At 44.1% G+C, this 273994-nt stretch overlaps 1 protein-coding gene and 1 long non-coding RNA gene across 3 annotated transcripts; one reads left to right on the top strand and one right to left on the bottom strand.

Moving 5' to 3' along the window:
• The first annotated feature begins 37196 nt into the window (after positions 1-37196).
• Positions 37197-266133, top strand: KIF5A (kinesin family member 5A). Of its 2 annotated transcripts, none has more exons than XM_033938995.1 (29): positions 37197-37325; positions 85895-85982; positions 90332-90405; positions 91980-92084; positions 132940-132988; positions 139316-139371; positions 141836-141923; positions 157476-157600; positions 167050-167154; positions 172017-172165; positions 172767-172915; positions 179840-180015; positions 182227-182295; positions 184771-184977; positions 187395-187541; positions 203668-203856; positions 206969-207086; positions 208514-208578; positions 209013-209122; positions 209762-209863; positions 212772-212832; positions 214281-214352; positions 227705-227809; positions 233617-233833; positions 234326-234479; positions 243523-243605; positions 250515-250542; positions 254001-254120; positions 263910-266133. In XM_033938995.1, the coding sequence occupies exons 1-28, from the start codon at positions 37197-37199 to the stop codon at positions 254077-254079; spliced, it is 3099 nt and encodes a 1032-aa protein (XP_033794886.1). In that variant the 3' UTR covers positions 254080-254120; positions 263910-266133. The 2 variants fall into 2 exon arrangements, with proteins under 2 accessions (XP_033794886.1, XP_033794887.1); XM_033938996.1 differs by lacking the exon at positions 263910-266133 and adding an exon at positions 262477-262725.
• Positions 247348-254216, bottom strand: LOC117357838. The gene is made up of 4 exons (XR_004538870.1): positions 254012-254216; positions 250982-251104; positions 250454-250508; positions 247348-249417 (listed from the first exon to the last, which is right to left on the bottom strand). It is a non-coding gene; the product is annotated as an uncharacterized LOC117357838 (long non-coding RNA).
• Positions 266134-273994: the final 7861 nt, after the last annotated feature.

Raw genomic sequence — 273994 nt, 5'->3', positions numbered from 1 at the left:
GGAACCTCCCCCCCCCCCCAGTCGAGAAGGAAGGCATCGGCCTCGAGACGGTCCCAGGAGTACATCCGAGAACAATAGAGGGGCAGTTTGCGAGTCTCCGGGGAGGCAAACAGATCCACCTGAGGAGTTCCCCAGCGGTCGAAGACCTCGCGCAGAACCCGGGAGTTCAGCGACCACTCGTGCGGCTGGAGAAGACGACTGAGTTTGTCTGCCAGACAGTTTCTCTCTCCCTGAATGTAAACCGCACGTAGGAAGATGTTCTGGGAGACCGCCCATTCCCAAAGGCGCAGGGCTTCCCGGCACAGGGACCAAGAGCCCGTTCCCCCCTGCTTGTTCACATAATACATCGCCACCTGGTTGTCCATCCGCACGAGGACAACTTGATCGTGTAGCAAGTGGCAGAACGCTCGATCCGCCAGAAAAATGGCACGAAGCTCCAACACATTGATGTGACAAAGACGGTCCTCTGCCGACCATAGACCCTGAGTCCACAGACCGTCGAGATGAGCCCCCCACGCGTACTCCGAGGAGTCCGTGGTCAGGACCTTGCGATGCGGAGGAACGAGAAAGAGCAAACCCCCGGAAAGATTGGAAGAGTTGGTCCACCAACGGAGCGAGCGTCTCAAAGAAGGAGTCACCGTTATCGGACAAGAGACTGGGTCGCGATCCTGACGCCACTGCGAGGCCAAGGTCCACTGAGGAAGCCTCAGATGCAAGCAGGCGAACGGAGTAATGTGGACCGTCGATGCCATGTGGCCCAGAAGAATCATCATGCGCTGAGCCGATACTATGGGCATTAGCGAAACCTGGCGACTCAATCGAAGCAGGGCCTCCAACCGAGGGGGGGGGAGGAACGAACGGAGGCGAACCGTGTCCAGCACGGCTCCGATAAACTGAAGGGATTGAGTCGGGCACAATTGAGACTTGGGAAAGTTCACTTTGAACCCCAGACGTTGAAGGAAGATGATAGTCTGTTGGGTCGCTGAGATAACCCCCTCCCTGGTCGATGCCTTGATCAGCCAATCGTCCAGGTAGGGAAAGACCTGCAGCCCCCGAGATCTCAGGGCTGCAGCGACTACCACCATACACTTCGTGAAGACTCGAGGGGACGAAGCCAGTCTGAAGGGGAGGACCCGATATTGAAGGTGCAACTCCCCCACCTGAAACCGTAGGAACTTGCGGAAGGCGGGATGCACCGGAACATGAGTATATACTTCCTTCAAGTCCAGGGAGCACATCCAGTCCCCTTCCTCCAAAAGAGGGTATAAAACCGGAAGCGACAACATACGGAACTTCTCCCGGACCAGGAACTTGTTGAGCTTCCGGAGGTCCAAAATGGGGCGTAAGTCCCCGGTCTTCTTTGGGACCAAAAACTAACGGGAGTAAAACCCCCGCCCCTGCTGTTCGGGGGGGTACCCGCTCCACCGCCCGAAGGCTCAACAAGGCCCTGGCTTCCGCGAGGAGTAGAGGAAGCTGGGCTCGATTGCACGGAGTAGCCCCCGGCGGATGTTCCGGTGGCGTGGCTAAGAAATTTAGCGAGTAGCCCTCGGAGATGATCCGAAGCACCCAAGCATCTGAGGTGATCCCGGTCCAGGCCGCATGAAAGGCCCGCAGCCGACCCCCGATGGGAAGGGGGTCCGGCGAGAGTGCGGAGGGGGCCCGCCCCCATCCGCACATCACGTCAAAAAGACGGCGCCGGCTTGGACGCCCCCTGCGCCTGAGGTTTTGGTTGGCCCGCTCTACCCTGTTGCGGGGGGTGCCGGGGCGGAGGCCTCGAGAATGCCGGCGTGGACTTTTGCGGGTATCGCCGCGGGGGAGGTCTGAATGGCTTCTGCGGCGGGGCCAGAGGTTTAGGACGGACCAAGGAGGCGATGGAGCGCTCATGTTCCGATAGTCGTTTGGTCGCCGTCTCCAGGGACTCGTCGAATAATTCCGATCCAACACACGGTAGATTGGCCAGACGCTCCTGCAAGTTCAGGTCCATATCAACCGTACGGAGCCATGCCAGCCGGCGCATCGCCACAGCAAAGGCGGAGACCCTCGAGGCCAGTTCAAATGCGTCGTAAACTGCGTGAAACAAGTACAGACGCAATTGGGACAAGGTGGCCATGAAAGAAGCAAAACCCTCCTTATGGGAATCTGGCATGACCCCATAATAGCGGGGTAAGTCTTTCACCATGTGTCGAAGATAGGAGGAAAATGTAAAGGCATAATTGAGGACTCTAGTAGCCATCAATGAATTGGAATAGAGGCGGCGACCAAACTTGTCCAGGGTCCGCCCTTCCCGTCCAGGAGGGACGGCCGCCGAGACCTTTGAGGGCTGTGATTTCTTCAGCGCCGACTCGACGAGCAGCAACTGGTGAGACAGTTGTGCTTTCTCAAAGCCCTTACATGGGATGGTCCGGTACTTGGACTCCATCTTAGACGGCACTGCTGTGACTGTAAGAGGGGAGTCCAAATTTCTCAGGAAGGTCTGGTGTAGGACCTTATTGAGAGGCAGACGAGGAGTTTCTCTCGGGGGAGAGAGCAAGTCCTGCTCCTCCAAAAACTCCTTCGTATACTGAGAACCTGCGAGTAAGTCCAGGTCCAAAGTCCGTCCCATATCCTGCACGAATTTTGAAAAGGAAGAGGGCTTGGAAGGTTGAGAAGGAGTTCGTGAAACCCGTGCCGCCAAGAAAGAGGGGGAGGCCTCGCGGGAATAACCCGATTTTCACTAAAAAAAAAAAAGGATGTGTGGCCCCACCCTGTCCCACCCCCACCCCCACCCCCACCCCAAACTGAGCCCCACACAAACCCAGAGCTCAATAGTTTTCAAAACCCAGATAAACTGCCGGGTTTTGAAAACCTGTACCGACGCCTGGATAGTCCTTTAAAAAGAGGACATGTCTGGGTAATCCCCCTCCCCAAGCTTACATTTATTTTCAGCTTTGTTCTCCCTTTCACAGACCATATCTTTTCCTTCATCATTTTTTTCTCTCATAACCTATCAGTGCCTATGCTTACTCTTTCCTTTCCCTGCTTTTCTATCATTTTTTAATTTCTTTCCCAGTGGCTCACTCAGCATTTCTCCCTCTCTCTATGATAGACCAAAGGCAGGAAGCCTGTCTGACCTACACTACAGTTCTCCAATGCTCCCTGCTATTAGCTTATTGCTTAAACATTCCTTAGCCAGTCAATAGGCTGCAGGCGAGGTAGGATCATAGCTTAGAAGACATCAACCTTATGTCCTGCTATTGATCCCGCCTCCCCCTGCAGCCCATTGGCTGGCTAAGGACTATCTGACCAATGATATCTCCTAAGTTAGTGATCCTGCCTCCTTTGCAGCTTATTGGCTAGCTCAGGAATGTGTGACCAATATACTCTAGGGGGAGGTGGAAGCAATAGCTTCAGAGATATAGCCTTACTTCCTTGCATTTTATAATTTAGTTCTGATTCTGATGTCTGAAAAATTGGGGGAGCTCTAGCACCCACAGAACTGGCGCCCATGCAGTGGAGGCTTCTCTTTTTTTTTCCTCTGGGCCTTTTTGACTGATCTATGCTGAGAGAGTTTTTATCCTGCCTTTGAACACACCCTCCCTTCTCTTTTCCTGCTGAGTGATCTGTGGCCCACTTATTAAGGTGGCTCTGTGAAAGTGAGGGAATACTGTACTATTAAGGGGAATGTTAATTTCCTATAGACTCTCTCATACGGCTGTTTGATTGATTTTGCAATTAATTTATGGTAAAGATTGGTATAATCATCAAGCCTATCTCCATAACTGGCTGCCAATGGGATGCTTTGTTTGATTTTATTATGTATAACCTTACATTCTGAATATTTTATGATTACTGGCTATTTAAATCTTCCCACTGATAATTTGGCATGTATTCAGGCCTAGAACTTTGTCTCCACGTTAAAAGATATTGATAAACCTGTTTCAATTAGTGGTTGGCCCAAACCATTTTGCAGGCTATATGTTGGACCTAATTTTTGGCTCGGGCTATGCTGCAGGACTGTGCATTAACACTGTGATCTGTTAAATGCCCTCTGGTCAGATCATTCTTGTGTTAATGTTTTTTTGAAGTGGGGGGGGAAATGGAATTAATGATTAAAAGAGAGGGAGATCCTGAATGTTAGATTAGGAATTAAAGAATCAGCCAAGGGCAATGGAGCATCTTTTTGGTTGGAGGGACTAAACATCTATCTGTGCCGCCATGTTCTTTTGTTGTTGATGCTGTGCTAGACAAAAATTGGCAGGGCTTGTGGCCCTCACCCCATTCTACTGTCTATACCAGGGGTGCCCAATAGGTTGATCGCCAAGGCAAAGTGAGTCGATTGCGGAGCCCATCCCGGGCTACGTGATAGACTCACTTTGTCTAGGCGATCTACCGGGCCGATCAGCCTTCCTCTCCCTGAAGTCAATTCTGCCATTGAAGAGGAAGTTCTGGCCAGCCAATCACTGCCTGGCTGGGCCGGAACTTCCTCTCCAACGGCAGAATTGACGTCGGGGAGAGGAATGCTGGTCAGCCTGACGCAGGGAAGCAGGGAGAGCTTGGGGCGGTGGCAGCGGCTTTGGGGCCTGTTATTGGATTGCGGCGGCTTAGGGTCCTGTTCCCCGATGGCAGTGGCAGTGGCTTGGGGAAGGGCAGGGAGAAAGAAAGAGGGCGGGCAGGGAGACAGAAGGAAAGAAGAGAAACAGAAATAAAGAAAGGGGGCATGAAGAGAGAAAAAAAGAAAGGGAGGCAGGGAGAGAGGAAGAAAAAGTTGGGGGAGTGAATGAGGTCTGGAGGAGAGGAAGCATACAGGCTGAAAGAAGGGAAGAAAGATTGGATGCACAGTCAGAAGAAGAAAGTGCAACCAGAGACTCATGAAATCACCAGACTACAAAGGTAGGAAAAATGATTTTATTTTAAGTTTAGTGATCAAAATGTGTCTGAATTTATATCTGCTGTCTAGCAGTTTTTAGCGCAGGGAGCCTATGAGCATTCAGTGCAGCTCCCTGTACTAAAAACTGCTATCGTGGTTTAGTAAAAAGGGAGGGGGGGTATTTGTCTATTTTTGTATGGTTGTTACTGAGGTGACAGTGCATAGAGTCATCTGCTTTGACCTCTTTGAAAAACATAGTAACATAGTAGATGACGGCAGATAAAGACCCGAATGGTCCATCCAGTCTGCCCAACCTGATTCAATTTAAATTTTTTTTTTTTTTTTCTTCTTAGCTATTTCTGGGCGAGAATCCAAAGCTTTACCCGGTACTGTGCTTGGGTTCCAACTGCCGAAATCTCTGTTAAGACTTACTCCAGCCCATCTACACCCTCCCAGCCATTGAAGCCCTCCCCTGCCCATCCTCCTCCAAACGGCCATACACAGACGCAGACCGTACAAGTCTGCCCAGTAACTGGCCTAGTTCAATCTTTAATATTATTTTCTGATTCTAAATCTTCTGTGTTCATCCCACGCTTCTTTGAACTCAGTCACAGTTTTACTCTCCACCACCTCTCTCGGGAGCGCATTCCAGGCATCCACCACCCTCTCCGTAAAGTAGAATTTCCTAACATTGCCCCTGAATCTACCACCCCTCAACCTCAAATTATGTCCTCTGGTTTTACCATTTTCCTTTCTCTGGAAAAGATTTAGTTCTACATTAATACCCTTTAAGTATTTGAACGTCTGAATCATATCTCCCCTGTCTCTCCTTTCCTCTAGGGTATACATATTCAGGGCTTCCAGTCTCTCCTCATACGTCTTCTGGCGCAAGCCTCCTATCATTTTCGTCGCCCTCCTCTGGACCGCCTCAAGTCTTCTTACGTCTTTCGCCAGATACGGTCTCCAAAACTGAACACAATACTCCAAGTGGGGCCTCACCAATGACCTGTACAGGGGCATCAACACCTTCTTCCTTCTACTGACTATGCCTCTCTTTATACAGCCCAGAATCCTTCTGGCAGCTGTATAAATCCCGGAATAGGAATGATAATTAACATTTTCTATGCGTTGGTTGTTGGTAGATCATTTTGACTTGGTCATTTTAAAAGTAGCTCGCAAGCCCAAAAAGTGTGGGCACCCCTGGTCTATACTGTCAGCTGATGTTGAGGATGGAAATCTCCTTCTCGATAGGCTTGTAGATTTGTGGTATTAAAGGGTTCACAACAGTGTTGATATAATTGTCACCTTAAACAATATTAAGTTTGATCTACATATACTCTGTCCTGGTTAACAATTGAAGAGAAAAGTTAGAGGGCTCAGGTTAACTATCTGAGTCGGAAAAGAAACTAAGGAGCTCTATAATACTATTATTACACTGAGACAGTGAAGGCTATAAGCAATTTTTATTTAATCAATTATTGCCATGCTAATATTTATTTTATTTATTTAAAATTATTTATAACCCGCCTATCCACAAATCTAAGCAGGGAACATTAATCACATACAAAATCACACTAAAAAATACAAATAAATGCAAAACAGCAGAAAAAAAAAACAGCATATAAAAAACTGCTCTAGCTCAAACTGTCACATGACTCACACCAAAAAAGTGCTCAAAGAACACCCCCCCCTTTTATTAAACCGCGCTAGTGGTTTTTAGTGCCGGGAGCCACGTTGAATGCTGCGTGCTTCTCCTGACATTCATAGGAACTCTGAGCGTTGGGAGCAGCGCGCAGCATTTAGCATGGCTCCGCATGCTAAAAACAGCGTGGTTTAGTGAAAGGGGGGGAACGGACGACAGTTTTCACTCCCTTTCTAAACTGCCAGAGCATGTTCTGTAAATAGGTAAAACAAGTGGCTTTACAAAAATTTGCCAAATAACAATAAGTGGAGCAGGTACATAGGGCTCCTTTTACAAAGGTGCGCTAGGGCCTTAACGCGCGCAATAGTGCACGTTAAATTCCCGAGCGCGCTAGCCACTACCACCTCCATTTTAGGAGGTGGTAGATTTTCGGCTACAGCATGCGGTAATTTTGTGTGTGCGCTAAAAACCCTAGCGCACCTTCGTAAAAGGAGCCCATAGTCTTTCCCCAAAAATCTCAAAAATTCTTTTCTTCAAACAATTTTTAAATAATTGCAAAACTGTCAAATGCGCGCCGACTGTCAAATATCTCAACAATCCTAGGACCTGTCAAACAGTGCAACAGTGGTTACATATGTGAACCAACAGGGGCAGAACCAGAAGCCCACAAATGGCCAAGAAAATGAACAGTTCATACAGTAGGCAGAATATTTACAGGCTCTTTCCACAATTGCATAGTAGGAGTAGAAAATGTCCAGACAAATTTTCAGTCAACAATCTTTGGATCTGAGTAAATGGGACTTAGCAAGCTCAGCATTTACTCTGTTAGTAGAAAGATAGGGCAAACCACTGAGGGATCTCATGATGGCTAGAAAAAATATATAGACAGTTTCTTCAGCAGCAGAAAATAAAATCACTTTACAAGTTTAGACATACTAATACAATTATGGCCCTCTCACAGTCCCTTTTATGTATTCCATCCATAGGTACTCATGGGTCAGAGTCTGCAGAGAATGGCCAGATTTTGAAGCCTGTGGAACCAGTAGCACTGGATTGACCTAGATGTCATTGGTATGCAGACCTCATGAGGGGCAAAGCTGGTAACCTCTTTCTCCCCCATATTAAGGGTCAGTGGAAGCAGAAGACGGTGGCTCTCAGAGATCCTGCTTAGATTTTCTGTATGGCCTGACTTTTGAGAGGGTTAATTTGAATGAAAAATTTACTCTAAGATAATAAATACTCTGCTACCAGCTAGAAAAAGATCTACATATTTGGCTCACACGAGAATGTGGAGGATAGAGAGCTGCACAGGAACAGGGATGATGGGAATCCCGCAGGACCCGTGGGTTCCCCCTTCAGGTCACAGGGATTCCATGGGGATGCCCCTTCTGGTCGTGGGGATCCCGTAGGGACGCCCCTCAAGGTCTCGAGGATCCTGCGGGGTTGGGAGGCAGCTTGAGCCGAATGGCTCGTCTTTTTTTCCTGCCCTCCTGCAACGTTCCCAGCTTGCCACATGTAGCTGACCCGGAAGTTTTCCCCCCGACTTCAGAGTTGACGTCGGAGGCAAGGCTTCACGTCAGCTACATGGAACATGCAGGGCCCGCTGCCTTGCGAAGATGTGCAGCACGAGAGGTAGTCTTGCAGGAGGTGGGCAGAAAAGGCAGGGCCCGCTGTCCTGTGAAGTAGTGCAGCACGAGAGGTACTGTCTTGCGGGAGGGGGACAGAAAAGGAGGGAGGGATTGTTTGTGGAGCTGTAATACATTATGCCATGAGCCTAGTTTGTGTGGTTATAAATGTGTAGCATTTTAGTTGGGTTTGTTCTTTTTTTATTATTATTAAGTTTCATTTTCACCAAGATTCTTGTCTTGAGTTACTACTATGTGGGAATGAGGCACTGGGTTCTGATAATTAATTTCAGCTGTCTCTTCCTGAGCTATCAGCGAACTAGTTTATCCTTTGGACTATTAGGTGTTCTGTAATAACCAACCTCTTTAATTAAGACTACCAACTCTTATTTATTTTTTTCTTATTTTAAAGTTTCCAGCTACCCACTAAAATGTTTTATCTAGAACTATATTAGGTATTAATGAAACTGAGCAGGTACGGATCAAATAGTAGACTCTGTTAAGACAAAATAATGAGGATAAGGATATGAGGGTTTATTTTATAGTACTGTATATCAGAGTTTGCATCTTTGAAGGGAGATATACACACGTTTACTTTTGGAAACTGTCTAACCCAATATATTCTGAGGGTGTCTCAGGGTGCCTATTGAATTAGAGCAGCTTGTTAATGTGCAAGATATATATATATATTTTGTTGTTGTTGTTACATTTAAATAGTTCAGCTTGGGAGGGGGGTAGAAAAGGAAGGTGTGAGTGAGCGGGCACGCACGTGTTGTAATTAGGAGGAAGTGAGTTGGGACATGGGAAGGGCCCAAACTCAGGACATTTAAATTGAATCAGGTTGGGCAGACTGGAGGACCATTCGGGTCTTTATCTGCCATCATCTACTATGTTACTAGGTTACACAGGAGTGGAGGGAGTGCGTTTTTGCTTTTTGGACACAGAAGACAAACTTGGGAGAGAGGATGGAGGAAGGAAGGGAAAAAGATGCTGAGGTGGAGAGGGAATAGAAAGGGAGAATTGGGCGTGAGTGAGAGGAAGAGATGGTATACAAGGGGAAAGGAAGAAAGAGGAGAGTTTTGGTCATAGGGAGGGAGTGAGGTACAGATGAAAGGGAAGAAAAAGATGAGAGGGAGAAATGTGGTGGTGGTGAGGGAACAGTGGGACAGATTGAAAGGGATGCAAGAGGGAGGAATGCTGGACATAGTGGTGAAAGAAATGGAGGGAAAGATTTGGCATGGTGTTGGAGAGGGGTGATAGGATAAATGTTCGGCATGGGGCTGGTGGGCAGGGGCGAAAGATGAGAAAGGGATAAATGCTGGACCATGATAGGAGGAACCAATGGACAGCAACAGAAGAATTTGCAGGAGACGGGAATGCAGAAAAAAGAAACTGGGACCAACTTGATGGAAAAATAAATCTCCAGACAACAAAGGTAAAAAACGGAATTTATTGACTAAAATATGTTAGCTTTGGGAAATGTATATAGCAGATGTCTTTGTATTGTGTTCAAAAGAAAAGAAAATGCATTTCTGGTTTTATTTCTACAGTGTTGAAGTACTTGCTGACCCTTGCTGTAGCTGGTAGAGATCCCTAAGCACCGCCAGCAGAGGACCTCCTGTAGAGATGGCCAGAACTCCCCTCCACCAAGCACAGCAGTCGCTGGCAACATCCATGAGCCACTGAGGTGCCAGCATCTGTGACTCAGGGATGTTACTGCTCCCTGCCAAGCTTGGCAAAAGGGACCCCTGGCCAACTGCAGAGGAAGTCCTCAGCTGACAGCTTGGCGGTCCTCATCAGCTGAGTATTTATGTTTTCATTAGAGGCTCTGGCAGAAACCAGTTTACAAAGTATGTATTCTTTCCAATTAATATTTCCAAATTAATAAAGTGTCTTTGCTTATTTGTAAATGGGTCTCTACCTGAGCCTTTAATTCAGTAGAATAATTAAATGAAATAACTACTTCTGAAGTTTATAGGGACGGGTGGGGACGGATTTGATTCCAGCGGGGATGGGCGGGAACAGGTTTGACTCTACCGGGGATGGGCGGGGACGGGTTTGATTTCTGTCCCCGCGCAACTCTCTAGTGGAGGATCTTTGGTGTCTCGTGGACCAAAAGAATGATTTTTCCCATCAAAGTGTCATTGCCATTATACTTGACTTTTTTTTAGGTGGCCTGTGCAAAAGGGTGAGATAAATGGAAAAAAATCCACTCACCCACAGGCTGTTCAGGGCTCCTGACTGCATGGAGCTGGTCCAAGGGAAGAACCAAAAGCACTCGTAACCCAGAAGTGATCCGGTGCAGCCGGTCAGGGAGTGGAGTGAGAGGTGGCAGCGATGCAGCAGTGAAAGATGCATTGGGGAGGAGATGTCTACTATGAGCATTGCAAGTGCTGCTTAGATATAAATCAGTATGGTTTAGGAGAGGGCATGGGGTGGAAACCTTACTATTGTCAACTTTTGATGTGCTCTGGAGAGGCATGGATAGGGGTAAAACTTTTTGTGTGGTCTTTGTAGACATTTCTTCAGCATTCGATAGAGTGGGTCCATTGATCCTACTGAGCAAATTGTAGAGGAGTGGTGTTGGAGGTATGGTCTTGAAATGGTTTATATCACTATTAACAGAGCGTAGGTTTGTGGTGAAAAAATGGTGAGAGTATGTCTCAAAAGAGCTTTGATGGAGAATTCAGTAGTTAGAACCTAAGTGCAGTACCGGGCAGAGCTTTGGGTTCTGGCCCAGAAATAGCAAAGAAGGAAAATTTCAATTAAATCAGTAATTTAAAGAGAGAGTAAGGTTGGGCAGATTAGATGGGCCATTTGGGTCTTTATCTGCCATCATCTACTATGTTATTAAACAATAATCTTTTGGCGACTGTCAGATGAATCTGGGTTGGAAATATCGACTGCTTTGATTAAATTCCTCTCTGAAAGAAGGGATGGTCCCTTTGACATGGAAGAAATCCAAGTTTTATTTAGAATTTGATTAATCATACTTCAAAGCGATATACATTATTAAAAAACCTTACAACTTTCAGGGGGAACAAACATGCAAACAATACTCAACGGATATGGCATACACTACAAAAGGGGAATCAGTAATTATGCCTATTCTGAAAGGAAAAGATAAAGATCCACAATTGTTAGTCAATTACAGACAGATTGCTAATCAACCTTGATTAGCTAAACTTGTTGATAAAATTCCAGACATAGCAGTGTCTTTTGATTTAGTTCAAAATAAGAGATTCTTTTTATGTTGTGAGAAAGTTGGGTTGGGTACTGTGGTATTGACAGTATCATTATTTTTGGAGTCAAGTTGTAAATAATGGAAGATACTATAGTGCCTCAGCCCTCTTTTCCCTTTTGTTTGTATATTCTTAAAACCCGGGGGGTGGTGGGGGGTGGATTTATCTGGCAACTAGTGTGGAATGGTACATCTAAGTCAATGATGTACAGTTCACTGTCCCTACAAAGAATTCAGATGGTATTTTTAACAGTCAGATATTCTCTCTCTTCATCTGCTGATAGGTGACCAAGAACACACCGTCTGAACAGTTCTTGAAGAACTCAAGAAAAACAAATTAAGAGGTAATGCAAAATGTTTACATTCTATACTTTGTCAAAACAAAATATAACTGTTCATTTCAAAATAAACATCTTAGAGTTATGAAATTACTTGTAATGAATATTTATTTGTATTATATAACTGTATATTTACTTTCTTCCTTCAATAAAAATGATATGCTCAAAATAAACATCAATTTTAATTCCTTTACAGAATAGTTACAACTTAGAAATAAGGTATTCCAAAATTTTTGTGCAGAATTTCCTCAGACTTCTTTACTCCCATGCTTCATCTTCCTACTGTCCCCCTTCCCCACAATTCACATCTCACAGAATCTCTGTGCCTCCATCCCAGACTCAAATTCTCCCACTCATTCTCCGCTTCTAAGCTCAGCTCATAACTCCCCCAGCTCTCTTCGCCAGGCTCAATTTTCCCCACCATCTTGCTTCCTCTTAGCTCTCTCTTTCCCCCTGGCTCAACATCTCAGCTGTCTTCCCACTCCCCACACTTTCCAAGACTTATTGCCACACTCTCTCCCTGCTCCAGGCTTAGCCCTCACTGCTTCCTTGTCCATCCAAGCCTTTGTATGTCAATAACATCACTTTTGTAGTTGGTGCAAGGGGTTGGGAGTGGGACCTCCTCCTCTTTCCATATTGTCACCTGTTTCTATTTCTGGTTCATGTCCTGGTTCCTGCACAAAAATCGGGGGGGGGGGGGGAATTAAATATTGCATCTCTTATCCTGTCTCTTTTTCCTCTCTTCTATTTTTTTGCTTTCCCTGGCTATCTCTTTCTTACCTCCTCTGTTTGTGTTCATCCATCTGTCTTGTCAGCTTTTCTTGCTACTGGATCAATAGCTGTTTCCAGTGCAGGTTACCAAGCTCCACTTCCAGTAAGATTAAGACACTTCTCCAATAGGGGCCCCCCTCTCCATCTGATAGTACCACTCTCAGCTGACCTCTGCTGCTGCTCAACTCAAATCAAGAGAACCATCAGAGCTGAACAACCACAGTGGCAACAAAATTATTTGGGAAAAGGAAGATGCCTTATTGAAGAAAGGGGGAATTTTTAGATTTTAAAGGATACTGCTACTCAAGAGATGTGACTGACTTTTATAGAAGTCTGTATAAGATGTCTGTGAGAATGTGTGGTGCAATGGTTAGAACTACAGCCTCAGCACCCTGAGGTTGTGGGTTCAAATCCTTCACTGCTCCTCTCCACATTGCCCCAGGTACACTAGATAGAGTTTGAGCCTGCCGAGACAGATAGGGAAATATGACAAAGTACCTGAATGTAAAACCACTTAGGGTATAAGTGGTAAATAAATAAAATGAATATCTGACACTGTTATAATTAAGAAAGATCTTCTGCAACTCTTGTAGAAACCTGAAAGAAATTTGGCAGTTTATATTTTATGTAAAAGAACAAGTGGACCAAGCAGTGGAGGATTCCATGACTCTAATGGCATAGCCAGAACTGACTTCCGTGGGGGCAATGACATATTAAAGGGGGGGTGAACCACCCTAGGCACCATCTCGGTGGGGGCGCCGGCCCCTCTCCACCCCCCTATGCCACACTGGCACCCTTCCTTCCCCGTTCCCCATACCTCTTTAAAATCTTCACCTGTGCGAGCAACTACTCTAGCCTGTTGCTCGTGCAGGCCTGGCTCCCTTTGAAATCACTTCTGGGTCATGGGAGCAGGAAGTGACATCAGAGGGAAAGCCAGCACAAGCAGGAGGCAGAGAAGCTGCTCGTGCTGGAGAAAATTTAGAGGTATGGGGATGGGAAGGAATAGTGCGAGTGTGGTGTGGGGGCACAGAAGGAGCAGGGGCAGAGGAGGGCACAGGGGGTTTGGTGCTGAAGGAGTGGGGGGGGCAGAGAGGAGAGAGTGGAGGGTGCTACCGCCCCAGATGCCTCTCACCTTCGCTATGCCACTGCATGGGGGAAAACAGTTGATGGGCATTAGGCATTTTTCCAACCTCCCCTCCCCCAGGATCTTACTTCTCCATAGACAAGGAGGACGAGTCAGTCATACATTGGTGACATGAACCGATGAGCCCCTGTGATCATATTTGCTCTTCTAGAGCTCAGAATAAGGCTTTGGAAAATCCTTCTGAGCATTTGTGAGTCGCCTTATATAGGCCTGTGCTGGCCCTCTCTCCGTTCAGTTTAAACCAACTGCCCTGCCTAACGGTTGGATACCTGCTCTAAAAAAAAAAAAGAAATATGCCTGATCAAGAAAAAGCAGAGCCTGCAAAGGCAAACCTCAAGAGGACAGTGAAATCACGACTCAAGAAATGCTTGAGATGCAACAAAAAATATGCCAGAAACACTCATGAAGCCTGCGTCCAGTGCCTTGGTGAAGCCTACCTCATGGCCGTCTGCTCTCAGTGTCTACAAAAGTCCCTGAAGAAACACAAGAAGCTGCATGCCCTAAAGAACTCCCTCACCAAGCAGTCCAATACGCAAAAGGAACCACAGAAGACCTTCATCCAATGGTGGGGCTCCCAAACCTGGAGCCCCCTTGTGACACTAGTCCCTATGCAGTTGGAGACCCCCCTCTTGACAAGCCCAGACAGACCTGGCTCACCTGGTCCTCCTAGGCCAAGATCCGACGCTGACTAAGTCTATCTTGCGGCTCCCCAGCTCCAAAAGCACCCCTCCAAGTACTGGGCAGCAACTCCAATACAGCATGGTACCATCCTGCAAACAGAGAAACTACAGCCGCTGGGCTCCAATCAGCTGCTTGCTCTATTGAAATCACCACTTCCGGCCTGGCCCCCTTAAAAGACCAGCACCCAGAAAACCTACTGCTGCAAGATTCAGAGGAAATTAACACAGGTAGCACTAATGGCTCTGCCTCCTTAAAGGGTCATCACCCCAAAAATAAAACCCTGCACAAAAAAGACCACCACAAACACGGGACACCCTTCAAAAGGGTGGAAAGGCAAAAGCACTACCGATCACACTCCTGCTCCCCACAGAGGCACAAGAAAAGAAGATTGTTTTACCATCAACTTCCACAGAAATGTGCAAGAAAGTTGAGGATTTAATTTTGTCAGACAGACGAATTAAGGTTTCTCGAATAGCTGAAGAAATGGGCATCTCGGCAGGTACAATTTGTTGGGGCTTTTTTTTTGGGGGGGTGTTTAATTCTTTATTGATTTTCAAACTACAAATGCGCCATAAATAAATCACATATATATACATTGTATAATAAGCGCAGCAATCTTACAAATATTACTGTAACAATTTGGAAAATAATTCATGAAAAGTTGAGCATGTCCAAGGTTAGTGCAAGATGGGGTCCAAGGAATGCTGATGCTATATCAGAAGGCCATGAGGGTCCAGCACTGTCAGGAGAACTTGGAGATGCTCTGTGAAGACCAAGTGAATTTTTTTCATCATTTGGTGACTGGAGATTAGACTTGGGTCTATCACAGAGATCCTGAGTCCAAAATGGAGTCAATGCAGTGGCAACATAAGTCATCTCCCACCCCAAAAAAGTTCAAGACAGAAAAATCAGCAGGCAAAGTCATGGCAACTGTCGTCTGGGATGATGGATTTTTGCTTCATGCTACACAAGACAACCATAACTGGGAAGAGTTATGCTAACACATTGACTGCTTTGCAGGAGTCAATCAAAGAGAAAAGACAAGGAAAACTCACAGTAGGTGTGCTGCTTCTTCACGACAATGCACATGTCACTACAATCACAGGCTGCCATCTTAGAATGTGGGTTTCAGCAGCTGAACCATCCACCCTATAGTCCTGACCTGGCTCCCACGGATTATTTCCTGTTCTGAGTTTTGAAGAAATCTCTCTGTGGACAACGGTTTTCAACTGATGAAGATGTTTTGGAAGCTGTGACATCCTGGTTTGAAGGTCAAACAAAATAATTCTTTTCAAAGGGGTTAAAGTCATTGCAGGAAAAGGATGAAGTATATGGAGCTAATTTTTTTTAACTCTTTTCTTTCCTTTTGATGTAGGTTAATTATTGAATGCCCCATTCTATATATCTAAATATATATTCTGCAGATGGCTCGCGGCCATGGGAAATTTTTTATATATATATATATATATATATATATATATACACACACACACATACACAGTAAAACCTTGGATTGTAAGTAACTTGGTTTGCAAGTGTTTTGCAAGACAAGCAAAACATTTTATTAAATTTTAACTTGATATACAAGCAATGTCTTGCAATACAAGTACATATAGTATACACATATCACAACTGAGCCGATGGTTCTTCTCTCTCTGCCGCTGCAAGAGTGTAGTGACTGTTCTAAATGAGCCAAGTCTTGCAATACGAGTACATACAGTATTTTGTATTAAAGTTTTTGGGTTGTGAAACGAATCATCTGAGTTTCCATTATTTCCTATGGGGAAATTTGCTTTGATATACGAGTACTTTGGATTACAAGTATGCTTCTGGAACGAATTATGCTCGTAACCAAGGTGATGACTAATTATGCCAATAACTCTATTGTAACACTGCTACAAAAGCCCCTGTAACTCTGTATAGAGCCCATGTATTGTAACACCTCACAGAAACTCTTTGTAACTGTATTGTAACACCTCTACAGAAGAACATGTATTTGTTTACAGAAGCTCATGCAAACTGCTCTGAATTGACTCCCCAGTCATTAGTAGCAGTATAGAAGCTCACAATAAACTATATATATATATATATAATAATTCACTTGTCTAGAATGACACACCTACTGCACTTTATATATTGCTTATAGATATAAAATTTCCAGTGCAATAGGTGTGTCATTCTAGACAAGTGAGTTATCTTCCCATGGCCACGAACCATCTGCTGAAGGAATCCACTCCGGATTTTTTCTGTGCCCGTCCTACTTCACTATGCGCTGTACTGCCACCTGCAGTTTTCCCTTTCTGCACATGAGCTGGAGGGAGTGCGGACATTGCCAGATTTTTGAAGGGTGTTCTCCATGTTAGACTACTGCTTAAACCACCGTTTCCTTCATGGGACCTCATCATGGTTCTTAAAGACCTCGCTGAAGCTCAATTCGTGCCTTTGGAAGTTGCGTCCCTAGTGGACGTAATGCATAAGGTGATCTTCCTTGTCACAGTGACATTAGCACAGCATGTTTCAGAGCTCCAGGCATTCTCTTATCGGGAGCCTTTTCTCAGAATTTCAGAGACTGGAATTTCCTTATGCACTGTTCCTTCTTTTTTTGCGAAAGGTGGTTTTGGTGTTTCATTTTAATCAGGAGGTCCGTTTGCCTGTCTTTCAGCCTACAGGTTCTAGGAAGCAGGACCACATTTTGATAAAGTTGGATGTGAGAAGAGTGCTTCTTCGCTATCTTAAGGTCATTAATGAGTATAGGCTTGCTGACCATCTGTTTGTTCTGACTCATTCGAGTAAGCATTGCGCTCCTGTTTCCAAGGCCACAATCTCCAGATGGATCCATAAGGACATTTCTTGAGGCTATACTGTCTGTGGAAAACAGTCTCCTGTTTCTGTTAAGGTGCATTCAACCAGAAGTGTAGTTTCGTTGTGGGTCAAGGCTCGAGCAGTCTCTCCAGAGGAGATTTGCAGAACAGCGACTTGGCCCATGCTACACACTTTTGCAAAGTTTTACAGGGTGGACATTGCAGCATGAGAGCACTCTCCTGCCCTAGATTCCTGGGACTGCTTTTGTATGTTCCGCTTGTCTAGAATGACACACATATTGCACTGGAAAAAGATTTGTCCGTACCTTGATAATATTTTTTCCAGGAGATAGGTGTCTCATTCTAGACTCCCACCCTGTCCTTCCTGCACCTGCCTACTGTCTCATTCTGTTAATGCTTCTCCAAGTTGGTCTTGGATGCCAGTTGGCCTTTTGGACCTTGAGGAATACTGTATAATAGGTTGAGCGCTTCCAGGGGTACTACCTAAGCTCCTTTGATGCTTCTGTTAGCTTTTGCCAGTTGATTACCTGTGTTTTATGTTAAAGCAGAACAGTTCTATTGTTAGGGAGTGTCCCATCTGTATCCTTACTTCACATACTTTGTTTGAGCTCTAGCATGCTTGGGTACTAACTGCAGGTGGCAGTAGAGTTCACAGTGAAGTAGGAGGGACACCGAAACAATCTGGAGTGGATTCCTTCTGCAAATGGCTCATGGCCATGGGGAGATAACCCGCTTGTCTAGAATGACACACCTATCTACTGGGAAAAATATTTTCAAGGTAAGAGATTGAGTTGATGAATTACAGATCTGATAAGAAATCAGTTTTGTGCTATACCGATAAGGTCTTCCAGCATCATCCCCATGGTTGTTTTCAATGTGTTCAGCAATATGATGGCAGGTCGCCCTCTTCACCCGGTTCCTTCAATCTTCCCAAACATGATGTCCTTCTCCAATGACCTTTCTCTTCTGATGATGTGTCCAAATTAAGACAGTCATGACTTCATCATTTGGGTTTCGAGTGACATAGCCAGTTTGATCTCTTCCAGAATCAGTTTGTTAGTTCTTCTGGTGAGCATGGTGCTGCTTCATTCAGGGACTCTCTCAGCAGACATGTTGTATATTCAACAGAAAGCTAAACCTTAGCACACCAATGTGCATGCAGGCATTCCTTATAATTTTCTGAAATATGCTTTATTGAATAAATATAGTAGATATACTCCCAGTTGGAAGATATTTGAATATTTCAGCTGGAGGTGAAGATTTGAGGAGCAGAAGCTTTGTGACAGAGGCAAGAAATAAATAGTAAAGTACGTATTCCAAGTTCCAGAGATGAAATGCTGAATTGTTCATGTGTGTGGACAAATGGCCCCAGCTTGAATACTGGATGCTGAGCCAGTGTCCTCTGTGAGAGTAGCTCCTCAGCTCTTTCTTGTGCCTCACCTCCATATAGTGCCGGGCTCTGTAGCCAAAGCGAAGCATCTTTCTTAGTATGCATACCTGGAGCGTGAGTCGAGAGTAGTGCATCCGTATGCATCCAAGCATGTGGAGCACTGTGGTGGCTGGTTGCCTCCATGGTACATAGTACCATGGGTTTACTTCTTGCAGGCACTGATGAAGATGAACGTGCATCCTTCAAATCCAAGGATTCTTCTTATTTGGGCTGCGCCTGTGTGCTGGTAGGTGCTAAAGCCATCAGTTGCACAGGACAGGAAAGAAAAGGCAATCATAATAATAATAATAATAATTTATTTCTTATATACCGCTATACCGTGAAGTTCGAAGCGGTTTACAATAAAGATACATTTGACAGTACATGGGATAGAAACGGTTTACAATAAAGATACGTTTAGTCAGTACATGGGATGCAAGTTGTTTACATTAAAGATTCATTTTGTCAGTACATGGGATACAAGTGGGTTACAATACAAGTGGTTTACTATCAAGGTGCATTTTGTCAGTGTTAGGGATACAGGTGGGTTACAATAAAGATACATTTAGTCAGTACATGGGTTACAATAAAGATACGTTTTGTCAGTACATGGGTTACAATAAAGATACGTTTTGTCAGTACATGGGGTGCAGGTGGGTGCATGTCAAAAGATCCTCTTTTTTAAACAGGTCTTAAGGGTTCCTGCGTCCAAGTTTTCCCAGGGCACAAGGGAAAATTTGGGCGCAGGAATCCTACATCTCTTTCCTGTTAGAACTGCTGCTAATATTAGTTTTAAAATGCTGCAAGATAGAACGAAAACCCCAGTATTTACCTTGTAAGAAATAGGCAAGGTAGATTCCATCATTAGCTAAGCAGGGGGAGGGGGAATTCATCAATGTGTTTCAAGTTCCTAATCAGGGAAGCCTGTGTCTATGAGTTCCCCAGCAACCTGAGAGAGAGAGAGGGTGTGGCTAGAGAGCACACTTTTAAAAGCAGTAATCCAGCGCTGTATGCGTATGCCCCCAGTCTTCCCCACCACTTGAGCGTCCATCCCCCCCAACTTTCCGCCGCTTGACCATCCCCTGTGTACCTCTTGAAATATTTGCCGGTTCGAGCAGCATCTTCCACTTGCTGCTCACGCTGGGGAATGTTTAAGGAGGTACCTGGGGGGGGGGGGGCAGAAAGGAGAGGCACCAGTGCTGGCGCTCCCTGGGAAGACAGCCACTACTACATCGACGCTGGATTTTACCAGCAAGATTTGAGAATCCGACCCTCAGAGTTGTCCAGAGGGGTGCACAGAGGGCATTGGTGGGTTCATCCCCACTACTGGCAGCTTGGCAGAGGTGCTACAGTGTGTGTGTATGTGAGTATATATAAATTGATGTATACATATGTTTATAACATTTTTTTCTTTACATTTACAAGATTCTTTATATCACGTTTCTGTGATAATAGCTTTGTCCCCGGACCCATTTTAAATAATATCTCCTCCAATTGCAGTAATTTGTTTTTGAGGGGGAATGGTGGTGGTTAAGAGCGGGTTTGCTTCAGGAGGCAGATGGAGAAGAGGAGCTTTAATAAGAATGGATCCTTTTTAATATTTTATTTTTATCAGATTCATAACAGAAAGTACATAACCTGCTTCTCTCCTTGCTGTACAAGTGTAAGAGCTGCTTGCAGTAATCTGACACAAGTTGAGCTTAGGTGGAAGCAAGAAGATAAGGGAAGGAACACTGGCATTCATCTGGCCTTGTCCTGAATGCATTCAATATGTCTCCTTTCCATTATCAAGCTGCGCAAGTAGCAGGAAGCCAGTCAGAGGCATACAGAAGAGTAGCTGTGCTGGTTTTTACTGTGTTTCATGCCCTGCTCTGTTTGGTCTAAACTGCTCTCTGTCTGTAGATGCCAGGATAGCTACCTTGCATGCTCTTATCACTGAGGAAGCTCCAAAAATGTGCCCTATATCGTCATTAAAAAAAAAAAATCTCAGTAGTGCCCCTCCTGCTTCCATTCCAGCAAAGATTGTGCCTGCAATTAGGTACAGAAGAGAGAAGCAGGAAGAGGATACATATTACTGTAGTGCATTTGGAAAACAACAATTTAATTTCCAGTGCAATAAGGATGATATGTGAACCATAGAGTTGTCCATCTGTGCTTGCAAGCATACTGCAGAAGATGTCAATCACTTCCATCTGCAGGCAAGCATGAAGGTGTCATTCTGATCTGCTCCATTTATTTCTTTATTATTTGGGGGGGGGGGCAGGTTCAGTTTGTTCACAGTTTTACGCAGCTCACCGGATGCTTTGCCTGCTTAGAGAGCAGCAGATTTTAGTCTGCATCTGGCAGATATATCCTCTGGGGTAGGGCTACCACACATCCGGATTTCCCTAGACATGTCTTCTTTTTGAGGATATATCTGGGGATCTAGATGGCTTTTCAAAAACCAGCACTGTACTTGGACGATTGGCTCTTCAGAGCACCATTCCGAGTAGAAGGAGAAAAGACAGCAGCAGCAACTGTGGAGTCATTGCAGAGCCTGGGATGTACTGTAAACTTTTGAAAAAGCCACCTGGTTCCAATACAGTCCCTGGAATATCTGAGGGTCTCATTCAACACAGCAGAAGCTTCATGGTTAGATTACAGACCTGTTATCCAAGCCAGAGCCTACTGCATGGCATTATCTTTAAGTCCTTGGGTCAATGGTGGCCATGATAGATGTGGTGTCCTAGGTAAAGGCGCACATGCGCTCCCTCCAAGACACTTTGTTGTCTCACTGGTCACCTCAGAGAGACTCCCTGCAAATTCTGTGGATGGAGCATGACTTGGTGCTCCATCCACAGTCTCTAGCAAAAGGGATCCCACTCTAGATCGATTCATGGGTCATCCTAATGATGGATGCTAGCTTGTTCAGCTGGGGACTTATTGCAATGGTCACCCAGTTCAAGGCCAATAGACTCCATCACAGCGGGAATGGTCTATCAACAGGCTGGAACTACGAGAAACTTGTCTGGCACTGCACCGACTGCAGTCTTTGCTGGAGGCAAAGCAGTCAGGGTCTTCTCTAACATTGCCACTGCAGTAGCCTATGTCAACAGGTAGGGAGGCTTCAGAAGTGTTCCACTCCAGCAGGAGGTGAGAGCATTGTTTTGTTGGGCAAAAACACATCTGCAGGCATTCTCTGTGACACATGTGGCCGGAGTGGACAATGTTCAAATGGATTATCTCAGTAGACACACATTATACCCAGGAAATTGGTCATTATCCCTGACATCATTCCAGTCTATCGTGAGAAGATGGGGGTTGTCCCATATTCAACATCATGGTGATAGCAAAGATCAAAAAGATAAATCAGTTCTTCAGCTGAAGATATGAACCCAGAAGTGCAGGGCTAGATTCCCTAGTTCAACCATGGCCAGAGACTAGACTACTGTACGTGTTTTCCCTCTGGCCCATGATAGGCTGTGTGATCTGTCAAATGGCACATCACAGTTTGGTCCAGGCGTCCATGGTACGCAGATCTTGTATGACTACAAAAAGAGCAAACTGCATATATGTACTCCCCAACACTTGGGTATCTCAGTACTGAAGTATCTGCTGTACATGAATAATAACGCAAGCAATTTTGCATGCTGCACCATTTTGTCTGGTAACATTGAGGGCTAAGCCACAGCTTAGTGCTACCAGGTTAAACTTAAAAGGGCTGGATATTAGTGCCTTCCAAATAACATGGATCCACCTCCTCCTAAGCCTTTCACACTCCCATCGGCCCAGTGGCTCCTGCTCCCATGCCTGTGCCAAGGGCAGTGCAAGTGCTGCAGCCACACAATGCACAAGAGAGGTAGGGTATCAAAATTGTTCCTCATCCATTGTTTTTGTTGAGGTGCAGTGGGTGGCAGTGCCAGAGGCATGTTGCAGAGGGCATGATTCCAGCTCAGAACACTGTTGCCTGCTGCTGCTGGCACTGGGTTTAACATGGTGCCAGAAACTCCTAGTAGTAGTCTTAAGGTGCTACTGTTGTGGTTCAAGATGCCATATAAGATTACCACATTATTCAATCTACATAATAATGAGGTGTCTTGCATGCTTTGCAGTTCATTCCAAGGTATCCCACAGTAATTTAGCATGTGTTATGGTAATATAACATGTTACTGCCATTTAACGTATGTTAGGAGGCAAATAATGTGTGTAATAACTATACTCCTAAATTTCCTAATGCATGTATGTAATTTCCTAATGTATGTATGAGAAAATTAATCTTAAATGTGTTTCATTGACTGGAACTTTTTCTCAGTTCTGATGTGAAACTAATTTCCTCATGATATTACATTTAAAGGGGATTACTAGCTAATTCACTTCTTTTTCCCCTGGCCACCACAAGCTCTCAGACCGAGTTAATTTGCTTACAGTTCCTTGAAAATCTCATTTTAAATATTACTTATAAAAATTCAAGTTCAAAGGGGTCATCAAAGCATAGAATTTTTATCACACACACACTGAATATTGAAATTATATTCCACACTCCCAACTGGCTGTAATTATCAACTCTGCCCTGAGAATTAATATTATTCTCCTAATAATACTTTGTGAAGAAAATTAGCTCTCCAACTGTGCTCAGGAACTTCCAGTTTATACCATTATTTTTTCACACACATTCCTACTGTATATGCTTACTACATTCACAACATAGCAGGTAATAACTATTCATATACAGTATATATATTTTAAATTAAATTTTATGAAGCCCCAGTCTGACAGTTTCTTTGTAACTTGTCAACAAATACGACATGACTTGAGTAGGGCACAGCAGGCTTCCCATTAGTATACTCGTACCTCCAGCTATAAAGGTTTTTATTTCTTTTCTTGCTCTGCTCTGTGCTTTCCCAGCCTTTTATAGCTTCCCCCCTTCTCCCGAATCAGTTTTCAAACTCCTTGTTAAGGCTCACTAATGTTTTTTTTTCCATTCCATTCCGACACTGAGAATTAACAAAAATCAAAAGTCTCCTTCAGTACTTTGTTCAAACCCCAAAACTTAAACCATCCATTGAAAAACCCAGAACATTCAATCCTTGCCTCTGCTCTCTTCAGACACGATCCTCAACAATTTTCTTTTCCCTCTGCATCATATACTCATAGCATGAGCTATTCCTGCACCTGTCACTGGCGCAATTCCGTTTGAGCTCCTCCCCTATCCTCCCATAGCTTTTTTTTGAAAATTGCAAACATGACATACCCATGGAGCATTTTTTTTTTTGCCTCCGCTTGATTTAACCTCCTGCACCTCAAACTTCCAAACTTCAGATTTGTTTCCTGAAGTACTGTTACCTTCCTCAGCAGCCCCACAGCCTCTGCTGCTGCTGGGTGATTTGACTCTCTCTCCTCTGTGCATGCATATGCACTCACACATATGTGATTTCTTCTTGGTTAGAGGCCTGACTGATATCAGCCCACCAGGGCTTGTGCCAGACATGAGGAAGACCCGAAAGCTTGCTTGCAGGTTGTCATTTCAACTTAAGGCAGGTTTGGGGCAATTGCCCTGTTTGCCCACCTCTAACACTGGCCTTACAGCCCACTCTTGGCTTGACCCAGACCAGCCCCTTAACTACTCCCCCAAATGCCACACTACTCTCCACAGCCTCTACCAGCACCACTCCAGCCTCTGTCTTAGGGCCAGCAGCAATATGCAAAACCACAGCAGATGCCTCTTCCAGCTTCCCTCATAGCTTCTGGACCAGCCCCAGGAGCCAGGCCAGCCACCTAGCACCACTGCCCACCTGTTTGCTGGGGAAAAAAAAGAAAAACCTTTAAAATGTTTCTAATCACATTCAGCTCTAATTTCAGCTGGAAATTTGTTCCATAACTGAAAATGCAATAGACTAACCTCCTGTTTTACTAAGGTGCGCTATGCGTTTTAGCGCATGCCAAATATACTTGCGTGCTAACGTGTCCATAGACTAACATGCACGCATTAGCATTTAGCGCATGGTTAGCGTGCACTAAAACACTTAGCACACCTTTGTAAAAGGAGCCCTTAGTTCTTGCTAATCTTGCAACTGGTGTATCAAGAAACATAAAATATGAAGATGCACACACTCTATTACACGGTTAAGAATCGTAGAGCAATGTTCAAACATCGGAAACCAAAACGACCGTACTGCAACTTTATTTTTATTTTTCAGTTGCAGTACGGTCATTTTGGTATCCGATGTTTGAACATTGCTCTACGATTCTTGATCATGTTTAGAGAGTGTGTGCATCTTCATATTTTATGTTTCTTGATACATCAGTTGAAGATCCTTAGGATTCCTGAGGTAGACCGGTTGGGCCGAAACATGTACATGTCGAGTCATTGAGTCACTGGATGTATTTATGAGACCTTGGATGAATAAAGGCATTTGAATTATCTGATGAGTTGAAGGACACTTTTTTGGTACGTACCATTCTGATTGGGACAATTCCACTGTTTCTGTGCATTTGAGTCTGTGGTTTTGTTTCCCCTGTTTCATTTAGAACTAAATAAAAAACATTGCAGTAGTCCAAAGTGATCAATACTAAAGGTTACTATTGTGTTACTATGTACTAACATACTTTAATGCATGTGTTGTTTTTTTTTGTTCAAATATTTTTTATTATGAAAAACAGTAAAGCAAACAAATACAAATTGCAGAGGCTTTTGTTACTAAAACAGAACTACAATCAACCCCCCCCCACTATCCCTTCCCACCCCAGGAGTCCAGTACCACAACAAAAATTGAGAGCAAGAGTCAAACTTAGAGGTTCAATAATCTGCTGCGGGCATGCGGAGTAAGATCCTGCCAGAAACATTCCCAGGTCTGACTGAATCTACGACCAAGTCCACGATCCAAGTCTCCCACCAGTCTTCGTTCCAATGTAGCATGGATTATCATCAGGGATCGCCGCTGTGCATAAGATGGGGGATCGCGGGACAGCCAGTTAGTAAGCATTGCTTTTTTCCCCATCAAAAGCGCTCTGGTTACGAAAGCCGACATGCCCTTAGGTTTGGGCATGGCTATAATGTAGAATCCGAATAGTGCTCTTGGTTGCGGAAGCCATCGCCTTCCCCATAGCATCGTAATGTAATGTCCCAAATATCTCCAAAACTGTAGAATTTTAGGGCAAGTCCAGAGCATATGGCCTAAAGAAGCGTGAGCCTGATCACATTTCGGGCAGGAATGAGATGCAGTAATCCCCATCCGAGCTGCTCGTTCCGGCAGGATGTAGAGTCGCAAGACTATCTTCAATTGCATTTCCCAATGAGTAATGTTAGGAGAGACCTTCTGAATATGTTTCAAAACCCGCTGCAACTGCTGGGCTGTTAAAGTGCATTGCAAGTCCTCTGCCCATGCTGTCGCTAAGATGGCCAAATTAGTGCCCGATTGACAGTCCTGGACTCCCACAATGTGAAAACAAAGAGGAACCTTCTGTTGTGCAGAAAGACTGAAAAGTTCCGAGAGGGCCTCCCGGATATCTTCGGTAAGGTGTTCCCCAGGTAGAGACTGAGCGTAATGTCGGGTCTGATAATAAGCAAAAAAGTCAGTTGGCTGTAAATCAAATGTCTGACGTAATTCCGCAAAGGTGGCTATTCTCCCCTCCTCCAGAAACAGGTGGAAAAGATATTGTAATCCCAGCGTACTCCACCTCTGGAAGGATGTATTTTGCAGTCCAGGCTGAAAAGCTCCATTGCCCTGGATGGGTAAATATAAGGAAACCCCAGAAGACAACTTTGCAGTTTTACATACCCACTTCCAGGTTCGCTGAGCCGGCGCAAATATCGGGTAGGGAGACACCAAAGGACGTATCTGTGGGTCCGCCACATGCAAGAAATAGCTTACATGGTATGGAGCCAACAAAGATAATTCCAAGGAAGTAGCAGTGAAATCAGATGTCCCCCTAAACCAATCATTAATATGTCTCATCTGGCATGCCATCGCGTACCAACAGACATTTAATAAATCATAACCCCCCCGATCCCTAGGTAAGCACATCCTAAGAAATTGCATACGGGGTCGTTTACTACCCCAAATGAAACATTGTAAACCTTTAGTTAAACGTGCATTATGAGTATAGGAGAGGAGTATTGGTAACACCTGAAAGCGATATAACCATTTGGGAAAGAGTACCATATTAAAAAGGGCTACCCGCCCCGCTACTGAAAGTGGGAAAGAGGACCAGTTTTGTAGATTTTGTAAGGTGTCTTGCATCAGTGAAGTAATATTACTGTCGTAAATAGTCTTGAGGTCTCTGGGAATCCAAATTCCCAAATATCGAATCGATGTCGCCCATGTAAAAGGAAACTCTCCCACCCATGTCTGCTGTAGAGCCGCCGGACTAGCTAGAGCTATAGATTTCTGATAATTCAAAGTAAAGCCCGAGTAGAATCTAAATTCCCGTAGCGCCTGCAGAAGATGAGCAATAGAATGAGTGGGGTTGGTCAGTGTAAATAATAAATCGTCTGCAAAAGCTAACACTTTGATTTCTGGGAATGGGTATCAGATGCCTGCCCAATGCCTAGGTAACGCTCATTGCACTTTGCGCCACACGAATGTCTAAAGCACACCTAAAACTAGATGCAGTTTACAGAATCGGGGCCAGAGTGGCAGTGGTATATTCAAGCTAATGGAAGATAAAATATGTTTACTATGGATGTAGGTTACATGTGTAGGGTACACATGTAACCTACACGTGTACATATTCTCCCACAACATCTGCTTTTTTACTTTTGTCACAGATGTCTTTCTAACATTTTCCCTCTTATCCTGATTCCAGGTTGACTATGCTCATCTCTCCAAAGTGGCTAATGACTCCCGTTGTGTTTCCCAGAGGCCAGAACAGGTCTGTTAAAACTAGGTTCAGCACACCAGCTTGCACCTGGGCAAAGAGTTATTGTTAGCAGATCAAATACCCAATCAGAAAGATGTATTGCAACCTTTGCTTACTCTAGATATCCTTCACTTGACTGCAAATTGTGCTTACTATCTGCACTGTTATACAGAACAGTATATTGGTGAGTTTTAGGCACTCTTTTCACAGGTGCGCTAATTGGATGCATGCGCTAACTGCTAAGGTGTCCATAGGATAACATGCATGCCTTGATATGTAAGTGCTAATATGGCGCCTATCTGTTACTGAGTGCATGTTATCCTATGGATGCCTTATCTGTTAGTACGTGCATGTTATCCTATGGATGCCTTAGCAGTTAGCGCGTGCATTCACTTAGCGTGCCTGTGTAAAAGAGGGGACAGTTTTGTGCTCATATTCCACACTAACAATTTTCCTCTTCCTCCTGTAGGCTGGCACTTGATTTAGACCTAGGAGTGGCTTACTCTTCATACTTGTGTATCTGTGATCCATCTCATCGAACTACAGTTGCATTGTGTTACACTTGCATGCTGTTTTCCTAGACTGTGCAAGGATTCGTGATTTGAGTGTCTAGTACGTTACATGACATTCTACAGTAAAAATCTTAAAACCATTTTTGACCTTGTGCTTATTTACAAAAGGCAGGCCAGGGCCCATTCAGATACAATAGTGCGATAACCCTAACCCTGTGTGATATGGGGACAACAGAAGTGGGGTGGTGTAACATGGTTGCTGTGCTATGCTGTGCTATGTAGCACACAGGTTAAACTTCCACCTTTCTATACTGATGTTCCTAGTTCAACTCCCAGTCAGTGTATCTCAATAAAACTAAAATATTTTAAATATCCTTTTAAAGATGGCATAGTATATTCATTTTTTTATTTTTATTATGTTAAAGCTTACAATATTGAAATAGTGAAGAAAAGGAATATAGGGCTCCGATATGGCGCAGCAATAATGCCTATGCTGCATCCATAACGATGCCTACACGGAAGAGTATAATAAAAGCTGAACTGGTATTATTTTATAGTTCATTCTGTAGCACAGCAGTTAGAATAATGGTTACCGTGTAATGCTGGTGTACTTCAGCTCACACAATACTCCTTTTAATAAATATTACAAGCTACAGACCAATCCAATCTAATTTTCATCTCAAATAGCACAATATTAGCAATATTAGAAACAATACATTACAAAAGTTGAGTTTGCAATTGATATAAACAGCAGTATTTGACTCCATGTCACATTTATTCAATCATACTTAAGATTCACACTGATGTTCCTAGTTCAACTTCCAGTCAGTACCTCTCACTGAAAGAAAAATATTATAAATATCCTTTTGAAGATGGCATACTGTGGTACTTTTTTTGTTTTTATTATGTTAAAACTTACAATCGTGAAATAATGAAGAAAAAATCAGAGAAAAACACATTTTTACATATAACTAAATACATTGCAAGGACGTCTATCCAGCACCTAGAACAGAAAAAATTATTATTGGGGATGCCCATAGGACACCCATATGGCGCCTAAATATAAAAGATGCCTAAAGCATGCCTAAAGATAGGTGCACTTTGCAGAATCAGGGCCTTTGGGTCCTACAGCTCCGGAACAACAAGAACCATTGGAGTGATCGATCATTTATTCCATTAGTTGAGAGTTGCAATAGTACAGTCTTTTCAAGGATCTTGGAGATGAAGGGATGATTGGAGACCGGTCTGTAGTTGCTGGGTTCATTTGGATCCAGTGTTGTTGGTTTATTTTTTTTTTAGATCAGTCTGATTGCCGATTTCCAGCTTTGTGGTACCATTCTGTATTCCAGGGAGTAATTCATAAGTACTGTAGTAGGATTGATTTGAGGAAGGCGTCTTTTGTGGCCATCAGGAGGTTTGGCAATCACAGGTTCAGGATTGATCCAGAGGATTGTAGGGCAGTTATCGTATTTGCTAGGTCTTTATGAGATGCCGGTACAAGGTAATTGAGGGTTTCGGTTCCAGGTTCGCTCATAGAGGGGGGGGGGGTAGTCTGGATGTTTGCTGGGGTATGAGGTGTTGAATCCAGTTTCAAGCTTATACAATCGGTTTTTTTTTGTTTTGTTTTTTCTTGGAAATACAGTAGATGAAGAGGGTTTCACTATCCAGGTTGGTTTGTAAGGTTGTTTTTTTTAAAAATTTTTTGTGAGGCAGTGAACAAGTTTTTTGTTAGTGTGAAGAGGTTCTGTTTTGAGTTTTCTGCAGGAGATTAGGGTTTTTTTTGCATCATGGATTGATAGTTTATACTCCTGTAGTAGTTTTTTCCAGTGGGTTTTGCCCTTTTTATCTTTAGAAGTGCACCAATTTCTTTTGGGTTTTCTTAGTTCTCTTTTCTTTTTCCTGAGGTTGTCTGTAAACCAGGGGGAGAAATTGCGAGTGTTAGGTTTTATGTTTTTGGTTTCTTCTAGGCCTTCATACAGGGTCTTAATTTGCATGTGCCAGTTTGATGGGTGTCAGTTCAGTCTCTGTTGTTTCAGCTATTTTAGAGATGCTGGATAATAGCTGATCCTCATGGGTTGGAGGTTGAGAGGTTAGAAGTGGACTTGAACCTGGCAGAGAGTGCCTGGGTTCTACTTGCTTCCAGGAGAGATTCCACTAAGAGATCCTTTAGTTTCAAGTGGAGAAGGATTGCCTCCTGTACTATACAAAAACTGCTCGAGTACCTTCTGTACTTATCTGAGTCTGGTCTCAAATCCAACTCTGTAAGATCTATAACTACCGTCCTATTTCCAATATTCCATTTTTATCTAAACTTACAGAAAAAATTGTCTTTAACTCTCTGATTTCATTGAACAAACAAATGTCCTCCATCCTAATCAGACGGGTTTCCGTAAAAACCATTCCACAGAATTATCCTTGATAGGGTTTACCACAAATATCATGTATCAATTAGATCATCATAAATCAGTTTTACTTATTTCATTGGATTTATCATCAGCCTTCAATACTATAGATCATCAATTGTTGATCCACAGGCTTTGTGACATAGATCTCTGATCAAGTGTTAGACTGGTTTAAATCGTATTTTAAAGATCGCTCTTCGAAAGTCCAGTTTAATGGCACTACCTCTGACACTTTCTCTAACAACTATGGGATCCCACAAGGTTCCATTCTTTTCCCAATGTTGTTTAATATCTTCCTCGCTCCATTTATTACATTAGGGCAATCTATTGGGTTCTCTATCTTCGCTTACGCGGATGATATTCAACTTACCCACCCTGTTGATCTGGACAACCCTGCAGATATTTCATTTATAAACTTGAAACTGGAACAAATCAGCCATTGGTTAAGCACAAATATGTTAGCCCTCATCAGCAAAACCAAAGTAATGATTTTCCAGTCAAGGACAGCCTTACCCTTCCCTGTCCCATAACAATAAAATCAGTTTCAATTCAGATAATCACCTCTATTAAACTTCTCGGTGTTACTTTTGACGGAAAACTCTTGTTCCATGAACAAATAAGTTCAGTAGTTAAGAAATATTTCTACCGTCTTCGAATGATTAGATCTCTTGCCACCTTATTAGATCAACCTTCATTAAATATTCTTATTCATTTGCTCGTTATTTCATATTAAGATTACAGTAATGCATTATACAAAGGAATCACTAAAAAATAAATAAAACGTCTTCAAATTATTCAAAATACTACCATTAAAATTATTTCAAAAGCACGAAAATACGATCATGTCACACCTCTTTTGATCAATGCTCACTGGCTGCCTATAGATCATCGAATTTCCTATAAAATAATGTTACTGACATACAACGCCATCACTTCCGGCCAACCTGATTTTATTAACAGGCTACTTATCCCCCATACTCCCCATCATACTTTACATTCATCTAATCAAAACTTGCTATCCATTCCTTCTCTAAGATACATTAATACTATGCGTACTAGCATTTTTTCTGTTATGGCCCCTACTATATGGAATTCAGCACCAAATTATATAAGAGAAATTACATCCCTTGATAAATTTAAAAGTAACTTGAAGGCTTTTCTTTTTAAAGATGCTTTTGGTAGTATAATAGTCCTTCTAAGGACGGTCATGGAAACCTGTTCCATGCCATTTTTTAATCATTTTAGCCTATTTTACAAAATACTAGACTATATTTTATTGTTCCCCTTCCTTTTGTTCTGGTCCTTTACCCCCGCTTTCTCTTTTTACAAATTGTATTTCCGCCTTTTCCATCCTGTATCGGTAAGTTAATGTTTGTCAGTGCGTTTGATTGTTTGTAGCATTATTTGTAATTTGTTTTTAACATACGCTCTATTTATATTTTGTTCTTATATTATGTAGAACCGCTTTGAATTTTGATAAAGCGGTATATCAAATTTTTAAATAAACCTGAAACCTTAATGCTATTGTAGCTTCATGAGAGGCTTGTTACTTATGAAATCTCCATCAAGCCTCCTACAGTGTCATGGGATAATGTTGTCCTTACTCAGCTTCTGAACCTTCCATTTGAGCCAATTGATTCCTGTCTTCTGAAGTATCTGATCTGGAAGCACCTATTTTTGGTAATGGCCACTTCAGTCAGTGAACACACAAATTCAATTTCTTCATAAGATAGTACTAGCGTTCCATCTTAGCAAGTCAATTGTTGTACTAACATTATTCCTAAAGCTCCATGCCCATCATGGTGAAAGCATGCTGTACACTATGGACTACTAGAGAACCTTGGCCTTCTTTCTGGAGATGAGTAAAGCCCTTAGAAATTCCACCTCATGTTTTGTTTCTTTCAGCCTCAATTCTCTCAAATTGTTTAGCAGACTGTATCTCCTTCATTTATTCCCAGGCTGGGCTGATTCTAGAGGGTCATGTAATAGCTCACAATATCAGAGCCATGGCTACATCAGTTGTCCACTTGAGGTCAGGCTCCACAGAGAAGATTTGGGCTCCACGTCCCTGATGCAACAGCCAGTTTGGTGAGACAGTTCTTCAGAAATTATTTGGGGTCTAGAATCCAACTCCTCTCCAGGCCCATATATTTCTGTTCTAGGCTGTCCCAAAAAATTGGTTTTTCTTCTCTTTACAAATATTACTTTACTGTTTGGGGCCTGCCTGTTGCAGACATAGTCTCTTTTCTCTATTTTTGTTTTGAACAGCCTGGTAGCTAGGAAATTCCATCAGTGAGAATATCATTATCCTTCTTTCCTTAGAGAAAGCAAAATTTCCTGTAGCAGGTGTTCTGTGAGGACGCAGGATGAATACTATCAGTTATTAGATCTGCACAATGATGGTGGGAGAGAAGATGTATGCATGTGCCGATGGCCGCTTCCAAAATCTTCTAGAAATAGAATGCTGAGAAGTGTCTCTATGCTGGGGTTCCATAAGTGATGTTACCTATTAGTGAGAATGTTCACCCTGCTATCCTGCTAATAGTGAGTAATTTTGCTATCCCAACTACATACAAGGACAGTGCAAGAGTTTTAGGAGCCTTAGGTGATGATGAAATGTAGATTCAAAATAGGAGGAAGTAACATCAACAACTTCTGATATGTTAATGACACCACTTAAAGCAGAAAGTGAGGAAGTCTTATCCTTCAAAAAAAAAAAAAGAAAGTGAAAAAAATGGGATTGTGACTAAATCTAAAGACAACAAAAGTTATGACAACAGGTACAATCCCAGTTTCAGAGCTGATAACAAAGACAAAAGTTGTGGATAGTTTCCACCTTGTGGGATCAATTATCAATGAGAAAAGCCCTAACTATAAATACAAAATGCTGGGTTCTGAGATAGGAGTCACCACCCAAAAAAAGGATGTAGCAATTGTGGACAATACATTGAAAATTTCAATCAAGTGTGCTGTAGCTGTTAAGAAATAGAAGTAGATGTTAAGAGATTATTTAAATAAGGGATAACAAACCTAGTTGAGAATATCATTGTGCTTCTAATATCCTCTTTTCCTATATGTTCATGGGGCAACACATCTTGAGAACTATATCCATTTCTGATTGCCTCAATTGAAATGTTATCTAGTACAACTAAAAACAAATTTAGAGAAGGGTAAAAAAAATGATTAAAGGGATGGAATACCTCTTTTAGGATGAAAGACTAAACAGGTTAAGGCTCTTCAGCTTAGAAGACAGATGGTGAGATGGGATATGATAGAAGTTTAGAAAATCATGATTGGGCAGAACAGTTAAATAGGGGACAGTTGTTTAACTTTTAAATCAACATTAAACTCAGAATACATTCCAAAGAACTAAACATAGAAACATAGAAATAGACGGCAGATAAGGGCCATGGCCCATCCAGTCTGCCCACCCTAATGACCCTTCCCTATCTTTGCCTTGTGAATAGATCCCATGTGTCGATCCCATTTGGCCTTAAAATCAGGCACGCTGCTGGCCTCAATCACCTCCAGTGGAAGACTATTCCAGCGATCAACCACCCTTTCAGTGAAAAAGAATTTCCTAGTGTCACCTCGTAGTTTCCCGCCCCTGATTTTCCACGGATGCCCTCTTGTTGCCGCGGGTCACTTGAAAAAGAAGATATCCTCCTCCGCCTCGATGCGGCCCGTGAGATACTTGAACGTCTCGATCATGTCCCCTCTCTCTCTGCGCTCCTCGAGCGAGTATAGCTGTAATTTGTCTAACCGTTCTTCGTACGGGAGATCCTTGTGTCCCGAGACCATCCGGGTGGCCATTCTCTGAACCGACTCCAGTCTCAGCACATCTTTGCGATAATGCGGCCTCCAGAATTGCACACAGTATTCCAGGTGGGGCCTCATCATGGATCTATACAATGGCATAATGACTTCCGGCTTATGGCTGACGAAACCCCTGCGTATGCAACCTATGATCTGTCTTGCCTTGGATGAAGCCTGCCCCACCTGACTGGCAGCCTTCATGTCCTCACTGACGATCACCCCCAAGTCTTGTTCTGCTACCGTTCTAGTTAGGATCTCACCATTAAGGGTATAAGTCTTGCATGGATTTTGGCTGCCTAGGTGCATAACTTTGCATTTTTTGGCACCTAGGCAGCCAAAATCCATCTCACCCTTAATGGTGAGATCCTAACTAGAACGGTAGCAGAACGAGACTTGGGGGTGATGATTGTAATGTAGTGTTCTTCAGTTCAAGGCCCAGGGGGCCAATGGTGCCCCCTGGAAACCTCTGGGTGGCCCCCATCATCATTCTGGTTTTTCCTCTACACTCTGTCTCTCTACCCAACCTTGGGACAGAAAGGGGGAAGTGCTTGGGGAAAAGACCTGCATGTATTTTCTTGAAGGACAATGGAGTTTTTCAATGGACAAAGAAGAATGCATTTGGAAATTCCAAGCTCCTTCAGAACACCTCCAATTAAAAGTTTTGAAGGCAGACTGGTGGAATGGATGTAATTGATACACCAGTTAAAACAAAAGAGGCTATGGAAAGAGATGTTCTTGATGTTGGTTTATTTATTCAAAGTAGGTTGCATCCAAAAGTCAGTAAATAACAATCCACATACGACTGAAAGAAGAGGACCCAACACGATCTGTGTTTTGGCGAACACACCTTCCTCAGGGGTCCTACAATCATGAATTTGTATGAGTATGTATAATTGTTAATGGAATTGTATATAAAAGAATTAGAGTAAGTGAGATGCATGAGTGTAAATAAAACCCATGCTGACCATACATCCAGTAGATTTTCAGTTTTAATTAAACTTATTTCTATAAGGAACATTAGGGTTATTATTATAGTTGTTGCTATTATTATTATTATTTTAATATTTTTATGATCAGTACATTTTATCTGTCTTTTAAGGTTTTATGTCAATTATTATATCCACATTTGTCTTTTGGAATCAAACCACGATTTAGGTATGTATGGGATGTTTTTGTTTCTCGCTTGACTAGTCAACGCCGTTCACGGAAATAGCTCTAGTACCATTTATCCCATTAATGGTGAATTATCTGTTATCCCACTTAGGGTCATTCACCTTTTACCCCACTTTAGGGCTACTATTTTTTTTTATCAGGTCACCTACTGACACTTCTTAAAAATTAACAATCATGATACCTCACTTTAATTGTTGGCAACTCTCAAGTCACCATTTTCTTCACTTCATTTGCACCAATATAGTTTGCTTTATTCACATCACCCAACTCGCTTTATTTATACTCACGTATCTCACTCTAGCAGGGGTGTCCAACCTTTTGGCTTCCCTGGGCCACATTGGCTGAAAAAAAAATTTCTGGGGCTGCACAACTGCAGCAAGACAGAGGAGGGAGCCAGCAATACGATAAACACCCAGGGCCAGCAGAGGAAAACACCCAGGGCCGCAGGTTGGACACCCCTGCATCTAGCCCTTTTATATACAATTCTGTGTACAATTATACATACTCATACAAATTCATAATTGTAGGACCTCTGAGGAAGGCGTGTTCGTTGAAACACGGACCATGTTGGGTCCTCTTCTTTCAAGTCATATGTGGATTGTTAAATTTACTGACTTTTTGGATGCAATCTACTTTGAATAAATAAATCAACATCTCTTTCCACAGCCTCTTTTGTTTTGGTTTTTGGACTTTACTTCTGGAAATATTGGGTCTTCTTTTGTTATTGACATACCAGTCAGCAGTACCATGGCCCGGCATGGGAAGATATTTGCTGGCTCTCTTTTTAGGCTGTTTGGATCCAAAGCAGCAGCCTTAACTTACAAATTAGTGGAGACCACTGAACTAATGAATAGCAGAGTGAAAATAAATCATTTTTTCCCCACACAATGCATTATTAAGTTGTAGAATCTATTGCCAGGTAATGCAATGGAGGCCCCCTACAAGCAAGATTCAAAAGGGGTTTAGAGAAGTTCCTGCAGGGAAAGTCCATAAAATTAGCTAGGTAGATTTGGGAAAGCCATTGTGCATCTCTGGAAATGAACTATGAGAAACTGATCTATCTTAAGAGATCTGCTAAGTATTTATGACTATAGTCCAGTTACACTACAGCAGGGGTAGGGAACTCCGGTCCTCGAGAGCTGTATTCCAGTTGGTTTTTCAAGATTTCCCCAATGAATATGCATGAGATCTATTTACATGCACTACTTTCAATGCATACTCATTGGAGAAATCCTGAAAACCCGACTGGAATAGGGCTCTCGAGGATCAGAGTTTCCTACCTCTGCACTACAGGATCCTGGACTCCATGGAATGTTCTGACAAAGCAGTTAGAGGAAGAAGAAGGATGTAAGATTCCAGTCATTAATCTCTTCAAGTTGGACAGAAACCTGAAATTGGTAAAATGTACTTACTGTAATAATACATACTTGTCCTCTATTCCACCTTAAGAACCTGACCTGGCGCCACCTTAAACGCGGAACTGAGCTAGAGACTCTGCCGCTCCCCCTACCGCTTGAGCCATAGCAAAAGGCTGCATCAGAGTAGAGAGCTCGTTAGTGCCACCGCATAGGAAGGGCTGAAATGTGATGGCGTTGCATTTGTAGCATTTTATCCTCGAAAACTACAATCTGCCAGTGAAGAAACTGAAGACCGGCGTGCTTTTGCAAAGAACGGCTCTCTCTCTCTCTCTCTCCAAGGCTTCCCATCGCTTTCCTTTGCGCGCAGGAAGAAGCAGCGAGAGGTTAGGCACGCCCAAGGTGCATCTGCAAAGTGGCTGGTTTCTCTATGTGGCATCCTATGTACTGAGCAACATCTCTCGCTAGCTTCTTCGCCTCCCTCCCGCAGTCCGGATCCCACGTCCTAGCCCGCAGTCGTTCTGCTTTGCCGCATCCCCCGTGTTTGCTGCGCGCCTCAGGATGGCCGAGCCCGCCAACGAATGCAGCATCAAGGTGCTCTGCAGGTTTCGCCCTTTAAACCAGTCGGAAATCCTCCGAGGGGACAAATTTATTCCCATTTTCCAAGGAGACGATTCGGTCGTCGTCGGGGTAAGTGACGGGGATTTATTCTAGCATCCGCGTAGACGGGCTTCGGGAACGGGTAGATTTTCTGCTTAGCCTCTCGGTTTCTTCAAAATACCCGATAAGTCTATATGTCTGCTTGAAAACATAATAATAATAATGGTAGTCTTCGATCGCTCTGTAATTTTAGGGCTGCTGCTGCGGGGCCATTTTTTTCTACTTTAGTTGCAGCAGATCATAGACAAAAATGAATGTGAAAAGCAAATCCCTGACTGTCCAGCGTCAGACGCCACCCTCTGATTGTCCTCCCATATCCCCTCCGGCTAAGGTGATTTGGGTGTGGCAAGCAGGGCTGTGACTGTGTTTCAGAAAAATATATACAGTACCTGCCATTTATTGTAAAGCAGAAATAGAAATCATAGTTGTGTCGTCTGCATTTATTTCTTTTTCGTCAAAAGTTATATTTGGAAGAACTCTGTTGTTTCAGTGCTCTGGAGACATCCTCCCTCTCTCTTGCTGAGGAGTGATTTGTTTTTGGTACCAATGTGGAATCCTTTCTTACCTTTAAAAGAGTGAAAGTTGAATAATAGGAATTTTCAGCAATATTAAACCATATTTCTCTTGACTGAGCCTGCTGGGTGACATTATGTCACCTTAATAAAGGTGAAGTGTGTAAGGGCCTTTATTCAGGAGAAAATCCTTCCCCCACAGTTAGATACTTAAGTGCAAAAAGTCCCTTTTTAAAAAAAATATAAGGGCCTAAAGATCAACCTTTCACATTTCTCTTAAATTCTGTCGAAACCATTTCGTGCCTCAGGCTATATTTAATAGCATTTTAACTGTACAATATAACCAAAATAAAAATCTGCAACATTTTACATATTTAATCATGGAGATATATAAAAGTATAATAGAAATTATAAATATGGAAGGGGGTGGCGGTCGGGAGAATCAGATGTCCGGTAATAAGTCCGATGATGTCACACCTTCCAGAGCAGAGCCTCATCTCTTTCTTAGATAAGGGGTGATTCATCTTTCATTTCATGTGAATTTTTGGCTGTCCAGAAACAAGTACATGGATTTCTTTATCTGCATAATTTTTTCCCCATCGACAGTGATCAGTTTCAGTGAGTTGTCCCAGAGCTATAGGTTCTGTACATATTATTTAGCAAACTGCTGGCAATCTTTTGTCATTTATGTTTTTTCGGTTGATTCGACAGAATCTATTTTCTGTGTGTGAGGGGTTGGGGGAGTGTTGTCCATATTGTTATTATATTTCCTTGTGAATTAATTTTTATTTTGTATAGCTTCCAGTATTTGTTTCTGCTTTTTACCCATATCCTCCCACAAAAGCTGACAAGCTGAAGGGCAGCTGCTTCCATTGCTGTTCTTAAAACTACCACTAGATGGCATCATAAGAGGAGTACAGTACTTGGTCCCACCCTCCCAATAGGTGGGAACTGTACCTTAGCTGCATTTGTCCCCTAAAGAGAAATTGTGAATGAAACTATGTCTCCATCTTGCCAGCAGTGAACTATAACATACGTTCGTTCGCTACTTAAATAAGCAAGTAGGAGCCACACCAGTGTAAGAAAAGTCTGCATAAAACTGACCATCTATTCCAGAATTTCCAATTAATTTTCATAAGGCTCTGGAGTCCTCTCCTTGTGGAATATATGTTAGAGTGATACATCATTTTCCCAGGGGTGTGATACAGTAATAGGTTTACAGTTTAAGGTTGCACTTTATTCTGGGCATGTAATCTCCAAGCTGGAAACTAAATATGTTCTATAACTTCCACCTATATAGTGCTATAAATCTTGATTTAAACCCAACAGTGAGTGCACTAGAATTCAGGAGCAGTGAAATTTTTTTTTTTTAAAGAATGACTCCACTGGTTAGACATGTCTGTGCTGGGCAAAGTGGTTGAAGCTGTTCTAATAAATAAAGGAGTCCCATTATTACGGCGCGCTAACCGATTTAGCGTGCGCTAAATCGGCGCACCTTAATAAAAGAACCCTAAAATTACAGGCCATATAGATAGACACAGTGTGGGGTGGGGTGGTTAAATAGGGAACAGATAGGGTTACCATATGGCTTCAGATAAAAGAAGACAGATTGAGAGATCCAGGTTTTATTTCCATTTAAAGCAACAGAAGTAAGGAGGATGGATAGAGACATCTGGGTTTACTTCCATTGATGGAAGTTAAACCTCAGATGTCTCAATCAGTCCTCCTTTTTCTGGAACCATATGGTAACCCTAGGAACAGGTGATTAATCTTATAACACAAAAACTAGAGGGCACTCCAAGAAATTAGTGACCAGCAAATTGAAAACAAATTATAGAATGTTTTTCATGCAGAACATAGTTAAGCTGGGGGATGTGATCAAACTGACCAACATAGTGGGAATCAGGATAAGCTCCTGGAAAAAAAAAGTCCATGTTTGGTCTACTTGGAAGAGCAATAGTTCATTGCTGGAAATTAGTCTTCCTTTTGTGATTACTAGTGCTGCCCGATTCAGGAAAACAAATTTCGATTCGATTTGATTTTCCTGCCCAATTGGGTGGTCTTTTTTTTTTTTTTTTTTTTCAAACATCCTGGTGGTTTATTTTATAGCCTCTTCACTCCTTTGCCTTCTCCAAACCACACTGGCGCTGTGGTGTAAATAAAATAAAGAAGCAAAAAGGACTTTTCCTCTCTCTGTTAAATCTTAGCTCACGTTTGCGGTCTAACACCAGTTCTGGCAGGATACACATTTCAAATCTGACATATTGTAATCACAAAACAGAAAATATAATTAGTTTTTCTATCTTTTGTTGTCTGGTCATTATTCAAATCTTGTTGGTCCCAGGCTCTGGTTGTCTTCTGATAACTTGCTTGCCAGGGTCTCCTTTCTCTGTTCTAACCATCCATCTGCCATCTCTGTCCTCCCCTTCTGTTTCCCTTCCCTCCCCCGGAGGTCTGGCATCTTTCTTTTTTTTCGTCTTCATCCACAGATCTATCTTTTCTTAAGTACCCTTTCATCCAGGATCTCTCTCGCCTTCCCCACCACCCCAGGGTCTACCATCTCTCCCTTTCTTTTCCCAACTACCCTCCTATCCAGTATCTCTATCCCCCCTCCACACCATCCCTTGTGTCCAACTTCTCTCCCTTTCTGTTCCTTCCCTCCCTAAATCCTATTGTCCATCATCTCTCTTCCTTTCCTCTATTTTCAGACCCATTATTTCTTCCCCCCCAAAGTCCGGCATATGCACGTCTCTTTGAACCCCCTTCCCTCCTTCCCTTCATGTAATTCTACACCAAGGCTCCCCTTCCCTGGTCTGTCCCCCCCCTTGAAGGCCTGCACCTCCCCCTGAAGACTTGTCCCCCCCCTTGAAGGCCTACATCCCCCATGAAGACCTGCCTGCCTGCCTGCCTGTCCCCCCTTTGAAGGCCTGCATCCCCCCTGAAGGCCTGCCTGCCTACCTGTCCCCCCTGAAGGCCTGTCCCCCCCTGAAGGCCTACCTGCCTGTCCCCTTTGAAGGCCTACATCTCCACCAAAGCCTGTACCATCCTCCCTTGGAAAGCCGCAGCCCCCCCTTTCCCCCCTGGAAGGCCTGCGTTTTCCCCATGGCCTCCATGAATAAATTTTCCTAATTTCAGCAGCCTGCAATAAGATCGCTGGCGCTAGCGATCTTTGCAAGCTGCTGTACGGCTTCGGAGCTCTTTTCTCTCTGCCGTGGTCCCGCCCCTTCTCTGACATCAAGTATCAGAGCATTTAGCGCCCCGGTAGAAATCTCTACTGCGGCTTAGCAAAAGAGGGCCAAGAGTGGATGTTATGAAAACCTGACTAAGTTGGTATGTCCTGAGGACTCATTTGAGAACCACAGCTCTAGACTAAGGCTGTTATTTCTTCTAACAGTCACTCTCGCATCCCAATGGACCAGCATGATCTGAATTATGAAGCTAATGTGACCCTCTGTTGAATTTTGTGCACACTTCTGAAGAGATGCAGGAAACTGTGTCAGCATGGTGACTATTGCTTCTGGTAACCGATAGTTCAGGGGTTTTCAAACCATCCTAGTCTAGACACACCAAGTCAATCTGGTTTTCAAAGATATCCATAATGAATGCAAAAGACAAATTGGCATGTATTGCCTCCATTGTATGCAAAACTATCTCATGCATATTCATTATGGGTATCCTGAGAACCTGACAAGCTGGGTGTGTCCTGAGGACAGGGCTGAAAACCCCTGCTGTAGTTACTTTAGAAGGCAAGAATTAATTTAATATTTACTAATGCGATCTTGTCTGCACTGATTTGAAAACCTTATTGCAGATTTTAGGTACAATCAATTGTGAACATGCATGAGTACTACAGTTATTTTATATTTATATCCAGTAACATTTACAGATGGTTCAAGGTCAGGGATCGGCAATGCCAGTCCTCGGGAACCCTAAACAGGTCAGGTGTTCAGAATATCCACAATGAATATCCATGAGATAGATCTGCAAGCACTGGCTCCTTGGTATTACATTCAGGTACCCAAGCATTTTTCCCTGTCTGTCCTGGTGGGCTCACAATCTATCAATGTACCTGGGGCAATGGGGGGATTGACTTGCCCAGTGTCACAAGGAGCAGCGTGGGTTTGAACCCACAATCTCACAGTGCTGAGGCTGTAGTTTTAACCACTGTGCCACTCTAGAAATCAAAATATAGTAGAAATGAGCCAAGTACAGGACAATGAAGCCATTGTGACATCACTGATGAGGTTGGCTCTTATTGGTGGAATGAGGCATTATGACATCACAATACCAGCTATGGTTATCAGAGGCTGAAATGTTTCACACTATTTATTTGTTCAGTTTTCTATACTGTTCTCCCAGGGGAGCTCAGAATGGTTTACATGAATGTATTCAGGTACTCAAGCATTTTCCGTCTGACTTGGTGGGCTCACAATCTATCTAATGCACTTGGAGCAATGGGGGGGATTAAGTGACTTGCCCAGGGTCACAGGGAGCAGCATGGGTTTGAACATACAACCTCAGGGTGCTGAGACTGTAGCTTTAACCACTGTGCCACACTCTCTTCTATTTGTGTACAGTGCATCTTTGTTTAGGTGCCATAAATTTCCTAGGGTTAAACACATAAAAAAAACAAGCCATCGGGATGTCTGGGGGCCAGCAGTTTTAGTAGACTGGCCAAAGAGACATCCTAGAGGAACAGTGAGACAGTCTAGGGGACACTGTAGTATGTTTCACATAAAGGTCCCAGGTACAACTCTCACCATTACCCCCTTATATTGTATGGTGAGCTCTCCAGGAACAGAAAAAAGCAACAACTGTACAGTATCTCACTGTGTACTACCGTATTTTGGCGGATATAACGCGCACCATTGTAAAACGCGCACAGGGGTATAGCGCGCAGAAATCACGATGATATGTACAAAAACTTTTCTATACCGCGCTCAGGCATATAACGCGCATGCTGCCCGACTCTCCTTTCGCCCGCCCTGACTTTCCGTGCGCTGTCCCGACTCTCCGTTCACCCCCCCTGACTTCCGTGCACTGTCCTCCCTTGAAGTCCTGTCCCCCCTTGAAGGTCTGTCCCCATCCTGAAAGCCTGATGCCCCCCCGACGTCCGATACATCCCCCCCCCCCCGGCAGGACCACTCGCACCCTCACCCCGAAGGACCGCCGACTCCCCAACAATATCGGGCCAGGAGGGAGCCCAAACCCTCCTGGCCACGGCGACCCCCTAACCCCACCCCGCACTACATTACGGGCAGGAGGGATCCCAGGCCCTCCTGCCCTCGACGCAAACCCCCTCCCCCCAACGACCGCCCCCCCCCAAGAACCTCCGCCCGTCCCCCAGCCGACCCGCGACCCCCCTGGCCGACCCCCACGACACCCCCACCCGCCTTCCCCGTACCTTTGTGTAGTTGGGCCAGAAGGGAGCCCAAACCCTCCTGGCCACGGCGACCCCCTAACCCCACCCCGCACTACATTACGGGCAGGAGGGATCCCAGGCCCTCCTGCCCTCGACGCAAACCCCCCCCCCCCCCAGCCGCCCCGCGACCCCCCTGGCCGACCCCCACGCCCCCCCCACCCCCCTTCCCCGTACCTTTGGAAGTTGGCCGGACAGACGGGAGCCAAACCCGCCTGTCTGGCAGGCAGCCAACGAAGGAATGAGGCCGGATTGGCCCATCCGTCCTAAAGCTCCGCCTACTGGTGGGGCCTAAGGCGCGTGGGCCAATCAGAATAGGCCCTGGAGCCTTAGGTCCCACCTGGGGGCGCGGCCTGAGACACATGGTCGGGTTTGGCCCATGTGCCTCAGGCCGCGCCCCCAGGTGGGACCTAAGGCTCCAGGGCCTATTCTGATTGGCCCACGCGCCTTAGGCCCCACCAGTAGGCGGAGCTTTAGGACGGATGGGCCAATTCGGCCTCATTCCTTCGTTGGCTGCCTGCCGGACAGGCGGGTTTGGCTCCCGTCTGTCCGGCCAACTTCCAAAGGTACGGGGAAGGGGGGTGGGGGGGTCGTGGGGGTCGGCCAGGGGGGTCGCGGGTCGGCTGGGGGGGAGGGGGGTTTGCGTCGAGGGCAGGGGGGCCTGGGATCCCTCCTGCCCGTAATGTAGTGCGGGGTGGGGTTAGGGGGTCGCCGTGGCCAGGAGGGTTTGGGCTCCCTTCTGGCCCAACTACACAAAGGTACGAGGAAGGCGGGTGGGGGTGTCGTGGGGGTCGGCCAGGGGGGTCGCGGGTCGGCTGGGGGACGGGCGGAGGTTCTTGGGGGGGGGGGGCGGTCGTTGGGGGGAGGGGGTTTGCGTCGAGGGCAGGAGGGCCAGGGATCCCTCCTGCCCGTAATGTAGTGCGGGGTGGGGTTAGGGGGTCGCCGTGGCCAGGAGGGTTTGGGCTCCCTCCTGGCCCGATATTGTTGGGGAGTCGGCGGTCCTTCGGGGTGAGGGTGCGAGTGGTCCTGCCGGGGGGGGGATGTATCGGACGTCGGGGAGTCGGCTGGGCAAGAGGGCTTGGGCTCCCTCTTGCTCCGATCGTGGATGCGGGTGCGGGTGGGAGCGCGTGCGAGCGGTCGTTCGGGGTGGGGGTGCGAGCGGTTCTGCTGGGGGGGTGAATCGGGCGTCGGGCGGGGTGGGAACTATGTTTAAAAACTTTTGTATACCGCGCTCAGGCATATAACGCGCGAGGGGTATGCGCGGTACGTAAAATCACGTATAACGCGCGCGTTATATCCGCGAAAATACGGTACTATAACAGCCCTCAAGCTTACATTTGTCATCTATATGTAGGTGCAGCAGGTATTTAGTGGTTTTTGGCACACTCACACTTTCCACCACAGTTAGAGTGATATGGGTCTGGGTCCCCTTCTCTACAATCCACTGCAGTGACCATTAGCCTTACTTCTGGGACCATAGGAGTCAACTTTTCAAAATGACCAAGTCCATATAAAAGAAATTAAAGAGTAGTGGGTCGCGAACACAACTGGTCAGGCTGTCCTTAAATGAAGAGCACAGCAGGAGGTGCCACACAGGGAGGACTTTTGAAAAGAAATGCTAGCATAGCACTGCAAGGCCCACCAGTCCCTCTCCCTCCTCAACCCCCAACTCATTGCCACAGTTTGCCATCTTACTCCCAGCCCATCTACACCACACTTATACTATGTCTTCAATCCACCCTGGTCCATATATAACCCATATTCCCCCCCCCTCCCAGTCAGTCCTCAATATTCCCTCTTCCCTACCTAACCTGGGTTCATAGTCAGATACGCGCAAGACATAAGCGCGCGGACAAATGGGAGCAGACAAGTGAGCGCAAGATAAGTGAGCGCAAGATAACAGCGCCAAGACATAAGTGCGTGGACAAATGGTAGCAGACAAATGAGCATGAAGACAAGTGAGCCAAGACATCTGAGGAAAAGTTTAGTTTTCAGTAATAATGGCAGCGGGAACACAATGGCGGCGTGTATACGACCCACGCGTTTTGTCCCATTACGACTGGTTCATAGTTTGACCCACGCACTTTTGTCCCGTCACCAGACAATAGCGTGCAGGATGTTGATTTGTCCTTCCGCTCAATTATCATTGTGCGCAATTGTCGTTGGGCTCAATTGTCTTCACGCATTTGTCCGCGTGAGTTTGTCTTACGCGCATTTGACTTGCCACCCCTAACCTGTGCACACCACATACTTTCTTTTCTCTCAGACCATACCCTCTCAGTCTTTCCCCGCCTTAATGGTGTCTTCCTCTTCTCATCTTCTTATTCTGTTTTTCTCTCTCACTTCTTTCTCCCGATGCATTTTGACTTTTGTTTGGGGGGTAGAATGCTTAGTGCCCCCCCATACCTACTGTACTCCCCCCCCCCATTCTAACTTCTCTGCTCTCTACTTCCTCCTGATCTGACTTACTTTGCTCTCTACTTAGGATTTCCAGATTTTGCGTCCAAAAATCTCGGATGCATGGCCATGCCCCATTTTCCCCAGCCCCACCCTGTTCCGCCTCTAACTTGCCGCATTCCGCCACCAACCCCGCCCCCAGCAAGCCTCTTCTTTTAATCCATGACCTCTGGGCCACGTCCGAGGGCCTCCGAGCATGAGCAGATGCGTGTGACGTCATCTGCACATGCTCAGAGGCCCTCCAGATGTGACCCCTCACTGCTCCTTGTGACCCTGGGCAAGTCACTTAATCCTCCATAGCCCCAGGTACGTTAGATAGATTGTGAGCCCACCGGGACAGAGAGGGAAAATGCTTGAGTACCTGATTGTAAAAACCGCTTAGATAACCTTGATAGGCGGTATATAAAATCCTAATAAACTTGAAACTTGACTGGAGCTTTCCAAAACCTGGACAAACTGCTGGGTTTTTGTAAGTTTATCCGGGCGCCCAGACAGTCCTCTAAAAAGAGGACATGTCCGGGTTTTCCCAGACATCTGGTAACCCTACCTCTACTATTAGCTTCCCCCATTAGGTTCCTTCTCACTTTACCTTCATCAGTAGCCCTCCCTTGCAGGCTAGGTTCACCCATCCCTCATACCTCCTAAGCAGGTTTATCACACAGTTCACATATTTTATCCCCACCCTTCCAGGCAACATATCTCTGACCCCAGTAGACTCTACTTCTTCCCAGCCCTCTTCATCTCACAGACTGCCATCCCTTAAACTAATCTGGCAATATTAATCTCACTTCTCAACAACACTTTACCACAAATGTAACCCATTTTGCTGTAAGCCGCAATGATTCCCTGTTGAAAATTGTGGGGTATAAGAAGTTGTATTGTATATATTCCTACTCCCCCTTCCCAAAGCCTAAGATACCATTCAAATCTGGAACTCATAGAGTTAAATACAACAGCAGGTCCACATCCAGAAAGGGCCTATGAGCTGCTCCACCACCTGCCTGTACAAACTTTGGATTCTCAGCATTCTGTTGCTCCACAGCCCTCAGGGCCACATTTGCCCTTAGCCTGAAAATCCCAAAGCTCATTTGCTGAGCAGGAAAGCAGTGAATTTAAAGGCATATGTTCATATCAATCCACTGTGTGCCAGCCCACCTCCTAAGGCTCTAGCGGTCACAGATTAAGTGGTTGGCTTGGGGAGCTGAGTCAGCACTGCATTTTTGCCTTCTACAAAAATGGAAATTGGAATCTTATTTGATGATAACAGCTTTGGCACAATGCCCCTTCCTTTATTAGTGGTGACGCCAGTGCAACATCCCTCTTACTCTCTCCTTTTACTCCCTCTCTTTAATTCTCTGCCCAGCACCATTATCCCCCCACATCCCTCTTTCCCTGGGCCCATATGATGTGGAAGGCCTCACTCGCGGTGACCTGCACAACCACACAGGCCACATACCTCAAAAGCTAGCCTGTAGCAGAGATGCGCCGGGATTGAGAATGGATAGCCAGGGCTTAGTGGCTGAGCCAAAATTAAAACCAAACCAAGAACCCCTTACCCCCTTCCATACTCCACCCATCTCTCCTGTAACCTCTTGCTGTTGCTGCCATGCTATTTCTTTGGAACAGTGCAGCATAATGAGCCCACTTAGTCCACTACTGCCTCCCTTAAGATGTGACAAGATAATGACTGTTTTATTTTTGTGATAAAAAGGGGGATGGTATTGCTCTCTATTTCCCTTTTAATTTGAGACTCAGTTTGAGGTCTCTGCATTTCAGAGCTGCCAAAGAGAAGTAATTTTAAAGATAGTTCTTCAGACTGTGGCATCAAACACTGGCACAATCCTCTGCTGCTCCCCCATGTCTTTCCAGTAAAATAACATATTAATTCGGGTGACTACAGGGCTGGAGGAGAAGGGCAAAATATGGCTATTGCCTAGGGTTACCAGATGTCCAGGTACATGGATGGATTTCCATAACATGGCAGTTTGGGTTTTGGAAGGACCAGAGCTTGGGGCTGTGCCTGGAGGGACTTCTAGCATGCACCGATGTGATGATGGCATCATTGCCTTGCATCTGCACATGCTTGGAGGCATTCCAGACGTGGCCCCAAACTCGGAGAAGAAGAGATGAGGTTTGTGTGGGGGCAGGGCTGGGCTGGAATGGGGTGGGGCCATGTGTCCTCTTTTTTTTTTTTTTAATGAAGAAATCTGATAACCCTACTATTGCCTATCCTTTATCCAGCCCAGCTGGCACAGAAATCATTACTAAACTTAAACAATGTTCCAACCTTTGTATTTGTGGTTTAAATTCAGTCCTCTTTCTCTGCTTGATCTCAGTTTTCTCTCTGTCCTCAAGTTCCTTCGTGTAAGGATTCTCTTCCAATCTTCTTTCTATATCTTCATTTCTCTTTCCTCCATGTAGATTTGTCTCTCCATGGTTTCTCTCATCTCACTTTCTTCTAGCCTTACTCCCTCCTCCACTTCTCACTCTTTTTTTCACATTCATATCTTTCCAGCATGACACCACCTTCCCTCAGCTGCTCTTTTCCCAGTGTCACACAACTACTCTCCATTTCTTTCGGCTTCTCCTCTGTCTGCACTTTGCCTCTCTCCCATATGATGTCTCCTGCTAGCAGCCTTCCCCCACAGAGCCCATTCTCTCTGACAGGAGAAAAACTCCAGTTCTGTACTATAGATTTATCTGAGGCAGGAAGCAGGTGCACTGAAAACTGACATGGCGGGCCATACAAACTCATATATCCTTTAACAGAAAGAAGATATTTAGGCAAGAACCTAACTTTCCATTCTGTAACAAGGACATGGGAGTCTGTACTCTAAGTGAAGTACCAAACCAGTGGCAGATGCCTAGGGTGGGACAGATGAGCATGTCCACAAAACCATGGACCTAAAATCAGCGTCCTCCTGAGCCACTACGTCCACTCTGTAGAATCTTGTAAAGATATGGAGAGTAGACCAGGTAGCTGCTCTACAGATCTCTTTGGGCGGCACTGTCCTGGTCTCTGCCCAAGAAACTGCCACACATCTAGTTGAAAGAGCTTTGAGAGAAATAGGTGGCTGTTTGCCACAGGCAGTGTATGTCAACAAAATTGCCATACAAATATATCTAGAAATAAATAAACACACTATCAAAAAACACTATAAATAGAGTTCATGAAAAACCTTACAGCAACTTTATCATATTTTCATCTATAGAAGAGTTGTGCTCAGAGGAAAAAGGGGACCAAAGTCCCCAAGAAACCTCACCACCCAATCATTGTACAACTTCCTCTTTACAAAATTGAACGTTTGTGCAAAGCATCTGAAGAGGGCACTATACTCCACTGGTGAAGGAGGAGGAGCTGAAAGATGTGATTACTGTACATATACTCGAATAAAAACCCATTCGAATATAAACCAAGGTAACATTTTTGTCCCCCCCCCCCCTTTTAGGGGAAAAATGGTAACTCGAATTTAACCCGAGGGTTTATATTACCACCCACCCTCCCTCCCTTCCGGTAGTCTTACCCCTCTGCCGCCGCTGCAAGCCACCCCTCAAACTGGCAGATTTGTACTACCGCAGTCGGCAGATGTCCACATTCCCCGCATGCATCCCAACCCCTACTAGCATGTCAGTCCCTCCCTCCCTTCCAGGTGAGAATAGCACCTGTGCCTGCACCCCCGCCCGCACCCCTAATGGAACATCAGCTAGTACTCCTTCCCTCCCTCCCAAGCGAGAATAACCCCCCCACACACACACACACTGGGTGCCATATATCTTTAATTTATATATATATTTTATTTTCAGCTGATTTGTTCAAATTGGAAAGTTTGGCAGATGGAGAATGTAGAATTTGGATTAGAAGCCTTTTTCCAATTACTTAAAATCATTTGAATGGTAAGGGCAAATAGAATATCATATAGAGCAGTGGTCTCAAACTTGTGGCCCGGGGGCCACATGCGACCCGCCAGATACTATTTTGAGGCCCTCGGTATGTTTATCATAATCACAAAAGTAAAATAAAACCGTTTCTTGATTATATAAGAACATAAGAAATGCCTCTACTGGGTCAGACCTGAGGTCCATCGTGCCCAGCAGTCCGCTCACGCGGTGGCCCAACAGGTCCAGGACCTGTGCAGTAATCCTCTATCTATACCCCTCTATTCCCTTTTCCAGCAGAAAGTTGTCCAATTCCCTCTTGAACCCCAGTACCGTACTCTGCCCTATCACGCCCTCTGGAAGCGCATTTCAGGTGTCCACCACACGCTGGGTAAAGAAGAACTTCCTAGCATTCGTTCTGAATCTGTCCCCTTTCAACTTTTCTGAATGCCCTCTTGTTCTTTTATTTTTTGAAAGTGTGAAGAATCTGTCCCTCTCTACTCTCTCTATGCCCTTCATGATCTTGTAAGTCTCTATCATATCCCCTCTAAGTCTTCTCTTCTCCAGGGAAAAAAGTCCCAGTTTTTCCAATCTCTCAGCATATGAAAGGTTTTCCATCCCTTTTATCAGACGTGTCGCTCTCCTCTGAACCCTCTCGAGTATCGCCATATCCTTCTTAAGGTACGGCGACCAATATTGGACGCAGTACTCCAGATGCGGACGCACCATCGCTCGATACAATGGCAAGATAACTTCTTTCGTTCTGGTTGTAATACCCTTTTTGATGATGCCTAGCATTCTATTTGCCTTCTTAGCAGCCGCTGCGCACTGTGCTGACGGCTTCATTGTCAAGTCCACCATCACCCCCAGGTCCCTTTCTTGGGTACTCTCATTTAAAAACATCCCTCCCATCGTATAGTTGTACCTCGGGTTTCTGTTTCCCACATGTAATACTTTACATTTCTCAACATTGAACTTCATCTGCCATCTTGTTGCCCATTCCCCTAGTTTGTTCAAGTCCCTTTGCAGTTTTTCACAGTCTTCTTTAGTCCGAGCTCTACTAAATAGTTTAGTGTCATCTGCAAATTTTATTATCTCACACTTCGTCCCTGTTTCCAGATCATTTATGAATACATTAAATAGCAGCGGCCCTAGTACTGAGCCCTGCGGGACCCCACTCGTGACCTTCCTCCAGTCCGAGTAGTGGCCCTTCACTCCCACCCTCTGTCTCCTACCCGCCAACCAGCTTCTGATCCATCTATGTACATCTCCTTCCACCCCATGGTTCTTCAGTTTCCGGAGTAGGCGTTCATGGGGCACCTTGTCAAAGGCTTTTTGGAAATCAAGATATATGATGTCTATGGGGTCTCCATTGTCCATCCGTTTGTTAATTCCTTCGAAGAAGTGCAATAAGTTAGTTAGGCAAGATCTTCCCTTGCAGAAACCGTGTTGGCTGGTTATCAGAAGTTCGTTTCTTTCAAAATGTTCATCAATTTTTTCTTTTATCAGTGTTTCTGCCATTTTCCCCGGTACCGAGGTCAGACTCACCGGTCTGTAATTTCCTGGGTCACCTTTTGATCCCTTTTTAAAGATGGGCGTAACATTGGCTATCTTCCAGTCCTCCGGGATCACGCCTGTTTTCAGGGATAGATTGCAAATTTGCTGCAGTAGTTCCGCTATCTCCTCCTTTAATTCCTTCAGAACCCTTGGATGTCTCTTTAGCTATAAATTACAATATTATTATTGAGACTTAGGGCTCCTTTTACGAAGGCACGTTAGGGCCTTAACGCACAGAATAGCTAAAATGCCGCACACGCTAGCCGCTACCACCTCCTCTTGAGCAGGCGGTAGTTTTTCAGCTAGCGTGCACTATAGCGTGTGCATTAAAAAACACTAGCGCACCTTCGTAAAAGGAGCCCTTAGCTAAAAGGAAAGGTTTATATACTATAAAGAGTTTTTACCTCATGCAAAATTGTCATTTCTGTAATAAGACATTAACTATTTTTTCTGGGGCCCTCCAAATACCTACAAATCCAAAATATGGCCCCGCATAAGGTTTGAGTTTGAGACCACTGATATAGAGGGATCCTTTTACAAGGCCACGGTAGTGATTCTCTCCCCTGGCAAATGCACCAAAGCTCATTCAATTCCTATGGGCTTCAGTGCATTTGCTGCTGGAGAATTGCTACCACAGCTTTGTAAAAGGGGCTCAGAATTTGGTATATGAGAGATAATTCTAAATTCGAGACAAAAAAATTCTTAATGTTAAAAATATATTAGCGGCAGTAGGTATAACTGTAACATTAAGAAATTTTTTTGTGTCAGATGGATATAGCAGAGGAGGAGCAGGAGAAGGAAAATTGACAAATGAAACCTGGAAGAGAACAAAGAGAAGACCAGAATGCATTAACTGGAGTCTGGGACTGATACAACTGGGGAAAAATAAATGACTAGAAAACAAAAAAGAGTTATATTTTTTAAATATAGATAAAAGTAGTGTGATAGCTCTATTAGTCCACTTTAGATGTTAGTAAATTTAAATAAAACAACAAGAACAAGAAAAGCAGAAAATAAACTGACAGTTCTTGATTGTTTTCTGCAATGGCCCCTGATATCTAGTGGCCCCATCCCAGCCCCTGAAACTGAAAAAAAACATTCCTAGTAATTTAGTGACTTCCCCTTTCTCTGACTTCAAAAAAATTTCCAGGTATTTACTACACCTTCCCTTCCTCTCTCCTCCAACCCAGCCCCTTGCGGGCTTAAAATAATCCCATATCAGTTGGTGGTGGATGGCTTAGATACTAGGAATTTTTTTTTTTGTTACGAGGGGGGGGGTGTTGCTAGACTCCAGGGATTGGGGTTCATTTCAGGGAGGGAAGGAGGCTGATGCAAATGCTGGTGGCTTATGTGTGTGTGGTTTTTTTAAAAAAGTCCCCCTCTTTCTGTTGGTGCAATGTTTAGTGCAGGGGTAGGGAACTCCGATCCTCGAGAGCTGTATTCCAGTCGAGTTTTCAGGATTTCCCCAATGAATATGCATTGAAAGCAGTGCATGCAAATAGATCTCATGCATATTCATTGGGGAAATCCTGAAAACCCGACTGGAATACGGCTCTCGAGGATCGGAGTTCCCTACCCCTGCACTAGACATTGCACCAACAGAAAGAGGGGGACTTTAAAAAAAACAAAAACGCCCACACATAAGCCACCAGCATTTGCATCAGCCTCCTTCCCTCCCTGAAATGAACCCCAATCCCTGGAGTCTAGCAACACCCCCCTCCCCTTCGTAACAACAACAAAAAAAAATCCCTAGTATCTAAGCCATCCACCACCAACTGATATGGGATTATTTTAAGCCCGCAAGGGCAAGCTTCTGTTCACACAGTGACAGGAAGGGTGATATTTTGCATTGAGTTGTGGATTACTGCTACAATTTAAATCCAAAACTTACAGAAAAAATAGTAAAGCTTTGACCTGTTTTCTAAAAGAAAGATGAGAGACAATTTGTCAAACACCTAGTGGTAAACTAAAGAAAAGGGCTAACAACTGAAAATGTCCTTGAATGTGGCTCAGTCAAATGAGCAAACTTTAATGATGGGATCGGCAGTCATAGTTTACTAAATATCAAAGCGGGTAAGAAGGGGTATATTGAGCACGTACATTTCTTAAATAATCAGATATGATTTCCCTCAAAGTTCTGCAGATAAGGTTCACTATTCTGAATTTACCCTCCCCCACCCCCACCCCCCTTTTACAAAAGCACGGAAGAGGTTATTAGCGCTGGCTGGCGCACTGAATGCTCTGTGTTGCTCCAACGGTCATAGAGTTCCCATGAGCGTCGGAACAGCGCAGAGCATTCAGCGCACTGGCTGGCGCTAAAAACCTCTTCTGTGCTTGTGTAAAAGGGAGTGTGGGGTTAATTTGCCACTCAATCAATAGCTAGTATGAGCTAAGCAAAACTGGCTACATGTCATCTTGGAGGACATGATTGGCACAGATATATAGAAACATGATGACAAATAAAGGCCAAATTGCCCATCTAGTCTGCCAATCCGCAGTAACCATTATCTCTTTCTCTCTCTGAGAGATCCCACGTTCCTATCCCAGACCCTCTTGAATTCAGACACAGTCTCTGTTTCCACCACCTCTTCCGGGAGACTGTTCCACGCATCTACCACCCTTTCTGTAAAAAAGTATTTCCTCAGATTACTTGGAGCCTGTCACCTCTTAACTTCATCCTATGCCTCTTAACTTCATCCTATCCTTAACTCCGATCCTCGAGAGCTGTATTCCAGTCGAGTTTTCAGGATTTCTCCAGTCGAGTTTTCAGGATTTCCCCAATGAATATGCATTGAAAGCAGTGCATGCAAATAGATCTCATGCATATTCATTGGGGAAATCCTGAAAACCCGACTGGAATACGGCTCTCGAGGATCGGAGTTCCCTACCCCTGCACTAGACATTGCACCAACAGAAAGAGGGGGACTTAAAAAAAAAAACAACACACACACATAAGCCACCAGCATTTGCATCAGCCTCCTTCCCTCCCTGAAATGAACCCCAATCCCTGGAGTCTAGCAACCCCCCCCCCTTCGTAACAACAAAAAAAAATCCCTAGTATCTAAGCCATCACCAACTGATATGGGATTATTTTAAGCCCGCAAGGGCAAGCTTCTGTTCACACAGTGACAGGAAGGGTGATATTTTGCATTGAGTTGTGGATTACTGCTACAATTTAAATCCAAAACTTATAGAAAAAATAGTAAAGCTCATTGCAGAGTTTCATTTCAAATGAAAGAGACTTGACTCATGTGCATTTACATTATGTAGGTATTTAAATGTCTCTATCATATCTCCCCTCTCCAGTCTTTCCTCCAAAGTATACAGATTGAGATCTTTAAGTCTGTCCCCATGACTTTTCTTTTAATGGCAGTCACATTTTATTTATTTATTTATTTGATTTTTTTAGCCCGTCCTCCCAAAAGAGCCCAGAATGGGTTACAATGAATATATTGGTGCATTAAAATTATAAGTAAGATAGGTACTTAGAAATTCCCTTACTGTCCCGAAGGCTCACAATCTAACTAAAGTACCAGGAAAAATGACAATTAGAAGAGTAATAAAGAAAGAAAATAGAGATAGAGGAGAAAAATAAGAAAATAAACTTACTAATAAGATTACAATAATCTAAAGGAATTTGAAAGGTTAAAAAGAGGGGAGATAAGAATAGATGCAGAGGGAGAACCGTTGAAGCAATAGAATTCTGGGGAAATTTAAATGAAATTTGAATGATAAAATAGAACAAAATAAGTGGTAAAACAATAAGTGAGATTAAAAAATATATCATAAACTAAAAAGAAGTGAAAATAAAATCAAAACAGTCAAAACTGAAGTCCAGCTTGAACGGGCCCCCGAGCCAACCGTTGGTCCGATGGCCAGACTGCAGCCCTCCTCTGTCGGCTCCTGAAATTTTTTACCACCACAAATATACAGTATAATCTTAAACCTCTTTTCCAAAACACCCACCCACACCAAGTACCTTCTCGCCATAAGTAATCCAGAAACTTTTTCCCCTCCATAACATTCAGCTATTTATTCTTTCCCATCCCAGTGTCATTTCATCTTCAACCTTCCTTCCTATGTTTCACTCCCGCTTTGGTCTCACTCTCTCCTCCTTCTTCTTTTGCCTCCTTTCGGTGTCATCATTTTACTTGCCTTCTCTTCATTTGCATTTTCGGTCCATTGCCGTGGTACTTTTGGCATTTTTGCATATTTTTATTATTATTTATATTTCTCATTTTTTATCACACAGTATTTTCGATGCCCTCACGCGTTATTATTTTTTGTGGTAGAATTAGAACGGTATGTTCCAATTTAATATGCCTCCACCGGCCTTTCCTATCGGCACTAGCACCATTCAGCAACATACCCTTGTTCCATACTTTCATTCCCCCACTAGCATGTCTTCTCTATGCAAGTATTGCCTGCTTTCTCATTTTCTTGTATGTGAACACACTTACTGATCACACTTCTTTATGAGTGCTACATATACACAGTCCCTCTCCAGATTTTACTTTTTGGCATTTTAATGCCTCACATGAGCACTATGTCATCATTTCACATACTTAGTCGGCTTATATGTTTACATATTCTCACAGGACCTCAGAAGGTTATCTAATACCAAAACAAGGACTGTGTTGGATCCATACCATAGATTTGATACTGTGTACTATTTGGATGTTTTCAAGTATATGCATTGCTTTTACCTGTGAAGACTCTTTTTCAATAAACTGCTTATCAAGATCATCGTTTCCACGGTGTTGGGGTTTTTTTTTTTTGGGTTGTCCCTTTTCTCCTGTGGAACTATTTGGTGAATTTTTCCTGTTTCCCATCCCAACTCCTATGACCTCTAAACTTTCTTCCCATTACAAACACAGAAGAGGAGTGAAGGAGTAGCCTAATGGTTAGTACAGGCAGTCCCCGGGTTTTTTAAACCATTCTTAAGTTGAATTTGTATATAGCTTGGATCCTGTACAGCAGTGTTCTTCAACCTTTTTACACCTATGGACCAGCGGAAATAAAATAATTATTTCGTGGACCGGCAAACTACTAAGACTGAAATTTTTTTTAAAAAAACATCGCCGCCCCATCCTCGCGAGCTCAGTCCCACAAACCATCTGATCCCATCCACATAAGCCTCAAATAGTTATAATTTTATATTGAACATATTTTATTAAAGTATAAAAAGAAACAATATTCTATACAATTGTCATTTTATAAATACAAATAATACAGGGCAAAGATCAACAAAACCCCTGTCTCCCCTCCCCTTCACATATATCCCCTCTACTATCAAGAAAACTGAATAAGCCAAATTATTACAGAATGCTACACAAATATCAAGTAACAGAATACCACAGTCACACATGACAGGAATGGTGTTAGGGGAGTGGAACTAGGGCAACTGCCCCCTGGTCAGAGAGAGCCTTAAGCCAGCTGGAAGCTAAAGAAGCACTGCCTGGGTTTTGCACTCCCCAATTATGTCTAGCAAGATACATATTTCAAATCTGATATATTTGAATCACAAGATAGAAATAAAATTATTTTTTTTTTACCTTTTGTCGTCTCTGGTTTCTGCTTTCATTGCCTTTTCACTCTCTTCCAGCCAGTGTCTGCCCTAAGAACATAAGAATTGCCACTGCTGGGTCAGACCAGAGGTCCATCATGACCAGCAGTCCGCTCACGCGGCAGCCCTCTGGTCTAAGACCAGCACCCTAACGGAGACTAGCCCTATCAGCGCACGCTCTTGTTCAGCAGGAACTTGTCTAACTTTGTCTTGAATCCTTGGAGGGTGTTTTCCCCTATAACAGCCTCTGGAAGAGCGTTCCAGCTTTCTACCACAGAACTTCCTTACGTTTGTACAAAATCTATCCCCTTTCAACTTTAGAGAGTGCCCTCTCGTTCTCCCTGCCTTGCAGAGGGTGAACAACCTGTCCTTAGCTACTAAGTCTATTCCCTTCAGTACCTTGAATGTTTCTATCATGTCCCCTCTCAATCTCCTCTGCTCAAGGGAGAAGAGGCCCAGTTTCTCTAATCTTTCGCTGTACGGCAACTCCTCCAGCCCCTTAACCATTTTAGTCGCTCTTCTCTGGACCCTTTCAAGTAATACCGTGTCCTTCTTCATGTACGGTGACCAGTGCTGGACGCAGTACTCCAGGTGAGGGCGTACCATGGCCCGGTACAGCAGCATGATAACCTTCTCTGTCTCTTCAGTCAAGCATCTGCCCCTCCCATTCACTGTCTGTCTTTCCCTGCCATCTCTCCTCCTGCCCCCCCCCAATTTGGTCTGGCATCCATCATCTTCCTTCTGTTCCCCTCATGGTCTGGCATCTCTATCCTTCCCTCCCCCCTGTGGTTTTTAGCATATCTCTCTTCTCATTTCCTCCACTCAGATCTGATATCATTCTCTGCTCTCTCTTCTCTTTTCTTCTCTGGTCTTCCTTCTCTATTTTCTGCCTCCATCTAAATTAAATTCTTTCTTACTATTTAGTCCCGTTTCCCTCTTTTCACTGTGTCTACGCACAGCTTGTCACCCCTTTCCCTCACCCTCCATTATCTTACTATTTTCTTCCCCCTTTATTTATCTCCTCCTTCCATCCAGTATGTGTTCTTTCCCCACTTCCATTCAGCATCTGCTCTCCCCTCTCAACTGACATCCATCTGCCTTCTGCTCTCTCTCCCTTCTTCTCACTTCCATCATCTGTCCCCTTCTCTCTCTCTCATCTCCTCCATTCCATCATCTGCCCCTTCTCTCTCTCTCTCTCTCCCCCCCAACTTCCATCATCTGCCCCCTTCCCCTCACCTTTGTGGGTCACTTTCTTTCCCCTGAGGGTGGCTCATGTCAGAGGGGAAGCTTTGGCCGAGCAGAACCGCTTGCAAGGAACAGTGGAACTTACTTGATTGATGTCGATGCTGGGGCCCGTTGCCGTTTGAAGGAAAAAAAAAAAAGGTGGAAAAAAGGGACCTGCAAAGGCGAGAGGAAGGGAAACCTCCAGGACAGCTGCTCTTTGCCCTCCTTCAGCGGCCCAAGAGTCCAGACCAACAGCGGCAGCTCTGTGTACTTCTAACTTCGGCACAGAGCTGCCCCTAATCAATAGTTTAGCGCGGTTTCATGAGGCAGCCTCGGGGCCTTTGATAGCCGGCCCGCTTCGATGATGCGATGTGGGCCGGCCTAGCAAAGGCCCCGAGGCTGCCTTATGAAACCGCGCTAAACTATTGATTAGGGGCAGCTCTGTGCTGAAGTTAAAAGTATACAGAGCTGCCGCTGCTGGTCTGGAGGTGCAGAGACAAGGCAGGAGGCAAATGCGGTGGAAGGCAGGAGTCCCGGCACAGTGACTGCAACAGGAAGTTGCAAGTCAGCTGACGCCGGCCTTTCGTTGCGGCGGGGACCGAATCCTTCGCGGACCGGCAAGATTTTGTTTGCGGACCGGCACCGGTCCGCGGACCGGCGGTTGAAGAGCTGTGCTGTACAGTACACAGACTATAAAAGCATTAAAGAAACAGTCCTCAAAATAAAGTACTGTAGCTTAAATACTTTCGCTCTTCATCTGTCCTGCTGTTCCCTCTCCACGCGACTGACCCAAAAATCTTCCTTCACATCAGAGGAAAGGCTTCGGGGTCAATTGCATGCCATGTGCAGGAACCAGCGGCCGCAGCTTTGCGAAGTGCGACTGGGAGGAGAGAGACAGCCAGAGGAGGTAAACACCTACAAGAGGCATGAATTTGGGACACTGAATGGAGGGAAAGACGAGGCGGGGTACATTGGGACACCAAAGGGAGGAGGAGGGGCATGTTTTGACAGGAAGGAAGGAAGAAGGGGTGCATTGGCTCAGAAAGGGAGAGGTAGGATCCCGGTTCATAAATACGAACTTGACGTAAGTTGGGCGTTCTTAAATCGAGGACTGCCTGTATAGTGGGCTGAGAACGAGAGCTGGGCTTCATTCCCAAGTGACTTCTTTTGATCCTGAGCAAGTCAATTAACTCTCTATCGCCTCAGGTACAAAACTTAAATTGTGAGCTTACTAGGGACAGTAAAAGTGCCCAGATATAATATATGTAAATTGCTTTGGCTGTACCACAGAAAAGCAGTATATCAAATCCATGTCCATTTACTTTTAACATAAAACCCATAAATCCAAATGCTCCTCAATACAAGCATACAAACCTTGAAACCTCGTCTCACCCTGAAGGAGATCATTTTAGAAGCATCTACTTATGGAAATAGCATTTACTTGGTTAGATTGGCTTCACATGTGAATAGTCATTTCAGAAAGACACTATTTAAAGGACAAGGATTTGAAGGGGGCATATTGGTTTGAACAGGTCAGATTGGACTACAGTACACATATCTTCTAAATACGATTTCCCTTTCAGCTTTTGCATTTGCTCCAAAGCAAGTGTACCTGTTATAAAAGTGTTCATTTCATCTTAACATGAGGACTCAAAGGGGTTAATTCCCCGTGCATTCATTTCAGTTTTAAAGTGTAAAATAAACCCTATTCTGCTTTCCCAATTAATTTGATGTCATTTATAACTGTTATTTTTTAGCCCCTATGCAAAATGAGGCTTGTAATCTGTAGTTTTGTTGGTGGGTCATTTTCTAATAATAAACAGTATGATCTCTCCCCATGATTGTGCTTTTTATGCTCTTTTGAAGTGTATAAGAAATATTCAAAGCCCACTGTTGTGGTAAGCCCATTGATACCCATTACAGTCAGGTTGCTCTAACTCAGTTGTCAATTAATCTCTCTATACATCATTCTGTCATTGGCTCCATTTACAAAGTGCTTTAGCTGTAGAGTTTTTCCTTTAGGCTCCAGAAAATCAATTCTGTATCTTTCCTTGAGAAATCTGAAATAGTACAGGCTTTTATATTACCTATGCAGTGAAAGACTACAGTGGTCATAAGGTAGGAGAGGAAGAAAAGAATGAGGTCGGACTTACTGTGGTTGTTGGCCTGAATAAATTGGTAAAAAGCTATGCATCAGGGTAGGGCAGGCTTGTTGGAGAATAAACTTCAAAGACAAAGAAGAATGAGTGAGATCCACCTGGGATTGGAAGAGAGGGAGAGAAGGGGGGGGGATCAGGCTTGCTGAAGGAGACAAGGAGTCTGTTGTGCACTTTCAGGGTAGAGGGTGACAGAAGTCTTCATGGATGTGACAGTCCTGGACAGCAAAGTAATTAGGTGATGGTAAGGGAGCTATAAGGATTGGATTGGACCAGACAGGTATCTAAGAACCATTCTATGGAAGATTTGCAAGACTAGTGGGGTAATTTTTATATTGAATCCTAAATGATAAGGGGAGCAAATATGAGTGAGGAGTCAGACATCAGGATTTGGGACATCCTAACTTGAAAACTATCAGCAGAAAAGGACCATTTGGTCCATTAGATCTGCTCAGTTGCCACTTGCCTACTGTGCTACTACAGACCCTATTTGATCTCTAGTCTTCTCCTTCCCTTGAACCCTCCAGAGTTAGTTCATAGAAAGCTGGAACAATCAAGGGGCAGGGGCACAGAGGCATTGATGGGCATTTCAGCCAGTAATATGGGGGGCATCTTTTGCTTGGCTTGAGGAAGTATTGTATACCATTTGAACAGGGTCAGCCCAAGAGTATCTGATCTGGGCTTTTCCCATGTGCTCTTCCTATCCCTGGAGTAGCTCAAGGCAGTCTGCTGCCTGAGGCAAGGTATGAAATAGTGCTGCTCCCCACAAGGCACCTAAAAGGGAGAGCCCTCTTAGAGCTCTGATTAGGCAGTTCTGAAGGAAAGAGGCTTCTCTTATTCAGAAAGTGGTCACCCCTAGAAAAATGAATGAAGCTTAAATTACCAAGCTAGATAATTAAGAAATAAAAACTTTGGCAAATTCTAGTAGTGGAATTATGCAGCCTAGAATTCAATGTAAAAATAGCAACCCCTAACTGGTCTTTGGATTGTCACCTTCCATCACTTCACCACCACCAGGCACTTCTGGTCTTATTCTTTTTCTTCCACCAGGTTCTTCTACATTCTTCAATACCCTATGTTTTTCAACACATGACCAGGCTCCTCCAAATGCTTCCCTGGTCTCTCTGGCTGCCAAAGATTGTCCAAGCCTCAGCTGGTCCTTCTTGTCACTACCATTTGTCCTTGGATATTCTGGTAACTGGTCCCTCTGGTTACCACTGGTCACTTATTCTGGTTGCCAATCTCCTGGGTCCCCACCAGTCTCTCTGGTTGCTGGCCTCTCTTGTCCCACAGCCAGTCACTCTGATTCCTTTGCTGGTCACCACTGGTTTACCCATCAGCCCCTGTTATCAAGCTTGAAAACTTTCCAGTCACTCTAAGCTCTACCAGGCAGACCAGTCAAGGTTAAGATTATCAAGAGTTAAGCTTTCACCAGCATTCTTCCCCCTTAAGAATCATCTGAGCTCCAGAAGGAACTCTTGCTTTTGCCAGCTCTTTGTTCTGGAACTCTTATTTTCAGCTGTCTTCCACTCAGGGTGAGTAGAGAGCTCCCAGCTGTCTTTGTAGCATTTAGATGCAAATGAGCTCCTTTTTCTAATGCTGAGACTTTCCTTTGCTGGCCAGTGATGGGATATACACCCCATCACAATAACCATTTATTTTACATCTACAAAAGTCCCCTTGCATAACAATGGATGCAGAACAGAACTTGAACATTTCTACATTGACTATTTTGATGATCCTTGAATTAACCCTCTGCCAGCTCTCCTCTGCAGTTCTAAGAATCGGGTTTCCTGTAGTGCTCCCAAGTCCAATCCAAAGCCCTAAAGTGAGCTGCTCTGAGTTTTCTGACTATTATATTCTCCAAAGTAAAACTACTGTTCCAACAAACAAAAATTAATAGTCACAGGCTTGTTTAGTCCACGAGGCTGCTAAGCTGAAGTCTCTCATCCAACAATTCCACTAGCCCAGCCTCCACTCTTGCCGGTGTTGGCAGCGACATTTCACAGTTCTAGGTTTGTACTGTAGCCACCCATCAGACTACTGTCACCACCACCTTGTGTGGTCTGTTTCAAAGATAACATTCCATGTCCACCCCCTTCCTCATGGCTGGGAACTCCCTCTTCTGTATAGTTCATGGCTTCCAGTTCATTTGGGGGCTCCCCACCCTGTCCCTGCAGTTCCTCCTTCCAAAGCTCCTCCATGTCTTATGGAAGCTGCTCTGGAAATGGCCCCTCCCTCCAGTTCCCCAAGGAGGCATATCACACTGATTCCTTAGCCAGGGAAGCAGGTAGAGCAGCTCTTGAATTAAGGAGAGGAGGTCTGATTCCTTCCCTTGGAGTCCTGCCCCACTGATCTGCCTCATCGCACTATACAGAAAGAGTAAAGAGGACGTAAAGTGGAAGTAAAATCCAGCTGTCTTAATCTATCCTTTTTTTGGACGTATATGGTAAACCTACCCTTGCAGTATTTATCTGCTATCATTATCTAAGGCTTTAAACATCAACTCCAACACTTTTAATTTTATAGGCCAGCTCACATGGGGTAGAGCATGAGCATGTATTTCACAGTTAAATTGAATAACCATGTGGTCGTTCCAGTTCCTAGATTATTCCTGAGTCTATCCCATTTCATCTTCATCCTGTACTCCTTCGTTTGAACCTCCTTTCAGTTGAAAGACTTGTCTTGTGTGCATTTTTATGCCCCAGATGAAAGGCCTTACATCAGTATATCGCAAACTGTGTGCCGCAGCAAGATTCTGGGCGTGCCATGAGAGATAGGCATCTACCACTGCCGGTGCCTCTCCTCTCTGCCCCCCTGCAAACCGGAATTTTAGGGTTAGCAGATGAAGGGATTTCCAAAACCTGGCAGATTGTCTGTTTTTTGGAAGACCCCCCAATTTCAGGGCCGCATCTGGAGAGCCTCTGAGCATGCGCGGATGCCGACATGATGACGTCTCGTACCTGTGTGTGATGTCATCGGTTGACGTCTGCACATGATCAGAGGCCCTCTAGATGTGGCCCTGCGTTTAGTGTGCTGCACCTGAAAAAAATTTGCGAGACACTGCCTTATATTAAGAACAGATTAAAAGATAGAAAATAGAGAATAGGGATAGATGGTCAGTATTCTGAATGGAGAAGGGAAGATAGGTTCTCGAAGAGTCTGTGCTGGAACTGCTGCTTTTTAACATATTTATAAATGATCTAGAGCAGGGGTGCCCAATAGGTCGATCGCGATCGACCGGTAGCTCGCCAAGGCAAAGTGAGTCGATCATCCAGGACTCCCTTTGCCTTGGCGATCTATCAGGCTGATCAATCTTCTTCTCCCCGACGTCAATTCTGCCGTCGGAGAGGAAGTTCGGGCCAACCAATCGCTGCCTGGCTGGGCGGAACTTCCTCTCCGACGGCAGAATTGACGTTGGGGAGAGGAAGATTGATCGGCCCGAAGCAGAGAGAGCATGGGGCGGTGTCGGCGTCTGCTTTGGGGCCTGTTATCCATTGGTGGCATTTGGGTCCTGTTCCCCGATGGCAGTGGCAGTGGCTTGGGGAAGGGAAGGGCAGGGAGAAAGAAAGAAAGGGGCGCAGGCAGGGAGACAGAAGGAAAGAAGAGAAACAGGAAAAAAAGAAAGGGGGCATGAAGAGAGAAAGAAAGAAAGGTCAGGGAGAGAGGAATTAAAAGTTGGGGGAGGGAATGAGGTGTGGAGGAGAGGAAGCATACATGCTGAAAGAAAGATTGGATGCACAGTCAGAAGAAGAAAGTGCAACCAGAGACTCATGAAATCACCAGACAAGGTAGGAAAAATGATTTTATTTTAAATTTAGTGGTCAAAATGTGTCTGTATTTATATCTGCTGTCTATATTTTACAATATGGTCCCCTTTTACTAAACCGCAATAGTGGTTTTTAGTGCAGGGAGCCTATGAGCGTCGAGAGCAGCGCTGGGCATTCAGCGCAGATTCCTGCGCTAAATAAAATGCTATTGTGGTTTAGTAAAAAGGGAGGGGGTGGGTATTTGTCTATTTTTTGTATGGTTGTTACTGAGGTGACAGTGCATAGAGTCATCTGCTTTGACCTCTTTGAAAAAACCCCCAGAATAGGAATGATAATTAACAATTCTATGCGTACAGTGTGCGTTGTGTTTTTTAAAAATTTTATTGTTGGTAGATCATTTTGACTTGGTCATTTTAAAAGTAGCTCGCGAGTCAAAAAAGTGTGGGCACCCCTGATCTAGAGGTAATTAAATTTGCTGATAATAGAAAGTTGTTAAATCACAAGAGGATTGTGTGAAAAATTTCAAGAGGACTTGCAAGACTGGGCATCGAAATGGCAGATAATGTTTAATGTGAGCAATTGCAAAGTGATACATGTGGGAAAGAGGAAAGGAACCCAAATTATAGCTACATGATGCATGGGTCCACATTAGGAGTCACTGACCAGGAAAAGGATTTAGGTATCATCGTTGATGATACGTTGAAACCCTCTGCTAGGTGTGCAGCAGTAGCTAAGAAAGCAAATACAATGTTAGGAATTATCAGAAAAGGAATGGTAAACAAAAATGAGAATGTTATGTCTTTGGGTGCCCCTACGAAACCGGAAGTTACATCGGAAGGAAGGACTCAGCCGAAGGAAGGCCCTGGTGCAGACCTGCAACGTTATTTCTTCAGTCGTTGAAGCTTCTAAGGCACTGGTAGGCCCAGAGCAGGAGGGGTAGTGGGGAGTGAGACCCTTAGAGGGGTTGACCCATGGCAATCTCATACTTAATTGCTGGAGAAAGACCTTTTACTGCTCCGTGAAAAGACATGCTCCCAAACCCATGGCAAACGGGCTGAATTTTTCCCTGTTCGTGTGGTTCTGCCGCAATTTATTGCGGTTTACTGCGGGAACAGGTATCTATGTTATTCTCTACTGCATGAGACACTAACACAGTACACAAATGACACAGCTTGCTATCAATTTCGCAAGCTCATCACTCATACTGCCGGAGAGCATTAAGGTACTCACTTGCGACCCAGTGTTCTTGGGCCACATTTTAAAAGGGCCAGACCTTACAAAAAATGTTATCCTTCTTTCCCCCAAAGCACCCTTCAAATACAACCCACTCCTAAAGGACCACCCATGACAAACTCCTCCTCCCCCTACTGCCCCTACTGGCATTGGGTTCAAAATAGCTCTGGTGACCCCTAGCAGTATACCCTTATGTACCAGACTGACCCTTAGTTGTAGTACTACAAGACTATTGCTAGGGGTTGCTGGTACCATTTTGAATCCAGTGGCTGTGACTGAGAATAGCTCCTGTCCCAAATCCCCTATACCCCAGGGATTGGAATAGGAAGGCCTAGGGGAGGGAGACTATAGGAGAATATGTGCTCCTTAAGGGAGGGAATAAGGGGTACTGTTCTAGGAGGTTGTGATAGGAGCATTTTCAGGAGTGAAGTTGTCTTTGGGTGCATGGTTTTTGAAGGGAAAGGGGAAAGATTCTTTTAGTGCTCAGCCCCTTTAAGATGTGGACGGGAGCATTGAGCTGTGGATTAGCAGATAAGGGATTAGTGACCTGGATTGGCCACCATGAGGACGGGCTACTGAGTTAGATAGACCATTGGTCTGCCCCAGTAAGGCTATTCTTATGTTCTTAAAAATGCATCTAGATAAGGTAAAAAATGCCAGCTTTGAGCCAAAGTTATTTTTACAAGAAAAACCCACCTTGCAGTGTTCACTACAAACTGCATTATTCAATTTACATAATAATGAAGTGTTTTGTATTTCATTATTATGTATTCTGTAGTTACTAAAGTAGTGTAATACAGTAATATAAAATATTATTGTCATTTAACATGTATTATGGGGCAAATGTGTTTTATTGCTATATTGCACCTTAATACCATATATACTTGAATATAACTCAATCCGAGTATAAGATGAGTTACCTTGTTTCCCCCCAAAAAGGAGGAAAAAAGATTGACTCAAATACAAGACGTGTGTGTGTGTTAATATTCATATGCCCTGCCAGGCTCTGTGTCCTGCTGCCCCACTTCCTCCCCTGCCAGGCTCTGAACTCAGTCCCCTCCCTCCCTGCCCTGCTAAGCTCTCCATGTTTCCCCCTTCCTGCCAGGTTCTGCACCCAGCCCCTCTCCCTCCCTACCAGACTCTGCACCCAGCCCCCTCCCTCTCTTATGAAGTCCTGCAGGCCTCCACTGGGCCTGCTATATGACCTGGTGGGCTGGAACAGGAGGGATCCCTCCTGTCTCGTCCGACTGTCAATTTTTTTTACCTCCCTCCCTCCTTTTGAATCTCTGGTGGTCCAATGGTGTACCAGGCAGGAGCGAGCTTAACGTGCTGAGCCCTTTCCTGAATGGCTGCCTTGAGTTCTCATGGCCCAGCTGTGTACTGGGCGTGAGCGAGCTATCCTCGCTCCTGCCAGTCGCTGCGCTGCTTGCTGAATGGCAGCTGCAAGTTCTCACAAGTTCTGCGAGGATAACTTGCTCATGCTCAATACACCACTGGGTCGTGAGAACTTGAGGCGGCCATTCAGCGAGGGGCTCAGTGTAGGGCAGGAGTACAGAAAGCTTGCTCCTGCCCGGTACACCACTGGACTACCAGGGATTCAAAAAGGTAGACGGGGGAGGCGGAAAGAAGGTAAAAAAAAATGACAGAATCGGACAGGAGACGGGAGGGATCCCTCTTGTCTTGGCCCACCCCACCAGGCCATACAACAGGCCTAGCGGAGGCCTGCAACAAGTCCAGGAGGGGGGGCAGGAGGGCGATGATCCAAATATAAGCCGAGATACCAACTTTTGGGCTGGTTTTTTTGGCCTAAAAATCTTGGTTTATATTTGAGTATGTATGGTAATTACCCTTTAAATCTATCTGCCTGATAGTCAGCCTACAGTGGTAAGCAACATCACAGCTATGGGCTGAAGTTGGTGGACCTCAGATATGTGGCTCCTGGCAATGAATAGCTGGGTATAAATGGTCACTCGGAAGTTAACTAGGCACTAGCTGATATTCAGACCAATGCATGGTTAACTTTATCATATAGAATAAGTGTAAAAAATTACGTTTCCGCTATAATAATACCCTTAGCGCGCATGCGCACTTCAAACTCCGTGGGTCCGTGTCTCTGTGGTGCCTTGCCCGAGCATGCACAGTGCCTGCCCCAGCTGATTTCCTGCTCTGATCTCCGATGCTGGCCTCAGCTGATTTCCTGCCCTGATCTCCAGGGGTGGCTCAGCCCTGATTACATCGGAAAATTCAGTGGCAGGTAACTTAAGTGCCGGAAGGCAGGGAGGGCTCTCTGCCTCAGGCTGGGGAATGATCAGGAGGGAGAGGAGAATCGGAGCAGGAGGCAGCCCCTGGACATGGACATGGACATGGACTGGACATGGAAGATTCAGCGCGGCCACGATGAAATGTCCCTCACCCCCGGACCAGCTGCGACAGCAACCGTGGTTTCATCAAGCAGCCGCGGGGGTATTTGCTAGGCTGGCCCACTTCGCTGGCGAGCAAGCCTAGCAAAAGCCCTGAGGCTGCCCTGCCTAGCGGATGCTGAACAGGAAGAGCAGGGAAGGGAGAAGGGGTACTACATGGCCGTGCTCTTCAATCTCTCACTAAGCACGGGGAAAGTTCCATTAGACTGGAAAACAGCCAACGTCGTTCCTCTGCATAAAAAGAGTTGCAAGGCTGAGGCTGCGAACTATAGACCGGTGAGTCTCACTTCAATAGTGTGTAAATTCATGGAAACACTAATTAAGCATAAATTAGATATGAACTTGAATGAGGGGAATCTCCGGGACCCCAGTCAACATGGATTCACCGAGGGTAGGTCCTGTCAGTCCAATCTTATCAGCTTCTTTGACTGGGTAACAAGAAGGCTGGACTCGGGAGAGTCCTTAGACGTCGTATACCTTGACTTCAGCAAAGCTTTTGACAGCGTCCCACACCGCAGACTGCTGAACAAGATGGAATCGATGGGGTTAGGTGTAACACTAACTGCATGGGTTAAAGATTGGCTAAGTGGCAGACTTCAGAGGGTGATGGTTAACGGTACCCTCTCTAAAATGTCGGAAGTGACCAGCGGAGTGCCACAGGGCTCAGTCCTGGGTCCACTTCTCTTCAACATATTCATTAGGGATTTGACTCAAGGGCTTCAAGGTAAGGTAACCTTATTCGCTGATGACGCCAAACTATGCAATATCGTAAATGGCTACAATCTACAGGATACTATGGAACAGGACCTCCGTACTTTAGAAAGTTGGTCCTCTATCTGGCAACTGGGCTTCAATGCCAAGAAATGTAAGGTCATGCATCTCGGAAATGGAAATCCATGCGGAAATTACACCTTGAATGGAAAAACTTTGACCAAGACTATGGCAGAACAAGACTTGGGAGTATTCATCAGTGCAGACATGAAGACTGCCAATCAAGTGGAGAAGGCTTCATCTTAGGCACGGCAGATGATGGGTTGTATCAAGAGAAGTTTTGTCAACAGGAAGCCTGAGGTCATGATGCCATTGTACAGAGCCATGGTGAGACCTCATCTAGAATACTGTGTGCAATTCTGGAGGCCACATTACCGTAAAGATGTGCTCAGAATTAAGTCGGTTCAGCGAATGGCCACCAGGATGGTCTCGGGGCTAAAAGGTCTCTCGTACGAAGAAAGACTGAACAAATTGCAGCTCTATACTCTCGAGGAGCGTATGGAGAGGGGAGACATGATTGAGACATTTAAGTACATCACGGGACGGGTCAAGGTGGAAGATGATATCTTTCTTCTCAAAGGACCCTCGAACACAAGAGGACATCCGCTCAAACTCAGGGGAGGGAAGTTTCGTGGAGACATCAGGAAGTACTTCTTCACGGAACGAGTGATAGAGCATTGGAACAAGCTTCCAGTACAGGTGATCGAGGCCCGCAGTATCCCAGACTTCAAGAATAAATGGGATACCTATGTAGGATCACTGCGAGGGTCATACCAATGAATAGGGTCGCTAGGATATTGACTTAATAGAGCAGGTCAGTAGAGTTAAGGGGGCCAGTAGAATTATAAGGGTGGGTCAATGGTGTGGGCAGACTTGATGGGCTGTAGCCCTTATCTGCCGTCATCTTTCTATGTTTCTATGTTTCTACTTAATAGGGGGAGGTAAAAGTAAGGGAGAAAGGCTACTGCTGGACAGGGGGAGCAGGGAATGGGTGTTGCTGGACGGGGGGAGGTAAAAGGAATGGAGAAGGGCTACTGCTGGACAAGTGGAGCAGGGAAGGGGTGCTACTGGATAAGGGGGAGGTATAATGAAGGGAGAAGGGCTACTGCTGGACAGGGAGAGCAGGGAAGGGGTGCTGCTAGACAGGTGGGAGAGACAGAAAGAAAGAAAGAAAGACATACAGACAGGGGGCCAGGGAGAGAGACAGAAATAAAGACAGACAAAAAAAAGAAAGGTGGCAGGGAGAGAGAAAGAAAGACAGACATACAGAAAGAAAAAAAGAGAAAGAAAGAAATGCCTAAGTCTATACATCTATTCTAGCACCCGTTAATTTAATGGGTTAAAAAACTAGTATATATATTGTTGAAGTTGTTCAGGTCTCACTGCCAAAATTTAAATCTGTAACTAATGAACTCTCCCTCCCCAATTCAAACTTGTGACCAACAAACATTCCCACCAAAATTCAAATTCATGACTTTCCTGCCTCAAACCCTAACCAATCAGTCTAGAGCAGGGATCTCAAAGTCTCTCCTTGAAGGCCGCAATCCAGTCGGGTTTTCAGGATTTCCCCAATGAATATGCATTGAAAGCAGTGCATGCACATAGATCTCATGCATATTCATTGGGGAAAACCTGACTGGATTGCAGCCCTCAAGGAGGGACTTTGAGACCCCTGGTCTAGAGGACCCATTATATATAAAGCCTGCAGACCTCACAGCATACCCTGAAGAAAACCACAGCACAATGGCTGAAACATTGGTTCTACCTACTCCTAGATGTGTTGAGTTTGGACCTATCCTGGGTCCAAAATTTGTTCCAGGGTTGAGGGGGGCTAGGTTGCAGGAAACACGACATGCTGTGTCAGGATGCCCAGATGGAGGGCAAGTAGGCTGGGAAAACGACCTGCCTGTAGCCTGCATGTCAGATATCTCTTCATCTGCGAATTTCTGAGCATGTGTGGCAGTGTCTGGAGCTCCAACTAGGCCACAATTGAAGCCAGGGCTTTGATTTTTGGCTTGCCCAGCTGAGTTCTATAGCAAATCTTGAGCTGCTGTGATGGGCTTCTCTGGACCCAATCTGAGGAACTCCAGAATGGCCTTTGGGGAATCAGATAAGGGGTTCTGTGACCTCAAATTTTTATTATTTTATTTGTAAATGGCCATTTTTGGGTCACATAGTATGGGAGTTGGGGATTACATTTAAAATTTTAATTTAGGTCTTCAGTTGGAGGTGGTCTAAGGGTTCTCCTGAGGTGGGCTGGGTGATAAAAAAATGTTATAAATGGCTTAATATGCGGGCTGGTTACAAGCACAGACAGCAATAGTTTAAGCTTCCCTCACACACATTCGCAAACGCATTTGCAGATACAGTACAGACAGCAAGCAGCAGCATAAGCTTTTCTGTATTTTAATGCCAGTATGCTAGAAATTGCTCAGGAGGAGATCACTTGTAATTTGTGAAGGGATCTCTGCTCAGACTGTATTGGTAGTATTAGTGATATGCATAGGGAAGTGGATGGAACTCAGAATGCACTGAATATTTTTCTGAAGGCAATATTTGGGCTGCTGCTCTCTATGGAGTTATTTCATGTTGTTTCTGCACAATAACCAACATCAGTGTTTGATGCTGGTGGTTTACATTACCTCTCATGCAGAGGACATTTTAAAAACAATACTCCTGAGTCATTCTTGGCTGTTTTCTTCTTTTACCACTGAAAAGCTCTTTAAACTATCCTCAGACATAGGCTTGTAGGAGAGGCCATTTGAAATGGCTCCCAGCCTTCTAGGTCTAATGGCTTTTATGGTACAAGCAGGCTCCTCTCAAAGCCTCCCTTGGGTTGGGGGAGGTGGGAGGGAGGCTGCCGACTTGCTGCTAAAGCTGAGCTATGCTGGGACTACCTACCCCACATGTGTTCATTTAGAGTTTAAGAGGCTCCCAAGGAACACCAGAGCTTGGAGATGAAAGGAAAAACAGAGCTTTCCAGAGTTCCACTCTGGCGAAGCACAGATGCTCTGTGACTTCCATTTTTTTTTAACTTTTCCACAGAGGTTAAAATCTTTTTCTTGCGCACTCGGAAACTACAAAAGGAAATATGATAAAGAATTGAAGGTGTTTTATCACTGTGAGCAGACATTGCTGAGGAGAGAAAACCAAATGAACACAATATACACAGAAAGCTAATTTCATGGAAAATAAATCACACCCCATTAACCTCTGTCTCACCCTCTTTCTCTTGCTGCCTGTCAGCCACTGCTTGTCTTTCTCCAAGTCTCATGCTCTTGAGGGGCTTCAGTTCGTGGAGCCATGGTTACTTCAACCCAGCAAACTCCCTAGGGAGCCATTGCTATGGAGAAGAACCTGGCTGACTCTACACATAATTATAAACCTGAATCGCTTCTCTGGTTCAGGTACTGATGAGTTATGAGCTCCACATTAATGGAGGCAGCATAAGAAGTCAGTGTCAGGAGGCCTTCCAAATGCTGATGCACACAAAACCAGTGCCAGATACTCAAACCCAGAAACAGTCTTCTGTAGACACACCTACACAGTAATTCATAAACTATAATATGTTCAGTTATACACCAAACAGATCATTATGTTCTGAAAGTCTAGCTTTACTGAAGATGAATGTGAACCCAAGGCTTGTTGAGACTGGTAAAATGACTTTCTGCTATGCAGGAGTTAAAATATGGAACTCCCTTTTGGGCCAAATAAGAAAATGGCATGTTTAGGTAACTACTCAAGACGCAACTATTTGTAGATGCCTTTTTCTAGTCAATAATTGCCCTCTCTGGCAAAGCTGATGACTGTTCATGATCTTTTTTAACATGGTTTTCATTTGTAAATATGATTTTTAAGGATTACCGTATTTGTATGTCTATGTTATGATGATTTTGTTTAATATTATGTATGTAATTCTGTAAACCGTTTAGTTTTAAACAGTATAGAAATTTTTAAAATAAATAAATAATTAAAGCACAGGCAGGCATTCAGGAACCCTAGGCATAACTTCAACCTTGTTCTCCTCCACCCCAAGGCATGAATACCCCTATACCAGGGGTAGGCAATTCCAGTCCTCGAGAGCCGGAGCCAGGTCAGGTTTTCAGGATATCCACAATAAATATGCATGAGATAGATTTGCATCTCAAGGAAGCAGTGCATGCAAATTCATCTCCTACATATTCATTGTGGATATCCTGAAAACCTGACCTGGCTCCGGCTCTTAAGGACTGGAATTGCCTACCCCTACCCTATATCACCACTCCCATAATAATCTAGGTAAATGGATTATTTGAAATTGCCTACCCTCCCTACTGGTAAAAGTACCTCCTGGGTTTTTTTTTTTTTTAGTGTACATGGTTGTCAGGACCTGTTGTTTTACTCTGACACCAATTATTGTTTTGGGTTCCCCCAAAAGCTGCTGCCCTAGGCAGCATCTTAGACTTGCATAATGGTCGGGCCATGACAAAGCATGATATGTAGTTTAATTATTTGCCATTTGATATACCACCTTTTACTTTTAAATCAAGAAGCTATATAATGTAAAGGAAAGAAAAGAAGGAGATACCAATAAAAGAAAGAGAAAGAATAAAAGAATGCCATGTGGACTACTGAGCCCGGGTTCACCAATTAACCTGGGAATTTGAAGTGAATAAATGGGTTTTTTAAAACAACTTTAAACTTGAAATAGGAACATTCAGAATGAAGGTCAGCGGGGAGAGATAGCCAGAGGGAGGAAGCAATGAAGAAGACCGCCAAATGATGGGTGTAATAGACTGTGGGGACAGGAAAAAAAAGAGTTGCTCAATGCTGAACTTAGAATGTGAAAGGGCCTTAGATGGCAATGAGTGAGGAAAGGTAAGCTGGCGTACTGGAATTAAGAATCTTGTGAATCAAGTTTTAGGGAGAATCTGAAAGGGGATTGGGAGCCAATGATGATGAGCTAAGAGAGATGTGATGTGGTCAAACTGGGAAGTGCTTGAGAGGAGACAAAGGGCAGTGTGCTGATCGAATTGCAATCTTCTCATGAAAGAAAGAGGTAACCCTGAAAAAACTAGATTACAATAGTCAATTACACGTTACGATAGTCAATTACATATTACATGTTGGTCCTTTTCTGCTGCTACCCCACTAATGGTTGGCATACCCCAGGGTCCTTCCAACACCACCTACAAAATCCTTTCAACAGCTCCATCCAACAACGAATTCCAGTCAACAGCTACCTCCAACAACTCCCAAGACAAGGGAAATCTCTTCTGGCATTCCTTATATCGCATTTTACAACAGCAATGCTTTGCGGCCAACACATTCGATGAACACCAATGATGCGCACGAATAAACCACGCCTATGACTGACGTACAATAGGCGCATGCATACATTGCATCAAGAACTAACAGGAATACTTTGCGCATGCATTTAAATCGCTCTCACAGCAATTGATCGGATGAGATTAGGGCAAGCCTCCACTCAAATAATTTGCATGTCAACTCAGTTGTGTATCAATTGCTCGGCCAAAATCGGCCAACAGTGATCCAGTCGGCATTACTGACTGACTTTAGTGTATCTAGCCCTATATCTATGTTGGCTGTGTCTCATTAATCCATATATGAGATGTAATTTTGTTCTCCACTATTTTCCCCTGCACTGACGTCAAATTCACTGGTCTATAATTTCCTGGATCACCTCTGGAACCCTTTTTAAAAATTGGTGTTAGGTTTGCCACCTTCTAGTTATCTGGTACCATGTTGAATTTTAAAGATAAATTACAAATCACTAACAATAGCTCTGCACGGATGGTATATTTAACTGTTAGTGTAGGAGGAATTTTTCTGTGGCTGTACCTTCTCTTTAGAATGTTCTTTCTGCTGAATTACAGGGTATACCATCAAATTTTGCCTGCATTTCAAAGGAAGGTCAAGATAATTTTGTGTATGAAGGGATATAATAAGTATTATTTTATCACATTTTTAAATGTTGCTAATGGTTTGTATTTTTTTTAAATATAAGGCTTGATATTCAAAGCGGTATAACTGGGCAGAATAGTCTCCTGCCTGATTAAGCCCTGCTGAGCTGGCCATCCAGTGGCACTTAAACAATTATTGCACTGAATATTGTCTGTGACTACCCAGTTAACTCTGAGAATGGAGCCTGGACAATTTTTTTGAAGGCAATATTTGGGCTGCTGCTCTCTATGGAGTTATTTCATGTTGTTTCTGCACAATAAACCAACATCAGAGTTTGATGCTGGTGGTCTACATTACCTCTCATACAGAAAACATTTTAAAAACAATACTCCTGAGTCTTTCTTGGCTGTTTTCTTCTTTTACCACTGAAAAGCTCTTTAAACTATCCTCAGACATAGGCTTGTAGGAGAGGCCATTTGAAATGGCTCCCAGCCTTCTAGGTCTAATGGCTTTTATGGTACAAGCAGGCTCCTCTCAAAGCCTCCCTTGGGTTGGGGGAGGTGCGAGGGAGGCTGCCGACTTGTTGTTAAAGCTGAGCTATGCTGGGACTACCTACCCCACATGTGCTCATTTAGAGGGATTTAACTGATTAGTGGTGATACTCGGTCCTTTAACCAGCTAAGTTACTGTTATAGTTAATTTATTTGATACACTGCCATTTTTAACCAAAAAAAAAAAAAAAAGTCACATCAGTGTAAAAAAAGTCACAAAGCAGTGTACAATAAATGAGAGCAGTGGGCAATATTTAAAATAAAAACATAACAAGGGGAGTGCACACAAACAAATTAACCAAACTAGACACAAGAGGACAAAAAGGGCAGGAAAGGTTTCCAATATCTTAAGGGAAGAACAAGAGGGTAGGATGCAGAAAGAATAGGAAAAAAGAAAAGCGTAAGATGGAGACTATCTGGTCATAAGTAATATGAAAAAGTTACAAGGAAATTAAGTAAGTGGATAAAGTTAGAATAGCAAAAAGGCTGTCCTAACATTATCTGCCAAGCTATCTGGGTACTGCTCTGAATATTGGCTAGTGTCTGGTTAACTTCTAGCTGGCCACACTTACCTTGATACTCAGTGCCAGAGCCTGGACATGGCTAGATATTGAATTCAGCCGACTATTGTGGGCTAAATGTCTATCCCATAGTAGTTTGTTTTTGATGCAGCCTGTCCAGAACAGTCTATAGCAGTGGTTCCCAACCCTATCCTGGAGGACCATCAGGCCAGTCAGGTTTTCACGATAGCCCTAATGAATATGCATAGAGCAGATTTGCATGCCTGGCACCTCCATTATATACAGATCTCTTTCATGCATATTCATTAGGGCTATCCTGAAAACCCGACTGGCTTGATGGTCCTCCAGGACAGGGTTGGGAACCACTGGTCTATAGTATCAGTTTTCACAGAGGAACAGCTGAGGAATTATTAGTTAAAGGTTTGTCACAGACGTAGCCAGAGACTACTGTTATGTGGCTTGTTCATATTTCCCCCTTTTATTTCTTTGTGACACTGTTCTTTTCCCAGCTCTATCATGACACTGTGTGTCCTTGAGTCAAGTCACTAAACCCACAAAGGTGTGTTCATAGGAGGGGCCTTAAACAATCTGGGCCAATCAGAGCCTCAGGCTCCTCCTCGGTGTATCCCAGGATGCACCAGGCAGGGGGAGGCCCAATTTGAAGAGGCGGGCCAGCTGGCGGGAGGGAGTAGGCATCCCTCCGGTCAGCCACCTAAATCAAAGTAAGGAGGAGAGGGTACCAGTCATTGGAAGAAGGGGGGGGGGAGGGATGTTGTGTGGCAGTGGGAGAGAATGGGCATCTCTCCCGTTGCTAGGGGGGGTTGCTTGGCAGCGGAAGAAAGTGGGCATCTTTCCCGCTGCCGGGGTGGGGGGGGGTTGCTTAACTGAGGGAGAGTGTGGACATCTGTCCCACTGCAGGGGGGGGGGCGTGTTGTTTGCAGCGGGAGAGAATGGGCATCTCTCCCATTGCTAGGGGGGTTGCTTGGCAGCGGAAGAAAGTGGGGGGGGGGAGGTTGTTTGACTGTGGGAGAGTGTGAACATCTGTCCCACTGCAGAGGGGGGGAGCTTGTTGTTTGCAGCGGGAGAGAATGGGCATCTGTCCCACTACTGGTGGAAGGTCGCTTTGTGGCAGGAGAGAGTGGGCATCTCTCCTGCTGCTGGGGGGAGGTTGTTGGTTGGCAGCAGGAGAGAGTGGACATCTCTCCCACTGTTGTTGTGTTTCTGTTTTTTTCTTTTTGTGTTTATTCTGCGCATGTGCCCATCACTATCACCAGCGATGGGCACATGCAAATTTAGCGAGTCTTTGCTACTCTCTGCCAACCTCATTTGCATGAACATTTTTGGGAGAATGACTCGCTTTTTTTAAATTGCTACCAGAATGGCTGCGATAGCAGCCCATCATTTTTTAACACATTTTTTTTTGAGAATCTAGACCTCAAACCCCACACTGAGGGGAAAGTTATCAATGTAGGCTACTGTTAAGTTGTGCTGTTTTACTACTAATTCATGAAGTTTTAACACAGGTACCATTTTATGCAATGAGACCTAATTACTTGTCAGTATGCAATAAAAATCAATACTCCACTCGTATGAAACGATCTATATTCTGTCACTCATTCTTATATTCTTCTTAAACCAGTTGATTAATCATGTGTTGAAAATTTTTTAAGCATTTTTTTAAAGCACACTGTTTATGCAGGAAAAGGCCTCAGAGTTAAGGAGTACTACGCTTATAGTCTCATCGACATTCACTGTCAGCGTAGATATAGTCCGAATGTATACTCCATACTACAATCAATGGCCAAAAACCTGCTTAGTGCATTTTTACTATTAGTTTTTAACTTATAACTCTCTAACTATTTTTAACCTATTTTATCTTTTTTTCTTAATTGTAACTTGTGATTAATATATTCAACACTGGAGCTCTGAATACAGACCACTTCACAGTTTGAAAAACTAGCAGAAGTTTACTTATCTTTAGTGTTTGTAGTTTTTCAGTTTTCAATCATAAGATTTCATTTACTGTGCGACACCACAAACTACCTGGAACCAGGACCGGAGCTGTCAAATGCACTAAGCAGGTTTTTGGCCAGTGATTATAGTATGGAGTATACACTCGGACTATATCTACGCTGACAGTGGCCTTTTCCTGCATAAACAGTGTGCTTTAAAAAAAAGCTTAAAAAATATTCAACACATGATAATTAACTGGTTTAAGAAGAATATAAGAATGAGTGACAGAATATAGATCATTTCATACGAGTGAAGTATTGATTTTTATTGTATACTGACTACCAATACCACTGTTATAATTTCCCGAAACCTAATTACTTGTGACAGGGATGAACAGTAAAATAACACATCTTAATGGTAGACAATGTTGATAACTTCCCCTCCTCCCAGCACCCCTGGCTCCTAATCTCTGGCTCTGCTACTACCTCTATTTGACCTTCAATAGCTCATTATCCCCCTCCTTTACAAAGCCGCACTAGGGTTTTTACCACTAGCCACGGTAACAGCTTGGATGCTCATAGGAATTTTATGAGCATCGGAGCTGTTACCGTGGCACCCAGTGCTAAAAACGCTAGTTATGTAAAGGAGGGGGTATATCTTCATATGCTTCAGTTATAATTCTGACCCTGCTTCCGACTCTGAATAACTTTGGGCAAGTTACAGTGGGGGTAGTTGATTTATCAATTGTTTTTCATACATATGTGTCAATATATACAGTACATGTATAAAATGCTCCTTATAAAATTACCCTTGCCTTGTAAAAGTACACTCTACCCCCCCTAATTCTATAAACTTGTGGGCACAGTTTAACTCTTACCCCTAGATTCTAAATGGGGCCCTAAATCGGGGCAACCAAAATTGGTTGCAGATCTGGAATCCACACCCCAAATAATTAGTTATTAGGTTCCAATGATTTAATTATTGGTGTTAACAAATACTTAATTGGCACTAATTATGAACTGGGCGCTGATCTGGCTGCATGCTATTTTGTAACAATGCATGCCTAAATTGGATTGCATGCAGCTCAAAAAGGGGCATGGCAATTGGAGGGGTCTGGGCATGTCAGAGGCATTCACTTAATTCAAATCTATTTTATTAAGCAACAGTAAATACAACAGCAATAACAACCATGGGATGCATTTTCATCAAACATGCAATGTTACAGAATAGCGGGGATCCGTACCCGGCTTGGGCACTAGGATTTGCACTAAGGGATCCTTTTACAAAGCCGTGCTAGGGCCTTAACGTGTGGAATAGCCCATTTGAGCAGGCGGTAGATTTCCGGCTAGTGTGCGCTATAGCACATAGAAACATAGAAGATGACGGCAGAAAAGGGCTACAGCCCATCAAGTCTGCCCACTCTGCTTACCCACCCCCTGTCTATGCCCTAATGACCCAATTTTCTTATCTTGACCCTCGTAGGGATCCCACATGGGTATCCCATTTATTCTTAAAGTCTGGCACGCTGTCTGCCTCGATCACCTGCACTGGAAGCTTGTTCCAATGATCAACCACTCTCTCTGTGAAGAAATACTTTCTGGTGTCGCCATGAAATTTTCCGCCCCTGAGTTTGAGCGGGTGCCCTCTTGAGGCCGAGGGTCCCTTGAGAAAGAAAATATCATCTTCCACTTCGACACTCCCGTGAGGTACTTAAATGTTTCAATCGTGTCTCCCCTCTCCCTAACGTTCCTCGAGAGTGTAGAGCTGCAATTTGTTCAGTCTCTCTTCGTACGAGAGACCCTTGAGCCCCGAGATCATCCTGGTGGCCGTCCACTGAACTGATTCAATTCTGCGCACATCTTTACTGTAATGTGGCCTCCAGAATTGCACACAGTTCTCCAGATGAGGTCTCACCATGGCCCTGTACAACGGCATTATGACTTCAGGCTTTCGGCTGATGAAACTTCTATTGATACAACCCAATATCTGCGCTAATTCAGTGCATGCATTAAAACCGCTAGCGCGGCTTTGTATAAGGAGCCCTAAGTTTCACTGGTGGAAGTCTTCAAGCCCAAAGCTGAGCATGATATTTGGCATTCAATGCTGTTTTATAAAGAGTACATGTTCCGAAGTTCCCTTTAACAGAGTAACGAGTGCTGATTTTTATTCCCCACCACGATATTATAGTGCTGGAATATTTTTTTTGTAAATATTTTTTTAAATATTAAAAAAAATTAAATAATTGCGCAATGTGCTCAGTCCATATGTAAATGATAAGGCCAATAGTTTGGGAACCATCATCGCATCATTTTGTTCCCAGTTTCAGTCAACTCACTATTAACACTAAATTATACCATGGCGAAGTACACTTCTCCCTCCGTATTCGCTGTGATAGGGGATTAACAGAACCGCAAATACAGAAAAACCGTGAATAACATTTTCATATGTTATTCGCTGTTTTCTATTAAAAACCATCGTGAATATGGTGAAACCGTGAATAACATGGTGGGAGACCTGGTCTGTTCCTGAAGGAGAGGCAAACCACGGTGAAGAAAGTGCTGGGAATCGGCGAGTTTCTCTGTAAACACTTGGAATCAGCGATTTATCTATACAAGCTGATGTAATTTGGGGGGAGAAGCCAGCAAGCTAAAAACCGTGAATAATCGAAACCGTGAATGCTGAAACTGCGAATACGGAGGGAGAAGTGTACAAATGAAATATACTAGGTAGTTAAGGCTATATTAGTAGTGTCAATGATGATGAAAAACAGTCACTCATCTGAAGAGTCTTTTGTCCAGGAACCGATACGATGTGCTCTACAAAGTCTGGTTCTAGTCCTGTGATTTCCCAAACTCCAACCATTCACCATGATAAAAGTATTTGAAACAATGTTCAAAAGAATCCTTTGTTTGCTGATCCTTATTGGTACCTTTTGAAGAATTTCTCCCTTAGGGGTCCTTTTACTAAGGCGCACTAGCTGTTTTAGCATACGCTAAACCAGGGGTGTCCAACCTGTGGCCCCATGAAATATTTTGTGTGGCCCCGGTCGAAGGCGATGCTGTGTTTTCCTCTGCTGCCCCCCGGGTGTTTATCGTCTTGCCGGCTCTCTCCTCTGTCTTGCTACAGCGTTTGTGCGGCCTCAGGAACATTTTTTTTTGGCCAATGCAGCCCAGGGAAGCCAAAAGGTTGGACACCCCTGCGCTAAACGCTAACCCATCCATAGAATATAATGAACGTGAACGTGCTAGTGTTTAGCGCACATTAAAATGGCTTTTTAAAAAAAATTCTTTATTAATTTTCAAATAATAACAGTGCAATACAATGAATTTGAACATAAACAAATCAAGAAAAGCACTTTAAACCCACAAATATTTAAAAAATGACAATTTTCTCCCCCCTCCCCTTAATAAAAGTAGAAATACCTAATTATAATGAACAGTAATTCTTTCCCACCCCCCTCTCTCCCCTCCTGGATGTGTAAGGATATCGGACAAAAAGAAAAGACACATAACAACTATTTGGAAGCAATGAATGATGTCAGTGGGCCCCAAACCAAGTTAAATGCATTACTATGTCCCAAAATTTCAGCATTCATTCTTTCAAATTTGTAACTGGAACATAAGTTCTCCTTCCAGAAAGTATAATTAAGTCGATCATAACTCTTCCAATTGCGTGTTATCATCTGGATGGCTATTCCCGTCATAATTAAGAAAAGTACGGCTAGCGTGCCTTAGTTAAAGACCCCTTTAGTGTGTAAGGTTGTGTGCACAAGTTATAAAATAGTCAGTTGTGTGCATAGCTTAATCATTAAATTAAACCAGCTTCTAATTGTCATTAATCAATAATTGGCTATACTTGGAGCTAATTGGCACTAATTAGCAGTTATGTGTTCAATTGGCCTTAGTATTCTATAGATTGAGAATGCACAATCCATAGTGTGCAACGGCAAGTGGGTGTGTACCTGAGAGGGTCATGGGTGGGTCAGGGTTGTGTAGCACTTATGCATGCAGGCTATAGAATACTATCAGTTATACCCAGTACTGACAGCAGTTAGATGCAAGCATTTACATCAGCTATTGCGCAAGTGTGACTGCTCGCTCCTACAGGTAGTTGCATAACCGTGGACTTGCATTAGCATTCTTTAACAGCGATTATGTGCACCGCTGATACAGAATTCACGCTTAGTGCACATCATTCTGGCGCCTAACTTTAGGTGACCTGTAGAGAACTACCCCTTTGCCCCCTAAGCGTATACCTGTCATCTAGGCATTGCTTGAGGGCATAATCTGGGCAGTGCACATCTGTTTTATAAGATGTACATTCGTGCATTAAGTGTGTGCTATTATTTACACCCACTTCAGTCTAGCCACAGTTTCTGTAGGATCCGGGCTAGGATTAAAAAAACCCAAACAAACCCAAAACGCACATAGATGCCTAGGTGACTTTATAAGATAGGCAAGAATAGGTGAATCTTGATTTGTAAACCAGTGGAGCCTGTTATAAAATTACTTCTCATGACCTTTTGCAGATTTGGTATATGAAGAATTACTTAGTCAATGCAGTACCTGCATATCTACACACTGATACACAAATAAAATCAAACCCATAGTTGGTGATTCTCTCTCTCTCTCATTCACACACACACACACACACACACACACACATACATACACACATACATACACACATACACACACACACACACACACACACACATACATACATACACACATACATACATACATACACACATACATACATACACACATACATACATACATACACACACACACACACACATACATACATACACACATACATACACACATACACACACACACACACACACATACATACACACATACATACACACATACACACACACACACACATACACACACACATACACATATACACACACACATACACATATACACACACACATACACACACACATACACACACACATACACATATACACACACACATACACATATACACACACACATACACACACACATACACATATACACACACACATACACACACACATACACACACACACACATACACACACACACATACACACACACACATACACACACACATACATACATATATACACATACATACACACACATACATACATACACACACATACACACACACACACACATATGCTGGAAAATGAACCCATGACATTACTAAAATCAGATCTGTGCTTCTGTAACAGAAGGTGGACTCCAATTTTCTTTCTCCTAATAGCTCTTTCAGGAATAATTGGCCATTTCTGCTGCTGCTATCTACCACCTGCCTGCCTGCCTATCCTTACTCTATGAATGGGAGTCAATTTCAGCTGTTCGGCACATCTTCAGTATGTTTTCTTTCTGTGGGGAGGACAATAGAGGATCTGTTTTTCTCTATTACCATGGCAAGCCCATGGACCCATGGAAACAATAACCCTCGGTGCTAAACATTGTCTCTTAGAAAAGGGAAATCTAGGAAAGATCTAGAAGCCAAGGTGGGGTTGGGGGGGGGGGGAGAGAAGATTGCCAGGAAGCTATTGGCTTTTACCCGAAAGGGAAAAATATCTTAATTCTTTCTCAATATAGATATAGGAACATGGAAAAATTTCAATGTGCACTTAGCTAAAATGGTCCAAGTCATGTAAAATCAGCGCCAGATTGATTTTACTGTGTTTTTCTTTAATTATTGCACATACCACAGTGCTACAAGCATGGTTTCTTCTAATAGATTATTTATGGCCTTCTCCGCTGGCTGCTTAATTGCTATATAAATATAGCTTCATGTAAATACATTGTCTGGGATAGGATGTGACTAAGCACATTATGCAGGAGTGCCAGATACCGAATATACAATCTAGTGAAGACTTTTGGTGCAATAGCTCAGTTGTTTGGGTATCAGTACTGAAATAGCAGGTACATCTGCAGATCAGGATGGAAGTGCATTGGCATCACTTGTGTACGAGTCTCAGTACTGGAATAGCAGGTGTAGGTAGAGAGCAGGTTTAGGATATACTGTAGGTGCATTTAGCAGAGCTGTATGTGCTGGTATCAGTATTGGACTAGCAAAGGCATCTGCAGGGTGAATTTGAGGTTCATGAGAATGGAGTTTAAAATACAGTAGAATCTCAGTTAACCAGTAGTCAGTTAACTGGCACTCTCACCCAACTGGCAAAACAATTGCCAGGGGGAAAAAAAAATCCCCCAAAGTACCAGTGGTCCTTAGCCATGAAACCCCCTTAAGTCCCAAAGCAGTAGAAGCAGCGGCAGTCCTAAGCTGCAAACCTCACCTCCCTCCTGACCTGAAGCACCAGCACCGGCAGCGGTCCAGAGCCACAGATCCCCCCCTCCCTCAAGTCATAGTCACGTAGTAGAAGCGGCAGCAGTCCTGAGCTGTGAACCCCCTCCCACCCTGAAGCACCAGCGCGGCAGAGGTCCTGAGCCACAAACCCCCCTCCCTCCTTCCTTCCCTTATCTGAAGCAGCCAGTCAGCAGGAAGCAGTGTTTAAAACAGGCTGCTCACAGCCATTCCCGACAGGACCTTTCCTGTTTTGAATGCTGCCTTGGGTAAGGGGGTGGGGGAAGTGCATGGCTCAGGACCGCTGCTTGCTTCTGCTGCTTCGGGGCTTGAGAGAGGGAGGGAGGGGAGTTTGCAGCTCAGGAGCACTGCCACACTGGTGCTTCAGGGTGGGAGGAAGGGAATGGAGATCTGGCAGACACTCCTAAAACAATACTGTATTATACAGTAACTCTCAAGCAACCAGAAAAACAGTTATCCAGCATCCACCAAGCCCCCATGGGTGCCAGATAACTGAGATTTTACTGTAGCATCAGAAGATATCTTTGCAAGGGTTAAATCTTAAGAATTTGAGATTGTTCAGAAGTTTGTAGCAGTCCAAAGCTAAACGATTAATGTCAGTATCTTATTTACTAATCTTTTCTCCATGAACACAAAATGAGAGAAACCTCTAGTAAACAGATCCCTTATTCATAAAGAAAACCATGTTCCATTGGTGTAGCCAATGTTTTGGTTAATGGTTCCAAACGCTGATATTTGCCACGTATTTCTAGATCAAGTTAGAGATTAAATCTATGATTCTGTATGCCCTTTCAGCACCTTGGATAGCTCCACAAATCTTTCCAGAGACCATGTTCGTAAGGCCCATTTCAGTACTTGGATAGCTCCACAGATCTTTCCAGAGACATAGGGCTCCTTTTACTAAGGTGCACTATGCTTTTTAGTGCGCGTTATATTTTTGCGTGCGCTAACCACGCACTAAACGCTAACGTGTGCATGTTAGTCTATGGACGCCTTAGTGGTTAGCACACGCTTAGAGCACCTTAGTAAAAGAGGGGGATACTGTAAGACCAGCTATACTGTTCTGAGTCTAAGAAACATAGGACATGATGGCATATGAAGACAATTCTCATACTGTACTGTCTTTATGCTGTATATTTGTTAAGGTATAGCTTCCAAATCTGAACACTATATTATGTCTCACCAATTGCTGGCAAGGAAGCTGGGAGTGTTGTTTCCTCTTCTGGAAGCTGTGCTTCTAAAAAGATATAAAGTAGAGGCAGTATGGGGAAGAGCTACCTCAATAATATAGCCTGATCTATAAACCCTATGAAATAAGACATGGAACTAGATATTGATATTTTAGAGGAAAGAGAGAAATGAATTAATAGAGAAATTCAAGTTCTCTCATACTTTAAACAACACACAGGAAGGGAAGCATTTTTTTTTCAACACAATGCAGTCCTAGAAGAAAGGATCACAATATGAGACTCCAAGGGAGTAAAGAGAAGCATAAGGAAATCTGTTTCTTCATAGATAAGATGATGCAGTCCAAAGAAGAATAATGTGGGTAGGAAAGTCCAGCATGCTAGCTATTGTATTAGTGGGTTGGTTGGTTGGTGTCTGTAACGGGATTTTGTTTACTGGGCATTTAGAATGAGGGTAGGGTTTGAATGTGTTTTATGATGCTTATTATGGCTATACAACTTTTTGAATATACTGTGGTTCACTATTGTGATATATAAAAATTGTTAAATAAACAGCCCTCTGTAGGGGTGGGGCAAACACAGACTTGAAAATCAAGAAATAGGATAAACAGAGAAGCATGTCCTGTAATTTTTTAAACCTATGAAAATGTATTATAATTTAGCACTGTCCATGCTGTCACAGAACAGATAGTGATCCCTATTTCTATCCTAAGAACATAAGAATTGCCATACTGGAACAGAGCAAAGGTCTATCAAGCCCATAACAAGAAGTTTTCCTTCAGAAATTGCCTCTGCTTTTTTGGCTATCCTCTTGCTTTAGATTCTCCTGTTTGTCTAGGAGTGCTGCTGTACTGTAGCTCCTAATGCAGCAAAGCTTTGGAAGATGTTGATCCATGGCTGTGCATGTTCTCAGTTTTCCATTAGGTGGGAAACACTAGAAAAGACTCTGGGGCAGCTGGTTGCCCTTTTCATCTCTGCCTTATGAACCTCAAAATGATTAAAAAAAAAAAAAAGAAAAAGAAAGAAAAGAAAAGTGAACTGGAGTATGAATTGTAAAGGAAAACAACATGGCTTTTTATTTCCAACTGCTACTATATGCTGCTAAGTTAATTTGATTAATGTTTCTGAAGCTCAAAACCTGTTTTCATGTTTCCTTGTCTTCTCCCTCTTGTTATTCTAGGGTAAGCCCTATGCCTTTGACAGGGTCTTCCCCCCCAACACCACCCAGGAGCAAGTGTACCATGCCTGTGCTTTACAGATTGTAAAAGGTATGGGAAAGGAAGGTGTGTAAGTGGGTGTAGGGTGGGGGACAGCTATGGAATGGGGATGAAATAGATGATTGGCAACTACCAAGGCAGTTGTTTTATTCTTGCCCTGCTTTAATCCAGCAGTAACTGACACCTAGTGAACTTCATTACAGGATGTTTCCTTCTACCATTTACCCCTGAAGAACTCATGCACTCTTCCATTTCCAGATCCCTTAACTTCTGCCACTGTCCACTTCTTCACTGCTTGTCCCCAAAGGGCCACTGAGAACTTCTGGCACTCTGCTTATAATGCTTAGAGTTGATACCCAACTCTTTAGCTTGAGTTATTTCCTCTAAGCTTCCTCATTGGCTCAACATTGCATATAAACATCTTTGTGAATATCTCAAATTCCTTAAAAAAAATTTTTTTTTGAATCACAGCACTTATCTTTGTTACTGAGGTTCAACTCATGGCATTTGAGCATATAAATAGCACTATTCTATAACTGCGCACAACTTTTTGGCATGCTCCCAATCTGCCCATACCCCTTTTATGAGTTCCATACTAAGGGATTTAGGTGCCTGGTGGTATAGAGTAGCATCCAGGCAAATGTTTGCATAAAACCAAATTAGTGCCAATTAACTTCAATAATATTTAAGGTCAATTAATTAGTAATTAATGGATGATTAGTCAATTTGTTTGCATTTTGGATGTGCACTGAAAATTTAGCTTGCAAATTTGGGTACCATATATAGAATCTAGCGGTAAATGTCTTGAAGTCCACTACTTATGGATTTTCAGGCATAATGATAGGCTGCAAATACTTTCTACATTTAGTGGTGAAGGTCAGCAATCCATATGTATAGTCAGTGCTTACTATCACATCTATAGCAGCACTGAATATTGAATATATGTATTTACTTAAATACCATGGCCACCATTTAAAAAAATATGTTGACCACTACTAATGAACACTAACCCATAGACTTTATATAGGATCCCAATCAAGTTTCAAGTTTAATAAAATTTTGATTAATCGCTTAATCAAAATAGTGATAAAATTACAAGGTTTTGGGAAACAATACAATGCATAAAAAGAACTAAGTCTTACAGGACTATTGACAAACTTTACAAACCTAAAAACACAAGGAAAGGAAGGGAAAAGAACTACAAATTATTTGAAAGCAAGCAAGATATTTAAGGCAAATACATGAGGAAAGGGAAGTTAAAATGCTTCAATAAGGTTATGCAGTAAAATTAAGATTAGCTAGGAAACTAGCTAACTAATTATCAAAGGCGTCTTTAAAAAGAAAGCTCTTCAATCAGACCATCAGGTAGTTTTGCTAGCTGGATCTGGATTTTCAGGCTAGGGTGATCCAGCCTTAGTTTGTTGTTGTATTTTTTTACTTCCTTGCAATCTTGTTCTGTTAAGGGAACAAGTTCCTGCAAGCAGTGGATCGATCTTTCCTGAAGAAGGACATCAAGCTGTCAACTCTAACATCTGGGTTAGCATGCAATTCCTGATTCAAGTCTGTCTCTTCCAAACATGCTATCATGAAAAATGTTGAGATCCAAGTTTCAACTAGCCTGACCTTCCCAGAAATGCTAGATCCCAACCAGGTTGTCCCTCCCAGACTCCCAGTCAGTGACTTAGGTCCTATTCCAAACAGTCCCTTCCAGAGTTGTTACTCTACAGATACAGTGACCAGGTTACAGTTCACCTGTTCCTGATAACTTGCCCTTTTGTCTCCTATAAACTATTACCCTACAAGCCTCAACGCCTATTTGTACCACATATGTGCTGCCATCCGAACGCAGTAAAAACCAAAAAAGGAAACTGTGGAAGAGATGTTCCTGATGCAGGTGTTTATTCAATACCAACAAGAAGATAAAATATATTCGTCAATCCACATAAAATGTCAATAGTGCAGTTCAATGTAGAAATCCACAAATAATATCAATACAGTTCCATAAAATGATCCACATAAGATGTCAATAAAACGGACCAACACAGTCCTTGCTTTGGCAATGAACGTCTTCCTCAGTAACTCATTTGAGGCTCTGCTATCCATAGCTTGGGCGGTTTCCAATTAGCCAGAATATTTGTAAAGTATGTGGATGCTTTTAATACTGTATATGCACACAATGCTGATTTTCAGAGAGAAAGAACATGGGTGCCTTACCTATAAGAATTAGCACAAAGCACATGCAGTAACAGTCCCTGCATACTTTGCATGTGCTCATTTGTGTGGGCTTGTGGGAAGGGCAAAACAGTGCATGTTTTTGTGACAGTGTCTTGTTTATGCTATTTTTCTTCCCTGACTTTAAATGCCCTGGGCAAGTCCCCCTCCCAGTGAAGTGGGGGGTGATACGGATATTGGAAATCTGCACATACTTTCAGCCAGGCAAAGATGGGCAGTTTCCAGCTAAGCCATTTTACTGGGGTAGACAGCTTTGAAAATTGCTCTCAGCTGGACCCAGGATTACATTTTTCTGCACTGGCTATAAACTGCGCAGGTATTGTTAGGAGGAGTGAAGAGGGCGTAGAAAGCCAGAAGGCAGGAGGTAAGATGGGGAAACATCACAGGACAATTTCCTACCTCATATCAACAAGCCCTCAATATAATTTGCTTGTGTACCTAGCTCCAGTTGAAATGAAATTTCTGCTGATTAGTTAATGATAGTATGGTGGATTAGGACAATTTCTCCAGGGAGGTATTAGTGTATGAGGACAGCAGAGTTTTAATGGACTCAGTTGGTTCTCATTAAGTTCTCACTGCATGGTTTAATGAAAGTGAAGGCTGGGTGCCCTGTCTCATCATCTGGCTGGGATAATTATATCTGACCATTCGAGATAAACTGTGCATATCACTTCCCATGAAGGATACAGCACTTAATATGCCAGCAATAGAAACATAGAAATAGACGGCAGATAAGGGCCACGGCCCATCTAGTCTGCCCACCCCAATGACCCTCCCCTACCTTTCTCTGTGAATAGATCCCATGTATCTATCCCATTTGGCCTTAAAATCAGGCACGCTGCTGGCCTCAATAACCTGAAGTGGAAGATTATTCCAGCGATCAACCACCCTTTCAGTGAAAAAGAATTTCCTGGTGTCCCCGTGCAGTTTCCCGCCCCTGATTTTCCATGGATGCCCCCTTGTTGCTGCGGGACCCTTGAAAAAGAAGATATCTTCTTCCACCTCGATGCGGCCCGTGAGATACTTGAATGTCTCGATCATTGCACCCCTCTCTCTGCATTCCTCAAGTGAGTACAGCTGCAACTTATCCAGCTGCAGCCTCCAGAATTGCACACAGTATTCCAGGTGGGGCCTCACCATGGATCTATACAACGGCATAATGACTTTAGGCTTACGGCTGACGAAACTCCTGCGTATGTAACCTATGATTTGCCTTGCCTTGGATGATCATAGGTTGCATACGCAGGAGTTTTGTCAGCCGTAAGCCTGAAGTCATTATGCCGTTGTATAGATTCATGGTGAGGCCCCACCTGGAATACTGTGTGCAATTCTGGAGGCCGCATTACCGTAAGGATGTGCTGAGATTGGAGTTGGTCCAGAGAATGGCCACCCGGATGGTCTTGGGACTCAAGGATCTCCCGTACGAGGAACGGCTGGATAAGTTGCAGCTGTACTCACTCGAGGAACGCAGAGAGAGGGGTGACATGATCGAGACATTCAAGTATCTCACGGGCCGCATTGAGGTGGAAGAAGATATCTTCTTTTTCAAGGGTCCTGCGGCAACAAGGGGGCATCCGTGGAAAATCAGGGGCAGGAAACTGCACGGGGACACCATAAACACAGATCTGGGAGTAAACTGGATTCTCTGCAGGATTTTATTGGATATACATAAGAATTATCCAAAGATCATACAGCACACTAAGCTCCTGAGGCCTCACAGGTCTCTTGTGCAGATGGCCTCATTCATACAGATTTCTCATAATAACATAGTAAATGACAGCAGATCCTGTGTGGTCTATCCAGTTTGCCCAATAGTCACATTCCCTATCAAGGCAATGTTGAACTAGCAATATTGCTACATTTTACTGCACTTGCTAAGTTTCACTATAAGGTGCCTTCCCCTACCACCGAGATATGCAAGACTTGTACTCTTATGAATTATTTACTGCTGACTCAAATGTTAGAAATGGAAATGAGACCAAGATTTACCAAACAGTTCAATTTGGCCTGAAGACATGATTTACCGTCAACTCTATGTGGCTTTTTTCTATTTATTTTCTTGATACACCGCTTGTTACAAAATATGTAAATAGTGTCCCTGCCACAGATGCAACCAACAAGGGTCAAGTGCACAGATCTCAAGCTCCATTCTTTCCCCTTTCTTGCAGATGTACTGGCAGGATATAACGGGACTATTTTTGCTTATGGGCAGACAGCTTCAGGAAAGACTCATACAATGGAGGTAAGGCTGAGTAGAAGTGATCTGGCAACAGAGACGATGTGCAAGTGAGGTTGGCAGAGTGTGCAAGATCTCAACTAACAAGGTTCTCTACAGCTCCCCTTTGTCTTTCTCATATCTGATGCCCCAGGACTCAGATCAGTGTTGGTTTATAGATTGAAACACCTGACAGACAGCACCAGCTTCTATGAATATCTTACTTTAGAAAGACACACTTGTCCCTGTGTCATCTGAAGGGATTAATGCTACTCTGTTGACTGATATAACTTTCTCATGCACCTATACTTCTCTATAAAATATTCCACCTTTCCATGTGTCAACTGTACAGGTAAATATCACTCTTTGTGGACTGATATACCAGTGCCTGGCCTACATGCAGGGATTCATGTCTTCCTAAAAATGATAAACCTGTTTCTGAGTTACTTGCACATACTGTTTTTCTGTAAACTGGGACATATATTGGAAACTTATGCACCTTTCCTCATGACACCCCCACAGATTAATATCACTCTGTAGACTTATACACCTACGGCCTGGCTGCTCTGAGTAGGCCTGTTCTTACTATCGGAAGCTAAGTAGGGTTGGGCCTGGCTAGTACCTGGATATGTGACCACCTGGGAATATTAGGTGCTGTACGCTGAGGGGCCCTATGTTGGAGCCACACACTGAACAGGAGAAGGCAATGGCAAACCACGCCTGTTCTCTGCGGTGAAACAAGTTTCAAGTTTATTTGGACTTGTTATTCCGCTTTTAAAATGCAAAACAGTTTACAATTATACAGAGAAAAATAAAAAAAAGAGGGAAACAGACTGACATAAACAATACGGACGTAACATGCTACATAAGGGAAAATGGGAAGGATACATTGCATGAAACTAATATAAAGGGGAAGGAAAGAACGGAAGGGCTAGATTCTTCACTGTTTGTGTTGGCATGAGTCAGTGGCATAATCAACTATCCATAGACTTATATACCTGTTCATATGTCACCTCACAGACTAATGTCTCTTTATAAACTGACACATTCGTCCTTGTGTAACCTATGCATATTAATGTGTCCTTATAGACCGATAAACTTGTCTCTGTGTCACTTGCGCAGTTATGTGTCTCTTTATAAAATGATACACCTGTGTCTGTGTCACTGATACATCTGTCCCTGTGCCACCTGAATATATTATATGTAATAAACTGATATACCTGCACAGATTGTCTCTTGAGAATCTGATATATCTGTCTCTCTATCACCTTCACAGATTGTCTTGAATAGCACAGATATGTCACTGTCATATCTTAATCTTTAGTATAAAGACATAATTTCTCGTTTTCATTTTCTCCTTCCCATTAAAATGGTTTTCTACAGTTTTTGATTGTAAACCATTCTGATAGTATTCCAAACAGCAGTATATCAAGCAAAATAAACTAAAACTAAACTAAACCTTATAAACTGATACATCCGTCCCTGTGCCACCTATACATGTTAATGGCTCTTTTTAGACTGATACACCTGTGTCTCCACTACGTTTTGTCCTCTCAAGCCTGATGTCTCTGGATACTGATTTCTCTTTTCTCGTGTTCCAGGGGAAGCTTCATGACCCCCAGCTGATGGGGATCATACCCCGAATTGCTCGAGACATCTTCAATCATATCTATTCCATGGATGAGAATTTGGAGTTCCACATTAAGGTAATCACACCTCAATAATTTCTTTTAATCTCTTGTGCCAGGTCCATTTTTTTCTGTTATACAAACTGGATTAGAACACCAGAATACAATGGTAGTGAATGAAGAGAATGCTGAAAGCCTGGACTGGTGTAGCTTGACAAGCATGACTAGAGTAATCTTTCCCATTAATTAAAGAACTTTTAACCTAATTCTTGCATAGACAAACAAACTAGAGAATGACACGGTGAAAAAATTGGTCCCCGTCACCGCCCCGTCCCCGTCTCACCATCCCCGTCACCGCCCCGTCCCCGTCTCACCAACCCCGTCACCGCCCCGTCCCCGTCTCACCATCCTCTTCACCGCCCCGTCACCGCCACTGCCACCCCATTCACCGCCCCCGTCACCGCCACTGCAATCCCATTCACTTTTCTTTATTTACGTATAAAGGAAACATTCTTTAAAACTTTAAAACTTAGTTAAATATTAGTTAATAACTATACAAAAACAAAACACGCAGAGAAAAAATTAATTAATAAAAATTCTCAAAACTGACACATTTTGATCACTAAATTTAAAATAGTTATTTTTCATACAGTTTTTCAATCACTAATCTTCCACCACCCATGGGGCTAGCAATGCAAAAACAAACACGACATGTACTTTAAATGCTGCCGTGATTAGCATAGTGACCGCGGCTACGGCTGCAAGTCTCCCCTCCCCCCAGCGATCACGGCAGGAGGGCACCCAACCCCTCCTGTAGACCCCCCCAACGGCCCTCCCGACAATCGCAGCAGAAGGGTACCCAACCCCTCCTGCCGGTCCTCCCAATGGCCTCCCCTAAGATCGCCGGCAGGAGGGTACCCAACCCCTCCTGCTGGACCCCCCCCCAACGAACCCTCCCACCCCGGAACCCCCTTAGTCTTACTTTTCAAGTTGGACCGGACAGCTCCTCGCTCGTCTGGCCAGCAGGCCTGCCTCCGTCCAAATGAGGCGGGCCCGCCCCTCCCCTCCCCTCCCCTGCCTCCCAATGGCCTCCCCTAAGATCGCCGGCAGGAGGGTACCCAACCCCTCCTGCTGGACCCCCCCCCAACGAACCCTACCACCCCGGAACCCCTTTAGTCTTACTTTTCAAGTTGGACCGGACAGCTCCTCGCTCGTCTGGCCAGCAGGCCTGCCTCCGTCCAAATGAGGCGGGCCCGCCCCTACCCTGCCCAACCCACAGGATCCTAGGGCCTGATTGGTCTAGGCACCTAAAGCCACTCCCGCTATAGGAGGGGCCTTAGGTGCTTGGGCCAATCAGGCCCTAGGATCCTGTGGGTTAGGCAGGGGAGGGGAGGGGCGGGCCCGCCTCATTTGGACGGAGGCAGGCTTGCTGGCCAGACGAGCGAGGAGCTGTCCGGTCCAACTTGAAAAGTAAGACTAAGGGGGTTCCGGGGTGGGAGGGTTCGTTGGGGGGGGGTCCAGCAGGAGGGGTTGGGTACCCTCCTGCCGGCGATCTTAGGGGAGGCCATTGGGAGGCAGGGGAGGGGAGGGGAGGGGCGGGCCCGCCTCATTTGGACGGAGGCAGGCCTGCTGGCCAGACGAGCGAGGAGCTGTCCGGTCCAACTTGAAAAGTAAGACTAAGGGGGTTCCGGGGTGGGAGGGTTCGTTGGGGGGGGGTCCAGCAGGAGGGGTTGGGTACCCTCCTGCCGGCGATCTTAGGGGAGGCCATTGGGAGGACCGGCAGGAGGGGTTGGGTACCCTTCTGCTGCGATTGGCAGGAAGGGTTGAAATGACAAATGAGGAGCACGGTGAAATAGCGGTTCCTAGAAGGGGGTACATTGGCCCGCGGGGACAAACCTGTTCACCGTTTCCGCGGTCGGTGAATGGCCTTGTCCCCGTCACCGCAGCGACTGCTATTTTTCTTCCCCGTTTTCGGCGGTGACCCGCGGCTTAAATGCGGTGGCCGCGGGTAAACCGTCACCGTGTCATTCTCTAAAACAAACAGTTGATTATAGTCTGAAGGATACATTTCAGAATTCACATCTCATGAATAGAATGGGGCAGGCATATAACCAGACCTCAGATTTGGGGGGGAGCTGGAGCTTAAAGTGATGGGGGGACACAACATTTTGCCCTGCTCCCTTTCACTCTCCTCCCCCCTCCCCCCATGACCCCATGTACCTGAGCTGACATGGATCCTGAAACCCGCCAGCTGAAACCCTCCTCTATCTGAAGCCTGTCTGCTAGCAGTGCTTTTCCTGGACAGCTGACGTGTTGGGAGCTCCCCCTCCATATGCTCGGATGGGTCTGCGCATGCGTCTAGACCAGGGATCTCAAAGTCCCTCCTTGAGGGCCGCAATCCAGTCGGGTTTTCAGGATTTCCCCAATGAATATACATTGAAAGCAGTGCATGCACATAGATCTCATGCATATTCATTGGGGAAACCCTGAAAACCTGACTGGATTGCGGCCCTCAAGGAGGGACTTTGAGACCCCTGGTCTAGACCCATCCGAGCCGTGACTATTTTTTTACTTTTTTAAAAAACTTTTTAGCCCAGTGAGCCTGTGGTTTTAACCCACTTAAACCCGCGGGTTAAAACCATAGGCTCACAGTGCGGGGAAGGGCAGGAGATATTCGGGGCAGCAGGCAGGAGAAAATCGGGGATGAGTAGGGCGGCAATTCAGGACGAGCAGGCAGGAGAATCTGGGCAGAGCAGGGTGGCGATGCGGCGATTTGGGGCAGAGCAGGCAGGAGAGATCCGAGGAAGAGCATCAGGGCGCCAGGCAGGAGAGATTCGGGGCAGCAGGCCCACGGGACTCCCACGGGGACCCCCCTCTAGCCAACGGGACTCCCACGGGGATGGAAGGCTTTGGAAGCAGGGTTCGTCCATATAACATAATGGACACTTCAGCCTTAGTAAAAGAGGGGGTTTATAAGTTAATTACCTGAACAGAAAACAAAAAAAAGGATTCCACCACAGAGATTCCACAAGGAAAACAGCAGCGCAAACACAAAAGAAACTGTGGAATCGATGATCCTGTCAGAAGTAATTGCTGCTTTTTATGGGGACGGGCGGGGATGGAGGTAATTCCTTGCGGGAATGGGTGGGGATGGAGAGGATCCTGGCAGGGATGGGTGGGGACGGAGAGGATCCTGGCGTGGACGGGTGGGGACGGAGAGGATCCTGGGGTGGACGGGTGGGGACGGAGAGGATCCTGGGGTGGACGGGTGGGGACGGAGAGGATCCTGGCGTGGACGGGTGGGGATGGAGAGGATCCTGGTGGGGACAGGTGGGGACGGAGAGGATCCTGGCGGGGATGGGTGGGGATGGAGAGGATCCTGGCGTGGACGGGTGGGGACGGAGAGGATCCTGGTGTGGACGGGTGGGGACGGAGAGGATCCTGGCGTGGACGGGTGGGGACGGAGAGGATCCTGGTGGGGATGGGTGGGGATGGGTGGGATTTCTGTCCCCGTGCAACTCTTTACTTTGGATACCATATATAGAATCTGGGGGTAAATACTTAATGCCCTTTAATAAAAAGGCCCCTTGACTTTTATTCTTGGTGCAGACCTCAGTACCCTTGGTATTGCACCAGTGTGGACAGTTCAATTATTCCTCATGGAATAATTTAATAGTGTTTTTCACACATAATAGGCTCTTATACAGTTGTGTGGCTGAATATGGCTGGGAGGGTGTAGATGGGCTGGAGTAAGTCTTAACAGAGATTTCGGCAGTTGGAACCCAAGCATAGTACCGGGTAAAGCTTTGGATTCTCGCCCAGAAATAGCTAAGAAGAAAAAAAATAAAATAAAATAAAAAAAAATTTAAATTGAATCAGGTTGGGCAGACTGGATGGACCATTCGGGTCTTTATCTGCCGTCATCTACTATGTTACTATGTTACTATGTATGTGTGTAAGGATGTGCACCATCAAATTGGCGTGTACTTGTACTCTTACTTACGCTGCATATAGACATTCACTGGGGGATAATATTAGCAGGGATGGGGCAGAGTTGTGATGTATATGCATATTTTTTAGAATTCGAGATAGGTACAAGCAGAAAGTGCATGCACATATTTATACCTTCTTCAGAACAGGTGTGAGTTTGTGTGAGGGCACTTGTGCACCGCTGGCAGCCAATGTACAAGCCTATTTTATAAAAACACATAGGCACCAATGTTGTGTTTATAAAATAACACATAATAATAATAATATAACAGTTTATATACCGCAGGACTGTGAAGTTCTATGCGGTTTACAATAATTAGAAGATGTTACAGATTGAATGGATTTAACAATGTTCTCCTGGTCAACATTGATTGAAAGATGCTACAAGTTGAGTGGATTTAACAAAGTTAGAAACTAGTGATTAACAACTCTAGGGATCAGTAATTGTGGGATGAGGTAAACAAAATTGGTAGTCAACAGACATAAAACTCCCCTATGCTATGCTATCTGACTTACAGATTGCAGTGCGCTGCACAGGAAAGTTTTATGCCTGTTGACTACCAATTTTGTTTACTCGATCCAGTTTGGTTTTTTTTATATTCTATGTACTACCAGCATTGACCCCTGAGGAAGGAGTGTTTCTCCGAAACACGGACTGTGTTGGGTCCGTTCCACAGGCATATTGGGACCAGTCGTTTTGGATATATTTTTGATGCTGAATATTCACTTTGTTTTTAAATTTTTGTTTTTGTGATTTTAATAAATTCCTGTACCCTGTACATTTTCTTGCAGTATTGCTTTTGTTTGGTATATGAGAGTCCTACATTCAAGATCTTTCTCCTCAAGCCTGGAGTTCAGTTCTTAATAATAATAATAATTTATTTCTTATATACCGTCAAAGCCATGGAAGTTCTAGGCGGTTTACAGTAAGAAGAGCTGGACAATCAACGACATAGTTACAATGTAGAATCAATGAATACAAGTACAAAGAATGCAAATACAATAAGAAAAGCTGGACAATCAGCAACAAGGTTACAATGTAGAAGCAATGAATGTCAGTGTACAGAATAGGAGAGATGATGAACGGAATAGGAGAGGGGTAATGAACGGACAAAATTCTTTGGTAACAAATCGGTTGAACAGTTTCATGTTTACTAATTTTCTTTTTTTAAGTTCAATATTTTTTATTGAGTTTTTTGAAAAAATATAAGAAACAGTTCAAGTACAGGGTATCAAAAAATAAAACAAAACATTTAGTATAACAAATATTCAGTTATATTGTGCAATGTAGAATTGAATCGTTTTAAAAGATCTAAAGTACTAGGACTGTTCATGAAAAGATAATAAAAGAAAAGATAAGAGGAAAGAGAAATTGAAGGAAGAAAGAAAAAGAATAAAATGAGGAAAAAGATGAAGGTAAAGAAAAAGAAGAAGAAGAAGAGAGGAGTGTCTATGAAATAGATTGAACATATGAGTCTAGGAATTTCCAGGGTGATTTACATTGTGTCAAACTTTTGGAAAGTCGAATTATATTTTTCTTTTCATAAGCATATGATTCAAATTTATGATACATGCTCAAAGAATTCCACCAAAAGGTATAGTTTAGTAATGAAGAGGACTTCCAATTTTTCAAGATGTGCATAAGGGCAGTCACAAACATTGCATCAATGAGTTTAGGAGGACAGTTAGACTGTGTAAAACAAGGGTGTTGAGATCGGAGAATTATAATGTCAAAGGAAATTTCTTCTGAACAATTGGTAATAGACTTTATGGTGTCCCAAATGCATGTCCAAAAGGAACGAACTTTAGCACAGTGGAAAAGCATGTGATCAAGAGTCCCAGCTTCTTTCATACAATTCCAACATATAGAGTCTTGTTTTAGGTTAGCTTTCCACATCCGAAAGGGTGTCCATACCGCATTCCACATAATGAAGAACATTGATTGTGAGACTCTGGATGATAAAAGAGGTCGGTTTGTCGATGACCAGAAGAGTTCCCAGTCAACATCAGTAAGTGAGGTTGTCAGCATAGATTCCCAATGTTTCATGGAATGAGAGGAAAATGTGAAAGAGTGATCTCTTAGAATACTATAAAAGAGAGATATCGCTTTACCTTTTGATATAGCCAATGTGGACCAGTGATACAAAGTGTGAATGGATGTCATATAATCAAAGCGTATAGACATAGAAGATAACGTCTTAGTAAGAGAAAGCCATTGTGAGTAAGCAGAAGGAGACAATGAGTAAGTAGAGCAAATTGTGACAAAGGGAACAAACGAAGTGAGAGTGGTTATCTGATGGAGAGACCACAAACCAGCCCGCTGCCACCTTTTCCATGAAAGAGATTTACTATTGATTTGGATTTTGGGGTTATTCCAAATGGACAAGAGTGGACTGTCTTTAATTGAAATCTCTGCGATTACGTCTAGTATATGAAGGGCATGCTGCGTTGCACTCAATAAGGAGTATTTTCTCAAAAGTTTGGGCACTGGCACCGTCAACAAGCATGAAACATGTAATGGTGCACATAAAAACCGTTCCAGGTCAAACCAGGTTGGTGAGTCTTGGGTACTAGGGTTAATAATCCAATAGGCTCCATATTTGGCCAATGATGCGATATAATAAAAATGAAAATCTGGTACATTCAAACCCCCATTAATTTTAGAGGCTTTCAGCTTGTCGAGAGCAATACGAGGTTTTTTGTTATTCCACACAAAGTCAGATATTTTCTTATTTAACCAATGAAAAAATTTCTTCTTGCATAAGGAGGGAAGCATTGAGAGGGTATAGTTTATCTGAGGAGTAAGGGTCATTTTGATAGAAGCTATTCTGCCCCACCATGAAAGGAAGAGTGGAGACCAACGAGACAGGGTGTTAAGAACTAAACTTTTAATTTTAGATATGTTTAGATCTTGAGTTTGAATCGGATCTTTATGTATTAACACTCCCAAGTATTTTACAGCTCCGTGTGACCACGTGAAGGGAAATTGGGCGAGATCTGAGGGGTAAATGAGATCATTAAGAGGGAAAATTTCTGATTTTTCCCAGTTAACTGAGTATCCAGAAAGCTTGGAGTAATGAGAGACAATATTAACGAGTGAGGGAAGGGAAGCAACAGGATCTCTGATAAAGAGAAGGACATCATCAGCGTATGCTGCTAATTTGATATGACAATAAGTGGTTTCAATTCCTGTTATTGTTGGGCATTGTCGGATAGCAGAGAGGAGAGGTTCCAACGCTAAATTAAATAGCAGCGGCGACAGAGGGCAGCCCTGGCGAGTGCCTCTATGTAGGGAGAATTTGTTGGAGAGAGAATTATTAATTAAAATGCGAGCTGTGGGTTGATGATATAAAGTTTTAATCCAATCTGTATAGAATGGGCCAAAGTTGTACCACTTTAAAATTTGGAATAGAAAAGGCCATTCAACTCGGTCAAAGGCCTTTTCGGCATCTATGGCCAAACCGATTACGGGATCTGAGAGTGTTTTAGCATGGGCATTAATATGATGAAAGAGGCGTATATTGTCTCCTATAAACCTTTGTTTAATAAACCCCGTTTGATCTTTGTGAATAAGAGAGGGGATCACTTTGTTGAGTCTCAGTGCAAGAAGTTTTGCCATGATCTTGTAATCTAAATTAAGAAGAGAAATGGGGCGAAAGTTTTTAACCAAGGTAGGGTCTCTGTCAGGTTTGGGAATGACTACTATAGTGGCCTCAGTGAAGTTGAATTGTTTGTCTGGATCAGAGTGGAGGAATTCATAGTAAGAAAGAAGATGAGGAGCCAGAAGATTACGAAACTGCTTAAAAAATTCATTGGTAAACCCGTCAGGACCTGGGGCTTTGCCGGTAGGCATAGCTGATATTGCGGCTTCTATTTCAGATACAGTAATGGGAGAGTCCAGTTTCAATTTCACAGAGTCCGATAAGGTCGGATGAACCAAAGAAGCAAGAAAAGAGTCTATCCCCGATTCTGAAGCAGAAAAATCAGATTTATATAAAGTAGTATAGAAGTTTTCAAACTGAGAGGAGATCAGAGATCGGGTTTTAACCATCTGCCCCAATGGGTTTTGAATGGCTGTGATATGTAGGCGTTTGGATTTAGTTTTAAGATATCTAGCCAAAGGGCGTCCCATAAGGTTGTCTCCCATATAATGTCCAGAGGTTGAGATAAAAATATCCCGTCTAGCAGTACTGGAAACTAAAGTGTTAAATTCGTATTTAAGATTTTGTATACGTTGAAAAATAGATGGATCATGTAAGTGGGCAGACATATGTTGTAGTTCTAACTCTTTGATAGAAGATTCTAAGTCTTTCTCTTTTTTCATGGATTGTTTCTTTTTCCAAGAGGCGAGATTGATAAGTTCACCCCTAAGGGAGACTTTATAAGCCTCCCAGACAATGGATGGGCAAATTTCTGGATCTTTGGAGTTAAGTTCGAAGAATTCAGCAGTGAAAGATTGAATTTTGTCAGCTATTTCTGAGTCTAAGAGTAAAGCATTGTTTAGTCTCCAAGAAGAAGATTCTTTGCGGGGGGCAGAGATAAGTAGGTGTAGGGAGGTGGCCGCATGATCTGTAAGAGAGATTGGGTGAATAACATTGTTTGCCAGGTCCTGAATGAGAGAGGAGGATATAAGAAAGAAGTCTATTCTTGAGTAGGTATTATGAGGTGGTGAGAAGTGAGAGTATTCTCTACCCTTTGGATTAAACAAACGCCATGGATCTACAAGGGAGAAGGCATCTTTAAGGGCATGTAAGGCTGTGAATGACTTGGATTTGGAGGGTTTGCAAGAAGATGATCTATCAATATAAATATCTTGAATTTGATTGAAATCGCCTCCAAGTACTAAAGGGCAAGAACTGTATTCTACTAACGCCATCTGAAGGTCTTGGAAAAATTCTGGGTGGTCTAGGACTGGAGCATAAATGTTAAGGAACACAAAGTTCACTGAGTGCAACGCAGCGTGCACCAAGCACCATCTTCCATCCTTGTCCGTCGTAGAAGAGTGAACTACAGGAGAGAGTTTATCATGGAAAAATATTGAGACTCCATTTTTCTTACGCTGGGTCGCAGGAGAATAAAAGTGAGAGGAGTATCCCTTTAATTGAAATTTTAAGGCAGCAGCGAGAGGCAGGTGAGTCTCTTGTAAAAAAAACCACATCAGGGTGCTTATTAAAAATATAGTTAGCTATCTTTTTCCTCTTAATGGGATGATTTAGTCCATTCACATTAAAAGAAAAAATATGCAAGTCAGCCATAATCTTTTAAATACATTACTATATTGCAGTATATTTTGCACATGTTCAATGTGTGTATATAGCAAAGAGAATGTTTAAGGTAGACACTCCTGTCAGAAAGTAAAAGAAAGAGCATATAGATAGTAGAGAAAAAGTAAAAAATGTCATCACAAAGGATCACATTCTCATACATAGAGTTAAAAATTTTTATGGGTGCTCCTGTGAGCATAAAGATATAACACAAATGGGAAAGCTAGCAAAGAACCCCACACCCATACAATATCAATAACTTGAAAATTGGTGTGCTTATCAATATTTGCGATATAACTGAGAAACAAGTGAGTATGTTTGCAGCAAATCATGTCAGCGCATTTTTAAAGATTCCAGAAATGCAACTAAGTCTTTAGGGTCAGTATATGAAGATGTGCGGTTGTTGTAGGTCACTTTCATCCTTGCTGGGTACATAAGACCATACTTGGCTCCTATATCTTTAAGCTCCTGTCGATGGGAAAGAAATGCTTTTCTCTTCAAGGCCGTGGATTTGGCCAGGTCTGGAACTATAAAGAACTTTCTACCTTGGTGGAGAAGTTGAGGTTTAGATTTTGCAGCTGTAAGGATTTGCAACGTGTGTTGAAATCTGAGCAACTTTGCCACTATGGGTCGAGGAGAGGAAGCATGTGATGAAAGATGAGAAGGTACACGGTGAGCGTGCTCTATTTCCAATGGAGGAGAGAAGACAAGACCGAGAGTTTTAGGCAGAAAATTAGACAAGAAGGAAATCATATCAGAGCCCTCTGTTGATTCAGGTAATCCAATGATTCTCAGGTTGGATCTTCTGCTGCGGTTGGAAAGGTCTTCCATGTCTCGTTGCAGGGTGATAATCAATTTTTCATGTTTATTTACTAGCGTTTGTGTTGATTGCAGATCAGCCGTTTTTTCTTCAAGAGCGTCAAGTCGGTGGCGCGCGTCGACAAACTGAGAGTTTAGTTCTTCAATTTTCCCACGGAGAAGCTTTGTTTCCTCGACTTGCTCTTGCACTATGATCCGAATTGACCTCATTTCTTTTAAGAGCAGGTCGAATGAGGCTTCGTCGATTCCCGTCGCCATTTTCTCTGGTGTGTTTGGATCCGGCTTGGTTCTTCTACCGTTGAGTGGCGCGGTTGATTCGGCTTTCGGCGGTTTCGGTGGTGACATGAGGACAGTAGTTGTTGCGGACTGAAATTAGTTGTGGCAGCGGATTTCGGTGAAAAAGCACTTTTATTTTTTGTTAATTAATTTGGGTGTTGGTGTGAAGGAGCCTTTAAGCCATACGTGCTATCTTAGTAATGTTTTCTCTCATAAAAAAGGGGCCCTTTTTTTTTTTTTTTTTTTTTTTTTTTTTTTCCTTTCGCTGGCGTCCCCCTCTTGTGTGCTTACACTTCGATCTTCCTTCCCCTTCACTGTGCTGGATTTTTTAAGTGGGTCCTGTTTTCAGAGCCCTCGAGAGGGCTGCAAGACAGACTTATGCCGAAGGTGGTTGTTGGGGGCGGGGCAAACCGCCGCCGATTTCGGGCTCCTCCGGTGCAGTGAAGGGGGACGCTTCGATCTTCCTTCCCCTTCACTGTGCTGGATTTTTAAGTGGGTCCTGTTTTCAGAGCCCTCGAGAGGGCTGCAAGGCAGACTTATGCCGAAGGTGGCTGTTGGGGGCGGGGCAAACCGCCGCCGATTTCGGGCTCCTCCGGTGCAGTGAAGGGGGACGCCTCGATCTTCCTTCCCCTTCACTGTGCTGGATTTTTAAAGTGGGTCCTGTTTTCAGAGCCCTCGAGAGGGCTGCAAGGCAGAGCCCAGTTAGCAGGGCAGGCAGAAGCAAGTCGGGAGGCAGGCGAAGAGGAGCTGAGAGAGGAGAAAAGAAGGTAGAAGGAAGGAATCGGAGAAGCAGGGCAGGCGAGAGTGAGGGGCAGAGGCGAGAGCTAGCTCCGCCCACCCCTCTGACGTCAGCCAGGCACCGATCCGAAGCTCCCCCTTAAAAGGGGAGGAGCCAACGGCGCGATAACACCAGAGCCCAGTTAGCAGGGCAGGCAGAAGCAAGTCGGGAGGCAGGCGAAGAGGAGCTGAGAGAGGAGAAAAGAAGGTAGAAGGAAGGAATCGGAGAAGCAGGGCAGGCGAGAGTGAGGGGCAGAGGCGAGAGCTAGCTCCGCCCACCCCTCTGACGTCAGCCAGGCACCGATCCGAAGCTCCCCCTTAAAAGGGGAGGAGCCAACGGCGCGATAACACCAGAGCCCAGTTAGCAGGGCAGGCAGAAGCAAGTCGGGAGGCAGGCGAAGAGGAGCTGAGAGAGGAGAAAAGAAGGTAGAAGGAAGGAATCGGAGAAGCAGGGCAGGCGAGAGTGAGGGGCAGAGGCGAGAGCTAGCTCCGCCCACCCCTCTGACGTCAGCCAGGCACCGATCCGAAGCTCCCCCTTAAAAGGGGAGGAGCCAACGGCGCGATAACACCAGAGCCCAGTTAGCAGGGCAGGCAGAAGCAAGTCGGGAGGCAGGCGAAGAGGAGCTGAGAGAGGAGAAAAGAAGGTAGAAGGAAGGAATCGGAGAAGCAGGGCAGGCGAGAGTGAGGGGCAGAGGCGAGAGCTAGCTCCGCCCACCCCTCTGACGTCAGCCAGGCACCGATCCGAAGCTCCCCCTTAAAAGGGGAGGAGCCAACGGCGCGATAACACCAGAGCCCAGTTAGCAGGGCAGGCAGAAGCAAGTCGGGAGGCAGGCAAAGAGGAGCTGAGAGAGGAGAAAAGAAGGTAGAAGGAAGGAATCGGAGAAGCAGGGCAGGCGAGAGTGAGGGGCAGAGGCGAGAGCTAGCTCCGCCCACCCCTCTGACGTCAGCCAGGCACCGATCCGAAGCTCCCCCTTAAAAGGGGAGGAGCCAACGGCGCCCAGCCGTTCGGCGCGCGGCGAAGGCGAGCGGTAAAGGCGCTCGCCTTAGCGAGAGCGCCTTTGCGAAGGGCCTTGCAAGGGACGAGTATCTACTATCAAGAACACCGAGGAGGACTGAACGGTAAGGAAGCGACAAACACAGAAGGTAAGGAAGAGACAGACGCCAAGGGAATAAACCCACACATACAATCAAGGTGAGGTAGAGCGGAGACAGCACACACAAAAGTGAGAGCAAGGCAAGCAACATAAGGAAGCAGCAGGCAAGGGACACAAGCACACACGAGGGAAGCAAGAAATGGAAGCCCAAGGAAGTCAGAAGGTGAGCTTTCCGGTCTTCTGTATCGGCTGCAATATATATGACTACCTCCCTTCGGGGATCCAGGCATACATTTGCAATCGATGCATGGAGATGGATAGCTTGAAATGTCAGGTAAGACTATTGGAAGGAACAGTGATGGAACTCGAAGACAGAATCCGAGCACAGGAGAAGATTCTAGTGGAGTACAGCCCAAACGACGAGGTCAAGGAACTAGAAATGTTCATAGAGGAAGCTCATCAGCACCATGTAGAGATCCCAGGGCTGGAAAACTGTACTCAGGAAACCCATGTGAGGAGAGAAGACACCCATGCAAACACAGAAGAAACCGAAGACGAGGTAGGAGACAACCGCACACCAGGAGGAATAGTGAGAGCACAGGAAGACATCCCCCCACCCAAAGAACAGGAAACAATTTCAAGAGTATCATTGGAGGAAGAAGACTGGCCCTACTCCAAGGACGTGGACCTACGCCCCCCAAGGAACTCCCGAATAAAGAAGATGGGGATCATCGTAGGCGACTCCATTATACGACATGTGGACAGCCACACCGCAGGAGGAAGAGAGGACAGAGTTGTCACCTGTCTGCCTGGAGCAAGAGTGAAGGATGTGACCAACAGGATCTCCAGGATCATAGATGGCGCAGGGGGAGAGGACACCGCTGTGCTTATCCACGTGGGAACAAATGATGTGCGCGGGCGGAAGTATGACAGGGAAGAGCTGAAGGGCCAGCTCCGCTCACTCGGAAGACAACTGAAGATCAGGGAGGTGAGGGTGGCCTTCTCTGAGATCCTCCCAGTACCAAGAGCAGATGGAAAGAGACAAGGGGAATTGCAAGTAATCAACGCCTGGATGAGACGATGGTGCGAAGAAGAAGGCTTCGACTTCGTGCGCAACTGGACGGCGTTCTGGGGAAAAAGCAAGTACTACAGAAGGGACGGACTACACCTCAACAAGGAAGGAGCAAGAGTTTTGGCAGGCAACATGAAGAAGGCAATCGAGAAGGCTTTAAACTGAAAGATAGGGGAAAGCCGACAGTCGACCACCGGTCGATGGCACGGATAGCGGGATGCCCCGACGAAGAAGCCAAGGACTACTACTCCTACACAAGAGAAGACGACCTCACAGCCAATAAGGGAGAAAAAGCAGGAAGGGACAACTCAGACACAGGAGGGGACGACCACACAGCAAACAAGGGTGATAACACAGGAGCAGTAAAGGATACCGTAATTGAAACTATAGGGACGGCCAAGAGTAGAAGGTCCAAAAAGGTAACACGAAGGGAACTTAGATGTATGTATACGAATGCTAGAAGTCTAGGTAACAAAATGGGGGAACTAGAGACAATAGCAAGACATGACATATTGGATATCATTGGCATAACAGAAACATGGTGGAATGAAGAAAACAAATGGGACACAGTACTACAAGGATACAAACTGTATAGAAGAGATCGAGTAGGGCAGAAAGGTGGAGGTATTGCTCTATATGTTAAGGAGGGAATAGATTCTGTTGAAATGGTTACAACAGAAATGAAAGAGAAGCTTGAGTCACTCTGGATCAAAATTCCTGGTCAATATGGCGCAGATACGAAAATTGGCCTTTACTATCGTCCCCCAGGACAGGCGGAGGAAACTGACTCAGAAATGATGGAGGAAATCAAACAAGAATGCAAGACAGGAAATGTAATTATATTGGGAGACTTCAATTTCCCAGGGATAGACTGGAAACTAGCAACCTCCAACTGCGGCAAGGAGGCCAAGTTCCTGGAGGTGCTAGGGGATTGCTTCCTGGAACAAATGGTAAAAGAGCCGACAAGAGGCAACGCCACCTTGGATTTGGTCCTAAATGGCCTCACGGGACCGATAACAGAAGTGGAAGTCGTGGTTCCACTGGGAACGAGTGATCACAATGTAATCAACTTTAAACTTGACATCGGGGAAAGGGAAACATGCCAAAACCTTAACCACCACCTTAAACTTTAAAAAGGGTAAATACGATCGCATGAGAGCCATGGTAGAAAAACGACTCGAGAAGATGGTGGACAAACTTGAAACGGTAGATCAGGCATGGTCCCTACTGAAAAATACTATCACAGAAGCACAAGATCTCTACATTCCGAGGATTTCCAAAGATCGGAGAACAAAGAGCAAAAGAGAACCGGCATGGCTTACCATACAGGTGAAGGAAGCCATAAAAGAAAAGAAGGACTCTTTCAAAAAATGGAAATGCATAAAGACAACCGAAGCCTGGAACAAACATAAAGATGATCAGAAGAAATGTCACAAGGCGGTGAGGGATGCCAAACAGGAGTATGAGGAAAAAATAGCCCAGGAGGCCAAAAACTTCAAGCCCTTCTTTAGATACGTGAAAGGGAAAAAAACCTGCAAAAGAGGCAGTGGGACCCCTGGACGACCAGGGAAGAAAAGGGTACATCAAGGAAGATAAACAAATCGCAGACAAACTAAATTCCTTCTTTGCGTCCGTCTTTACGAAGGGAGGACACCTCAACAATACCTGAAGCGGAGAAAGTGTTTGCAGGAGAAATAGAAGACAGCCTCACCACAGTTGAAGTGGACTTAGACCAGATATACTATCAGATCGACAAACTTAAAAAGTGACAAATCCCCTGGACCGGATGGAATTCACCCGAGAGTCTTAAAGGAATTGAAGGTTGAAATCGGAGAGTTATTGCAAAAACTTGCAAACCTGACAATCAGAACTGGACAGATACCGGACGACTGGAGGATAGCGAACGTCATGCCAATTTTTAAAAAAGGATCGAGAGGGGAACCGGGCAACTATAGGCCTGTGAGTCTTACGTCTGTCCCCGGCAAGATGGTTGAAGCACTGATCAAGGATAGCATAGTCTGGCACTTGGACGCACACGACTTGATGAAACCCAGTCAACATGGATTCAGGAAAGGGAAATCATGTTTGACGAATTTACTCCAATTTTTTGAGACTGTGAACGAGCAAATTGATAGTGGGAAGCCGGTGGACATAATATACTTGGACTTCCAGAAAGCGTTCGACAAAGTTCCACATGAAAGACTTCTCAGGAAACTACAAAGCCATGGCATAGAGGGGGATATACAAAGGTGGATAGGCAAATGGCTGGAAAACCGAAAGCAGAGAGTGGGCATAAATGGGAAGTTCTCCGACTGGGAGAAAGTGACTAGTGGTGTACCACAGGGCTCGGTACTTGGGCCGATCCTTTTTAATATTTATATCAATGACCTGGAGGAAGGAACAACCAGTGAGATCATCAAGTTTGCAGATGATACAAAACTATGCCGGGCAATCAGATCGCAGGAGGATAGAGAGGAACTCCAGAGCGACTTGTGTCGGTTAGAAACATGGGCGGAGAAATGGCAGATGAAGTTCAATGTGGAGAAATGCAAGGTAATGCATTTAGGCAATAAGAATAAGGAATACGAGTATACAATGTCAGGTGCAACTCTGGGGAAGAGTGAACAAGAAAAGGACCTGGGTGTACTGATAGATAGGACCCTGAAGCCGTCGGCACAATGCGCGGCAGCGGCAAAGAAGGCAAATAGAATGTTGGGCATGATAAAGAAAGGAATCTCGAGTAGATCGGAGAAAGTTATAATGCCGCTTTATAGGGCAATGGTCAGACCACACTTGGAATACTGCGTCCAACATTGGTCTCCCTACCTAAAGAAGGATATAAAACTGCTGGAGAGGGTGCAGAGACGAGCAACAAAACTGGTGAAGGGTATGGAGAAACTGGAATACGAGGATAGACTTATAACACTAGGATTGTTCTCCCTAGAGAAAAGGAGACTGCGTGGGGATATGATCGAGACCTTCAAAATACTGAAAGGAATCGACAAAATAGAGCAGAGAAGATTATTTACATTGTCCAATTTGACACGGACTAGAGGACATGAAATGAAGCTAAGGGGGGACAGGTTCAGGACTAATGTCAGGAAGTTCTGCTTCACTCAGAGAGTGGTTGACGCCTGGAATGCCCTCCCAGAGGAGATTATTGCGGAATCGACCGTCCTAGGCTTCAAGAGCAAACTAGATGCATATCTCCTTAAGAGAGGCATATAAAGATATGATGGACTATAAATTACGCCAGGGTACACCTGGCAGGGCCTCCGCGTGCGCGGATCGCCGGACTTGATGGACCAAAGGTCTGATCCGGAGATGGCAGTTCTTATGTTCTTATGTTCTTATGCCGAAGGTGGCTGTTGAGGGCGGGGCAAACCGCCGCCGATTTCGGGCTCCTCCGGTGCAGTGAAGGGGGACGCCTCGATCTTCCTTCCCCTTCACTGTGCTGGATTTTTAAAGTGGGTCCTGTTTTCAGAGCCCTCGAGAGGGCTGCAAGGCAGACTTATGCCGAAGGTGGCTGTATGTTTACTAATTTTCTAAGACTAAAATAGGATGAGGAGTGGGTGATAATGTTTCCCAGCCAATCGTTCAGTTTGCCTGCCTGGAAAGCTAGAGTTCTGTCCAGGAATCTTTTGTAACAGCAGGCCTTTATTGTTGGGTGAGAAAATATATGGATTCTACTTGTGGGCCCAGGTACAGAGGGGCCAAACCAAAGAGTGATTTGAAGCAGAGAAAAGAAAATTTAAACAAAACTCTTGCTTCAAGGGGCAGCCAATGAAATTTTTGATAATAGGGACTTATGTGTTCCCATTTTTTTAAACCGAAAATCAGGTATACTGCCGAATTTTGAATAATTCGGAGTCTTTGAAGGGTTTTCTTGAAAGTTCCCAAATAGATGATGTTGCAATAGTCCAGCATGCTTAGAATAGAAGATTGCACCAGTAAACGGAATGATGCTGCATCAAAGTATTTTCTGATTGTTCTTAGTTTCTATAATATCGAGAAGCATTTTCTAGTCAATAAATCCGTGTGACTGTCTAAAGTAAGGTATCGGTCGAGAGTCACTCCCAGAATTTTTATGGAATCGACAATAGGGATGTCCTGTCCATTCAAGGAAATTTTTGAATCTTTGATATTATTGTTAGGGCTTGCGAGAAAAAATTTGGTTTTATCTGAGTTGAATTTCAGTTAGAATTCTGTTATCCATAATTCAATTTGTTTTAGGACAAATGCCAGGTGATTCTTTGTCTCTGAAGTTAGGTTTGTGAGGAGAAGAATTACGGTGATGTCATCTGCGTAGATATAGAATTTGACTTTTAAGCTTTGCAATAGATTCCCTAATGGGGCAAGGTAGATGTTAAACTGGGTAGGGGATGGAGGGGAACCCTGCGGAACACCGCAAGTGTTTGTCCATCTGCAGAATTCTTTATTATCACTGTAGACTTGGTAAGATCGTTTGCTCAAGAAACCCTGGAAACCAATTTAACACTTTACCAGAAAGTCCAATTGACTCCACAGTCAATTAGAATGTCGTGATCTACTAAGTCAAAGGCACTGCTTAGATCTAATTGTAGGACTAGTGCACTAGAACCTTGGCTGAATAAATTATGTAGGAGATCTAGTAGTGAGGCTATAACTGTTTCGGTGCTAAAGCCTGAGCGGAAGCCTGACTGATTCTCTTGTAGAATGCTGAAGTTGTCCAAATACATTATGAAGTTCTGGTTGACCTAGGCCTTCTATCAGCTTTATAAATTAGGGGATGCTTGCAATTAGTCTGTAGTTTGATGTCAGCTTGTAGGATTCTTTCAGATTTTTTATGATCGGGGTGATCAGAATCTGACCTAAATCCTCGGGAAATGTACCGGTCAGTAATAGAGAAGAAAGCCAGTTGTATAACTTAGCTTTGAAGGAGACAGGGGCAGCTTTCATAACGTTTAGTGGGCAACTGCCTAGTTTGCAGTAAGAATCGGCGTATTTCGTGTAAAATTTGCAGAATTGACACCCAAGTAGGAATGATGAATTTATTCCAGGACATGTCTACCCTAGGTTCATCTTTGTATTGCGTCACTGGGTAGTTCAGATGATTGGATGAGGAGACTGGCAGTTTGGATCTCAAATTGGTGATTTTGTTGTTAAAGAATTCCGCCAGCGTATCAGCAGATGGGGGGGAGTTTGAGGTAGAATGGGAAACGGCCTGTGTGTCATAGAGATTGCTTACTAGATTGTAAAGGTTTGATGTTTGGTGAACCAATTTTTTGGGCATAAAAGTTAGTGCATTTAATTGTTATAAGGTTTTTGTATTCTTTTAGCTTTAGTCTCCAGTTCGCCCTCCCTTTGATGTTTTCAGCCATTGTCTTTCAAGTTTTCTTAGCTCCCGTTTCAGCGTTCCTAACTCGTTGTCAAACCAGCCTTATAAATTTTTGTTCCTCTTTCTTCTTAATTTGATGGGGCCATTTGTTTAGTATCTGTATATACTCATTTTGTTCCAGGAATCTACAGAAAAGGACTCTAAATTTGAGTTAGAAGTCAAGTCGAAATGTGACCAGAATTCCACTGTGTTCACCAAACCTCTGCTAGCTATCATATCTTTGTTCCTTTTTTGCCTCTTTGGGTTTGAATAGGGAACATCTTGCTTGCCAAATAAGTTGGAAGTTGCATAGTCGGTGATCTGACCATAAAGAATCAGTCCAGGTAGCTTGCATCCAGGAGATCTTGGGGTTGACTAGTTCTTTTGAGGAAAAGGTGACTAGATCTAATTGGTGGCCTTTTTGGTGGGTCTTTTCAGGGGCTGGCACAAAGAAGTCTAGTGAAGAAATAAAGGATAGTAAGTCTTTGGAGTCGCCTTGCTCTGACTGTTCTAGGTGAATATTTAAATCGCCGGTCAGTAGGTTATAGGGGCCTGCTATTGAGTTTGTGAGGAGGAATTCAAAAAGATTGGCTTTAGCTGTGGACCATTTCTTGGGGGTATGTAGAATAGAGTAATTATTAGGCCTTCTTCTAAGTGATCCAACCAAAGTTTACAGGAAAGAATTTCAAGATCTGCTGTGGAATTCGATGCTATGATGGTAGAGTGGAAGGAGTCTCTTAATATGACTGCTAGTCCTCCCCCTCTTCCCCTGTTTCTGGGTAGAGATATAATTTTAAACCCTGGTGGGAGGCACTCGCATATTATGATGTCATTGTCGGAGACCAACCATGTTTTGGTTAACAGGACAAAATCTGGGTTGGTCTCCTCTAGCCAGTCTTTAACCAGTTGTGACTTGTTTCTTATGGAGCAAATATTTAGATAACAGCCAAAGAAGTTTTGATGGTTAGGAGAGTTGGAAGTAACTGAGTAGTTGAGATTTCTCAGTGTCCGCTGTTTTTTTCCATGGGGTCTGCTAGGTTTACGTGAAGGGGTATGACCGAGATCTGAAAAGGACCCCTTTCGGAACAGTCGTATAGGATTCGATTCATTGCTCTGGGGGGTTCCAAGTTGAAAGAGCGAGTCCTTATTAGGATTGGAATGGGAATAGAATATAGTGCGTTGACCCAGCATTTTGAACATGACAAGTAAAGCATAAGGAACAGTATCGGATGATTATTTAAAGACGCCATCATGTGGTGAGCAATTGGTAGCGAATACAATACTAAACCAAGAGGGATAATGTCAGGGGAACAATATCAGATCAGGTAGAATATTGGGAACAATATTGGAAACAATATCAGATCAGGTACAATAGATAGAAACATAGACTATGACGGCAGAAAAGGGCCATAGCCCTTCAAGTCTGCCCATGCTAATGGCCCACCCTCCGAACTTCACCCCGCTAGAGATCCCACATGCATATCCCATTTCTTTTTAAAATCTAGCACGCTGCTGGCCTTAATCACCTGCAGTGGAAGTTCATTCCAATGATCGACCACCCTTTCGGTGAAGAAATACTTCCCGGCGTCGCCATGAAATTGCCCGCCCTTGATTTTCAGCGGATGTCCTCTTGTGGTCGAAGGTCCTTTAAGAAAGAAGATATCGTCTTCCACCTCGATGCGGCCCGTGATGTATTTAAACGTCTCAATCATGTCCCCCCTCTCTCTACGTTCCTCGAGCGAGTATAGTTGCAATTTATTTAGTCTTTCCTCATATGGGAGGTTCTTGAGCCCCGAGACCATCCTGGTGGCCATTCGTTGAACCGACTCAATTCTCCGCACATCTTTTTGATAATGTGGTCTCCAGAATTGAACACAATATTCCAGATGATGTCTCACCATGGATCTGTACAAGGGCTGTACAAGGGATTATGACATCGGGTCTCCGGCTGACGAAACCTCTACGGATGCATCCCACCATTTGTCTAGCCTTGGATGCAGCTTTCTCCACCTGATTGGCAGTTTTCATGTCTTCACTAATGATCACTCCCAAATCACGTTCTGCCTTAGTCCTAACTAAGGTCTCACCATTTAGAGTGTAAGTTCTGCACGGGTTTCTGCTGCCAAGGTGCATGACCTTACATTTTTTAGCATTGAAGCCTAGCTGCCAAGTCAAGGACCAATGTTCCAATAAGAGCAGGTCCTGCTCCATACTGTTGGGCAAAGCGCTGTTACCTACTATGTTGCATAGTTTGGTGTCGTTGGCGAATAATGTTATTTTACCTTGAAGCCCCTGAGTCAGGTATCTTATGTATATGTTGAAAAGGATCGGTCCCAAGACCGAGCCCTGTGGCACTCCACTAGTCACCTCTGATGTATTGGAGGGGGTACTGTTAACCACTACCCTCTGGAGTCTACCGCTTAAACAGTCATTGACCCATGTCGTCAATGTTGCTCCCAATCCCATTGACGTCATCTTGTTCAACAGTCTGCGGTGCGGGACGCTATCAAAAGTCCAAGTATACGACGTCCAGAGACTCCCCCATATCCAGTTTCCTTGTTACCCAGTCAAAGAAGCTGATTAGATTGGATTGGCAGGATTTGTGAATCCATGCTGGTGGGGATCCTGTAGATTCTCCTCGATCAGGATCGTATCTAATTTGTGTTTAATAAGTCTTTCCGTGAGTTTACTCACTATTGAGGTGAGACTCACCAGTCTGTAATTCGCAGCCTCCGTCCTGCAACCCTTTTTGTGCAGTGGAATGACGTTAGCTGTTTTCCAGTCCAAGGGGAATTTTCCGGTACTCAGGGAAAGATTGAAGAGCACGGATAGAGGTTCTGCCAGGACATCACACAACTCCCTAAGAATCCTGGTCCTTGTCCGGTCCCATGGCTTTGTTCACCTTGAGTCTTGATAGTTCGCAGTAGACGCTGCTGAGTGTAAACTTGAAATTTTGAAACGGGTCTTCCGAGGTTTGCCTTGCCTGCAGCTGTGGACCGGTCCCCGGCGCCTTGCAGGTAAAGATTGAGCAGAAGTATTCATTTAGTAGTTTGGCTTTATCAGAATCCGATTCTGTATAATTCCCGTCTGTTTTCCTGAGGCGTACTATCCCATCTGTGTTTCGTTTCCTGTCGCTAATGTATCTGAAGAAGGATTTATCCCCCTTTTTAATGTTTTTTGCTAGATGTTCTTCCGTTTGAATCTTGGCCTCTCTGACTGCCGCTTTGACTGCTTTAGACCTGGTCAGATAGTCTTCTTTTGCCACCCTGTTTTCTGTTTGCTTGTAGGAAATAAAAGCTTTTTTCTTTTCCTTAACAAGATCCAAGATCTCTGCAGTGAACCACTGGGGCTTTTTCTTCCTCTGTCGTTTGCTTACTGTTTTTGTATAGCGGTTTGTTGCCTCATGCAAGGTGCATTTCAGGGTTGACCACATAGCCTCTACATTATCGGTTTCAGCTTGGTTTTGTAGCGCCCGATGGACAAAGTCTCCCATGCGTTTAAAGTCAGTGCCCCGAAAGTCGAGGACCTTTGTTGCTGTGTTTGATCTAGTGAAGCCTTTCTTGATGTTGAACCATACCATGTTGTGGTCGCTGGAGGCTAGCGTATCACCTACCGAAACTTCTGAAACGCTTTCTCCGTTAGTGAGTATCAGGTCCAGTGTCGCCTGATCTCTAGTGGGCTCCAGTACCATTTGTTTGAGTTGCGCTCCCTTTATGGAGGTTAAAAGCCTTCTGCTGCCGCTGGTAGTAGCGGAAAGTGTGTTCCAATCAGCATCGGGCATATTGAAGTCCCCTAGCAGTACCGTGTCCCCTCGTAAAGTGATGTTCTCTATGTCTTTGATTAATTCCATATCCTTGTCTTCCTGTTGTTTTGGTGTATACCACACCAAGATACAGGCATTTTTCGTTTCCTCTGGCCAGGCTTACCCAGAGTGATTCCCCGGTGTACTTGACATCCGTGTTTCTGGTAACTTTGATGTCATCTCTAGTGTATAGTGCTATATCAGTGGTAAGGAACTATGTCAAATAGGACTAGAGAGGCACAGTGTCAGATGATTGGGGATAATTTCAGATGAGGAACAATTCAAGGATTAGAAACAATAAGGAGCAGTGCTTATGAATGGTAGAGAACAGTGATTAAAATGATTATTTAAAGATGTCATCGAGTGATGGTCAGACAGTAGTGGACTAAGAATCAAAGAATCAAAATGGTCCCGGCAGTTCGGGGGGGGAGGGCGGAGCAGGCTCACATGCCTGGCAGGGACCAGAAGGAGGCTCTGAAAATGAGCCAATTCGGTTGAGCGGTTGTAGCCACCAAAGCAAGTGAGGGCAGGTTCCCTCCGAAGATTCAAAATGGTCCCAGCAGTTTGGGGGGGGGGGGGGGAGAGCAGGCTCACATACCGGCAGTGACCAGAAGGAGGCTCTGAAAATGAGCCAATTCGGTTGAGCGGTTGCAGCCGCCAAGCTTCATCTCTAATGTATATAGACTCTTTCTTGTTTACATTATATAATGTATTCATTTGATAACCTTAGGATGTACATTTTTGGGGGGTTAGGATGGGTTTGGGGGAGGGACAGGTTCAAGGGAAGCTGTAGGGGATGGGGGGATTTCCTATTGAATTTGGACTTTTATATGGGATAGGGGATCATAAGAACACAGGTTTCCTATCCTACTGCTTTTGTTTCCTATATAAGGTTCCCTTTTGTTATTGTTTTCTACAGTGTCGTCCTTCGTGTATATTCTGCAATATTTAATAGGAACTGAGTAATCTCATCGGCAGGGATAGGGAGAATAGGGTGGAATGGGATTTTGTTGGAGTTCTTTCTTTGCACAAACTGATTCTAAAGCATGTTGCTGTATATGTATTGATTTTCAATAGAAAGATTTACAGTAAAAAAAAGAATAAAATCCAAATATCAAAGAGCACCTACTACATATATAAAAAATTTGCAATAGATTTCTTTAAATGCACAACATCAACTATCATAATATGAGGGTGGAATGAAAAGTAATGCCTCCACTTCCATAATGCATCAACAGACGTGAATATTGATGTGCTACACGTTTACTTATTCTTTGAAATCTCTTCCTTCAGCTCAGTTGGCAAGAAGTGTCGGTGTGAAGAGGCTGTTTTTCTATTGCTTGTGAAATGGAAGCATGCATTGAGCTTTCATTGGAGTGATTTAAGCAACGTGCCATGATAGAAATTCTAAGTGTTGAAGGAATCCCTTCAATTAAAATTCGCCACTGTATGGTGATGACTGTGTTATGTGAGTACTGCTGGGCCTATAAATGTAAAGGTTGTAGACTAGGAAAGGCTGATTTGAATGATGAAAAGTGAAGTGGATGTTCTGTGACAGCAATGGATGAGTCTCATGGGAAAGGTTGACAAACTCATGAAGGACAATTGGAGAATTTGTTCAAAGAGAAACTGCTGATACACTTGGCCGTTCACAGGAATTTGTGGGTTACATTATTGATAGTCTTGGATAGCGAAAGGTTTGTGCAAGATTGGTTACTTACATGAAAGCTGTGAGACTTAATACCTGTCAACAGTTGCTGTCCTGATACAAGAAAGCGAGGAATTTCTTCACAAGATCATGACAGCCAATGAAACATGGGCTTATCATGAGCCAGAAATAAAGTGCCACCTGCAAAGAAAATATTTTAAAAACACAGCCTTCTGTGGGATTAGTCATGATTACAGTCTTTTGCATTTGGAACATGCATTTCTTTGAACCTGGTATAAAACCATCAACTCAGAGTGTTGTATTGCAGCCCTGAAAACTATGAATAGATTGAAGCATTGAGAAGAATTTACTAGCACAAGAAGGAAATTTTGATGCAGCATGACAACACTAGGCCTCACAAAACTAGGGTTGCCAGATTTCCTCTTAAAGAAAAAAAAAGGACACCTGGCCCTGCCCCCAACTCCACCGTGTTCTTTCCTCAGATCCGCCCTCACATGAACCTCCAGTCTCCTTTCCTAAACTTGAGACCGCGTCTGGAGGGCCTCTGTGCATGTGCGGATGTTGACGTGATGACATCACACACATGTGCTTATGACATCATTATGTTGACATCCACGCATGTGCAGAGGGCCTCCAGATGTGATCCTGACTGAGCTTGGGGACTTCCAAAACCCGGACAAACTGCCGGATTTTGGAAATCCCTCTGGGCACACAAAATGTCCTCTAAAAAGAAGACATGTCTGGGTTTTCCTGGATGTCTAGTAACCCTACACAACGCACAAAACACAACAAAGGCAATTGCGAAGATAGGTCTCACAGTCTTACCTCATCTCCCATACAGCTCAGACTTAGCACCATGTGATTTCTATCTTCTGGGCCATCTATTTGAATCGAATGAAGAGATGGAAAGAACTGATCAACTGATTGCAGAGAGAGGATATGCAGTTATTTCATGATGGCTTTTAAATATTTGTCCATTATTGACAGAAATGTCTAGTAAATGGTGGCAATTATATATTAAAGTAAATACATGTAATAAAAGAGCAAGTTTCAAGCATTATTATCACTTTTTATTCTTTACAATATCTTCATTTAAACAAAAGCTATAGAAGTGGAGGAATTATTTTTCATTTAACCCTTGTAACATAATATATCCATTATTCATATTTGTATTTGTCCATACTTGGAATGCGCTTCCAGAGGGCGTGATAGGACAGAGTACGGTTTTGGGGTTCAAGAGGGATTGGATGAGAGGGATTGGATGAGGATTACTATACAGGTCCTGGACCTGATGGACCGCCGCGTGAGCAGAGGCATTACTTATGTTCTTATATAATAAATATTTTTTTATATCTTTATTAATTTTCCATTCGAAAACAGTGCATTAACTTCAAGACAGCACATATAATATTTTAAAATTTTCATATTGCTAAAAAGTTCTCAGTCCAGCCAAGAAGGGAATGACATGGAGCCATGAAATTTACAAGTTATTCCACATATTCATTCATAAGTTCAACACACTTGGTACATCGTGTCTGAAGTTTCTGTAACCCTTCCAAAAAATACTCTGATGTCTGGTCATTGAAATACTGCTCCACTGCTGCAATCACCTCTGAATCATAGTAACATAGTAGATGACAGCAGATAAAGACCCGAATGGTCCATCTAGTCTGCCCAACCTGATTCAATCTAAAAATTTGTTGGTTTATTTTTCTTCTTCTTCTTCTCCTTAGCTATTTCTGGGCAAGAATCTAAAGCTCTGCCCAGTACTGTTCTAAGGTTCCAACTACTGAGGTCTCTGTTAAAGCTCACTCCAGTCCATCTACACCCTCCCAGCCATTAAAGCTCTCCCCAGCCCATCTCTCCCCAAACGGCCATATACAGACACAGATTGTGAAAGTCTGCCCAGTACTGGCCTTAGTTCTTCAATATTTACTATTATTTTCTGATTCTAGATCCTCTGTGTTGATCCCACATTTTAATTATTATTATTATTTTTTTTTAACTCCGTCACCGTTTTCCTCTCCACCACCTCTCTCGGGAGCGCATTCCAGGCATCCATCACCCTCACCATAAAGAAGAATTTCCTTACATTGTTCTTGAGTCTCCCACCCATCAACCTCAAATTATGTCCTCTGGTTTTTACCATTTTTCCTTTCTCTGGAAAAGATTTTGTTCTACGTTAATACCTTTCAATTGAATGTCTGAATCATATCTCCCCTGTCCCTCCTTTCCTCTAAGGTATACATATTCATACAGTCTCTCCTCATACGTCTTTTATCGCAAACCTCCTATCATATTTGTCACCCTCCTCTGGACCACTTCAAGCCTTTTTGTGTCCTTCGCCAGATATGGTTTCCAATACTGAACACAATACTCCCAAGTGGGGCATCACCAACGACCTATACAGGGGCATCAACACCTTCGTTCTTCTACTGTTTACGCCTCTCTTTATACAGCTCAGCATCCTTCCGGCAGCAGCCACTGCCTTGTCACATTGTTTTTTTGCCTTTAGATCTTCGGATACTATCACCCCAAGGTCCTTCTCCCCATCCGTGCATATCAGCCTCTCCCCTCCCAGCATATATGGCTCCTTGCAATTATTAATCCCCAAATGCATTACTTTACATTCCTTTGCATTGAATTTTAGTTGCCAGATATTAGACCATTCCTCTAACTTTTCTAGATCCTTTATCATGTTTTCAACTCCCTCCTGGGTGTCTACTCTGTTACAAATCTTTGTATCATCTGCAAAAAGGTAAACCTTTCCTTCTTACCCTTCAGCAATGTCACTTATGAACATATTGAACAGGATTGGCCCCAGCACCGAACCCTAGGGACTCCACTACTCACATTTCCTTCCTCCAAGCTACTTCCATTAACCACCACCCTCTGGCGTCTGTCCGTCAACCAGTTTCTAATCCAGTTCTCCACTTTGGGTCCTAACTTCAGCCCTTCAAGTTTGTTCAAGAGCCTCCTATGAGGAACCATATCAAAGGCTTTGCTGAAATCTAAGTAAATTACATCTAGCATATGTCCTTGATCCAGTTCTCCGGTCACCCAATCAAAAAATTCGTGTTTGTTTGACACGATTTACCTTTAGTAAAGCCATGTTGCCTCGGATCCTGTAACCAATTAGATTCTAGGAAGTTCACTATTCTTTCTTTCAGCAACACTTCCATTATTTTTCCAATAACCAAAGTGAGGCTTACCGGCCTGTAGTTTCCCACTTCATCCCTGTGACCACTTTTGTGAATAGGGACCACACCCGCTCTTTTCCAGTCTCCAGAAACCACTCCCGCCTACAGAGATTTGTTGAACAAGATTTAATAGGACCCGCCAGAATCTCTCTGGGCTTCCCCAGTATCCTGGGATGGATCCCATCCGGTCCCATCGCTTTGTCCACCTTCAGTTTTTCAAGTTGTTAATAAACACTTTCCTCCATGAATGGTGCAGAATCTACTCCATTTTCTAGTGTAACTGTGCCAGACAATTTTGGTCCTTCTCCAAGTTTTTCTTCCGTGAACACAGAGCAGAATTATTTGTTTAACACGTTTGCTTTTTCTTCATCACTCTCCACATATCGGTTCTCAGCATCTTTTAGCTTAGCAATTTCATTTTTCATCTTCCTCCTTTCACTGATATGTCTGAAAACATTTTTGTCTTCCTTTTTTACATTTTTAGCCATTTGCTCTTCCGCCTGTGCTTTTGCTAGATGTATCTCTCTTTTGGCTTCTTTCAGTTTCACCCTGTAGTCCTTTCTGTACTCTTCTTCTTGGGTGTTTTTTATTTTTCAGAAACGCCACCTCTTTTGCCTTTATTTTCTCCGCCACTAGTTAGAGATTCCTTTTTCTCTTGTTTTTATTTATATTCTTCACATAAAGTTTCGTAGCCATTTTTATAGCTCCTTTCAGCTTAGACCACTATTTTTCCACTTCTCTTATGTCCTCCCACCCTAACAGTTCATTCTTCAGGTACTCTCCCATTTTATTCAAGTTTTCAAGTTTTATTTCACATTTGATGGATCGCCTATTTCGAAATTCTAGGCGATGTACATAATAATATAATATAGAAACTTTAACCAAATTACAAAATCAATTAAGACTCACATGAAAGATAGGGAAGGAGGGTAAAGTTACAATGTGGGAGAAGAAAAAAACAAAAAACAGGAAAGAACGAAGGTAGGGTAAATTTATGAATAAAAATTTATGCGTAAAAAATTTATGCATTAAAATTGTTTAGGGCGTCCTTTAGTTATATTATAAATCAAAGGCGTCCTTAAATAAATAAGATTTTAAAAGCTTTTTAAATGTTATGATATCACTTTCAATTCTGATGTAATGGGGAAGGGAGTTCCACCATTGTGGCCCTGCGACAGTAAACATTTCAGCTCTTCGTGTTCCGATGACTTTAATGATGGCACAATTAATAAGTTTTGATTAGATGAACGCAGAGATCTTTGAGGTGTGTATGGGATAAGTGATTTTAAGATAAATTGTGGTTCGCTGAATGTGAGGGTCTTAAAAATTAGGAACATCAGCTTGTAGAGGATCCTATGGTTAACTGGTAACAATGCGCGTCAATTAATAATGGGGTGACGTGATCGAATTTTTTTGCATTGTAGGTTAACTTTATGGCTGTGTTCTGAATGATTTGCAGTCTTCTTTTTTCTTTTTTGGCTGATATTTAAAAAAGGGCGTTACAGTAGTCTATTTTAGTTATGATGAATGAATGGATTAAAATCTTTAATGATGAAGGATAGAGAAATTTGGAAATTGATCTTATCTGTCGAAGTTTGTAAAAACAATGTTTAACAATGGAAGAGATATGTTCATGAGTCTGTACGTTTGAAATCTAGGACTTTTAGTATCGTGCGGCCGCCCTCCACTTTAGCCGTTATATCAAACCAAACTGTTTGATGATCACTACTTCCCAGGTGAGCACCCACTTGTACATTAGATATACTCTCTCCATTTGTGAAGACCAGATCCAATATCGCTTTTTCCCTCGTGAGTTCCGTCACCATTTGTCTGAGCAGAGCCTCTTGAAAGGCATCCACAATCTCCCTACTTCTTTCTGATTCCGCAGACGGAACTTTCCAGTCCGCATCCGGCAGGTTGAAATCTCCCAACAGCAACACCTCCTCTTTCTTTCCAAACTTTTGGATATCTACAATCAGATCTTTATCAATTTGCTGCGATTGAGTCGGAGGTCTGCAGACTACACCCACATAGATATAAGTTCCATCTTCTCTTTTCAGAGCGATCCATATTGCTTCTTCCTCTCCCCAGGACCCTTGCATTTCAGTCACTTGGATATCAATCCTTACATAGAGAGCTACTCTTCTGCCTTTTTGACCATCTCTGTCCTTTCTAAAAAGATTATATCCCGGTATGTTTGCTGAACCACGTCTCTGTGATAGCAACAATATCCAGGTTTCCCTCTAACATCAGGGCTTGCAGATCATGAACTTTATTGCTTAGACTACGATCATTTGTGGTCATCTCTTTCCAGCTGTTTCTCAGCAGTGATCTTTTTTGTATAGTTTTTTGTTTTGTTTCACTTCCCGTTGCAATGCTATGAAGTGAGATGCTAATATTGTTTGTGTTGCAATCTTTATTACCATCACATCTTGTCTTTTGCCAGGGATGGTCTGTTTCTGGTAAGGGGATTTAGTGTATGAATATCCTTTTAGTGGTTTTATATTTCTGATATTCAGCTTGTGTGGAATTGTCCAACAATAATTCCACACAAGCTGAATATCAGAAATATAAAACCACTAAAAGGATATTCATACACTAAATCCCCTTACCAGAAACTTCAATTTAGCAGGTATCTAAATTATATGGAGAAAAGACCTCAGTGTTCCAAGAGAAAAACTCAGGGAACTTCTATGGCAATTGCAAAATTGTCATAGGAAACACATCCTTGGTCTAAATTGGGAGTTACAGGTGCACATGCTAGGTGATATTCTAGAAACTTGATGTGTATGTTGCTGCTGTGAGAAACAATTCATCTGATGCTCTAGACTTGGTAGCATTTTTGTCTTGTGCTTTTTCCTTATTTGAGAGAATTGACCACATTCAACTTTATGTGTTTGCATTACTTGCTGATATTGAAAGAACAGCTAATATAATTCAGACTGAATTACCAAAACTAACAACCCCTGAAACATGGCCCTTGTTGGGTGCTTCATTAGTTTGGAAGCCATCCCATTCTTGGAGGCTCATTCTGGGGTTTTTTTCTTGGCTATGCATGCACGATGCACATAGTCACACCAACTTTTAAAAAGGGTTCTAGGGGTGATCTGAGAAATTATAGACTGGTGAGCCTGACTTCAGTGCTTGGAAAAATATTTGAAACCATAATAAAAAAATAAAATTATGAAGCATGTAGACAAACATGGTTTAATAGGCTAAGCCAAGGGAAGTCTCGCCTTACCAATTTTCTGCATTTCTTTGAAGGTGTGAATAAACATGTGGATAATGGTAAGTCAGTTGATGTAGTGTATCTAGATTTTCAAAATGCTTTTGACAAAGTTCCTCTTGAGAAGCTCCTGAGAAAATTAAAGAGTCATGGGATGGGAGGCAGTGTTTTGTTGTGGATTAGGAATTGGCTATTGAACAGAAAACCGAGTAGGGTTAAATGGCCATTTTTCTCAGTGGAGGAGGGTAAATATTGGAGTGCCACAGAGATCTGTACTGGATCCAGTGCTATTTAACATATTTATAAATGATCTGGAAATTGGAACAAGTGAGGTGATTAAATTTGCAGATGACACTAAACTGATCAAAGTTGTTAAAAAGCAGGCAGACCGGTCACGTGATGCCATGAGCGCGTGAGGACATCTCCTCGCTCGCTCCGGGGCTACCCTGCACATTTGGTTGCTAACCAACGCTTTCCCCGCTGATTTTGGGCCCCCGCTAATTTTCGGACCGGATCCAGTGCATGGAAAAATATCTCACGCGATCGAGGGAGCACATGCAGCCGAGATCGGCGCGTAGGGACCGAGAACGAGTCGGGCCTACAGAAAAAAAAATGGCGGCGAGCCCCGCGGCGGCGGTCTCAAATCTTACAGAGACCGCGCTCAGCGACATCAAGGAGGCGCTGGCTCAGGTCCTGGGGCCCAAATTAGAACTCTTGACGGTGCAAATCGCGAACATAGAGACTCTGCTGGCGGCGGCGGCGGCGGCCCGCATGAATGAGCTGGAGCAACGGGTCTTCAATTTGGAAGATACGTCCACGGCCCAGGGGGTAGATCTTGGCGCATTGCAGGCGCAGGTTCGGGCGCAGGCAGAAAAGCTGGATGATTTGGAAAACCGTTCTAGACGCTCGAACCTGCGCTTGCTGGGCATCCCAGAGAAAATTTCTGACCGTTGTCTACTGGAGGTGCTGGAAAAATGGCTGAGAGAGGAGCTCCCGCTTCCTCCTTCCTTGGGGCCTCTTCATATTGAACGGGCACACCGCCTGGGCCCCCGCCCTGGTCTGGAGGCACGTCCACGGGTGGTTATTATGAAGCTGTTAAACTTCAGACACAAAGTGGAACTGTTACAACTTTATCGGGCTAAGAGAGATGCCTTGAAATATGATGGTGCCTTGATTTGAATCAGCCAAGATTTTTCTCTGGCACTGCAGGAACGGAGACGACCCTTTTACCCACTCTGTGCACAATTATCAGAGCTTAAACAGAGATTTCAGTTCAACTACCCGGCTCAACTGCGGATCCTGAGTAATGGAGTCTGGAAGTCCTTTTAGTCTTCTGAAGCGGCAGCTGACTTTATTAAACTACTTGAAAAACCCAAGCCGGGAGAGGGTTGATTGGTCGGACCATGCTGTTTTTGCTAAGCTTGTTTGTGAAACTGGTTTGCTAATGTTTTCTATTTACAGGGGAACACTGTCTTAAAGGCTTGTATGAGCCTTTTCATTTTGCAGGTCGGGGTGGCCCCGAGTGAGGCGTCTTTCGTGACCTGTTTTTCTCCCATACGCTGGGGGCTGTTGGGACTGTTGGGGGAGAGGGGTGTTTCTGGGTGGCGGCAGCGGTACTGACAGGGCACTTTGTGTTCTTCCCTAATTGTTCTTTGAGGTCTATTTTGTTAGGGTTATGTGCTTTGTTTGAATGGAGTGTGTATGTACAGTCTTGGGGTGAGGCTGGGCGCCCTGGGACTCTCTTTATCGGAGGGTTACTTTGCTATGACATGGTAGGTGGGGGGAGGGATGGGTGACCGGAAATTGCGTATACTATCTTGGAATGTTTCGGGAATCACATCTCCTGCTAAACGTACTAAGATCCTATCTCAATTGAAACATCACTCGGCAGATATAGCTTGCTTACAAGAGACTAGGCTTACAGATTTAGAACACCAGAAACTTCGGAGAGGCTGGGTTGGGGATTTATACTATGCATCGGCGCCAGGGAAAAGGACAGGGGTGGCTATATTGCTTAAAAAGGGCTTACCATGCACTGTCCAGGTCCTGAGACGTGATCCCCAGGGTCGATATTTGTTAATACAGGTGATTGGACCGGGTGGGCCCTTTAGGTTGCTGGTGGGATATGGCCCTAATGGGTATCAACATTCTTTTTTTCAAAATTTAGTTAATATTAGTTTACAGACCTCTGGTGGTCCCTTAATATTGGTCGGTGACTTGAATCAAGTATTGGATGCGGGCGTGGACCGCTCTGGGGGCACAGGAACTGTGACGGTGAAACACACGAAGGGAGTGTCCTATCTTTGTCGAGCTTTGGGGTTGGTGGACCCCTGGAGACTGCTTCACCCCACTGAAAGAGACTATACCCACCAGTCTAGAGCACATGGTTCATTTTCCAGAATTGATTACACCTTAATTTCCGAACAATTGTTCGCTCGGGTCTCTGAGGCAACAATTGGTCCTCTTGAGATATCAGATCATCATATGATTTGGTTGGATGTTGCGGTGGGAGGCCCTATAGGTCCTGGGTTGGGATGGAGATTTCCTTCATATTTGTATAACGATTCACACTTTCGGGACTTTTTGTCCGGAAGGTGGGATGAATATTGTTCCTTTAATGCACAACATATCGATCAACCTATACTTTTTTGGGACTCAGCAAAGGCGGTGTTACGTGGGGACGTGATCGCTTATGTGGCCTCTAGGACCCGACGAATTGCACAACGTATAGTACAGCTCGAACGACAGTCGGTGCAATTAAAACGTGAGCTGTTGCATACCCCCTCAGTGGCAAATAAGGAAGCGTATACCACTGCTCTGGCTGAATTAAATTCCCTTATACATAAACGTACGAATAAATTGTTGTTCTTTCGTAAATTTCAATTTTATAAATATGGTAATAAAACCGGGAAGCTGTTAGCGTCGGTAGCTAAAAGCTGGAAGGGATCTAGATATATTTCTATGATAAAAGATAAATTGGGGAAGACGTTGACGTCAGCGGCAGATATTTCGGCTAGCTTTAAAAATTATTTTGAGGCTTTCTACGCCTCCCCAGGACCCTACACAGGACCAGAGGTTTGTGATTATTTGGAGGATGCAGGGTTGCCTAAATTATCAGCGGCACAGATTTCACGATTAGATAGACCTTTACAACTCCAAGAGGTGCTGCAGGCGATCAAGAACCTGAAACCCTGTACGGCCCCTGGGCCGGATGGATACTCCCCGGAGTTTTTTAAGATCTTATATTTATCTATAGGGGGGTCTCTCGTGAATTATTACACAGCGGTCCAAACCCGGGGGGAATTCCTGAGTTACGAGAATGATGCCCTGATTACTTTAATTCCAAAACCGTCCAAGCCGCCCACTGAGATAGAATCGTATCGACCGATCTCGCTATTGAATGTTGACATAAAGATTTTAGCCCGGGTATTGGCGGATAGGCTGGCGCCCTTGTTACCTACTATTATTGTGCCCGAACAGGTAGGCTTTGTTCGCACACGCCAATCCGTAATTAATGTTCGTCGTATGTTACTGGCTTTTTCTAGAGCCCAGCAGGCACGGTCTCCTGGGCTACTGGTTGGGTTGGACGCGGCGAAAGCCTTTGATAAGGTCCATTGGCATTATTTATTTCAGGTCCTGCAACACCTAGGGCTTCCGGATAGTTACCTGGCGCTGATTCGTACATTCTATTCAGGACCTACGGCTTCCATATTGGTTAATGGGGTGCGCTCACCTTCCTTCTTGGTGGGCAAGGGGACCCGACAGGGATGTCCATTGTCACCACTCCTTTTTTTGCTATATTTAGACCCCATGCTACGTACGCTTCAGAGGGATGATGAAATTGTAGGGTTGCCAGAGGGTTCTTCTCAGTTGCGGGTGTTGGCATTTGCGGACGACCTTCTGCTTGTGCTGGGCTCCCCGCAACGTTCTTTGCGGCGAGCATTGGAACTTTTAGATGAATTTCATCTATACTCAGGTCTAGTTCTTAATAAACAGAAGTCTTTGGCACTGCCAACTTCGCCTGAAGTACGTTTAAATTGGCAGGGAGACTTTCCATTGAAATGGGCTTCTTCCCACCTAACATACTTGGGGGTGGTAATACCTCAGGACCTGGACAGGCTTTATGCCATTAATGTTTCGCCCTTACTCCGTCGTACAGCGACTACCCTTTCTAATTGGAGGAAACTTCCCTTATCTCTCTTAGGCCGAATTGCCCTAACCAACATGATGATATTGCCGCAATGGCTATATACATTACAAATGCTGCCTATTATGCTAACCTCAAAACATTTATCGCAGCTTAACTCGCACCTCTCCGCATACTTGTGGCAGGGAAAACGAGCTAGGATAGCGTTGTCTAAGTTGATGTTGCCCAGAAATCAGGGGGGGTTGGGCTTACTGAGTATTTCAAGATTTAACCTTGCATGTCAACTAAGACATATTCATGACTGGTTTTGTAATTCTACATGTTTTTCATTGCCTGAGAATGAATGTTTCACTTTTAGACCCTATCACTTCAGCTATCTTTTACATACTAACCATTTACCTGCTTTGCCATTGCTACACTCCCACCCCTTTTTGCCTGCAATGCGTAAGGCTTGGAAAGGGTTATGTAGGTTGTTGAAAATTTCTCCTAGTATAACACCTTGCCTCCCAATTACTGGTAATGGCGACTTTTTACCGGGCTTGGACTCTGCAGTTTTCCAGCGCTGGACCTCTGTGGGTCTTCACTACATATCTCAGGTGGTCCAGGACACAGGTCTCCCTACCTCCTTTGCCGAACTACAGATGCAGTTTCATCTTTCTCCTATGGACTGGTTTGCCTACCGACAACTTCAACATTATTTGCGGACTTTGACCTGCGAATCTTTGAGAGAGGATGTTCAAAACAGTTTGCAGGAAATTCTTCATCTCACTGCACAGGACCATATACCGTTGAAATTGTATCACAGGCTTTTACAGGAACTTTCTGGAGAACTGGACTTCCCTACACTAGCTCAAAAATGGTCGGTCGATCTTCAGGTACCTATCTCTGATGATATGATCCGTAGAGGCCTTCGCTTGGGGACTGACCCTACACTTTCCTCGGTGGAGAGGGAGCGAAATTACAAGTTCATGTTGCGAGCTTTTTATCCACCCAAGAGAGCTCAGGTAATGGGGATTAGTACGAGACATTGCTGTGGAAAATGTGCACATCCTATGGCATCTTTGGACACATGTTTTGGACTTGCCCTGTGATATCTGCCTTCTGGTTACGGTTGGTGTCTACCGTGGCCTGGCTCTGGGGTTGTTCCTGGAGGATGCATCCCAGTTTTCTTTTTACTCTACAGATTCATTTTCACCCACCTCGACCGGGATGTGCGCTTTTCATTAGGAAAACTGTGCTGATGGGCAGGAAGTGTATTCTTACACAGTGGCTTTCATCTCAACCACCTTCTCTTCAACAATGGAGAGCTTTAATGTTACAACAGATGTTACTGGAACGAAAAGACATTGTGGACATGGCTGCTAAAAAGGGTCGGTTATTCCGACAATGCTGGTATCCTTTTAGTTTGACCTTTACTTCTTCTGTACAACGATACCTCTGGGAGGTATGATTTGCTTATCGATCTTCTGTTGACAATGCTCCCTTTGGGACTGTTTGTTTTCGCTGCTGCCGCCCAGGTGGAGTGGGGAGTGGGGGAGGTGTTTTGGGGGGGTTAGGGCTTTGGAGTTGTATTGTGGCTTACCAAAATGATCTTGAATTCTGTAACTTGTGTGCTTATACTTTGGTTTAATTAAAAAAAAAAAAAAAATTACTTTACAATAAAAAAGCAGGCAGACCTTAGGAAATTGGAAGACTGGGCATCCAAATGATAGATGAAATGTAAATGTGGACAAATAAATGATGCACATTGGAAAGAGTAATCCAAATCATAATTACCAGATGCTAGGGTCCACCTTAGGGGATCAACATCCAAGAAAAAGATTTAGGTGTCATCCTAAACAATACGTTGAAACCTTCAGCCCAGTGTGTGGCAGTGGTCAAAAAAAACAAAGAAGATGCTAGGAATCATTAGAAAAAGATATGGTAAATAAGACTAAGAATATATTATAATGTCTCTATATTGCTCCATGGTGTAACCTCACCTTGAGTTCCAATTCTGGTCGCTGTATTTCAAAAAAGATATAACAGAATTAGAAAAGATTCAAAGAAGAGCGACCAAGGAAGAGATCACGGCTCTTCAGCTTGGAAAAGAGATACCTGAGTGGTATAGAACAAGTACAAGTGGATTGATTTAATAATCCATCAAAAATGACACAGACTAGGGGGCACTCGAAGTTACAGGGAAATACTTTTAAAAACCGATAGGAGGAAATATTTTTTAACTCTGAGAATAATTAAGCTCTGAAATGTATTGCCAGAGGATGTAGTAGTGGTTAATGTAGATGGGCTTAAAAAAAGTTTGGCCAAGTTCCGGGAAGAAAAGACCATAGTCTGCTGTTGAGAGAGACATGGGGGAAGCCAATGCTTGTCCTGGGATTGGTAGCATGGAATGTTTGTACTATTTGGGTTTTTGCCAGGTGACTTAGATTGGTCACTGTGAAAACAGGGTACTGGGCTAGATGGACCTTTGGTCTGACCCAGTATGGCTATTCTTATAACCTTATGTCAGCTATTGACCTGGCATAAGTGGTTGTGCCTAAATTTCAGCATGCCCAATGGAATTACTACTAGTATTCTATAATGGATTAGGCATGCTATTATAGAATTGACACTAAGAGTGCCCATTTGGGGTACCTTAGGTTCCATTGTATAGAATTGCCCCCTTTATATTTTTGGACTTTTAATACTAATACAATTGTACATGATTACTATTAAAATGAAAAACAGAGTAGAATGGTTGAAAATGTTCAAATCACACTGCTTCTTGTGACCTTGGGCATGCCACTTAACCCTTCATTGTGAGCCCTCCAGGGACAAGGAAATACCTAGTTTACTTTGAGGGAGTAGGTGGTAGACAAGGTTTCCTTAAGGATACTTCCTTACTCAGACTGGAACTGAGCCACCTTAAGGCAGGAAGGAAGGGTTAGGACAGCTGTTGTAGTGCTGGGGAGGAGCCAGCTGTTTTGGTACATGTAAGCACCAATGACATAGGAAAATGTGAGAAGGAGGTTCTGGAAGCCAATTTTAGACTGTTAGGTAGAAGGCTGAAATTCAGATCTTCCAGGGTAGCATTTTCAGAAATGCTGCCCTTTATCCCAGGACAAGCAGGCAGCATATTTTCACAGATGGGTGACATCATCCACAGAACCCAGTATGGACAGTGCCAGCTCTGCGCATGTGTCAGCTTCCCCTGTCGGCTCTGTGCATAAGTCAGTCACTTTCTCCAGTGGCTGATCAGATGGCATTTCTGCAAACCTCCACGACCCTCATTTGCATGTGAGGTTTTTAGAGCATTGGTCACCGTTTTGAAATCTGCCAATTTACTGGCACCATAGCAACCCACAGGATTTTAACAATGATTTTAGAACATCTGGCCCAAAGTGTCTTGTTTTACTTTTAACCCTCTGTGTGGCTGTAGTTTTATTAAGGACCCAAGCCTGCTAGTACCTGTCACTTGCACCTGAATGTAACTCATCTGGATCTGCTACTGAAAAAAAGGTGTAAGTATAGAAATATAAAAAACTAGCTGATGCCCCGGCGTTGCACGGATAGCAATAACACTGTAAATGGATTCAAATAAAGATACTTTATAGTGGTGAATGAAATTATTTTTTACAGCTTAATAAAAAGTACAATATTCAAATTATAATGTGAAATATTTGACAAAATGAATACAATACAACTAACGCAAAACGTGATTATAAACAACATTTTTAGTTTCACCTCCTGGAGCAAGAACATATAAATTCTTGGGTGAACCCATCCTTGAGCAAGCAACATAGAGTTGTGGGCCGCGAGACCCCCAGAACATATCACCCCAGGTAGTGAGGGATCTGCATACCAAGTTTCGTTCAAATCGGTCTAGCCGTTTTTGAATTACAGTGAGAATGGCATCTTTTTACATTATTTCCATTGACATGAATGGATGAAATCTGATTTTCTGTTTGTAGCTCCGCCCATGTGTGCAGGTGGGCCGCGAGACCCCCAGAACATATCACCCCAGGTAGTGAGGGATCTGCATACCAAGTTTCGTTCAAATCGGTCAAGCCGTTTTTGAATTACAGTGAGAATGGCATCTTTTTACATTATTTCCATTGACATGAATGGGTGAAATCTGATTTTCTGTTTGTAGCTCCGCCCATGTGTGCAGGTGGGCCGCGAGACCCCCAGAACATATCACCCCAGGTAGTGAGGGATCTGCATACCAAGTTTCGTTCAAATCGGTCAAGCCGTTTTTGAATTACAGTGAGAATGGCAGCTTTTTACATTTTTTCCATTGACATGAATGGGTGAAATCTGATTTTCTGTTTGTAGCTCCGCCCATGTGTGCAGGTGGGCCGCGAGACCCCCAGAACATATCACCCCAGGTAGTGAGGGATCTGCATACCAAGTTTCGTTCAAATTGGTCAAGCCGTTTTTGAATTACTGTGAGAATGGCAGCTTTTTACATTTTTTCCATTGACATGAATGGGTGAAATCTGATTTTCTGTTTGTAGCTCCGCCCACATGTGCAGGTGGGCCACGAGACCCCCAGAACATATCACCCCAGGTAGTGAGGGATCTGCATACCAAGTTTCGTTCAAATCGGTCAAGCCGTTTTTGCGTGATCGCGGCACATACACACACACATACATACCTCCGATTTTATATATATATAGATATACCAATCGGCACTTTTTTAATAAAATGTTTTCTCAAAAAGAGCTCCAGAATGAGAAGGCATAGGATGATGTTAAGAGGTGATAGACTCAGGAATAATCTTACTCTTTCCTCTTGTATTCCTTTCTGTCTTGTTGTTTGAATTTATGTTTTTCGTTCCCTTCCCCATGTTATGTTTTAAATTACATTTTTATTGTAAATCGCTTAGATCAACTTTGTTTTTATTATTAGCAGTATATCAAATAAACTGAAACTTGAAATTGAATAGTCTCTCAGTAGAGGTGATGAAGATAAAGACTGTGTCTGAATTCAAGACAGGCACGTGGGATCTCTTAGGGAGAGGAGGGCAGACTGGATGGGCCATTTGGCACTTATTTGCCATCATGTTGCTATGTTTCTCTGATTAAAACAAGCTATGGAGATAGCATGAGTGAATATATTAGCTTGTCGTCGCTCTGGTTTTTATGATGGTCCTCATAAATTATGTTATTTTGAAAGACCGATGCTGCATCTTTATGAAATAGGTGCCACTGTGAACTTTTGCAGATCTCTTGTTGTTAGGCGCCATCGACTCGTGTTCGAGTCCTAGTGACTTGATGAATTGCAGATCTAAAAAGAAATCAGTTTTGTGCTAGTCTGGAAAGGTCCTCCAGCGTCATCCCCATGGTTGTTTTCAGCGTGTCCAGCCATCTGATTGCAGGTTGCCCGCTTCGATCTTCCCAAACATGATGTCCTTCTCCAGTGATCTCTTCTTCTGATGGTGTGACCAAAATAAGACAGTCATAATGTCATCATTTGGGCTTCGAGTGAAATAGCTGGTTTGATCTCTTGCAGAACTCTTGCAGACCTCTTATTAGGCACTTTTCATAGCAATTTACCTGGATTTCATCAAGAAAACAGGCCTGTTTGATATTTGCTTTCCTCAGAGAAGCAAATTTGGGCACACCTAGGTTGGAGGTATAAATAAATGAGTGTGTGTACTTGGCATTTTCAAAAGTACATATGCTATTTTACTTCCCTTTTGTCACCTGTTTAATAGCACATGCAAAGGACAGGCCCGTGTGTAACGTGCACATTTCCTGTTAGCTAATTTTCAAAGGGAAACAAGCCATGTGATTTCCCTTTGAAAATTAGATACACAGTATGGATGGAAAAAGCACTTTAAACTTATATGAACTACTCAGAATTATGCCTTGTAAACCCCATCATCCATCTTTATTGGTATGAAAAAGAAATAACTAGCTAATAATCAAAGATTTCAAATGAGTAAATTTCCAAAAATTCAAAAAGAGTGTAAAAAAATCCTAACATTCTCCCCCCCCAAAATAAAACTGTAGAGAAATGTTTAGAATAATTAAATTGTGAATATTGAAATTTGTTTTTCAAGCTGTGATAACAGTAGTATTTTGTTAATTTTCTTAATCATTTTCTTTTTCTTGCTATTTCTCATAATTTCTGGATGTTTCAATTTTATTTATTTTTGGGTGAGTTGATAACATGTTGACAATCTTGAAAAACAATAGCTGAATCTCTGAGCCGTAAAGCAGTGATGTTGATTCTGTTTCTACCTCCTTCACATTAGGTTTCTTACTTTGAAATTTACCTGGACAAAATCAGAGATTTGCTGGATGGTAAGTTTGCTGAATTCTATCTATTATTAAAAGAGAGTTTTGCTTTCTCAGAATGAAAAGGTGTCAGAGCTGGCCCAGTACATCAGTGGGAAGTGCAATGTTGCCATCATGCAGAGTGATCTGGATTTGCTTCCCAGGTTGGCTGGGGTTAAAGGTGCTGAAGAAGCAACTTTCAGAGTCCTCCAGGGTAGAATGAGGAAGGAGAATCCTTAGTCATTACTCTTCAGCGACATCTAGAAGGGAAATTATCTATGTGGGCTACTGTTAAGACAGGTTATTTTGCAACAAATTGTGCTATTTTAAACTCCAGGAGCACAACTGCACACTCTGGAAGCAATTGTAGTGTGTGATCCTTTTTGCCATGATGATCAGCTTTTTAAAAAAGGGAGATAATCCAGGCCAGTTGTGACAAAAACTCATGGCTCCAAATTCAAGTTTCAAGTTTATTTAAAATATTTGATTTGATCGCAAAATCCAAATTCAATGTGATTTACACTTATTTATAATATCAGGTTAAAAAAACAAAATCATATATAATATCAGGTTAAAAAAACTTAGTCATAATAATTAAACTAGCCAAACTATTTACCAGACAATACATATGAGAAAGGGAGAAAAAAGGATTAAATATAATTTGTAAACAAATAAAAAGGGTTAGGTAATGAAACAAGAGTTTGGGGGAGGTTCAAGCTGGAAGTTTGAAAGAAATGGAGGAGTCTACCAGACCTCCTCATAAAAAAAAAAAGAAGAATTTTAGTCAGATGAAATGTAGTCCCTCACTGGATGGTAACTTGCAGTCTTGTAGATCTGGAAGCGAACTTCCTGCTGCTAAACGTAGCCATTTTGTGTGAGCACTTGGAATAGCAGCAGGGCACGCAGTCATGTCAGCATGTTCATTGCTTCCTGGCATGGGGGCGGAGCAAACTGACAAAACGGAGCAAATTTGCTCTTGATTCATTATAAAGTTCTTCCTCACAGCCTCCCTGGGTGTAAACATTTTTGCCCAGTTACATACAAAGTTTCACTTTCACAATGATATCAGATAATGACCAAATGACCGTCTGTACTACTATTTATCAGTTCTATAGCATTACTAGATGTATATAGCACTATACACAATCATGTGAGAGACAGTCCAGCCGATATTCAGTACTATTTAACCAAACAGAAAGGGCGCTGACCGCTTAAATAACTGATTAAATGGGAATATTCAACATAAGATAACTGGTTATCTCTACTAAATATTGACAGTCAGCTGCTAAAATTGACTGGCTATATCATGCAATAACTGGTAATCTTCAGCATTGAGCGGCTAAGTTTAGCGGCCAAATCGGGCCTTGTAAAAAGCAGCCCTGTCTTTGGCTGCTATAAACATAACTGGCTCACAATGAATATTGACTTAGGCCCAGATTCACTAAGGGCACGGATCGGATCCATGTCCGGGGGGGCTGATTCATGAATTGCCCTCATGCAAATGAGAGTGATCGAAGTTCATGCCTCCAACCGACTGCCCGGTTCACTCTGTAGCAATCCCGACGCATGCGCAGACTATCTGCAGATGGTCTGCGCATGCTTAAAGAGCAGCAACCTTTTTTTTTTTTTTTAACTTTAGCCCAGCGAGCCCGTGGTTTTAACCCGCTTTAAACCTGCCGGGGCAGAAGCAGGGCAGTGCGGCAGGAGAATCACGGCAGAGAGATGGTGCAGAGAGCAGGAGATTCGGGGCAGGGCGGCAAGAGAATCGCGGCAGAGAGTCGGGGCAGAAGAGAGTAGGGCAGCAAGAGAGCTGGAGAATCGTGGCAGAGAGCAGGAGATGCAGTCGGAAATCACTGAACGACTGGTCCCCAGCAGTCGCTTGTTTGTTGATCAGCCAGCCCAGTCGGTGTTGCAGGGTTTTTTTTGTGAATCGCTGCCTGCCTACATTTGAATGCCATTCCACCTCATTTGAATGCGTGGATTGGAGGATGATCGGGACAGAAGTTAGTGAATCGGGTTGGAGAGAAATCGGGTCGCTAAGTGATCGGAACTTGATCGGTGGGCTTAGTGAATCTAGCCCTTAGCCTGTTAAGTTATCATTGGCCAAAAAAATCCCTGGATATTCAATGTTGGTCACCAGAAACGGCACGGCATTGAATATCTGCAATCAGTGCTGACTGCGGGAATTAGCCAGCTGGCCTGCCTCCCGTAATTTGAGTATCAGTCCCAGTCTCCGCATGACACAGCTTGCAATCTATCCAAGACAGATGAACAGGACTAGTAAGGAATTAGGGAGCACCTTTATTATGGCAATGATCAAAACAAAATTGGAATGAAATAGGATACTAGATGTCTGGATTTCCACGGACATGTCCTCCTTTTGAACCTCCTTGTCCGGGGGTTCGTATGGCTTTTCAAAACCTGGCACTTTGTCTGGGTTTTGAAAAGCTTCCAACAAATCGCTGTCGGGCAGGAGGGCATCCGTTCCTGTGCATACGCGTGACATCCTTGCATTGGGGGCGGGATCGGGGCGTAACGGGGTGGGGATGGGTGGAACTGGCTGGGCCTGGGAGACGGGTCTAGGGGGATCTGGATTTTCCGTTTGGAAAATCTGGTAACCGTATCTACAGGAAATGAGGGTCTTCAGGAGGGGGAAAGCTCTTGATGGGGAGAGATGAAGCTCTTGTGGATGGGAGTCAGGAAAGCTTGGGGGGGGGGCAGTTGGGAAGAGAATTGGCAAGGGGGAAAAAAAGCTGATATTCGGCCCACTACCTGGTTAGCTAACTGGGTAAAGTTAGATCAGCCTTTCTGCTGTCCTAGCTCTACCAGGTAAGCTAACTAGGTAGCAGGCTGAATATCGTCACTTCCCAGTTAACTACTGGCTCTGCTCCCAGCCTGCTTCACCTCAATACTAACTGGATAGAGAGCAATTCTGTAAAGGTTGTGAAAAGTTAGGTGACAAGATGTAGCATACTAAGCACTAAGGCCCATTTTCTATAAACAGCACCTTAACTTAGGCACTGGAAGGCACTCTACCAGTGCCTAAGTTAAGTGATAAACACTGTTTAAAAAATATTTTAAAATAATTTTTACCGGCACCTAAAACACCAGCGCCGGAATCACACCTACATAGGCGCGATTCATGTCAAAGGTAGGTGCTGGAAATGTAGGCCTTGAAAACCGTGGCGTACATTTCCAGCGCCTACCTGTACCAGAGGTGCGATTCTCTAAACGGTGCCGTCCCATGATTGGCACGTGATCAGCGGCCACTTTTAAGGCGGCTGCCGACAATGGTGCCATTTAGAGAATCCTAAGTACAGTGGTTAGAGCTACAGCCTCGGCTCCCTGAGGTTGTGGATTCAAATCCCGCACTGCTCCTTGTGACCCTGGACAAGTCACTTAATCCCCATTGCCCCAGGTACATTAGATAGAGTGTGAGCCCACCGGGACAGTTAGGGAATAATGCTTGAGTACCTGAATAATTTGTAATCCACATAGAATTGTAGGATATGCAGAATATAAGTTGTTAAAAAAATCCGAGCCTAATTCTATAATAGCATCTAGGTGCTCAACATGCGTGCACCTAAATGTGGATGAAGCTTTTTGTACTGGTATGGTGAAACTGAAGACCCGCTTAGAGACTATACAAAGCTGGATGTCTTTGAAAAATCTGGCTCTGAATCTTGCAAAAACAGAATTGATGATAGTGAGTCTGTAACAAGTCCTTTACAGTATGAGTCTGTGTTGTTTCATAGAGTTACACTTCTGGTGAAAGATCATGTCATGAGTCTTGGGATTATCTTAGCCTATGAATTGATGATGCAGGCCCTGGTGAACTGAGTAATTCAAAGCACATTTCTCCAACTGCGTGTTTTGAGTAAAGTAAGACCCATGTTGCTGTGGGAAGATTTTTTTTTCGTGGTTCAGAGTATGATGTTATCCAGATTGGACTACTGTAATGTGGGCCTTTCACAAACACAATGGAAGGCACTGCAGTATGACTGGTGACAAGTTTGGATCGTAGGGGTCACGTGGCTCCTGTGTTGCAGAATCTTCATTGTCTCCCTGATTATTATTGAATTAAAATTTAAACTACTGACTCTTGTGCAGTTTATAGTCTGACTCTAGTGCATATGAGGAAGGTATTGCAGCTTTATTGTTCCCCTAGGGGTTTGACATCAGAAGGACTGTCAGCTTTCAGTGCCACCTTTTGACAAAGGTGCATTACCCGAAAAATAAGGAGGCAGCATTGTTAATGGGTTGCCATGATATTTGAAAGTGCTTGCTGATTTTTCTAAATTTATAAAGCAACTGATGGCACATGTTTGTAGAGGCAGTGTTATGTTTTGGTGATGGACTAGGAACAGGCTATATATGTTGTTATGTTTTATCCTTCTGTTTTTATTATGTATGTGTTTTTATAACCTGCCTAGTTTTGGGCAAGCTAAAAGTATTTTAAATAAGTAAAATGCCACAGAATATCGCTGCTTGGGTCCAGTGAGTGCTACTTATTGCCAACCAGAAAACTAACTTTAAATATTGACCCCTAAATGTCAGATAACATAACATTTCTATACTGCATTACCCTTCAGATCTATGCGATTTAATAAAAAGAAAATACTGCTACAACATAGAATGAAATACTTTTTCAATCTTTCAAAAATTTCCTAAATAATAAGTCTTTAGTTTCTTAAAATTTTGATATGATGTAGATGTAAATAATAATTGATGAAAAACAATATCCCAAGTAGCTTCCTGAATAATTACAGTAGTCAATTATATATTTTGTAGTGGCAACCTTAGGGCGATGGAAAATCAAAAAGGGAAGCTATCCGAGTAGAACATGTATGATGGGAAAAAATAAATTGATCAATACCAGACATTTTGTAACACAGGCAACTGAACTTGAACTGCACTCTAGCTTCCATGGGGATCCAATGCAGCTCCTTGAAATAAGGCGTTATGTGGTTCGAATTGCTGTATTCTGTATTAATCAATGTTTAGTTATACATTTTTACATGGTCATTCAGAGAGAGATGATGGGGGTAATCATGAAGCCTGAAATATTATTATGAATGAATGAGTACAAGGCTTGCCTAGGGCACCTAAATGTCCAGCCTGTTCATTTCTGCATTTATCCACTTAGGCAGAATTAAACTTATAGAAGTAGTTACCCATATGAGCTACCATTAAGATGTGTTGGTTATTAGTAACTAGGGTGGTTATTTTAGAAACATCCACACGTTTAAGTGGTGACCTTTAAACATAAATGCCAATGCAAAACAGGAGTCATTCAGAGTTGTGGAAGCTCACTACACTTCTCCCTCCGAATTCACGGTGATTGAGGATGATCAGACCTGCGAACAGGGAAAAACTGCGAATAACTTTCTCATATGTTATTCATGGTTTTCTGTTAAAAACCATCGAGAATATGATAAAATTGCGAATAATATACGATAAAGTTAAAAAAGCTGGCAGAGGAGGCCAGAAACGTTGACGGTCTGAAGCTGCCAGAGGACGGATTGTGCTTGCAAAATGCCTAGTATTCTAAAAGGTGCCATACTCATGGATGACGTACTGTAATTTTGGGGGGAAGAGCCAGCACGCTAAAAATCGCGAATAATTGAAGTTGCAATTGCTGAAACCACGAATACGGAGGGAGAAGTGTATATCTAAATGGCAAGGGAACGTGGGGAAGGCGGGAAGAGGGAGTGGTGTAGGTGTGATAAAAATACAGATGTTTATTCTTCTTTTTCATCTGTATCTGTATTGAGAAACCTGAATGTTGGGATTTAGACCTGCTTCGAGGCATGACTGAAGTGTCTTCTCTAGGGGCAGTGCTAAATCCCAACGTCACTAGAACCATGAAGGCAGGCCATCCCCTCCCCAATCACAGCCCCACCTTGATGCCAAACTCCCCTCCCTTTTCCATAGGGGTCAAGCTTCTATATATGAGCATAGAAACCTGACTTCTAGCCATAATGTGATATTTTAGACCCCCAGAAGGCACACTCTCACCCCATTACCCATCAGGGACTCCAGAAAGCCAAGAAACTGGGTCAGGGGCTAGGGAGTAGGGGGCCTTAAGCTACAGGAGAAAGTTTTTGGGGGAGGCTGTCAAGTATCGGGCTTGTGCCTACAAGTGGAGGCCTCCCCAGAGGGAGGAGCGGTAGAGATGGTTGAAGGGTTGACTTTGGGTGATGGCTCTTGGGCAATAGCCAGGAGGCAGTTACTGACACTTGTCAGGAGTTGGGTGATGGTGATGGGGGTAGGTTACTGATATTAGGAAGGTATAAGATTTGTAATCAGAATTAATCATTTATATTTTAAGCTTTTTATTTTATTTTTTTACAGTATCCAAGACCAATCTCTCTGTGCATGAGGATAAAAACCGTGTTCCATTTGTGAAGGTAAGGAAGCTCTGTGTATTGTAAGAGTCTGGAGAAACACATCACTAGGGCCATGTCAGCAGGAAAGCACACTACAGTGTGATCTCACCAATTTTGACTCTCATCCCAGCGAAGTAGAAGAGATGTCAAAATCCATACACTTACATCTGGCAGCAGATTATTGTACTTCTACAATATCCTGCATGAAAACATGAACAGGTTTTATTTTATAATACTGCATATTCTCAAATATAAACCTAGATTTTGGGGCCAAAAATTGGGGTCTCGGTTTATATTTGAGTCCTCCCCCTCTCAGACCTCTACCTTTAAGCCCTGCTGATCCAGGGGTGAGCCAGGGCAAGAGTGATCCTCCTATGCTTTTGCCCTGTGCAGTCTCGCTACTCAAAATGGCCGACAAAAGTTTATTTATTTATCAACTGCCTTTTCATGAGGAGATTCAACCAAAGTGGTTTACAATACATTGAATGATAATCAGGTACTCTTAAGTGTTTTCCCTATCAATCCTGGCAGGCTCACAATCTGACTGTGGTACCTGGGGCATTGGAGGGTTGTGTGACTTGCCCAGAGTCACAGGCTGGGATTGAACTCACAACCTCAGGGTGCTGAGACAGTAGCTCTAACCACTAGGCCACCTCTCCACTGAACAGTAACCTCACGAGTCTCCTGTGAGCAGTTTATATTCACGTCAATCTTTTTTCCCCCTTGAGGGGCAAAAGGTTACCTCAGTTTATATTTGGATGGGTTTATATTCAAGTATATACGGTAATAACTACAGGGTAACTTTTAGTTCATCTATAAAATATTATTCTGGCTCTGAAGATTTAGCCAGTTCAGTTGGAAATTTCTGAGTGATGTGGTTGCTACTTGTGTTGGCCAAACTAAGTTTTTTTCCCAAATGGTATCAGCAACTATGGAGCTTGTGGATAGAAGTGGAGACTAGTTTTCTTCCTCCCCATTTCCTCCACTCTAACCAAAGAGGTGTTCCAGTGCGCCTGGTTAAGATCGTTATAGCTGTTGTCATTATCGGCCCAATATTCAAAGCATTTATACTCTTTGCTGGGGATTATATATTGGAGGTAAGGAATTTGAGATATATACTGAGTTTGGTATATATCATGGTGAGAGAGCTAAATTTATGAGCATAACTTGTAAATTCCTAAATTAAGATTAATTTTCAGCTGAAAACTTATACTCCTATGTTTTGCTGAAAATCGGGCTCAAAGTTAGCAAGCATAACCCTTTGAAGTCCAAAGGGTTATGCTAACAGATTTTTTGCCCAACTCATAGTAACATAGTAGATGACGGCAGATAAAGACCCAAATGGTCCATCCAGTCTGCCCAACCTTATTCAATTTTTTTTTTTTTTCTTCTTAGCTATTTCTGGGCAAGAATCCAAAGCTTTACCCGGTACTATGCTTGGGTTCCAACTGCCGAAATCTCTGTTAAGACTTACTCCAGCCCATCTACAACCTCCCAGCCATTGAAGCCCTCCCCTGCCCATCCTCCACCAAACGGCCATACACAGACACAGACCGTGCAAGTCTGCCCAGTAACTGGCCTAGTTCAATATTTAATATTATTTTCTGATTCTAAATCTTCTGTGTTCATCCCACGCTTCTTTGAACTCAGTCAGTTTTACTCTCCACCACCTCTCTCGGGAGCGCATTCCAGGCATCCACCACCCTCTCCGTAAAGTAGAATTTCCTAACATTGCCCCTGAATCTACCACCCCTCAACCTCAAATTATGTCCTCTGGTTTTACCATTTTCCTTTCTCTGGAAAAGATTTTGTTCTACGTTAATACCCTTTAAGTATTTGAACGTCTGAATCATATCTCCCCTGTCTCTCCTTTCCTCTAGGGTATACATATTCAGGGCTTCCAGTCTCTCCTCATACGTCTTCTGGCGCAAGCCTCCTATCATTTTCGTCGCCCTCCTCTGGACCGCCTCAAGTCTTCTTACGTCTTTCGCCAGATACGGTCTCCAAAACTGAACACAATACTCCAAGTGGGGCCTCACCAATGACCTGTACAGGGGCATCAACACCTTCTTCCTTCTACTGACTACGCCTCTCTTTATACAGCCCAGAATCCTTCTGGCAGCAGCCACTGCCTTGTCACACTGTTTTTTCGCCTTTAGATCTTCGGACACTATCACCCCAAGGTCCTTCTCCCCGTCCGTGCATATCAGCTTCTCTCCTCCCAGCATATACGGTTCCTTCCTATTATTAATCCCCTTCAGCAGGCCCCCCTCACAGTTTCGGGCCCTAGGCACGTGCCTACTGGGCCTATTGATTAATCCAGCCCTGGTTATGAACCTTATTTAAGAGCACTGCATATTCTAAATATTGGGCCCTATGATCAGACTATTATGTCTGAAAAGGTGTGGGGGATGGAGGAGATAAATTTAAACAGTACTGCATAGAGCTCTGTTTGATGGGAAAGACTACGTTTGCTCTTTTGCAGGGATGCACCGAGCGCTTTGTCTCCAGCCCAGAGGAGATTCTGGATGTTATTGATGAGGGGAAGTCGAACCGACATGTTGCTGTCACTAGTGAGCATTTGAATAAAAGATTTATTATACATGTTTGCACATCCATGTATATTTGTGGGGCTTCTTTACTAACATTTGGAAATGGTTTCCATAGTAACTTCAAAGCCTGTGCGTAACCTTCATAGTATCTATCTATAGTTACCACAGAGGAAAAAATATTATGGCCCAAATTCTATAAATGGTGCCGCTAGTTAGACACCCTAACAGTGCCATTTTAAATTGGTTTAATTGCCTTTAATTGATGCGATAATTGATTGAGTCATTTAAAAGCAATTAAAATCTCATTAAAAAAAAGGACGGTGCCTCCACAAATGGAACTGGAATTGTGTAGGTGGAGGCATCTACTGTTGCCTAAGGGTAAAATAGGCACTGGAAGTACTCTTAGGCGTCAGTAGGCGCCTCTGCAGTCGTGATTCTTGTCACAGGCTCCAGAAATGTAGGCCTTGAAATGCTTGGCCTACATTTCTGGTACTTATAAATGGCGCCGTTGTGTGATTGACATGCAATCGGTGCTGCTTTTGTGGGCGGCTGCCGATCATGGTGCCAATTATATATGGGCCTATATGATTGCTACGGTTGTCCACGCCTTGTCGCATCTGAGTAAATGGAACAATTTCAGCTATTGTGCTGTGGCTTTCTTCAGAGTATGCTGTGAGATCTGCAATTTGTCTTGATATATAGTGGGGTTTGAGATGGGTGGTTTCCTCAGGAAGGAAGGTGATTTTGGCAGGAAATTGAGGTGGGAAACTCAGAAATTTGAATTTTGGCAGAAAGGTTTATTGGCCACTAAGTTGAATTTTGGTGGGAAAGGTCATTGATAACAAATTTAAATTCTGGTAATTCATTGGGATATTTCAGTGGGACATTGCCAAAATTCAAATTTGTGACCAATGGATTTTCCCACAGAAATCTACTTCCTTCCTAAGGAAACGACCCATCTCAAACCCCAGCCAATCAGATTTGAAACCCTACTATATTTAAAGAAAAACTGCAGACCTCACAGCATACTCTAAAGCAGTATATCTCAAACTTTTTTGAGCCGGGGTACACTAAAGGTAGCGGCCACGGCTTGAGGCATTCTGGGTGACAGGACAAAAGCGCCCAAGACATTTGAGAGCGGACATTTGAGCGCAAGACTTCAGTGCGCTGCTCTAAAAGCTTATTTTAAAGGGCTCCAACGGGTGGTGTGGGGGGAACCCCCCACTTTACTTAATACTGTTCAGAAACCTTAACTTTTTACCTATTTTTTCAGGGAAAAGTTAAGTTTTTTGTATAATGTGGGGGTTACAACCCCGCAAAACCACCCCCAACGGCAGCGCCAACACTATTTAGTAAAGTGTGTGTGGGGGGGTACACACTCCCATCGGAGCCCTTTAAAATAAGCTTTTAGAGTGGCGCGCTGAAGTCTTGCGCTCAATTGTCCGCTCACAAATGTCGGCGCGCATTTGTCTCGCGCACTTCTGACTGTGAACAGTCGTTCTGTGCTAACAGCTACCATGCATTAATTCACTTGGTAACTGTTTTCAGCACCTTGGTGTTTTCAGCACCTTTGCTCTGCATCTCTCACTCATGTTAAGCATAAAAAAGTAGTGTTTTTTCCTTCCTTTCTTTCTTTTTCTGTGTGTTGTTTCACTTTCTCTCTCTTTGCATCTCAAGAGTAAAATTCAAGAAATGTTATTGGGCAATGTGATTTGTACATGTTGCCAGAGTAATACAATAGGGTAATTGGGCGACAGCGGGAGGGAGTGGGCATCTCGCCCACTTAAGGTGGGGGGGTTTAGTAGTGTCGGGGGATTGTGCAACACGGTGGTAGGGAATGAGCATCCCTCTCGCTGGCTGGGGTGTCCGGAGGTTGTGGGAGAGAGTGGGCATCTCTCTTGCCAATCTTTGATTTGTTTTTTTGTTCTTTTTACATGTGCTGGTGTATTCTGTAAATATGCTGTTATCCCAGGACAAGCAGGCAGCATATTCTTGACTGATGGGTGACGGCACCGACGGAGCCCCGGTACGGACAATTTTAGAGTGATTGCACTCTAAGAACTTTAGAAAGTTCTAGCTCGGCCGCACCGCGCACGCGCGAGTGCCTTCCCGCCCGACAGAGGCGCGCGGTCCCTCAGTTTCTTAGTTTCCGCGGAGCTAAGAAGACGCGTTTTCAACGGCTGTTGAAATTTTTTTCTCTTTGCCTTCCCACTCGCGTAAACTCTTGATTATTTAATCTTATTTCTTTTCTTTTTTCTTTTTTGTAAAAAAAAAAAAAAAAAAAATCCTTCATTTTTTCTTTAATTTAATCTTTCCCCGGCGGGGCCTTCTGCCACCATCGAAGCCTCGGCCTTCGATTTGGCTGAAGCCGTTTTTCCTTTCATGCCCCCTCAACCGGGTTTTAAAAAGTGCCAGCGGTGTGCTCGGCCTATATCTCTCACGGACCCACACAACTGGTGTTTACAGTGTTTGGGTCCTGAGCATCAGGCCTCTACTTGCACCCGCTGTGCCACTCTAAAAAAACGGACATTAAAAAATCGCCAGATCCAGCAGCGATTATTGTTCGGTGCCGAGATGTCCGACCCCGTTCCATCGACTCCAGCTTCGGCACCGATTCAGTCGGCACCCTCTTCTTCGACGCCGCGTGATTCCGCACCGGCGTCTCACCAGTCAGGTAAGCCGGCTAAGAAGCCTTCCCCGCTGGAGCGTCCTCCGGTCTCGAGTGCAGTGAGTCCAATCCTGCCGACTGTGAGACGCCAGCGGAAGCGTTCCGCCCCTATAGAGGTGAGTCCCTCGACATCGGGCTCCTCATCTCCGGGGCGTCGAACGGCACCGCAGGTACCGCAGAAGAAAAAGGCGGTACCGGTGCCATCCCTTGATGACCGCATCACGGCCATCCTTCAGGTGCAGCTTAAGGACCAATTAAAACAGCTCCTTCCTGCTATCCTGGCTCCGAACCTTCCGGTGCCGGTCCGCACCGAGCTACCGGTACCGATTATGGAACAGCCTGTGTTACCTGCTTCCACTGTTTCGGTACCGCTTCAACTAACCTCATCGGTATCAATGCCAGTTCTTGCACCGGAGCCGAGAGCTCACCATCAATCGGTGCAGACTTCGGCACCGGTGCGACCGATAACATCTCCTGACTCGATATCGATGAGGTCGGGTAAGTCGTTACACAAAACCCGACACTTACAATCATCGACACCTGAGTCTCGGGACCATACTCCCCATGTCAGGGATCCTGTTCTGTGGGGAGACTCAGAGGAACCCTTTCTTTCTGAAGGCGAATGTTCCTCAGAGGAGGAGGATTCAACTGTCCCTGACCCATCCTCCAAACAAGTCACTTCCTCTTTCTCCTGCTTTTTGAAAGAGATGTGTGACTCCTTATCCATTCCTTTGGAGGCTGAATCCAAAAAGTCCAAAGCTTTTTTGGATGCCCTTGATTTTGACCAGCCTCCAAAGGAATTTTTGAAACTCCCTCTTCATGACATCTTGAGGGAGACTTTCTATAAGAATTTAGAGACTCCTTTAACTGTTCCAGGGGCCCCACGTAAACTGGATTCTCTATATAAGGTAATTCCCATTCCTGGGTTCGACAAACCTCAACTTCCACACGAATCCTTAACTGTCGAATCCACCCTTAAAAAATCTTCAGGAGCCAGTGTATATGCATCGGTACCTCCTGGCAGAGAAGGTAGAGCATGGATAAATTTGGTAAGAGGCTCTACCAAAATGCTATGTTAGCAAATAGAGCTAGCAATTATGCTTTTCATTTTTCTTTTTATTTGAAGCATCTCCTTACCACCATGGCTTCCTTCGAAAAGTACCTTCCTTCACGAAAACATCACTCCTTTCATACCTGCTTGTCGTCTCTTTTTCAATTACGTAAGTTCATGGTTAGATCCATATATGACACCTTTGAACTTACATCCAGAGCGACAGCAATGTCGGTAGCTATGCGTCGCCTGGCCTGGCTTCGGGTATCCGACCTTAATGTTAATCATCAGGATCGGTTAGCCAACGCCCCTTGCCTAGGGGATGAGCTCTTTGGGGAATCCATAGACTCAACCACACAAAAGCTCTCTGCTCATGAGACACGCTGGGATACCTTGCTTAAAAATAAAAAGAAGCCTCCTCCGCCAAAACCATATAGGCAGCAGTCGGCCTATCAACGCCGCTTCACAGCTCGGCCATTACCTACCACTGCTCAGCAACCCAGGCGTCAAAGGCAGCAACAACGTCAGCCTCCCAGACAGCAGCCACAGCAGCAACCTGTGAAACCACCTCCTCAGCAGAAGTCACAGCCCTTTTGACTTCATTCTCCACAGTATAGCCAGTATTCCTATTCCTGCTCTCCTGCCTCAACCTATAGGAGGTCGACTTTCTCTGTTCCTCAGCCGATGGGAAGTTATCACTTCGGACCAATGGGTCCTCAACATCATCCGCCACGGCTACTCTCTCAACTTTCAGACTCTTCCATCCCAAAACCTGCCAAAAGAGTCTGCTTTGAACAGTCCTCAATCTGCCCTCCTCATTCAGGAAGTTCAATCCCTCCTTCTTCTAAACGCTATAGAAGAAGTTCCTCAAGATCAAAAAGGGCAGGGATTCTACTCCCGTTATTTTCTAGTCCCCAAAAAAACAGGAGATCTCAGACCAATTTTGGATCTCCGCGATCTCAACAAACACCTGGTAAAAGAAAAATTCAAGATGCTTTCTTTAGCCATCCTTTATCCTCTTCTCAATCAAAACGACTGGCTATGCTCCCTCGATCTCAAAGAGGCATACACTCACATACCGATCCATGTAACCTCAAGACAGTATCTCCGTTTCATGATCAATCATTGTCATTACCAATACAAGGTGCTGCCCTTCGGCCTTGCCTCCTCTCCAAGGGTCTTCACCAAGTGTCTCATTGTGGTAGCGGCATTTCTACGCTCTCACCACCTCCAGGTCTTCCCTTACCTGGACGACTGGTTAATCAAGGCCACATCCGCTCAAGCAGTTCTACTGGCCACCAACCAAACCATCTTGTTTCTACGAATTCTGGGGTTCGAGATCAATCTACCCAAATCTCATCTCACCCCCACTCAGAGACTTCAATTCATTGGAGCGATCCTGGACACACTCCTCATGAGAGCTTTCCTACCATCCAATCGTCTTCAGACCCTTCAGTCTCTATGTCAGCAGGTGCTTTCGCTGCCTTCCATCTCAGCCAGGCAAATGATGGTACTCCTGGGGCACATGGCATCTACAGTTCATGTCACGCCCCTCGCACGTCTTCACCTGCGCACTCCTCAATGGACCCTTGCTACTCAGTGGTCCCAAGCGACGGATCCTTGTTCACGACACATATCTGTGACATCATCTCTTTGTCAGTCTCTTCAATGGTGGTTGGTATCCTCAAATCTATCCAGAGGTCTTCTATTCCATCAGCCCCCTCATCAACTGGTCATCACCACCGACGCCTCTCTTTATGCATGGGGAGCTCACTTGAACGAGTTCCAGACTCAAGGTCTTTGGACAGCCCAGGAAAAGAAGCATCAAATCAATTTCCTGGAACTCAGAGCGATGTTTTATGCCCTCAAGGCCTTCCAACATCTTCTCTTTCCTCAGGTCCTTCTGTTGTGCACAGACAATCAGGTTGCGATGTACTACATCAACAAACAGGGTGGGACAGGCTCTCGCCTTTTATGCCAAGAAGCCCAAAAGATCTGGAATTGGGCCATAGATCACCATCTCTTCCTGAAAGCTATCTACATTCAGGGAGCACAGAATTCTTTAGCGGACAAACTCAGCAGAATTCTCCAGCCTCACGAGTGGACACTCGATCCTGTAACTCTGCAGTCTATCTTCACTCAATGGGGCACTCCTCAGATAGACCTCTTTGCAGCTCCTCACAATCACACCGTCTGGCAGCGGATGCTTTTCTCCTAGACTGGTCGAATCTGTTCCTGTACGCCTTCCCTCCTCTGCCTCTAATGTTGAGAACCTTATTCAAGCTCAAGAGGGAACGAGCCACAATGATTCTGATTGCTCCGAGGTGGCCCAGGCAACATTGGTTCTCCCTTCTACTTCAACTCAGTTCCAGGGAACCTTTTCTTCTTCCTCTGTTTCCTTCTCTGCTTACGCAACAGCAGGAAACCCTTCTACATCCCAACCTCCAGTCTCTGCACCTGACAGCTTGGTATCTCTTGGGCTGACATCTCATGATACTCTTTTATCTCAGCCTGTTCGTTCCATTCTGAATGCCTCCAGGAAACCAACCACTCTGCAATGTTACCATCAGAAGTGGACGAGATTTTCCTCCTGGTGTCTTCTTCATCATCTTGATCCAACTTCTCTGGCAGTGGAGACTTTGTTGGATTATTTGCTTTCTTTGTCTGACTCTGGCCTTAAGTCCTCTTCCATCAGAGTCCACCTCAGTGCCATTGCAGCTTTTCATGAGCCAGTCCATGGAAAACTTCTCTCAGCTCATCCCCTGGTATCCAGGTTCATGCGAGGGCTTTTCAATGTGAAACCACCTCTTAAAGCCCCTCCTGTTATCTGGGATCTCAATGTGGTTCTTTCCGCCTTAATGAAGCCTCCATTTGAACCTTTGGCTACCTCTCCTTTCAAGTTTCTCACTTGGAAAGTCCTTTTCCTTATTGCTCTTACCTCTGCCAGGAGGGTCAGTGAGCTTCATGCGCTGGTCGCAGATCCACCTTTTACGGTTTTTCACCATGACAAGGTGGTTTTGCGTACACATCCAAAGTTTCTCCCTAAGGTTGTCTCTGAATTCCATCTCAACCAATCCATTGTTCTACCTGTTTTCTTTCCAAACCCTCATTCTCATTCTGGAGAACAAGCTTTACATACTTTGGATTGTAAAAGGGCTCTGGCTTACTATCTAGAGCGTACGAAACCCCACAGATCAGTTCCCCAACTTTTTCTGTCCTTTGATCCAAATAAATTGGGACGTCCCGTTTCTAAACGTACGTTGTCTAATTGGCTGGCAGCGTGCATTTCATTCTGTTATGCTCAGACCGGACTGACACTGGAAGGTTCTGTCACGGCCCATAGAGTCAGAGCAATGGCAGCTTCTGTAGCTTTCCTCCGTTCCACTCCTATTGAGGAAATCTGCAAGGCTGCTACTTGGTCCTCAGTTCACACTTTTACATCTCATTATTGTCTGGATGCTTTCTCCAGACGGGATGGACACTTCGGCCAATCTGTTTTGCAAAATTTGTTTTCCTAATGGCCAACCTTCCCTCCATCCCTCTTTTTGTTAGCTTGGAGGTCACCCATCAGTCAAGAATATGCTGCCTGCTTGTCCTGGGATAAAGCACAGTTACTTACCGTAACAGGTGTTATCCAGGGACAGCAGGCAGATATTCTTGCGTCCCACCCACCTCCCCGGGTTGGCTTCTTAGCTGGCTTATACTAACTGAGGGACCGCGCGCCTCTGTCGGGCGGGAAGGCACTCGCGCGTGCGCGGTGCGGCCGAGCTAGAACTTTCTAAAGTTCTTAGAGTGCAATCACTCTAAAATTGTCCGTACCGGGGCTCCGTCGGTGCCGTCACCCATCAGTCAAGAATATCTGCCTGCTGTCCCTGGATAACACCTGTTACGGTAAGTAACTGTGCTATCGCTACCACCGGCGACTCATCTCAAGTAAATTTAGTGAGCCTACGTGAACATCCACGAACCTCATTTATATGCAGGGTCTTTTGAGAATGACTCACCTTTTGGAAATTGTTACAATAGCAACCTCAGAAGCAGCCTGTCGGATTTTGCCATTAAGGGCTAGATTCACAAAGTAAACCAATTGTGTACCAATTGGTTTGCGACCCCGGCCCGATTTACTTATCTCTCTGCCGACCATCCTCCGATCCGCGCATGCAAATGAGGGCAACAACATGCAAAGTAGGCAGGGATGCGATTCACTAAACAAAACCCTGCAACACCGACTGGGCTGGCCGATCAAAAAAAAGTGACTGCTGAGGACCAGTCGCTGAAGCACTTCCCGGCTGCCTTGCCTTCTGATGCCCTGCTCTCTGCCCTGTCAGCCCCTATCCTGCAGCCTCAAATGTGCCTGCCTGCCCCAAACACGTTGCCTGTCTTCCTGCATCAAACACACTGTCTGCCTGTCCCGAACACGCTGCCTGCCTGCCTCTCTTCCCCGCACTGCAAGCCCGTGGTTTTAACCCGTGGGCTTAAGCGGGTTAAAACCACAGGCTCTAAAAACCATGGGCTCCAATAAAACAAATCGCCTATTTTTTTTATTTTTTTAAATCTATACCGGCCCTGAGGTCCACCACATGCGCTGGGATCGCTATCGCGATCTGGGAAGGCAGATGGGGGCATTCCTCCGATTTCCCCATCTGCATATTGGGGCTTCGTGAATTCATCGGACCTGCCTGGATCGGGCTCGATCATGCAGGTTCGTGAATCTAGCCCTAAGTTTTGAGAATCTTACCCTTAGTTATTTTAGAATTTGCGATCTAGACTATCCAGTTCTGGTGATTTGTAAATTTAGGTTTGTCGCTTTTCTCTTCCAGGTCCACTATGATATGTTTCAGATTCCCTAAATCATCACCATAAAAGAGTATTTCCAGTGTGGGTAGCTCCCCAACATTCTCTTCAGAAAAAACCAAAGCAAAAAATTAATTTATTCCCCTCCCTCCTTTTATCAAGCTGTGCTAGAAGCTTTTGGTGCAGATTCTGTATAGGATATTGGTCTCAGCAGCCACCTAAGAAGCGGCTGAGAATTGCACAATGGTGTCCTATACAGAATCACATCTGCCCTGATAGATAGATGCCTAACCCCGCCTAACCCTCCCCCCCCCATTCTCTAACCGGCGCCCATGTTACAGGCGCCAGTTACAGAATTGCACCTGCCTGATCATGGATCCCTTGCCATCGGCTGATCGCAGTAAGGAAATCCATGATCAAGATCAGCTGAGCCAGCAAGACTCCCTGAAGCTGTGGCTTAGGGGGAGTCCTTCTGGCTCATCTGATTGGAGGAAAAATACCCCTGCTGCAATCAGCTGAGCAGCTGTGGCAGGGGACCCCCTGACATTGGCAGAACGGTTGCCCTACTCCCTCCCTTAACCCCAACACGAAGTCCCCCAGTAGGACGGATGCCCACTCCCTCCTTTTGGAACCCCATCCCATGGAACTTCTGAACTCCCCCTGACACTCTCCCCAAATCTCTAGACCCCCCCATCCCCATGCCCAGTCCATTGCATTCCAGGATGCACTGGGAAGGAGGCCTAAGGCCCTAATTGGCCCAGGTGCCTAAGGCCCCTCCTATGGGAGAGGCCTTAGGCATCCGAGCTGATCAGGGCTTTAGGCCCCTCCCAGGTGCATCCCAGGATGCACCGGAAAGGGGAAGGCCTGCCATTTTAAAGAGGGGGGACCCCAGCCAGAGGGAGTAATCATCTCTTTGGCCGGACTTTCTCCTACAAAGGTATGGGGGTGAATTGGGGTGTTAGAGGGGGCTTAGGGGCATATGGTTGGGGGGGTCGCCAGTTGGGGGGGGTTCAGAAATTCTGGGGGAGGTCTGGCAGGAGGGAGTGGGCATCCCTCCTGCCAATGTCGGGAGGTCCCTTGCTGCAGCCACTCAGCTGATCGTGGCAGGGGTATTTTCCTCCTGATCTGCTGAGCCTGGCAGGTCTTCCCAAAGCTGCAACTTCGGGGAGGCCTGCTGACTCAGCTGATTGGGGATTCCCTTGCTGCTATCAAATTGGCCAGCTTCATCTAGTTTTAGTTTTTGAAATGTAGACTAACATTTTGCTGGCCTATATTTCAGACATCTGTTGCGGCCCTAGGGAGATGGCTAGGGCTGCTTAAACTCGCCCAAGGCCGTTCCATACCCATGCCCAGACTCGGGCGAGCTTAAGTGTCCCTAGGCGTCTCCCTGCACCAGTGACAAATGCCTACAGTGTAGGTAGCCTTCCTTGGGATTTAAAAAAAAAAAATAAACGTTCATCCTGATTGGCTGCCAGTCAGTGGTAGAACTCCTACTGCTGCCTACAATCGGGTTGTCCATTTATATAATCTGCCTCTTAGCGTGGGCCGGCAAGGTAAGTGTTCCGATGCTCATAGGAATTCTATGAGCGTCAGCATTTACCATGTCGGCTTGCACTAAAAACCTCTAGTGCAACTTGATAAAAGGGGCCCTTAGTTTTTCTGATATGGCCTTATTTCTGAGTGCCCCTTTAACCCATTAATCGTCCAACTATCTAGTTCAAATATATAGGAAAATATTTTTAATTTTTGCTGCTCTGGTGAGCTTCTTTACAAATTCTAATTTGGCTTGACGTATTAAAACTATGGGTTTCTTTTACTAAACTGCGGTAAGTGCTTGCGCAGGCTTATCACATGTTAAACAGGCTTACCACGGAATGTGTGCTACCATCCCGTGGTAAATTTGCCTATCTGCACACTAAAATAATTTCTCTTAATTTTCTCTCAGGGGGCATGTGTGGGGGTGGAGGGTAGGCGTGACAATTCTAATCAGCATGTGAGGCATTGCCGCACACTAACTGATTAGTATGACGCTAACATGTGGGCCCTTTCTGCTTATAAAACAGGTGTTGGAAAGGGCTCTCGTGGTAACTTTGATTAATGGCTGTGCACCAATGGTGGGATTAGCAAGTGGCCATTAATTGGGAAAACAGAAATGTCAGGGGATTTTCTAGCCATGGCACAAGAGGCCTTAGCATGTGGGAAAGACACTCATAAGTGACATGCTATGTCTAGCTTGTCTTTCTTTATGTCATATCCCATTTTCTTCATTTGGATCCACTTTCCATTTTTTAAAAGATGTCTTTTTGGTTATATTAGCCTCGTTTACTTCACCATTTAAGGGGGAAATTATGAATATGGGCTACTGTTAAGTTGTGTTTCTCACCTAGATTTGTGGATAGGCGGGTTTTAAATAATTTTAAATAAACAACGGTCTCTGACAAGGTTGACGGTCAGTCTAGAAGAAGTATGCAGGCAGATTGATAGGCTTAAGAGCGACAAATCCCTGGGACTGGATGGCATCCATCCGAGGGTCATTAAGGAATTGAAAGAGACTATAGCTGAACTGCTTCAACTAATAGCCAATCTATCGATCAGATCGGGAAGGATTCCGGAAGACTGGAAGGTGGCAAATGTTACGCCGATCTTCAAAAAAGGTTCGAGGGGGATCTGGGAAACTACAGACCGGTGAGTCTGACTTCAGTACCGGGAAAGATGGTAAAGGCGCTGATAAAGGACCGCATCATTGATCACCTTGACGGCCACAATCTGATTAGGACCAGTCAGCACGGCTTCAGCAAAGGACGATCTTGCTTGATGAACTTGCTGCACTTCTTCGAGGGGGTAAACAGGCAGATAGACAAGGGTGACCTGGTCGACATTGTATATCTGGATTTTCAAAAGGCATTCAACAAGATTCCGCATAAATGACTACTTCAAAAAATTGAGAATCATGGAATAGAGGGTGAATTACTCACGTGGATTAAAAACTAGCTAGCGGATAGGAAACAGAGAGTGGGGGGTAAATGGACAATACTTGGACTGGAAGAACGTCACTAGTAGGGTGCCACAGGGCTCGGTGCTTGGACCCGGGCTCTTCAACATATTCATAAACGATCTGGAAATGGGTACGACAAGTGAGGTGATTAAATTTGCAGACAATACGAAGTTATTCAGAGTAATGAAGACACAGGGGGATTGTGAAGATCTGCAACGTGACATAACCACGCTCAAGAAATGGGCAGCGACATGGCAAATGAGGTTCAATGTGGATAAATGTAAGGTAATGCATGTCGGTATAAAAAATCCCATACACGAATACAAGATGTCCGAGGCGGTACTTGGAGAGACCCCCCAGGAAAGAAACCTGGGTGTACTGGTCGACAAGTCAATGAAGCCTTCTGTGCAATGCGGCGGCGGAAAGGGTGAACAGAATGCTAGGAATGATTAAGAAGGGGATCACGAACAGATCGGAGAAGGTTATCATGCCGCTGTACCGGGCCATGGTACACCCTCACCTGGAATACTGCGTCCAGCACTGCTCGCCGTACATGAAAAAGGACACGGTACTACTCAAAAGAGTCCAGAGAAGAGCGACTAAAATGGTTAAGGGGTTGGAGGAGTTACCGTACAGTGAGAAATTAGGGAAGCTGGGCCTATTCTCACTTGAAAAGAGGAGACTGAGAGGAGACATGATCAAAACATTCAAGATAATGAAGGGAATAGACTTAGTAGCTAAAGACAGGTTGTTTACCCTCTCCAAGGTAGAGAGAACGAGAGGGCACTCTCTGAAGTTAAAAGGGGATAGATTCTGTACAAATGTAAAGAAGTTCTTCTTCATCCAGAGAGTGGTAGAGAACTGGAATGCTCTTCCGGAGTCTGTTATAATGGAAAACACCCTCCAGGGATTCAAAACAAGGTTGGACAAGTTCCTGCTGAACCAGAACGAACGCAGGTAGGGCTGGTCTCGGTTAGGGCACAAGTCTTTGGCCTGGGGGCCGCCGTGTGAGTGGACTGCTGGGCGCGATGGACCACTGGTCTGACCCAGCAGCGGCAATTCTTATGTTCTTATGATCTGAGTAGACATGTCCCCAGGATCAGGATTAGAACAGAATTTGGGCTTGTGTGTAAAATGAACTGGGAAATTTGTGTGTATTCCATAGGGCAGGCATCAGCATGTGTGTGTTTGTACTTCCTGTAGAGTAATTTTTAAAAGATGTGTATGTGCACGTCTTCCCTTTTTTGAACAGGTTTAAGTTATGCACATATTTCCTGCACCTGTTATAAAATTGCCCTCATTATCAATTTTTACAAAATTGTTCTGGAAGGGTAGTGGTGGGGTAATTATGATTGCTGAGTTTAGTTATTAGGACCAGGGTCCTGAAATTTATTTGAAGAGAGGTTATGCAAGGCCAAAGGTGAGGGGTTACCTAATACCCTTGCATTGGCCCTGAGATAGAATATATAGATCAAACTATACACAGATTAGAAATTGGGTCTTTTAATATCCTGTCTTGACTTATTCTGTGCTAAATAGCTACACTATAAGATATTTGCCTGGAAGGATGGGGGTATGCCAGGTAAGAAAATCTTTCTCTTAATCCCCTGTGGTTGTTGCTATTTATGTCCTGGGATTTAATGCAGTTTTGATAAAGCAGGTTTGCTAGAGATGTGCAAAGTATTTTTTTTTTTTTGTAGGTTTATGGTGTTAGTTCACAGAGTGCTTGGTAAAGGAGAGGGCCTGTGTTGCTGTTACTGAGGTGACACTTGAATTAGAATACTGTATTCTTTTTTTTTGTATGGTGAATAGTAAGGGAAAGTGTCCTAGTTGTAGTTACAGACCGCCCAATATTCAATAGTGTTTAACTGGCCAGGAATGGCTCCAGGCAGCTGGCTAAGTGCTATTCCGGTGCAATAGGCGAGACATTCTAGACATATGGGTTATCTCCCAATGGCCGCATGCCATATACAGAATGAATCCACTCTGGAATTTTTCTGTGATTCTCCTCTACTTCACTGGGAGCTCTAGCACCACCTGTAGTTTTTCCCTGGTGCACGCGTGCCTGAAGGAGAGCCGTAGCCGCAGGGAGTTCTACTGTGTGTGTTTCCTCCCTGGCCCATGATAGGTTGGGTCCTTCGATGACTTGTGACTCTTCAGGGAAAGGTCATTCTGGTGGATCCAGATGAGCCTTGCAGACCGTGGTACGCAGATCTGATGTGTCTTCGCATAGGTCGAGGCCTTTGGTTGCGGGCTATTCCAGACCTCCTCTCTCAGGATCCAGTCTGTATGGAGCATCCCGATTGCTTTGCTCTTATGGCATTGCTGTTGAGCGCAAAGTTTTAAAGTGCAAAGAATACTCTGCTGGAGACCTCTCTTCTCTTCTGAAATCTAAGAAGTCGACTTCTGTGTCCGCCTACACTAAGGTGTGGAAGACTCTGCACCATTGGTGCGACCAGAACAGCGTGGAGTCGTATTCTGCTCCTATTTTAGTACTGCTGGCATTTCTCCCAGTGGGCCTTGATAAGTGCCTCATCGTGGCTTCTCTTCGGGTCTAACTCACTGGGCTCTTTTGTTTCAGAGCCTGAGACTGTAGTCCTTCGTTTGTATCTCACCCTGACATGGTCACCCTGACATGGCCAGATTTCTCAAAGGTGCATTTTGCATTGGACAACCAATTAAACCGCTGTTCCCTTCGAGGGACCTTAACTTGTTTTTCTCTGGCCTCCCCAAGGCTCTGTTTGAGCCTATGACAGATGCTTCTCTCTTGGACCTCATGCTGCAGGCAGTTTTTTTCTGGTTGTCCTTACTTCAGCGAGATGTGTCCCAGAACTCTAGGTTTCTGTCTTGTGGAGAGCCTTTCCCACAGATCTTAGAGATAAGGATCTCTCTCTGCACAGTTCCTTCATTCCTGCCGAGTGTGGTGTCAACGTTCCATGTTATTCAGGAAGTGCATTTGCCTGCTTACAGCCTCCTGGTTCTGAGAAACAAGACCGTCTTTTGCAGCAATTGAATGTCCGCAGAGTTCTACGCTATTTAGAGTTCACAAATGAGTTTCTCCTTTCTGACCATCTTTTTCTGCTGACTCATTCTTCTAAGCGGGGCACCCCCTGCTTTCAAGGCCACCTTTAAAGATGGATCTGTCAGGTCATTTCATCAGCCTACATTCTTTATGGTAAACAGACTCCTGTTTCTGTTAAGGTACATTCTACCAGAAGTATGGCCTCTTTGTGGGCCGAGGCTAGGACGATCTCCCATGCGGAGATTTTTAGGGCAGCTACTTAGTCCACTCTGTACACGTTTGCCAAATTTTACAGAGTGGATGTGGTGGCAAGCCAGGGCTCTGCCTTTGGGTCCTCAGTCTTGAGGGCTGATGCAGTCAGCACGCCTTAGATTTTTGGGACCACATTTGTAAATCCTACATGTCTAGATGGCCAACACTCCCTCCATCCCATTATCGTAAGCTGGGGAGTCCCACATGTGAGAATATGCTGCCTGCTTGTCCAGGTGTTATCCAGGGACAGCAGGCAGATATTCTTACAACCCACCCTCTTCTTAGCTTGCTTACGTAACTGAGGAACCGCGAGCCTACATCGGGCGGGAAGGCACTCGCACATATGTGGTACGGGCAGTTGTGAAGTTTCTACAAACTTAAAGTGGTGATGCACTTTTAAAGCTGTCTGTACTGGGGCTCCGTGGATGACATCACACACATGTGATAATATCTGCCTGCTTTCCCTGGATAACAGTAGTAAGTAACTGTATTTTATGAGGGTGGGGTGTGGGGCGGAGTTGGGCAGGGTCTAGGGTGGAGCTTGGGCAGTCTAGGGTGGAGCTTTTGGGCCCCCCAAAACAAAAAAGCATTCTACTGCCTATGCTTTATCTTGTAGCTTTCCTTCAATTTCAGTTTGCTGTTGTTTTAGGCAAAGACCAGAATGCCAAAACCGAACATTAAAATTTTTTTGTTAAGACCATTTCTTTCTTTCTGTGTGTCTCTGTGTTTCCCCCACTCTGTATGGGTGTGACTATCTCTCACTGTCTGTATATCTTTCTGTTCCATGTCAGACATGAATGAACACAGCTCCCGCAGTCACAGCATCTTTCTCATCAATATCAAACAGGAGAACATAGAGACTGAGCAGAAACTGAGTGGAAAGCTCTACCTGGTGGATCTTGCTGGCAGTGAGAAGGTGAAGTGGCTAGATCTTTACCCATCTTTGTATAAAACCCCCTAGTGGTGATGTGATGCAATTATATTACAACTTAATTATTACAATTAAATGTATGAGATGCTATAATCACAGTCAGATGTTTCAATAGTTATCCCCTTCAATTCACACAAATATAGGTTAAACATTTAAATATTTGTATTTATTTGTTGCAACAACCCCCTCTCCCCATAACAATTGATGGTAAAAGGAAACTAAATAAATATATCTTAACAATTGTTGTTATCAGATGTTGTTTAAAAGAGGTAAATTAAATTAAAATATAAATTAATAATAAGGCAAATTTACCATTCATGTGTGATCAAATTTACATTGATTACATTATTAGTGAATATTCATATGTCACTATTAGTGAATATTCATATGTCAAGCTTTTCAACAATACGATCTTTGTTCCAGGATATCCAGAACCATGGGTAAGTATTTGACTAGGGGCAGATTCTCAAAACTAAAATCTGTCTTTAACTTGCTTGCTAAACCAGTTCCAGCCAGTTTAGTGTGCAGGAGAGATGCCTACTCCCTTCCACCACACATAAACCCCCCCCCAACACCCCCTTTGTGTGCCTCTGACGACCCCCTTCCACCTGCCCTCTTCCCTTGCTTATGATGGCTGGCTGGAGGAATGCCTATTCCCTCTGGCCAGTAAGCCTGCCTCTTCATAATAGTAGGCCTTCCCCTCCCTGGTAGGGCCTAAGGCTCTGATTGGCCCAGATGCCTAAGGCCTCTCCCATAGGAGGGGCCTTAAACAACCAATCAGAGCCTTAGGGGAGGGGAAGGCCCACTATTTTGAAGAGGCAGGCCTGCTGTCCGGAGGGAGTAAGCAAGGCAAGGGGGATGGGGCAGGGGGGGAAACGGAGGTATGGGGGGGTGTCGGGGGTGCATTGCTTGTTGGTGGAAGTGTGTTATATCATTGCATCACATCCGTGCATGCTTGGAAGCCCTCCAGATGCAGCCCTGAGCTCAAGGCCTTCCAAAATCTGGACAATTGCTGGGTTTCGAAAATCTGTCCAGGCACCCGGACAGTCCTCTAAAAAGAGGACATGTCCAGGTTTTCCAGGACATCTGGTAACTCTACTCTGAACTTTCTACTGAGTTCTGAGCTCTGGGAGAACAATTCTGTGGAGAGCAGGCTTGTCTATTCATATCCATGCAACTAAAGGGCAATTAGTATATTATGTGTGTAACCAATATGTTAACCGCATAGTTTTATACGGTTTTAAATTTTTAAATAAATAAATAAATTCTGCTCTGGTGCTGTCAGATGACATCATCCATGTGTACCTGATTGTTGACCGAAAACAAATTTTCTGGTACTGCCCTACATTGACACTGATGTTTTCACAGGGCCTGTTCTCAATTCCTTCAGTCTTGTTCATCTCTCTAATTAGACAGCAACAAATAAATCATGCTTGAATTGCATTTTTTACAAAGCACCACACAGCAAAGAAAGTAGCATTCCCATGGTGACGCCAATAAAAGATCAAAGGTTATAACAGTGAGACGTATAGCCCAGAAAGCAGGGGAAAGGATTGCCTACCTCTTTCGGTGCTACAATGAAATCTTTGGGCAGCCGGCAGCTGCAACGAAGTAAACCTACTGTGCTTGGCCTGTCCTGGAAGCCGCCTCTCTGTAGGTCCCGACTATGCGGGATCAGGAAGTCACTTCAGAGAGGCAGCTTCTGGGGCAGGCTGACAGCAGCATGCTTAATTTAATTACAGTGGCTGAGAAGGAGGTAGGAGGGGAGTCAGATCCAATTCTGGGATGTAAGCTGGCCCTGCCACTCTGGGTTGGCTTGTTTGCCAGCTAAACCTAGACCAGGGCTGCCCAAGTCCGGTCCTCAAGATCTACTGGCAGGCCAGGTTTTCTGGATATCCACAATGGATATGCATGAGAGAGATTTGCCTGCATTGCCTTTTTGGTATGCAAATCTCTCTCATGCATGTTCATTGTGGATATCCAGAAAACCTGGCCTGCTAGTAGATCTCGAGGACCGAACTTGGCAGCCCTGCCCTAGACAGACAACCCCATTTACAAAAAAAAGTTTGCATACTCAGGCAGTCATCTAAAATGAGGACATGTCAGGGTTTTCCCGGACTTATGGTAACCCTAGTCTAGAGGCAGAGAGCAGGCTTGTCTGTGCTAATCAGCACAGCCATATTGCCGCATCCTAACTTATTAGTGGTTGGTGGTAATAGCTACACACTACACGCTAATGGCCTCACACTAATGGCAATGTGGCCATTAATATTGAAAATAGAAAATTGGCTGTTTTCTGACCGTGGCAAAAAGTGACCTTAGCGTGCAGGAAAGAGCCACATAAGTGTATGCCAAGGCCACTTTTTGCTGCAGCTTTATAAAAAGGATCCCTTAATGTGCACTAAAATGCCATAGACTGTGTTAAAAATCACATTAAAACGGATGTGTGAAGTTAGCTGAAAATTCCTCTCAAAACTATTTCTATAGTGCTGCTAGACGTATGTAGCGTACATTACAATTTTGGAAATGACAAAAACTAATGTAATTTTTTTTTTTTTTTTTTTGCTTTTAATTTGCATTTAATTTAAGAGAGGTCCACAAGGAGATAAGAAGGATTAAACACAGACTGAAAGGTTCTGATGATTTATATGGATTTAGCTAAAGCCTTTTCAGTGGTAGCTTAAGGCAAGTTACATTAAGGGCATTTCCCTCTCTCCAAAGGGCTTACAGTCTAAGGGGTCCTTTTATAAAACTGTGGTAAGTGCGTGCTTACTGTAGCTTAAAAGGGCTTACCATGAAATGTGCTTAGGTGTCCTGTGGCATGCGTATAAACTGCACACTAAAAAATATTTTTATTGTTTTCATAGAGGTGTGTTTGGGGGGCAGAGAGTGGGTGTTTCTACTCTAATCAGCACATCTACATTACTGTGCATTAACTGATTTAGCACAGGATTAGCTTGAGAGGCCTTGCCAGCTACATAATAGGTGGCAGTAATATTAGTTATATGGCCATTAATTCAAATAAAGGAAAATCAGCCATTTTACCGCTACAGTAAAAATTGCCTTATTATGCAGAAAACAACCATATAAGGGTGCAATAAGGCCATCTTATAGCGCAGCATAGTAAAAGGACCCCTAAGTGTTATATTCAATAGTGTTATTAGTAAATCAGTTGCATGAAACAGAACCTGAAGTAAATTAGCAGTTTTCAAGGAAATTTAACCTTAAGTTTATATCAGGGTGTAAGAACATGAGTAGGGTTGGGCCTGTGTCCACACAGCCACACACAATTACAAGCAGTAGAGGAAGTCCTACACCCTGTGTAAAGGAAGTCTTATATCTTTTTATTCAAAAGCCTGAGATGGGCCTATGGCTGACAGGACTCAAGACATGGACTATGGCTTGTGACTGCCTTGCCCCAAACACAGTCTTGTAACAGCTTTCCTTCAGTCAGGCAACAAGGTCTGGCCCCAGGCAAACCTCAGAACAAGACTCACAGGTATTCAGCAAAAGAAAGGTTGGCTTACCTCAGCCAAGCAGAGTGTCTAGTGCAGGGGTGCCCAAAAGGTTGATTGTGATCGACCAATAGATCGCAAAGGTAATGCAAGTCGATTGCGGAGCCCATCCCAGGCTTTGCGATAGACTCGCATTGCCTTTGGGTTCTGTTCTCCCTGCTTCCCCGATGCCAGGCCAGGCGCGTACAAGCACCGGGCCCACAGCCTTCCCCCCCCCCCCCCCGTCAATTATGACATCAGAGAGGAAGTTCCAGGCTGGCCCGGAACTTCCTTTCTGATGTCAGAATTTACATCGGGGGGGGGGCTGTGGGCCCCATGCTTGTACATGCCTGGCCTGGCATCAGGGAAGCAGGGAGAAATCGGTGGCGGTGGCTTGAGGGGAGGCAGGGAGAGAGAAAGATAGACAGAAAGAAAGGGGGGCTGGGAGAAAGAAAAAGAGGGAGAGGGGAAATTTTGGGTTGGATAGTATTGCCTTATATTGAAGAGTACCAGTATGACTGTTTATGTTTTGGGGTGGGGATTTGGCTATCTTGTGAATTTGCCATTGTGAAAATTCAATAAAACTTGTTAAAATAAAAAGCAAGAAAGGAGAGGGGGCAGGTAGAGAGAAAGAAAGGGGAGGGGGCAGGGAGAGAGGAAGAAAGTTGGACTCATGGAGGGACAGAGAGAGATGTTGGTTGGGGAATGGAATAAGGTCTGGAGGAGAAGAAGCATGCAGGAGGCCAAAAGAAAGAAATATTGGATTTACAGTCAGAAGGAAGTACAACCAGAGACTCATGAAATCACCAGACAACAAAGGTAGGAAAAATGATTTTATTTTAAATTTAGTGATCAAAATGTGTACAAATTTATATCTGCAGTCTATATTTTGCACTATGGCCTCCTTTTACTAAACTGCAATAGTGGTTTTTAGCGTATGGAGCCTATGAGCAACGAGAGCAGCGCAGGGCATTCAGCGCAGCTCCCTACACTAAAAATCGCTATCGTGGTTTAGTAAAAAGGGAGGGGGTATATTTGTCTATTTTTGTATAGTTGTTACTGAGGTGACATTGCATAAAGTAATCTGCTTTGACCTCTTTGAAACCCCCCCCCCCAAATATAAATGATAATTAACATTTTTTCTGTGTACTGTGTGCTTTGTGTTTTTTTAAATTTTATTGTTCGTAGATCATTTTGACTTGGTCATTTTAAAAGTAGCTCGCAAGCCAAGAAAGTGTTGGCACCCCTGGTCTAGTGGTTGTAGTCAAGGCGCATACGGGAATTACCTCTTCCTTCTTCTCCCCTGGGCCTTCTTAACCCAGCACTGGTTCTCCTTCTTCTATTTCCTGGTAGCTGCTTTCCTAGGGTTACCAAAATCTGGATCCATAGCCCCACCCCCCAAGCCTGCCCAGTTCCACCCAAGTCATAACCTGTTCCATCCCAACCTCATCCCTGAATCCCACCATTCTCAACCTGTTCTCATGCTTGGAGCCGCGTTGCATCCACGCATGTGCAGATGCCCTTCCAACGCGGTCCCAAGGTGGAAGCTTTTCAAAACCCGGACAAAGTGCCAGGTTTTTAAAAGCCATCCAGACATGTCCTCTAAAAAGAGGACATGTCTGGGTAAATCCGGATGTTTGATAACCCTATGCTTTCCTAACTCCTCCTTCCTGTGTCACTTCCCCCTAAGGAGAAGCTCTCTGTGTTAAAGTGGCTCTGACATTGGGAGAAAGTATCCAACAGGGAGAGCGGTAGTGTCCTATAGACTCCCTCAATTCAGGGGCATAGCCAGAACTCCATTTTGGGGACAGAGGGGTTTGGGGGAACTCGGGGCACCGTGCATTTCCTCTCAGTTCTTCCCCCATCCTGCAAACACTCCCCGATGATGATTCCACATCATACCTTAGCTGATGTGGATGCCCAGGCTCCACCAACCAAAGTGATTCTGTGCCAGAGCCTCTGCCCTTGATGCCTGAGCAGCGAGGAAGTGAACAGGGTGCTCCAGCCATTGGTGGTGGTATTTGTAAGCACGCTCAGTTCAATATAAACAGAGCATGCACAGAAATGCTGATGCCAGTAGCTGGAGCACCCTGATGATTTTCCGCTGCTCAGGCAGTGCAGGTGGGAGCTTGTGCAGTAAATCTCTTTGGTTGGTGGTGGTAGGACATTCCCTCCAGCCATACTTCTGATGCCACAATTTTGGAGTGGGTTTGAACCCAAAGTAGGGGGCTCCAGGTCCTCTGAGGCCTCCCCCACCCCATATCTATACCCCTGGTTTGTACCTGAGGCAATGAAGGGTAAAGATCACAAGGTATGTCAGTGGGCTCTCAATCCTGGCTTCAGCTCACTGTACTAACCACTTGATTAGCAAGGAGAGCTCCCTGTCTCAGGGACTTTAGTAGAACTGTATGGGAACATGCTGAGAATGCCCTCGACAGTTAGTACACAACCTTTGCACTTAACTACTTGTTAATTTTTGCATTTAACATGCAGTAAGTGCAAAACTTTATTGCATTTTAGTAAACATGCCCCTTAGTTTTCTGCATTTTTATGTGTAAAAATGAAAGAAAATGTATGTTCGTATGTCATAGGCAGTAGAACAAGGTGAGCTATCAGGGCCAGGGCCCTGCCATATTTTCTCCAAGGGTATTATCCCCCCCCCCACCAAAAAAAAATCTGCTTGTCCTAGTCTTTGATTACCATAGTGAACCTCATTGGAAAAACACCTGCAGGATTGGTTGAAATATGGATATTTTGATGATCTACTCCTACATCTCTTTTTAGTAAGTGAAACTGAGGTGATAGACGTCAGGAAGAGCATTCTAACAGTTAAAGCAGGAGAGCCCTGGAACAGGTTACCCCCCGAACCTGGTGAATTTGGTACAATTATGGGTTTATAACAATAAATTAGACACATAGGGTGGGGGACTGACAGAGATCAGGAATCAGAGGATGAACTAAGCTGAGTAAATATAAGAAGTGATGAGTCGGGGCTGCAGCAGCTGGAAAGCCCAAGCTGATACCTGTCCCATCTGGACATATGCTGAGGCAACAGAGCTGCTTCAGGAAATTGGACTTCTGCCAGACTTATTTGATTTTTTTCTTCCCAGTTTATGAATTATTTTAAATTTTATTCCATTGTTTTTACCCCTATTGTTTTTATTTTATTAAATGAATTTCCCTGAATTCTATTATTTAACGGTTCCTCCCTTCTATTCCTTTTTACATATTCCTTTAATTCATTTACATAGATGGTGCTCCTATCTGTAAAGTTAGGAATTTATATGAAATATTCTACATTTTCTCTCTCCACTCCTTCCTGCCTTCCATAGTCTTCCCTACCCTCTTCTAACCCCTTCCTCTGTAATGTCATCTAGACTGAGCAATGGATCCCAACCCTGTCCTGGAGGACCACAAGACCAATCGGGTTTTCAGGATAGCCCTAATGAATATGCATGGAGCAGATTTGCTTGCCTGTCACTTCCATTATATGCAAATCTCTCTCATGCAACCTGACTGGCCTGCTGGTCCTCCAGGACAGGGTTGGGAACCACTGATCTAGAGCTTATATATGTATGTGCGGCACACAAATGGAAGAAATAAAATAAACATAGAAAAATGAAAATAGATAAAGACCATATGGCCGTATCCAGTCTGCCCATCCAAGTCATCTACTAGTCCTTCTCTTCCTTAGAGATCCTATATATTTGTCCCAAGCTTTCTTGAATTCAGTTTTTGTCTCTACCAGTTCCACCAAGAGGCTGTTCCATGAATTTACTACCCTTTCCATGAATAAGTGTTTCCTTAGATTACCCCTAAATGTATCCCCTTTCACCTTCATCCTATGCCCTCTTATTCCAGAGCTTCCTGCGTATTTATTTCATGGAGGTATTTAAATGTCTCTCTCATATATCCCCTGTGCATATTGATCTCTCAGGTTTCCTTCCAGTTCCATCTCTGCGATTCTGGATGAACTCCTGGGGTCCCTTTCAGTCCAATCTGCCTCAGCCTCTGACTCTTTTTTTTTTTTTTATTAATTTTAGTATAATTCACAAGTATAAACTACTTGTTATAGAAATACAGAGTCATATGCCAACAGAATTAACATCATAGAACAATTTAACATTTAAAAGTAAAAATTATTATTGAATTGACTCTTCCTTAGACCTCAATTGAAAAGAGAAAAGAAATAAAAAGATTACAGGGAGTAACATTACAATAAAATACAAAGAAAAGACTTAAGCGTTGCAACTCGGCTTTATTCTTGAGCTACACTCCCACCACTAGATAAACCCTTAAGATCTAAAAAGGATCGTAGATGTTCTGGTATGAAGAACACATATTTTAGTCTCATATACTTAATAACACATTTGCATGGATAGGCTAACAAGAATGTAGCACCTAGCCTCCTTGTTTCTTCTCTCATTCCCAAAAACAATTTTCGCCTTTCCTGAGTTACTCTAGTTACATCATGATATAACCATAAACGCTGACCATAAAAAAGTGTTCCAGACTTTTTAAAGAATAACCTCATCACTGAATTAAGGTCTTGTTCAAAGATAAAGTTAACAATTAGAGTTACTCTTTCTTTAACTTCTATAGACGGTCCCTCTAAAACTGCTGTAAGATTTTGCAAGTCTTTGTCAGAGACCAAATTCTCACCCCTAGGTATTTCATTATTATCAGAATTTCTTTTTGAAACAGGTAAAAAGTATGCTTTATTTATAGGCGGTATCTGGTCTTGCGGAAAATTCAAACACTCTATAAGAAATTTTTAAAAAATCTCAATCAGTGATATTGCTGGTATCCTCGGGTAGTTTAAGACTCTCAGATTCAATCTTCTATTATAATTCTCTATCATTTCTATTTTACGAGCAGCAAAGTTTTGTTCTTTAATTATAGTAGTAATTGAGTTTTTCAAGGAGGCTGACTCAGATTGTATTTTGTCCATGCATTCTTGTTTAACTTTAAGCAAATTATCTGAAAAAGTATCCATTTTCTGAACCAATACCTCCATGTCAGTCTTCTCTACCTTCACATCCACCTTCTTGATAGCCTCCAGGAGTATCTCCAGTGTCACTGCTGGGGTAGTTGCTGATCCTTCCTCTCCTTCAGCGGTCTTTCTGCCCAGCATTCCAGCTGGGACATTAGCTCTTCCCAATGCCTGCTCCGGGGTCTCCTGATCCTCTCCCTCGGGGCCAAGCTCAACACTCTGCGCTCCTGCTGGACACGGTGGCGCAGAGAGAAGCGGCAGTGATGTCTGCAAGTCCAGGGACTTGAGTGCTCCCTCACTCAAGTCCGACGCGGAGCTTAACCGCCGCGGGGACATCCGGGTGTCAGCTGGACTCAGCAGCTGTAAGAAACGCTGGATTGCCTGCTGGGCCGGCGACGATGTGAGCAGCAGTAACTGAGCCGCTCTCACATTCCCCTTCCTCTTAGTATGGGTCATGTGATGTAATAGAAAGAGCCGAGGCCGGCATGAGCAGAAGGTTGGAGTTGCTCATGCTGGCAAAGAACTAGAGAGCTTTCACCTCCAGTTTAACTGCTTCTGTTTGTCGGTTCCCTGACGCAGGTCCGAAACGTGGCACGTCAGAACCAGCTACCTCTTTAAGTTAAGTAAAAGATTTTTTCAATACTTTCCAGTTTCCATCAAAGGCTAGGCATAGCTGTAGTAGCTAGCAAAACAACAGTTAAACTCAAACCTGGAGCAATTCATTTGATTGGGTGGTGAGGCGGAATATTATGCCTTCATGTCTCTGAGCAGAGTTTCATTCGATATATGTATTGACAAGTATAATGTTTAAAATTTCATGATTGTCTTTCATGAAGTGACTTTTTATGAAGTGACTTTTTCATATTCAAGCATTGTTCTTTAGTTACTCAACAGTACTAATCTGATGATTAAGTTCTGTCACCCCTTCAATATTTTTTGCTTTATAGGTCAGCAAGACTGGAGCAGAAGGTGCTGTCTTGGATGAAGCAAAGAATATAAACAAGTCGCTCTCTGCCTTGGGAAATGTTATCTCTGCGCTAGCAGAAGGAACAGTAAGATGGGGGAGAAAGAAGGGGAATCCTGTGGTTACAAATTTTCGCCTGCTTCTCTATGATGCATTCAGAAAAGCTGATGCCGCACCTTCCTAACCGTCAGGGTTCTCTTCACAAATGTTTTCCAATAAATTTCCATTTTTAATTATTATGACCATCATTTGTATAACACCTGCCGATGTACACAGTACTTTACAGACAGCTCCTGTCTCTTGGAGCTTACGGTCCTCGAGAGCCACAGGCAGGTCAGGTTTTAAGGATATCCACAATGAATAGAAACATAGAAGATGACGGCAGATAAGGGCCATAGCCCATCAGGTCTGCCCACTCTACTGACCCACCCCCAAGTCTACTATTCTAGGGATCCCACTCCTGGTGACAGGTTCCCTTGGCTTAACCCTCTAAGGGATCCCACATGGGCATCCCATTTGCTCTTAAATTCTTGCACGCTGTTTGCCTCGATCACCTGCACCAGGAGCTCGTTCCAAGGATCAGCCACTCTCTCGGTGAAGAAATATTTCCTGGTGTCGCCATGAAATTTCCCGCCCCTGAGTTTGAGCGGATGCCCTCTTGTGCCTGTACCTTGGTGTGGTATACAGACCTCCGAGACAATCGGAGGAAAAGGACGCAGAATTAATTGAAGACATTGAGAATATCACCTTACGGGGGGAGGCTGTTCTATTAGGAGACTTCAACATGCCTGATGTAGACTGGAACACACTATCAGCGACAACTTGTGACAGCAGGAGGATATTAATGTCCATGAAGGGAGTACGGCTCAAACAAATGGTACTAGAGCCCACTAGGGCCCAGGGCATCCTGGACCTGGTACTTACCAATGAGGAAAGCGTCTCGGACGTCTCGGTGGGAGAGACGTTAGCCACCAGTGACCATAACATGGTATGGTTTAACCTTAAGAAAGGCTTCCCTAGATCACAAACAAAAACAAGGGTACTCAATTTCAGGGGCACTGACTTCGCACGCATGGGAGATTTCGTCTACCAGACGCTGCAGGTTCAAGAAGTAACTGATAATGTGGAAGCTATGTGGTCAACCTTGAAATCGACCCTTCATGAGGCAACTATCCGCTACATAAAATCGGTAACCAAACAACAAAGAAAAAGGAAGCCCAAATGGTTCACAGATGAGGTATCATACCTCGTCAAGGAGAAGAAAAGAGCATTTCTATCATACAAACGCATGGAGGAAAAAGAAGCAAAAATTGAATACAGGACAAAATCTGCAGCGGTCAAAACAGCAGTCAGGGAGGCCAAACTTCGTATGGAAGAAACTCTAGCGAAGAACATCAAGAAAGGGGACAAATCCTTCTTCAGATACATTAGCGACAGGAAAAAGAACACAAACGGGATAGTACGCCTTAGAACGCCAGACGGGAATTATGTGGAAACTGACTTCGATAAAGCCAAACTACTGAATGATTACTTCTGTTCAGTCTTTACCTGCGAGGCACCAGGGCACGGGCCTCGGCTGGATGCAAAGCAAAGCATGGATGACCCATTTCAGAAGTTTGAGTTCACACCAGCTGATGTTTACAAAGAACTGTCAAGACTCAAAGTGAACAAAGCCATGGGACCGGACAATCTGCACCCAAGAGTGCTCAGAGAGCTATGCGATGTTTAAGCCATGATCTTCAATCTCTCCCTAAGTACGGGAAGAGTCCCCCTGGACTGGAAAACTGCCAATGTTGTTCCTCTGCTCAAAAAGGGTTGCAGAGCGGAGGCTGCGAATTACAGACCAGTAAGTCTCACATCAATAGTGTGTAAACTCATGGAAACTCTACTTAAAGGGAAATTAGACACGGTATTGGATGAGGGGAATCTGAGGGATCCCTGTCAACATGGATTCACTAGGGGCAGGTCATGCCAATCCAACCTTATCAGCTTCTTTGACTGGGTGACAGGAAAGCTAGACTTGGGAGAGTCTCTGGACATAGTGTACTTGGATTTCAGTAAAGCGTTTGACAGTGTCCCACACCGTAGACTATTAAACAAGATGAAATCGATGGGGTTAGGTGAGAAACTAACGGCATGGGTCAATGATTGGCTGAGTGGAAGACTTCAGAGGGTGGTGGTCAATGGCACCCTCTCTAAGACATCGGAGGTGACTAGCGGAGTGCCGCAGGGCTCAGTCCTGGGACCATCCCTTTTTAACATATTCATAAGGGACTTGACCCGAGGGCTTCAGGGAAAAGTAGCGCTGTTTGCCGACGACGCCAAACTGTGTAATATAGTAGGTGAAAGAGATCTCACGGATGGTATGGCGCAGGATCTGATCAAGTTGGAAAACTGGTCCTCAACATGGCAGCTGGGCTTCAACGCAAAGAAGTGTAAGGTGATGCATCTCGGCAGCAGAAATCCATGCAGAACATACACCTTGATTGGAGAAACACTAGCTACGACCTCAGAAGAACGGGACTTGGGAGTAATCATCAGTGCAGATATGAAGGCTGCCAAACAAGTAGAGAAAGCCTCATCCAAGGCAAGGCGGATGATGGGATGTATCAATAGAAGCTTCGTCAGCCGTAAACCTGAAGTCATAATGCCACTGTACAGAACCATGGTGAGACCTCATCTGGAGTACTGTGTGCAGTTCTGGAGGCCACATTACCGTAAAGATATACTTCGAGCTGAGTCAGTCCAGCGAATGGCCACTAGGATGGTCTCCGGACTCAAGAGTCTCTCATACGAGGAAAGACTGGGTAAGTTGCAGCTCTACTCTCTGGAGGAGCGCAGGGAGAGGGGTGACATGATTGAGACATTTAAGTACGTCACAGGTCGTGTCGAGGTGGAAAACAACATATTCTTTCCTAAGGGACCTTCAGTCACAAGAGGGCACCCGCTCAAACTCAGAGGAGGGAGATTTGTGGTGACACCAGGAAGTACTTCTTTACAGAAAGGGTGATGGATCACTGGAACAAACCACCGGTGCAGGTGATCAAGGCCACTAGCGTGCTCGACTTTAAGAATAAATGGGACATCCACGTGGGATCTCTACGTAGGTCGAGTAGCACTCTGACTTAATGGGGTGGGACAGTAGAGTGGGCAGACTTGATGGGCTATAGCCCTTTTCTGCCGTCATCTTTCTATGTTTCTATGAGGGTCCTTTGAGAAAGAGAATCTCTTCTTCCATCTCGATACGGCCGGTAATATACTTAAACGTCTCGATCATGTCTCCTCTCTCCCTACGTTCCTCGAGTGAGTACAGCTGCAAATTTTTCAGCCTTTCCTCGTACGATAGATCCTTGAGCCCCGAGACCATCCTGGTAGCCATCCGTTGCACCAACTCTACTCTCAGCACATCTTTTCAGTAGTGTGGCCTCCAGAATTGCACACAGTATTCCAAATGAGGCCTCACCATGGTTCTGTATAATGGCATTATGACTTCAGGCTTCCGGCTGACGAAACTCCTGCAGATGCAACCTAACAACTGTCTTGCCTTAGATGAAGCCTTCTCCATATGATCAGCAGTTTTCATGTCTGCGCTGATGATCACTCCCAAGTCTCGTTCTGTTGAAGTTCTAGCTAAGGTCTCACCATTCAAGGTGTAAGTTCTGCACGGATTTCTGCTGCCGAGGTGCATGATCTTGCATTTCTTAGCGTTGAAGCCCAGCTGCCAGGTCGAGGACCAAAGCTCCAACAAATGTAGGTCCTGTGTCATACTATCGGGTGAATTGTCATCTCTCACTATATTGCATAGTTTGGCGTCGTCAGCGAATAATGTTACCTTACCTTGAAGCCCCTGAGTTAGGTCCCCTATGAATATGTTGAAAAGGAGCGGGCCCAAGACTGAGCCCTGCGGTACTCCACTGGTCACCTCCGATGTTTTAGAGAGCGTACCGTTAACTACCACCCTCTGAAGTCTGCCACTCAGCCAGTCATTGACCCATGTAGTTAGTGTTTCTCCCAGCCCCATTGATTTCATCTTGCTCAACAGTCTGCGATGTGGGACACTATCGAAAGCTTTGCTGAAGTCTAGGTATACGACTTCCACGGATTCTCCCAAGTCTAACTGTTTTGTTACCCAGTTAAAGAAGCTGATGAGATTGGATTGGAAGGACCTACCCTTGGTGAATCCGTGTTGACTGGGATCCCTTAGATTCTCCTCATCCAAGATTACGTCTAATTTACGTTTGATTAGTTTTTCCATGAGTTTGCATACTATTGATGTGAGACTCACCGGTCTGTAGTTTGCAGCCTCTGCCCTGCAACCCATTTTTGTGCAGTGGAATGACGTTAGCTGTTTTTCAGTTTATGGGGACTCTCCCCAAACTTAGGGAGAGATTGAAGAGTCCTGATAGCGGTTCTGCCAGGACATCATGCAGCTCACTGAGCACCCTGGGGTGTAGATTGTCCGGTCCCATGGATGGATTTGCATGCACTGCCTCATTGAGATGCAAATCTATCTCATGCATATTTATTGTGGATCTCCTGAAAACCTGACCTGCCTGTGGCTCTCGAGGACCAGAATTGCCTACCCCTGGTCTAGACGAGGCTTACAGGCAACAACAGATAAGACCATTGAGTAAATGTGACTGCTTTGCTTGACACTTCATTGTTTAACCTCATTTCAGTGATCTTTATGAAGTGATAAATCCAGATAAAAATATATTTTAATGGCAGTACTTTAAGGCCCAGCCTTAGATTTTCACTGGGATCCTCATGGCCGACACTGAGGATATAGTGTCAGCCATGGGAAAGACCTAGTCTTTCATAATGGAAACTCACATGTCTTGCACTGGGTATCTCATATCCTGTTTGTTAAGTGGTGGTGGTGGGAGGGGGGGAGAGAAAAGATTCTCCGTGATCTACCTTCACTGACGATGTTTCCCTTGTACATTTTAGAAAAGCTATGTCCCCTACCGGGACAGCAAGATGACCCGAATCTTACAGGACTCCTTGGGTGGGAACTGCAGGACCACCATGTTCATCTGCTGCTCCCCCTCCAGTTACAATGATGCAGAAACCAAATCCACGCTGATGTTTGGGCAAAGGTATATACATGAAGACCACTGAGGAAGTCAGGAATCTTTATCTGGACCTGCTGTAGCCCATCTCTCTAGCTCTGCATTATTTCTCCTTACTCCTATCCTTAGCTGGTCGCAGCTGCTGATGGATCGATCTATATGGCTACCCCTTCACTCTTCATGGATGTGCACAGAACTAAACTTGTCTCATTATGTGACTAATCTGTAAAAATTTGTCAGGAGGGGAAATTCCCAAAAAATCCTTTGAAAATATTTTAATTTGTCAATAGCGAATTGATCTACTATATTTTTTCTTCCTAATAATTTTGAATTGAGCACTTTTCAAATGCAATAGAAATGGGTAAAGCAACAGTAGATTTTTCACCACATAAAACTTTCTATTGCAAAGTTTGTTGTTTATGCTATGATTTTTTTTTTCAGGGATCTCTAGTCTCTTGCCTCACTGGTGTCCTGCTCCTTCTCCCTAATCCCCTGCCTCATAGTTCCCTCTTCACCCCTTCCCACCTCATGAGAGGATGTTGAGGATCTCTATTTACATCAATAATTTGTTTGACCTTGCAAACCGCAGGTCTCTGGTTTAACATATACCCTTTCTCATGGTCCTCAGGGCCAAGACCATCAAGAACACTGCCTCTGTTAATCTGGAGCTGACAGCTGAGCAGTGGAAGAAGAAGTATGAGAAGGAGAAGGAGAAGAATAAGACCCTGAAGGAGACCATCCAGAAGCTGGAGATGGAGCTCAGCCGTTGGCGTAATGGTAAGGACCAACTGTTCCCGACACTTCCAACCCCACTCTCTGCCTGTCACCAGAGAAGAACATGCTGCCACAACAGGGTGCTGAATCCAGCATAGTTTTCATCTTGGAATCACTTGTCCCAATACCATTTACTTTAAAAATAAATAAAATGACAACTCTAAAGTATTAATACATTTGTCAGAATAGAGAAGTGGCCTAGTGATTAAAGCAGTGAGGTAAAACCCAAGAAATCCTAAAGTTAAATCTACTTCTTCTGGGGATGTTCCTTGAGCAGATCACTTTACCCTCCAGTGCCTTAAGTATAACTTGGCTTATAAGTCCTCTTGGGAAGGGCCCTACAATATGTAACTAATCCTGATCTCAGATCTGGAAATGGTAATTAAGTGGTCAATATGATGTAACTGGACAGGAGAGGCTCTGCCCTGTTAAACCTGGCTGAGCTGGCCAGACACTGATATTCAGTAGCATTTAACCAGGTAGTGCCTCCGAATGAGGCTGCTCCTTAATTGGCTGGGTTAGAGGTGGTCTGAGGATGGAGCCACAACTTAGCCAGTTAGTGGCAAAATTCAGTTTGCTAAGTATGTGAATAAAGTTAGAATAGCTGAAAGGTTGTCCTAACTTTCCTCTCTCCTCTCCACCTCACAAGTCCTCAATATTCTTCTCCTTTTCTTATCCCCTCACCAGCTATCTTGTCATCCCTCACCAGCCATCTTGTCATCTACCTTATTCATCGCGCTCAAGCATTCTCTCCCTTCCATTCATCCATCTCCTTTTTCTTTGAGCACCACCCGTCTGTCATTTCCATCAATATTCCCCTTTGCATCGGTGCACTCTCCTACTCCTTCTTCTGCTCACCGCTAGGGATGGCAATCCCAACCCTGGCCCTTCACACCATCTGCTTCCCCATGTGTGTAACCACCCTAACCTTATACCGATTCCTCTTATGTGCCCTGTGGAATGCTCACTCTGACTACAACAAACTGCCCTACATTCATGACCTCTTTATCTCCAAGTCCCTCCACCTGCTTGCTCTAATGGTCGAGGCGGAGGTGTTGGGCTTCTTCTCTCTCCTTGCGGATTCCAAAGTTTTCTCCCACCTCAAACTCACAGCTTTTCCTCATTTAAAGCCCACTTTGTCCGCCTATTCACTCTTCTATCTCTCCAGATAGCGATCATTTATCGTCTCCTCAACAAGTCCCCTTCCTCCTTTCTCACCAAATTTGACTCCTGGCTTTCCAGTTTCCTTGAGTCATTTTTTTCCCTCCCTCATTCTTCGGGATTTTAACTTTCACACTGACAATCCCTCTGCCTCTCTTGCCTTAACCTCCTCATTCGACCTCCATCTGTGCTCCACTGCCCCCACTCACCAGGATGTTCACTGCCTTCATCTTGTCTTTGTCTCCAACTGCTCTCTATCTCTCTAACTTCTCTACCTCACTGCTCCCCATCTCTGATCATCATCTGCTAACCTTCACAATTACTCCCCCTCTCCCTCAGCCATGCGCAATCATCACCAACAGGTTTCGAAATCTTCAAGCCCTCAATCCTTTCATGTTCTCAACCACTATTTCACCTCTCCTTGCCTCCAATATGCTATCCAGGTCTGTCCATGAGGCAGTCTCATCGTATAACTCTATTATCTCCTGTGCTCTAGACACCCTTGCTCCCTCTGTTCCCTGTTCTGTCAGGCGTACCAAACCTCAATCTTGGCTCACTCCTAGTATCTGCTACTTACGTTCCTGTACCTACTGTGAGCGCCTTTGTCTCAAATCTCACACACATGCTGACTTCCTACACTTTAAATTTATGCTGACCTCCTTTAATTCTGCTCTTGCACTGGTCAAGCAAGACCCACTGTCTTTCTGCCACACTGAACTATCTCCTCAAAGTGCCCCCCCCCCCCGATCCCTTCTTCTCTTTCTCTCCCCAGAGAATGGCTGAATACTTCCATGACAAGGTTCGCAAAATCACCTTTGAATTCACTGCATCTACCTTCTACTCTCCTAACCTTCAAGCTCACACCACCCCTTCTTCTTTCTCCCAAACAATTCAGGAAGCTCCCCTTGTCTGGTCCCACCCTCTCGACCCTTTGTCAACTACTGCTGACTTTTCTTCCTTCTCTAAAATCACAGAGGAAGAAACTACACAACTTATGTTCTCAGCCAAGCCTATTACATGCCCCTCAGACTCTATTCCCACCCCTCTACTTGAGCCCATCTCACATACTGTTATCCCTCCCATCTGCCATATCCTCAACCTATCCATTTCCACTTCAATTGTCCCTGATGCTTTCAAACATGCGGTGGTTAAGCCGCTTCTCAAAAAACCCTTGCTGGACCTCATCTGCCTGCCCAACTATCACCCTGTCTCCCTTCTTCTGTTCCTATCCAAGCTACTTGAGTATGCTGTACTCCGTCGTTGCCTTGACTTCCTTTCATATCAACAAATTCTTGATCCTCTACAATCAGACTTTCGCCCCCAACACTCCACAGAGACTGCCCCCCACCAAAGTCTGCAGTGACCTGTTATTGGCCAGATCTAAGGGCCTTTACTTGATCCTCATCCTTCTTGTCTGCTGCCTTTGATACTGTTAATCGCTGCTGACTCCTTGATGCGCTGTCCCCGCTTGGATTCTGTGAATCTGTCCTCTCCTGGTTTGCTTCCTACCTCTCCCATCACACCTTTAGTGTATGCATTGGTGGGTCCTCCGTTGCTGATATCCCGATAGCAGTTGGCATACCCCAGGGTTCTGTCTTATGACCTCTTCTTTTCTCTCTCTACAGCTCTTCCCTCGGTGACCTGATCTCCTCCCATAGCTTCCAGTATCACCTATATGCTGATGACTCCCAGATCTACCTCTTAGACCCAAAATTTCACATAAAGTCCAAGAATAAGTCTCAGATTTTCTGGCAGACATTGCTGCCTGGATGTCTCACCACCACCTAAATGTGTCCAAGACTGAGCTGCTCCTCTTTCTTCCTAAATCCTCTGCTCCTCTCTGTCCATTCTCCATCTCTGTAAATAATACTATTATTGTTCCAGTCTCTTCTTCTCGCAACTTTGGAGTCATCTTCGACTCTGAACTCTTATTTTCTATGCACATTCAAACCTGTCGCTTCTATCTTTACATTGCCAAAATTTGCCTCCTCTCTGTGCATATTACCCAGAACCCTTGTCCACAATCTCGTAATTACTGCAATTTACTTCTAACAGATCTCCTGCTGAACCACCTCTCCCCCTTGTACAAAACTCAGCTGCACAACTTATCTTCTGCCAACCTCATTACACTCACCTTACCCTTCTCCTCAAATCACTCCACCGGCTCCCTATCTGCCTCCTCATACAGTTCAAACTCCTATTACTAACTTACAAATGTGTTCATGTTGCAGCCCCTCAGTATCTCTCCTCTCTTATCTCTCCATATACACCTCCCCAAGAACTCCATTCCTCAGATTAGCTGCTTTTATCAGTACCCTTCTCCTCCACTGCCAATTCAAGACTTCATTCCTTTCATCTAGCTGCCTCTTATGCCTGGAATAAACTACCTGAGTTAGTCTGTCATGCCCCTTCCCTTATCTTGTTTAAAAACAGTCTGAAAACCCACTTTTTTGATTTAGCCTTTAATCCATAACCCTACTCCCCTCTGCCCACTGTTCACCACTCTAACCATCCCCCTAACTGTATCCCCATCCTGGAATCCTGTTTGTGTCATGTCTGTTTATATTGTAAGCTCTTTCAAGCAGGGACTTTCTGATTTTTGACTATACAGAACCGCATGTCTGGTAGTGCTCTAGAAATAATTAATACTAGTAGTAGTAAGTTTATCTGCCGAGTTTACTGGGCACTAGTCATAATGTTGTCCAGTGTTTGTATAACTTCTGTGTTGTCATACATACCTGAATATTCAATGTCGAAAGCCATTCAGGCCCTGGCAGTAAATATCTTGGCTATTTCCTCTTTCTTTTAATTCTTATCATCTTCAATCTATGAGGAATATACATAAATTTAAATTAAAATTCCCTTTCATTAAAGGGATTCAAACTTTAGGTAGGCTTTCACATTCTTTGCCATTTACTATGGTGAAAATCTGGAATGTTCTTCCTTCAGTTATTAGAACTCTTTCTTCGCTGACCTGCTTTAGAAAAACCTTGAAAACGTATGTTTACAAAATATCTTACTGATAACTCCCTAGTCGACAACTGTATGTTGACATTTACTGACTCTCCCTCTTCTATTGTTGTTTATCAACGTTCCTAAGATTACGTTTTGTTACGTTTTGAGTCCCTCTGGGAATGACCCGGTATATAAGACTAAAGATTAGATTAGATTCAGCTGTGAGCATTAGAGAATGACACGGGGAGCGATCCCCGCAGCGAACCGCTGCGTGGCTGCGGTTTGGCTGCGGGTTATGGTGACCTCATTAGCAAATCGCCGCAGACGCGGGGACAAATCCTTTCACCGACCGCAAAAACGGTGAATAGATTTGTCCCCGCAGGCCAATGTCCCCCCTTCTAGGAACCGCTATTTACCTGTGTTTTCACCGTGCTCCTCATTTGTCAGATCAACCCTTCCTGCCAATAGAACCCGCCCCCCCCGACGATCGCCCTCACTGGTAGGAGGGTGCCCAACCCCTCCTGCCGGCACCCCCAACGGCCCCCTATATCGCCAATAGGAGGGTGCCCAACCCCTCCTGCCGGTCCCTCCCCCAACAAACCCCGCCATCCCGAAACACCACCCTTAGTCTTACTTTCCAAGTTGGACCGGACAGCTCCTCGCTCGTCTGGCCAGCAGGCCTGCCTCCGTCCAAATGAGGCGGGCCCGCCCCTCCCCTCCCCTGCCTAACCCACAGGATCCTAGGGCCTGATTGGCCCAAGCACCTAAGGCCCCTCCTATAGCGGGAGTGGCTTTAGGTGCCTAGACCAATCAGGCCCTAGGATCCTGTGGGTTGGGCAGGGTAGGGGCGGGCCCGCCTCATTTGGACGGAGGCAAGCCTGCTGGCCATACGTGTGAGGAGCCGTCCGGTCCAACTTGGAAAGTAAGACTAAGGGGGTTCCGGGGTGGGAGGGTTCGTTGGGGGGGGGTCCAGCAGGAGGGGTTGGGTACCCTCCTGCCGGCGATCTTAGGGGAGGCCATTGGGAGGACCGGCAGGAGGGGTTGGGTACCCTTCTGCTGCGATTGTCGGGAGGGCCGTTGGGGGTTCTACAGGAGGGGTTGGGTGCCCTCCTGCCGTGATCGCTGGGGGGAGGGGAGACTTGCAGCCGTAGCCGCGGTCACTATGCTAATCACGGCAGGGAGATCTTTGCCGCGATTAGGTACAGCGGCCGCGTCTTCTTACCATATAGGCTAACATTGTAAGCATTTAAAGTACATGTCGTGTTTATTTTTGCATTGCTAGCCCCAGGGGTGGTGGAAGATTAGTGATTGAAAAACTGTATGAAAAATAACTATTTTAAATTTAGTGATCAAAATGTGTCAGTTTTGAGAATTTATATTAATTAATTTTTTCTCTGCGTGTTTTGTTTTTGTATAGTTATTAACTAATATTTAACTAAGTTTTAAAGTTTTAAAGAATGTTTCCTTTATACGTAAATAAAGAAAAGTGAATGGGATTGCAGTGGCGGTGACGGGGCGGTGAATGGGGTGGCAGTGGCGGTGACGGGGCGGTGAAGAGGATGGTGAGACGGGGACGGGGCGGTGATGGGGATGGTGAGACGGGGACGGGGCGGTGACGGGGATGGTGAGACGGGGACGGGGCGGTGACAGGGACCAATTTTTTCACTGTGTCATTCTCTAGTGAGCATCTTACAAGCCACTTACTGCTGCAGGCTGAATATTACCCCCTATGTCTACAAGCCAAGGGCCCAACAGTCAAAGGATTTTTGTTTCCAACTTAAGAGTTATATTCCTAGCTTGGCTTCTTTGAAAATTTACTAGAGCTGAGGGCCTAAGTTTATACTCAAAATTTCACTAAATTCCTAAATTTAGGAGCATAAAAAGTGGGTGGCAACAGGGGGGATTTAAAGCAGGAAGAAAAAAGCTTAGCACTGATTTTCAGCACTAGGCTCATAAATTAAACATAAATTCAGGTAAATGAATGGCAGGCCTAAATTTATAAGCATTACTTTTAACATACATTTTCAGCTGAAAACATAGGGGGCCATTTTCCTGTGGTAAAATCTGAACTTAACAGAGGCCTTTCTTGTGCGTTAAACCCAAATGGAACATGACAGTGTATAAGGCCTTTTGAATATCCAGGGCAAAGGTCTACAGTTCACACTTAGCCAGCCAAGCCGATTTTCATTCATGACAGTGTATAAGGCCTTTTGAATATCCAGGGCAAAGGTCTACAGTTCACACTTAGCCAGCCAAGCTGATTTTCATTGGCTGGTGGCTGAGACTAACAGCCAAAGATAGACCAGCCTTTTAGGCAGATCTGTCTGGCCATCTAACTTAGCCAGCCAGCTGGCTATCTCCCACTGAATATTGACAGGTAGCTGGCCAAACGGGACTTGGCTGGCTGGATGCAGTTCCCAGCTGGCTAAGCCCCGCTGAATATCTGGGGGAATGGGCTCAAAACAATATCAAATAAGATCAATGACAGAATGGAACTCTATGGTAAACCGTAACATAAGGAAAAAAATTTGGAATTCAAATCCTTCACTTTTCTTTTCCAGTCAGAAAAGATAAAAACCATTGCAATACCATTATCTTAATTCCAGTAGATTCCAGATGTTTGAAGAGCAATGATTCATCAATTAGTTTGAATGCTGGGTTAAATCCAATGAAACTGCAGTATTGCCCAGAATCTAGTGTACTACAGCATTCACTGAGTAATGCTGCTAACACTGTGGAATTGTGTGGAATATAATTTTTTTTAAATTAGAAAAACGAATGTGTAAGTCATTCTTTGTGGCTGTATCACAGGAGAGAATGTTCCAGAAACGGAGCAGCTAAGTGATGATGAGAAGCTGGTTCTGGACACTTGTGATGAGACACCCATTAATGACAACAACTCATCCATAGTCATTCGGATCTCTGAGGAGGAGAGGCAGAAGTATGAGGAGGAGATCCGAAAGATGTATAAGCAGCTGGATGATAAGGTATATTGGGACCAATGTTCAGACTGTGGGAGTTAGTCAGTGCTGATTCCGGATATTTAATGACGGTGACCGACATTGAATATCTGGTCTATTTTTGGCCGCTAAAAACTTAGTTGGCCATGTCAATATTCAGCACTGGCCAACTACTTTTATAGTGGTCAAAGATAGACCAGTTATTTAAGCAGCTTGATTTGACCACTTGACTTAGCCAGCCAATGGGTCTGAATTTTATGGATAGCTGGTTAAGTCGTGTGACAGAGCTGGCTATCCACTAGATGCTAAGCGCTAATATTCAGTGGCCATCTCATGCTGAATATTAGCACTGAGGTGGCTAAGTGCTATTTAGCTGGCTGTTCCTGGCTGGCTAGTAGCACTGAATAGCGGGCGGATTGACTTTTAGTCTTTTGGCTCAGTATGAGCTTATCTGTTTGACTGGTAAAATAATTCCTAGTTCCTCAGAGCAATCACATTACCGTATTTTCACATAGATAACGCGTACCCGTGTAAAACGCGCACACGGGTATAGCGCGCAAAAAACACATATTTATGTACATAAATTTTTATATACCGCGCACACCCGTATACCGCGCATGCTGCCCGACTCTCCTTTCGCCCGCCCCGACTCTCCTCTGGAGACCCTGACTCTGTTTTCACCCGCCCCGACTCTCCTTTCCTCCTTGAAGTCCTTTCCCTACCCTGAAAGCCTGATGCCCCCCCCCGACGTCCGATTCACCCCCCCTCCCCCCGCAGGACCGCTTGCACCCCCACCCCGAAGGACCGCTCGCACGCACCCGCACCCCCACCCTGAAGGACCGCTCGCACCCCCACCCCGAAGGAGCGCTCGCACCCCCACCCGAAGAACCGCTCGCACCCCCACAGCCTCCCCCCCCCCTTCCCCATGGAGAAGCTGTCTACCTTGTTTCCGGATGCCAGCGAGCCCAGCTGTTTCCTCTGCCAGCGGTCCCGCCCCTTCTCTGAGCCCTGCTGTGCTGCTTTTTCTTCCGGCGGTCCCGCCCTTTCTCTGACATCAGAGAAAGGGCGGGACCGCCTGAAGAGGAAGCAGCGCAGCACAGGGCTCTGAGAAGGGGCAGGACCGCCGGCAGAGGAAGCAGCTGGGCTGGCATCCGGAAACAAGGTAGACAGCTTCTCCATGGGGGAGGGGGGAGGCTGTGGGGGTGCGAGCGGTCCTTCGGGTGGGGATGCGAGCGGTCCTTCGGGGTGGGAGTGCGAGCGCTCCTTCCGGGTGATGAATCGGGGAGGGGGGGGGGGGAACTATGTAAAAAAATTTTTGTACAACGCGCTCACGCGTATAACGCGCAAGGGTATGCGCGGTTTGTAAAAACCACGTATAACGCGCGCGTTATATGCGAGAAAATACGGTACTTTCATTGGAAAATATGTAATATGATTGTTATTCTTTTTTTAATCTTTATTCATTTTTAAACTTTCAATAAGTGTAACATAAAATACAATCATTTTCTACTTTAACATCACTTACTATACCATCAAATTCAAACTCACATCAAATATCCCCCCTCCCATATACCCCAAATGTGTTCTTAAGCATAAGAAATCGTAGAGTATTCCCTCCCTCCTCCCCACTCTGGACATGTATGTAAAAAAGGGGGAAAAAAAATTATACTCATTCTGTACAGTATTTTGTTAATGGCTCCCATACATCCCTAAATTTCTTAAAATGTCCCTGTTGTATAGCTATTGCCCACTCCATTTTAAAGATTTGGCATAACAAATTCCACCAAAAGTTATAGTTCAGACGATCCCAATTTTTCATAATTTGCTGTATGGCAACTTCTGTCATAATGAACAAAAATTTATTATTATTAGAAGAGATTTGACTCTTAGTTCTCATTGCAGTACCAAATAACACAGTGTCATAGATAATGCCACCGGATTTTCCAGCAGATTGTTCACTTGACCCAAATGGATTTTATGATTGTTATTCTTGAGCCAGAGAAGAAAAGGAGGAGCCATCCTTTACAACAGACCAGGTCTTATCTCATTCTGTTCCTGTCTAGAGTCTCAAGTCCATTCCCAACCCTCCTTTTGCTGCTCGCAATTCATTCTTCCCAATGCCGCATCTCTAGCCATTTCACTGTCTTAATGTCAGATAAGAGCATAGAAGAAGAAGGTTCTCCTTTCTCTTCCTCCTCTGAATAAGTTAAATTCTATCATTTCTTTCTTCCTTTGCAGGATGATGAGATCAACCAACAGAGTCAGCTGGTGGAGAAGCTCAATCAGCAGATGTTGGACCAGGAAGAGGTACAAATAGCCCCAAAGTCTTGGACATTTGTACAACATAGATCAGAGCAGGAGAAGGGCTATCAGGGCAGTTTCAAGCTGCAGATATCCCATCTCCTAATTGCTGTAAGCTGCAAAGGAGAGATCAGAGGGAACATCTAGTGTTTCAGACCTGGTGGTGAATCATTTAACCCTGTTAAAGGGCTACCAGATAGCTCCATGTGATAAGAGGCAGGCTGAGTCAGTACAAGTTTTATCCCAATGAACCTAAGAAGTTGTAGTTCAAGTTTTTGTAAGGAAAAGAACTAGAAGCCCATAACTGCACTGGGCGCACAACTAGGATTGACTCAGTCTCTCTCTGATGACCTGGAGCTGTTGGATGAACCTTCCTTAGTATGAAAACATAATCTTTCAACAAATTAAAAAGTAAAGGTTTGATATTGAAATAAAGCTGTGTTTCTAAATTACTGCCCTAGTCTCAGCAAAATTTATCAGCATAAGTTTTCAGCCAAAAATCATTTTTGTTTAGAAACTCAAAGTTATGGTGATAAATGTGGGGATTTTATTAATTTGTTTAGATTTATGAGCCTAGTGCTGAAAATCAGTGCTAAACTCCTGGGGGGGGGGGGGGGGGGGGGGCGGTGTCAATATTTAAAGCAATTTAAATGGCCAGAAACAGCTCCTGCCTTTAAATCACTTGTCCAGGGCAAACTGGGCATATTCAGCTGCTTAACCAGTGACGCTGAATATACTGGTATAGCACCTAAGCTGAAACCACTATTTTGTGGGTGGTTTGGTGGCAGAGCTCAATATTCAAGTCTTAACTGCATAAGGTAATAATAAATAGGACCACATACAACACAGTCTTATCTTTATGCATCTCAGTTCTGAATATTGCACTTAACTACATAAGTGTTAACCAGCTGCGTATACTTGGATATTCAATGCCGGTGCCTGTACATGGCCATGTATTGAATATCCAGGATAAAGCCAGTGGTGGCCAAACGAATGCTGACTGCTACAGGCTGAATACCATATGTATTCAAATATAAACTGATCCAAATATAAACCAAGATGATCTTTTTCCCCCAAAAAAGGAGGAAAAAAGATTGACTCAATATAAACCAGGGGGTTATATTCAAGTGCCCTGCCCTGCCAGGTTCTGCACCCAGTCCCCTTCTCCCTCCCTTGCTGCTTTGCAAATCTCCCCTGGGCCTGCCGTAAGCCCTGGTGGTTCAGCCATGGGCCGGGACAGGAGGGATCCCTCCTGTCTCAGCCAGCTCTGACACATCTCATTTCCTGCCCACTTCCCAGAATTTTAAAAAAACCTACCTTTAAAGCCCTGGTGATCCAGCAGTGAACCGAGGCAGGAGTGATATTCCTAAGCTCCAGCGCCATGAAGAGCCGCTACCTGAAATGGCTGCTGCGAGTTCTCACAGCAACCTTGTAAGTTCCCGAGGTCTTACAAGGTTGCCATGAGAACTCAAGGCAGCTATTTCAGTCAGCGGCTCTGCAAGGGACAGGAGTATAGGAAGATTGCTTCTGCTTAGGTTCACCGCTGGATTACTAGGACTTTAAAGGTAGCTTTTTTCAAAGTCTGGGAGGTGGGAGAGAGGTGAGATTTGTAAGAGTCAACTAGGACAGGAGGTGGGAGAGAATACCACCTGTCCCGGCCCGCTGCTGGACCACCAGGACTTACAGCAGCCTCGAGAGAGGCCTGCAACAGGTCCGGGAGGGAGCTGGTGGGCACTGACCCGAATATAAATTGAGACCTCCATTTTGTGGCCCCAAAATCTCAGTGTATATTCAAGTATATACGGTATCTACCCCCTTACTGTTTATCCCCCTACTTTAAATCCTCTCCTGTTTCCATCCACATTTTTTCAATTAAATTAGTCCATCAGCCCTAGTAAATTTTCAAAGAAGCCAAGTTAGGAACATAACTCAAAGTTGGAAGCAGAAATCTTTTGAATATCGGGCCGGTAGTGTTCCACTATAACAGGAGAGAACACTTTCCTTTTTTAATCTGGGTTGGATGTGATGAAAATGTAATTAACATTTCAGTAAATAAAATGTGATGAAGGTATAATGTGATGGTCTCTGGGAAAACATGACTAAAGTCTAACTAGACTTTAGTCATGTTTTTCCCAGAGATGATTACATATAATATTAAGGATTAGTTAGACTCATACTCAACAAGTCTAAATCATCACACTGGTCTTTTGACCATCAGTAACCTTCTGCCATGTTCCTGCATTCTTATGAAGAGAAGGCTGGGTATAGGGGCATTTGCTGGCTCCAGTTTTTCAGGACAGAGGGTCTAGTCTTAGCTGTGCTCCAAGCTTGAATGGATTGTCATTGTAATCTCATAAAGAAAAGCAGCACCGTATGTCCATTTATATGTGTTTGAGGAAGTAGCTCAGTACTTCGATGAAGTATTTTGCTTCACATTCTAGCAATTAGTGACAGGATGGTGTTTGTGTGCTCTTCAACCAGCTTCTATTCTCCACACGGGGTGACAGTGAGAAAGTGCAGACAGAGTTGAGCCACCTGCAGTCCGAGAATGATTGTGCCAAAGAAGAGGTGAAAGAGGTACTGCAAGCTTTGGAGGAACTGGCTGTAAACTATGACCAGAAGTCCCAGGAGGTAGATGAGAAGAACCAACAGAACAAGATCCTTACAGATGAGCTCTCCCAGAAAATGGTGAGTTCATGTCCCCAAAATTCTCATAAGATGGTGAGTCCATGTCCCAGAGTTTCACAGAAAATGGTAAATTAGGGCCCCATGCTACAGAGGACTCCAAGTCTATCAAAAAATGAAGCAGTACCAGCCTGATATTGTACTTGAGACCTCTTCCAGGCTTCTGTTCTGGGCCCCAACATGTCTAACACCAACCTTGCTCAAGGTATCCCTGAAGAAGGTAAGACTGTCCCTAATGTCTTTGATAGAGTGATGATTCCACAGTTTGTATTTTCTCAGTGACCTTTAATTATGGCTTCCTTGTAAAAGTATTCCTATATGAATTGATGCATTGTTGATGATGTACTCTATAGTGTTTAATGATAGAAGTATGAAGGCATATAAAGAACATATGGCCTATCTAGTCTGCCTGTCCAAGCCATCTACTATCCTTTTCTCTTCCTTAAAGATCCAATGTACTCATCCCAAGCTTTCTTGAATTCAGATATATTTTTTGTCTCCATCACCTCCACCAAAGGCCATTTCACACATTCACCACTCTTTACATGAAAAAGCATTTTCCAAGGTTACTTCTGAGTCTATCCCCTTTCATCTTAATTCTATGCCTCCTCATTGTAGAGTTTCCTTTCAGTTGAGACTTGTCTGTCATGTAGGTATTTAAACATTTCTATCATATCAAGTTTATTCAAATTTTGATATACCACTCATCAGATGTCTGAGCAGTTTACAATAAAAATAAATAGGAAGAAATTTAAAAAGCAAATACAGGGAATATAAAAAAAAACATACTACTAGATACATAAGGAAAGAGGGTGCGAAATACAATGTTTTTAAAGAAAAGAATACAAAGGTATACATATTGAGATCTTTAAGTCTGTCCCCATATGTTTTATAATGAGTACCGACCATTTTAGAAGTTGTCCTCTGGACCAATTCCATCCTGTTTATATCTTTTTGAAGATACAGTCTCCAGAATTGTACACAATATTCTAAATGAAGTCTCAATAAGAGTCTTATACAGGGGTATCATTACCTTCTTTTTCCTACTGACCATTCCGCTCCATATGTACCCAAGCATCAGACTATAAGAATTTCCATACTGGGACAGACCAAAGGTCCATCAAGCTCAGTATCCTGTTTTCAGCAGTGGCCAACCCATGTTCCAAGTACCTAGCTAGATCCCAAGTAGTAAATCAGATTTTATGCTGCTTATCCTAGGAATAAGCAGTGGATTTCTCAAAGCCATCTCAATAATGGCTTATGGACTTCTCTTTTAAGAAATTATCCAAGCCTTTTTTAAACCCTGCTAAGCTGATTCTCCAGCAACAAATTCCAGAGTTTAATTATATGTTGTGTGAAGAAATATTTTCTCCATTTTGTTTTAAATCTACTAATTAGTAGCTTCATCGCATATCCTCCTAGTCCTAGTATTTTTGGAAAAGGTGAACAAGTGATTCACATCTACCGTGATCTTATCATATTTTTAAATGTTGATGCTAGCAGCCTGGTTCCACCCTACATAAGGTGGAGCCCATCTTTACGGAATAGGCTCCCTCTTCCCTAGTATGTTGTCAAATTCCTAAAAATCTAAAACCCTGCTCCCTGCACCATCACCTCATTCACGCAATGAGACTCCTAACTTTCGCTGTCATCTTTTCTACCTGTTTGGCCACCTTAAGATCATCATATATGATCACACCCAAGTAATGCTCCTCTTGTCTACACAAAAGTTTTCTCCCCCTGAACTGTACCGTTCCCTCAGCATTTTGCAGGCCAAATGTATGACCCTGTATTTCTTAGCATTAGATCTATCTGCCAAATTTTGGACTATTCTTCAAGCTTCACTTGGTCCTTCCTTATGTTATCCACACCATCGGGAGTGTCTACTCTATTGCAGATTCTGGTATCATCAGAAAAGAGCCAAACCTTACCAGACAGCCCTTCAGCAATATTGCTTACAAATATATTAAAAAGAACAGGCCCAAGAACTGAACCTTATAGCACACCAAAGTGTATGCTTATTAAAATTTTAATATACTGCTTAACTTGATAAGACCAAAGCGAAGTTGAGGAAGTGATGAATACATTTGAATTTAAAATATAAAGGGATTACGGCAGGTTGTGGCAGAAAAACTCAGCTCCTATCTTCAACCTCTTTGATTTTCCCAACTGTAATTAATAATACATTGATAATATTAATAATTTGTTACTCAGTCCTCTCCGCTATGGAGGCCTTATGTTGCCAGGCTATTTACCCCAAATGCGGCTGAAGAATTTTATTTTAAAACATTTTGGGTTACTGTTTGGCTGAAAGACACATTTGAAATGGTAAGTCATCATCAAATAAATAAAGGTGGGCATCTGTAAGATGAATGCCATCCATTGAATATGACTCACTGAAATTAATTCTTTTCCAACAGGCCACAGTGCTAGCCTTGGAGACAGAGCTACAACGGATGCAGGAGTTCAGTACCCATCAGCGCAAGAGGATTGCAGATGTGTTGAATGGCCTAATGAAGGATCTGAGCGAATTTAGTGCCATTGTGGGCAATGGAGAGTTTAAACTGGTGAGTGAGCTTCCATGTGGAATCATGACTTTTACAGGTGTACATTTATAGTGTTGTCATTTAGCACTATATACTTTAATCAGTGGCATAGTAGGGGTGTGTGCGTGCCAGGAATGTTACAGAGGTACGGGGCAAAGGAAGTGGCGCACACGTGGCAGGAGGAGGCAGAGAAGAGGGGGGGAAGGTTGCCACTGCCCCAGGTGCCTCTCACCCTTGCTCCGCCACTGACTTTAATCCAATAAGAAATTATGATGAAAGCACTGGCCAGCCAAATGTCATTGTTACACATGAGACCATTTAATATCTGTAAGAGGGTATAGTGTACAAGAAGATGATGTTATGATTGATTATTTTAAGATAGACATAGAAGAATCTAGTTCAGTGGTTCCTAAACTGTAAGCTGGGACCCAAAATGGAGTCATATCATCAAAGGAAGAGGGCTGTTTCCTCTCTCTCTTTCTGGATCTCCAAATGTGATCTAGAACTGTAGTGGTTGCAATTGCGGCTTACCACACAGCCTGGCTCAAAGTCTCAGACCTTAGAGTAGATCTCCATGACAGATTGGCAGATGTCCCCTGTCTGTGAGATAGTCTTGTGGTGAGAAAGTGAAGGCTACAGCCATGCATGAGCTCTCACACATCCTCAGGACCTCAGGATCAGTCCCAGCCTTTTTGCAGATCTTCCACTGCTGCTTCTTATCGTAGATCATATCAACAGCAATTTTTTCAACAATATTATCCTCAAAGGCGTTTTACTCCTTATATCAGAGCTACTTCTCTGAGATCGCAATTTTCCTCATATGCTCAGAAGCAACGTTCAAGAGACCATAAGCAATTTGGTTTTTCAACTCCTTCCGCTTACACCTATTCTTAGTTTTTGACCTATACTCAACCTTTGACCCTTAAATGCCTGCCTCAAAACAGAGAAATTCCAGATGATTTCACTTCCAGCAATACTCTCAATTCTCTGAAAAGATGATTGGTAAGCCGCATTGGACCTCAAAGATGCATATACCCACAACCCCATTCATCCTTCCCACTGGAAATTTCTACGATTTATGTTCCTCAACAACCATTACCAGTACAAAGTACTATTCTTCAGCCTATCATCAGCACCTCGAGTCTTCACGAAGTATTTGGCGGTGGTAGCAGCTGACCTGTGGAGACAATACCACATGGTATTTCCTTACCTAGATGACTGGCTCCTAGTAGCACACTCCAGGGAGCAGCTGCTTCTCACCATTCAAACCACAGTGCATTCCCTACAAGCGCCGAGTTTCATAATCAACATCGACAAACCAAAACTCTAACCTGTTCGTTGTCTCACATTTATTGGGTCACGTCTCAATACAGTTACTGCAAGAGCCTATCTTCCAGAAAAACATCATCAAGCAATTATCACTCTAGTAAATCAGATGTGACAATCTTACACTCTTCCAGTGCGCAGCATTCTAAGCCTCTTAGGTCACATGCCAGCGTCCCTTGCTTTGGTACCACATGCAAGACTGCAAATGCGACCCCTGCAATGGCATCTCAAGTTGAGTTGGACTCAGCGAACTCAGTCATTAGCAACCTTAGTTCCTCTACCAGCTGGAGTCAAAGCTTCTGGTGGATTCTCTCTCCATTCTTTCAACGAGGATGTCCATTCCAGCCTCCTCCTCCTCTATTCACCATTACAACAGATGACTCAAGATCAGTGGTCAGAAACAGAACAACACTTTCACATAAATCTTTTGGAACTTTGAGTAATCTATTATGCTCTTCAAGCATTCTGCCCTTGGATTCGCAACACGCCTCTATTTATCCAAACAGACAACCAAGTAGCAATGTTCTATCTAAGCAAGCAAGGGAGCTCGGGGTCCCTTCCCTTTTGCAAAGAAGCTTACCATCTGTGAACCATTGCTCTCTCTCTTTCCACAGAATTACAAGTGGTATGCATTCCAGGAAAAATGAATATCATTACAGACTCCCTCAGCTGCAAAATCAATCCTCACGAGTGGACTTTAAATCCAGAAGTGGTACAACACATTTTTCAACAATGGGGCACCCCTGCAATAGACCTTTTTGCTTCTGAAGTCAACACTCGATGCACCAAGTATTGTTTCCTAAGTCCTGCCTCTCGTGAAATCGCAAGAGACACTTTTTCCATCCCATGGAATCTCACTCTGCTGTTTGCCTTTCCACCGATTCCACTTATTTCCAAAGTTCTTCAGAAGGTTGTCAGAGACAGCGCTCAAATGATTCTTATTGCTCCTTGTTGGCCCAAGCAAATCTGTTATCCAATGCTCCTGAACCTTCTCGACTCTCCTCCACTTCCTTTAGGGGATCATCCATCTCTCCTCTCCCAACAGAACGATCATCTGTTGCATCCCAATCTTCGCATCCTCGGTCTCACGGCATGGAAATTGAACAGACAATCCTTGATGACATCCCAGTCTCTACATCAGTGAAAATGGTTCTTCTTGCAGCCAGGCGCCCATCCACAAGAAAGTCTTATCAACTTAAGTGGAAACGTTTTTCTATCTGGGCATGTTCCCAAGCTCAAGTTCCTTTTTGCTACCCAATCAATCACATTTTAGCATATTTGCTGCACTTATCAGATTCGGGCCTTAAGACCAATTCTGTGTACACTTTCATCTTTCAGCCATCTCTGTGTACCATCACTTTTTAGATGGTAAGCCAATTTCACACAATCCTCTAGTTTCTCATTTCCTTCGAGGTCTCACTAACCTTCAGCCTCCACCTCAATATTGTTTTGGACCAGCTGATGAAAGATCCTTTTGAACCTTTGAGGTCTGCCACACTAACTTTCCTAACATGGAAAACAGCCTTCCTCATGGCTCTTACTTCTGCAAGATGAGTTAGTGAATTGTAAGCATTAGTCATTTATTATCCATACCTCCAATTTTTCCCCAATAAGATGCTCATGTGGATTCACCCAAAATTTCTTCCAAAGGTTGTTACAGATTTCTATATCAATCAATCAATAACCTTACCGTTGTTTTTTCCTCCTTCACACACTCTTCTTTAGCAGAGCAAAGTCTACACATATTGGACTGCAGGAGAGCATTACTTTTCTACCTGGACAGAACTGCGGCTATCCGCAACATTAATCAACTCTTTGTCTCCTTCAATTCAGCTATTCAAGGCAACTCAGTATCTAAACTGACTATATCCTCGTGGATTGCCCATTTCATCTCTTTTTGCTATACTAAAGCTCATCTGTCTCCTCCTGGACAGATTGGAGCACATCAAGTATGAGCAACAGCTTCCTCAATTGCAAATTTGAAATCCATCCCAATTCAAGATATCTGCAAAACAGCAACTTGGTCCTCAGTTCATACATTTACTAAGCACTATTGTTTAAACCAAAGTTCAGCGCAAGATATTCAGTCTGGATAATCAGTCCTCCACAATTTATTTGCGCTATAATTTATTTCCTCCTCTCATTTTCTGCTTGAAGCTAGAGATTCACCAGCAAGTGTGCCTGCATTTCCCCTGCTTGTCTCCAGAGAAAACAAAGTTGCTTACCTGTAACAGGGGTTTTCCGTAGACAGCAGGGGAATGTAGCCACACTAATAATATAACTGACTAAGCAGGGAGAGGAGCTCAGAAGGCAAGGTGTCTGCACATGCTTAGTAAGTTAAAAAACAAAAACAAACCCAACCCAAAAACTTACTATACCTAGGGAGAGCACCTGCACTCAGGCTCAGTCAGAGGACTTCACCAGCAAGTGTGGCTGCATTTCCCTGCTGTCTACTGAGAACCCCTGTTGCTTTATCGCAAGCCGCTACAGTAAAAGCTCCATCACTCTTAGGAATCCCCCTCAACACCCTCCAGCCAACAGGCCTGCTTCTTCAACATGGTAGGCTTTCCCCTTCTTAATGCATCCTGGGATGCACCGGGGAGGGGCCTAAGGCTCTGCTTGGCTCAGGCGCTTATGATTGGGAATTTCCTTGCTACGTAGTTGGGGGTCATGCCATGCATGGAAACATTTAAAGGCTAATGTTAGTTGTTTGAAGATGGAGCGCTGGTGAATTGGCCTGGTTCAGTTCAGGGGAGATGTGGTTGAAAAGGCCAAGGTTCTGTAGGAGTTTCACTGCTGCATTCTGGACTCTCTGTAGTTGGTGTTGCTCCTTGGCCAGTAGACCTGTGTAGTGACCATTGCAATAGTCCAGGCAGCACAGTACAAAGGCATATAGCAGCTGGTTGAAGTCTGTTTCAGAGAAGTAATGGCAGATGGGTTTTAGTTGTTGTAGATAGTAAAAGGAGGCGGTACTACTTTGGAGATTTGGGCTAATAGAGTCAGGCCAGTATCCATTGTGATGCCCAAGCTGGACACTTGGTGTTTGGGTTCCAGAATGGTGCTGTCTCAGGAGATGTATGGGTGAGAGGCAAGGCAAGATTCTCGGTGAATCCTTAATAGTTCAGTTTTAGATGGGTTCATTTGGAGTTTGATGGCTGTCATCCATGCTTTTATCTCTGCAAGGCAGGTCTTCAGAATCTAAAGTTGTGTGACCTGTGCTTTGACCAGTGGGATGTAGAGTTGTATATTATCCGCAAAGGAGTGGATGTGGATTCTGTGCCTCTTTGCAATTTCAAGGGCTGGTCTTATGTAGATGTTGAATAATAGTGGGGACAATAGTGCGCCTTGGGGCACCCCATAGTTTGCAGTTCTTAGCATTGAGAATACCGAGTTCACCAGTACGCCTAGTTGTCTTTGGTCCAGGAAGGATGAGAACCAGGATCTAATCTAAGCCTTAAATTTGTATACCGTGTCATCTCCTAAAAATAGAGGCTCGACTTGGTTTACATAAGATTTCAATAAACAGAATCAAATTAACTAATGATTTAAATTACTAAAGAACAGGAAACTTAACACTCCTTAGTACCGTTTCCCAAGAACTGTTTCTCATCAATTTATGAAAAATCTGAAGAGAGAAAAAAGTTCTAATATAACAAGGAATTTAATTCCAAATCATTGTAAACCTATACAAGAAGGAATGGGAAATATTACCGATAGATTTTATCCCTTTCATTGACGGAAATTAAAGTTTGCACTTCTGAGAATTTCTTGAAACAGCAGACCGAAAAGATAGTACTGTATTCCTGATCCTGATCTCAGATAGTCTGAGGAAAAGCGGGAAAGTGGGGTGGCGGGAAAGTGGGAAAGCCGAAAGCTACGAGGGTAAAGGCTGATGGCAAAGCAGAAGCACAGGGAACTGGAGAGCTGCCCGAAATTCAAATTCAAGGGGAGGCGGCCCAGGTAAATGCAGAGGTGGAGGAAAAACGACGGGACCTGCGGTGCTTATACGCAAATGCAAGAAGCCTCACGGCCAAGATGGGTGAACTAGAAGTCGTGGCCAAGGGGGAGGACCTGGATATCATTGGAATTACAGAAACCTGGTGGACAGAGGAAAATCAATGGGATGTGGCGTTGCCGGGGTACAAGCTCTACAGGAGGGACAGGACCCACAAGAAGGGAGGAGGCATAGCACTATATATAAAGGACTCTATCTACTCGGTCGGGATGGATATGGCAACGAAGGCAGAGGGGCTGGAATCGCTATGGGTCAAATTGCCGGGAAACAAGGGTGCAGGCATAAAACTGGGGCTGTACTATCGCCCACCTGGTACGCCAGAAGGAGTCGGACACGACTTGGAAGCTGAACTGAGACAGGAATGCAGGACTGGAAGTGTAACAGTGATGGGGGACTTCAACTACCCGGGGATAGACTGGAGTACGGGTCACTCCAACTGCACTAGGGAAACAGGATTTGTAGAAGCCGTGAGGGACTGCTTCATGGAGCAACTAGTCAGGGAACCGACGCGAGGGGGTGCTACTCTTGACCTCATCCTAAACGGATTAGGGGGGCCTGCAAGAGGGGTAGAAGTGGGAGGACCACTAGGCAACAGTGACCACAACGCGATCAGATTCAAATTAGAAAGGGGGACTCCCATAGTAAGGAGGACCGCAACAACTCCGCTCAACTTCAGGAAAGGAAACTATGTTGCTATGAGGGAAATGGTGGGGAGGAAGCTCAGAAACATCTTTAGGATGGAGACTGTAGGAAGCGCCTGGACCCTATTCAGGGACACCCTGCAGAAAGCACCCCCAGTTTCAGGAAAGGCTGCAAGAACAAGCGGTCAAAGGACCCGGCTTGGATGTCAACTGAAGTAAAGAGGGCAATAAATGACAAAAAAGTATCCTTCTGGAGATGGAAAAAGGACCCAACGGAGGAAAATCACCAGGCGCACAGGAAATGCCAAAAGGAATGCCACCAAGAGGTTAGAAAAGCGAAAGGGGAATACGAAGAGGGGCTGGCCAGGGAGGCGAAAAACTTCAAGGCATTCTTCAGTTACATAAAGGGGAAGCGACCAGCGAGAGAGGAGGTGGGGCTGTTGGACGATGGGGATAGGAAGGGAGTGATTAAGGAGGATAAAGAGGTAGCTGAGAGGTTGAACACGTTCTTCTCGTCAGTTTTCACGAGCGAAGACACATCTTACCCACAGCAGGAGCACACCAGCACTTCACGAGAGCGATGGAGGACCCAGGATCCCAGAGGTACTTTCCGGTATACTGCACAGAGTGTAATATGTACGATTACCTCCCCTTGGGAAGGCGGGAGTACATATGCAGTCGGTGTCAGGAACTGGAAAGCCTGAGGATGGAGGTCGGCAGATTGAGGGTCAGGGTCCAGGAACTGGAGGGACTAGAGGGACTGCGCAACACAGAGGAGACGAGCTGGTCAACCGAGGACACAGACGGAGCAGGCCCCATTGTGGATCAGGTGAGGGACCTCGAGAGATTCATCGAGGAGGCCTATAGAAGGAAGGTGGAGGAACAGGACCAGCAGCTGCACAGATGGATGTCGGCAGACGAGACCCAGGATCCACAAGGTGACACCGGGGAAGGACCTAGCGGAGGAACCACGCAAGAGGAGGAGACCGTGACTCACCGGGACCCCGAGGGAGAGACACCGCACTACACCAAGGACACGGACCTGAGACAGAAGAGGTTGCTGAGGAAAGGAAAGTCTGCCATTGTGGTGGGAGACTCGATCTTGAGAGAGGTAGATAGTCACGTAGCTGGAGGAAGGGAGGACCGGCTAGTGACTTGTCTCCCGGGGGCCAAGACACGAGACGTCACTGATAGGATCGAGAGGATCCTGGACGGAGCAGAGACAGAGGAGACTGCGGTGATAATCCACGTCGGAACAAATGATGTGAGCCGGAGGAACTTCAGCATGGCCACACTGACTGACCAGTTCAGGGTCTTGGGACGAAAGCTGAAGCGGAGTACCCGGAGGATAGCATTCTCAGAGATCCTGCCTGTACCGAGAGCAGATGCAAAGAGGCAGGCAGACCTCCAGGCTGTGAATGCATGGTTGAGGAGATGGTGCCAGGAGGAGGGCTTCCACTTTGTGAGGAACTGGACGTCCTTCTGGGGAAAGAGTAAGCTCTACCGGCGGGACGGCCTGCACCTGAGCACAGCGGGAACTAGACTACTGGCAGCCAATGTGAGGAAGGAGATCGAGAGGGCTTTAAACTGAGGAGAGGGGGAAAGCCGACAGCTGATCTGATGTTGACGCTTCGGACAACAGTATCCAGAACAGATGCTGAACGGGCTGACTGCAAGGAGGAAGTAGAGAGACCGGTGGATCTTATGATCAGACAGCGAGGGAAACATCAGGTAAGGGGAACTTGCTGGGAGGAGACTAAGGGGCATGGAGACACAAGGGGACTGGGTGGCACGAGGGCAAAAGCTGAGGGCAATATAGAGGTGCCACAAGGCGAGGGGGATCAAATGGAGGCTCAAGGGATGATAGCCCAGGAAGGGGCCGGTAGGGCTAGAAAACCCAGAGGAAAAGCGGGGAAGTGGGGTGGCGGGAATGTGGGGAAACCGAAAGCTACGAGGGTAAAGGCTGAGGGCAAAGCAGAAGCACAGGGAACAGAACTGCCCAAAATTCAAGGGGAGGCGGCCCAGGTAAATACAGAAGTGGAGGAAAAACGACAGGAATGCAGGACTGGACAGGAATGCAGGACTGGAAGTGTAACAGTGATGGGGGACTTCAACTACCCGGGGATAGACTGGAGTACGGGTCACTCCAACTGCACTAGGGAAACAGGATTTGTAGAAGCCGTGAGGAACTGCTTCATGGAGCAACTAGTCAGGGAACCGACGCGAGGGGGTGCTACTCTTGACCTCATCCTAAACGGATTAGGGGGGCCTGCAAGAGGGGTAGAAGTGGGAGAACTACTAGGCAACAGTGACCACAATGCGATCAGATTCACATTAGAAAGGGGGACACCCACAGTAAGGAGGACCGCAACAACTGCGCTCAACTTCAGGAAAGGGAACTATGCTGCTATGAGAGAAATGGTGGGGAGGAAGCTCAGAAACATCCTTAGGATGGAGACTGTAGGAAGCGCCTGGACCCTATTCAGGGACACCCTGCAGGAAGCACAAAGAATGTACGTCCCCAGTTTCAGGAAAGGCGGCAAGAACAAGCGATCAAAGGACCCGGTTTGGATCTCAACAGAGGCAAAGAGGGCAATAAATGACAAAAAAGTATCCTTCCGGAGATGGAAAAAGGACCCAACGGAGGAAAATCACCAGGCGCACAGGAAATGCCAAAAGGAATGCCACCGGGAGGTTAGAAAAGCAAAAGGGAACTACGAAGAGGGGCTGGCCAGGGAGGCGAAGAACTTCAAGGCATTCTTCAGTTACGTAAAGGGGAAGCGACCAGCGAGAGAGGAGGTGGGGCCGTTGGACGATGGGGATAGGAAGGGAGTGATTAAGGAGGATAAAGAGGTAGCTGAGAGGTTGAACACGTTCTTCTCGTCGGTTTTCACGAGAGAAGACACATCTAACATACCGGATTCAGAGGAGCTCATAAGTGGGGAACAGGCTGAAAAATTGGAACACATAGAGGTAAGTAAGGAGGATGTCCTCAAACAGATAGACAGGTTAAAATGCGGCAAATCGCCGGGCCCAGACAGGATCCACCCAAGGGTTCTGAAGGAACTAAAACAAGAAATAGCGGGCACAATCCAGCATGTTTGCAACCTATCCTTGAAAACTGGAGAGGTACCAGATGACTGGAAACTGGCGAATGTCACACCTATCTTCAAGAAGGGATCGAGGGGTGACCCCGGGAATTACAGGCCGGTGAGCCTGACTTCAATTATAGGGAAGATGGTGGAAGCTATGATCAAGGATGGTATTTGCGAGCACATCGAGAGAAATGGCCTACTGAGAACAAGCCAGCACAGATTCTGTAAGGGAAGGTCATGCTTAACGAACCTTTTGTACTTCTTTGAGGGAATAAGCAGTCGGGTGGACAATGGGGAACCCATAGACATCGTTTACCTCGATTTTCAAAAGGCTTTCGACAAGGTGCCACATGAAAGGCTGCTTAGGAAGCTGTGGAACCACGGGGTGGGAGGGGATGTGCACAGATGGATCAAGCACGGGTTGTCGGGTAGACTGCAGAGGGTCGGAGTGAAGGGCCAATATTCTGACTGGCGGGGAGTCACGAGCGGTGTGCCACAGGGATCGGTGCTGGGGCCGTTACTCTTCAACATATTTATCAATGACCTGGAAAAGGAGGCAAAGTGCGAGGTTATAAAATTTGCAGACGATACCAAACTGTGCGGTAGAGTTAGGTCCAGGGAGGAGTGTGAGGACCTGCAAAGGGACCTGGACAAGCTGGAAGACTGGTCAAACAAATGGCAAATGCGCTTTAACGTGGAAAAATGCAAGGTCATGCATATAGGGAAAAAGAACCCGTTGTTCAACTACAAATTGGGGGGGGCATTGTTGGGAGACAGCAGACTTGAGAGAGACTTGGGTGTGCTGGTGGATGCATCACTGAAGCCATCTGCACAGTGCGCAGCAGCCTCGAAAAAAGCCAACAGGATGCTGGGCATCATAAAGAGGGGCATAATAACCAGGACGCGGAAAGTCATCATGCCATTGTATCGAGCGATGGTGCGTCCACATCTGGAATACTGCGTTCAGTATTGGTCGCCACACCTCAAGAAGGACATGGCGGTACTTGAGAGAGTCCAAAGGAGAGCAACGAAACTGGTAAAAGGGCTGGAACACTGCCCATACGCCGAGAGGTTGGATAGGCTAGGGCTCTTCTCTCTGGAAAAAAGGAGGCTCAGGGGAGATATGATAGAGACCTTCAAGATCATGAGGGGCATAGAGAGGGTGGATAGGGACAGATTCTTCAGACTGAAGGGGACAACAAGTACGAGGGGGCATTTGGAGAAACTGAAGGGAGATAGGTTCAAAACAAATGCAAGGAAGTTTTTTTTCACCCAAAGGGTCATGGACACTTGGAATGCGCTACCGGAGGAAGTGATCAGGCAGAGTATGGTACAGGGATTCAAACAGGGATTGGACGGATTCCTGAGGGATAAAGGGATCGTGGGATACTGAGAGAGGTGCTGGGATGTAACACAGGTATAGAAAGCTAACCAGGTAATAAGTATAGAAACCCAACAGGTCGTACATGTGCAAGACCGGAGGGTTAGGACTACGATGGGAAGACAGGACTTCAATGAGAAACCAAGGTGGCAAGGGAGCCCCTTCTGGTGATTCAGACAGGTTGTGACCTGTTTGGGCCGCCGCGGGAGCGGACTGCCGGGCAGGATGGACCTATGGTCTGACCCGGCGGAGGCACTGCTTATGTTCTTATGGATAGTAGAATTCCGTGGTCGAGCATATCAAAGGCTGTGCTCAGGTCTAGTTGGATGAGGAATACATCATGTCTTTTGTCCATGTAACTCCAGCAGTCATCTATTATATCTAGTGCTGTGATAGCTTCTGAAACCAAATTTGTTTGTGGAAAGGGTATTCTGGTTCTTGATGAAAATGGTTATTTGGTGTAGCACTGTTTTTTTCTAGGAGCTTCGATGCGAAGGGGAGGTTGGAGACTGGCCTATAGTTACTTGGTGTGTCTGGGTCCAGGGAAAGCTTCTTCAGCAGGGGTTTGATCACTGGAGCTTTCCAGGATGTTGGTACCTCTCCCTTGTGCAATAAGGCATTGATCAGGGAAAGGATCGATTTGATGAATGGGCATTTCACTGAGTATAGGAGGGAGTGTGAGCATGAGTCATGGGCTGAGGTGGTAGGGCGAAGTGAGTCCAGTGTTGCTTCAAGTTCTGCCAGTGAGACTTCGGTGAAGTAATCATGGGTTGCTGATGGGTTTTGTTGGTTGAGTGTCTGATTTGGAGTGATCCTGCTGTGAGTTGATGGAGACATGTCGAAGTTGTTTCTAATCTTGTTGCAGGTTTCTGGGTCTCACTGCGTCTTTGAATATCAGGTACCAAAGATTTTTCCATTCTGTGGACTTTCACAACAAAACTCAAATTTCTGACCATCTGACTTTCCCGCCAAAATTCAAATTGGTGGACTGCTCTGTTCTCAATCAGGTCAGTGAACCCACTATTTACAAAGTCACACTGTAGACTTCAGAGCATACCTGAAGAAAGCCACAGCATGGTGGCTGAAATGTCAGCTTCTACCTGACAAAGATGCAGCGAGACCCGGACACCTGCAACAAGCACAATGCCAGCTGCGGAAACCCTGAAAGAACTTGTTTCTAATCTTTTCAGTCTTCTCTTGGAAGGTGAATGTTTCTGTGTCAACCCCTAGGGTCAAACTGTGGGTGGGCCCTTGGGCTGTTTAAAAAAAGTAACTGGTTAGAGAGAAGATGCCCCTGGATTGGTTGAGGAATTTTGTGATGAGTTGGGGGTAGCATTCTTCCTTGGCATTTGATATTGCTTGTTTGTAGGCATCTGATTGTATTCAAGGTTTCAAGGTTTATTAAATATTTGATGAATCGCTTTATCTTTATACAAAGCGATGTACATAATAATAAAATAAGTTAAGTTAAAATACATACAGTATATATATAAACATTAGAAGTAAGACAAGACCAACAACAATTGGAAGGGAAAAGGGGTTAAAGTTACATCTGTTATATTGAGAAACACATTTAAGGGAAAAACATTGAGGAGCAAGGGGATTCTTAAAACAAAAATTCATATAATAAAATAAATTTTATATATTAAAAGCCTGTTTAAAAAGAAATGTTTTTCAGGGATTTCTTGAAGGAGGAAATGTCTTTTTCAATTTTTATGTATTGGGGCAATGAATTCCACCATTGGGGGCCCACTACAGAGAACATATCTAATCTACGAGTGCCTATTATTTTTAAAGAGGGAACAACTAATAGATTTTGGGAAGATGATCTAAGTGTGCGTGTGGAACTATTGGGAATTAACATTTTTGAAATGCACTGAGGTTCATTGAATATCAAATTTTTAAATACAAGTAGCAAAACCTTAAACTGTATGCGCTAGCAAATAGGGAGCCAATGTGCATCAATGAAAAATGGAGTTACATGGTCGAATTTCCTGGCATCATAGATTAATTTTATAGCAGTGTTTTGAACAATTTGCAGTTGTCGTTTTTCTTTTTGAGTGATATTAAGCAACAAAGAATTGCAATAATCTATTTTTGCTATTACTAAAGAATGAATTAAAATATTGCGAGATTTGGAATCAAGGAATTTGGATATAGATCGAATTAGACGTAATTTATAGAAACAGACTTTAACTATGTTGTTGATATGATCTTTAAATTCTAATCTTTCATCAATTGTAACTCCTAAGATTTTCAATTTGGGAACAATTTCAATTGGCGTATTATTAAGAAGGAAAGGCGAGTTTAATCTGATATCTCTTTTCCAATTAAAAATCATAGCTTTTGTTTTATTTATATTTAATGCTAATTTATTATTATTAAGCCAATTTTGAGCTAGTTCGAGTTTTATATTTAAAGATTTAATGTCTTCCTGATTTTCAGGATTGAATGGGTGAATTAATTGTATGTCGTCTGCGTATGAAAAAGCAGTAAAGCCAACGGACTGGCACAAATTCAATAATGGTGCAAGATAGATATTAAATAAAAGGGGTGATAAGATAGATCCTTGAGGGATCCCAAGGGTCGTTGTGTATGCATCAGAATATTCTTTATTAAATTTAACACGATCATGTATTTACATGCCTCTTTGTCTGAAGGTAGTTTTGTTCTGCATCAGGTTCTTTTTGCTTTCCATGTGTTTCTCTTTAGTATTCTTAGTTCTTGGTTGAACCAGGGGGACGAGAAGTTATTCAGACGTGGTCTGTGTCACTTAGTTGATGCTAGGCCTTCATAGAGTCTGCGGACTCCAGACTGCCAGGTGGCTGTCAAGGTTGATATGTGCTGTTTGGCTTTCTCCAGTTGCTCTGTGAGATTAAGTAGTTTTGCCTCAAAGGCAAGGAGGTTCACTGTGGACAGTTCTAGAGTAAGCTCAGAGGTGGTGGGTGGGCAGGGAATGTCTTTATTCAGGGCAATGGTGCTGTTGAAGGTAATGAGATGGTGGTCAGACCATGGCACTGGTAAAGGTTTCATTTCGGTGGTCGTCAGCAGGTAGGCTGTTCATCATGGAGATGAGATCCAGGGTGTTGCCAGAGCAGTGAGTGGGCAGATTGATAATCTGGGTGAAGCCAAGGTCTGACAGGGTGTTGACGAAGTCCTGTGATTGGCCAGTTAGGTTTGAAAAGTCTGGAAAGTTGAAGTCTCCTAGTATCCATATGTGCTGGTGGGAGATGATCAGTTTCCCTATGAGGGCTAGTATGTTTTCCAGGGTGCTCAGCGGGGAGTATGGGGCTCTGTAGATGAGGACAAAGACGCTTTTTTTCATTTTGGCTGATAGTGAAAGTCAGACATTCCAGGCCTTCAAAGGTGGTTTATGACTCGAGGATGTAGCTTTGCTTTGATGATGGGTGCAACTCCTCCACCTTTTTTTGCCTATATGTGACAATTCGAAGGCTTGGTAGCTGTCGAGGCAGAGTTGTCTTAGTTGTACACCGTCATTGTCAGGTAGCCAGGTTTCAGTGATGAGGAGTATATCATAGTTGTTATCAGATATGAGGTCCAGGATGTGAAGAATTTTGTTGTTACTGACCTGACGTTGATCAGGCTGGTATTTAGCGGAGTTTTGGGGTTCTTTTCAGATTGGCGTGGAATCGACATAAGGTTTTGGCATCTGGATATAGTCTTTATCTTTGCAGAGATCTTGGATCATAGTACCTCCCTTGGCTAGTGATAACTGAGATTGATGATATTGGGCTTGCAAGGCACATTGTGGGCTATTGTGAGTACCTTCTTCACGGGGTCGCTGTCATCATCATCGTCTCTCCTCCTCTCTGCCTCCCCTGTGTACCTCTTTAAATTTTTGCTGGCGTGAGCAGCACCTTCTGGCCTTGACTCCCTTCTGACATCACTTCCTGGCTGGCGAGTATTTCAAGAGGTAGGTGGTTGTAGGGGGGGTGCACTCAAGGGGTGGGGAAGAACAAAGGGGTACATGGTGTGGCAATACCGGGCACCACAGCCCTAGGTGCCAACCTCCCTAGCTACACTACTGGGGTTAGTTACTTGTTTCCGGTTAGACTGGTTTAATTTTGTAATTTCTCAGTTAGTGGCACATTCAGATTTTTCATCCAAAAGTGCTAAGGCTCACTAGAAGAAAATCAATAAGAAATGGATATTACTGAAAGACCAACAGATTGAGAGAGAACTCAGAAGGCCAGCCTCTCTTGTGGGGCTTTTCTGAAACTAGGTTTTTGTTCCTTTCTTCCTCTGGGCCAGCCCTTTGAATACCATCCTCCACTCATTCTGCTTTTTTTTCACATCACTTTTTCTCCCTTTGTGAGGGTGCCACAGACACGGGGGTTACAAGGGGTCCAATATTCAAAATGATTTAAATGGCCAGGAGAAGCTCTGTATAGTGCCATTGAAAATACCTGGCTAACACTCAAGCTGAAAATGGCTTTTGGAGGATATTCCGAGGGCAGAGTCAGCACTTAGCAAGTTAAGTTCCAATGTTTAGCATTTAACTAGCTAAGATAACCACATAATTAGGACCACATAAAATGCAGTCCTATCTTTATGTGGTTTTCCATAGCTAGTTAAGTGCCAGTTATTGTACTTAATTAGCTATGTTTTAGCTTGGCATGGCCCAACATTGAATTTCTAGGTTTAAAGCTAGTGGTCAGCAAAATGCTAGACTCTGGGCAACTTGAATCGAAACCTTGTTTATTTGTGCCTATGAAGAAGTAAAATAAAATTAAGTTGACCTCTGTAATTTACCAGTATATTTCTTTTAGAAAAATTTAAATTAATTTACTATCCCCCTCTTTTATTAAACTGGTTTTTTTTAGCGCAGTCTGGTGAGATAAGTGCTCTAACGATCATAGGAATTCTGTGAGTGTCAGAGCATTTACTGCACCAGCCCAAGCTAAAAACCTCTAGCGCAGCTTGATAAATGCTGGTCTAAAAGATTTGTAAGAGCACTGACAAAATCTCCAGGGTTGTCTACCTTTTTTGATTGATGGATATAGCTCCTTTCTCTTTATACAGGCTCTTTGGAAATGGTTTATTACAAGTTTCCAAGTTTATTAAAACTTTCTATCCTGCTCATTATGGTAAAACCTTCTCGATGGCTTACAATACTAAAATGAATTTTAAAGGGAGTGCTGTTATAATTAGACTAGACAGTGAAGGTAAATACATTCATTTAAAAGATGGGGAAGGATAAAGCATAAGGTTATGTGTATTTGTCTTTCAGATTTCCTCAATCTACTGTTTAGCATTTTTAGATATCATTGGTAAGCGTTTTCAAAAAGAAAAGTTTTAAGCTCTGTTTTAAATTGTCCCAAATTAATTAGTAGTCTTAATTTTTATTGGAAGAGAATTCCAGAGTAGGACCTCAAATAAGAAATGAAGAATTACGTATATGCTAACGTGAAGAATAGATCTGGCTAAGTCAGATCAACTGAAAGCTCTGTAATAATAACTGACAATCTTGTTGAGCTTAGATGTTATCAAATGCCAAACATCTAGAATTAGTGGGTTGGTGGATGTTCACATTTATCCTCTGTTGAGAGTTACAGCATTTGATAGCCAGAACACGTGCACTTAAATTTATGTGTTGTCATCAGTGTTTTTGTATAAAAGTTGTTCTTGAACTAAAATAGCCTCTTCTTGTGCTCTTCTTGGGGATCAGCCCATGGAGATCAGTGGAGCCATTGAAGAAGAGTTCACTGTAGCCCGCCTTTACATCAGTAAGATCAAATCAGAGGTGAAATCAGTGGTGAAGCGATGCCGGCAACTGGAGAACCTTCAGGTGGAGTGTCATCGAAAGATGGAGGTGACAGGCCGCGAGCTGTCTTCTTGCCAACTGCTCATCTCACAGGTAATAACAGTTGGATTCCTCAAGTTTGTACAATGAAAAAAGGGTAGGAGAGCAAAACTGGCTTTTGGAAACTGAGCTGTTTTTTTTTTTCCAATATATTTTTTTGGAAAACAAAAATTAAAAAACAGGAACAGTACATCACAGAGAAAAGTGTATTCAGATTACAAGTTGCACATACGTCAGAACAATGATATCACCCAACTCAGACAAGCACAAGAAGTTCATGTCTCCTTCCTTTATGATCAAAGAACCATCAAAGTACCCCTCCCACTGATTCACCCAACTCCATATCCCAACCCACTTCCTTCCCCACTTCTATATCCACAGTACCACAAGGAGGGCACTTGTTTTTCAAACACCCTGTTGCAGGCCACGTGTGTTAGAGAGTTCCAAAAAGGTTCCCACAATTGCTGGATGGAGTTTTCTACCCTTAACAAGTCTTAAGAGCATAACTTCCAGCTTTACAATTTTCAACAGTGATATTACGAGTGAGTTCCATTGCAATTCATTCACTCATTCATTTATTTTTCTATACCGTTTCTCAGGGGAGCTCAGAACAGTTTACATGACTTAATTCAGTAGTGTCAGCTAATTACTAAAGATATAATTTTTTGCTGTCAGGGTTGCACATTAAAAAACCCCCACATTCTCTTAGGTGTTGGACAAATCACATCAAATCTATCAAATAGGGACTATGATGTCCTATATCATTGCACTTCCCCATAGTCAAGAGACCTGAACACATCTCCTGCCAAAAGGCTGAGGTTACAGGACAGCGCTAAAACATATGACTAAAATAGCATTGGGTTGTTGACACCACAAAGATCAGAGTCTTTAAGAGTGGCTTTAAATGCTCTATGGGGAGTTATGTACATTCAGGTTACAAATTTGTAGTGCATTTCCCAGAAAAGGATATTTTCAGTGACCCAGGATGCTCCCTTTATACAAGATTTAATGTGGTCAAATTGTAGCTCAGAGCCCCATAGCTGCATGAGAGAATCATAGTCGAGCCTAGATTATTACAACCTGCTTCTCATTTGTCTTCCGCTAAACCATCTCTCTCCCCTTCAGTCTTTTCAGAACTCTGTTGCACGTGTCATATTCCGCCAATGTCACTATACCCATATTACCCCTCTCCTCAAGTCACTTCATTAGCTCCCTATCCATTTCCACAAACAGTTCAAACTCCTCTTACTGACCTACAAGTGCATTTACTTCGCAGCTCCTCAATATCTCTCCTCTCTCCCCAATCTCCCCCTCCTACAGGCACACTGCTCATCAGATAATTTTTTAAAAAATATCTGTCCCATAAAAAATAAAAAAAAGTCCCCCACCAGCAATGAAGGCCCTCCCCCATGACCCCCAACAAATGTGACACGAGAGAAAATTGGCAGGAGGTATGCCCACTCCCTCCAGCCACACAGAACACCCCTACGCCATGGCTACTCCCCCCGCACCAGGCACCCCCGAGCCACTGTCGTACCCCCCTGAACCCAAACAAATGGCAGGAGAGATGCCCCCCCATAACTTTTTAAAAAGTTGGAAGCAGGAAGCCCACTCTGAGGCTCCTGTTTCACACCTGCCAATCCTAAATGACGGGCCTTCCCCTCCCCAGTGCATCATGTGATGCACGGGGAGGGGCCTTAGGCATCTGAGTCAATCAAGCCTTAGGATACTGAGGGAGGAGCCTAAAGTCAATCTAGCGTTAGGCACCTCCCTCTGTATACTGAGGGAGGAGCCTAACACACATACAACATCTGTACCATTTTAAAAAAAGAAGCCCTAACAACAGTGATAGAAAGAAAAGGTTTATTTTGCTTTATGAAACAAATTAATACAAGCTTTCCTAATAACAGCATGTGCCTGATCATCTGAAAAAAAGTACTGGGTCAAGCAGAGCTCCCAGACTATATACCTAATACTGGAGTAGAAATATCACTACATTAACATTTGGGCCAAAGCAGGGAAGAGATTGCCTCTTACCCCCTACTCAAAAGATAACCATCTTATCTGAGGAAAATGTCAACCAATTTTCTGACATTTATAGACCAAATTCTTTTACACATATTTCAATTTTAGAGTGGAGTGAATATTCAAAAGGAATATAAATCTGGATGTCAGCAGCATAAATACAATATGTAAAGCCCAGTTTCTTAATAATATCCCCATATACATCTGCAAAACAAAATGAATGATGTAAAGCCTGGGAGATAAAATGGCATCCATCTGGGCTTGGGGTCACCAACCAGTTAAAAAAGAGGAAAACCACACTAAAACTTTTTCCTGTAACACCAAATCTAAATAATCAGTTTAGCAGTAGAGTGGAGGTATATGCTTCTTTTGGAAGTACAGTGGAACCTTGGTTTACGAGCATAATTCGTTCCAGAAGTATGCTCGTAAACCAAATTGCTCGTATATCAAAGCGAGTTTCCCCATAGGAATGAATGGAAACTCGCTTTGATTCGTTCCACCAAACCCCCCCCACCCGAGGCTATCGCCGCTGCTCCAATCCCCCCCCCTTGAGGCCATGGCCGCTGCTCCATACCCCCTCCCGCGATCCAGCATCTCCCCTCCCCCCGCGATCTTACATGCTCCGAGCACTAAAACGATATCCCTTACCCCAATTGGCACCGGCACCAGCACCAACGCACAGGACATGCTGGTGCCAGTGCCCGAAGATCCTCCCTCTTCTGTGCTGGGCTGGGCGGTGCATCGGCGATCCTTTCTCTTGCTTGTGCTGGGCTGGATTGGGCCTTGAGCATTTGCGCATGCTCAAGGCCTTCTGGTCTCGCTCTCTCCGAGCGGGGGAGGGGGGATGCCAGATCGCTGGGGGGGATGCTGGATTGCGGGGGGTGGCACTCGTAAATCGAGTCAAACTCGCTTTCCGAGGCACCGATTTTACGAATGTTTTGCTCGTCTTGCAAAACACTCGCAAACCGGTGCACTCGTAAACCGAGGTTTGACTGTACTGAGCTTCCAGTTGAAATCATAGTAGGACACTGGGTCCAGACATCTAGCACCTATATTGGTACTGAAGACTTCTGGTTATAATGGTGGATAGTTTACATTTCCTTGTACCATTCTGCTGGTCAGCTGATTCTTTCTTTTGCAGCATGAGGCTAAGATTCGGTCCCTGACAGAGTATATGCATTCTGTGGAACTGAAGAAGCGGCAACTGGAGGAATCTTATGACAGCCTGAGTGAGGAACTAGCCAAATTACAGGCTCAAGGTGCTGTGGCGCTGAGACAACATACATTTGTTTGCAGATATTGCTTTCAACCAGTAATTCTTAATCCAGATCGGGCGGGAGAGGGGGCTGGAGTTAGCTGTGATGGCAACTCCAGTAGTGGGGCAGTGTAGAGCCGATGCCCCGACTCTTCTCTCTCTGGCTCCCCCAACTCTCCTGCTCTCTGCCTGCCCTATCTGGCTCCCCCGACTCTCCTGCTCTCTGCTAACCTTCCCCGCAGTGCGAGCCTGCAAAATATCTGCCCGATTTAAAAAAAATTTTAAAAGCCAGCAGAAGCCCTGACAGCAGTGACAGGAGGATGCTCTAGCGATCCGTGCAGTCGATTAAGGGCGTGCCTCCGATCGCCACCGTTTGCATGCAGATGGTTAGTGAATCGGTCGTCCTGCCTCCAATCGCACACGGATTGCACACGGATCAGAGGGTTAGGGAATTTAGCCCTATGTACCTAAAGGTGGTTTCTGTGCATTATGTGACCACAAGACTGGCTACATTTACAGTAGCGGTTTCAGTCTTGTGAAACGCATTACCAGGCTATTTGCACCTATGTAGAGACACAGTTTGGTTTTGCAAATTATCTGGGGTAGAACAAAGTCCTTGGGAATAGCATCTGTAATAGTAGAAAACAGCTATAAAGTTTCACTGGTATTGGACCCCTATGAAGCTTTGTATCATACTTGGAAAGGGTAGTGATCTCTGTTGGAGAGGATGTGGGTTTAAGAGGACATATGTGGTGGGGGGTATAGATTTGCACAATGGTTTTGGGAAAGGGACTCTGGATTTATTTCTCAGGTTTTACATAAATCAATCTCCCCTGTAGTGGAGGTCACTTTTTTTTAAAAGTTCCTGTATTGGGTCTGGATGAAGGGAAGAAATTATGGATTCAGTTGGCTATTGTGGCTGCAAGGCTGACTCTAGCTGCAACCAATAACCTCGGATTAGAGACTGGTGGTGGAGAAATTGAGCGGCTGGTATGAGATGTACCATTTTACTTTTCTTAAGTATAATAAAGTGTGTCTGAGAGGAGATGGAAGAATTTTCAACAGTAGTAGACTACAACTACATGAGAAGATTTTGGGGGGGCGGTAAACAGTATTGGTTACTTTTAGAGTTGAGGGCAGAATTTTATGGTTTTGTGGATATAAGGGGTGGGAACATTGAAGGAACCACGTGTGCCTATCAGTTGGGGTGATTCGTATTTCAAGCTGTGCTTAGTTTGTTATTTTTTCTTGCTTTTATTTGTTTTAAAAAATAATAATAGAAATAAAAACATAGTAAAAAATGAATGACCACTTTTGGTTGAAAATCAGGGGTCATATGCAAATGGGGGCATAACATAAAGCAAAGAGGGAGGCCAGTGATTATCATTATTCTTACAGCTACTGTTGACTTTTGTCTCTTGACCTTTTCAGAAACAGTGCACGAAGTGGTCATGAAGGACAATGAGAAGGACACGCAGGAGGCTGAAGAGATGAAGGTGAGGAAGGAGGGGGAGTGCAATGGGAATAGGACATAAGTTAAAGGATAGGATAAAAATGGATAGAGGTGGAAGAGACAGGGGCAGAAGGATGATGAGACATGAAAGAAGCTGATAAGGTGAAGATATGAAGAGATGGGAGAGGAAATTGGAGGCTGTGTTCAGGAAATGCAGGATGATGAAGAGGTGAAGCTGAGGTGGTGGGGCAAGGAGGAGTGCATTAAGAGGTTGATGAAGTGAAAATAAAGATGGAAAGGCAGCTGGGGAAGGGGAGACAGTAAAGCATATAAGAGGCTGATGAGGGGAAAGAGAGAATAAACCAGGAGGACAGCTGGACTTCCTGGAAGTTGCTGAGATGAAAAGGTGGACTGGGAGGGAAAAGAAAAACACAGTAGAAGGGCAGGATGCATTTCACCAATATCTATTCTCCATAGAAGGCGCTGGAGCTGCAGATGGAGAATCACCGGGAGGCGCATCACAAGCAGCTGGCCCGTCTGCGGGATGAGATCAATGAGAAGCAGAAGATCATTGATGAGCTGAAGGAGTAAGCACTCATCCTGATCTCTCAGCTTACCATGGAGGCACTGAGCACCTTTGTGCTTAAGATTGTATGATTACTCTGTGATTTCCTCTAAAAATCAGTGAGCTTACAAAGATACTTGGGTGAAAAAGCTGGTTTAATTTCACTTTGTCTAAATAAGGGTGATAAGTGCTGGCAGTTAGATCAGTGTTGGAGAAAGGGTCTTCTCCACAGGTTGTAATAGTTTTTGGATCTGGATTTTGGTTTTATTTATTTTATGTCTTTATAATATTTAATATAACGATCTTCTAATATGATACACCTTACTGGACCACAATAAGAATTATCCAGAGATGATGATGTACTAGAAGTACTGAGACCACACATGTCCCTTCTGCAGATGGGTTACATATTTGGATAATTCTTAAGTAAGGACAGCAACACTTCCATTTGCAATGGAACCATTTGTGAGGAAGGAGAGTAGGTGTGTATAGAGGAACCTGATAAGAGCTAGATGGGACATAATAGTCAAATAGCTATGCTTGATGGCCCCCTGAAGGCAGGTGGATGGGAAAAAGGAAAGAGAATGGTCAGGCCTGATGGTTCCTCCATGGGAGAGAGGAAAAACTTCCCTTGTCAATTCTTCTGTTTTGCTTTCAACAGCCTGAACCAGAAACTGCATCTGGAGCTGGAGAAGCTCCGTGCAGACTATGAAAAGCTGAAGAGTGAAGAACAGGAGAAGAGTGCCAAACTACAGGAGCTGACGTGAGTCTTGCATCATATAGTGCAGAAAGAATCCAGCCTTATAAAATCCTGCTGGGACACACAGCCTTTTCTCGCATTCTGCTATAGTGCCATAAAGAACACATAAGAACGTAAGAATTGCCATACTGGGACAGACCGAAGGTCCATCAAGCCCAGTATCCTGTTTACAACAGTGGCCAGCCCAGGTCCCAATTACCTAACTAGATCCCAATTACCGTGTTTCATTGAAAATAAGACACTGTCTTATATGAATTTTGGACCCAAAAAAGGCACTAGGTCTTATTTTCTGGGAGGTCTTATTTTTTTAATGTACAATGATCATCTCTCCCTTCCTCTCCTCCACCCCAATTCTTCCTATTTCCTTTCTCTCCCCCACATGTGCAGCATCTTTCCTCCCCTCCATCCCATCCCCTTGTGCAGTATCTTTCTATCCCTCCCTTTCCTCTGTACAGCAGAACCCTTGCAGCTTCTATCCCTCCCTCCTATCCTCCCCACCCCCCTGTACATCAGAACCCTTGCAGCTTCTATCCCTCCCTCCTTCCCATCCTTGTGCAGCATCTTTTTATTCCTCCCATCCCCCCGCTGCTAGATGAGAGGGGGGGGGTGGAGTGTTGCAGGATGAGGGTTGGGGAGCTGGGAAAAAAGGGAGCAGCACTTTGAAGAGTGTGGGAGATGGGAGGGCAGGAAGACGGCATTGCCAGATGAGGGGTGGTGGAATCAAGGAGGAGCAGCTGGGAGCAGTGTTGCCAGATGAGGGGTGGAGGTGCTGGAAGGAAAAGGAGCAGGGAGGCGGGGTGGGTAGCAATGTTGCCAGATGAGGGGTGGGGGAGGTGAGAGGAAGGGGAGCAGCACATTGAAGAGTGTGGGAGCCGAGGGGGAGCAGCGTTATCGGATGAAGAGAAGGAGGGAGTGCTGCTATTGGGGGGGGGGGGGGCGATGGGAGCTAAAGGATCCAGCCAGCGCCACCTGGCCCAGCTCTCTCACCTGTGGCACCAACGAGATGTTGTTGAGCAGGTGGTTCAGCTCCTGGAACTGGGTCCGACAGCCACGCCAGAGATGGAGCAGCCAAGCGAAGCGCATCAGACACTGGATCAGTGCTGTGCTGCCGTTCGCCACCTCTTCAAACAGCTGCCGACCGGCGGGATTCAGGTCCAGCAGCTCCAATGCCTCCAGAAGTTCGGTCTAATCGTCGCTTGCGCATAGCGCTGGGAGCAATGGAAGCAGCGCAACCAGCAGCAGCACTGCCATCGGGGGGAGAGGAGGGAAGAAGCATTGTTGCTGCCACCGGCGACTAGGACTTATTTTCGGAAGTAGGTCTTATTTTGGGGGAAATACGGTAGTAAAACAGAAGTGTCACGAATGCCCAGCACACAAGCCTGCATAGTTCGAGTGGCCATTAGAAAACTGGAACTTAATACTAGTCAATTGAAGGCCGGATTCAGTAGGTGTTGACTTGCTGTAGAAATCCATTTATATTGATTATTGGTTTGAAAACAAAACTGTGCAAACTAGTGTTTTTAAATATCTTTAATGTTATGTGTAATCTGTGTTCTAGTAATGATAAAAACATTGGTAGTGGGAATTATTAGGTAATTGCCCTTGCAGTATTGCTAGTTGCCATAGCTTTCATTTCATGGCATGTATTGGTGCATATATATCATTGTCTCATGATAGCATCTCTTGCCATGGATAAACATGGTGAAATCAAGGGGGGAGGCAGCTTAGGTTCTGGAATACCAAAATTCAGTCAGGTTTTCAGGCTATCTCCAATGAATATGAATGAGTCATCAGTATACAGGAGGCAATGCATGCAAATTCGTCTCATGTATGTGCGGAGATTATAAAAATCTGACTAGCTTGCAGCACTTCAGCCTGGAATTCTTCTCTCTTGGATTAAATAATGACACGTAGGCAAAGTGTTGGCCTAATATTATATATTTTTATATAAGAGGAATTCAGTTGATCCTGTATGAAAGCTGCACTAGCTTTGGCAAACAAGGCAACTTTTGGCCATAGTGAGATGTAACTAGCCAGGTCAACTATGCTAAAGGCCTAATTTGCAGAGCTTTTTCCCATAGACAGAGTCAGAGAATATCCTTTATGAATCAGGCCCTGAATATTACTTCATAAATATTATAAAATAATATCAACTCAGTACATATTTCCATTTAACAGTGCCTTTCACCAAGCTGCAGTAGAAAGTGACCCTAGTGTGCCCTTATGTGGGTCTTTCCCACATACAAAGGTCATTTTTGCCACTGCAGTAAGGGGCACCTTCTGTAGGCAGTCAGATAGCGCTTCTCCTCCTCTCCGTACCTCTCCTCTTCCAGCACCCCCAACCCCTCCCCGGCAGCTAAGGACTCCATCTGGAAGGCCTTCGCGCATGTGTGGACATTGATATGACTGTGCATTTCCAGATGCCCTTCAGCCATAGCCCCGAGTTTACTGTGCTGCGATTCCAGAGAGTTTGCGAGACACTGGATTAGAGGACTGGTAGAGAATTAGATGCAGGGCCAGAACAGAGAGAGGTAGATGAAAAGTAGAAAGGAATAGGGTGAAATTTGAATGGACAGGGGCAAAAACAAAAAAAGGAAGGAAAGAACTAAAAAGGAAAAAATCAGTATGTCAGAGATGGGTACTGTATATTGAGGAAGCAATGCAAGAGGAGACAGACCATTGAAGTATGGCAGGCCCAATCGCCATTACCTCACACTGCAGGTCAAGGTTAGATTAGAGGCAAGAACCATAGAATCTTCTTAAAAAATAGTTTTGGGCTTCTGGCTACACAATAAATGGAGATAGAATGGAAGAGCTCAGCATTGGTAAGGCTTACTTTGAAATGTTTACAGGGCTAGCAGAAAGTGAAACCATTTCTATTTTGACTGAGTTTTCTTTTTCCATACCACAGATTTCTTCATGAAAGGCATGAACAGTCTAAGCAGGATCTTAAAGGCCTGGAGGAGACAGTGGTAAGTTTACCTTAAGGGAGTCACAAGGACCCTGTTATGCAGATTAGAGAGCTGCAAGGGAATGGATGCAACAGGAATCCCCCAGAGTCCGTGGGGATCCCCTCAAGATTCACTGGGATGGGTTGTCTTTGCTCGGGGATCCTGTAGGTGTGGTTCCTTCCTCCGATGATGAGTACTATGTAGCCACACTCGCTTGCTCTTTTCAGGCTGACAGCAGCATTCCTTCGCTCCTCCACGTTACCAACAGCTAACCTGGAAACTTTCCCTCTGACACGCTTTGTATCAGAAGGAAGGCTTCCAGGTTAGCTGCCAGTAACATGGAGGAGTAAATGGATCTTTACCAGAGCCTTTAATTCAGTAGCATAATTAAATGAAATAACTACTTCTGCAGTTTATAGGGTCGGGTGAGGATGGAAGAGATTACTTGCAGGGACGGGTTTGATTTCTGTCCCCGCACAACTCTCTAATGCAGATGTAGCTTCTCTTTTGCGATCCTTATTGCAGGTTTGTGGAGTGAACCATTACTTTCCCATAAATGTTGGCTTTGATTTACTCCCAAGCTTGCCTTCTTGGGCTAGTCCATAATGGGGGCAAGGTCGATAACAGGGAATAAGCATGCTAGTTTGTTATCAGTTGGAAACACAACTGTGGGCCAGAAATCAAATGTATGGGAGTCATTTGCACCTCTTCACCATCTGAACAGCGAAAGGGGAACAGTGTCATCAAGGCCAGCAACAGATTTGAGGTTTTCTATTTATTGCTCCTTCCTCTAAGAAGTGATCATGCATGGGCTTTATCATTCTGTCTTCTTTCTAGCCTTCTCTGATCTGAATCTCCTCAATGTTACATACAATATCTCTAAATCTCATCAAGTACCTAACATTCATGGGCTCTCATCCTTTGTGCCAAGTTTCCAAGTTTATTTACTGTTTGATATACCGACCATCGACAAGTATCTGGTCAGTTTACAATGCTAAAAATTAAGTTAAAAAGTAAAAATAAAATAGGGCTATATGTGGACAGGACAGGGACAAAAACATAGACAAGATTGATACGAGAGGTGCTGGGGAAGGGGGAGATTCAAAATTACATTGAAGTTAAATAAAAATTAAAGGGAAGCAAGAGGGGAAAGGAAAAAACAGATAGGGCCTTTCTGCTTCCTACTTAATTCTCAGCTGAAATTCTCTCTTCTTTTTCTTTCCCATTCAGCTCACCTGGGACACACTATAAACAACTTTAAACATTTCTCTTGTGACTTTTCATTCAATCCCATATATTGTCTTAAGTACAAGAGAGACCTATAGTTGCACATCTCCCTTCTTGCACATCCAATGTTGTTCTTAGTTTACTGTCTTTGTAGCATGGTAAAGATACTTGGATCTCCAGGATTTGTGGGTGTTTAGGGGATGCTATTTTGCAAGCAGCTGTTTTTTCTCTCTCTCATGTAGGCCCGTGAACTCCAGACCCTCCACAACCTTAGGAAGCTTTTTGTTCAAGACGTCACGAGTCGAGTTAAAAAAGTAAGTGTGAATGTTGATGATGCCGCTCTCTTTTCTACCCAGTCCATAATATTGCAGCTGTAGGAATCTGATGAAAATTTCCTTAGTGTCCCTCCAGATCAACCTATATCAGCGGTCTCAAACTCAAACCCTTTGCAGGGCTACATTTTGGATTTGTAGGTACTTGGAGGGCCACAGAAAAAAATAGTTTGTCTTATTAAAGAAATGACAACTTTGCATGAGGTAAAACTCATTATAGTTTATAAATCTTTCCTTAATTGCTTCTGATAATTTCAGCTATACACAGCTGAAAGCAGTGCAACATTCAGAAAGATGCAGGAAAGTTCTTGCGTGAGGTTACAACAATGAGGCGGACAATGTTCCAGAACAATGGTAACATACCGAGAGCCTCAAAATAGTACCTGGTGGGCCACGTGTGGCCCCTGGGCCGTGAGTTTGAGACCACTGGTCTAGATGGATGGGTTATGTACATCTACCAGCAGGTGGATGGAGACTGAGAATAGAGAGCTGCATGGGAATGGGGACAGCGGGAATCCCGCAGAGTCCTTGGGGATCCCCTCCAGACTCGCGGGAATGGGTCTGCTTTGTTCGGGAATCCCTCAGGTGTGGTACTTTGCTCCAGCATCGGATCCTATGTAGCCGCACTCCCTTGCTCTTTTCAGGCTGCCGGCAGTGTTACTTTACTCCTCTATGCGGCTGACTTGGAAATCTTCCCTCTGACAGGTTTTGCATCAGAGGGAGAGCTTCTCTTTGATGCAGTCAGAGGGAAGCCTTCCTAGAAGCTTCCGGATCAGTCGCCGGAAGCATGGAGGAGCGAATGAACGCTACCGGCAGCCTCAAGAGAAAGGCTGGTAAGATGCTTCAAGGGCTGGGAGTGGGTGGGAAAGGAGGGAAAGAGATGCTGCATGTACAGGGGGGGTTGGGAAGGGAGGGAAGAGATGCTGTATGGGCTAGGGCAGAGTCGGCAACCTGAGGCTCTTCTCCTATGGCCCTCCCAGACCTACTGAAGTATCTGGTGGTCCAGTGGTAGGAACACGGCTGCCTTCTAAAATGGCTGCCATGACCTTTCATGGTACTGCAGAAAATGCCACAAGCACCGCGAAAGGTCACACCAACCATTTTAGAAGGCAGCCGTGAAGAGGCAGGAGCAAAAGGTCCATGCTCCTCCCACTAAGACCCCTGCTGGACAACCAGTTGCCTCGATAGGCCGAGGGGAGGGGGGCTACCCTAATATGACAGAAAGGAGAATTGTTGGACATGGTGATAGAGAGGAGGGAGGGAGAATATTGAGTGTTGTGATGGAGAGAGAAGGGTGGGACATATAGAAAGGGATTCAAGAGAGAGCAATGTTGGACATGGTGGAGGGAAAGAAGGGAGAAACACGGCATGACCCTGGAGAGGGGTGTTGAAGGAGAAATGCTGGGCATGGGGCTGGTGGGGAAAGGCAAAAGATGCTGCCCAAGAGCCAGGAAATGAGAGAGGGAGCAATGTTAAACGTGGCTGGATTCCTCTCTCTCTTTTCTCACTCCCTTTGCAGCAAGGGAGGGAATGAGAGGGAGAGAGAGAGAGACATGTTGCACATGGTGGTGGAAGAGAGAGGAAGAAATGCTGTGCAAGAGTGGGGAGGGGAAAATGATCCAGGATAGAAGGGAGTGAGGATGCTGCAATTTCAAAAAAAACTTTGAGCAGCTGGCAGCATTAGCAACAGGATCCTGCTTCCAGTGACCTGCTCTGGAAGCTTTCACTCTGTAACATAGAAACATAGAAACATAGGGGCTTGGCTTGGACACGCAACTGAATGGTCGGGTAGTCCGTTAGCTCCGTGGTAACAGGCTATTTTTACTAAAAATAAGCTATCAAAAATTGCAAATTGGCAAGATATAACATTTAATTACATCGGAAATGGCTTCAGGAAAGCAAAATAAGAGCGATACGAGTGCCGGAGGATCGGGGATGAGCAGTAACAAGCGGTCAAAGCCGGAACCAGCAACTCCTTCTAAAGTTCCGTTGCCGGCAGAAGAAAATCAAGATATTATAACTGAATTGAGACAGATCAAAGAGATTGTTATGGAAATCTCAAAAAAGTTACAAAAAGTAAGTGATGATGTGGAAATCCTCACTAAAAGAGCAGATTTATCTGATAACAAATTAAATCTGTTGGAAGAAAAAACGGAACAAATGCAAACTGAAATGAAAAAGAACAAAATGATATGGAAGGAAATGGAAGTTGTTAAAAAAGATCTTGAAGATTGCTTGAATCGCGAAAAAAGATGTAATTTAAGGATCATTGGAATGCCTGAAGGTGTAGAAAAAAATGATCCTATCTCTTTCTTGGAAAATTTTCTACCTAAAGTCTTGCCAATTAAGTCAAAAATCCCTCTTGAAATAGAAAGAGCGCACAGGATACCGACCCAAAAAGTTTTATCTCAAAAAGGTCCAAGAACATTAATATTTAAATTGCTACGATACCAACACGTTGTGGAAATTTGTCAACTTGCCAAAGAAAACCGGAGCCTCAAATGTCAGGATACAAGAATACACATTGTACCTGACTTTGCTAAAGAAACTGCATTTAAAAGGAAACAGTTCTTGGCTTTGCGTCCCAAATTAAGAGCATTAGGGGCAAGATATGGACTGTTATATCCGGCAGTAATGAAGATTACATTGGCAAATAAAACCCAGAATTTCACTGACCCTTCAAAACTGCAAGAATACTTAGAAGATTTAGAACAGCCAATGACTTCCTAAATATTATTTATAATTTACTGGACATATATACCTGTGACATAGAAAATTATATTTATTATTTAAAAATTAATCCAAATTTACTAATGGATATTTTCACAACAGGATCTATTTATGGTTTGTTTGTGTTTTTTTTTTTTTTTTTTTAACTGTAACTCTAACGATCCATGAATGGCACGAGAACAGAAGCTGATGGAACAAACTATATTACTGTTAGAGATGGAGGAAACGGTATGATGGATTTGTTTACAACTGTCACAATTCTTGAATGGACATAACATCTTTTGAATGAAAACGAGAGATCTAAATGCTCAACCAATAAAAACACACCGAGATGAACTTGATTGGCTATCTCTGACGTGCAGTACACAGGAAGAAAGTAATGAAGAACAGCGACAGGTTTTATAGAACAGAAAGACAGAGAACGAAGTAATTCATCGTACAGACTTTACACAGAGAGAACATGATTTCTATGAATAAGAAGATCTCTGATGAAAACACACCAAGATGAACTGGATTGGATATCTCTGATGTAATGAAGAACAGCGACGTGTTTTACAGAACGGAAAGACATAGAACGAAGTAATTCATCGTACGAATTTCGGGACTAAAGTTTAATAACATCTACTATACAGAAAAGAACATAATTTCTATAAATAAGAAGATCTTTGATAATATAACACATGAAGCTTCTTTTCAATTAATATCTGCGCGAAGGAATGGTCTGTATACAGTAAAGCTCACAATTAATTACATGACTCCTTTGAAGTTGATGGAACAAACTATAATACTCTCAAAGATGAAAGAAACGTCATGATAGATTTATTTACAAATGTCACAATTCTTAAAAGGATATAAGATCTTTAAAAAAAAAAAAAAAAAGAAAAAAGCGAGAGATCTCAATGCTCAACCAATAAAAACACACTGAGATGAACTTGATTGGCTATTTCTGACGTGCAGTACACAGGAAGAAATGAAGAACAGCGACATGTTTTATAGAACGGAAAGACAGAGAATGAAGTAATTCATCATACAGACTTTGGGACTAAGGTTTAATAACATTTACTACACAGAGAAAACATGATTTCTATGAATGAAAAGATCTCTAAAGATATAGTGACACGAAGCTTTCTTTTCAGTTAATGTCTGCGTGAAGGAGTGGTCTGTATACAGTAGAGCTCACAGTTAATTACATAATTCCTTTTGGTCAGTAAATGGTTATATGGATAAGTAAGGGGTAAGAGAAACTATAAAATGGTGGGATGATAAAAGATAAGCTTAATTTTTTGAAGATAAAAGTTCATTATAGGTTAAGCAACTTCTTCCTTCAAAAGTTCCTACTAATAAAACAAAAGACTAAAATCTTTTATGTAATGTACTGAAGAAGTTCTATATCTAATTGATACTATATGGTTATCAGGTAAATCTTTATTGGTTTAAAAGAAGAAATAAATGGGAAAAGGAAGAATAAAGAAAAGGGAAAGAAAGATGAAAAGAAAGAAAAAGAAGAAAAAAAAAAAATAAAAAAAATAATATTATAATTCTCATTCCATATAACTCTACAACACAATAATATTATAGAGTAAACAAAATCACATACAAACTTTCTTTATATTTATTCTATTTTTAGGATTATACAATATATAATCATTCACTAAGAATATATATCGGATGTCATTTATTATATTTAATAATTAATTGATATAAAATTGTTTCTAAATTTATGAAAGTCAGCTTTAATAAAAAACGAGAATAGATCTTTGAGGTTTTTTGACTTGATTAGATTTAGATATTTTATAATTTGATAAATTTAGATAAAATCTTTCCACAACTTATGAACAATTATATAAATTGGGATTTAAGATATTAAGTTAATTGAAATTGTCAATTTGGAGATATCCTTTTATTTATCATATACATTTTTCCCATAATCTATATTATAACAAAGAAACAAGGGTGGATATTTAATTTCTTGATAGAATATATATAAAATTTTAGTTACATCATATATAAAATTAAAGATAGCTATTTAAATTTGAGATATTAGCTTGTGAGGAGTTATTTATACCTGATCTTACTTGCGTTTCCAAGTTTTCGTATTTAATTGGGGATGGATGGGAGGGAAAGGGGGGGGGATGGATAATGAAGGGTGGGGCATAAAAAGGGGGGATCATCTAAATATTATTGTTTGGGAAATTAAATTATTATTCAATATTCACAATTTAACTTTTGATAGAACAAGTGATGAGATTACCTAATGGAAATTAAGATACTATCTTTAAATGTTAATGGTCTTAATCATCCGATAAAAAGGAAAAAAGCTATGTTATTTTTAAAACAGCAAAATGCGGATATTTACTGCATACAAGAGACTCACCTGTCTAATATAGAATCTCAAAAGCTAGAAGGAGGATGGATTAAACATTGTTTTTTCTCATCGGCTGTTGGGAAAAAGGCTGGTGTTGCTATATTGGTAAATAAGAAATGTTCTGCCTCCTTTAAATTTAAGGCATCGGATTCTCATGGAAGATGGATACATCTGGAAATGAGCATGGGAGATACTACCTTGTCGCTTTTTAATGTATATGCCCCTAATTCGAATCAACCAGAATATTTTAAGACTCTACAACAACTAATTCTTCCACTGGCTACATCCAAATTGATAGTAGCTGGGGATTTCAATGCTGTCATGGATCCTCTTTTGGATAAAAATCCTAAAAGATTTATAAAATCTTTGGGATTAGATAATTTTGTACAATCTTGTGATTTGAAAGATATTTGGCGTATACTTCATTTTGATGGCCGGGAATTCTCTTTCTGTTCTCATGTTCATAAATCTTTTTCTAGAATAGATTATATTTTTGTTTCAAATCAATTAGTACATCAAGTTACACAGGCTGCCATAGATCCAATTATTTTATCAGATCATGGTGGAGTGTGGATTGAACTTAAAGGCAATGAACAAGATATAAACAGACCTATATGGAGATTTGATAATACATTGCTTGCTGAACCAAATTTTTATGAAATTATGTTAGAAAAAATAAAGGATTACTTCCAACTTAATGAAACAGATGAGATCTCTATGGAAACATTATGGGATGCCTTTAAGGTAACCATGAGAGGTCAAATAATTTCCTATTCGGCTCACCTTAAAAAACAGATTAAGAAACAGTTTTCTGATTTAGAAAAAGAAATTAAAATTTTGGAATCAAAACTAATAGAAAAATGGGACTATTCTACGCAACAGGAACTTTTAAAATTTAAAGGAAAATTTCATGAGATTTCATCTAAATTGATTAGAAAGGATTTATTTTCTCAGCAAGCTTTATATTATGGAAACTCAAATAAGTCGGGAAGAATATTGGCAAATTATTTAAAAGCAAAAAAAAGAAAGACAAAAATAGTTGCCATTAAAGATGAACTTGGACGTATGCACAATCAAAATAATTCAATTTTAAAACAATTTTTACAATTTTATAGATCTCTTTATTCTTCTGAGACTTATTTAGATAAAGAAAAAGATGGCTTAGAGTTTTTGAAAGTATTAGAGGGTCCTAAGGTTCCCGAACATATAAAAAGAAGTTTAGAAGAACCAATATCACTAAAAGAATTAGGAATAGCTTTGAAATCCCTTAGAGTAGGATCCGCTCCAGGTGGTGATGGATATACAGTAGAGTTTTATAAATCTTTTCAAAATACCCTATTACCTTATTTATTAAATTTATACCAGACTCAACTAACTAAGGGTTGTATTACAGGCACTATGGCAGAATCTTTAATCATAGTTTTGCCCAAGCCAAATAAAGATCCCACTTTGGTTTCAAATTATAGGCCTATTTCCTTAATCAATGTAGATAATAAACTTTTAGCTAAGACATTAGCTTTAAGATTGGCTAAAACTCTCCCTTTCATTATAGGTATGCATCAAACAGGATTTGTTGCTCAAAGACTTTCTTCTCATAATACTAGACTGGCTTTTCATATGTTATATTTGACAAAAGCCATGAAAGATCCGGCTTTTTCTGTTTCTTTGGATGCAGAAAAGGCCTTTGATCGAGTGGAATGGACATTCATGTATCAGGCAATGGAATGGTTTGGTATAGGTTCAGGATTTATACAAATAATTAAAACGTTGTATAGCTCCCCTGCTGCTAGATTATATATCAATAATACATTTTCAGAACGTTTTAATTTACGGAGAGGAGTTAGACAAGGTTGTCCATTATCTCCTTTGCTTTTTGATATTGTTTTGGAACCCTTACTGTTAGCTATTCAACAGGTAAAGGAGATACAAGGTATTCCCCGTTCAGATAGGGAATATAAAATATCAGCATATGCAGATGATATATTGCTTTATTTGAGAAATCCAGAAAATACCATTCCATGTTTGCTTGAATTAATTGAAAAATTTGGAAAATTTTCAGGTTACAAAATAAATTGGAATAAATCAGAAGTTCTTCCACTAAATGTACATTGTACAAAAGGTCTATTTGATCCATTTTCTTTCATTTGGAAGGAAGATGGTATTAAATACTTAGGAATTTGGATTGCAAAAACAATAGATGATACAATGAAAATTAATGAAAAAAATTTATTACAAAAAGTAAAAGAAATGTGTGAGCAATGGAATCCTTTACACTTATCTTGGTGGGGAAGAGTACAAACTGTTAAAATGATGATTTTACCTGTAGTTTGTTACCAAATGGGTATGATACCTATTTTTTTTCAGGGATCTTTTTATAAAAAAATAAATAGGATTTTAACCAATTTTATTTGGCTGGGAAAAATTCCTAGAATTGCTTTAGTGTCTTTGCAAAGACCTATTGTGGAGGGTGGGGTAAATTTTCCAAATTTTTATAGGTACCATCAAGCCTATATATTGCGACAAGGTATGTATTGGATCCTCCCAGAGCCCATTGATAATATTCCAGATTGGTTCTGGTTAGAATGGAGACTTATGTTTCCACTGCGTCTTGGTCACATAGTTAGTATCAAAATGCCAAGGTTATATAAAGATCATAAAATATTTATGGATACCTGGAAGACTTTAAGGTATATAAGTAATCTGACTCCTATTCCGATAAATAAATCAACAATTCAAACAATTTGGTTAAACCCCAAGATCAAAATAGGCGGTTTTAAAATCATTTGGAAGCATTGGATGTTAGCAGGGATACGTACTATAGAAGATGTAATAACTAATGGTAAACTGCTTGAATTTTCACAACTGCAACATAAATTTGACTTAAACAATTCACAATATTTTAGATGGTTGCAATTGAAGCAGACCATTCAGGTGGGGTTCCCTGAATGGAAAAATCTTAACAATTATCATAGCCTAGAATTCTTATGCTTCCAGGTGGCTTCTACTGGACACCAGGCCGCAATGTGGTATAAATTAATATCTGGATATATAAATAAAAAACCAAAAAATGGTCTTAGAGACATTTGGAGCATTGAGATTAAGCATCAAATTAATGCATCTCAATGGCCACGAATTTGGTCTTGGAGGATAAGATGTACAGTTTCAGCATCTATGAGACAAACATGGTTTTTTCTTTTGCATAGAGCTTTTTGGACCCCCGTTCGTTTACAAAAAATAGATAGTTCTAAGTCTAATAAATGTTGGCACTGTCATCTTGAAAAAGGGACATTAGATCATCTTTTATTCTATTGTCCATATATATTACTATTTTGGAAATCAATTTGGCCTCAAATAAATAGGATGATGGATAATCCAGTAGCCTTGACTTATGATACTATTCTATTTGGTACAACAATAAGAGCAAAAAGTCAAATTTCATCACACAATAATAAACTTTTATTCATATTAACTGGAATAGCAATTCAACAAATAACATGTAACTGGAAAAATTATGACAGACTTAATTATAACTTCTGGTGGAATTCGGTATGCCATATGTATAAAATGGAGCGCACAATAGCAACACAGAAAGGATATTTTGATAAATTTCTAAAGATTTGGAGACCATTAATAGATTTTTGTAATGATTAATAACATTTTCCCATAACAAGAGATTTGATAAGCGGGGATATGGGTGGGTACTATCTCATTTATCTTACAATATATAAGAATTAATTAATGTATTTTCAAATACTATGTTAGAATTTCTGAAATACGAAGGGAGGGATTGGGGAAGGTTATTTTATATATATATTTGTCATACATATTAAATTAATCATATATTGTATTTAAAATATACATGAAAGTAAATCAAGTGTGTATTTATAAGATTATATGTATTTTTCTGATACACTTGTTGTAATATGAAAAAACGAATAAAGAAATTAAAAAAAAAAAAAGAAACATAGAAACATAGAAATAGACGGCAGATAAGGGCCACGGCCCATCAAGTCTGCCCACTCCAATGACCCTCCCTATCTATCTTTGCGGATAGATCCCACATGTTTGTCCCATTTGGCTTTAAAATCTGGCACGCTTCTGGCCTCAATAACCTGAAGTGGAAGACTATTCCAGCGATCAACCACCCTTTCGGTGAAGAAGAACTTCCTAGTGTCACCGTGCAGTTTCCCGCCCCTGATTTTCCACTGATGTCCCCTTGTTGCCGCGGGACCCTTGAAAAAGAAGATATCCTCTTCCACTTCGATGCGACCCGTGAGGTACTTGAATGTCTCGATCATATCTCCCCTCTCTCTACGTTCCTCGAGTGAGTAGAGCTGCAACTTCCCTAACCACTCCTCGTACGGGAGCTCCTTGAGTCCCGAGACCATCCTGGTGGCCATTCTCTGGACCGATTCCAGTCTCAGTACATCCTTGCGGTAATGTGGCCTCCAAAATTGCACACAGTACTCCAGGTGCGGTCTCACCATAGATCTATACAGTGGCATAATGACTTCAGGTCTACGGCTGACGAAACTCCTGCGTATGCAACCTATGATTTGCCTTGCTTTGGATGAAGCTTGCTCAACTTGATTTGCAGACTTCATGTCTTCCCTGACAATCACCCCTAAGTCTCTTTCTGCTTCAGTTTTTGTCAAGATCTCGCCATTTAGGGTGTAAAGCTTGCATGGATTTCGGCTTCCCAGGTGCATGACTTTGCATTTTTTGGCATTGAAACTGAGTTGCCAGGACCTAGACCAGTGCTCCAGTAGAAGTAGGTCATGCATCATATCATCTGCCATTGAATTATTGTCTGTTGTGCTCTTGTTCACTACATTGCTTAGCTTGGCATCATCGGCAAATAATGTTATTCTTCCTCGGAGCCCTTCTGTCAAGTCTCTTATGTAGATGTTGAACAAGATCGGGCCCAGGACGGAGCCCTGTGGCACTCCACTTATCACCTCTGACATTTCGGAGGGGGTGCCATTCACCACTACTCTCTGAAGCCTACCTCCAAGCCAGTTCCCAACCCAATTTGTCAATGTGTCGCCCAAACCTAAAGAACTCATCTTGCTTAGCAACCTGCGGTGTGGTACGCTATCAAATGCTTTGCTGAAATCTAGGTAGACAATGTCCAGGGACTCACCAGCATCCAGCTTCCTCGTCACCCTGTAGCACTTGCTGTTCCCATATAGGTGGTATGCTGCAGAGTGAAGGCTTCCGGGGCAGGTCGACGGCAGCGGGATCACGTTGCTAATGCTGCTGGCTGCCTGAAGTTTTGAAATTGCAGCACCAGAAGAGGTACTGGGGACAGGGGAGACTAAGAGAGCCATACTCTATAATCCAGGATGGGAGCTGGACTGAAAACAGGGAGTCCAAAACCCAAACAAACTCCCTCCAGTCCAAGAAACTATCCAGACACCCAGACAGTCCTCTAAAAAGAAGACATGTCCAGGTAAACCCAGACCTCTGGTAACTCTACTCCAGGCACTCACTCAGAGGTCTCAAACTGCAAAGTTAATTAAAGCAGTAGAACACTGCAGTGACATAAAATGGAACAGGAGGGGGCCAAAGCTGGAGATGATGCTGTTGTCAATGCTGCTGTGCCAGTCTCCTGCTTCACATCTTGGATGGGGGAAACCACGAAAGGCCGGATTCTGTAAATGGCGCCTAAATCAACAGGTGCCTAGAAAAATGACTAGAGAAAAAGGTGCCGGCCACATGTCAATCACACTTAGGCACCATTTACAGAATCGCACCTAACGGCGCCTATGAAAACAGATGCTGGCACTGTCATCTCGAAGCTGGGATATTGGATCATTTACTATTCTATTGTCCATTGATATTTATTTAGATTTTTATCCCGTCCTCCCAGTAGCTCAGAACGGTCTACAAGTAAACATACACAATGGAAGTAATTAGACAAATAAGATGTACAATAGGTTTAAATGTTTGGACATACAAGACTGTGCAGTAGTTAAATACAGGGGGTATACAGCAAATTAAGAGTAGAGTTTAAGTATAAGCAGTTTAGTTTAGATAAGTCGTTTAGTTTAGTATAAGTAGAATAGTTTAGTACCAGTTATTTGAATTTAGATACAATTTATCAGAGTACAGACTAAGAGAGGGCTATACTGAAATTTAGGGAGAAGTTAGACAGGGGAGAGAAGAGAAAGGTGGGGTTTAAGGGGGGGAGTAGACTGAGGGAGACCTTTAGTTGAAGAGGAGGGTCTTTACCATTTTACGGAATGTCAATAATGAGTTCTGTTGCCTGAGTTGAGGGGGGAGTTGGTTCCAGAGATGTGGAATGAAGTGGCTGTAGGATCGTTTGCGGGCAGTTTCTGAGAGGAGAGGGACCTTCCAGGGGGAATGCGTAGGCGTATTTCCGATTTAGAGCGGAGGGTGCGAGTGGGGGTGTAGATGGGAAGCTTGGATTTTATGTAGGAGGGGGGTGGTGGCATAAATTCTCTTGTGGGCTATTGCTAGGGCCTTGAAAGCACAGCGCTGGCTAATTGGGAGCCAGTGTTCAGCGCGGAGTGCTTTTGGAAATCCATTTGGGGCCAAGTAAATAACTTACTGGAAAATCCGGTGGCATTGTCATATGATACGGTGATATTCGGTACATCAATGAGGGCTAAGAGCCAAATATCTTTTAGTAATAATAAATTATTGCTTATAATGACAGGGGTTGCCATACAGCAAATTATGAAACATTGGAAAAATTGGGATCGATTAAATTATAATTTTTGGTGGAATTCACTATGCCATATTTTTAAAATGGAAAGGTTACTAGCCATACAGCGGGGACTTTTCCAGAAATTTAAGGATGTTTGGGAGCCATTAACAACTTATTGTGCAGAATGAATAGTATTTTCCCATTTGTTATACACGTCCAGGGTAAGGAGGATGGGTGGGGATATTTGATATTTTCTTATGTTCAAGAACAATTGTGTATAAAGAGGGGGAAGGATATAGAATGTGAAGTATACTTTGATGGAAATATTAAGTGATGCTAAAGTGTAAAGTGATTGTATTGTATTTTACACTTATTTAAAGTTTTTAAATGAATAAAGATGGATGTACAGATTTACTTTGCAGGTTGGTATACTTGTTACCTAATTGTTTAACTACAGTTTTAACTAGCTAATTAATTGTGCTAAAGAAACTTATTATTTCACACAGTGATTCAGAATTAGTCTTGTTTCTACTGGGCACATTATTGTGTCTCAAGAAAATTGGAGTGATTTCAATTAAACAAGTGTATAATCATAAAAGCTTGTAATTCTCAATACTGTACTTGAACAAAGCTAGCTAGCTTGGTTTCCCAAATAAAATAGCCACGTGATATGGTAGAGACCTTCAAATATTTGAAAGGTATTAATATACAAACAAACCTTTTCCAGAGGAGGGAAGGTGGTAGAACTAAAGGACATGGATTTAGATTGCAGAGGGGCTGACTTAAATAACATCAGGATGTAATCTTTTATGGAGAGGGTAGTGGATGCCAACGGGAGTTGGTGGTGATGAAAAGGTAATTAAATTCAAAAGTGCATGGGATAAACACAAAGGAATTCTGTATGGAAGGCATGGAATCAAACAAGCTTAGGGGTGATTAGATGGCAACAGAAATGATTGAGAAACATAGCCAGTGCTGGGCAGATTTCTGTGGTCTGTGCCCTGATCATGGCTGGACAGATTCAGCTTCAGTAGTTGAACAAGGCCAGTGCCAGGCAGACTTCTGCGGTCTGTGCCCCAGTCATGGCTTGAAAGATTTGGAAGGGCTGAAGTGGGGCTTCAATGACAGCTTCAGTAGTTGGAAAACAAGGCTAGAGCCAAGCATGCTTCTAAGGGCTGTGCCCTGAAAATGGCAAGGACAAATCAAAATCAAGGATGCAGATGTAGTATCCCATCATACCTTATGCTATCAGTTTATCTTGTTTGGGCAGACTGCGTGGACTTTACAGGTCTTTATCTGCCATCATCTACTATGCTACTATTTACATATTATATATGGTGTCTGGAGACAAATCAATTTGAGAGGGCAAGCTGGATGAAATCTGATTGCTGTCCAGTCTCAAACAAGTTGTTTTCCATGAGTACACTCTAGCACAGAACAATCAAATAAGCAATCCATCCTATCATGATTTTACAATTTTCTGTCTTAATGTATTTGAGTACTTGTAGTCCTGCCTCTGTTCTGACTGTTGTTTCTTTCCTTCTCCCTCCTATGTTATTGGGGCAGAGTTCAGAAGTGGAACCTGAAGACAGTGGGGGGATTCACTCCCAGAAACAGAAGATTTCCTTTCTTGAGAACAACCTGGAGCAACTTACAAAGGTTCACAAACAGGTAGGCCTCATGCTGGAAGGAAGGGATCTTGCAACAAAGGACATTGGAAAATGCCCAGCATGCCACAAATATGTTTCCATCAGCAGGGCTCAGGTTTGGGAGCTGAGGATCCAAAGTCACATTGGACCATTAAATGTATGCATTATTTACAGTACTTATGGTATTTTATTAATTACACGGCAGTGAAAAGATATTAAAGGCATTAATGTATAAACAGCAGATAAGATTTTCATGACCTAGCTATTACTAGTTTAGCAGCAAGCACCGAGAGTCTAATTTTATTAAATACATTCTTGCTTGACTTTGTAAAATGCTAGTGTAAGTGTGAAAGAACACATATATGTGCAAGCACTAGTTGGGGGATAGTGTAAATGTTAGTTGTTACTTTCTGCACATATGCACATAAATTAAGGAATTTTATATTCTTTATCATCCCTCCAGACCAGCACAGATGCTTGGGTTTATGCTCCTCTGCCAGCAGGAGGAGACAGAGAACACACTGAATTTTTACAGTTCAAGTGGGCTGTGCAGTCCCTCATAGACTTAGTCTCCAGCAGGTAGAGGTGGTAAGCCTGTGCAGCCTTCTTTTAGGTCTTGGCAGGGTCTGTTGGAAAGGATAGGCAGTGGCCTTTTTATCTGCCCCTATTTTCTGGTTGGATTGAGCTGGGGTCCTGCGGGACCATTACCACCTCAAGGTTGTCACACTCGGGTGGTCGAGTCCCTCCTCCCATTTCCCCCACCTGACCCAGTAAGGCTATTCTTATGTTCTTAATTTGGCTGACGCGGTCTTCCCGTCCATGTCTAGGCCATTAACGGGCTTCAAAAAGTGGTGCAGGTGCCAAAGGCCGATTTCTATCACCGACCCACGTAGTTGGTGCTTGCGGTGCCTTGGCCCCAAACACCGGGTCGAGTCATGTGCTCGATGTTCTACTTTGCAGAAAAGCTCCATTAAAAGCCATAAACTTCAACAAGAAAAATTGTTTGGGACCATCATGGACACTGACAAGGCCTCACAACCATCGACGTTGAAGACATTGGCATCGACATCAACATTGGTATCGGGTGATCTTGCACTATCAGATAAGCCAGCTAAGAAGCCGCCAGCTTCCCAAACAGTGTTGCAGGTCACTATTGCATTGAGTCCCTTAATGCCAAGCAGTGACGTTCCCGCTTGTGGCTTGCCTCTCCTTCGCATCCTCATTGAGGTCACCCTCTCTGAGGCAAGCTGCTGCACCATTGGTATCAGCAGACAGGCTACAGGTACTGGTGCTCTCCTTCTGTGAGAAACTCAATGAGTTTTTCACAAGGGAACTGGGCGATCTCTTCAAGCTACATACACCAGCATCAACTCCCTCGGTACCGGGCCAGCCTGAGCATATGGTCACCAGGTCCTGTGGTACCGCAACTGGCTCTCCTGTACAACACTGTCATGGATATTCATCTAGTCATCATCACTCTTCTCGACGCTTGACGCCTCAATATCACTTATCTCATTGAAGGTCAAGTTCTTGATCGATGCATCGATCCATTTCATGGAGACTTAGACGCTCCTCTTCTTCCTCTCGACATTCGAAGTCCAGGAAGCACCATACATCATACCTCTTCTTTTTCAGATCAGTACCGAAGTTGCCATAAGCATCGATCCTCTCGATGCTCACCATCACCAAAGCTTTTTACAGTCTGCTTCGGATGGGGACTATTCTGCTTCTGCAACAGAGGCGTATGATACCCTTTCGGAGAAATAACCTCAGAAATCTCCGTCAAAGACAAAATCTCCTTCTAAAAGAGTCTCTTTCACATTTTATCCTTGGCAACTTTATATCCCCTCTTAGATCAAAATGATTGTATAGTTATTAGTGCATTCTATGCAGTATTTTATGATTTACCAATTGTATTGCACTATCAAAGTTTGAAAATCAATAAAGATTTAAACAAAAACAAAAAGAACGATTGGCTATGCTCTTTAGATCTAAAAGAAGCTTATAAGCACATTCATCCTGCCCACAGGAAATTCTTCAGATTTCAGGTAGCTCAGGTTGCCCAGCAACACTTTCAATACATGGTTTTGCTATTCAGCCTTGCATCCTCACCCAGAGTGTTTAAGTGTCTGGTAGTAGTAGCTGCGGCTCTGCGGGCTCAAGATCTTCAAGTTTTTCCTTATCTTGACGATTGGCTCATAAAGGATGCCTTGCCTTAAGGGGTGCTGATAGCAACATGATAGACAATTCTCTTGCTTCAACAGTTGAAGTTCAAAGTCACTTTTCCCAAATCTCAACTTCAACCCTCTCAAACTCTGCAATTCATTGGAGCTCTCTTCGACACCATCCATCTCAGTGTTTCTTCCCCAGCAAACACAAGAAAATTTGATTCAGCTTTGCACTCAGATTTATCACCTTCCATCAATCTCAGCCAGACAGATGATGGTGCTTCTGGGCCACACAATGGCTGCAGTAATTCAGAGCAAGTGGACGTGTCTGATGCACAATCTTGACATCATCAATATGCACCTGGATGGCAGAATGTCACTACAAAATAATGAAACCTCTTCCGAAACAAAAGATCCTGTAGCTCAGTGGTTAAAGGCACTGCTTCCATCTTCCAAAGGTTGTGCATTCAAATCCACATACACACACCCTCTCCAGTACCTTCACAGCTTCTTATTTGCTCTCATAAGAGAGTATGGAATGTGGACTTTGCCCATTTACATTTGTAGGATACAGAGGGAAACTTAGTTTTACCCTGAGATGTTTTATGATGTCCAGGAACCCATACCTAAAAGAAAGCACCTGTAGCTCAGTGGTTAAAAGCACTGCTTCCATCTTCCAAAGGTCATGGGTTCAAATTCCAAGTATGGTCAGATACCCCAGCACAGATTCCTATTTTTTTGTGGCATTCTGCCATCTAGGTAAATATTGATGATGTCACAGTGATATCAAGATTGTGCATCAGACATGTCCACTTGCTCTGAACTACTGCAGCCATTGTGTGAGTAGTGTATTTTCTTTTATATTCTTAACCTTTTGGAAATGAGGTTTAGTATGCACTATATATATTTTTTTCATGTGTGTTGCTTGAATAATGTATTATTAAACATCTTTTTCTATCATTATCAAATAGGAGTCCTCTTTACCCCCAAATAGAAGTTTAGTATGCAATATATATATTTCATTGCTTTGCTTAAGTAACGCATATTAAACATAAAAAATAGAAGCCCTGTTCACCTATATGCAGACGCCTCAAGCACGCCTAAGTGATGCCTATCTAGTACCCAATTCACTTTCAATAGTAGACCTGCTTTTGCAAGTAGTCCTTTTACTAAAAAATTTAGTATACAATATGGGGCTCATAATCGAAAGAGAAAAATGTCCAAAAACCGGCCTAAGTCGGCACTTGGACGAACATTTCTCAAAAACGTCCAAGTGCCGATACTAAAAATGGGTTTTGGACGTATTTCTAAACAACCTAGGCCTTCATAGTGCCGCTGAATGACCAAAGCTAAACGGGGTGTTTCAGGAGGCGTGTTGAGGGCGGGAGTTGGGCAGGACGTGGGCCAGCTTAGACTTAGTCATACAGCATGTATAACTGAAAGTTTTACAACAGAGCCTAGACGGAACTTGGACGTTGTGACTTAGACCATGTAAAACTTAGACGTCCCTTTCAATTATGCCCCTCCACATATATATTTCATGTACTTTGAGGAATATAGAGGCCAAAAGAGGAATTGGACAAGTGTTGAAGATACGTTTGATACTTATCCTAGAGAAATGACTGCTTGGAAATCAAGAGGATATAAGCTTGGCTTTGGAATTAACATGTGGTTTACTAGAGGGTGTGTGGTGCAATGGTTAAAGCTACAGCCTTATAATAGTGGTGCCAGCATTTCACTGTATACAATTTTAATGAAAAACAGCATAAAATCTCCATTCTAATGACATCATGATAATGTTATAGATGTTATAAAGACGTCTAAGTGATGCCTAAAAGGCGAATCTGTAAAGGACAAACTATTTAGATGCGTCTAGAGTAGACTCACTGAGCGGCGCTGAGTGGGATTCTCCATAGTACGTCTATGCATTATAGATTCGCGCGTAGCATTCTACTGCTGGACGTCTAAACAACGCCTAAATTTAGACATCCTTTACAGAATCTGACCCTCTGAGCTAGACCTGTTTTCAAAGCATCTAAATTTCAAATATTACTAAATTTTGGGAGTCACATTAGACAATACTCTATCCTTTCATACTCATATTTCCAAAGTTGTTCCTTCATAATTTTTTGCCTTACGACAAATTCGCTCTGTTCGCTCATTTCTTCAACAAAGTTCCCTTTGTATATTGATTCATTCTTTAGTTTTATCTAAACTTGATTACTGTAACTTAATTCTTATCGGTTTACCTAATTACCAGTTACATCATTTACAGCTGGTACAAAATACTGCTGTTAGATTATGTTCAAAATTTGACCATGTGACTCCACTTCTTAAAGCAGAACACATTCTTCCTATAGCTTACTGGATTCCTTACAAATATAATCACTTTTGTAGATGTGTTCTCTGGACTTCCTCTTTTTCCGCATAGTTTTATGGTTCATTATACAGCATGTATATCTCTTCGTTCATCTGACCAACGTCTTTTGTGTGTTCCTTCTTTTAGGCAATTATTCCTTGATGTACACAGAAATTCTTCATTTTCAGTAATGGCGCCAGTTCTCTGGAACTCTCTTACCATTTATCTTTGTGAAGAAAAATCATTTATTACATTTAAAGCCCAATTAAAGGCATTTTACTTCTCTCAAGCATTTACTTTATAGGGTTTTTTTAAAAAGTTATATTATTCTGGGTTCCCCTTTTCCCTAATTTCTCATTGCAAATTTTATTGTCATTTATCCTTTTTGTTCGTACCTTTAATTGTAACAGTTTGTTTTGTATTGTTTTATTTCCCATTTTATATTCATTGTAAACTGCTTAGATTTTAACTTTTGTTTTATATTTGCAGTATAAATAAATTGAACTTGAACTTGTATCAAAAAGGTACCCAAACTGACCAGATGATCACTGGAGGGATTAAGTTATAACCCCCCATACTTCCCCAGTGGTCACTAACCCCCTCCCACCCCGCAAAAATATGAATGAAACCGTACATACCTGTCTTTAGAACAGCAGCATCTAGTATGGGAAAGCATCACACAGGTGTCTTAAATAGCCTGGTGGACAGAAAGGAGAACCCAGGCTCATAAGCCCCTCTAACCAGTACATTTATGGTAGAAAGTGTCAGCCCACCAAAATCCTACTATACTGCCATATAGATGCCACTTGCAGCCATTGGGCTATTGGGGTGGTAGACAGGTAGGTATAGTAAGTTTGGAGGGAGTTTTTGAGGGCTCACTATAAATTAAAAGGGGATTATGGTGAGATGTCCACATGGCACCCTTTATGTGATGTTCACAGCAGGGTCCTCTATGGTGCCCCACTGCTCTATTAGCATGTTTGTGTGACTATTCCATTACAATGTTGGCCCCTCCCATGTCCAAATGGTCTAGATTTGGATATTTTCAACTTGGACGTTTCTGTGGTTGAAAATGGGGAATAAAGTTAGGTGTCCTAAGGTCGGACATCTTGGTGGCCAAAACATCCAAATAGACTTTTTGGAAAATTTTATTGAACATCCAGTGGTTTAAAAAATGGACTTTTTCTATCCCCAACTTTGGACATCTTGTGGGAAATGTCCATGTTGGACTTAAGACATCCTTTTTGAAAAAGGCCCTCCATGCATTCATTTTTATTATATTTTTTAATTATTTGCCAACAGCTGGTTCGTGACAATGCAGATCTTCGCTGTGAGCTTCCTAAACTGGAAAAGCGTCTTCGGGCTACAGCTGAGAGAGTTAAGGCCCTGGAGGGTGCACTAAAGGAAGCCAAGGAGGGTGCCATGAAAGATAAGAGGCGCTACCAGCAGGAGGTGGACCGTATCAAGGAGGCTGTGCGTTACAAGAACTCATCAAGGCGTATGCACTCAGCACAGATTGGTGAGTGAATGTGGTTGCTAGCAGCACAAATGGTGGAATGATGCTGTCTGATAAAATCTTTTTCCAAAAATACTAAGACCAGGAGCTACTCAATGAAGCTACTAAGCAGTAAATTTAAAACAAACTGGAGAAAATATTTCTTCACTCAATGTGTAATTAAACACTGGAATTCATTGCCAGAGAATATGGTAAAAGCAGTAGGTTACCAGGATTTTAAAAATGTTTGGATAATTTCCTAAAAGAAAAGTCCATATCCATTGTTAAGATAGACTTGGGAAAATCTACTGTTTATTTCTAGAATAAGCAGCACAAAATCAGTTTTGCTTTTTTGGGATCTTGCCAGGTACTTATGACCTGGATTGGCAACTGTTGAAAACAGGATGGACTTTGGTCTGTTCCAGTATGGTAATGTTTATGTTCTTATGGTATGTTTTTATGATACAGCTGTGTTGAGAATCATTACTCATTCTTTGCTTTTTCTGTAACCTGCAGCTAAACCAATCCGACCTGGCCATTATCCAGCATCCTCTCCTACTAACCCTTATGGAGTCCGCCACCCAGAATCCTTCAGCTATGCAAACAGCCTCTTCCAAAATTACCAGAATATGTGCATGCAGCGCTCTTCCAGTTCATCTCCTGACTCCTAGTAAGTAGCAACTGTATGTGCATGGCTATTCATTCCATGACAGAAAAACCCAAAGGATGTTCTTGTTTTAAAAGCTGGCATCAGTGATGCTGGTTATGGATACTCCAAACAATATCACAGCAAAGGAGATGAAGACCAATGGATTATAGTTGGATCAATTTATTAGATCATACAAAAGACTCAACACGATTCATGTTTCGGCCAGAAGCCTGTATCAGGAGTCAACAGTGTAAAACTAACTGATGATCTTCCAAACTGAATTGATCCCAATCTGGTCTGATAAAATCTCAAAGGTTTGACAATTTCAATAATTAAATTAAACTCTTGCCAAATAACTGCCAGGAGGGAGGGGGGATGGGTGGGTTGCTTTACGGTGACAGTAGAAGTAGGCATCGCTCCTGCCAATCTTTGGGGTCTTTTTTTTTTCTAATTTGTGGGTGTATTCTGCCCATGTGCTGATCACTATCACCAACGATTGGCACATGCAAATTTAGCAATCCTCCGCAAACCTCATTTGTAAGTAGTGTACGTTTGTTTTTGTTTTTTTAAATCTTTATTCATTTTTAAAACTTATAAGTGTATCATTAAATAATAACATTATCCCAGGACAAGCAGGCAGCATATTCTTGACTGATGGGTGACGGCACCGACGGAGCCCCGGTACGGACAATTTTAGAGTGATTGCACTCTAAGAACTTTAGAAAGTTCTAGCTAGGCCACACCGCGCGTGCGCGAGTGCCTTCCCGCCCGACAGAGGCGCGCGGTCCCCAGTTTTCTTAATTCCGCGGAGCTAAGAAGACGCGTGTTTCCAACGGCTGTTGGAAGTTTTTTTCTATTTCACTTGCCTTCCCGCTCGCGCGTATTTTTTTCTTCATAATTTTATTTCTTCCTTCTTATTTACCTTTTGTGTAAAAAAAAAAAAAAAAATCTTTTTCTTTTTCATTTTTTTTGTCGAATCTGACCCGGCGGGGCCTGTTGGCACCATCGAAGCCTCGGGCTTCGATTTTGCTACAGCAGTATTTCCCTTCATGCCCCCGTCACCGGGTTTCAAAAAGTGTCAGCGGTGTGCACGTCCTATCTCTCTTTCCGACCCACACAAGTGGTGCCTCCAGTGTCTGGGTCCGGACCATAGGGCTGAAACCTGCACCCGCTGTAGTTCTTTACAAAAAAGAACTTTAAAAAATCGACAAATTCAGCAGCGGATCCTTTTCGGTACCGCTATGGAAGTTGCACCGGTATCAACGTCGACGACTTCCTCCAAATCGACTCCGACTACCTCGGCACCGCCAGATCCATCATCGGTGTCGACTCCTGTAGGTAAGCCGGCTAAGAAGCCTTCCCCTACTGTTCTAGGCCCGCCAGTCGAGCATGCAGTGAGCCAAGTCCTGCAGACTGAGCGCCGGCCCCGTAAACGCTCCGCTCCCATTGAAGTCTCTGCCTCGTCATCGGCATCGACTTCTCCCGAGCGTCGAGCGGCACCGAAGGTACCGAGCAAGAAAAAACCGGTACCGGTGCCATCGGGACCAACGTTGGATGAGCGCATTGCCTCTATCCTCCAGGTCCAGCTTAAGCAGCAACTCCAACAGTTGCTCCCGGCTCTATTGTCTCCGAACCTTCCAGTGTCGGTACCGACTGAGCCGTCGGTGCCGTCTGTCGAACAGCCTCTTTTATTGTCATCGACTGTTTCGGCACCGCAAAAATCTTTGTCCATGCCTGTTCTGTCAGCAGAACCAAAACGGCGTGCTACTCCTACGGTGTCGGAGCCGGTACTGTTCTCTGAACCTCGTACCGTTCTACATTCTCCAGGTACCGTATCCACTCGGTCTGGTAAATCGGTATGCAAGACTAAACATACTGATACATCGACTCCACTTTCCCAGGGCCATTTACAATCGGTATGGGACCCTGACTTGTGGGACGATTCAGATGATCCCCTCGGTACCGAGGAGGATTACACATCTGATGAGGAGGAACCATCGGTGCAGGATACTACTGCTAAGCCAGAGCACTCCTCCTTCACTAAATTTTTAAAGGAGATGTCAGACACTCTGTCTATTCCTTTAGAGTCTGACTCTAAAAAATCCAAGGCATTTTTGGATGCCTTGGATTTTGACCAACCTCCTAAAGAGTTTTTAAAGTTACCTCTCCATGACATCTTAAGGGAAACTTTTTATAAAAATCTGGAAACTCCTTTGACAATCCCAGGAGCCCCAAGAAAACTGGAATCTCTGTATAAATGATTCCAATACCTGGATTTGACAAACACCAACTTCCCCATGAATCTCTGTTGGTAGAGTCAACCCTAAAGAAATCTGCAGGAGCCAGTATGTATGCCTCTGTCCCTCCTGGCAGGGAAGGAAAGGCCATGGACAAATTTGGAAAGCGTCTTTACCAAAATGCCATGCTGGCCAACCGCTCAGGTAATTACGCATTCCACTTTTCTTTTTACCTGAAGCATCTCGTTCAACAGGTAACCTCTTTTCAAAAGTATATTCCGGACCGTAAACTTCCTGCTTTTCAGCAATGTACCTCTAGTCTTTTGCAACTCAGGAAGTTTATGGTCCGTTCTATTTATGATACTTTTGAACTGACGTCTCGTGCTACTGCTATCTCTGTAGCAATGAGAAGATTGGCATGGCTGCGGGCCTCAGAACTGGACGTAAACCATCAGGACCGGCTTGCCAATGCGCCTTGCCTAGGGGATGAGCTGTTTGGGGAGTCCATGGATACCACCACACAAAAGCTCTCCGCCCATGAAACTAGGTGGGACACCTTGTTGAAAAACAAGAAGAAACCTCCTCCTCCTCGTCCATTCAGGCAACAATCTTCATATCAAAGGAGGTTTTCTGCTCGACCGGCTCAGCCTCATCCTCCTCAACCTCGCAGACAGCGTCAACAGCAACAACAGGCTCGTCAACAACAGCAGCCCACTGTCAAACCGGCTACTCAACCTAAGTCGACGCAGCCCTTTTGACTCCTTTCTCCAGGACATTGCCAGTCTTCCTCCCTCATGTCCTCTACCTCAGCCCATAGGAGGTCGACTACAGATTTTTCTTTCTCGCTGGGAAGCAATCACCTCCGACCAGTGGGTACTTGCTATCATCGCCCACGGCTACTCCCTAAATTTTCAGACTCCTCCACCTGTAAGTCTGCCAAAAGAGTCTGCTTCCAACAAGGCTCAGTCCCTCCTCCTCGCTCAGGAGGTTCAATCCCTCCTTCTTCTCAATGCCATCGAACCAGTTCCTCTGGACCAGCAAGGCCTGGGATTTTATTCCCGGTACTTTCTTGTACCCAAAAAGACCGGGGATCTCAGACCAATTTTAGATCTCAGGGATCTCAACAAATGTCTGGTCAAGGAGAAGTTCAAGATGTTATCTCTGGCCACCCTATACCCTCTTCTTTCTCAGGAAGACTGGCTATGTTCCCTCGATCTCAAGGAGGCGTATACTCACATTCCAATTCATCTGATGTCCAGACAATATCTTCGCTTTCTTGTCAATCAACATCATTACCAATACAAGGTGCTACCCTTCGGCCTAGCCTCCTCGCCCAGGGTATTCACCAAATGTCTGATTGTGGTCGCAGCTTATCTCCGCTCCCACAACTTTCAAGTCTTCCCTTACCTGGACGACTGGCTCATCAAGGCTCCTTCTCCTCAGTCCGTTCACAAAGCCACCGATCAGACCATTTACTTCCTTCGACTGTTGGGGTTCGAAATCAATCTACCCAAGTCGCACCTCATTCCAACTCAGCGACTTCAATTCATTGGAGCCATTCTGGATACTGTTCAGATGAGGGCTTTTCTTCCTCCAAACCGCCTTCACACCATCCTTCATCTCTGTCAGCAGGTGTTCCAGCAACCTTCCATCTCTGCGAATCACATGATGGTGCTCTTGGGACACATGGCCTCCACAGTACATGTCACTCCCTTCGCACGTCTCCACCTGCGTACTCCTCAATGGACCCTAGCGACTCAGTGGTCACAAGCGACGGATCCTTGTTCACGACACATATCTGTGACCTCGTCTCTTCGACAGTCGCTTCTTTGGTGGTTGAAATCATCAAATCTATCCAGAGGTCTACTGTTCCATCTACCTCCTCATCAACTGGTCATCACCACGGATTCCTCCCCCTATGCATGGGGAGCTCACTTGAACGAGTTCCAAACTCAGGGATTTTGGACCACCCAGGAAAAGAAACACCACATCAATTTCCTGGAACTCAGAGCGATGTTTTACGCCCTCAAAGCTTTCCAACATCTCCTTTTTCCTCAAGTCCTTCTCATTTGCACAGACAACCAAGTTGCAATGTATTACATCAACAAACAGGGAGGGACGGGATCCCGTCCCTTATGTCAGGAAGCTCAAAGGATTTGGACCTGGGCGACTGCTCGTCACCTATTCCTGAAGGCAGTCTACATCCAGGGGGAACAGAATTGCTTAGCAGACAATCTCAGCAGAATCCTTCAACCTCACGAATGGACTCTCAACCCCTCGACTCTCCAGTTCATTTTCTCTCAATGGGGCACTCCTCAAGTGGATCTTTTTGCAGCTCCCCACAACCATCAACTGCCCCTGTTTTGCTCCAGACTTTACTCTCCTCACCGTCTGGAACCCGATGCATTTCTCCTAGATTGGACCAATCTCTTCCTTTATGCATTCCCTCCTCTTCCGCTCATGCTGCGCACCTTATTCAAGCTCAAGAGGGAACAAGCCACCATGATTCTCATCGCTCCACGGTGGCCCAGACAGCATTGGTTTTCCCTTCTACTTCAACTCAGTTCCAGGGAACCCATACCTCTTCCTCTGTTTCCTTCACTGCTTACACAGCATCAGCAAACACTGCTTCATCCCAACTTACAGTCTCTGCACCTGACAGCTTGGTATCTCTCGGGCTGACTCCAGCTCATGCTCTCCTTTCTCAGCCTGTCCGTTCTATTATTGATGCCTCCAGGAAACCGTCTACTCTTCAATGTTACCAACAAAAGTGGTCTCGGTTTTCTTCCTGGTGCCTGTTACATCACCATAATCCCATATCTACAGCAGTGGGACTGGTGTTGGACTATTTATTGTCCTTATCTGACTCTGGTCTTAAATCCTCTTCGATAAGGGTCCACCTTAGTGCCATTGCAGCTTTTCATGAGCCGATTCATGGAAAACCCCTCTCAGCTCATCCCTTAGTTTCAAGGTTCATGAAGGGCCTTTTCAATGTGAAACCACCTCTTAAAGCCCCTCCTGTTCTATGGGATCTGAATGTGGTTCTTTCTGCGTTGATGAAGCCTCCTTTCGAGCCGTTGGCCTCAACGCATTTTAAATTTCTAACTTGGAAAGTGGTCTTTTTAATAGCTCTCACTTCTGCCAGGAGGGTCAGTGAGCTCCATGCACTGGTGGCGGATCCACCTTTCACTGTTTTTCACCATGATAAGGTCGTCCTCCGCACACATCCCAAGTTCCTTCCTAAGGTTGTGTCTGAATTTCATCTTAACCAATCCATCGTTCTTCCTGTTTTTTTCCCAAAGCCTCATTCTCATCCAGGTGAACAGGCTTTGCATACCTTGGATTGTAAACGTGCTCTGGCTTACTATCTTGATCGCACCAAACCTCACAGATCATCTCCTCAACTGTTTTTGTCATTTGATCCTAACAAGTTGGGTCATCCTGTATCTAAACGCACTCTGTCCAATTGGCTTGCTGCTTGCGTTTCTTTTTGTTATGCTCAGTCCGGCCTGACACTGGAAGGTTCTGTCACGGGCCACAAAATTAGAGCTATGGCAGCGTCTGTAGCTTTCCTCCGTTCCACTCCTATTGAGGAAATCTGCAAGGCTGCTACTTGGTCCTCAGTTCATACTTTTACATCTCATTATTGTCTGGATGCATTCTCCAGATGGGATGGACACTTCGGCCAATCTGTTTTACAAAATTTATTTTCATAATGGCCAACCTTCCCTCCATCCCTCTTTTTTGTTAGCTTGGAGGTCACCCATCAGTCAAGAATATGCTGCCTGCTTGTCCTGGGATAAAGCACAGTTACTTACCGTAACAGGTGTTATCCAGGGACAGCAGGCAGATATTCTTGCGTCCCTCCCACCTCCCCGGGTTGGCTTCTTAGCTGGCTTATCCTAACTGGGGACCGCGCGCCTCTGTCGGGCGGGAAGGCACTCGCGCACGCGCGGTGCGGCCTAGCTAGAACTTTCTAAAGTTCTTAGAGTGCAATCACTCTAAAATTGTCCGTACCGGGGCTCCGTCGGTGCCGTCACCCATCAGTCAAGAATATCTGCCTGCTGTCCCTGGATAACACCTGTTACGGTAAGTAACTGTGCTTTTTAACTTAGATACAACACTTAATATTCTGCAATAATCCATTTTAAAACTTATCTCCCCCCTCTCCCCAATAATAAACTTTTACTTATTACGACAGGGGTTGCCATACAATAGATTACGAGTAATTGGAAGAATTGGAATAGATTGAATTATAGTTTCTGGTGGAATTCTTTATGTCATATATATAAAATGGAAAGGGTAATAGCTACACAGAAGGGGTATTTAAGAAAATTTCAAGATGTTTGGGAGCCTTTAACAAATTATTGTAATGAGTAAATACCTTTTTCCCTTTAATTGTGCATGTCCAGGGTGGGGGGAGGGGTAGATTTTGGTCTTTGTATAATTATAAGGAATGTTAGGAAGGAATTTATTATGTTTTTTTGTGCATGTAGTTTTTAAAGAAAAACTCACCTTTTTGAAATCATTACAATAGCGATCGTGACAGCGGCCCGTCAGATTTTACTGCGAACATTAGACAATCTTCCCCTGTGATTATAATATTACAATTAAGTAATTTTAATCCTCAAAATATATTTTCCTCCCCCCACCCACCCACCCTGGATGTGTAAGGAAATCTAATAAAAGGAGGGACACATGACCATTATTGCGAGGTAACAAATGTAGTTAATGGCTCCACACTTTATTAAATGAATTATTAAACCCCAAACATTCCACATTCATTCTCTCATATTTATATTTGGTACACATGTCTTATTGTATTAATAATTGGAAGGAGGGTAAGAGAAAATGATTGTTTTATGTATTACTTGTGTAATTAATAGTGTGTTTTATGCAGTGTTTTATGTTCAATCAATTGTATTGCACTGTCAAAGTTTGAAAATCAATAAAGATTTTAAAAATAATTTTTTTTAAAAAAGACAATCTTCCCCTGAGAGACTGGGCGTCAAAATGGCAGATGGCATTTAATGTAACCAAGTGCATGTGGGAAAGAGGAACCCGAACTCTATAGGAGTCACTGCCCAGAAAAAGGTTAAAGTGTCATCATTGAGGATACATTGAAACTCTCAGTTCAGTGTGTGGTGGCAGCTAAGAAAGCTAATAGAATAGTTTATAGTTTATTTATTTGTATTCCGCTTTATACAAAGCGGGTCACAACAAATGCATACATAATAAAACAATAATACATATACATTAAAATAACAACAAACAGGTATCACACCATGGTGCAGCCACACCTTGAATATTGTGTGCAATTACAGATTACTTTATTTCATATACTGCATATCTTACAATACAGTAAAATCAAGTGATTCACAATAAAAATTTAAAAAGTTAAAGAAAGGATTTCCATAAATTTCAAGTAAAAGCACCAACCCAAAAACCACCCCAAAGACAGCCCAAAATATCACATACACACACAAGGCTTCTACACATATCAAAAGTCCAATGATCACTTTAATTATCTGTTAAAGTGCAACCCAAAGCTGCTGAAATAAGTGAGCTTTTAAATCTTGGTGACAATGCCTCCTCAAGCATTTGCAGGGTTCAAAAAGGGTTTGGATAACTTCCTAGAAGCAAAAGTCCATATGCCATTATTAAGATGAATTTGGGGTAATCCACTGCTTATTCTTCGGATAAGCAGTATAAAATCTGCTTGTACTCTTTGGGATCTTGCCAGGTACTTGTGACCTGGGCTGGCCACTGTTGGAAACAGGATACTGAGCTTGGTGGACCTTTGGTCTGTCCCAGTACGGCAACTCTTATGTTCTTATAACTTCTTCTGCTGGCAGGGCTTAGGGATTCCCGCCAGGCACAGCAACAGATGGTGCTTCAAATATGGGGAGAGACCTGAGCACAGAGGTCCCTGGGCTCCCCCATTGCTATGCCATTGTGATCACATCATACCATTTATGCAAAAACTTTACTGGCTACTAGAATAATACAGGGCTACATTTATAACTCTGTCTGAACTTCAAGGCCCTTGGATGTAAAGGAAACAGGCCAGAGTAGTTGAAGAATAGGATCTCCCTCTACACCCTTCCAAGGTCGCTAAGGTCCTCCCAAGGAGAATCCCTAACTACTCCCTCTCCAAAGGACATCACATCAAGTGACACCCATCAGCAAGCTTTCTCTGGAGTAGCCCCCAAACTCTGGAATGCATTTCCTGAAAGATTTTGGGCTCCTTTTACAAAGGTGCGCTAGCGTTTTTAGCGCACGCGCCAGATTAGCGCACGCTAGCCGCTAGTGCGCGTGGCATTTTAGCGCGCGCTATTCCGCGCGTTAAGGCCCTAACGCACCTTTGTAAAAGGAGCCCTTTGTTTAACACAAGACTATCTCTACTTCAGGAAGCAGGTGAGGGCTTGGCTCTTTTCTCAAGCCTCTAATGGAAGAAGTAACTTACTTGCTACACACATATGAGGACTGACACCAGCTTCACATTCAGGACTTCTCTATCTGCTCCTACCATAGCTGAGCTGTTATTCATGCAGCTTTCTTTAAATTACTCTCCTTATATTAAAATGTTTTATTGTGTATTGTGCTGGCTTGTAAGTAGAGCACTATGCTGTACTATTTACTGTTATTTGAATATTTCTACTCTCATAATTGACTATTGCCTATATTTAACGTATTCCTGCTGTACACTGCCTTGAGTGAATTTCTTCAAAAAGGCAACAGATAAATCCTAATAAATAAGGAAAGGAAAGAAAATCATTTAAAACTTAAACAGCTCTTCTGAACATATGTTTCTCTTTGCTTTCCAGTCTGAGCAATGCGTGTTCTACCAAGAGGACTAGCTCCTCTGGAGGTACTACGGCTCCATACCCGAAGCTTAGTATGGATAACGGTAAGAGAAAAATTGGTAAAGAGTAAAAGAGAAAGACGTGTGCATGTGATATGAGACCAGGGTCAACAGGTTCATTCATCCAGGCCCTAATCCCAATACTGTAGTACTAGAACTTCCAGCTGCTCTAGCTGCAGCTTACAATGCAGCAATAGCAGCTTTTGTATTTAGCTACAGCTTGGAGTCTTTTACTTCTCTAGTCCACAGTATATTCAGGAGCTGGCATTGTTTCACTCTGTATATATAGCAAAAAACACACGGAAAAGTGAAAAATCAATAATGTTAAAGCAAACACTTCCACTAGAAATATGAACAGGATGTCATGAATGATTAGTGCTGCTATAGTTCCAATTAGGGGAGTTTCAAATTGCTGGAGGAAAAAGCCTCAGATAGGAACCCTTCCACCACCACAATGGTGGTCCAAGGTGGTCGGGCGAACACCTCACTGGCAAAAAACCTCCAGACCAGCTCCCACAATAGTGAACTTAAAGCAGGACTTCTTATGGTATAAAGATAGAGGAAAATTTCCACTTATCAATAGATAGATCGGTACACCGACGATGGCCAGCGTTTCACATCTCTGCTGCCTCAGGGTGTATAGCAATCCGATCGCACTGCGAACCAAAAATTTAAACAAAGCTCCAATTAATAAATAGACTGGAAACGTAACTCTATAAACCAGTTCAAGAAAAAAGCCTCGAAGACATACCTTTAAGCTGGACGCAAAGCGCATCTCAAGATCAAAAGATGGCTACACCACGACTGTGTTGGGATTAATATAGCACTCCCGGGTGATAAACCCGGAAGTGAATACGTGGCTAGTTTCACCATTGAAAAATGTTAATGAAAAATGCTGACTGTTATAACACTTGAATTAAAAAAGATGTTTTAGTTTTTGTCTTTTCTTTTACCCTGTCTCCTTCTTCTTATTATTATTTTCAATGTTAAAGTTGTTGTTAATAGAATGCGCTCCATTCAAGTTTTGAATTTAGACCATCCGGTTCTTCACTATTCAGCCTATGAATCCACTGTTGTTCTGCTCTCAACAAACGCCGCTGTCTGTCCAAAATTTCATCAGGAATATGGTCAATCACACAACATTTTAAATCAGTAAACTGGTGATCATATTCCAGGCAATGTGTGACCATAGGCGCTTGTAGTCTGTTGTTTTTCAAACAACTTTTGTGTTCGGTGACTCGAGTTCTAAAAGGACGAGTAGTCTGACCAACATAGATCAAAGGACATGGACACACGAACACATAGACTACAAAGGTGGACATGCAAGAAGTTCTATACTTTAAATTGAAAATTTGACTGGTAAGTGGATGAATGAAAACATTTGAAAGTTCCTGAGTGATAATACAAGTAGAACACTTGCCACATTTAAAATGTCCAGTTGAATGTGTTGTAGTCAGATGAGGATCCATTATATCAGATGGACTTAAAAGTTCCTTGAAATTCTTCTGTCGTGAGTACGCTATTCTAAAATGAATATCTTTAAACAAAGGATGAAGATCCATTATTGTCCAGTGGTGTCTTAATATCTTAGAAATATTATTTATACTGGGAGAATATTCCAAAACACATGTAGCGATGTTATCCATGGATTCAGTAGCACGGGGTAAAAAAAGAAAGTCTTTATTAATATGTTTAGCTCTTTTGTAAGCTTTCTTCAAAACTCCCGTGGGGTAACCTCTATTCTTTAGACGAGAGTATAATTGTTTGCTTTTAATTTTATAATCTCCAATGTCGGAACAAAGCCGACGGTAACGGAAGAACTGCGATGTAGGTAGGCTACGTTTTAAAGGGTTCGGATGGTTGCTCGAAAAATCAAGAAAAGTATTCCTGTCTGTATTCTTTCTATAGACAGTGGTCTTGATGATATCATTTTCTTTTGTAACAAGAACATCGAGAAAAGAGATATGGTTAGAGTGGCAAGTCATACTAAACTCAATTTTATGATGTCTTGAGTTCAACCATTCAAAAAAATCATTTAAATCTTCTTTTGAGCCTTTCCAAGCTAAAAAAACATCATCAATAAAACGTAGCCAAAGAGCAATTTTTTCTGAAAAGGGATTATTAATGATCCATGTATCTTCAAATTTTTGCATGAAAAGATTGGCTATCGAAGGAGCCATGGTTGCCCCCATGGCTACCCCCGATACCTGTTGAAAAAACTTATCCATGAATCTAAAATAATTCCTCTTCATGGCTAAAGACATCAGTTTAATTATGAACTGAATGGGAATCCTTTAAAACGTAGCCTACCTACATCGCAGTTCTTCCGTTACCGTCGGCTTTGTTCCGACATTGGAGATTATAAAATTAAAAGCAAACAATTATACTCTCGTCTAAAGAATAGAGGTTACCCCACGGGAGTTTTGAAGAAAGCTTACAAAAGAGCTAAACATATTAATAAAGACTTTCTTTTTTTACCCCGTGCTACTGAATCCATGGATAACATCGCTACATGTGTTTTGGAATATTCTCCCAGTATAAATAATATTTCTAAGATATTAAGACACCACTGGACAATAATGGATCTTCATCCTTTGTTTAAAGATATTCATTTTAGAATAGCGTACTCACGACAGAAGAATTTCAAGGAACTTTTAAGTCCATCTGATATAATGGATCCTCATCTGACTACAACACATTCAACTGGACATTTTAAATGTGGCAAGTGTTCTACTTGTATTATCACTCAGGAACTTTCAAATGTTTTCATTCATCCACTTACCAGTCAAATTTTCAATTTAAAGTATAGAACTTCTTGCATGTCCACCTTTGTAGTCTATGTGTTCGTGTGTCCATGTCCTTTGATCTATGTTGGTCAGACTACTCGTCCTTTTAGAACTCGAGTCACCGAACACAAAAGTTGTTTGAAAAACAACAGACTACAAGCGCCTATGGTCACACATTGCCTGGAATATGATCACCAGTTTACTGATTTAAAATGTTGTGTGATTGACCATATTCCTGATGAAATTTTGGACAGACAGCGGCGTTTGTTGAGAGCAGAACAACAGTGGATTCATAGGCTGAATAGTGAAGAACCGGATGGTCTAAATTCAAAACTTGAATGGAGCGCATTCTATTAACAACAACTTTAACATTGAAAATAATAATAAGAAGAAGGAGACAGGGTAAAAGAAAAGACAAAAACTAAAACATCTTTTTTAATTCAAGTGTTATAACAGTCAGCATTTTTCATTAACATTTTTCAATGGTGAAACTAGCCACGTATTCACTTCCGGGTTTATCACCCGGGAGTGCTATATTAATCCCAACACAGTCGTGGTGTAGCCATCTTTTGATCTTGAGATGCGCTTTGCGTCCAGCTTAAAGGTATGTCTTCGAGGCTTTTTTCTTGAACTGGTTTATAGAGTTACGTTTCCAGTCTATTTATTAATTGGAGCTTTGTTTAAATTTTTGGTTCGCAGTGCGATCGGATTGCTATACACCCTGAGGCAGCAGAGATGTGAAACGCTGGCCATCGTCGGTGTACCGATCTATCTATTGATAAGTGGAAATTTTCCTCTATCTTTATACCATAAGAAGTCCTGCTTTAAGTTCACTATTGTGGGAGCTGGTCTGGAGGTTTTTTGCCAGTGAGGTGTTCGCCCGACCACCTTGGACCACCATTGTGGTGGTGGAAGGGTTCCTATCTGAGGCTTTTTCCTCCAGCAATTTGAAACTCCCCTAATTGGAACTATAGCAGCACTAATCATTCATGACATCCTGTTCATATTTCTAGTGGAAGTGATTGTTTCACTCTGTACCAGCTTTCTTTGAATGTTCTGACTTCAGCAGCAGAATTCACTTTCACAAGGAAATCATCTTTTTTTTTTTTTCTCTTAACCCAACTTCTTTGACTGCTCCTCCCAGCTTTAATCACTGTGCTTGATTAGGGAAGGCTCTCCAGCTTGCTATTCCCTTTCTCTCACTACATATATTTACTCACACACTAGGCCTTCTCACAAGGTGCATTCAGCAGCTTAATCAAGCCTCAAGCTTGTCAGAACCCTGGTGGTTGTAGCTTTCTCCCTGAAGTCACAATGCACACTCACTACTCTTGTCCATAGGAGAAATCTCCAGGGCTTCACTTTTCCACAGAAGCAGTCTTTATTTCAGAATGGCTTCTCTGAAAGTCACACTCGGTTATATCCAATGCTTAATTAAGGAAGTCTTCCAGCTTGTAAAAATTCTACTATTTGCAGCTTACTCTGAATCCCAAACACTCCTTCCTTTCTTTTCTCTCACCCCAGGCCAGATTTTCTCCATTGCCCTGGTACTACTACAATTACAAAACAGCAAAAGAAAAGATAAACTCCTGCTTGTTTAGCACTAACTAAACTTCTTCAGGTCCCTGTCTTAGGACAAAGCTAGTCTCCTTATCCCCTTGAAAAAAATCCTACACTACTGTAATAAGGTCCCAAACTCTTCTTTGAAGCAGAAGTTTACATCCTATTCCTGACATCCTATGTAATAGCCTGAGTGAATTTTGGATTGAAACCTATGCACATACAGACAGACACATATGAAAGATGTTAAAAAAACAAACAAAAAACACCTCTTTATTAGCTCAAAAAACATGAGCCCTGTTACTTCACAGGCTCAGGAAAACGAAAAGTAGTCCCTCAGTTCAAAAGGCAAAAGTCTTAAAATTGGCATGTTGACTTACAGGGCCCCAAATACTGTTTTTGGCCTTTGGCTGCCACGCCTCAAACACAGGTTGCAACAGTCTTTCTCTAGTTATGTGCTGGCTCCAGAACAAAGTCTACATATAGTCAGCATAAGAGGTTGGCTTACCTCAGTCAAGCAGATAACAAATATCTCACCTTGCCAGTCTTTCTCACAATCACTTAAGGACCACTCTGCTTCCCCAGGCTTCTCCTCAACCCCTAGCTAGGGAAGATCTCTCCTTCTAGAGACCTCTAATCTCAGGACCTCTCTCTGGGACGTCTCTTGCTGTGGGACCTCCCTGACTTACTCTAGGACATATGAACTCCTTGCTTGAGTTTCACCCCCATTACTCCACAGGTTTGCCCCACCTACACTAAGGTGGCTTACTCTTCCACCTTGTGAGCTAGCACCCCTTGCTGTATAGTGATGTAATTGTAGTATCAGTGCAGTGCAAGTGCTCATGCCTAAACATGCACGAACATACCCAATTATGCTTGTACTCTGTAAAGGAATGTAGGTGACTACCTTCCTTTATAAAATAGGCTCAAAATATGTGTCTTTGAGGCTCCGAAATGTAGGTGCTCTTAATAGAATTGCCTTCGGTATGTGCAGAACTCATTTGGAGATATTAACCTGAGTGATCTCTTTGCTGAAAGAGTTGCAACCTTTATTAATGAGCATCCTGTAAGTTTAAGGAATGATAAGGCAGGAATTATTACTTAAAGAGTAGCAAAGCTACAGAACATTTTACCAGCAAACAGCATCAAATGAATTCACAAGTAAACTGGACACGTTTTCAGAGGAGAAAAACACTGGTGGGAATAAATAATAAAGCTACTTAGGAAAGTGCTAATCCAGCAGTTCCGAGCTAATCATCACATTTGGAGTAATGAAAGAATACTTTTCAGAGTTTTAGGGTTGAATACAGATACTTTTTTTTATGATTGCTGCATTTATCTGGATTATTTTTATGTTTGGATCACCATGTAGAGAGTTGTCAGGCAGTCAAAAGAAGGTTGGACACAGTGGACCTTCGGGCTTCTTTCAACTTAACCACATAACAGCCAGGACAATTTCCAAAGCCATTTATGCAGGAAAATAGTGATTTTTTCCCCATAAAGTGAGTCACCTAGGACAAAAAGTACAATTTGCAATCTATTTTAAAAAGCCTGTGTATGTTTATAGAATACTAGAACTCCTGCAGAAATTGCAGTTAAAATGCACCCATTTACAACTGATCAAAAACAGGTGTAAATGTATGCACATATAATGCATGCAATCAAGCATACTTTATAAAATATCTGATGCCCAAACTCAACCTCAGAACACACATACACTGGGGGCATAGCCACAAGACTCAGCTGGCATGGACCCATTCATACTTGGACCCCCCCAGAAGCTGGATGTACCATTTTGTTTCTGGTAGGGATCCTCAAGCTTTGCCAGCTGAAAAGAAATCTGGAATCTGCTGAATCCAGTCGCCTAAAGCCTGCCTGTCAGCAGCACAAAGTGCCACTGCTAGCATAGGCACTGTGAGCATTCTCAGTTTTTGCACATGCTCAGTTTATGCATGAGATCTGAACATGCCTATGGTGCCGGTGTCAACAGCAGTATTTTCAGCCTCTTGACAGCTGCACTGTAGGTGATCAGCTGGTGGAGCTTGGAGATCCCCACCAGCTAACATATTATTAGTGGACAGGGAGGGAGGAGGATTGGGATGCCTAATGCTTACTCATGTTCACCATTGGCCCAACCATAATTTTGGTTCTGTGTATGCTGCTCTCCTACACTAAAGAAGTATACTATTACACATGGCATTATTTTAGAAGAAGGATCTGAATGACATGTGCAAAAATGATTTTATAAAATTACCCCCAAACTGACTGTTAGAAATTTGTCCTTTTTTGGTGCTGCTAAATGTACACAAGTTTCCACACTCTATGCATGTTACCTGTGCAAAAACAGGTGCAGAAGTCTGTGATACTTTGTACTCTTGACAAGTCTCACAGGGAACTTATATGAATAGATTCTTTTTTAAATCTTGGGTGAAAAGGAACATTTCCCCACAAATTTAATGTTCCTTTTTATTACAGTATACATTCACTGCTCATTTTAATGTCGGTATGCTGTCATGTGACAGTAAAATAAATTATTTGCATTCTCACCTGTTCTGATTCTCTTTCTCCCACACTGCTGCTGACTTACGCTGTCCACTGTCACCTGCAGGAAATGCCACAGACATAAATGATAACAGGTAAACAGCTCCCACCTTCTCCTTCTTAAGAGCCTGTCTTTCTACTCTTGGCTCTATAAAATAATTTCACTTGCTCAGCTTCCCTGTTCTGGTCTATCAGAGTTGAATGCTTCTTTTTTTTTTATTTATTAATTGTTACAACATATAACAAATTCATGCAATTAAACAATTGTAAAGGAAATATATCAAAATTAAAAATAATGGTATTCATCAAGTCCACATTATTAAGGGCTGGCTATTCCTGTTGGAGCCTTTATCAAAAGCAATAATTAAACATCAATATCTTCAACGTTAATACACTCTAGAGTCAAGCAAAATAATTATCATCATTTTCATTCTCATTCCATCTCAGCCTCTGCATTAATAACAGGAAAAGTGCCTGACTGGAGAGTGGAAACTCCGGCAGGAAGCAGTCAGCCCTCTTTCCTCCGCGGCTCACCCAGATCTTGTACTGAGGAGAGAGGACCTCCTCGAATCGGCAACTGCCGGTAGTGGCTGCAGGGGTGCCTGACTGGAGAGTGGAAACTCCGGCAGGAAGCAGTCAGCCTGAATGCTTCTATTCCTGAAAATAACCATAGCCATTGTCAGCATAGCTATTACTAGCAATCAGCATTTTCAGTTGGCATAACTAATGTCAGCAAAGGCCTATGGGAAATTATAACAATCTGACTCTGGCATGTGAATGCAGATAGACCCTGAGGGCAGGGAGACGGTTTCAAGTAGCCCTGATTAAATCATGATTAGCTAAAAGGTGTTAATGTGTTAATGTCTGATTAAGAGGGTGCTTAGGACAATGGGTCCAGGTGCACAGATAACTAAAGTTAATCAGAAACTATTGTCAGAGACATACTGGAAATCACATGACTTCAGCCTATTCTTCGTCTGTCTAGCACAAGTTTACTAAGGAGGGAAAGATTTAACTTCTATTGAAGCTCAATAGTTTTTTATATTCATAATAAGATTCAAAACTATAAAAGCCTTCTCTCTGCAAGACACATAGATCTCTTTCTCTGCTAACTCTCTGTCTATCCTTCTCTTTATCTATGGAACCCGAAACTTAGACCATCACCCCATCCCCCTTTCTCTCTCTCTCTCTTGATCTCCCAGGAACTTCAGACTCTCTGTCTATGTTTTCTTCTGAACTCTGTAAGGCAGGGAAACTGCTTTGCTCTCTCATTAATTGTAATGCTTATAAATATTGCTTTCCTGTAAGCCTATTTCTATAATATATTCTTTATGCAATCACCTCTGGCTGTGTTTCTTATTTGATTCTACTCCTGGTGAATCTTCTGTGAGGGAACTGAACCTGGGACCTGGCATGTGTAAGGGCGCCTCTCACATAACCCCTACCACAATGCATTGTGGGGGCCACACCTTACCTTCAAATCTTACAGACTCCAGTTTTTCTTTCTTGGGCTCTGCGGCCTCTGCACCCCTTCAACTAGGATGAGCACCATGCTGGGGCTCTGAAACGAATATAGCCCCAACCAAAGGGCTTCCCACCCATTCTTCAGCCTTAGAAATCAAAGAAAGGAGCTAAGCTGACTGCTACCATCCCCCTTCACATGCTGCAAAAGGGCACTGTTTGGGCACCCATCCAGTGCAAACCTGGAATGAAATGGGGTCAAAAAGAGCCTGAGGATTCCATCCCTGCCAGTTTTCAGGCAAAGCGAAGTGATTTGGAGCTTCAGGAGAACTTTGAAAAAAAATCAGAAAATCCAAGATGGCCACCATGGGAGTGGTTTGGCATCAAAAAACAGCTCAAATGCTAAAATAAAATGACACCCCCCCCCCCCCAACAATCTAGCAATTTTAGGATTTTAGAGGTGGGGGAACATCAGGGAACAGGAAGACACCTTCAAAAATATTTACAGACCACCCCCCCTCCAATCATCCTCACTGTGCTGGAAATGTGCTATAGCCTGCCTCATCTCCAAAGGTAGCTGAATCTGGGAGAAGAATTCACTGCCTCAAAATGTAACATCCTTCCAGCACTGAATCTTCAGACTGCTAGTCTCACCAGTGTCTGACGAGCCTCCAACCCCTGAAGACGTGAAATTGGGGGAGGTGAAATGTAGCCGGCACCCTGTGAGACCCTGCTGAGTCCCCTACAGATGCCTAACAGCCTGTGCTCAAGCTCCTACAATACAATAGGTGAGCAATGCTACCAGAGGAACAGTCCCAAACTCCAAAAAGGCTTCTGCAGGCTGGCCAACAGGTACAAGGGATTGGCCTGTCAGCTGCAGACCTCAATCTGATTCTCCTCCACACAGCCAGAGCTGGACCCTCAACCAGGGGAGTTGTCAGCAGTGAAAGAGAGGAAAAATACAGAAAAATACTGAAGAAAAATAAACAAGCAGAGCAGATCAGAAACACTCCTTCCGGTTTATGTGCAGAAGGAAAAAACTGTATGGGGCAGCAGAGCCCTCTGTGAAGTAGGAGAGATTTAAAAACTGGAGTGGATTCCTTCTGTACGACTCACAGGCACTGAGATATAACCCATCCGACCAGAATAACACGCCTATCGCACTAGAAGTTTATCTTCTATCTTGTTACACTGCCCAGGTGGCCTGTATATCAGTAGTATACCCAGATCTTTCCCTCCTTTGGGATTCTACATACTGCAGATCATATATTCAAATCCTTGATTATTGCATCTGTCTAACAACCCTATAGAGAGAAATTATCTTTATATTAAAAGTAGTCCTCCGCCTCTTTTTAATTTCCTGAGACAATGTATCAATCTGCATATCCTGGTGAACATAGGTCAACTAAGATTGGAGAGTTTTCATCTGGGATCCATGACTCTTATACCTACTATTCCTGTTTGGTGGCTAGTTATCTCAGAATCAGGGTATTATTACAGACATAGGGGACCTTTTATCAAGTCGCGCTAGCGGGGTTAGCGCATCGGACATTTCATCACGCGCTAACCCCCGCGGCCGGCTAAAAAACTAACACCTGCTCAATGCAGGCATTAGCAGCTAGCACGGCAGGCGGTTTAATGCGCGTTAAACCCCTACCGCAGCTTGATAAAAGAACCCCACAGTGTGCGTTTAGGTATAGACATTCTACCGGTATATATTCTTCATCTGTGTGTGTATGTGTGTGTGTGTTGGGGGGGGGCACAGATTTCTATAGTGCATGACATCCATTTTAAATTCCTATAATTCCTTCTAATGATATAAGTAGTCAATGACTCTTTGATTAGTACTGCTTTTAAAAAAAAATGCAGCTTTCTCCCTGTTTCTCTTAGAGGCAAGCTGTAATCTCAAGCTAGTCCTCTCTGGAAACCTGCACATCTTTATTGCAGTTGGGCTTTGTGTCATTTTTTCCCCCTCATATTTCCTGGCTTTATTTATTACTATAAAGAATGCATGGCATTTGTGCCATATCTCCTAGGAGTGACTCACATATTTGACCCCCCCCTCCCAATTTTTGTCTCTTCATGCATTTAGAAGTGACCTACCTTGTGGATGTGAGGCTGATGAACAATCAAAGCTGTTTCCTCTCCATCAGGAAACTGCAGCCAGCTAATAGTTTCACCGACAGGATCTCCTAGTACCTGCACTTTTGAGGTAATATCCTGGAGCAGATGCTATATCTGGGAGAGGTACAATAATGCATCTTCATTTGTAGAGCCATGCACCAACAAAAAGAGCACATCATGTGGATGATACAGTTTTTATTCACTACTTTAGCTCCCAGATTTATACAAAGACGTCCAACATAGCCATGTTTCATCAAAATGGCTGCCTCAGGAACGAATGAACACCAGTTAATGTAAAATCCAAACTTATAAAAACAATATCTCTGAAGTGATATGATATTTACAAGTTTGGATTTTACACCAGCTGGTATTCATTCACCCATGAGGCAGCCATTCTGACAAATACCCTGTTGGGTATTTTGTATCTTCTACACTATCTGCTCTTTTGTTGATTACCATATTGGATCTAGCAAACCGTCTGCCTTGTTACTTTCTTAAAGCCATGCAGACAAGGATACAGAACTGGTCTAGTCTGCCTTCCAAAGTACTTAGAAAAGATGCCCATAAAGCACAGTTACTTACCGTAACAGGTGTTATCCAGGGACAGCAGGCAGATATTCTCACATGTGGGTGACGTCATCTACGGAGCCCCAGCGCGGACAGCTTTTCAAGCAAACTTGATTGAAGTTTCAAGTTTGCTACACTGCACCACGCATGTGCATGCCTTCTTGCCCACTAGAGGGCGCATCCCACCTCGTGGTCCTCAGTTCCATAACTAGCAAAGAAGCCATCCTCGGGGAGGCGGGCGGGTTGTGAGAATATCTGCCTGCTGTCCCTGGATAACACCTGTTACGGTAAGTAACTGTGCTTTATCCCAGGACAAGCAGGCAGCATATTCTCACATGTGGGTGACCTCCAAGCCAACCAAAAAAAGGGCAGGTGGGAGGATGGCAATTTAGGAAAACAGATTACGTAACACCGACTGGCCAAACCGGCCGTCGCTTCTGGACAAAGTGTCCAGACAGTAGTGGGAGGTGAACGTATGAACCGAAGACCAAGTGGCAGCTTTACATATGTCCTCCATAGGAGTGGATCGGAGGAAAGCAACCGAAGCTGCCATCGCCCGGACCTTATGCCCCGTGACTCGACCCGGGAGCGGGAGACCAGCCTGAGCGTAGCAAAAAGAAATACAAGCAGCCAACCAGTTGGACAAGGTGCGCTTAGAAACAGGATGTCCTAAATGATTAGGATCAAAGGACAAAAACAATTGAGGAACCTTCCGATGAGACCTGGTACGTTGGAGATAAAATGCCAACGCCCTCTTACAGTCGAGCGTGTGAAGCGCCGTCTCGCCAGGATGGGAGTGGGGCTTAGGAAAGAACACAGGAAGGACAATGGACTGATTGAGGTGGAAATCAGACACAACTTTAGGTAAAAATTTAGGATGGGTGCGGAGAACCACCTTGTCATGATGGAATACCGTGAAAGGTGGATCCGCAACCAAAGCTTGCAACTCACTAATCCTTCGAGCCGATGTGAGAGCAATGAGAAACACCGCCTTCCAAGTAAGGAATTTCAGGAGAGACCTGTCGATAGGCTCAAAGGGAGGTTTCATCAGTTGAGCTAAGACAACATTCAAATCCCAAACGACAGGAGGAGGCTTCAGAGGGGGACAAACATTGATTAGACCCTTCATGAAACGCGTCACCAGAGGATGAAGCGAAAGAGAACGTCCATCCAAGTGCCGATGGAAAGCTGAAATGGCACTGAGATGTACCCGGACAGATGTCGTCTTCAGGCCGGAATTAGACAACTGTAACAAATAGTCCAGTACCGAAGACACCGGGACCGAATCCGGATCCAGATGACGCGAGGAACACCAGGAGGAAAACCTGGTCCACTTCTGGGAATAACAAAGCCTGGTCGAGACCTTGCGCGAGGCTTCTAAAACTTCCCTCACCGACTGAGAAACCTGAACCGAAGTCAAGCGGAAAGGAACCAAGCGGTCAGGTGTAAGGACTGAAGATTGGGATGCAACAGCGAACCCCGACTCTGAGATAGCAGAGAGGGAAACACAGGTAGAAGCAGAGGCTCCCTGACACTGAGTTGAAGAAGCAGGGAGAACCAGTGTTGACGAGGCCACCGAGGCGCAATGAGAATCATAGTGGCTCTGGATGATTTGAGACGGACCAACGTCCTCAAGATCAGGGGGAAAGGAGGAAACGCGTAAAGGAACCTCCCTCCCCAGTCGAGAAGAAAGGCATCCACTTCCAGACGGTCCAGGGAGTACATCCGAGAACAGTACAGGGGTAGTTTGCGAGTCTCCGGGGAGGCAAACAGATCCACCTGCAGAGTCCCCCAACGGTCGAAGACCTCGCGTAGGACTCTGGAGTTGAGTGACCACTCGTGCGGCTGGAGAAGCCGACTGAGCTTGTCTGCCAAGCAGTTCTGTTCTCCCTGGATATAGACCGCCTGTAGGAAGATGTTCTGGGAGATCGCCCATTCCCAAAGGCGCAGAGCTTCCCGGCAAAGGGGCCAAGAGCCTGTCCCACCCTGCTTGTTGACATAATACATGGCCACCTGGTTGTCCGTTCGAACGAGGACTACCTGGTCGTGGAGCAGGTGGCAGAAAGCACGAGCCGCCAGAAAGATGGCGCGAAGCTCCAACACATTGATGTGACAGCGTCTCTCCTCCACCGACCACAGGCCTTGGGTCCGCAGACCATCGAGATGGGCCCCCCACGCGTACTCCGAGGAGTCCGTGGTCAGAACCTTGCGAGGCGGAGGGACGAGAAAGAGCAAACCCCCGGAAAGATTCGAAGAGTCGGTCCACCAACGGAGCGAGCATCTCAAAGAAGGAGTCACCGTTATGCGAGAAGAAACCGGATCGCACTCCTGGCGCCACTGAGAGGCCAGAGTCCACTGAGGAATTCTCATGTGCAGCCTGGCGAACGGCGTGACGTGGACCGTCGAAGCCATGTGGCCCAGAAGCATCATCATGCGCTGGGCCGACACCATCGGCTGCTGAAGGATCAGCCGACCTAACCGAACCAAAGCCTCCAAACGTGGAGGAGGAAGGAATGAACGGAGGCGAACAGTGTCCAGCACTGCGCCTATAAACTGAAGTGACTGGGTCGGGCATAAGTGGGACTTGGGAAAGTTCACTTCGAACCCCAGTCGTTGCAGGAAGGCGATAGACTGGAGGGTCGCTGAGATAACCCCTTCCCTGGTCGGGGCCTTGATCAGCCAATCGTCCAGGTAAGGGAAGACCTGAAACCCCCGAGACCTTAGTGCTGCAGCAACTACCACCATACACTTCGTGAAGACTCGAGGGGACGAGGCCAAGCCGAAGGGGAGGACTCTGTACTGCAGGTGCAGCTCGCCCACCTGGAACCGTAAGAATTTGCGGAAAGCGGGTTGCACCGGAACGTGGGTGTACGCTTCCTTCAGGTCCAGGGAGCACATCCAGTCCCCTTCCTCCAAGAGAGGATATAAAACCGGAAGTGACAAGATCCGGAACTTCTCTCGGACCAGGAACTTGTTGAGCTTCCTGAGGTCTAGAATGGGGCGTAAGTCCCCAGTCTTCTTTGGGACCAAAAAGTAACGGGAGTAAAACCCCCGCCCCCGCTGGTCGGAGGGTACAGGTTCCACCGCCCAAAGCCTCAACAAGGCCCTGGCCTCGGCCATGAGGATGGGGAGCTGGGTCCGGTTGTATGGGCAAGCCCCCGGTGAATGTTCCGGCGGCGCAGAGCAAAAGTTGAGAGAGTAGCCCTCGGAGACGGTCCGGAGCACCCAAGCGTCGGATGTTATCTCGGTCCAGGCCGCGTAAAAGGACCGGAGTCGACCCCCTATGGGAAGGGGATCCGGTGTGATGGCGGAGGGGGGCCGGCCCCATCCGCCCATCCCGTCAAAAGGACGGCGCAGGCTTGGCAGTACCCTGCGGTGGAGTCTTGGTTTGTCCCCTTCTGCCCTGTCTAGGGGGGCGCCGAGGCGGAGGCCTTGAAAAAGCCGGGGTCGACTTTTGAGGGTACCTCCTCGGGGGAGGCCGGAAAGGTTTCTGTGGCGTGACTCGAGGTTTCGGACGGACCAAGGAGGCTAACGAGCGCTCCTGTTCCGAGAGCCGTTTGGTCGCCGCCTCCAGGGATTCATCGAATAATTCGGACCCCACGCAAGGCAAGTCCGCAAGGCGTTCCTGCAGGTTTGGGTCCATATCTAGGGTGCGTAGCCACGCCAACCGGCGCATGGCTACCGCAAAGGCCGACACCCTCGATACCAGCTCAAACGTATCGTACACCGCATGGAAAAGGTACAACCGCAATTGAGACAGGTTGGACACAAACCTGTCGAACCCTTCCTTGCGGGAGTCCGGTAAGGCCTCACGATATTGGGGCAGATCCTTTACCATGCCCCGTAGATAGGAGGAAAAGGTAAAGGCATAATTTAACGCCCTGGTTGCCATGAAGGAGTTGGCATAGAGGCGACGACCAAACTTGTCAAGGGTCCGACCCTCCCTGCCGGGCGGAACCACCGCAGAAACCCGGGATGGTTGTGTCTTTTTGAGCGCAGACTCAACCAGTAGAGACTGGTGGGAGAGTTGAGCCTTTTCAAACCCCTTAGGTGGTATCGTCCTGTACTTGGACTCCATCTTAGACGGCACCGCTGCGACTGTAAGAGGTGCAGTCAGGTTTCTAAGCAAGGTCTGATGAAGGACTTTGTTCAGGGGTAGCTGAGGGGATTCCCTAGGGGGAGCAGGAAGGTCCTGCTCCTCGAGGAACTCCTTCGTATATTGCGACCCAGCCATGAGGTCCAAGCCCAAGGCACGCGCCATGTCCTGCACAAAGCTAGAGAAGGAGGACTGCCTGGCCGGCGGGGAGGGAGTTCTCGACCTCTCCGCCGAACAAAAGGGGGAGGGCTCGTGAGAATAACGGGGCTCCCTACCGGACCCCGAGCCCCATGAGGCCAGATCTAATGGTCTCGAGGGGGTCGGGGAACGTCTTCGCCTCGAAGAACCCCTGGGAGACGTCCCAGGCGTCCGAGGGACCGAGGTACGCCCCCTTTTCCTCGGCGAGGAGTCGCGAGAACCCCCTCTCGCAGGGGAATGGAGAAGCCTCGGGTTATCGAGACGAAGCTCCGAAACCCGCAAGGCCTCGCCCCCGAGCGGCGAGGAGCGACCACGTCGCCGAGGAGAGCCTCGCGAACGCTTCGGCTTCCTCGGGCGACACCTCGCCCGAGGCCGGCCCGAGGGCGAGGAACCCCGGGAGGACCTCGAGGAGGAGGAAATCCGTCTCACTCGGCGCACCTTGTCCCAGGGCCGAACGCTGCTCTCAGGCGGGGCCCCCGAGGGCAAGGTCGAGGCCGAGGTCGGTGGTGCCCCGGCCGCCGAGACCGAGGGAGTCGAGACCGAGTTCGCCGAGGTCGGAGCCCCCGAGGCCATAGCAGTCGAGGTCGCAGCCCGCTGCAGTTGCTCGAGGGCGCCAGACAGCTCCAAGGAAATCAATGCTCGGAGCAGGTCCTGGAACGCCGGGATCCCAACCATGGTAGGCAGGTCCGAGGCCGGGGGATGCTCCCTGGAGGGCGACCTCGGTCTCGAGTATTCCCTCGGGGCATTAGTGGCCGGAGTCCTGGGCGGGGCCGAGGACGACCCACCCGCCGCAGAGGAACTCGAGGATGGCTTCTTCGACGACCCTGGAGTCGGGGATGGAAAAGAGGACTTACCCGAGGCAGGTTTGGTCAGGGCCGTCGGCTTCGAAGTCGAGGTCGAGGCACGCGGCGACGCCAAAGGCGCCGAGGTCAAGGCCGGGGCCGAAGCCGAGGCCGACGTCGAAGCCTTTCCGGGCGCGGAGTCAACTTGAAAAAGCTCCGCCATTCTGGCGCGGCGTCGACAAAGCGCTCGAGCCTGTAGAGTGGCACATCAATCGCAGGAACTAGTCGGGTGCTCGGGTCCCAGGCAGAGCAAGCACCACCGGTGGGGGTCTGTGATGGAAAGTAACCGCTCACACCGGGTGCATTTTTTAAAGCCCGTCGAGGGACGGGACATGAAAAGAAAGTGGCCGGGAATGAACGAAGTCCCGCGGCCACGGCCGCGGCTCCCGGGAGCCCCCGGAGCTGAACGGAGGAATTTTTTTTTTTTTTTTGACGAAAACGACGAACTAAATCGAAAAAAACAATAAATAAAGCACAGCGACCGAGCTAAACTGCCCAGACGCGGTGTCAGAAGGCTGAAAAAACAGAGCACAATTTCCACAGGGCTTCTGGCTCCGCGGAAAAAACTGAACTGAGGACCATGAGGTGGGATGCGCCCTCTAGTGGGCAAGAAGGCATGCACATGCGTGGTGCAGTGTAGCAAACTTGAAACTTCAAGTCAAGTTTGCTTGAAAAGCTGTCCGCGCTGGGGCTCCGTAGATGACGTCACCCACATGTGAGAATATGCTGCCTGCTTGTCCTGGGATAAACACAGTTACAAGGGGGAAAATTCTATAAAGAGAGTGTCAACATAGCTCCAAGAATGTACATACTGTATTTTTCGCTCTATAAGATGCACCTACCTGTAGAAGAGGAAAAACCACGAAAAAAATTCTGAACCAAATGGTGTAGTCTGCCCCACCGCCCTGCCCTATACCCTGTCCCCCCCTCTGGTGGTCTAGTGGTAGGCTGGGACAGGGCAGGTCTAGTGGCATGCTGGGACAGGGTACAGGGCAGGCAGGCCTAGTGGCTGGCAGGCAGGCATGGCCCCATTCCCCAGATCAAGACCTCTGTCCCAACCAAATCTCTTCCCTTGCTGCTCCAAGTTCCCTAGTGTCTGGTAGTATGTTGGGCAAAAGGTTGATTGGGTCAAAGTCTACTTGGTTCTGCTTTCTAGATTCTTCTGTCCAATAGCTCAGATATTCCTAAGGGACACCAAAATGGGGGAGAGTTAGTTACTGAAAACTTGCTGGGTTCACCTCTACATTTTAGTCTGGGCCAAGGGGTGAAGTATGGGATGCTAGAAAAGGATGGCTCTGCACGGCAAGGAAATTGCATTAGCTGGAATTAGATCCAGCACTCTTCTAAGAGATGGTTTTGTATGTGTGGCACAGTGGTTAGAGCTACAGCCTCAGCACCCTGAGGTTGTGGGTTCAAATCCTGTGCTGCTCCTTGTGACCCTGGGCAACTCACCTAATCCCCCATTGCCCCAGGTACATTAGATAGAGTGTGAGCCCACCAGGACAGTCAGGGAAAAATGCTTGAGTACCTGAATGTAAACCACTTAGACTATAAGTGCTATATAAATGCTTAAATAAAATAAATAAATAAAATCCTAAGCTCCACCTTGCAGAAATGCTGTCTTATATGTGTAAGTTATGGTATACCTTGTGGCACTATGGATAGTGGTATCAAAGGCAGCAGCCAAAAGGAGACGCCTCCATTAACTAAACTTCCGAAGCTCCAGTAATGACAGATCCACACTTCATCCTTTCTACCATTAGAGGGAGACCTTTATGACAGAAGCTAAAGCTTACTAAATATCCATGATGTACAGTGGAACCTTGGTTTAAGAGCATAATTCATTCCAGAAGCATGCTTGTAAACCAAAATACTCATATATCAAAGTGAGTTTCCCCATAGGAAATAATGGAAACTCGCTTGGTTCCCACCCCCCCAACCCACTCAGGCCAGCGGTGCTGCTCCCCCCCCCCCCACTTGCAAAGCCCCCCCCCTCGCGAACCGGCACCCCTCACCCAAACGGGGAGTGCTGGTTTGCGGGGGGGAGCGATGTCGGTTTGCGGGGGGGAGTGCTCGCAAATCGAGTCAACACTCGGTTTGCGAGACAAGTTTTGTGAGAGAGTTTTGCTCGTCTTGCAAAACACTCGCAAACCGGGTTACTCACAAACCGAGGTTTGACTGTACTTGCCTATCCTAGTGTTGCAGGAATGGGATCGCACTGTCTGCCCACCTGCGAAGCACTGCAGCACTGGCATCTGTCAGCCCAGGCATGCAGCAAAAGATGCTCTGAGTGGCAAATGAAGGGATCATGGCAGCTCTTGCCTGGCATGCTGGTTACACCTGCAGCCGCCCCTTGTTTACAGGGGACATTTCACCTCATATGACATCATTTCTCCGAAGTGATTCCTGTTTTTGCTCAGATTAATGTCACCAGGATAAAATGATGCTCGGCCTCAAGCGCTCTCAGGTGTTATTAGGGACAATCACCAAAACGACATTTGGCACAAGCTACGATTAGGTTTCAGGGAGGTATGAAGGTAAAACAAAACAAATCGCTAAAGACATCAACTTTCTACAACAGGCAACGCATCCAATCACTGCCGCACCGCATCCTTCATTCGAAAGTAATGATCTACTCCATTAAATGCTTTAAAAACTTGCTTTTTTAACAGAAAAGTTCACTGGGGAAAAAATCCGTTTTATATAAGATCAATACCAATTTCACTTTTGCTCTTTGCCAGGCAGGACAGCATTGTAACGAGCACTCCTTCGGCCTATGCTGGACGAACACTCTCAGTACAGCCCGAGCCCGGTGCTGCACTACTTGTCTGCCATCTCAGACTGTGGTGAGAACTGGCAATGCAGAGCCAGGCAGGAGGTGCTCTGCTGCAAGAGATGAGCAGGAACGTGTTATATTCGCTCCATAAGACGCACCTACATTTCTCCCCACTTTTGGGTGGGAAAAAGTGCATCTTATGGAGCGAAAAATACAGTATATGACCAGAATATGCACATAAATGTCAATATTCCTGCTACAAGCTACTCTATTAAATGGCCCCTAGATGTCAAGGCATTTAGTTTGAAGGCAGCAATTCTGAAATGTTTGGTGCTTTCCCTGTGCCGCAGTCCACCCTCCCTGTGAAGCAACTTACTGTTTTTGCATGGGCGGATTGTGACAGAGGGAAAGGATTGAGGGTACTGCATGCAACGTGTCAGAATTGCTGCTGCACTGGTGAAGAAAAATGCATTTTAAAGATAGACTGGGAAGGTGAGGGAGATGTATGGGGAGGAGAGAAGGGGAAGACACCCTATCTCACAGAGGGCCCCCTGGAGCTGTGAGGTCCAGAATAGCTGTTCAGTTTGCCCGCTCTCTGACTAGCTTTTTGGCTGGTGTAAGTGGTTGCACCTGAATTATATGCACATATTGATGCTGCTACACTAATGTTCTATAAAGTAAAGTAGGTGCCTACTTATGGTAGAGGCTCCAAACAGGGTCTACTTTATAGAATTATCCTCACAATGTGCCAGATCAGTGTGACAAGGAAAAGAGGGGAATTCACAGAGCAGAGGTTCTCAAACATTTCCATTGGAAAATCCCAGGCCTCATTGTGAGGAAACAAGATTTCACAGTCTAAACCAGTGGTCTCAAACTCAAACCCTTTGCAGGGCCACATTTTGAATTTGTCGGTACTTGGAGGGCCTCAGAAAAAAATGTCTTATTAAAGAAATGACAATTTTGCATGAGGTAAAAACTCTTTATAGTTTATAAATCTTTCCTTTTGGCTAAGTCTTAATAATAATATTGTCATTTATAGCTAAAGAGACATATGATCAAGAAACTGTTTTTATTTTACTTTTGTGATTATGATAAATATACCAAGGGCTTCAAAATAGTACCTGGCGGGCTGCATGTGGCCCCCGGGCCGCGAGTTTGAGACTATTGGTCTAAACCAATATGGGCCAATTTTTAAAGCTGCAGGCAGGCTGCAATTGTGTAAACAATATACTACTGTCCCAATCTGTATCTTCTGACTTGCTCTTATGAATGACACCAGTGGATCCTACTTCTCTCACACCCCATCCCAACCCCTGGTTCAGGAACTACTTGTCTTTGTTGCATGAGTTCAGTTCTTTACCCCTTTCTTCTCCTTTCTTTTCTCTGCTTCTTTTCTAGTTTCCAGACAGGACTGAGGCCTCATATCAGCATGCTGCAGCCCAGCCGCTTGTAGCCTCTGCCACTTGGCATAATCCTCATTGTACAACTGTACTTTGATATCTGTTGCCTGTTCCCTGCTGTGTCTATCTCTGTCTGTTTCAAACTTTAAAGCTGCTGCCACTGCTGCTCTCTGTTCCCTGTCTCTTTGCAAAGGTATTCAAATCTGTATTGACTCGTGTTTTCTCACGTTTGAGTCTTGCTGTGAGTGCCAGTATCTAATGTGTATTCATCTTTATCACACTTCTGAAGTGTTGATTATTAAAACCTAGGTTTAGTGCCGTACCATATATTAAAATAATAATAATAGCATTAAAGATAAACCCTTTTGTATTTTCAAATGCCTTACAGTGTCTTTGGAATGTTTGTAGCAGGTATGTCTGAAAAACAAAACAAAACATATATTACAATTTTTCATTATCCAAAGAGGTAATTTGTTACAATAATTTTTGAATATTTATTCAAGACTTTCTGTAGAGCAATCTAAATGGTGTTTCCCCCTCTCTGTTCCATAATAAACATATTCAATGATGGCAGATAACAACACAAATAGTGCATTTGGTGTGTTATTATAGCTTTTGATTTTGCTTAGACTTTTAACTATTTAAATTTGTTTTTCCCTTTTATTCCCACCAGCAAAGCAAATATAACTCCATGCACTATAGTAGACCAATTTTATTAAAGTGTAGGGTGGTGTGTGCTTTAGTGATTAGATCTTCAAACTAGAAAAAATAAGTTTATGTTTTAGGCCATCAAAAGCAGAATGTGTTAGAAGAAAATCAACAAATTAAGTTTGATTTGTTTTGATTTATTAAATTTGATATACTGCTTGTACATTAGTATTAAGCAGTTTAAATACTAATACATTAAAATGAGGTAATCCTCTGTCCCTATGGGCTCGCAATCTAAATTGGAAGTAAGAAAGAAGAGAAAGAGGAGTAATATAGATACAAGAGGCGTGTAAAAAGTTGAGATGATTCTTTTGATTAGGCTAATTCATAGACTTGTAAGATGGTAGCTTTGCAGGCTTTTATTATAGGACCAACATAAGACTCATTCAACAAGAATGCACCTAAGCTTTGAAGACTGCACAGGTCCTTTCTTCAGAGAAATCCATTTTTCTCCAGGACCAATATGGCTACTCGGGCTTTGCACTATATCAGGGGCATCCAACTAGTTTTCAACAGAAATCTGCTTGTGTGGGCCATGGGATCAAAAATCTGTGTGTGTTTAGGCCAAATAAATATGGTAGCCTGTTATAGCATGATGTATACAAAATATGTGACTCTTCTGAAATTGTGGCTTCACATCCACTAAATAGCTCTGCAATGCTTCAAAGCATGTATGTTAGCTAATTAGGCTAAAATATTTTTTTCAAAAATCCCAAATGGGCTGCATCACAAGGTCAAATGGGCCAGCTGTTGGAAACCCCTGTACTATAGAATATGTAAGATATAAGCTTTCAAGACACTGCTTGAAGTACTAGTCCTGGAAGCTAACACATTTAAGTGCCTGTTAGCCTAATGAAGATATCATCTCCCTCCCCCCCCCACCAACTGCTTTCTTTGTTCTTTTTGACTAATTTTAACTTTGAACTAGAGATGGTCACTAAAGAGTTCTCAATGGCTCTCCTAAGCCCTGCCCAGAACCCCAGACAGGCCCTGCTGGTGGGGCTTATTGAATCCTGATTGGGAAATGGCATTGCGTCATTCTATGTTTCCTTATTTGGTTGGAAATAGCCATTATGTCATTCCATGTTCCCTCATTTGGTTGGAAATGGTATTATGCCATCCCATGTGGTTTTTTTATTTGATTAGAAAGATCAAGCATTGTGTTTCCTTATATGGTTGACCTATTTTGTTGTTGACTTTCAAACAAAAATTCAAATGTCTTCTTAAAATCACCCTGCAGTTGCTTTAATTTTTATTATATTATATAAATTCTAATAAAATTGGGGGTGAGAAAGCCCCACTGAGCTGTAATATGATAGTTCCAAATAAAGGTGCATAATGTATACTATATACAGACACATTATCAGATATATATACATATATGTATATAAATATAGGTAAAGCAATTTTCACAAAGTATTCTGAAGATAATGCAATTTTAAAAAGGCTTTTAATGAAAATCACTATCTAAAGGCTTAAGGGATGCATGTAATTGAATCATACTTTGTAATAGTTACAACTCAAATTAAACATTTAAACAGAAAGTTATGAAAGAGTTGTGTCTCCTTTTTTTTTCACCTTAAACAAATGTTAGGCGAAGGAGTTGAATATTGTGACAGATGTAGAGATGTGACTACTTTAAAATCCTGCAGCATATATTGGGGGAAATTCTTTAAAGAGGGCTGAAAAAACATTGAGTCTGAACATTATTTTAGAACGGGCATTCTGGGATTGGTGCCTTTTATAGACTAGTATAGATTGTAATTCATGTTCAACTTTGGGTGCAAGAAATTACACCAACTGAAACCAGGTATACATTCTAGCACGCAGGTTGGGCATTTATAGAGTGCTAGCATTTACATACACAGGGGCTGATATTTAGAGCGAGTTAAGTGGGCCAGAGAGACTCTGGCCCACTTAAAGCACTCATGGCTGCCTAGCTGCCGATATTTGTTCCTTTCCATTTTTTCTAATATTTTTAGATTGTACACCACTCAGTTCTTTCTGCCTGTCAGTAGGATCAGTATAAAAGGTTCAAATAAACTGTAAACTCTGACTGGCCCCAAAAAAGTGCACATCAGGGGTGGAATGGGGGGAGGTGCTGGACTTATGCAGGCTCTGGTGATATTCAGCCAGGGTCCATATAAGCCAGGGGTCTCAAAGTCCCTCCTCGAGAGCCGCAAACTAGTCGGGTTTTCAGGATTTCCTCAATAAATCATGAGATCTATGTGCATGCACTGCTTTCAATGCATATTCATAAGGAAATCCTGAAAACCTGACTGGATTACGGCCCTCAAGGAGGGACTTTGAGATCCCTGATATAAGCTGTCCTAAATTCACCTGCTCATCTTATGCAGTCCCCAACTGAATATTGGGCCAGAGCCCGCATAGGCTTTTTATTATTTTGCTTCTGCTCAATCAAAGTGCTACAAGCAAAAGTGGCATGCCTTCGGGGATTTAGAGGCTATAGAGAATCCAGGCCCTACAGCCATGCTGTTTTATTTTTCTTCTTTTTGGGCCTCTTCTATTAAACTGCACTAGCAGTTTCTAGTGTGGGGAGCCATGTTGAATAGCCCACACTGCTCCGGGCGCTCACAGAGTTTCTATGAGCATTGGGAGCAGCACGGATCATTCAGTGCAGCTCTCTGTGCTAGAAACTGCTAGCGAAGTTTAATAGAAGAAGGGTTTGTTTGCCTGCTCAACCAATCAAGCTGAAACAAGCAGAAAGAAAGAAAAATTAAAAAAAAAAAAAAAAACATTGTTGTAGAGCCGGGATTCTCTAAAGCCTCTGAATCACCTGACTGCATAGCAGAATAAATAAAGCCATTAAACCTCTGCCAAGAAATCTCAAGAAAAGACAGGGAGCATCAGGGAAAATGATGAGCTGAAAGCAGCAGAGAGTTTAAAAACTGCTAACATGATCGTAGAAAGCTCCTTCTGGTAGCTGCTCTCTGCGAGGGAAAAAGCGAGGAAAGGACTCTGGTAGACATGGAAATAGCCTTCTGAGAGCAGCTGGCAGAGTCCAAGGCGAGCTGTCCCTGTCAACACTCACTTGCCACGGCCAGGCCTCACTAGATGTGATCAGAGGCTTCCTGGGCAGCACTGTCGGCTCTGTACCATGCAGGAAAGCAAAGCCTGGCTCAGGAAAGCAGAGTTCCTCAAAACTTCCTCCTCAATGAACACCATGTTCATTGTGTCTGTTTTGCTCTTACTGAGGAGACTGTTAAACCTTTTAACTTTTTAATCTTGGTTAGTGAAACTGATCACAAAATTGAAACTTTTCCAGAGCAGCCAGTTTAACTGGAGGCAGCTTCCATGCTGGAGCTGAGATGGATCACACTATGGTCAGTCCTTTCCCGGTGTGCAAGATGGTAAGGAGTTCGGGAGAATCTAGTTAGGAAAGCTAAAGCTAAGTTTGGTTCTCTGATCCTAAGGTTTCTTTGTAGTTTTTTGCTTGATTTTGGTGCGTATAGCTCCTCTAGTCAAGGGTCCAGCTCTGCCTGCGTGGAAGAGAAGCATACTGAGGTATGCAGCTGACAGGCCAATCCCTTCTGGTACCTGTTGGCCAGCCTGCAGAGGCCTTTTTTGGAGCCGAGTGTCCATTCCCCTTGTAGCATTGCTCACCTACTACTGTGGGGGCCTGAGCGCAGACTGTTAGGCAACCATAGGGGGCTCAGTGGGGCCTCCCCACTTTTGTGTCCTTGGGGGTTGGAGGCTCAGTCAGACACTGATCAGACTGGTAAACCAAAGATTCGGTACAGTGATTTTTTTCTCCCAGATCCAGCTACCTTTGTAGCTGAGGCAAGCTGCAGTACTCTTCCAGCACAGGTCACAGTGAGTAAGACTGTTACAGCCTATGAGGAAAATCAGGGGGAGGTGTCTATAAATCTTGTTTTTAAGGGTTTCTGCCTGTTCCCTCATGTTCATCTAACTCTAAAATTGCTAGTTTTTTTTTTGTTTTATTTTAGTGTTTTGGAGCTGTTTTTTGGTGTCAAAATGCTGCTGCAGCCATCTTGGAGTTCCCAATTTTTTTTTACAAATTTCTCCAGAAGTTCCAGAACACCTTGTTTTGCCTCAGGCTCCTTTATCCCTAATACATGCCCCCTATACACAGCAGCTCTATAACAAAATATCTTTCTGTATCTTAGTAACAAGCATATGTATGGTGTATCTTTCTTCTAAGCATTGCACCTCTATAATATTAAACCTATTTCTACAAAATATATTTTTTATACAACCACTCTTGGATATTATTGTCATTCATTTACTTCCTGCTGTTCCTCTGAAGCCTGTACCCAGGACCTCTCACTCACCCAAAGACTAGACTGACTACATCCTGTTTATATCTTTCTGAAGGTGCAATTCACAAAAAACACACTTTGAAACACAAAAGATTTCAGGCCTTCCTTCTTCCTGCCTTCCAGCCACATTTGCTTCTTATGTGCTGCACGTGGCTGATCCGGAAGCCTTACCTCTAACATCAGCCGCAGGCAGCATGCAGGAAACGCTGCTCACAGCTTTGTGAAGAAGCAAGTGTGGCTGAAAAGCTGGGAGGAGGCGCTGCTTGGACGAGAGAGGTAACACACCTGTGGGACCCCCACAAGAGGTGCCTCATCCCTGCATGATTCCCGTGACCCTATGGGATCCCCACAGACCCATGGGTAACCCTATAGCTCTCTAGTTTCAAGCCCTCTTCAGTATATTAGCCAGTCTGTTATGAAAGACATTTCATCCCTTCTTTGAATGATGGATACTATCCCTGCTCAGTAGCTCTTGGAAAAACATCCCATAGTCTAGGAAACTGAAGCGCTCATGTTGTCACCATCCGCGCAACCATGCATTCAGCTTCAGTATGTGAGTTTCCCTCGTTTGACCTTTACCTACAACAAGATTGATGAGAACATTGCCTGTGTACCTAACTGCTTCACCCTTGGTCCCAAAGCCATGAAGTAGAGAATGACAAGGGCACAAATTTCCCCGTCCCTGTGGGATCTCTTTATCTCTGTCCTGCAGCTACGAACTCTATCCCTGTCCTATTCTTGCAAACCTCGAACACTTTAAAATCTTAAGTGCACGAGGCTTGTGCGATTAAGGCAGAGCAGTGTCATTCTCTACCATGAAGTCATTTTTGACACATTAAATGGGATGTCTAGAGGTATCACTTGTGTTAACATGAATGAGCAGCATAGGATAATGGTCAACAGACTTGATGAGTCTTGGCAAAATTTCTGCTACATCTAGAATCTTTGCTCCAGGCAGACAGCATACCTCCCTGAACATCATGTCTGGTAGAAAAGGCAATAGTGAAAGCTAGAATGGTGCTTGGGTTTATAGGGAGAGGAATGGCCAGTAGGAAAAAGGAGGTATTGATGCCCCTGTATAAGACCCTAGTGAGACCTCATTTAAAATTCTAGAGACTGCACCTTCAAAAAGATATAAACCAGGATGGAGTCAGTCCAAAAGATGGTCAGTAGTCGTCGTCATAAAGCATACGAGGGCTGATCTCAGTATGTATACTTTGGAAGAGAGGAGGGAGAGGGGAGATATGATATAAATAATTACTTACGGAGTATAAATCCACAGGAAGCAAGTCTCTTTTGGTCTTTTGGAAACTGGAATGAGAGGGCATAGAATGAAGATGATAAGAATAGCCTTACTGGGTCAGACCAATGGTCCATCAAGCCCAGTAGCCTGTTCTAACGGTGGCCAATCCAGGTCACTAGTACCTGGCCAAAACCCAAGGTGTAGTAATATTCCATGCTACCAATACAGGGTAAGCAGTGGCTTCCCCCATGTCTTTCTCAATAACAGACTATGGACTTTTCCTCCAAAAACTTGTCCAAACCTTTCCTTAGTGCCGGTAACAGATAAATCCAGAGACCAGTGGGATAGTACATACCTACCAGCAGGTGGAGATAGAGCCCTGATTTTCAAAAGTATATCTAGATGGAACTCCCCCTTGCCAATCAGTATGCTCTATCTCCAGCAGGTTGGATGGTGTCTATCATTTTGGTTCCTGGTTGCTGCTCCTGAGGACGGAAGGCTTGCTGCTCCTGTTGCTGCGGCTTCAGTTGAGCCTTAGGGTGTTGGCCGGGCTGGGTCAACTTTGGGGGCAACACCTGGGCAGAAAAGCTGAGGGGGTCGGAGGTTCCTTTCCCATGTTTGTTTGTTTTTTTAAAACCCGACCCTGGGTGCCGGCATCCATAGGCTGCTGTAGCGCAAGCTTTTCCCTTTTGCCTTCCAGTAAGATAAGGAGCATGTGAGTAATTTGAGTCTTTCTTGTTGGGTTTTGTTTGTGCTGGGTTGTGAGCCAAAGGGGGTGTGTATGGCAGCAGAGGCGGTTAAGCGATGTTCCCGCTGTGGGAAGCGAAAGACGCTGGACGGAATTTGTGTGGCTGGTTGTGCAGGGAACGCACGGTTGAATTTGGCAGCGCCAGAGGGCACGTCTTTCTCCCGCACAACCAACGCGGCTGCTTCAGTTTCAAAAGCTCCAGTGCAGGAGCAGGCCTCTTTGGGGATAGTTGTTAGCCCGAGCGAGTCCGATGGTGGGGGGGGGGGGGGGGGGGAGAGAAGGTATAGAGCGAACCGGGTTTGGAAGGTTGGCAGTCTGGTTCTCTGCCTTTCTCCCCGGAGTTTATCTTTGCAATGCACAAAGCTTTTTTGTTACAGAAGGCAAACTCTGGTAAAAAGGGAGAAGGGGCAAGTGATGCCATGGTCCCGGCGCTGCAGGTCCGGCCTCAAGCTGATGCAGGGGAAGACATGCCCAAGCAGCACAAGATTGTGCTGGACACAGAGGAAGAGCAGGATTCTCGCCCTAATCTAGCTCTCACTTTGGGGGCCACTGGAGATTCCAGCAGGCCCGAGGCAGAGTTGGAGGAGTTGATCGCGGCTGAGGGTGATGACCCAGCAGTTTTGCGGTTGTTCCATAAAGAGGAGCTGTCTGCATTTATTTCTAAGGCCTTGGAGTGCCTTCACATTTCTTAGCCGGACCTAGGGGTGGCGACTACACCCAATCCCTTAATGGCGGGCACTAGGAGGCCTTCTAGTTCGTTTTCAGTGCATGAGGCCATGCAAGAACTGCTTTCTGTGGAATGGGTCACACCAGAGTATGGGCTCAGAGTAGCCAAGGCTACCAGACTATTGTATCCGGTAGCTCAGGAGGATTTAGTGAACTTCGGGCTGCCCAGAGTGGATGCGCTAGTGGCAGCCATAGCTAGGAAGACCACTCTGCCTGTAGAAGGTGGAGTGTCACTTAGAGATCCTCAGGATAAGAGAATTGAAGTTCCTTGAAGGCATCTTTTGGGGTGGCAGCCCTGACTGTACAGGCAGCCATGTGCAGTTCTTATGCGGCACGGGCTTGTCTTCAGTGGGTCCAGCAGATCACGGATGGTCTGCCGGCATCAGGGGGCTCATTGCCCCGAGAGTTCCCAGAAGTGGAGTCAGGGCTGGCAAATCTGGCAGATGCCCTATATGATATGGTCAGGGCCTCAGCTAAGCAAATGGCTCTATCAGTGGTCTCTAGGCGACATTTGTGGCTGTGAGATTGGGCAGCAGACACCGCATCTAAATCTCGCTTAGTGAGGCTTCCCTTTAAAGGCCAGTTGTTGTTTGGTGCAGAACTGGTGAAGGATTTTGGTGATAACCAAATACCAGCGGTTGCAGGAGGACAGGAGCAAGTAGATCGTCTTTTGCTAGGCTACGCTTTAAGGATGCCAGGAAATATAGGCCAGGGAAGGCATACAGAGCCTCATTTAGTGCGCCTTATAATTCTAAGTCTAGATTTTCTCAAAAGCAGTCCTTTCGTCCTGTCAAGCACGCTTCTTCCCAGCCTGCCCGTCCTCAGTTCTCTCATCTGGGACAATGACGGGATGTTGGCTCCTTCTGTCCGTCCGTCAGGGCAGCTGTCCTTCCTGGCGGAATGGTCCAACATAACGTCAGATCAATGGGTACTCATATTATTTGCGTAGGTTACAAGTTGGAATTCTGTCCCATCGTAGATTCTTTCTTGGAGTCCCGGTGTTCAGGGGACAAAATGGAGGCAGTGAGAAGTTCACTCCAGGGGTTGTTGGAAATGGGGGCAGTGGTCCCAGTGCCTCTGGAGCAAAGGGGCCTGGGTCGCTATTTCATTTATTTTGTGGTTCCCAAAAAAGGAGAATCGGTCAGACCAGTGCTGGACCTCATAAGAACATAAGAACTGCCATCTCCGGATCAGACCCATGGTCCATCAAGTCCGGCGATCCGCACACGCGGAGGCCCAGTCAGGTATACACCTGATGTAGTTTTAGTCACCCATATCCCTCTATGCCTCTCATAAGGAGATGTGCATCTAATTTGCCTTTGAATCCCAGCACAGTGGATTCCTTGATAACCTCCTTTGGGAGAGCATTCCAGGCGTCTACCACTCGCTGCGTAAAACAGAACTTCCTGACATTTGTCCTGGACTTGTCCCCCCTTAGCTTCAAACCATGTCCTCTTGTCCGTGTCGCGTTGGACAATGTAAATAATTTATTTTCCTGCTCTATTTTATCGATGCCTTTCAGCATTTTGAACGTCTCGATCATGTCCCCTCGCAGCCTTCTCTTCTCAAGGGAGAACAGTCCTAGTTTCTTGAGTCGTTCCTCATATTCCAAGTTCTCCATACCTCTTATTAACTTCGTTGCTCGTCTCTGCACCCTCTCTAACAGTTTTATATCCTTCTTTAGGTTGGGAGACCAATGTTGGACACAGTATTCCAAGTGTGGTCTGACCATTGCTCTATAAAGCGGTATTATGACTTTCTCCGATCTACTCGTGATTCCTTTCTTTATCATGCCTAACATTCTGTTTGCTTTCTTTGCCGCTGCCGCGCATTGTGCCGACGGCTTCAGGGTCCTATCTATCAGTACACCCAGGTCCTTTTCTTGTTCGCTCTTACCCAGAGTTGCGCCTGACATTCTATACTCGTATTCCTTATTCTTACTACCTCAAGAGAGTAAATCAGTTTCTCCATGTCAGACATTTCCAAATGGAGACAGTAAGGTCAGTCATTTCAGCCGTGCAGCCAGAGGTGTTTCTCACAGCTTTGGACCTCAAGGAAGCGTACCTACATATTCCCATTTGGCCTCCTCATCACCGGTTTCTTCGCTTTGCAATTCTAGGTCAGCATTTTCAGTTTCGGGCAATGCCCTTTAGCTTGGCCACAGTGCCCAGCATGTTTTTGAAAGTGATGGTGTTAGTGGTGGCATTTCTCGCAAGGAGGGCATTCAGTTTCACCCATATTTAGATGACTGGTTGATTTGGGCTCCATCCCATCAGGAAAGCTTAAGGGTCACATAGAGAGTGATTTCAGTTTTGCAGTCCCTAGGTTGGGTGTCCTCTTCGACACAGTCCAGAGGA

This window comes from Geotrypetes seraphini, chromosome 3 (genome assembly GCF_902459505.1).
Source record: "Geotrypetes seraphini chromosome 3, aGeoSer1.1, whole genome shotgun sequence".
NCBI lineage: Eukaryota > Metazoa > Chordata > Amphibia > Gymnophiona > Dermophiidae > Geotrypetes > Geotrypetes seraphini.
The sequence above is the reverse complement of the archived record's forward strand: the minus strand, read 5'-3'. Positions and strand labels throughout refer to the sequence as shown.

Excerpts from the sequence above, each read along its gene's own strand:
- KIF5A (XM_033938995.1), top strand. The coding sequence starts at position 37,197 with ATGGCCGAGCCCGCCAACGAATGCAGCATCAAGGTGCTCTGCAGGTTT. Across the intron at positions 184,978-187,394 it reads ATGAGCTCTCCCAGAAAATG|GCCACAGTGCTAGCCTTGGA; the intron begins GTGAGTTCATGT and ends CTTTTCCAACAG. Across the intron at positions 209,123-209,761 it reads ATCATTGATGAGCTGAAGGA|CCTGAACCAGAAACTGCATC; the intron begins GTAAGCACTCAT and ends TGCTTTCAACAG.